This window comes from Anoplolepis gracilipes, chromosome 1, assembly GCF_047496725.1.
Source record: "Anoplolepis gracilipes chromosome 1, ASM4749672v1, whole genome shotgun sequence".
NCBI classification, from domain to species: domain Eukaryota; kingdom Metazoa; phylum Arthropoda; class Insecta; order Hymenoptera; family Formicidae; genus Anoplolepis; species Anoplolepis gracilipes.
Window position 1 is genome coordinate 19248277 of NC_132970.1, and position 244942 is coordinate 19493218.

Genomic DNA, 244942 nt, shown 5'->3' on the forward strand with positions numbered 1-244942 from the left:
GAAAATAGGTTTGGTTGATAATGCATTTAACGATCTATTGAAGTAGAAGTCATAGAATTTACAGATTAAATCATAGTCTTGAAATATATTTCATAATTGTGTCTGTGATCAAATATTTACAGATAAATACATATATACTATTTTATTTATAAATAAAAAATTGTCTGATGTACTTAACAATTATTTTTAATTCGGTATGACAGTTTATATCAATTTATTATAATATTGCAAGAGTGCACTTTATTATGCATGCATGAAACGTAAATTCTCTCGAATGACGATGACATTTCGCGATATGCAGCGGAAAGGATGCATAATAATTTCTCACCATGAAACGAAGCATGGCGTTTTGCATATGTACTAGGTATTTGTATAATGCGTAACAAGTATATGTATCTGCCGAAGATTTACAATCGTGACATTTTGCTTGTTAATATGAAATTAATTTGTCGCTATAAATTATACTTTTTGCGATACTGTTATAATAATAGTCCCTTGAAAGGTCGAGTGAGGATATGCACTCGAGTTAGAAAGTGCTACGAACTTTAATACGCTCCTCTTGACTTCGGATAATTTGTCAGCATGGCGCGTGGAAATTACGAAGAACGACTCATTTTCTCCGAGTGAGAAAACTGTCGAGTCAATTTCGACGATATAATCGCAAATATTCTGCCGCGTGCGCGAGAAACACCGTTTTTAACAAACGCATCAATTTGCTCGTGTCGATATCGCCTTTGCACCAATCGATTGCGACGTAATAATGCCGGAATAGACTTTAATTAAATAAATTACAACCCTGTGTCTGCACTCAACCTGTATTGTAAGCGCGATTATCACGGCAAGATCGAGATAATACTAGATTCTGAAATAATGCAAAAGGTGCGCCGCAAAAAGTCATTTCACCGCGGCTCCAAGATATTATTAAATTAAATATGATATCATATCTATTACTTTGTAAATATAAGCGGAATAATTATAGACTTTCAGTATTCGCGCTATCGACAATTTCAAATAATAAAGTTTATATAATATCTAATTTTTCGAATAATTCTCATTTCGATAAGAAAGTTTTTCTTTATCGACTTATGCGAGGTATTTCTTTGACAAGTTAGATATTTATGTTATATAACTTTTAAGAAAACATCAGTTTTTTTTTTAAATTATTTTAGATACACGTGTTTATATTTAAAGAAAATCACATATACTTTTGATTAAACACGTTTAATCATCGCTTGAAAAAATCGCCCACCGCAAAGACCGCAACGACCAATCGTTCCGACATAAGTCTATAAATTAGCTTTAATCAGCAATCAGAAAATTCGACTTCCGCATGTAAGAGGCAAGAACTATGAGCACAACGTTGTCGTACGCATAGCGGCGTTCTTCAAAGCAATGCGTGTGTACGTCATGTAGTGTATGTGTGTGTGTGTGTGTGTGTGTGTGTGTGTATGTGTGTGCGGAACGATCGCGTAAAGCCGTTCACCGTGAATTCCAAACAAGCTCATCTACAAAGTCTCGTTGATTAAAATGGCATTTCTATACCTTCTATACCTTCTTTAAAGAGTTACGATGGATTCGCAGTATACATGAAAGAAAATACATATAATTGTTTGTGCGTGCTTGTACAAAATATTCCGTCGCAAAATAAATCGGAAATAGTTCAGATTACCGTTCAATAGAAGACATGATGTCACTGACCGATTTCGAGAACCACGCATGATTTTGGCACGTTTCCGCCGTTTACGTAATGCGGTCGTTGCACCGGGCTGTCTAAAATTAACGCCTAGTTGAATTCTACACGCATTATATTGTCGTTCAGGCGCCGATTACTATTATTGCCAGGAATTACACACGAGAATAATATTTCTGCAAATATAAGTATAGAATTCTTTGAGATATTTTAATATTAAATTTATAAGGAAAATTTCGAAGCATTGTGATATAATTTACAATATTCGTTGATGAAGTTAACTGACATTGAGTTCGAAAGGTTCTTTTACGTGGAACATTGTAAATCGTCTTGCACAAAAAACGCACGAAACTTTCTGCATAACAATGCACGCTATAAATTGAATCAGGTACAAATAGCATTTCCTGTAGCGACTCTACAGACAGCGGGTACTTTGCATGCACGAATACAATTTAGTACCACGGCATACATCATTGGATCTGAGACCTCGCGCTGGACTCGCATGGTCGTTAACAAGTGTCAAGCAAAAGGAAAAATATATCAACGTTTAGTAAAGACCATTGTCTTTCGCGACGAGTAAATTGTTACTACTGTTTAGAGAAAAGGAAAGAATTTGTACATGTATCATTGCGCAAAAAGGAATAAAAAAGAAGAAAATAAAATAAAGGCATTGAAGGGTACAAAACTTTTAGATTCTATGACAATAAGCAAATAAATAAAATATGCCAAACATAATGTAATAATTCAAACAATTATTATAAAATTAAAAAGAATGAAATATAAAAGATATATAAAATATAAAAAATAATTAATGAAATAAAAAGAATAAGATAAAGTAAGAGCAGCTATTTTGACAAACAAAAATAATGCAAAATATTTATACCTACGTGACATTTGAATATTATATATCACTAAAAAGTATTTATTTTATAAGTTAAAATATTATACACACACACACACACACACACACACACACACACACACACACACACACACACACACACACACACACACACACACACACACACACACACACACACACACATATATATATATATATATATATATATATTACTATAAAAATTAAACTATATTTTTTTAAATTTATTTTTCCATACATTTTAAATAATGTGTATGCCGCAATAACACACGTGTTTTGCGGTTAAAAGGTTATTATAATAGCTAGAGAAACAAACAACCGCAAACACAAATTAGCATAAAAATATCTTTTCTTTCTAAATTTAATACTATGTATACACTTTATAAAAGCTTTCTGACAATAATTTAAGTTATTTTTAGTAAATTTAAAAAAAAATTTTTAAAAAAACTTAATTTTAATTTACATTTTACATTTGATTATTTATCAATACAGATAAAGTGTGAATATCATTGAACCCCTCTAGTAAAGAAAGAATTAATTACAGTTACTTAAAAAAAAAAGAGTTAAGAATTTGATAATATGCGCTATTTAAAAGAAAAAACAAAAATTATATACTATATATAGCAAATAATCCGAAAAAAGTTTACATTTAATTTATATCTAGATTCTTTTACCCTATTCAAGAATAAAAAAAGAAGATGTAACTTGAAGGTTTGAGTCTAAGTGACAAGACGTACTATGGATGACGTAGTTGTTTACCATTGTTACTCTTCATCGAACGTAACGACGGAAGCACTTAGCGCGATATCCTAAACGTCCGATCAGTGGGAGCGAGGTAAAAGTCATCATGATGTTTTGACACGGTTGAAGGGGAGTCTTTTCGAGAGGCTACATTAATCCCGGTTCTTCCTGTGCGAGCCAACGATTTATTCGATGGGAACGAGTAGAAGAACCGCGTCTTCGATGAAGCCATGTAAACTGGACCACCAAGATTTTGGTCACGTAACTTAAGAACCCCGGAAATAGTAGATAAGTTAGGTTGGTCAGATGAGTCGAGATTAACTGCTTCATCGGATTGAAAGAGAATTGAGAGGCAAACAGGAAGAAAGGTCAGTCCTCAGTCTTTACGACAATCCTTCTTCTTGGGAGGTCAGTTTACAGGCTGACCAAAAATTTCCGGTGTCGCCTAATATTTCTTTGTCTATGTGCACACACAAAGAAGTGTAAATCCGACCGTGCAACTTCCACGCGGTACACTTTGGGTAATCCTAATGCCGGCGGTACTGTCACTTTCAAGCTTTATAACTTAAAAAATACTTAACAAAAAGATACTTAATTATAGTATTTTGCAAAGCTCTTGAAACGAGTTACAAGAATATGCAATAAAAAGTAGGGGGTTCCATTTAAGAAACTGAAGGTGACCTTGACGCAATCTTCCGACTATCCAACATCAAACCAATGACGTCATGTCGTATGTCCCGCTTGAAACCGTATAACTTTTATCAGAAACATTTTTCTCTAAAATGTTTCGTTTCCGAAATATGAGTTTGTAACACTTTAACTGATTCACCCGGTATGTATGTACATATACACATATGTACACGTGTGCGATCGTGGCTCAGTGAGTTGTGTGTCTGCTCTCTGTACCGAAGAACCCGGGTTCAAGTCCGGTAAGAAACATCGAAAATATATATATACTTATTGTTATACATATATATATATTCATTCGAATTTATTCGGTCGCCACCTCTCGGAAGGCAATGACAAACCACCGAGAGTATCTTGTCATGAGACCCCTATAATCTAGGCCGTTCGGAATCGGCGTTAAAAACTGTAGGTCCAATATAGCTGTGAAAAGACGCACACCGCAGATATATGCAATAAAGGGGCCACCACCACTTGGAAGGGAAGGGATAGAAAGTGTTACACGCAGTGTTTATATATATTTTCTTTTTTTTAAATTAAAATAGAAACAGGCTACAATATAATTCAATAAGTTAAGATTTATATAATGACATAATATTTATAATGTTTTAAATAGCGAAACGTTCAAATTTTTACTTCTCCAATCACAGCAGTATAAATTATTGGTTGAAGAAATCATGATCATCATTTTTCTGCCCATTTTTATTCACGATTTTCTAGAAACTCTTCATTTTTTATTACGCTTTTTTTGCGAAAATATTTAATTAACTCTATGCAGAATCGTTAATAAAAGAGATAACCTGCAATTAATTCGTTATGACGAAGTCAGTTATGTAAACAACATTCCATTCCATACATCCGTTCTGTATTCGGTAGAATAAGATCTAAGTGTGTGGCGATTATAAATAAGCTTCTTTGATGATCCGACTAGATCATCAAAGGAGCTGCAATCATGACGCATGCAACGTCTACTTGAAGAAACGCATGAAGGTATGCGTCCGGTTTGTGAAAGAAGCCATCGCGCGCGTTACCCCTCTGTAACTGACCGATTATGTAAAGCGAGTTTCCACGGGTGGCCTCGCAGTCGCGTTGATATATTCTTATGCGAGGCGCACAACCTCGTCTTTCATGAAGCGCAATTGCGCGGGCGTTTCTACGGATCCACCCACAGAGATCTATCGATTTCTGCGGCGCTCTCTCGGAATCGTGACTTCGTCAAGCGACGTTGAATGCGATTAATCCTTCCAACCTTTGTCGGAATGATCGAAGAATTCCTTGGAAACACAGCTCAAAAATGCAATTTCGAGTAAATCACTGTTAATAATTTCGAATTAATAATCTTAAAGGATTTAAAAACAAACATATATTTATTATCAAGTTTAAAATTAGTCAACTATTAATCTTGTCAAACATCTGGTGCAAATAACAATTAATGATATTCTAATGGGAAGCTTTTTAACTTCCTTCTCTGAATAAAAGAAACTCAATCTTCATTCATGCTAACGAGCACATGTCAGGTTTTGCCCAAATTTTTTGACTAATGAACCGACAAACTAATTAGTCTAGAAAATCTAAGAATATAATTGATGAACGGTAGGGATTCGACGATCGTCACAAATGTTTTTTCCCAAAGTGTCGAACAAATTCTCACGTCCTTTCTTGACTGTTTTGTACTAATATATTTATAATCATGAGATGATATATTAAGTGAATGAAAAATTATTAGAGAAATGTTGTCATTTGTTTAGAATTAATTTAATTTATATTTTTATATTTCGATATAATTTAAATTTATATTTTATATTTTATTTTTTTTCAGTGTATAACTGTTTTTTAATCAAATATAATTAAATATAATGAAATTTTCATAATCTAATCACAAATTGCGCTATTTTGGTGTCTGATAACATGGCATTTTCAACATTAAACTACTTTGCGAAAGCAACATATTTATATCCAGGATCCATTACATTTCGCTAGATTTTATATGTTTCTCACAAACAAGCTTTTATGTTATTTTCTACTACAAACAAGTATTGTTCCAAGAATCTATCGTATAGATGCATACGCATCTAACTCAAAGTGGAAAAACTCTTCCGACTAAACGACTAGACCATTGTTCTCAAAAGATGTTCACACGAGTGGAATAACGCACCGGAACGCAAAAACGCGGTATCCTCTTCTAGGGCCCAGCATGGAGCATCACCCAAGACGAATATCGCCGTTGACCACAGGGTCCATCCGGTCGACACGAGCCGTAAAACTACGTTCTTTGTTCGCGTGCGCGTGGCCGGTTGTCGTAGCTGAAAGTTAAATTTCTCAACCGCCGCGATGGTTTCTTGTTCAAGTACCAGTTGCTCGTAAAATCATAAGTTATTTTAAATGTATTTATAGAGAGAGAGAGAGAGAGAGAGAGAGAGAGAGAGAGAGAGAGAGAGAGAGAGAGAGAGAGAGAGAGTCTTCGCGTATTCGTTCGATCCAAAAAAATTAATTATAATTTATTAATTTTGTATTAGATGTAGTATATTTTGTAAGTATGTAATTATTTAATATTTCTTGGAAAAAAAGGAGTATTTATCTTGAAATAAAAATAATACTCTAGAAATATTACATTCTATGTAGAAATATATGGATTTTTTCTAATTGTATCATTTTTACATTTCTCACGCTTTAAATATTATGTAATAAAATATTCCGATAAATACTGAGAAAAATATACGTAAAATTCAAGAATTAAAAGCAAATTCTTTCTCGCAATAAGTAGATCATCTCGAATTGGACAAAGTGAATGCATTGTGAAGCATATCTAAATGCTGCTAATGTGTTACTATATCGCGAGAGCACGTTTGCGGATTAAAGGAGGGATTTTATACTTCTTTGAAGACTAAATTCATGCGTATGTGTTTTCCTTTGTAGCGGACACCCAAAAGGATTTCACGGAATGTAAAGACAGGTTATATTATGCTAATACTATCCTTTCTCACCAGCATTATATAGCGTTGCAGGAAACGAGGATTGGATTAATAAATTTGACTCTCACGTAGTACGTGAGCATCTTTATGGATTTAAACGAAATGTACGTGTGTACTTCTGGAAGGCAAATTTTTAAAATCAAAAAACCAATTTCAATTTAAAAAAAACTACTAGTTCTTTACCTATAAATATATTACTTTAATATATAGTTCATTTCTGTATTTTTACGTTACTGTTATTCATCGAAATCTTGTTTATATGCGTAACTTTGCATTATTCGAGTAACGTGATATAGTCAATAATATTCCAATATACGAAGATCTAAAAAAATATAAAATATTCTTTTAAAATAAAAAATATTCTGAACACATATAATTTAAATATATAATTGACTTGATTCTAATTTCTTTATATTATAATATATGGCGCTAAATATGTTATATATAAATGCGGACCATTATTTAAGAAGAACTAAATTGCAAAAGTCACGCATACGCAAACCGCTTAGCACGCGAGGATGCAGAATAAATCGATATTCCTGTGCAACGGATCGTTCGCTGTTCGCTCAACGGATTTCAAGTCACGATCATGATAAGATGAAGAGCCGTTCCCGAGATTGCCTCCTCCAACATATGTCCCGGCTGACGTGACACGATCTCGCGCAAGTACCATGGCAACGATGTCATACGTAGGAGAAAAATGTATGGGAAATGTCTTTGAGAGGGTGGAAGTATACGAAAGAGAGAGCCTCTGATAAATTTATCTGGAACGCGGTGCAACGCGACGGCGACGGCGACGTGTCGCGCGATGCACGCCGCTGCACGTCAGGGAGTTAGTGTTATTTACGGGCGATAAACGACAACGCGCAGCACGATGTGGACGTATATCCGCGTGCAATTCTGCGAAACATTCGGCTAGAATTGTCTGCGCGAGATGACAGTCCAGGGTTCTAGATGCCCTTTTCTAGAGTAATCGACGAATCTAAATACGCCGTGTTCCATTTTATATGGATTACAGTTATATTATTATACATATATTATACATATGTGTAAAAGATAGAAAAACGAGATAAATAGCTAGCAATTGAAAAGAAATCTTTGACAACTATTACACTCAAAAAAATGATCTTGCAACTTCAACAAAAATTTTCTAGGTGTAAAAAATTAACTGAAATAAATAAATGATTAGCAAATACTGCATATGTTTTGTAGTTAATCAATTTAAATGACAGAGACAGAATATAAAAATATTTATATCTGTATTATTAGTGTAATTTAGACGGAAAATTTTTCTGTGATGTCTATCTTTAATGCCTATTGTTAAGGACAATTTATTTGTGATCACTAATATTTAGTAATGGAATCTAAATTTTCTAGAGGTATTGCTAGAATATTGCTGCTATAAATCCTATGTGTGACAAACAATATTCTAACAGATACAAAAAATATCAATAAATTTTAATTAAGACATCTAGAAATCTATTTACATTAGCGACATAGTTTTTTGAGTGTACATTTAATTGTATCAAATAACAAATATAAAAATTAATTTTATAAAGTTATCATGGAACTTCCATTCATAAAATTATTAATAATATTCTCTTTTTTTTCAAGAGAGAAACACAATTATCGATTGTCTAATATCTGTTTACAATTTTCTGTTTACAAATTTCTGTTGAAAGTTCGATGAAAACGTAGTGCGTAGATTCTAACACAGCCGCGATTAACGCTTCTTTGAACCCTCACAAAACCGGTTCCCTTTTTTCCGTAGGTGTTGTCGCCGCCCAGATGCGCCCTGTGAAGGGCGTCGCGTTCGATTATGTATGCTCCATTGGGGCGTAGCGCTGGTATTCAAGGGCAAGAAAATGCGCTAAAAGAAAGAAGAAAGGGAACAGTTCGAGATCTATAAACGTTCCCGACCTGCTCTAATCTGCCTGGTAGTGAAGAGATCTCGTAAGTTCTTCGTCTTTTTTGTGCCTCTCCTTATCCTCTTTCCTCGCTAACGGACATCAATTTAAATCAATTCAATTTTGTAACACAGCATTTAACTTAAAATACTTAAAGTTTCTACGATCAATTAAAGAGGTGCTTTATATACTATGAATCTAAGAAGAGAGAAAGGTAGATCTAAGGGAAGAATGCAAAACATTTATTTATATTAGATATTTTCTCGTATTAAATATGTTCTTTATATGGTTTGTTAATTAGATTTTATGATATAGATTTTAGGATATAGATTTTATGATTAAATTTTATGATATAGACAATTCTTGTTATCATAAATAATTAAATTATTACGTAACTATCTCTAAAATTGGCTATAAAATTATTGAATTTGTTTTTGAGAGTCAATTTGATTATATTTCTAAATTCGCTCAGGATTTAACATCGGCAATCATTCGCTAATGCAATTTTATTTAAGATGTGATATTCTATTAAAAAAATATAATACATTAATGATTGAAATACATATTATTCACTTTAGAAAGTGGCTATAATTAAATATTGCAATTAATTTTGTGTAAACTTATTTACATTTTTCGAATAATATAGGAAAATTCTGATTTTCTCTAAGGGCTTGCCAAACCTCCAAACGTTTGTTCGAAACAAAGTATTCAATCAGAAGAATGCGAAATCGGAATTACGTGTCGTATACTGATCGTAGAAGCAACAACACGGATAATGATGATCGATTTTTTCGCGCAGCGTCGAGGAACGTATGGACGTTTTCCTCCAAGAAAATCACGTACGATAGTTCAGTTAACTGGATTTAAGTAGAGATGAAATTCGCTACGGCTTGCTTCTCGGTCTCTCTGTAGAAATCGAGATCCACGATCGATGCGACGGACCCGGAAAAACGGTCTAGGATAGCCGGAGATAATGACCATAATGGCGTAATCCTCCGATTTGTAGAAAATATAATTTCAACGGATTACGCGGGATATCGCTAGATGGTACGTGTCACGATTATTACGGGAACATTGATATTGATAGTTGCTGTAAAAGTGACAGACTTTTGCGAAGCGTTACATCTGCGATCACTGGCGATGTTAACGATGTCCTATTAATATCTGTAATCTCGGATCACTAATCTTGTCGATCCGAATGAATTCTTTCTACCGTGGAAAATTTAATTGCCCGTTATAATGTAGAATCTAGTTTTTCACATCGCAAACGAGTATTTTACTACGTTGTTTAAGTTTCAATAGAGCGATTTGCCTTATAACTTTGTATTATATAAAGGAATAATTATAATCCGGAGTATATATATATGAGTTTTATAATTTCTGTTATATAATACACTGTTATATAAGAGTATATTAATTTTATATTTTTTGTATATAATTATTGTATTTTGTAGATTTGAGAATTAAAAAAAAATTTCGCCTTTCATAAAAATATAATATAAATTACAATTACACTTTTCGTAAAAAAAAAAAGTAATAATAATAAGAAGAATAAGAAGAATGATTAAAAAAATGGAATGTCCTCTTCAAATGAATGAATTTCTAGTCATTGAAGTTTCCGGAAATTCCATCCCGTGAATTAATTCCAGTCATAAATTTTGATCTTTGTTCTTGAATGGTAAAAGGGATCGCGCGCGCTCTAATCGTGATTTTCGTGGGAATCCAAGCAGTCGCCTTCACCGTATAAGTCAGCACGCGACCATTACGTACACTTTGATTCTTCGACTCGATTGCGCGTCCCTTGTCGAGGATAATGGTCCAAACAGGAAGCGCGAGCATGCTTACACATTTATCCAAACGATCGAAATTCCGTTCTCCTTTATGCGCGCGTTCTGCACTTTCACGATGCGTTTAACGTGCGGTGGAGAAGATATTTTTCCGAGCTATAAAGCTCTCCACAATAAAATAAATACGATAATTTATGTATTTCCATTATATTGTATAAAACTATTTTGTTACGAACATATTTTGCGTATATAAAATTCGAAATAATATGCAATAAACAGATTTTACCATTGATTAATATTTAATTCATAAGCAATTAATTCAAAAAATAATTAACACAAGTTTTTATCGAAGGATGTAATAATAATTGACCCTACAATAATTTTTCAATCGAACAAAGAACGGACGCGATTATTCTTCATGGTCGAAAAAAACCTCACTTTCACAAAGACACGGAATAATTCGATCGAAGGGATCTTCTAGCGATTTACAGCGACTCTAAATTGCGCGTATCTTGATATCGGTGCACTTTGGTTCGTTCGGATAGTGGTCCACCGTTTAGTGGCCCATTATTCTTGAGCCCACGCGGTCCACGTTCTTGATATCGTTGATGAAGTGAAACGCCCAGTCGGCATCGTAACCGAACGATAAATCGTGCGACTAAGAGCTTCTCCGTAATTCTGGAAATGATTATGCGATCCATACTTTTGGTGTTGACGGGTTTATCTGTCTTTTTAGAGGATTGATTGTTCATCGTTGAGTGCTGAGCTAATTAGTGACGCTGCGTCTCAAAAGTGTTAATTCCTCTGCAGGAGCACTTTATACACGGGAAAGTATGAGATTTCTTAAATTGAAAAGAAATAGCTCTCTCTTTCGAAAGTATATATTTAAAAAGATTTTAAGAAAAAAGAAATTGCGTCAGTATACATATATGTATCTGTAAATAAGAGATATATTATTTAAAAAATTCTGTTGCTTGAATGCGCGATACGTAACTCACGAATAATGAGACTGCGGACCGGAAAGAAAAACGGAAAGTTCACAGTATATATTTTACATGTAGTAGACTGTTTTCGCTTTGTTTGGTGCTTTGTTGCAGGAACTCTTTTCTATGAAATATATGATGGCAATAAGAGAGAAGAAAAACGTCGTCCCTTTGCGTGAAAACAAAACCAAAGATTAAAGATTTCCTGATTTTTGTTTACAATAATCGTAATTTACTTTGAATAATAAAAGTAAGTGAAAAATACAAAAAAAAATACAAAAAAAAGTACTTCGAATAATAAAGAATCAAAAATATTATTACATTTCTTGATTTTTGTTTACAATAATCGTAATTTACTTTGAATAATAAAAGAAAATGGAAAATAAAAAAATAGATAAAAAATAAAATACTTGGAATAATAAAAATAATAATACTTCGAATAATAAAGAATTAAAAGTATTATTACATTTCTTGGATCTGATTAAACTCATTCGGATATATTGATCTCTATTAGAATGTAATGAAAACGCTTAATCCTCTCCATTCAAAACTCATTCCTTTCATTCAGTATCATCAAAATCAAACGCACTGGTCGGTCTTTCGAAATCACTCGCGTCGAATTGCGACACTTGTCTCTTCTTGACGTACGCGTAGGCGTTCGAGAGAAAGGACTACCGGGATTTGTTCACGGATGCGGAGGCCCTTAGCCTCTCATTCTCTGTCGCATTCTCCGGCTCGGATGTGCCGTTAATTTTACGCCAAGGACGGCACAAACGTCCATTCATTACTTTAGTTATTTTATCCGGCAGTCGCGATCGCGCGGCTCTATGTAGAACGAATTCCAACGAAACCCTTTTCCAGTTCGTTCTCATTATTACCGCCGTCCTTTTCAGAAATCATCTGGCGAGCTGATTACTGGGGATCTCGAGGAACGAGGAACCCGACGACTCGAATACGGAAACGGAGTGCGCTCAGAAAATACTTCGCTCTACGACCTGGTTGTAGAAAATATAATTGCGGATCTCGCGAAGCCCTCGAGCCCCGAGGTCGCCCCGAGATCCAGTCGCTTCACTGCGATTTCGTTATTTGTGTTATCTGTTTACGCGATACACGACGCAATCGTGTGTTTTTCGAAGCTACACCGACATGAATAAATGTGATTACACGGGATCTGGCGAGATTGCGCCGTTGTTTACACTTCGGATAAGTATACGGGTGTGTACGATTTTATTTTTATCCACACCGTTCGCGTATATCTAATAAGCAATCTTGTGCAAGGAAAGAAAATAATTGCATTTCTTGTTTTCTTGTTCTTATTCCATATAATACAGTTAAATCTTGAAAGATTTAATTGTAACAATATATTATAATTCAAGATGCAAAGATAGATTTTAGAATTCCGTTTCAGATTGATAAAAATCTTTATGCGTTTGATGAGATTCTTACGCATCTTCGACTTTTTACTATTTTATTATATATTTATGAGATCGTTCTATCATATCGCGCGCGTAGTTAAATAGGAATATCTATCACATAAAGTACCGTAAACATAATCTCTTCATTTGAACAAAATTGAGTAGTGCAGTTTTCGCGATAAACTTATCCTTATAAAAAGTTGTCTAGCAACTGCGCTCCAAGTTCCGAGAGCTCCAAAAAAGCTCGTTTAATATTCATAAAGCAGCTTTTACGATCTCGACTAGCCAAGTTCTCGGCAATGTCAGGGCATTGTTATTTGTCGTGCAATCAAAATTAACGATCGAAGAACGTCTCTAATTACATTCTACCATTCGTCGCACATAATCCCGCGATGATTACATGCCATCCCGTGGACCACTCACTAACTTGGAATGATACGGACACAGTATAAATATATAACTGCATGGGCATTAAAATATTTCAGTTGGCCGGAAAGTTTCGCGGATAAGACGAGAGCCAACGACATACAGTCGTAAACTATTTTTGTCAGATACACAGGTAACCGATCATAAACTCGGAACGCGTCGTCGTTGCCGCCGAGAGATTTTTCCCACATCGGGCTAAGCCGATCGTAAACGCTTTGCATTCGCGAAGAGTCGCACGACAAAATGTCGCGTTTTATCACTCTGACATTTCCCAGTATTGTCTGGTGGATTATCATATTACACGTAAGCACGGCGGCAGACATTCTCAGATTGTCTTTTTACTGATACGAGATATTCACTTGATGAACTATCGTGCATTCACCTAAGAAGAGGCGTTTGCCGCCGCTACTTCGCGATCGCAAACTGCATGGTTCGTTTGTGCAAAAATTATACATTTATTGAAATAATTAAGCAAAATACAATATAGATGGTTATATAGATCATTTTTTTTCAATGATTATTAATTAATAACGATATATAATAATAATATATAATTTAGTAAGAATATAATTAAATCCAAACAAAAAATCATAAAAATTTATTATATTTTTTATTATAAAATAATGATCAAATTCAAAAAGATTTTTTTTTTTGGCATATCATTGCAATTTGACATATCGAGGGTTATATAACAGAGGAGTATATTCCCAATTTAAAAAATGAGATATTAAGATATATGAAAGCTTCGTATGCTTCCAAGAAAACCAAAAGCAATATTACTGACTATAAAAAAAACTTCAAGTTTTGTCTGACATTTGATTAAATGCATATCATTCGCCACACACAGAGCTTTTGATACTCTTGAAGCCAATGATGGTTCGCTTATGGTAGTTACATCAATTATTTAAAACAATGAACCAACGATTGAATGTTACAAGCATGGACATCTTACTTTTCAATCATGACTTCCTTATTGCCATTGCTCAATGTCTAGTTTTAAAGATGTATATACCAGACCGATATCTCTCTTTCACAAGATACGAGGTTCAGTTGGAGAAATCGCGACGAGATCGATGAGAAATGACGGCGGCGTCATTGGAATTTGTTATTCCGTTAGAAGCATGTAATTAATATGGCAGAATTATTTTGCACGTCTAAAGTTAATGATACTGTATTATAGGGAATAATTATAGGTTGTCTGAAGAAAATGTCTACCTCCATATAAGATTCTATATAAATGAGCATGTTAATAAAAGGTTTTCAGCTCGTAGTGTACATAAAAATGATAAAAATTTATTTATTGCGATTGGCATGATATGAATGTTAGTACATTGCATAGCTATTTGTCACATAAAATATTATATAGGTCTGATATTACATTTATACGACAAAAAATTTGTACGTATCGATATATGGCTATCAGATAAAAAATTCTTGATAAAAGCATTCCAGAAATTTTTTACACGATAATAAATTTATGCAATAAAATCGCATGAAAAATTTAATATTCCTACGATTACAATTAAATCACATAATAAAATCCATGTTTTATTCTTGCTTGTTTTATATCGCACATTATTATAATGCTTGATATAAGTATGGATCACTTCCTGGCCACAAACATCAATTAATCTCGAGAACAATGCGACATACAACTTTGTTGTCGTTATGAAACAATAATAAATAAGAATATAAAGTATCGCCAAATTTTATTAACTGATTGTCAATGACTGATGACAATGGTCAATCGGAATATATCAAATAATAACAATAATATAAAAAAATTTGCAAAATATTAATTAGGAAAGCATATTTAATATTAAAAACGTTCGCTATACGTAATTAAAATTACATTCTTCGCACAAGCATGAGCGCGGGAATAAAACATTTAAAACTCCTGCGATATATATTTTCCCAACAAGAACGCTTGCGAAAGAATGTCATTAGCCATTGTGTCTATGATTAATGGTGAAAATTAATTCAAAAAAGGATTAAAAAGACGCGAGACTTTCTCTCGATGCAATCTTGGGGAGTTCTTGCGCAAAACAACCTAATATCATAATGAGAAAGTTGATCTTTCGCAGATAATAGTACACGAGAATACGTCACATGTTTTAATTGTGGACTTTTAATTGCACACCGTTGTACAACTGCAATTAAGGAATCTCGAGAGGTCGGCCATCGTCATCTTAAGATCGTGATATCGCGCGATTTAATCTCCTCTTTTCTTCGTTCGTTTCTTTTTTCTTCTTATGCAGTCTCCGAGACTTAATGCTTGTTAAGAGTCTCTTTAACATATTCGCACTCTTTCTTTCCGGATATCACTCGAATTTAATCCGCGACATAGAAAGACGGCTTTACGAGCGGCGATATGAATAGTTGAGTGCCATTTGTGAAGAATCAGACGAGTCATACATTGCAAAAGTGAGATAATTTAATACATACATGTTACGTCAGCATCGTCTTTTAATGAGACAAATAGAAGTACAACATAATGGTTATAAATACATTATTTGTTAAAGCTTAGGAGATGTATTTATTATATGAATAATGTTATCAATTTTATTAGTGATAAAGAATAGTTTAAATAAATGCAAACAATGTAATTTGTAATTGTAATATAATAATTTAATATTATTTAATAATTTAATAATATAATAATTTATAATTATTATATAATGTATAATAGTTATTTTAAACCGTTTTAGTATACATATTAAATATATTTTTATCTCGATTTTTTGACAAGATCAATATACATTCGAATTTGAGAGCTTAAAAATGACGTGAATATTTCGGGTTATATATTTAAGTTATCATTGTAGAAAAATTATCTTTGGATTTGATTATACAAATAAATTACAATTTGATGTCAAAGTAAAAGGCACATGTTTTTGATTGTCAGATATTCAAAGAAACAACGGACAAGAAATTGATTAATGCAATTAGAGTGAAAGCTTCAGTTGAAAGCTTCAAACTTACAATTAAATTGAATCGTAAACTGAGGGCGAGAGAATCAGCTGTGATTGTTTGTAATAGAATTTTAATTTCAAAATCGCAAAAACATCGATGTAGTCGTCGTTTAATAAAGTCAATATTATATTTTATTTTATGTACACATATACAGACACACATGCATGCATGTATTAGTAATATCAATATTATTAAATATGGATACACTTTTTTATTTATTTAATAATTAAATACTATTTCTTAGTCTTCCAATCTGAAAAATATGATAAAATTAAGTAGTTTTTTTAACATTATAATCTAAAAAACATTTCAACATGATATGTTTGAATTATATTATATTACAAAATTCTCATTATTTTTTTAAATAAATAAACGTAGATAAAATATTATTATGTTATTTTCAATATTTAATATTGTAAATTTTATTGAAGAAGGTACTTTGTACAATATCATTATATGCCTTTGAGTCATCCACATGCTTTGCAATTTTGAACGATATAAAAATATGCGCGACAAGACTGGCGGATAGTTCTACAGACATGACGCGTCGCGATGAAGACAGACACGAGAACAAAAACCATCGTTGTTATTTTTAACATTATTATATTCGGAAACGAGGGAGTCCTTGTCTTTGCTCTGCGATCTAAAATCGCAGTAGACATCCCTGGTGCTAAAAATAGGACAAGGGTAAAACCGCTGCGTAATTGACTGACTCGTTCTAATCTCGTTAGGACGATTCACCCTGGATTTGATTAGCATCCTCAAAAGAAAAAAGATTCGAAGTTACACTTTAAACTTCAGCGTATAGCATCTTCTGAAACACAAGGCATCGTAACTTTTAATCGTAATTTTCGAGAAAATTGATGTTTTCATATACGCTGAGGATCAGCGAACCGTAACAGAAATGTAAATCTTCAAAAATTAGCATAATTTCCGCGATCTGAACTATACATTATGCGTAACTGATCGAAATCGCAAATTCGTACCAAGATTGGCAAATGGACACGCATTTCCTGCGTTTGATTTCTATATTCTGCGGAATATTGGATATATTGAGATCTCATAACCGCACATTATATCTGATCTGAGTTCCTGAAAACTTCAGTAGACACGATAATCTTCGTCGAAAGGTTGTTGTTGCGAGCAGACACGCTCACGGTTTTACCGGAGGCCTTACAATTCTCGTCGAGAATTAGGAAATTCACGTAATCATCGTGGTCGCTGAAACATCGAGCTGGTGAATGCGCGAAACTAACAATTACGCATACGTAATACACCTGCTATGGATTTTTACATAAAATAATTCACTTTAAGATTTAGTTTCTACATATTCATATATATCAGTGATAAGAGAGAACCGTTCTTCTTACTATTGCCACATTTGCTATTTTGGGTATCGAGATAGGTATGGAAAAGCTATGTAAGGTAATATTATGACAGCGTCCACGAGGTGTAAGAAAAATATGTGTGCGAAGAGCAAACAACGTAAGGTATTGAGCAAAGCCTGGAGTAAACGTACCGCAAAGCAGAGTGTGTTCATGCGCGTAGGTAGAATCGACAACGTGCGAAGAGATCTAACCTTTGAAAAGATATTGCATTGCTTGTTAAAGTTGAAAAACTTGGAGAGTGTTACAAAACTAACGTGTAATAGAAAATATTGCTTAAAAGAATCCAATTTATCTCATTTATACAAGTCTCTTGTGACATAATCTATTAGTAGTTTAGGAATCTCGTCAAGATCCCATCGAAAAATGTGGTATTTTTCTACATTAATAGTAATATTTTAATTATTATTAATCAGATATTTTCAGAGTTGCATACATAATGAAATTAAGGAAAGTATTTGCTTGCTTTTTTATCTAAACCACATTCGTTATATATGAATGATATATATTTTTATTATATTCCTGTTATTTGCATTTAATTAATAATGATAATTTCTATCTTTTTGTACTGTTTCTAAATTAAAAATTATATATAATAGTCGTTGATGCATCCGTAATACCATTGTAATTCAAATTTAATCTCTTCATTTGGTACACAGGAATATTTTAATTTATTGAAATTCCAAGACACAAATATATCTTCCTGTATGCGGAAAAGATCAATTGTCCATGTGGGAACGAATCGCCGCGTAGGCAGCGGAAAAATCGACCGTGCCCGAAGGGTCCGCTAATTTAATTGCCGATCCTTACATCGCGAAGGAGCGCATGACGATGATAGTGGGCGTTATTTCGTACGCGCTTGCATATACGCATGCAGGTGTACCCGCCGTGCGTCGGTACCGATAATAGTACGGTTATAATAACAGAGAGCGCGGTTTTCTCCTTCTCTTGTATATGAACGTTCAGAAACGCCAACTTGAAGCCGCTGGAAAGCCACGGTGGTCGGACCGGATTTGAAGCACCGACAGATACAATGCGTGGGGAAAAACATTTTCTCGTCATATCTCTTATACAATCTTTAATGAGATTGGTTCAATATAAATTGCGAAATCTTACATTTTTTTTTTTTTTTTTTTTTTTTTTTATAAAGTGTGTCTTTATATCGACTAAAAATTTTAGCTCTACATAAAACTTCATATAGATAGAATTTTATTAAAATTTTATATATTTTACATACTTTATATATTTTATAATTATTTTTGTTACAAGTTTTGATATTCAGCTAGAAAAAATATATTATCTATATAGCAACAAAAGAATTTTAAATTTTATATGTACAAAAATATTTATATTAACAATTAAAAAAGTATTTCTACAAATATAAAATTTTGCATTGCTGTCACATTCATCATATATGTATATGCATGTTACCAAATCACATAATTTACATTCACGTTTACGTCATTTTATGTAGATAGAAATAATATTCTGGTTGTAATCATTTCGTAGAATACCGTATTGCGTTTAAAGTGCCGTTTTAATATAATAGCGTGCCGCTGTGGGTGACTTTATATTATGTAATTGCCTCTTAATGCTTGTCATTTTTTTGTCAGTCTTATCTGTGGTGTATTTTCTACTTGTGACTAAAATTATTTTAATATCACAAAGAATTAAAATTCTTTAAAAATGCGTGTTGTAAACATATGTATATAAATATGTCTTTCTCAAACAGAATAAGTTATTTTAAAAAATTCTAATGTTAATGAATAAAATCTTTTAAAAAATACAAGAATATTATATTATATTAGAATATTATATTCAATATTATAAAGAACTGTTTGGGAATAAATAGAACTCTTCAAACTCGACTAGCATCTTATATCGATACGTGACTTTGATATGACCTTTTCAAATAAAATTGAATCAAGATGTCGAATTGAATAAAAAATATTATGCTTACACATTTGTTGAAATTAAATTTTATTTTTTTTATTAATTTTATAGCCACAAATTTTTATACCTAAATCGCTAACATCGAAGGGCAGCGTATAAATATAAGTTGGATTAATATATATATTAATATATTGTGAATTTACATTAGGTAAAATATATAAATTGAATTAATATATATACTGTATGTCATATTTCAATATGCTGGCGGTTATTAAACATAAGCTGTTTTTATAGACAAGTATTGATTGAAAGTTATGGACAAATATTGATATTTTGAATTAATATTCTGTCCATTAATGCAGTAATTATATTTTGCCCAATTGTAAATGATTGCCCTGGCTTCACCTTTAACAAGATGGCTATTAACGGTCTAATAAAATGTAAATCTAGTATAATGTAGAAATCTAACAAATGTATAATTGATGGAAAACGAACTATTGATCTTCCAGCATTATGCTGTTCCGCGATGAGCGACCCTGATGCTCGATTACCGGTACGTTTATTTTTGCCGCTTATGTATATGCGCATTTCATTGTAACAAACGCTGCTACGCGAATGATATGCAAATACAAAAGCGTGTAATGTAAATTATTTACGTAATGAATCGCGCGGGAATTAATTCATTTTCTGCTAATAAAATACACACTCGCGTATTTTATATAATTCATCCACGAAAAAATCAATCCGACTTGATTGAATTGTATAATTAGCAAAATCGTCAAGTATTACATTTTTTCAACGCGATTGTGATGACGATGTATTTTGATATCTACGTGTGCACGTCTGCTGGGACAGCTTGTCCGATACATATGGTATGCGGAGACCAGAAAGCTGAAATACGAGCTCTTTGCACGAATGCTGTCTCGTGCCACCGAGATAGCACTTTTTGCTTCCTGAATTGTAATTTTATCTCATTATTCGCAAAAATGTTGTCTCGGTATTTTATGAAATAATACTACAATGCTGTAATAAGATAGATATACATGCAAAATTTCTTATTATTGCAGAATTTTTAAGATTAAACTTCTTTAAATAAGTAATTAATTATTATGGTTTATTTTTTATTATAATTATAATATTTTTTTATTATTATTGAAAATTGGGTTTTCTCTGTTGTTAAATTTTAAAACAAGCTTTACACTATAAATGTATTTTATAAAAAGATATTAATTTATATAAAATATTTAAATTTTTGTAATTAAATCCGAATAATATTTATGTTTTGCATACAAATCACATTTTTAATTGTTGCGCTTATTTAAAATTCTCAAAATTTACACGTATTACACGTTTTTATTATGTATCCGGAAATGTTACGCATTCTTGTAAACCAATTGTGAAGCAATATAACAATGACATCGTACAAAGGTTGTATCAGCAAGTTGTTCATGCAACGAGTATCACGACTCGGGGCTTGTTGTAATTTTAACAAGTGGCTAACATCGCGTCTGTTATTACTGGCTTAATTGCTGGGTCGTGCCCAAGATATCGTCGAATCGATCGCGGTACCCGCGGGGCGTCCGTCGAAAGGGGCCCGGAACCGAGGAAAAAGGCCGTCGTGAAGAATTAATAAATCAGCTAACCGACGGGGAGGAGAAATGTTGACCACCTCGGCGTTCCTCCGTCATCTGAAGATTTTGTATCTCCCGATCTTACAGCATTTCAAGACGAAAGAAACTGCCTAATAACCATCGCCTTAAGCGGAAAGCTTCCTACATTCTCTCACATTATATAGAAGACTGCGCTTCTTTCTTCTTTTTCACTCTATCTTAATACTTATTAGTAGCAAATTATGATCCATAAATATTTTTGTTTTATTTTCTTTTTTTATTGTTTTTATTAAACCTGATATTCATGGGAAAAGCGGTCGGCGATAATGAAAAAGAAAACTAACTGAGTAGTGAAACGATGATTAGCAGCAAAAAGAAATAAATGTTGGGATTTATCTCGAGACTATCAGATCTCGAGGATTGAATAGCTTGACTTTAGACTTACTGCTTCTTAAAAAGGTAATGATGTATAATACCAAAGGGGCGTCCGCCCCTTTACTAATTAAAAGAAATTAAAATATTAAATAAAAATTGACTTCCAAATTGTATTGCATTCTATTTAAAAAATTCTAATTAATAATCACGCATTTATTTATACCCACAATTGAATTTAAAACTAACAGCAAATTTATACTTGCAACAGTCATAAATTTATTATGTTATTACTTGATTTAATCGAACAGAATAATTATACTCGAATGATAAGCTTGATTTTATAAGCAAATTGAAAGCGAACTAAATTTTTACATGAAAGGAATAGTCTACGTTCCGTCTGTATATCATAATTACAACACATAGAGGACTATGGGAATTAGAATACTTTCTCGTTTCTTCAAGATGCTTGTTAAAAAAATTGATAGCCACGAGACGGCAAGAGAGACCACAATATTAGGTAATTTAAATAGAATAGTGTTACAATTTTTGCTTCTGTTATGAATTCAGTTATAAATGACTTCCTCGAGCATGTATTTTTAAACAATACATGCGAGAATCTAGATCAATATAATATAAAAATTTGCAATATATGTAATACATGTCTCTCTTTTATTAAACTCTATATCAATGTGATTAATTCTTATTCTAATTTTTCATTGATTTTTAATTTCTATAAGATTCTATAAAATTGGATGTATAACAATTTACTTTCTTTCTTTTATAATTAATTATGTTTAAAAAAAGTTAACAGCATACAATCAAAAATTTACGTTTATATCTTTAAAAATCTGTGCTTTTCTATTTTATGGATTTTATGGATTTATATATTTTTTATTCTGCTCTGTTTCTTTTTGAAATTTGAAAAAAGAACTCTACAAAAGAAGACAGCATAAAAAATGGGGGTTCAAAAAAATTCTCTTCTGAAAGAAACGAATATATCGAATTTTTGCTCGGTTCGTCCCAAGATTTGCCGCGAGAAAATCGTGCGGAAAACTTTTCGAGAGAAATCCTACCTTGACGAGCAGGTGGATCGGTTGACTGACGCTGAGTGGCTTGCCCCTCCTGGCCTTTCCGCCTCCACCACCCAAACACTTTATCCACGGCATTCCTGAAACGTTTCCTCGTCTCTACTTGTTATTTGCAATTCTCGCCTCACTTCCTCCTTCGCTTTCGTGATTCTTCTTCGTGTTCCGTCTTTTTCGTTGCTGCCTAAGATTCCCAGAACTTCTCACTCGTTTTTTCGAAACTCTTGCGTGTCCGGTGCATCGCGCAGTGTGTATGTACGATGGGGTTTTCTTTACCTCGAAAAGTTTACTATTGCGGATTTTTGCAGGAATAAATCTATCAGATGTTTCTTGTAAAGTGAAAAGTCGGGAAATCGAAAATTACGTCTTCAGAGAATTAAAGATTTCGCGATAACTTAATGCGTGCTTTAAGATGCTTTTGATGCTCTTGAATGTTCGATTCAAATAATTTTTTGACAGTGATATTTGTGGAGATTCTGGAGAGATAATTCTTGCGCAGTTTATAAAAATTTTTCTCCTGAACGAATCCAAAAGAGAATATTTTCAGTGATGCGATTATTATTTCCTCGAAGGAAAATAATTTTTTTATTTCATGTACAAGAAATATCGTACTTTTTTCAAGTTGTTCGCAAGATTTCCGTGTGATTCTGATTTTCACGTTTTCAAGGGAGTTGCCGCGAGAGGCGAAACTTTTGATAGAATAAAAGTGCGAGATATTACGAAGATCCTTCCGGGAACTCTTGAAGAATTGGTTTCGTCTCAGGTGTAATGGAAGTTTTATCTGTGCGGTAACTCTAAGCGCTCAATCTCTTCAGAGATTTCATAATAGTCGTATTCACACCTTCGCGGAAGTACTTTTAGGGTCTGTCAGCGTAAACCTTTTGAGAATATCCGCGAAAAATCCTATGCGAGATACCGGAAGCCTCAGTGAGGATATCTCAAATAACCTTCCGTCCTTTGGAAAATCCTTTTTCCTTTCCTTTCTTTCTTTCTTTCAGAGTTTTACTTTAAACTCTGTTTGAGAACGTTCAATTTTGTAGAACAGTCATAACTCTCGATATAATGTGGTCCCAATTAAATTTAATAAATGCAATTAGCAATGCAATAAATACGGTTACCACACGTTCAATTAAAACATGTAATTTTGGTATTGCTTTGATTTGTATTGTTATTTAATGAAAGGATTTACTTGACACACTTAGATATTACAGTTCTGTAAATGTATTTAATTATTTCTGTATTCCTGCGAGAATTTTTTATATTAAGAGTTCCTTATTATTCTTCTATCTTTTATAGAAAAAAATTGATTTTTGTTTTTTTCTTAGTTATGTAATGTTATTTATCGACAAAGTGGCAAATAGAATCACATTCGTTGACAGTTTCGATTTATTATAGTTTCAGTTTTTTCGTTTAATATTTTTCAATTTTTTTTTTTTTCGTTTTGTCTTGCGTCGAAGATCCGTAAGTAAATCAGAACAGATTGATTTCCCTTATTGACAGAATCAAATCCAATGAATTATTAGACAATGTCCCATGTACTTGGACCTCGTTTGTTTAATTCCGTCACACTTCCGGCGCAATCCACATCATTCCTGTCGCTCGACGTGATAACGTAAGTCCATAGCGGGAGGGAAGAAACGGGAAGAAAATTTTACATACTTCGGAGCTGCGCGCGAACAAGTTTTCCTCCTGGCTTTTCCCTCACGTGGCACCGCATCGACGTAAAACGAGCGACGTCCGCTCTCGCGCGCGGCTCTCGCAAGACTGGCGGCTGTCCAGTCCGCTATCGTCGATTTTATACGCGCCTTGTCAGTACGTCTGGACTGGGTCACGGCTCGCGTTATCGTGGAAGATGCTGAAGACGAGCACACCCGCGTTCGATCGATATTCAATCTTGCGATGCAATATACATTATATATCGAAAAATGCTCACACACAGACGATAAAAAAAAATACAAAACTGATATTCTTATATACGTTTAATCACACCGTGAAGTTGAAAAAAATTAATCGATCGTTCTTTATTATAAATAATTTTATTTATTATATATAAAATTGTCATTTAATTATCAAAATTAATAGGATTATTAAAATTATCGAGTCTCGTTGAATAACAGTTTCTGACATTGAATAATAAAAATGTTTTTTGCTCCAAAACACGAATTGTGCTCCAATTTTCGTTAATTTGTTATAAAATATTCATAGATTCAATCGTTATTGTCTATCATCGATTATTATGGATATATCAGAAGCCTTATTACATTATCGTATTGCGTTACACCCCGCGAGTACACAATGTCATTTCTCATCTCGTAACGGCAACACGTCAAAGTTTAATCGATGCGTCCTGAGAAATTCAGATCATAATCATCCACTCTCATCGATCATAGTAGGTTATAAGACAGTGTCTAGTTTTCTTGCCGTTGTAATCTTGCGCCAGGAGATCGATTCAATTTTTCATCGTGACACAAAAATTTACGGTTACATATCTATTGTTAAAAATTATTTCATTGTCATCACCGATAACGTTCGCAGATCCAGTCTTCTCGACTTGATAACCACTGCACTAAAACTACATCAGCATCTTCGAACCCGTAATTAATACGTAACCGCGCTTGAATAATATACGCTATCCACTATAGGATTATGAAGATAAAGATAAGTCATGTTTTGAGGAAGAAGCACAGTCAACAAATCGTGTTACCAAAGGATAAAACTGAATTAAAAAATATCGGAACCTCACTCTTTATCCCTTCCTCTTTTCGTTCACGTCTTTTCATTCACGTACGGCGAGATTAATGCGCTTTGCTACGTCGCGATCGTAACGCTATGCTAAAGTCGTATATCGTATCGCGTGCCGGTCACCATTATTTACGGCTCGAGACCGTGTGTTACGATACACAGAGGCCTCACGACCTCCCGTCGAGGCCCACCCCAGGTCAGCGGGCACCCTCCCGTCGCGGAATGCGACTCGACAGATTGCGGATCTACTTGTTTATGCCGATAAACTCATTACCGATTTTCATCATCCATTAGAAATTCTTTCTCCTTCTCTCTCCTTTTTTTCTATATTTTGTCTGCCTGAATTAATGGATCTTCACGACCTGTAGAATGGAAAGTCGGCTCGCGGATGACGCGATCTTTACTACCGGAAGATAGAGCGCTTAATTTTTACGCGCGGGCGGTCCCAATCGACCGGTTAGCTCCGCAGTCCACCGACGACTGACAGAAAACGCCAGCCGGCAACACGAAGAGAGCGGCCCTACCGACAAGCGGCCCGAAGGGACTGACAATCCATGTCGAATAGCAGCCACGGCTCGGCCTGGCTTGGCTCAGCTCTTGGCTAGTATCTGCGATCGAGCTTTTGGAGTCCCCGGGATGTCTGCGGAAAGCATGCCGCGGTTTCGAGGTCGCCGAGCATCGATTCAGTTCCGGTCGTACCGCGCGTTTACGGCGCAACTTCCGTACAGATTAGAAAGTTAGCCCTTTGTATTCCGACCATGGCATACACAGCGCACAGGTGCATCTATGCACCTCCGGTTTGGCGATTTAAGCGCGGCGAGTAGAGGTTTGTCAGATAGTTGAGGTATGCGAGATTAAGAGCACGTATACGGAGCTATTGTATTATTATCGGAGTTATTGTATTATTTCTAACGATCGCTTTATACTTAATCTCAAGTCAATATCTTCTCTTTCGAAAAATATTATTCTCAATATAAAGAATCTCGAGACTTGTTAGAAGCATTACGCTTTTATGACGTGTATATATACTTTGTACAACAGTGACAATCTATATTCTTGTTCATATCACAAAAATGTTAGGAGATAACATGTGTTGCATTTCATGCATATTTTCTTATTCCCAATGATAAAAATATGTATGAATCAATAATCAATAAAATTGGATGTCTCACCAAGACGCGGTATTTCGTGTAATATGAATGTGTTACAAAAGCATATATCAACGAGAAACACGTTTACATCTCGTTCTGGATCAACGACGAGCCGTGTACTTTACGATAGGCGGTTGTAAAGTCAATGCTGTACTAACTTTTATCTTTAAATTTTTGTCCTATCGTGTGAAGATAAAATAGCGAGGAATATTTAAGTAATGAAATGAAATAATTTGAAAAAAAGCAACTAAAAAAATTTTTTAAAAGTAAATTTGTTTGAAGCCAAAGTAAAATGAACGGTAATTTTAGTATATATAAAAAATATCTTTTAAAAAAAGTAGATTTGTGTGAATCTTTATAATATTTTTATTTTTTCAAAAATAAAAGATAAAAATGTTTGTGAATATATTTAAATATTTAAAACAAAATTAATAACCTATCAAGAAATTATTTATTTAATTTAAAGAGAAACTGTATTAACATATTATGTTATTAATTTATATTATATTATAAATTTATTAACTTATATTAACTATTAACAATTCATATAATTTTATATTTTATGATAGAAAAAAGTATATTTGAATATAAAAATAAATATATAAAATGAAATAATTTAAATAATTTGTGTTAAAGTTGATTTGAAAGTTTCAACAGAATAGCTATTATCTAAAACTTTCTATTATATTAGTCTGGCTAAGTGGTACTGAAATTAATTGGCTCTAAGGGCGCTTTTTCGATTCCAACTATAAACGAATCGGTCGCGGAAATTTAGTTAATCCATTATATCATAGGAATTTTCGAGAACCAATGACAAAGTGTCATTTGAACTAGATGCATTAACGGCATCGAAATGCAATCCAATTTCGCAATCTTGGTTGTAATTGTCGTAGGAACATTCGTGGCATTAAAGGATCGCTAAACTTTCATCTATAAGACCGCATGATTTAATGACTACCATCTCGCCAAAAAGGAAAACGAGCATCCAACTTTCCGGACGAGGATCCTTTACGCGTACGCCGTCGAGTTTTCTCATCTTTCTTTGCGACGACCGTCGCCGACGGAGTCCCTAATTAAGTTTGCACAGCACTGCCGTCTCGTAAGGCAGAAAAGTATGTAACTTTCTGAGTTCAGAGGGAGGTAATGCGAGTGGAATACTTAATATTGAGCGCGTAAGCCACTTATATAAGTATGTACGCGCGCGATATACAGGATGATTCATTTAATATCATTGCCTTTAATGCCTTTTCATATATTCTTATAATTCGAAGATTAACTCTTTCGGTAAGAATGTAAACAAGTGCGAACTACTCTATAGCCTGCATGTTGACTATAATCGATATCTAAATTCAAATAAAATGAGAGTCATTTCTCGACAAAAAATAATTTAATATAGCTAACACAGTTTATTTGACTCTATTATACAATAAACAATAAAATTATTATTTAGAAGATGTATCGTACCTTACAAGAATGACAAAAAAACGAAATTTTTGTCAAAAGTATTGATTTATAGTTCCATGTTATTTATTATTAAATTCTTTTTAAATTTGTATTTATTTAAATTAATAAATTACATTATATTATTTATATTACAAAAATTAGCTTAATATCTTTTTTCTTTTTGCTAATAAATAAGACTTTTAAACATATTAATAATAATTATATAATATTTTCATAATTATTAATAAGATTTTCACGCAGTACTCTCGCTGTTTGAAAACTCCTTACAGCTCGAAATCTCGGCTACTGGGACGCGCTTCATAGCTAACGTCCATTGTCCAACGAAAGGTTAAAAGTTTTTCATTTATCGTTTTTAAGATTCAAATACACGAGGCTATGAATCATGAATAATGTACAAGATCTTTTCATAGTCTCGTGTCTTTTCCGGTTACGCAAAGATTGGCATTGTAATAGCGCGTCGTACAGCTATCTCTGTAATGATTAATATACCACGAATTACATCAAATTCCATGTTATACATGAAACTGCAATATCGTGTAAATCGATGCGTAACAATGCATTGACCGGAAGTTGCATGTTCGGCTCATCTTTCTCGCTTAATTCGCTATCCAACACTAAGACGCATTTTGCTATTAATGTGAGACACAACACAGCTTGACGCAATGTGAGCGCACACCCTCTCCCTGAGCAAAATGCAATATCGAAGTGCTCTGGAGTGCGCCTACATATATGTCGATGATGCCAGTGGCGTATGCAAAGAGAGAAGTTACAACTCAATCCGATGCTGTGGAATGAAAGTAAGGTCGATCAATTTCGCGAGCGTTTTTTTTATGCTTTTTTATTAACCGGCGCGACGGTTACTTCAGGGGGCTCATAACTTATATACAAAATTTTTTTATAAAACTTATGCGACAAAAACAAACATTTCATGTGTATTGTGCCAAAATATCAATTTTCAGTTCAAAAATATTTTTCTCTTTTAATGCACACAATACATATTGTATAATATTTTTTATCAAAAAATTTTTTAAATTATTGTATATATTCATATGTATATATGAACTATCCTGTATATATACATATACAATATACATACACGATAGTTCATTTTAAATAACAAATTAATATTTTTCGAAAACAAAGATTTTCATCGAAAAACGTTTTCTATAAAAATTTTGTGACTTCAGGGGAAATATAAGATAGTGCTATTGAATTGATCATGAGTGTACGTGCCAAGATCATATGGAGGTCAACCTTGTTTCTTTAAATAGAATTTTAATTTTGTATATAAATTGATTCTTCGCAATATTCTGTGTAAATATTGTAGTTATAAAGGATGTGAGGACCAAAAATTCAATAGTTTACGAGCTTTTTATACTTCAGTTTGATATAATTTTGCATAAACTATGGAATATCTCTCAAAAAATTCATTTTTTAACTATCTTACCTCAATACTTTTATGCACAGAATAATGAAAGGAATCAATTGGTGTAAAAAAAGAAAAAATATGTGATTGCTCGTTGCAAATTTATATTTTTTTGTCCTCTTTTGAACCAAACAACTTCTGTCTTAAACATTTTTTTCTACAATTAAAAATAAAAAAGTTTATGGGGGGAGAGTAAATTAAAATGAAACATATACTATATATAAATTAAAGAGTTAAGAGATAGAGTAAAAAAATGACAAAGAAAAATATGTAACAATGGGATATAAAAGTTGATGCTGAACAAAATCTCTCTAAGAAATGATAATTATATCTTTGACTATTAAACTATTACATCGATCAAATCTTTTCTATGTGAAAAAGGACGTTCAGTATTTGAGAAAAGAATTCCATACAAGACCTGTTTTAGCAAATTAGCAAGCTAAAAAACGTCAGTTCCATGAATAGCTCCATTAATCTCCTGATATTATTAGCCCTGAGAGAGATCCTCGTCTGATTCACATGCCACTCCTTCAACGTTCTTCACAAGCGGCCCCAGAAGCGATCATTACGCCACTGATCGACGCACAAGCGTGTACGCGTGTATAGTGCTTGAGAATGGTTGAGCGTGATGTTAAAGTGTATCGCTCTTGGAACACATCGAGCCTGCGGAGGCCACACACTAGGATCAAGCGTGATAATACAGCGTTTGTAATACAGTACGTGATACTGTATTACATATACTACAATACCACGTGAATGTTGTTCGATCCGCAGTGAAAACGATGCAAAAAATTTTATTTTGCGTCACTCTACAACTCGTTCAATTAAATTTTCTATAACTTCCATTAAAACCTTAACATATTGAAACTTTTTATAAAAAAAGAATACTAAATAAAAAATTATATATGTATATATTATATATGTTAATATTATTTTTAGTGTCCAACTTCGTGCGCGTAACCGAATATTCTTATTATTGATAATTTTATAATAACAATTTTTCTGATACATTTCGCAAATACGAGAAAACAAATATGTGAAAAATGTTTTGGAACGGGAGACAAATGTAAAAATCAATAGAACTGAAAAATTTTGACTGACGGCAACTCATCAACGAAGATAAATGAGTTATCATATATGGTAAACGAGTGAGAAATAATACGTGCTTGTATATATTGTGCGTTGAATTTATTCAAAAATGTATATATTTAATTTTTCGTATTTTTTTAATTACCAAAAATATTCAATTTTATTTTTTTCGGCTACACTCCGAATATAATCCATGTTTTGTGCAACGCAAGACATATACTAGTGAATTATTATCCGGAAACGGCCGAATGAGATACGCAATTTTCTAGAAAAAGCATAACTTTTGTGCCTTTTTTATCGTATCTCATTGCCTGCTGCAATAGTGACCGTATCGTGATAGCGACAAAGATGGATGGGATACAAGGACTCAATAAAATTTGTCACACAGCGTAGGTCGCTGACAAGCTATTTTTAAAATTTTTATTCTGTATCTCTTTTGTATTGCTTACTATTTAATGTAATATTGTCAAATTGAAAAATGTATACTACTCTAACAATTATATAGATAGTTTTCTAATTTTTATAACTTTCTTAAAATTATTAATTCTGTATATGCATCAATATTTCAGGAACATTACGTTGTGCACATATTCTTCACTTATTAAAAAATTAAATCAACTTAAAAATTTTTAAAAGTTGCATAAAAAGTGCAAATTTAAAAGGGAATTAAGAATAAAATAATTTTCATCTTATTTTTCTTTGTTAAATATGTATATAAAATCACAATATTTTTTAACTTTTACTGTATTCTCATTTTTCATCCACCCATCAGTTCCGCATATAATTCCAATTCAATTTAAAATACAAAACGCGGTCACAGTTTATCTCCTTTCTTTATTAATTTTCCCTACTTACAAACTTAAATAAATAATAAGTCAACAAAAACTTGGGATTACTCGAGGTTTGAGGATGTCCTAATCGCGATTTAACGAACGTAACGGTAGCGTTTTTCTGCTTGCGTTTATTTCACATTATCTGTTCATTTATGTTGATTAAATTTCTAAGTTACACTTAAAAATTGCACATAAAAATTTAATAAAATATTGTAGTATATTCTTTATCATTATATATTATATTTTCCTTACATCTGTTAATTAATATTGATCACTTATCTAACTCAAATGATTCATTTTTTGGATGAATATGAAACTTATCTTTCCTGACCGTATTCAGTCTGACCACTTTTTACAGAGATGTAACTTCGACTTGTTATATTGTCATTTTAATATAATAACTTTACTTTAACGATATATTATATAATATCAAAAATCAACGATATATTATATAATCAAATCATCAAAATTAATTAATTAAAATTTTGATAATAACACTTATATAATATTATTTATAATAAAAAAATGAAATTTATAATTTAAAAATAAAATTAATAAATATTTATATTAATATATTATATAAATCAATTAATTAATAACTTTACATAAGTTGAAGCAAAATTTTCTGTTGGTGCGATTATGTGCGTATTGCCATGATTTTTTTGTACGTTCGATGAGATTTGTGCATGAAACTGATTCTCTTCTAAAGCATTAATGTATGTACTTTAATTATATAAAAGCGTTTATAATTTTATATAGCCATTATAAAAATTAATGAATTAATTAATAAAATTAAAAAAAAATCGCGTTTAGTCGGTAAATAAATGACGTAAGAATCTGAGCCTGAATTTTGATATCAAAACAATGTGCTGTTTCATGCGAAGATCTCACTTTAAGTCCACAAGATAATTTCGAGCAAGGATTAAGCCCGAAGCGGAGAAAGATGGAATCGATGAATAGGATTGACGCTCCGACTCTTGTCTAGAATATATTCAGAGAGTGATTCAAAGTTTGAATATGATTCGTTGTGATATCATAGACACGACAGGAGAGAGAGATATACATTTTCGATCATCTGCATAATCGATAAGCAAATAGAAGTTAATTTCTCGTCGCATGCGATCGTGCTAAATCATCCTAGCCAATTTGTCAAGACAAAATATATATTGTATACCTATGTCTTCAAAGTGTAAGGAAAGAAAGGTTGTAATGTTTGGATATATATGAAAACATGTATGATGACACTGGTGTATGATATATGTGACAGCAGACGCGAGACGACGATCTCACCTGCGTTTTCAAACAGTTAACCGAACTGTTTGTTGAAGCTTTCATTGAGTATTATTTAGCAATATTCAGTGAGATTTCTAATTCGAACGTTGGAAAGTATCGGATTTAATTTTTGGTATAATAATTATAATTTCGAATTATCGCCCAATAACGAGCAAATCGTAGCATACTGAAAACTGACAATGCAGTGTGTGTTTCGGGTTCTTAGCTTTCCTCTTTAGCATAAACCTTCTAGGCATTGAGTTCTTTCACTAACATCAAGATGTATCCGTTGAGTTTATCAGAGACAAGCTGATGATGCAATATAAGTATGTCAAAAACAAACATATTTTATATTGTATCTCTTTTTATTAATCAATTTGCTTTATTATGAAAAGTATATTTTTTTATTTATAATACAAGTTATGCGATAAATATATATTAAATTGTAAAATTATATAATATAAATGTCAAATGCATGTGTATTGCTTAATGCATCACAAATTATTATTAATATCGATATATACATGTAATGGCTCTTCATTATTTAGATCACATAATTGATTCTCAACCGCAATAATAATTCTATAGTAATCGAGACATATTTAAAGACAAGAAATATACATATATATCTCTATATATATATTTAAAAAATCATATATATCTCTATACATATATTTAAAAAATAATTAACAAATGCGAATACTAGGTAATAGCAATTATTATCTTTCAACTAACAATGAGATATTATTCAGAAAAATCGCCTGATTATTCTATTCTTTGTTTCCAAATTATTTAATCGAATGTATATTTTTGAAGAAAAATGTATCATATTCATAATAAATATTAAAATATTTATATATAATACAATAATATATTATTAATATTAATAAAATTTAATGTGTAAATCGATTTTACGTGTGTTATTAATTTGATTAAAAAATAAAATAGTACATTATTAATTGCAATTGCCATTAAGAAATAAAACTTTACAGTGTCAGACAAGGATTTTTTTCAGAGATTATGGCATATATTTTTTAATAAATTGAGTGTGTTAATTATATCATAACTATTTTGTCTTTAAGAAATAGATGCACACACACACACACAATGTTTTTCCTCGACTTGGAAAGCAAAATTGTTCACTGCGTCGACAAAAAAAGACATAAAAAAAATTTTTTTTATACATATAAAATTGCATATAACATTATTATAAATAATAAGCATTTGTTGAGCAAAGTTAAAAAGAAACCAATTACTATAATAATTTTAAAATATTTATTCATTAACATAGTTACTTATAATATATTACTTTTTTCTTTTCTCTTTCTTTTAATTTATTTTGTTTTCTAATACATCTTGCAACAGAGCTGTAAGAGATCCTGTGAGAGTGGCTGTAACAGACATAGAACCATTCGCTCTCTCTAGAGTCGTATTGCTTTATAACTTTATAATTGTGTCTAAATAAAAAAAGAAAAAATATAAGTTGTCTTTCGAAAGCAAAATAGTCGATTGCATTGACAAAAAAAAGACTTAAAGAAAATTACTTATATATATATATATATACACTACCGTCAAAAAGTTTATAAGACCAAACAAATTTAATTTATAATTTCTTCCTAAAAAGTAATGCAAACTAATTTTACTTTTGCTGTATTATAACACAATCCTATAACTATTAATCAAAAAAGAAACAATTAGCAGAATGTCATGCTTCAGCGTATAAAAACAAATTATTTTCTCGAGGAGCCTAAAAATTCGTCGTTATCAGTTAAATAAATTGAAAAATCTTTATGGATGATACTAAAGAGGAAATGGAACGCTGTAGACAATAAATGAGACGATAAAAAAACTAATCCATAATATGCCTAGACTTTGTTTGAAAGTTATAGAGAAAAAGAGTGGATTCTTTTATGAAAAGTATTCAGTGATTTTTCATAAATTAAAAACTTTTATTATTTGTTTTTATTACTATGTATTTCTTTTAAAAATAAAGTTTAATTTGTTTATAATTTGAAGCATTCTTTTGTATTTTTTCTGAGATGTTTATTTATTATTTTGATCTCAAACTTTCTGACGATAGTGTATATATATATATATATATATATATATATATATATATATATATATGTGTGTGTGTGTGTGTGTGTGTGTGTGTGTGTGTGTGTAATTGTATGTTAAATATTAAATAATAAATATTTGAGCAAAGTTAAAAAATCATTAATTATCACTGTGTATATATTTATTATATATTAAACACAAAATAATTATTGTTAGTTGGTTTACATGTAGGCTTTGATAATTATAATTTAATATAACGAAAGTAGTATTTTTGATCAATTTAACGCCATTTTTTTAAAATACAGTTTTTTCAGGAATTCTGCATATTATCTTTGTAAAGTGGAATGTTTAAGCTTTAATTTGAATAAATCTGTTTATCGCAGGTTGTCTAGATTTAGGTTACTCAAAGATTACGAAAGTAATAATGACTTTTTATGTCTTAATTTTTTCCAAATCTTGAGCTAAGGTATTTTTAAATTCAGTACAAATTTACTAAAAAAAATATATGTCATAATTCATAAAAAAGAGAAATGTTTTTGGTTGTTAGCGTTATTAGCTTTCCCCAATTTTTCTATTATACATAAATAAATATGCATATGTTATTAAATTAATAAAATAATAGCGCATAACTATATCTTCTTCATATTTTATAACATTGCCTTTAATGATGGCGTTTCGAGAATGTAACGGTACCACTTTTTGTATTCGACGTCTGCCTTTGAATAAATAAATACTGTTCGAAAACTTACTTTCTATTACGCATCTCTTCTTTGTCGCTGCAATCGTTCAACATTGTATTTCTATCTTGGCTCGTAACGAGATCACCCATTCACGGTTTTTCAATTCATTCGAGAATGTTAAGGCCACCTTTTAATCTATTTTCGACGTGTGCCCAGCCACACCTGGCTATTCTGCTTCCGACATCTGCACTCTCGCTATTTCGCGAACCCTCTTTTCGGTCTATTTTTCAGGTCGTAACCATCCGATATCTTCACCATTTGTTCTGTATCGTATATTTGTTTTATTTTCTACAAAAACACTTAAATAACTTTTTATAAAACTTTGAATAATTTTTGGCGAGCAAGTAATTTAATTTTTTAATGTACAAATTATTTTATTTATTTGCTTATGTTAATATAAATAAAAATAAGCAATTTTTTTTGTTTTTTATTTTAAGTATTTTGTGAAATATAGGTACAGCACAAATGTTCGAAATGTTTCATTGTTAAACACAAAACAAGAATGGGAGAAAACGAAAGGCCCAATCTTGTCTGCCTATAAAACACACGAGTATTTTTTGTTGGTATGTATGTTACACTATTGTACGAATGTGTAATAGAACGACAGAACGTGCGTTCTCTGAGTAAAATTCCAACGAACATATTTCACTCAGATATATGCATTTGATCATCCTACACTTTCGTGTTGTATATAGTGATGTACCTGAACGACAAATATTCGAGAGTTTCGTAGAGAAGAGGCTTTCGTTTCTCTTTTCTAGCTTTAGGTGCAACAATACTGTACTTATATAGAAATGTTTTATTTATCTTTATAACTCTAAATTCTATTTAAATTATAATAATAAATAAATATTTTATAAAAATCTTAAAAATGTATTATCAATATTTTTAGTAAAATTAGATTTTACACAATTTTTTATGCAATCAAATAATATTTATTTGTAAAATAATGTGAGCAATATATCATATTTTCAGAAAAAATTGAAATTTTAAATTCCAGTGCAATCAACTAGACTAATCTTGAAGATTATAACGAGTTATAGATAAGAAAGTATTATCATCAAAATAGTTTCTTTGAAAAATGGTTGTCAGAAATCACTTTTTATTACACGACAATGGGAGCGATTTTTTTAAATAAATAATTTAAATTTAACCGTTCACGATTCTATTTATATTTAATGTTCTCTATACATGTACATGAAACATTATAACTACTATAAACTAAGTAAATTCGTAATAGGTTTAAATCACCTTCGGTGATATCAGAGCGAAGCCTCAATGTCCAATTCTCGATGTTCAAAATTATAATCGCAAATTGCACGTTCACATTCTGAATATCATTTATTTTAAAACACGTGTACATTCAGCATGACTCACGTACTATTAACACATGTATATGTAAATATTATACGAATTAATGTGTTTTGGAAATGCGAATAAACAATTATTCTTGCAGCAACATTTCATGTCTCTTAATACAATTTTCAACAGACATTTGCAAATGATATTTAAAGATGATAAATAGTTGATTTGATTTTGAAGCAACAGTTCCTTACTTGTTTAGATTTAGAAATTTTGCAAACAAAATCTGTTTTCTCTCTATCAACTTCCCAACGCAGAAATCCTGCTTATGTATAAGTCATGGGATAGGAATGAATTCTTTGAAGTTTCTTGTGGGTCACACTCTGACACTGCCGTTCGTCGATCGAAATAGAGATGACTGCGTAGCGATGTCTCACCATGTGCGTTCAGCTAGTCTGTCTCACGCATAAATAAAATTGTCTATGCTAAATACGCGCTTCGCGTTGGCGAATGTGCTCATGTGCGTGTCTAGAAAACATAGTCGGATTTATAATACGCAACATGAACACGTCGTAAAATTTTATTATGATACTTTACATAACATTATTTAATTATTAATTTTTATTAAGATAAACAACATGCACAGATCTTGAAAACTTAGTGTTCTTGTCTGTTGTAACAAAAAATTTATATTCAATTTTCTATGCAATATTATATTTTAAATGTTCTTTTATCATTAATAATATATAAAATTTCAAAATCTCAAAGTTTGATTGGTTATTAAATGTTTGCATCTGAAAATGCTATAGGACCTTAAACCAAGTTAATCAAATACAAAAAAATGAACTATTAGATGAATAACAGTACATTTGAACTAGATTGCTATATGAGCTGATAAAAACAGGTTAAGAGAACTTTTATGGACGAAACAATCCGCTTTTGTTTACGTATGCCAATCGAGACACACGCTATTTGCATTTGTGTCCAATATGGTAAAGCTAGAAAAGAAACAGTTACTTATAATACAATATATTAGCATACTAGACACGTGCAGCTATATGCAAATCCAAATTTGATATTGTCTTTTACATTGTTTCATAAAGCAAAAATTTTTTTATTAATACCCACAATATTCTGCAACATTAAAATTAATTAATTAATATTTTTCACACGCGATGTAAAAATATCTTTAAAAAATTATTAATTATTATATATTATATATTAAAATAGTGAAAATTTTTTAAGGATACTATTTTAACTCCTAAAATAAAGTAATTATTCTTAAAAGCTTCAAAATGATCGTACACCTATATTTTTTTTCCCCCCTAAGTCATTTATTTCTTCCAAGTAGCTCAAGTCACGAACCGTTGGTGAAGCAATCACAAGAATTGGCACCGGTGTGACTCACCATTTTTTCACGTGTCATCGGGGATCTATTTCCACCACCCGGTATATTAATCCAGACACACAGAATGGCGGGTGCCCCGTTGCGCACGCCGCGCACAAACAATAACGATAATGACTTAACAGGCCCATCTGCTGTTCAGGTAGGAACAGACCGAGGGAAGAAGTGGGCCTGATGGAAGTCACTGTCAACGGCTTTAAATGATGATAATGGAAATCAATCTATCTCCCAGGACGTGCGTGCGTGTATCACGCGTTTACGCATGAACGATTCCTATCGTGTGCGTGTTAGATTTAGTAGCTGACGCTTTTAATTACATGTGGTAATTTTCCTACGATCCATGACACAATGTAAAAGTTAATTGAACAGGAATAGACTAAGAGTATTAAAGAGACTAATTAAATACTGATATTGTTACAATTGACGCCTGTTATAAGTAACAGCTTCTTTATATTAAAGCTAATACAATTATTTCTATTCTTTTCTATTAATGCAAAAACTCTAATAAAATAAGTTATTAAATTTATTAAAGTTATTAAAATAAGTTATTAATATTTAAATATTATCTCTACAAATTATATAATATATGATGTTTAAATATAATTCATACAAATATATTTAAATGACTTTTTAAAATTTGCAAAATATTTTCAAAATTTCTTTGAATTAGAAAAGCTGAAATTTTTAGAAAATTTTTTAATATAATTTTCTAATGTTTCCACTAATAAGTACACAGAAAAAAGTAAATGTCAAATCAAAACATATATACTCATATGAACGCGTTCATTGTTTCATGTATACGTAACATTTTATAATCTTCTTAAAAGAATTTAAAAATCTGAAATTTTAACAATATTAATCTTATTCCAAAATTATACACAATTGTCATTTCAAGAATAAAATAATTATTTTAACTCTAAAAAAATTAAAAACCTTCGATTTGAACATGTGTTATTTTCTATCCAACATTTTTTCCTCTCCATTCAAGAAAATTATTCTTAAATAGCAAGAATATATTTTTTTCTTGAACTATATAAAATGTCTTGATCCAAGCAAATTTTCTTTATTTAACGCAATGTAATTTCATTTCAAGATTTACATTTTGAAACTAAAGATATTGTCAAAGTAAGAATATTCTTTTTTCTGTGTAATTTTCGTTTCAATTGTAATGTCGATCTTGCAAAATACGTAGACATACCTCGCGATTGTCGATTGCATTTATTCGCGTTCGATCGATTTCTCCTATTCGCTTTCCTATTTCGTTTTTACCGCACAGCATGCTATGCATCATCAATGTGCGTAGCATCGAAGCACGCCCGACGCGTCGGGCTATGACACGCACGACCTGCGCCTTTCAGAGAGAGAGCGGCTTTTTTCCGGCGCTCTCACGCCGCCAACGTGATCACCGGTGGACAAAGACGACGACCGGAAGTTTCGCGCGGAACGGGATGCGGACGTTTTTACAGAAAGCTCGCGGAAAAATTGGCATGTACGCAATAATGCACACACGCGTGCGGTGCCCAGGCCGGCACAATACGCCGGTAATTGGTCGTGAAGGGGTTGGCTGATGGATCTTCCAGGAACGGATTTGTGTCGGCGAAATACCGCCACTTTTATCCCGTCTAATGAACAATCGAAGTCACTTTCAGCGCGCATACGTATACGATTTACGATTCCATGAAAGTTCGACGCGTGGGACGAGAAGTGAGTGCTGCATGTCTCGCTATTATCGTCGCTTCCTGTTGAGATCTAGTATCAATCGAAAAAAAAAAAAAAAAAAAACAAAAAGCTGAAGGAGAGATATATCACATTATACCGTAAAAGTTAAGTTATTCCTACCGATAAATTATAATTTTTTTATTGTATCACGTATTAAAATGAAACGAAGATAAATGTTCGTACGTCATGTAGATCAAAATAAAATGTAAGGTAAATTTATATCGCAAATATTTAAATTCCAAATTACATAATTTGTTATATAAATATATTTAAAATCATATCATTTAAATTTGTATATATATTACAATTACTTGCTCAGAAAGCATATTATTAAGATAAACAACATGGAGGAAAAGAAATGGAAAGATGTATACTGTTCATTTTTCATTACTATGAGTCACTGCAGGTGAAGTGCGATCCTCGCTCTAATACAAGAAAGGGCGACGACCCCTATCTAATTTCGTAAACTTCCGATTTCAATTTATTATAATTGCTCACTTCCGTAATGCGTTTTACGAGAAAACGCCACGTTTCAGAAAGATACTCTCGCGGTGAGTACATTGGGATGCTTTGTTCAACGCGGAAACGTGTCGTCATCGGTAATTACGTAGATGCCGGTCAACCATAAAAGTTGACCTATTTTTTTCTTTTTTTAACTTGTTCTGCGATCGCGAGGAAGAAATTCCGCATACGAGCGTGTTCATCGAAAATAAATGTTCTGTCAGTCAGAAAGATCTCGGAATTAGCATTTAATATGATGTATATAGGCTCACAGATACATAACGTAAGTTTGATATATGATATATGATATTTGCTTCATATATGAAATTTAGACTTGGATAAAAGAATATATACAGATTTGAAGACATTTTTTGTTTGAAAACTCATGATTGTTGCTTTTAATTTTTTTAATGTATTTTAGAACTTTAATTGCAGTATTATATATTTTTTTCAATCAATCACGTTTGATTCGAGACGGTGTCTACGGATTTTGCGAGGGGTCTCACGGTAATAAATATATCGGTCTTTCAAAATCTCCCCATGTATTATCCAGTTAATAGACACTTTTCGCACAATACAAGCAGTTCGTAAAAAACGCATCGACGAACATCGGCCAAGTAAATACAGTGCACGTGTGTACACATGTTCGTTAATGGCAGTATTGACGACACGCCGCCAGTTTAAAGTAAACCTGATGGATACGAATAATGAGCTATTGTATCGATCTGAAAATGCATTCTCCTTTTTTTAGCTTCTTCTCTTCCCTTGACAGTCAATACAATGTATAATGCCATTATTTATATTTTAGTATAATGACGTTAATTGTACCGATTCGAGTGATTTACACATATACCTTCTTACAATCTCAGAAAGTTGCATCGAATACTCAATTATAACATTCATTTGTTAGGATTAATTTTATACGTGTAATTCAGATACTAAAATCAAAATTTGTACTATTTTTATTCATATCATTCACATTCTTTTTTTATTTATGTTTCACTCATTAATTTTATGCAACATAAAAAAAATATATTTTATTGGATTCAATTCTTTACGCGATAACCATGTTTTCTCCAAATCTTTATTATTAGTTAACGCATCAAAGTAAGAACTCAAAACATGCTATGGTACTGCTTACACATTTAACAAGCACCCTAAAGTGGAAACCTGTGTTTTCTGCGCTTTCTTTGAATATTATCGCTAAAGAGTACCATGCATTTTGCTTTGTGCACACATCACAGAAGAGACATCATTGTGCCTAGTACAAATAAGCAATTTCGTAACAGCTGTTCATTATTCGCGATTGACGACGAAGTCGTGCGTGAAAATCATCACAAATCGGCCAAGTGGAAAATCGAAAATACCAAGTGGTGGTACGCTTGCACCTTTTACTAGAATAAATCTGAGATACCGATTTATTCCTTTGCGATAAAAATTATTGCAATAAATTAATAGCGACGCAAACGTCATGACACTAATAATAAGATTCAAAATGTAGTTGTTGAGATTAATGTAAGGCTCTTTTAATGTTTACAAACAATTACTTTGAAAGGAGAGCGATTAAGAGCCAAACGCGGATGATTGTGTGTTAGTTTCGCAGAAATTAAATTTTTTGCGAAACCGATTGGTGCATCGGGTACAAATTTTTACCAAGGTGTATTTACCAAGACTAATGTTTTAATTCTCATATTTGAGAATTTTAATAACCTCCTTTACCTCCTTTGCACAAGTTGTTTAACATAATAAACGAATAAAAATCTGTAATATTATTTTATAATAAATTATGTTTGTCATAAAGTAGAATTCGTGATTCACATGTAAATATGTTTTTTTGTGTTCTGTCGTAAATATCTTATATATGTATATGAATGTACATATATGAAGAGGAGGAGAGGACAAAAAGTGATAATAAAGTTAAATATTAAAAACAAAAAAGTATACATACAATAATAAAAAATATTTTAAAAATTATAAAAATAAATATATGATAAATACGCAATATAAACAATAAACTTTCTTTTCTTTCTCTCTTTCTCTCTCTCTCTTTCCCTCTCTTTAATGAATTGATTAAGATTGATTTACAATCATTGTAGAGAAATTTTATTGTACATTATTGTAAATCTTTCTAACATAGTTATTTACGTAGAACAAATGTAACTCAATCTTAATTAATCAAAGGGTTAAATGGATTAAAATTCGCACATACAATTCTTAAAGAAAGGCGCGTTTTATGAGTGATTCTATGAGCAGTACGTTGAAGGTTGCAAAATGCATAAATTTTATAGGTGGTTTTTCATATTTCCCGATAATTTTTATCATGTATGAGTCTTGTCATTTGATGTATTATACTATCTTTATTTTTTCTTTTCTTATCTTTTACGACTATTTTTAGTACATAGTAATAAAATAAAAGTAATAATTTTAGTAATATAAAAATTTATAAAATAATAAAATAGTGTCTGGGGTTTAGTGTAATTATTGACAGAAATAAAATTACGCTAAACTATTCCCCTTCTTTAGTTTATTATTTTTAAATTATTTTATTTGAAAAATATATCTGAAAATTATTTCAAATTAAAAATTGTAAAATTATAAGAATATTAATTATAATAATATATCAATAGAGAAGTATATTACTTCTTTCTTTTGTTGTATCAACAGTTAGTAAGTTATCTTATATAAGTTATACAGAAACACATCAACAAGTGGTGTAGAAGTGGTGAAGAAATCATTAAAATATGGCTATTAAATATTTGATGAAATCTTCTACAACAAAAACAATTATTTTATTGTATATTCTATGTAACTAACTTTATATAGTACAGATTATTTCAAGAGAACAAAATAATGTTGGATCAGCATCAAGAAATCTATTTCGTTTTCAGTTGCTATCTTATCGATATATCACCTCTACCGGTAATAAATTACCGAAACATACTAACAATAAAAGAAAATATAAAAATTAATTAATATTTTAAGAAACTATATATACTATATATATATATATACAATATATATATATATATATATATATATATATATATATATATATACATATATTACATTTTTATAAATAAACTAATAAATTAAACTAAATATATACCCAGTAAACGCTAGATATTCCTGAAATATTTTTATAAAATGTTCCTAAAATCCAAAATTAACATCTCAAGAATATTCCAAAACATTCCGGAATATTTAAAGAATGTACAGAGAATATTCAAATAAGTAAAATATTCCCATTTTGTATACTGTTTTATTCTATTTTTTATGTTCCATACATATATATCAAAATTTACACTGAATATTTTTGATTACACATACAATTGTATTATTATTATTACTTAAGTAATGTTCATAGAATATTTCACAATTATTTGAACGTTCTATGAACATTTCTTTACTATTCCAGAATATACAGAACTTTTGAAATACGAATGGAATATTTCAAGAATATCTAGCGTTTACTGGTTATGTTTAGTATATAATCATCCGTTTTATATGTGTACACATATATGTCATTTAACTTGCCGATAATGATGAGACCGCGTGTAAATGGTTGCAGAATGTCAACCGCTAGATTGACATGTTTGCCGGAAACGCCGGAAACGTGATTTATCCCTCGAATCGCGTTTGCCATCACCAGAACGAAGTTCTGTCGATATCGACCACAGTTTTCAATTACCACAGCGCTGAAGTTGAAGAAGTTGAGCAGTAGAGTGCCAAAAGATTCAATCAAAAGAAGAAGACCGGCTTTCTTATCGATTAAGATACTTAAATAGAAAGAAAACGAAAAGTAAAGGGAAATAAATAAATAAAAAAAAATAGAAAGATAGAGAGATAGAAAAAGAATAAAAAAATATATTACACACATACACATATAAAATATATATAAAATTGTTTATCTCAAAATCAAAGATTTTAAAACAAATTCGGAGCAATAAAGAAAATAATAAATATTTCAGCCGTAAAAAAATCGATACACACGTATACAGATCTCTTGTATTAGGTTGGAAGGAAAGTAATGTCGTATTTTCTCAATAGTTTTTATAATAAAGAAATTTCAACCTGGATGACATTGGTAAATGACGTTTCTAACAATAAATATCATATAACGTATGCAAAACATATGTAGAATAGGCTTCACATTCATTTGAGATTGAGAGAAAAATGGAACAAAACAAGCTCTATTTTCGTTGTTTGATGCTTTTTTATTTCCGAAAAGGAAAAACCGCGAACAAAAGAAAAAATATGTGCCGTGTATGGAGAAGATGCTGTAACCAAACGCATGTGCCAGAGATGGTTTGCAAATTTTCGTGCTGGTGACATTCGAAGATGAAGAGCACTCTGGACGACCGGCTGTCGCTAATGACGACGAAATCAAGAAGTTAATCGCAAATAATCAACGATACACGACGCGAAAGATTGCGGATATACTCCATTTATCACATACAACCGTTATCGAGCATTTACATAAGCTGGGATAACGTGTGAATCGTCTTGATGTCTGGGTACCGCATAATTTATCCGAAAAAAATTTAATCGATCGCATTACTACCTGCCATTTATTACTTAAACGCAATGAAACTGACCCATTTTTTAAATTAATTATAATAGGTGATGAAAAATGGATTATTTATAATAACGGTCTGCGCAAACCATCCAGAAGAAAGCAATCAGAAAAGTCGTTGACCACTCCAAAGCCTGGGCATCATCCAGAGAAGATAATGCTGTGTATTTGATGGGAGTCGAAGGGTGTCATATATTATGAGCTTCTTCTAAAAAATGTACGGCTTAATTTGAATAAATACTGTGCCCAATTGGACAAACTGAAAAAAGCCATTGCAGAAAAAAGCTTAAAACTGATTAATAGAAAAGATGTTTTATTCCATCAAGATAATGCCAGGCCTGATGTTTCTTTGACTAAGAAAAAATATTGCAATTGGATTGGGAAGTTCTACCACATCTGCCATATTCACCAGACACAGCTCGTTCCGGTTCTTGCAGAACTTCCTTAATAATAAGACATTCACTTCTTTGGAGCACTGCAAAAATCATCTTCAACAGTTTTTCGATGAGAAATCGCACCAGTTTTACGTGCAAGGAATTATGCAGCTGCCTGAAAGATGGCAAAAGGTTATAGAAAACAATGGCCATTACATTATAGATGAAAGTTATTGTTTTCAAATATAAACAAATTTGTTCCAATTTTGATCCAAAAATATAATATTAGATATTACTTTCCTTCCAATCCAATATTTTTATGTATTCTATATTTTTCTTGCATTTTTATATATTGTACGATAGTAATTTTACTATAATTATATATATTTTATATATTTTACTATAAAAAATAATTTTTATTAAGATATATACTGCTATTTGTAGACTTTTATAAGATATATTTTTTTAATAAAATAGATGTTTGATTTATGATTTTCTTTACTTCTTTAATATTTATTAAATAAACAGCATTTTCTGTACAGGAAGTGTTTTTTTCATACATATTCGTATAAAATTTGATAGATTTTTTCCATCTTATGTAATGCTTGCGTAGTGATATTTAATAGTCAATTTATGACTAGCGGATCTAGATCAAGAACACATGTTTTACAAGCACTGCAAAAGCTCGACAGGCTGTATTATATATGCAAATGGTCACATCCTTCGTCTTGTGATTGTTTCAAAGAGATACTTATTTAATCGCTCTAAAGCTCATCTTGATCGTCACTTACGCATTCTAAGATCAGTTTTCCTTCTGCAATTAAAAAAATAGAAATATTTTATTGTTCAATGAAATATTTTTTTCTTTGTAAACATTTCATTCAGCAGCAAATCGTCATCGAAAACAACTGCGACGCATTTTCTTTAATATTATATAAAATAAAATCACAAATGTATTATCTTAATCATATTTTAATTAAAATCTCACAAACGTATCTTAATTACATTTTAATTAAATTTATTCTAAAAAAAACAATATTTTATATAAATAATTTTAACATTGTATATATAATTTTCACATAGTTTTTCTTATTTGTTTTCGCGTTTTTTCTTTTCTTTATACATATTTCTTTAACTAATAAAAAAACTGCATCAGAAACCATGATTATTTTCCAAAAATTATCATCTGGTAAGCGAATTGCATAATAGTTATCAATATTAAAATCAGAAGACGAAATGATTGGATTCTACAAATTATGTCATAGCCTAAGATTGTTCCTCCCTCGCATTCATATAGTTTTATGTGTATTTCTCGCTTATGCAACCGATTTGTTAAATTCCACCATTACGAAATCACATATAGATATTAATGTCCTGCATTTTTAATATTTTATTTCAATTTAATACACTTTTTATTAAGATTTTAATTTACAAATATTGCATATTTTGTGTTAGTTTAAAATAAATTTATTCTGGTAATTAACATGTTCTTGTTAAATAGGAAGTAAAACAATTCTTTGATACATAGAAATAGATTCACAATCTTTACAATTATAGTAATATTTTTAACAAATGCTTGAAGAGCTGTATCCCTATAAGCGCATAATATTATATTTAATATTTAAGATATATTCAAGGTATATTTTTAGAAGATATAATATTATAAAAATACACTTTAAATATTATATAATATTATGCGCTTATAAGGATAAAATATAAACGTATAATAAAAAAAATACGAGATCTCGTTTATCCTTCTCAATAAATGTAAATCACTGGCACGATTCTTATCCTCATTAAAATAAAGTTTAACAATGAATTATTAAAAAAACAATTTGTAAGAATAAATAGTTCTCTTTTTATAGAAATCTATTACCAATATGTGTCAGAAGCAAGATGTTTCACGAAACTAACTCTGCTCTGTTAAATTCGTCAGCATTTAAAAATAGTAATTATTATAAAACAAATCTAATTACAATACCATATGTTTTGATTTATTCTCTTTAGGATTATCTGCAGTAGTACCCAAATAATTAAAACGTTACTAACAATGTCAATATCATGTCGGAAGTTAAAATAAATATAGATCAAAAGTAATAAAATTAAAGATATAAATAAATAATAACGGCAAAACGGATATTTTAAAATTACACAAAAAGAATAGACGCATTTAGACAAAGAACAACACATTAAAAAATAAATTAATCGTCAAGCTAAAAATATTGATAAAATACTTAAGCATAGCTGTAAACGCATTCTCGCAGTAAAGAAGACAATTACAATGATGTAGAAACCATTCTCTACAGCAAAATCATCGCGATAAAAGAATTGGCATCACTCTTCAATCATGACAAATAGGCAACGTATGAAACGTGTTCAAAGGTACATTTCGAGTAGTAACAATAATTTAACGTTTAAGAGTGTCACTATACATTGTAAACAAAAGTCAAAGAGAAGAAGGCGTGCGAAAGAGACTTTCTAATTTTGAATTTGCTCGCCCTTATACTTGCTGTGTGGCACTGATTTTTAACCTTTGATCATATAAATTTAAATTGATTTAATATCATTAGAGCCAATGCGAATATATAATTTAGATTACATACATGTATATATATTTCACCATTACTATAAAATATCACCTAGAGACATGCTCTATCGTCGTAGATTATAACAATACAGTATTATAACAATTACGTCATAAATATCGAGTAATACTAAACTAATTATGAAAAATTCAACAATCTCTTGTATTTTTCAAATCTCATTCGTTTCTTTTTCCAATTCTACTCTCTACACACTTTTTCCAAATCTATAATTCAAGCTTTCCACATTATTTTCATCACTATATGATCGTTTCATTTTAAATGAAAGCTGAAGAAAAAACGGACTTTCACTACTGATCAACGTGTAACTATGTAATTTCTATCACTTCGAAAATTCATCTCTAGCTAAGATAAAGGTCGCTAATGCGCTTGTAGAAAAGCAGATATAGACAAACGAACAGCGTCTGTGTTAGGGACACGCTTTTAACCAGATGTCGGTCGTATGCAGCCATTGATCTATTTTATTTCCACGTCTAAAACAAAGAGACAATAAATAATTTCAAATTTTTTAATTATAATAAAGTCAATATAAAATATCTCTTATTTCATTTATTATATACGTTCAACTGAAACATAAACTGAGACTTTTATGGAAACAATGATTTTATAGTTCACGTTTCAGTTATACGTACCTAATAGATTATAAAATTCATGCTGAACGTTTCTTTTTCATCTTTTTGTCTCTGTGTAAGATTCTAATATCAAAAGTTTGAAGAACGTAATTTGATTGTCTCTTTTAATTAGTACGCTCAAGAAGCTCCATGTAGTCTTAGGATGTGCAAGCAAGTACTTGGGCAACTTTCAGAGAATGAAATGCTTGACGGTGGCACAGCGCAACGAGGATCCATGGTATTGCACATTGTGTACCATTTCACTATCCACAAAACGTAACAGTAGCTACTCCAGAGTATAATGATGCAGCATGAACGAGATCAACGATGGTAATGGTAACAAGGTCTCGAGTTTATAGCAACGTACTGAAGACTAGAAAAAAATAAGATTGTATTAAAATCTTATACATTGATAAATGTTTGATTTAATTAAAATTTGAAGGAAGAATTGTGTGCACAAAATAAAAGAAATTTGAAGAAAATTATTTTCAAGAGAAATTACAGAAAATTATGAGAAAAATTGGTTATCTTTCACTTTTGTATTGTAATACCTTGCAGAAACAGCCGCTGCTAAACTTGACTGATAATCTGGTTTGAGAACAGATATGTCTCTAGACCAAGACTGATGAAATGTTGACAAAAAGCATAGCACATGGAGATTTTGACTCTTATAATTGCTCTTGCTTTGCACACTTCATGATAACAATTCCAAGAATATGGTAAGAATTGTGATATAGATATGATCGAGGTCATCGTTTGATTGTTGCAGTTCTTGTCAGAGCACTTTTAACATACTTTCAGTATTTCTCATATATTATTTTAATGATCAAGATCTTGTACTCTTGAAGAAATAAATAGATTGTATAGCAAAGAATAATATATTGGCAAAATTTTTGTTCTTCTGCTGCTGTCTTTAAAGCCAGATTAAATGTAAAGCAAACAGCCAGGGTTTATAAGAGAGAATTCAGGAAACATGTTCCAAATTGTTGATCCTTGGCCTAGAAAAAAGACAAATAAGATTATAAGCATCACAGAATATTCCTATTAAATATAAAAAAATTTTATAATTAAATAAAATTAATTGTAAAGTGTTTAAAAAAGGAAGAAATATATAAAATTAAAAACTACAATAATTAAATATAAATGAAGGAAAAACAATTAGTTTCTTGATTAGTATCTTGCTTAACAGATAGAATTGGGGTTAAAAATCCTGACATTACCTTTTTTTTTTTTTTTTTTTTTTTTTGCGTTTGGATGACAGACCCCACAGGACAAACATGTGATTCTTCCTACATATTATACATCGCTTTCCATTTTTCAGACGGAACAGTGTTCTAACCTATTCCGGTGCGCGTAATTCCCATTTTCGTTAATTGTTTGAGCATGCCATGCTTTCGAAGCCATAAACACTGTCCAAAATAGTGATGACAAAAACTCACGTTAGAAAGAAACTTAAACGCGACCATGTCATTTTTCGTGAGACATATCGTACAGCTGAACAATACCATTACAGATTACATACATGAAGTGGTCGATAGTTCTTTTTTCTAATAATCGATTAATCTCGATATTTTCCTGACTCGATACATCGATGTTTAATTATTTATGTTGGACAATGTTCCTTTTCTTTTTTTCATTATTTTCTATCTAATAAAAAGATTTTTTGTACTTGAAGAATTTATTTATACATTGCAATGCTTTCCATGTCTCGGCTTGAATTAATTTTACTAATACATATATCTCGCGCTTCAACTCTTTAACAGATATATATCCTGTATACTTTATACATTTCTTTGTCGCATCTTAAATTATACATAAATTTTAATACATAAGTAGCACGCAATAAAATCTGAATAATGATGAAAACCTCTCAAACTTTATCATAAACTCGTATCTTTAATTTAACATGACTAACATTTTTTTACGCTCTTCAAGTAGATCATTAATCGCACTTTTAGCACTATTTTATTGGTGGAAAAATTATCTTCCGTCTTTAATCAACTTGAACCTCCTACAAATTTAAATTTTTTAATAATTCCGGCGTTAATCCTCTAAATATTAAGTCGGCAGGATCATCTTTAGATTATTTCAGGTGCCGCAAAGCAACGAGCTACTTTGTATTTCACTTACTCTATTAATTATAAAGGTATGCCATCTTTTGGCTGAGGATACTATCTATGCTATATACATACAATATAATTTGCAAATCAATCCAATAATATCTATTATATACTTTCACATTTTATTAGTCACCACTTTGTTCATTAATTTGATCAATAATAATGCGCCACATAATTCCAATCATGACAAATTTTTAAAGGTGCTATACAGAAAAAAATAAGTGTCAAATCAAAATTTACCCTATCAGCACACATGTTCAAAAGATGTTTATAGGAGATCCATAGAATGTTAAAACATATTTTAATATCCTGTGAATTTCTTGTGGATATGAACGCGTTCATTGTTTCATATATACGCAACAATTTATAATCTTCTTAGAAGAATTTAAAAATCTTAAATTTCAACAATATTATAATCCTACTTCAATATTACGATTGTCATTTCAAAAATAAAATAATTATTTTAACTCTAAGAAAATTATAATCTTCGATTTGAACATGTGTTATTTTCTATCCAACATTTTTTCCTCTCCATTCAAGAAAATTATTCTTAAACAACAAGAATATATTTTTCTTGCTTGAACTATATAAAATGTCTTCATCCGAGCAAATTTTCTTTGTTTAACGCAATATAATCTCATTTCAAGGTTTACATTTTGAAACTAAAGATATTGATCAAAATCTATCAAAATAAGAATATTCTTTTTTTCTGTATATTTTAGACTTAGATTGTAAGACTGCACTGTTTTTCTTATTTGAATATTTGCAAACTATATAAATACAACTATGTAAATAAAAACTCTATACGCCTGTTTACTAGTGTCACTAAAATAGTGTAAATAAATTTTATTCGTATCGCTAAATTTTTAATCATTAATCTGAATATGTTTATTTTGATTCTAATATAGATAACTGAAATCGGAAACGCAATCACGAATTTAGCAGGAACAGAATTATCCCAACTTATTCTACAAGTATCTATAAATTTTACATCAAACTCTTCGCAAATGTTATTACTAGACCAAACCTAATGAATCAAATCTCGAAATGTTAAATCTCAGATAACACGCTTGGTCACGTGTCCGCTTTTATTACTAATATATTGGCGTCATAAAATGGAAAAAAAATAAATTTTCATTCGCATTCCACTTAACAGCAATTTTGATTCTTGTTCCTTTTCTAATTTCACGCAATCTACAGGGTTTTGTTCGTTATTTTTAGCTCTTACAATGTTGCTGTTCCATTTATGTAATTCGAAACTCTCTCTTTTTAATAGATCACATTCATATAAAAATCTTTTCTCGCTACTCTGCTGTTAACAGAAACTCTCTACCGCAAACTGATGCAAATATCTTACGTTGTGAACGAAGCTAGTCTGGTTCCATAGATCAACGTGACTAATTCGTACAATTTTATAGGTTCATGAGAATTTTCTCTCCATAGAATCGTCTGTAAAGGAGTATGACTTTCATGTATCAATATCTGTACGTATATCTAGCTATGCAGCACTCAAAACGTATTTGAAACAACGAAATCTTAATATTATCGCAAATAGATCAAACTGTATAATGGGACCTTTCTGTAAAGCATCATTTAATGCAATTCCTTTAGCATCTTTATTGTTACGTGTGTCAAAAACTACTCAAGCCTTTGTAGATGTACCAGTATTCCTTTATAACTGCATGATATAGTAGAGAAATTCTCAATCCCGTACCTTGTGATGTATATTATTAACGACCTAATTTGCGTATTCTCTCATGAATTTAATATATTCAGATTTTAAGTCTGGCTTCTTTTCCAATTTTCTTTCTAAAACTAAAAATTTTTTCATCGCTATATCTTTCGAATTTCCGATATTATTTATCACATTCTTCTTTATCTTAAACAACTTAATAACAAATTTACTGTTTGAATCCCTGCTATAAGTATTCTTAAAACTGCTCCTCGCAACAGGTATTTTCGGCTGATACCTTTTGTTCATGTAACAATAAGGCATTTTTATTTTGTCAAAATTTTTTCAACGTTGCGTCTAACTTTTGTATGCGGCTTAAATTACAAGAAGTGTATAATATACTACTCTTAGAATAATCAAGTCTACCAGCTATAATTCAGCCGAGTAGTGTTTTTTTTGCAATGTAGGCTTACCTTTATCTAGTTTAAATTATTGTTACGTCCAGACTCGGGAAAAGAATGAGATAGTGGAAGGGCGGAACTTACCCTTGCCGAAACGCGTTAAAATCTTGAACGCTTTCGACTCAAACGAACTTATACAAGGCCTCACCCAGTCAAAGATCTCGAGGGTCTCTTTTACTGGGTCAGTAAACTGTTCGTTCGGTGGTCCCTTTTCGGTAAGGGAATTTAATCCCTATTACACGGGACGGGACTTTGTGCGATCTGGGAGTCAGGGAAATATACTAGAAAGAGTTAATAAATTTAGATAATAAATTAAAATTTAATTTTATATTGTATGTACATTTATTGAAGAAAAATGAATATATGAAGATTTTAAAAATTTAACATTATAATTAGATGGTTAATATAATCTACGCATGGACTTGATAGTGTGTGTGTGTTGCGTGTGTAGGAATTCGCGGGTGTTACATAAGTTCGGAAGGTCGTCAGTCAGATAATCTAGAGGTGGGCTAAGAGGAACTTATTATCTGACTGGTATTTATACAGTAATAATCCTAAAAATTTTTAAGGGAAGGGCAGGGAGGAAATTACAATTCTTGGAAGCTAGTTGTGGAGGGGGGAAATTTCCTCCAGAGGGCCTCTATTGGGACGGCGAGAGGATATCTGTAGCCAGGAAGGAATCACGGAATAATGGTTCCGGAAGGGCTGAATACAAGGACGGAGCGAAGTACTTCTAAATCAGCGGGCCTAGGCCCGATTGTATATATATTGTCTGGAAGGCGATCTCAGATCGGAGGGAATTGATTAAGTAGGTATTGCAGGAAATTTATAGGAGGGGGACAATGAGGCTCTCGACGCTCGGAGTTGTCGCGTTGTTCTCTTTCGGTGGAACTTGCGATTTCCTCCTCAAGGTCGATGACGACCTCGGCGAACTCGCGAAGGATCTTCCAAATTTTATCTGACTCTCCTTGAGAATCAGGTAAATTATGAGGGGAAGATAGGGTTGAATCGCCCAAGGTAATGGTGGAGGCTGAGGAGGGTGGACGTGGAGGGGTTTCCCTGGAAGGGCCCGGTAAATCGAGAGAAGAAGAGGGAAGATATAAGTATTCGGAGGGTGATACCGCGAAGTGTAAAGGGGGAGGGAGATCGCTGGAGGCGAGAGAAGAAGGGTCAGGTAAGCGGGGTGGTTCCGGCTCTCTTGAAGGAGGAGGAGGAGTGTTTACTGAAGTAGAAGGTGAAGTGTCAGTGTTAGGTTTTGTGGATTTGATTGCCCAGTTGCTAGTAACTTAAATAAATCTACATTAATTTTAGAAATGTCTACGACAAAGTTTTTGTCCGCTGCTGCCCGAGCTGCAACTCTGACGGTGCGATGATTACGGCGCCGTTTATTTACCCTAGCCCGACTTGATACATTTGAGGCGGACAGGATCCATACTTTTGGAGTGCGCTGGTGTTTTTTCCGCGAGGAACTTCGGCAGCGGATCCTGTGGCGTTGGTGGGTGGATTTAGCAGCAATCTTGATGTCCGGATTAAATGGCACATACACTTTATAAGTGTTCTCAGTTCGACACTTATATTGAAGATAAAGAGTACAAAATACCATAAAACATTTTTTCATATATCTTATACTTTCAAAGATATTTGCTAAAAACGAAAAATTCGTTGTTCTTTGAAGGGTTGTTTCAACCCCTAAACGTTAAGATACGCCGCTAAAAAAAATATGGGTCTAATATTTTTTTATGCTCTACATAATATCCAAAGTTCATTAAAATTGATGAGGGACACTTCCGACCTTTCCCTTGTTAGTACCTCCTCTCCATTGGACAATTGGACGGAACATTATCTTACGCAAATCAACTCCCAAAATTTTTCCGCGTTTATTAATAAGTCTCCTTCCGAAGGAATATAAAACTATGGATCCACTAATCTAATATTGTTAGGTATATTTAATCCATGTTTATCCAATTTTATGTTAGGACCTCTTTGTGTGATAGCAGGTAAAACTACATTGCAAATTTGTAGCAAAGAATCTAAAACGAGAATTTTTAATATTTATTATATTTGATACTCTAGATACTTGCTGATTAATGTCTTTTATCTCCACGGATGAGCTATTAAGATTAAGCTATATATACTATAATCGCCAAATTTCTATGCTTAAAGTTTTAAAGACTCTTTGCTCCACATCGTCTATATGAAAATATTTCATCTTTCATTTCTTGATTTAGCAGTATCAATTGTTGTTCGGTGAAATTCTTTTCATAAACTTCTTTCTTAATATTCAACTGTTCTTCTTGCATTTTTTTGTGTTCGAACCAATTTAAATATCTTATTTAACCCTTGACTTATTTCACTACAATAAATAATAAAGACAAATCAATTTATGTTTTTAGTGAGTTTATGAGTAAATAATAAGAAAAAATTATAAAAAAATGATATAAAATAATATTTTCTTATGTCGCGATATGTTTATCACGTTAAGAGTGTTGATTAAATTTTTGGTCTTTACTGCAGAAATTTTGAAATACATTATTCAAATTTTCTTTTAAAATCTCGAACTGTCTATTTTAAAAACTTTTTGTCAATGTACTATTTATAAGTTAATATTCGAATTAAAAAATGATTTATAAACGTAAAAAAATATAGATAACACGCAATACATTATTATTTTTATGAGTAGGATGATGTTCTTGTGTACAGGCTTGAAGAATTCTTTCAGAGAAATAAAATAATCATTCCTAAATATCCATTGGGCTGTAAATTTTTAATTTAATTCTCCTAATAAAAAGTCAATAGCTTATTCTTGATATTGTGCCTTCTTACTTATTCATAAAAAATACATATATAAATATAAATAGACTTTTCAAAAATAAATCTAATATAAATCATTATGTCATACATAATTCAAATGTAACGATAAGCATATTGATAAAACTATATAGTTTTTGGTGCGTAGCATTTATACTTAATGCAATAAATATCACAATTATTATTAAAATTCAATATATCTACATTGAATATAGTCAGCATGTATTATTATATATTATTATATATATTATTATATAGTTCTGCTATTTTTTCTTTTTATAATATAAGTTAATATATATAAATAATAAAGCTTCTAGAATTATATATAATAAAGTTTCCATAAACAAGAGATAAAATAAAGATAAAATAAAGATTAGTATATATATGTGAGAAAATTTTTGAGAATATTTTAGTATACATAATGTCCTTTATTTTTAGCATATTTCTCGACTATAAATTCTTTGAGCTATTTAGAGTCAATATTTCTGCAATTGAATATCTTCATTCATCATAGTTTTTTATTTTTAGCATTTTAGATTTTTATATTTAAGTCTTTTACGTATAATTTTATTAAAAGTCATTTAAAATTAACCGAAGAATAAAACTGAAGAATTAACCGAAGAACTCTTATTTCATTTTATTTCAATCCATAAAGTTTAATTCGTGATAATTTTCTTTTTCAATTATTCTATTTCAATTATATATTTATTATAGTTCAGTAATTCTCGAAAATGTTGACGCCTTGACATTTTTGCTGAAAAAAAAATCAATTTGAATTTAGTTTTATTAAAGAATATATCGTAAAAAATAATGCGATAAGTGAGATATTCCCTAAAAATATAGTATACAATAAGCATTATTTTCAGATAAGCAACAATTCCTATGAATAAATTTACTTTCTTTTGTTTTTTGATTAGCTAAAGAATAAAAAAATTGTTATTCAAATACTAAAATATATCAGAATACTCAGATAACACAGCGATGTAACATATACATTTCAGATTCATAACATCAAATAATATGAAGTAATTAGTTACATAATAAGTAACATACATATATGTTACATGTACTGTTGAATGTCAACAACAAAAGTATTTTTTTGATATATCAAAGATAAATATCCCTATATTATAAATGTTACATTTATGATACATAATCGTATTATTATATAACATACATTTTAGATATGTAACATTAGATAACATATATATTTCAAATATATAATATATATATATATATATATATATATATATATATATATATATTACAAACAATATGAATTTATTTAATTACATAAATTAATTTTTAGTCTGATACTTATTAGCATTGATTCAGCAATGTCAAATTATACAATACAATAAAATATATGTAGAATAATCGTACACGCAGATATAAATTTATACTCGCACAATGTGTTACTCGGTTCGCTCTCGATCGCCGAATGCTTCTGTAACGTACTTGCGACGAGAGAGTATCTACGCCCAGAGAGAAACCAATAATTGCTTCAGGAGAACTAGATGTAAGGTGTAACAGAGATCGGAGGTCGTGCACGACATATGTATATGCGTATACATCCATAGAAATGCATATATACACACGCGCATACACACATGTATGCGGACACGAAAAGACGAAGCCTAAACAAAATAGGCAGCACGAAACAAAGCGATCCACGGCAACCACCTCGAATCTCTCGGTCTCCGAATTCATGTTTATAAACGTCACGCGTATAATCTAAGGCCCACCAATAAACGCGAGCACGGGGACGAAAAGATGAGACTGTGGCCGCTGCGGATCGACAATCGAGACATTATCGTCTGTGTTTTAGCCCAAGTAACTATAATATTAGAGAGAACTTTTGTAAAGAGTATTGAAAGCATAAAGATGTTACCTATATTTAATAAACTATTTTATACGAAACCACGGTGTGTTTGAATACCAATAACACCAGTCTACACAACATAAGGACTGTACATATATAAGGTTTAATCTACAGAGTCAGGATCTTATAAATGTCGTCAGGAATCGGACCTCGGATCGAAGGGAATTCACTAAGGAAATGGAGAGAATCTTCTGGTAGAGAGAGAGAGTGATGTTCTCGCGGTTCTGTGTTGCGGTTCTTCCCTGACAGCAGAATCAACGAATTCCTGCTGGAGGTCAGTTACCGCTTTGACAAACTCGCGAAGCTTCTCCCAAATTTCGTCTGATTCCCTTCGAGAGTTAGACGGACTTTGAGGAGAGACAGAGGTGAATCTCCTAGGATGAACGTTGAAGCTGAGGAAAGTGGTCGTGATGCGGGATGCAAGTTAGAGAAGGATTCTCTACACAGAAAAAAGTAAGTGTCAAATCAAAACTTATATACTCATATAAACATGTTCATTGTTTCATATATACGCAACAATTTATAATCCTCTTTAAAAGAATTTAAAAATCTTAAATTTCAGCAATATTATAATCTTATTTCAGTAATATAATTGTCATTTCAAGAATAATAAAAGAATATAATTATTTTGACTCTAAGAAAATTATAATCTTTGATTTGAACATGTATTATTTTCTTTCCAACATTTTTTTCCTTTCCATTAAAAAAAATTATTCTTAAATAACAAGAATATATTTTTCTTGGTTGAACTATATAAAATGTCTTCATCCAAGCAAATTTTCTTTGTTTAACGCAATATAATCTCATTTCAAGATTTACATTTTGAAATTAAAGATATTATCAAAATAAGAATATTCTTTTTTTCTGTGTAGAAGAGTAAAAAAGGACTTTAGAGGTTCTGAGGGGAAATAGAAGGGAAAGTAGATTCAGGGGATAAAATAGCAGAATAGAAAGGTGGATGAAGGTCGGAAGACGTGGAAGGATTGAAATTTGCATTAGTTGTGTGAGTGTATTGAGGAGATATAAATTTGCTAAATCTATGTTTAAATTTTTAATATCTATTTTAAACGTAGAGTCCACTGCCATTCGAGCCAAAACTAGTTCTAAACAACTATCTCAATTTAAGGTGACTCTGTTTTATTTAAAAATTCTTGAGTAAGTTAGAGAGCCGTTTGAGTGTTTATGCACGACTCGATTTCTAGAATTTCTTTCATTATTTTATTTAAAGTTAGTCTCGCCTGTCAGATGTTTGTTAAAAATTTATTATCTGCGAAACGTAAGATTCGTGGAGTTTAACTAAAGAAACAACTCTCACGGTTTGATATTTTACCGTTTGGATATCGCCAGAATATCTATATCTAAATTTATAAATGCCTTTCGAAAAGAAAGTCCACGTAATACTATTTTTAGTTGGAATAAAGTAACAGCAGGATTGGCGAAAGATATAATAATAATAATAATTACGAATTGAACTTACTACTTATAGTGTGCGATGAGATATAAAAAAAAAATTCCCAGAGTGTGGCTCTCGATGGCTCCAGGTGGTCCTCCACAAAGACCTGACGACGGCACCGGAAGTAAGGTAGAATCAACTGAACGCAATGGTTGTTGAGTGCAGGTGATGATGTGAGATAAGGTGGAGTTCCGAGAATAAGAAACTATATTTCCAAGTAGATGATCTCACTAATAACGTCTTCACTTGTACTTATTTTTCGCACGGTAAGTAACTGATAAGCACGGAATACGAAATATTGAGTGATACAGAAATATAAAGTGCTTAACACAAAGTGATTAATACTGAAATGATCGACGCAAATGATTCAAAGTATTAATACGAAATGCAGACCGTGACAGAATGATTCGAAATACGGAATAGAATGATTGTGGTTGTGCGTTTTTCCTCGCTTAAATTAGAGAGCACCTCCTCTCCATTGGGCAATTAGACGAATCAGAATTTTAATTAACACTTCCATGAACTTGGAGGGATTTTCTTTCCGACTTCGAGCCTCACGGGCTCTCGTCTATTGGTTACAAATTTTGTTAGAAGATTTTTCGTCTTGACCAATGAAGAATTTAATGCAGTCGGAGGGAGTTATCGCTTGTTACCGTATTCTATAAAATTTATTGTAAACAGCTGTCACCTAAGGATGGTCCGTCAGGCGAGCAATCGTATCATGTGTTCTCGCTTTTTCGTTACCCTCTCCAATTTATGACTCTAGTTTGAAACGACAGTCTCAGTTTATAACTCTGTATTGTTTAAAAATTCTTAGGTATGTTAAAAAATTCTTTGAGAGTTTATGAAGGGCTCAATTTCTAGCATATGTTATCTCGTAGTTAAAATTCTCGTCTGTCAGACATTTATTAAAAGTTAGTATTTATGAAACCTAAGTTTCTTTATAATCTTAACAGAGTTCTCAGGATACGGTTCAATATCTCGCGGCTCTGTCATCGTATCGTTTGAATAGCTAAATGTTTATAAATGCTTTTCGAAAAGAAATCGTGAAATTCACTGAACGTAACGTAAAATATATGGGCTTGCTTAGCCTTTTTCTTGTTTCCACATGGCTATATATATTGTCGAAAGAAATGCAATGTTCACGTAACCACAGTTGACGTACATTGAATTCAATCTTTTACCTTTTTAGTTTCATAGTAGTCTTTGCCACATTCAACACTCATATTCTTTGTTTATTTCAAAATAAATAATGCTTAATTACTATGTGAACTTATGTAAGTAATGTAAATACATTACTTTGTAATGTAATGTAAAGCATTATTTATTTTGAAATAAGCAATAAATATGAGTGTTGAATGTCTTGTGAAAGGAAATCTCATATTCTGCATTTTTATTATATGGCATGCAAGTGATTTTTCGTTTTCTTTACAAATGTGCATTCGGGAAAAAAACTTTTCTAAACTTTCTTTGATAACTTTATTTTGTTTAAAGCGGCTGTGTACTCTTTCTTTTGGCATATATACGAGAGTAGCACGATAAATAGACATTTTTATATTTGTTTTTAAAGCAATTACCAACTGCTCTTGTGTTCAGTTTTCACGTTTTTATACAGCTATGTGAACGCATTTAGGCACCTAAAAACAAAAATAAACTTCAAATCATAAAAATTAAACACAAAAAATCTTTAAATAAGTTATGGTCATACAATCCTAAAAAGAATTGGCTATTACACAATTTTATGAATAAGATGACTACTCGAATAAAAACATTAATAATAGATGTAATATACAACATAATTTTGAAGTTAGAATATTGGTTAATTATACATTATTTTATCAAATAATTATAATAAAACACCCGTAAACAACAAAACTAAAACAACTTTATAAAGTAACTGAACTGTATTAAAAAAATAGAATTATTTGAAACTTTTAATTGCGAAAAGACTTTTTAATTTTTTATCGCATAATAAATACTTCCATTCTCTTCGAAGAGTCAATCGGGACTATGTACATACATAAGGCGTTATTTAGTAGAGGATCATTGAAATATTTCAATTGGCTATCTTAGATGGGCTATATTTCCATGAATTGCCCTAGTAATTTTTAAGAAAAAAAATATATAAATTTGTAAGCAGCTACATATTTTTTCTTAAAAACAATTATGTATGTTTTTTTTATACTGATTGACTTCTTTTATTATTCTCTGCAAAAAAGTATTGAGATAAAATAATTGACAAATGAATATTTCACTAAATATTTTATAGTCTAAAATTGTGTCAAATTAAAGTGTAAAATATGTCGTAAACTATTCAATTTTTGATCATTCTATCCTTATAATTTTATATACCGAATATTGCGAGGAATAGATTTATATAAACAAATTAAGATAGTTCATTAAAAAAAATAAAGATAACCTTCAAATCTCTGAAGCACCTTCACTTACAACTAGCATATTATGGTTTTCTTGATACTGTATAATTTTTGCAATTAGAATGTTTTATATTACTAAAAATTGTAGAGATTCGAAGGTGGGCAAGGTTATTATGCTCTATTTATTATTATTATGTATATGTATAAATATACGTATATTATATTTTTCAATAAACTAATAAATTAAATTAAATAATAACTACGTGTGTGTGTATGTGTATGTATGTATGTGTGTGTTCAGTTATAAACAATATAAATATCTACAAAAGGTGATTAATTATTTCATTACGCTTATTAATTTACAAGTATTAAAATTACATTATATACAGTTGTATTGTAATAGGACAATAACAATCTGCAGTTGCATTCTATAATTTTTATTAATTATCATGTTCTCTCTTTTCTACAATATAATCCGTATATATACAAAGGTCTTTAAAACACTACACTACCAGTACAATGTACTTTACCAAAATAACAACAGCAACAAAGAATAAAATTTAGCTCCATAAAAAGTAGTTATGCGTTGAAATAAAAACATAAAAGATAAATTTTAGAAAGCATATGTGTCCAATAAAAGGACAGGTTTTATTTTTATCAAGAATTTAAAAATTATTTCATTCGTACGCATAATTCTTTGTTATTAGAAATGAATATTCTCACACTACTTAGTTATTTATCTACGTCATACACATGTATATATGTATATATATGTGTATATAGTTTAACATAACGTATACTATCTCCGTTTACAATGTGATATAGTAATCTAAATTTATTGTATACTCATCGGCGCTTAACATCTAAATATAGTTATACATCTTTCTTTATTTATTAATTTCTGTATATATATATATATATATATATATATATATATATATATATATATATATATATATATATATATATATACGTAGTGCCCTTTATTAATGTATGCAAGGGGGCAAAATAGGAACTGTGATCGCCTGATGTACCTTGTTCGTCCATTTTTTTGAACACCCAATTTATGCCCCGTAACTGTTATTTTTACCCTTTTACTGTGAATTCTCATAATTATAATTTTAAAAATATCAAATCTTTTAAATTTATTTCTATTATTGAGATATATAAACATTTAAAAGAATTTAAATCACACAGCATTTTGTTATAAGCTATATTTTTTCTACATCTTTGTAGAAAATTGTAAAATCTTGAAAATATTATAGTAAAAAAATGCTACAAAGTAATCACATTAATTATGAACTGTAAATGGTAGAAAAGTTAATGTAATTGTCACTTAATACCGGTGACATAAGAAATCTTATTATTATGTTAATACTTTTTGGTTGATATTATAAATACTCAAATACATATATTTAAAAGACATGATCGAAAAAACGGATGAAGATGTTATTTAATAGGCAGTCAATGTTTTCAATAAACACAAAAAGATTACCTTTTCAATATTTAATATAAAAATTAGATATAGAATTTTTAATGTCTAATCTGTCGCGTAAACGGAGCTTTCATCGGCGAGTAAAAACACTTGGACGAATATGTGGTGCAATTTGCGTACAAACAGGCCGCAAGAAGGCACCGAGCAACGCAACACACGAGCTCCCGAAATCTTGGACAACGATTGTGAGACTGACGACGTGCAAAAGGAAGACACGCTTACAGCATTTTATCGATTGCGATGGTATTTATTTTTTGGAGAAAGAGGAACTAATTAACTCTCTCTCCGAAATAAAAAAAGTACGAAGACTTTTGTCTCAATAGAAAAAATTACTATCATTTGTACGAGCCTTTATCCGTCGACGCTGTGGCAATTTAGGATGATTCGTTACCACCAAGGAAATGCTTGCCCGCGCTGTAAAATGCGCGACGTCGAATCGATGGAAACGTCGCGCGCATCCGTATTAAAGCTGAGCTTTTCTCTCGCAGCGTCGGATGCTGGAATCTCCGAAATGTCATTTTTGCCACGACAATAAATTCATATTGATAAGTGACGTTACAGTCACTTATCAATTATTTCTACGGAATTTTCATCAATTGAATAATCAGAAAAAAATACAGAAAAGAAAAGTATAAAATCATTATATTATTGGAATAATATAGAACTATTACATTCCCAAAAATTTCTGTGTGAATGTTATATAATATGTATATAATCATTTATTAAGCAAATTCAAAGTATACTTATCTCTTGAATTTTGATAAATATTTTAATAATATTTAGTATTATCAATTTATTAATTTACACATTTTTGTAAATATATTGTTATGAATTAATTGTCTGACAAAAATGGCTTTCTCTTACGTTTATCTTAATTTTGCACGCGCCAATCTTATCTTCCATTTATGTTAGTTAATCCGCGACTAACTCAACATATGTTGGACGTAATTAACAATAATGTGTTACATAAGATATCTACTTATAATTCTATAAGATATATGGTCTATATATCTATATACCTTATATATCTTTTTTCCTTTAAATGTGAAATATTTAATGGTATACATATCAGTTTGACGCTATGCGTGGAGGGAAAGTGCCGAGTAATTCGTTCTTGAATCGTGTTTTCCCTCGTGACGCCGTGGCGTCGATAAATTTCTAATGGTGACGAAAACATGTGGCGTTTTTCGTTCACATGACGACTACTTTCGAAAGCGCTTAAATTTAATCGTATCTCTGAAAATTAGCAGCCTTAACATATCGGAGATCTATTTTCATCGCTGATAAAGTCCGATGCAATTTTTTCCATCTTTTCATTCTTATTTTTACTACTTTTTCATCCTTATTATTAGATATTAAATTTCGAACTGCACGCATGCACGCATTCGTGGGAATTTTGTGAATAAAACATTTTTCGAGCACAGTAGGTGCTACATTTTTCTGTTGTTATGTATATATAATAATTCTATGTTATTTTTGTACTTTAATCAAGACTTCCGTATAAGATTTCGATGAATCCCTGATTGTAGTAAATACGGAGAGTTACAAATCTCAACGTACAAACAGCGCAGATTAGAATAAAAATTATTATAAACAAAAATTATTTATATAAACATATATATTTTATAAATATAATATAATGTACAATTAATCTTTATAAAAAAAAATAGGAAAAAATAATAAACTAATTTTTACCGCTTATTAATTTGACAGCCTCTCTCTCTTTCTCTCTCTTCCCCCTTCCCCTCTCTTTTTCTCTCTGTAAATAAACTTTAAATAAATTAACTTTTAATAAAATCATATATGTGTACATGCATATAAGTATATACATATTGAAAAATTTTTTTAGAAAAAATTTAAATAAAATTTTTGCATATCGTATACCGTATACCTTTGTAAAATAAATTTCTGTGAAGAAAAAAAAATTTATTTTATAAGATTTTTTTGTGAATCTCTGAAAAACAAAAACGCCCGCATACTAATGTATATAGGACGCAAACAGAAAAGGAAATAAAATAAAGATAGAGAACATAATGAAGACATTGCTTTCTTCCTTTTTTCGGTTCTTATTCTTTCCTAACATTTATTTAAAATTGTAACATGAAGTGGCAAGTTAACTCAACATAATGCCTTACATACTAATCATACAAGTTTTGATCGAGCTGCGCAGAACTTAACTTAATAACATAATATAAAAAAAATACAATGGCAAAAAGATGAGACATTTATCAAAGGAAACAAGTACAGTTTCTCTAGAGAAACATTTGACTTAAATAGAATATATAATATTTACACATAAAAAACACCGACAGGATAAGAATGGAATAAAATTCCGGAGGAAATGAGGATTATGAGATTAAGTGGCACGTTTGAGTATAATAGACCTAACGATTACGTCTGTCTCTGTGAGCAAAAGCATCGTAGAAAATCGATATTAGACATGACAGAAGAAAATTAAAAAATTCGATTTTCTGAACAAATAATAACATTTTCGACATTTCCCTCAGCGAGACAGACGCATTTTCTTACATGCTCTATCAAAATTGCTAAAAATTTTAAAAATAAAAAAACGCAAATTTGACAATAATAATTATGAGAATAATAGAGATGATGATTACGAGATTAATCTTAAAAATATGTAATAAAAAGAAAACGTAAACGTAACAAATAAACTAAGATAAAGTAAACTAATACAATTCTTACTAACTAATTAAAAGCCTTAATGTATGCCAATATAATACGCCGATAGTAACTTACATAATAAAAAAAGATGTTGGAATCCTTTACAACATGAACAAGCACTCCGAAAAAATTGTAATCAAAATTACTTTTTGCATAATTAGTAATTTAATTATAATTAGTGTTTTCTCTTTAATCTCCTTCCTTTCTCCATTTTCTTTTAATATTTATTTTATTTATTCTATAATATCATAATATGTTTCTCTTTTGCATCTTTTTTTATACCTTCTTTCTCTCTTTCTTTCTTTTATCTCTCTTCTCCCTTTCCTATTTCTTTATGCTGTTTTGTATATAATCAACATGCAAATTATATCGAAAACAATAGCAAGTTATATGGATTACTGATAATGCGATTACTAATGTAGCAAATTCGGTCTCCGCACAACTAGTGTATATTAAAAGTTACTATTAAGAATTATTATAATATTTAATTGCAATCACATAATATATAAACACTTTGATGATAAAATAATCGTATATTCTGTTAAATAATGTAACAGTATTATTATTGGATTTTAATTGTTTGAAATAATTATATTATTATTTTATATTTAGATATATGTTTATGTATAACAGACTTTAATATGTACTAGTACGGGTCACCGAATTTGCTAAGAGTAAGCAAATCGATAATATTCCACGTAATGAATTCGAATCATAGTAAGATTTATAATTGTAGTAAATAATAACAAGCAATAGAAATATAATCATGCATAAGATTTTACTACAAAATAAAATTTACGTTGTTTCAACCTAATTCCTTAAATTTCGGTAACTAAGCGAAGCCAACACAGAACCCCTCTAAATAATATATAAAAATATAAGTCATATTAAATATAACTTATATTTTTAAAATATAAAATATATGAAATGTAAGTTAAATTATATGTATATATATATATAATACTTTATATAAAGTAGTATAATTTTGACAATATAGATTTTCATGCGACAAAAAGCGCTGGAGGTCTTTGTTGGAGGTCTAAAGTTGTAATCAAGGATCTGAAGGTATAGGAGATCTCGATGATCTTGAAGGTCTGAAAGATCTCGAGGATCTCGAAAATCTTTAAGGTTTAGGAGATCTCGATAATCTTGAAAATCTGGAAGATCTTGAGGATCTGAAAGGTCTAGGAGATCTCGATGATCTTGAAGGTCTGGAGGATCTCGAGGATCTTGAAGATTTGCGGGATCAGAGCATTAAATGCTCTGGAGGATCGGGATGTTCTCGAAAGTCTCGAAGATCTATTTCTTCTTTTTGACCTTCAAAAATATACGAAAGTTAGAAATTAAATTTTAATCTTTTTCTCTTTGATTTTTTCTTGGTCTTTTCATATACACTTCTTGATCATTTTCCTCTTAAATTGTTTCAATCAATACGCCTTCTATGTTAGCGTAATTAATCCGAACTGTAATTAGCAACGATCAACTTTAGCAACGCTTCATCTGGCGGTCATGGTTACCCGCTTGACATGTCTGTTTGGTGGTGTTGATGCCACAATATCTTTCTCCTTTTTTTCTTCTTTTTTTCACATATAATTTTTTGTGAAGTTTCAAACATAGTTTTATCAATAAGCTATGTTTAAAACACAATATTAATAAAATTTAGTACATATTTTGCATATAAAAACTCTTTTATTGAAAAAATATTATTTTTGCTAGATAAATTGAGAGAGTCAGTATTGACTCATTGGACATAGTATAGTTGAAAGATTCTGTGAGATTAATAAAGTTTCGTCTGCAGCATGAGGAAGACGAACAGTGAATGTAAATATTAGCATCAATGGCCTCAGTGCTCTTAATATCGTGTCAAATTACATTATCGTATAATAAAAATAAGACAATATTTCATTTTATTTTGAGGTTCTGTTTTGTTATGACTTCGCCTAATTAAATAATATTTGTGATTTAAATCACGATATTTGTCTGTTTGCAAAGAGAGTGTCGAATTTAATAAATAAAATATTAAACTGGAACTTTTTAATAGCTCGCAATTCGGAACTATAAACGTAAAAATAAAAGTCCCTCCTTTATTTCCCTCCTAAATAGTGAAATTCGAAGTGGTATCGCCTACACACTATTTTTCAGTAACCAAAAAACAAATACGTGTTGTTTGGCCATTATACCACTATTTCCATTTTATTCACGTCTAGCATATATGTTGAGGATTTTGTGAGCTATTTCGAAGTTCGCTATAATGAGATTCCAGGGTATGATTTTAAGTAGATAAAGTATTATAGCAAGTAGATAAAAAAATTGCCCAAAATTACTAAACACAATTATAATACATCTTTGCTTCGTCTTCGCAAAGTTCTAACGACGCCGACTGTACGTCGAGATTGCATACTCATTAAGTTCCTCGATATACATGTAAGATTGATTTTTATATCCACGATTCAATTTACAAGATAAGTTAGTTATTTTGAAATTCTCATGTATTCTATCTCTTAAATAAATGTAAGCCTATATGAGGACCTTATTATTACATACGTACTGTATCTCTGCGTATGCAGTTAAGTCAACCGCAAAATCTCGCTTATAAATATATATATTTATATTTGTTACTTTTTAATATATAATCTAATAAGCTATGTATGCGTTATCTATATTTGAAATCCAACTCGATGTAATCCATGTACAATCTTCGAGTTGGATTGCCATTCAAGCGTATAATGTATTTACATATACGCCAATTTCATACGATTTATTCTAATCAACTTTATCCATACATTTGCATTTTCTCGTTTTCGCTTTCTTTTTCTCTCTCTCTCTCTCTCTCTCTCTCTCTCTCTCTTTTTCTCTATCGTATTTCATCTGCACATTCACGCGATCTCTTTGTTCTACATGAATTCAGCAGTAACATCACTAACCGATGTCACGATCTGTGAAAAACTACTGTAAGTACAATGTATTGCATTGCGATTTTGGAATTCAGCACTGTCAATCACAGAACAGTCGAGCGTTTGGCAGTGTATTATCAATTATCATGCATCTTGGAGTAAGAGTATACATGAATTTATGTAAAGACACAGCTAAACAAAGTGGTAAGCCATTGTGAAAATATCTCAGATAAATGTCTGGTATCATGTATATATCAAACAGCATTGTATAGTAACTACAAATTTATTCTTAAAGAAATGAGACTTATTAATTCTGCGAAAATTGTATATATAGGTCTTATTTTTTTTCCTTTTTTTCACTTGGTACAATAAGAGGAAATCTGACAAATTGCGCGCGCATAAGCATTACTTCTGGAAAATATATATAAGTCTATAATTGTGGAAATATCTATAGCAATAAATTAAAATTTTGAATAATCAATGTTGAGTAATTGCTTATTTAATTAATGTTATCATTATTTTATATTAACTAATGTAAGAATAATAAATTGGACAATATGTAGTAAATAATTTCTATTTTATTCATTAAAAATATAAAAAAATAAGTACCTCACGCAGCTAAAGGATTAATAATGTATTTAAAAAAACTTATATATACCAGCAACGATATAAATTTCATTCTTCGAAACAATCGTGGACTTATGTATGTCGAAAATAATTGTTTCGAAAAATGAGAAATCTTCAAGCAAAGATGTTTCTGAAGATTTGATAATTTACTACATCTTGTCCAACATTTAATATTCGCATAATAAATTATCATGGATTTGAGGTAGTCTGTTTCCATTTCTTCTTTGAAATAATTGAAGCGTATTTCAAATGAAAAATTTCTTATATTCAGAAAAATTTCTAATAATTCTGTTTTTTGTTAATTATTCTTTTTCTAGATATCTGATAGTGTCTGAAACGATCAGAAAGTTTATCAAATTTCAATAACAAGCGGAAACTTGATTCCAATAAAAAATGAGGCTATATTTATGAGGCTATCAATGAAAAAGATTGTTCGTTGCATATATCAAGCAAGTCTGATATTAAAATTATAAAATTGAAAATCACGTTTCTGATTGGAATTATTGACAATTATTACACAATAAATAATCGCATTTCAAAGCAATTGTTTCAAGAATGCGTATAGTACTTCGATCATTTGCGCGTGTTGCTTACAATATTGAAAATAAAATATGCTACACAAAATACAAATAAGAAATGTTAACTAAAGAAGTTGAGCTTGTATTAATTTCAGTTAACAAATCTTTGTTGTTTATATTTTCTATAAGAAACTCTAGTAATGTCGTAGACAGAGACAATCCAGCTAATCATTCATGCTGATGTATGCAACATTTAAAGATCAAAGAAAATGCTCGTTTAATTCTAGGAAGCTATCATGAAGTATAATTGCCAATTAATAAAAATGTAACAAAGCACAAATAGCAAATAACAAATGCATAAATGGCTAAGTAACTATACATAAAAAGAGAAGTTATGATAAAATTATATTATATCAGGTACGTATAATAAGATGCAATTTCATTTAAAAAAATGATATTCTTTTATATCTACCGGATTATCACACAATTTTTCAATAAAAACCCGTTTAAATTGATCGCAGAAACTTATAAATCACTAATTTATTTCTTTGTTATTTATGCTCGCTCGACTGTTCCGTGCAAGGAGGCAATCCCTTAATTTATTTATCCATGAAAGCTATATTATTATATTTTTCGCACATGACTATGTATTATAAAATAGAGCGTATATATAATATGTATATATCTTGTACATATTACACACACTGAAAAGATGACTCGCGGTTGATACGAATTTTCATAATATATGTATATCGTATATGTATGAGCATGAATATATTGTAGTATGTGAAAAGACTGATATTTAATAATATATGGAGGTAGCTGTGGTGATTTCACAATTATTTCTTTCCTGCAGTAAATGCGCACGCGAAAATTCGTTTCAAATTTTTGCCACACTGTAAAATAATTTAATTATTGTAGAAGTATGTAAATTGCTAAAGGCCGTTACTGTTCCGTATGTATAAAGTTCTTTAATAGTTCAAATGCCATCAGGCATTATTTTATTAATATACTCTTTCCTTATGTTCGTATATAAATTAAATCTTTTTTTTTACAAAATTAAATAAAAAAAATAAATATCTTTTTTAATTAATTTTTAATTATTTTTTAAATTTATTTTTTATGACTGTTATGGATACTCGCCATGTAGCGTTATCCGATTGCCGAGAGCATACTTGTTTTAAATTAAAATTGTCATTTATATAAATTGTCGATTATACAAGTTAACGTATGAATGGTTATCGATTTTAGTTGACATCGTACAACAGCATAGCAAAAAAAAGAAAAAAATACATCATCCAGGAAGAAAGCTGTCGCAAATTAAGAGTTGATCTAATAATTTTTGAAAATATAAAGATCAAAAATTAATTATTTTAAATTGTATAAGAAAATATTGGAGGTGTTCGAAATAATATATAAATATTATAGATTTGTTTAGAATAATATGTAATAATTATAAAAAAATTATAAAAAAGATATTTAAAAAAAATAGAAGAGAAATTCAATAATAAATTAGTTCGCTTTATAGATTTGCATATAGGATAGAATCATATCTCAAATTTTAGAGGATTGTTGAAAGATTAAAAATTGTATAGACTCTCTGGCCATAAAATGCCGTGAATTTAAGAACCTTACAATATATTGGTTTGGAGGCTGTACTGATTTTGCTATCTATCATTCATAAACAACTTTATTTTAGAATTAGATGTTTATTTGATATTTAGACTATATCAAATATCTAATATATAAAGTATATAGAAGTTTGTGATTCTGACAAAGAATCGCAAAATCAGTAAGGATACTTCCAAAACAATTTCATCATTATTTCTTTCATTATTCTCTAAAAATTGATATATGAATGACTTAAAAATTAAGTATTTTCGACAGATTTATAAAATACGAAATATTGTAGATAATAATAATAATATGTATCCCCCTATATATCATACTTTACTTCCTTTATTGAAGAATTCCAATATAATCTTTTTCCGTTAAAATATAATGTTGAAAACGGATTTACACGCGCGCCGAAACATACGGTAATATATGTGTGTCTCGTCACTTGCTAGTGTAAATTCTTGTAATAAACAAGAAACGCATAAAAACAAACGAAACAAAACAGTAGGCTGTAAGCCGCCTAGATCGAATTATAATTATAAAAATCACACCCAATATAATAATAATAAATTGTATGTAATAATAATTGCAATATAATAAATCGTATTGTAGAATAGTAGTAGTAGTAGTATGTAGTACAGTATCTATAAGTATAATATCACGGCCTGGCTGCTTCAGATTTCCTGAGTTTGTTATTACATTTATATGCATTATTACACATCGTGTTGGTTATTAAGTACCTGAGACATTCTCGCTCCCGGCCATGCGCATGTATAAATACATTCGCGTGCACTATTTTGCCTGTCCTGTCGCTGCCTGCAACATGGCATATCCATCAACGCATATGACGACACATTTAGAGACTTGTAACAAGATTAGGCCTCCGTTTATCATTGCCCTTAACTTGTTGGTTTATTAAAATCTTTTAATTGTTGGAAAGCCTTCTTGAAGACAGTACAAGATAGCGTTGTGTCTCAACTGTATGCGTGTACAAAGACTAATTATGCATGAATCATCTACTCTTCGATTGATGATACTCTTTATTTAAGGAGAGAAAACGTCGAAATAAGTGCAATAGAAACGAAAGATACGAAATGATTGCTCATCCTGCTTCGCAAGAATAATTCCGGTATCACTGTAATCACTGTACGATCATTTTTGCAATTGCCCAAAAATGTGCTTCTAATTCATTCATCTGTAAACTGTCGTCTAAATTTTCAAGTTAAAAAAATTACTGTCCAGTTTGGTCTAAAACTTGAACATAAAAACACACGACAATGAACTCATGAGTACATACATCTTAGAATGATTTGTTGATGAATTGCTGTTAAAATGCCAAGGAATTTAATAACAATGCTTATAAAAAAAATTTAAGTAAGCGCTAAAAAGAGCTTAATATTTTTTGCAAGCCTGCGACTTAAATTATTGCATTTTTTTTCTAAAAGATTTAGAGTTTTTATAACATCTGCAAGAAGATTTAATTAGCTTAGATCTATGCCACAGCTTTTTCGTAAGAGCAAGTTAATTCGATTTGAGGTGTTCTGAAAATTTACGAAGGACTTTAGCTATGGCTCTTGTACAAATATTGGTGCACAGAAATTGGCGCTCAGAAATTCCAAATGTCGCGGCAAAAACGCTTCAGCTTCGCATTTGCATTTTACTCTTGTCCGAGCCAGAATGAACGGCGACGGCTAGACAGTTCATAAAAGGCTCAACGCGTTTATGGCGTCGTTAAATCCGCCTTTACAATCGCGAGTCAAGCCACCCAAGAATATTCGGCCGATTCGAGGGCTTTTACGGGCTTTCAATTCGCGCACATTATTATCGCGTGAGACCGTGGTCGTTATTGATATCATCGTTCTGCCATGCGTTAACTACGCATTCGTGCTTTAATTTCACTTTACTTACACGAAAATCCTGTGTCCAACCTATTCCTTGGAAAAAGTCAGAACAAGATTAGTGACGAGGCCGCTACGTTTTTACGCGACATCACTTTAGGAATAATCGAGCCTTGAAAGCTACAGTGTGTAAGAATCAGTTATTTGTATACCTACTGAATATTATATGTCATTGTTTAGCAAAATTGAAATACTATGAGAAGCTGGAATTAAAAATTTATTCTGTGAAAATATGCATGTATTATAAAATATATATATTATAATATACATTATTTAACTACACGCAATAATTTCAATCATCTTTGCACTAAAATATATTGAATTTTGAATATTATAAAAGATACGCAACGCGATATACATATATATATATATATAATATAATGTTCAAAATTCAATATATTTTAGTGCAAAGATGATTAAAATTATTGCATATAGTTAAATAATTTGCATTGTGAATTAATTAATGCAATTGTTGTAATAGTTTTATCCCTTTTTTTTGGACCTCACAAATTAAATATTTTCCCACAGATTCTTTAATAAATATTCAACTATTTGTAAGTCCTAATACGTAATAACATTGATTTTTCATGAGAAATATAGAGGCTTATTCATAATAGGTTTAATATTATTCATAAAAAATTTACACATTTTTATAATATAGTTAAGAAAGGCTCTATAAAAAAAGATAAACATAAAATGAAGAGTAAATAAAGCTCAAGTGCAGGAAATCGTGACGCAAATAAATTAATTCAAATTTTTCAAAAGTAAGAAAAAAACCTTGCTGAAAATAATTCAAAGACGGATCGAAACGTTTGAAAATTAAATAATTCTTTTTTTACTTTTGAAAAATTTAAATTAATTTATTTGTGTCACAATCTTCTGTGTTTAGTTCTTATTTGCTCTCTATTTTATGTTCATATATTTTTAATTACCGTGCTTTCAAGGATCGATTTTATATATTTCTCTTGCGGGAATTATAAATTCTCTTTACACGAGAAAAGCCATATAGCCATATATCCTTCAATATTTCCATATTCACATTTCATTCGCAGTATTTATATTAATGAAAAATTAGTGAGTTCTCTTGCGTAACAATTGATAATTTTGCCGAGGTATCAACAAATAAAGCGCCGGCCGGGCGCGTTATAATTTATGCATACGATTGTCTCTAAAAGCTATTGCAATACTGTAATTGGTGGTATTATTCAAAATGACTATTGCGGACTATATGTTCCATGGACTATGACAATATGAGGACTGACTTGGCAAAAGGATTAAGAGAAGTTGACGAGATCAAGCTGGGAATCTCTGTCTAAAAATATATATATATATATATATATATATATATATGTACATGTATATATACATATAACCTCTTTTATAGATAACTATATAAATACTGTTGTAAAAAACTATAATCGGAGGGGGAGGGAATAAAAGCGAGCTTGCATCTTTTCATGTATAAATGAGGCCGACCTCGCTAACTTCTCATCGCTATAGATAAGTATATAGAATTTATGTACATGCACAAGATGTTAAAGAAACATTTTAAGACTTAGAGAGCAGATAGTACTCATGAAACTAAATAAAAAATGCTTAATCAATAAGTAGATCGAAAAATTAACTTTTTCAGAGGTAGAAAGTATTTTTGGTATTAGAAGCGACTTGTATGCATTTTTATATGAAACATTTGTATGTTTTCGTTTTCGCATAAAACGATTTCTTTTGTCATTCTACGTATAAAAATAATAAAGTAAGATAATTAAAAAATAAACACTGCGAAATAATTCATATTTTATATTGTCAAAATATATAAGAAAAAAATATTTTACTCTCATTTTATAAATTATTTCATAAAATATTTATTTTTTTGTAACAATTTTACCTTAATTATTTTTATATTCTCAAAATGACTAAAAAGATATATTTATGTGAAAATATGTAATTATACATATAAATTTATAGTTAATTTTTGATCTATATTGATTAAGTTTTTTTTATTACCTTTTGTCCAGCATTTATAAACGATAATCTGTCATGTGTTTATATTTAAGTCTATATTTTACAAGTTTCGCGCGCGTAAATTGTCGCTTTATTATCAAGATTATAAGGAAATGAGCGAAAATTATCGACGAGATCACTATTACCAACTAGTTACCAACGATAACATACTATGTGACAATCTGTCGCGGCTATCGTCGTTTTAACCCGTTTTTCCGGCGCGCTTTTTTACTTCAGCATCAGTATATATCAAAATCAAAACCTTTCTTTTTGTAATCATTCTACAACGTGTAACTAAACAAGAATGAACATTAAAAATTGATTTTAACTCAAATCATCGACACTTTTGTGGATTTGTGACACAAATGATAGATTGCGTTCTTTCGCGATTTCTGCCTTTCTAGTTTTCTTGTTTTTTCTTTTTTTATCTTTTTCTTCATCCGCATTATCACCTTTAGAATCAATATTTTTATCTTTATACATCTCTAAAATGGCCATAGATTCCGTAACAGTGCATGTCTTTCGCTAATTTCTTGTTGATTTAATTATTAAGAAAAAAAAACCATAACTATTATTTGATGTAAAGACAATTAAACTTTGCTACAAGAGGATTTATCCGATAATCACAAATTTGATTTATGATGATAAAAAAAGGTTGAGTCCTGGTCTATTTCTTTGCCATTGATCCAATACGCATACAAGCAAGAAAGAATCAAGGTATGTTATTGAGCATTCCTCTCCTAAAAAATGTTGCACATTACTTTTTGTAAAATTTCACTAAACAATTAAAAGTTTATTTTAAAAAATTCCGAAAATGTGTCATTAGACTAACATTTTGTCATACATAAAAGGCTCTTTACGTCGTTAGCATATATAATCCAAATGAATTTATCATGTGGTACTCGGAATTTACCGAAAGGATTGCTAAGTTCTAAATATAATTTATTCACATTCTATGAAAAAAAACGTAATGTGAAAGCAATTATTTGTGCAATGAAAATCATACGTATGATAAATAAGTCATATGTATGATAAATTCAATTTATTTCGAGTATCTTAAATATTATCAAGAGAATTTCATTCTCTGCAAAATTGTAACATAAAATCTTGTGTAAAAAGTTTTTATCAGTTATGTTTTACCTCTATTATTTCTTCCTATATATAATATCATATATAAGCTTATTTTTTTCTCCTTGAAGAAATAAATATCCTGAACAATATTAAAAATACTCGAAATAAACTTATACGTAAAAAACAGTTACAAACTTTGATGTTCACAAGTCAATTGTTGCTAATGAGACTGTTACTTGTATTTTTTGTTCAATTATTTAATATTAGCAAAACCTGTTTAGTTTGAAAACTTTACCAAATAAATTTATTTAATGAATTTGTTACTCAATCCGCCCTTTGGCTCAATTGCAAGAATTGAAATATTTATTTTCTATCTCATTTATCTATCCACAGCACAGTGTTGAAACGAAATAACTTATCTTCAGAAAATATACTTTCTGTTGCAGCAAAACAAATAGTTATTATAATAAAATAATTTTTTTCGCAGATTTAACAAAATTATCCGGCAAAAAAAAAAATAGAATCTTTTAACAAGTTCTTTTACTGTCCATAACTATATAACGATATTTGCTACATCAGCAGAATCTTTTCTTATCTTCTTTTCTCTTTTTTATATGCTTTCAGAGTTAAAGTTTTTCTTATAAATCATTAGAATTTTTGCGTATATTTGCATCAGCCGTATAGCGTTGAAAAAATGTCAAAATAATAATCGTAATTTAAAATGATTTTAATAAGTAGCAATTTTTATGCCAAAAATATTCAAAACATAAGTCTATTTGCAAGAATTTCACTGAATTGTATAGATAGCTGACAATAATCTAAATATATATTATAATTAAATTGATATCTATATTTAAATATAGATGTGATATATTATGTGTATAGTCATTCTTTCTTCAACTTCATGTTGCGCTAACTCATGATATTTTAACTTTTTATCTGTAGTTTTTTATTTTCTAATTACTAAATGTTTTCTTGTATATAATAATATTTTTTTATACTATAAATAAACTCAGAGTTTTCTAAAATAATTTTCTGATTTTCCAGGCAGTTTCTTTTTAAAAATAAAATGGTAAATTCAATTTGCCATAAATTAAATTTGGAGTTGTTTCAATTTTAATTTATAGCTAACATATATTGTATTCTTTACCGAAACTAATTTAATAACGTAAGAGAACATTATAAAAATTTTAAAAAAAGATAGACGCCGGAGCGCATTTACTCGAAAAGTAATAATTTAATTATTTAGAGATGCGTTTTTAAATTTCGGACATTACGATTCTATCAATATGTCAATACGGAAGATGCAAATATCTGCGTTTCTTTCTTCCTCTGACTTACTTTTTAATTTTATGATGCTCTTAAAAGTTTCAATTCCGTGGATAAATTTGTACTTTGCACACGATGACCTGTTTTCTTTTATAATAGAGAGCTTCAAGGCAAGAAGTGGTATCTTTGTACCAATTAAACCTGGATTAATTATACTGCTTAGGTCTCTTAATTGTAACCATTTTCATGTTCCATTCTTTCTTTTTTTCTCATGTCTGGAGACCATCTGCATATCTTTGACGACTTTACTCTGATTTCACGTGAAGGAATTATCTCTCTCTATGGGCACAATTATTCGTGTATACAAAATAAAAACATGAAATATTTTATATCTAGAATTATTATTACCGCGTGTTTCAATATTTTTCCCTGTTCGCAGCTCGATAAATAGCGGATTGTGGACGCGTTTGTCTAAGTAAGCTATAAAAAAACATAATGCCTGATAACAATGCCCGTAGTCAAATATCAAATATCGGACACGATTTATAGAATAGCATGACGCGGGCAATAAATACGCATGATTTTATCACGTACTCTATTGCCTTTTTCTTTTAAAGTTCTTATGCGTGTGCATCGTATACAAGTGTCACGATCGTATACAGTTGCATTCGTATACATATACAATGTTAAATTTAAACATTTTGAAATTTAATATATCAAACACGCGATCAATATACGACATTCATTTGCTTATTTTTATTGATATAAGTGTTTAGCAACGCAACAATCTTTAAGTTACTGAAAATAAAGTTATTAAGTTTAAAAAGTTATGTTACACATATCAAGTTATTTAAAAATTATTTTTTTCTATTTTATAAAGATATCGATTAGATAAGATTTAATTTCATACGTTTTTATTAGCGACTTTTACGTAGTTAACGTTACCGTGATTTGCTGAATTTCCTTTGCGTGATTTCTTATAAATTTGATGTTAATTGTGGTTGCTCAAAAGCAACTCATTTTTTTTTCGCGCTTTTCCACGATTCTCTCTATTATCGCTTACTCTAATCACGTTTAATTCCACTAGACGAGAGTCAACCATCTTGCCACAATAAAAGCACCAATTCTCATTAAAAGATTCCTAGTATCGTTCGAGCCATTGTTTGCTATCATTGTTTTCTTCAAAATTCGCAAACAGTCATGTTTGGCGTTCTACAATCAACTACGACAACTCTAACTTAAATGTCTAATTGTTCCGACTTGCTAAATCTACTTTAAAAATTAATTCGAAGTATTTACTTCGAATATTACATATCTAATCTACAAGACTTGTATATTCTAACGTTTATATACTATTATCTAACTTCAAGACCTAATTATATATATATATAATATCTAATTCTACTTAATAATATTTACTACAACTTCTACTTAATAATATCTAATTCTAATAAAAAAGATAACATCAGACTATGCGCGTATTTGCCATTTTCTAATTCAGATTTGTAATTCGTGTAATTAATTTTTAATTCAAAAGTAAGAAACTCGTAGTTTGTCAAATATGGGTCCTTTACACTATTCGTAACTCGTGATCCATTATTCGCGATTTATTGTGACTTTTTGTCGCGTTTATTAATAAATATACACAATACCCATTTTATGTGTGATTTATTGGAATAAACTATTATGTAGTTTGATAAGTAGAACTCAAAAACGATAATAAAGATTTTTATTTGTCGTTATAAAAAGTGTTACGAGATGGAAAAAGTAACGTTTTATGTACTAAAGGCCTCTTTAGACAATCTATAATTCGTGATAAAACTCAAGATAGAATTTTATTTATAATTTTATCACGTTTTAATGTATGAGTATATATATCTCTTGATATATATTTTGATTTGTGTGTATATTACGTGTTCAAATGTTTTCTGTATTATACGATACATATTTATAAATAGAATTTTGTCCTAAATTTTGTCAGAAATTATAGATCGTCTCAAGAGGTCTTTATGAAATCTGTCATTAAAGAAATATAATGATATAAACATGTAATTATATCATATTATAAAAACGGATAACGGATAAAATATACATGTCATATGCTAGAGGGAACGGAAAGGGTTTTTGGAAGGAGGTGTAGAGAAGGATAAAAGGGGGTTGGTGGACCTGAAAAAGCACCCCGACAATCCCGAGGGAAGCCCGGTACAAGTCCGTTTATCCGTTATCATATTATCATTGCATATATTCATAATACGCGACATAATGCATTATTTGCCATTCGTATATAGTGAATTTGTAAGTAACGTAGAAAAAAAATTTCGTTAAATTCGCATTCTCGACGTAATCCATCATTCGCGCTGATTCGCCGGCAAAGCGATTTTTCAACGAAATTAAAGGGTACAATTGTACTGACAACAATTAAGTAAACTGATATACATCAGTACATATTATCATTATCAGAGTCATATCAATGTAGCATGTTTTCTATGATAATGGCAATTTTCTTCAAATATTATATAGTACAGTAGAGGGAAGAAGACATCTACGCTCCTCCTTTGCTTATAAGAAAAAATCGAAACAACTGAATTCTCTAATTGATATTTCCTCCAATCTTTTAAATAATTTTCCTTCAAAATTATTCGTGCTATTAACTTTTCCCTTAATTCAATCTTATTGCAATAATTACACCCTCTCTCAGCACAAGTTCATCTCGATAATCCGTCGGCATTCTGATGAAGCATCTTTTTCGATGAATCACTTCAAACTCATACTACTGAAGCCTCTCTATCCAATGGACCAACTGTCCTCTTAGATCTTTAAATGTCGTCACGTAGAGTAGATTTTTCTATTAATTTTTTAGTCGGTGCAATAAATAAATAGTTCTGTGAGAAATATCTTTCTTTATCGGACATCTTTTCTTTAACACACACGTAGAGTAGATCTTTCTTCATTTTTTTCAGTTGATAACGAATGTGCACAGTTCTGTGCAAAATCTTTCTTTATCGCGCGAACAATCTTTGTTTGTTTTAACATTATTTAACATTATTCGCTCATACGATTAAATTAAACTGTGGAAAAAAGTTCTCTTAATGACTCTCTCTCTCTCTCTCTCTCTCTCTCTCTCTCTCTCTCTCTCTCTCTCTCTCTCTCTCTCTTTCTCTCTCTCTCTCTCTCTCTCTCTCTCTGTCCCGTCGTAAATGCCCGGTTTTAATTTGTAACCCAAATTTCCTTTAATATTATTCATCAATGTTTTTGATAGCACGCGTCGATCGTATTGACGATTATCTGCCTCAATGGCAGCCATTACTTTTATCTCAGTGTCCCCCTCATACATGCGCGACAGAGCATCTGCTACGTGATATAATTCGCCTTTACAATGTACGATCTCGTAATCGTACTCCAGGAGTTCTAGTATTCATCTCTCGAGTCAACCTATCGGGTTTTCAAGATTTGTGTGTTATTGTGTAGCCAACGCAACTACTATGATCCGTAATGACAGTAAATCGATATCCCTCCAAATGCGAAATTTCTTAATTGCTCAAACAACGGATAGACACTCCTGTTCCGTAACCGAATACTTCTTTTCCGGACAAAGCTCGATTCGCGAAAGTTATATTCTCATTTCCGTCAACAGTTTGAGTTAGTACGACACCTATTCCTACAGAACTCGCGCTGGTCTGTAGAGTAAACGGAATTCGGAAATCAGGACACGATAATGTCGGTACGACAACTAAATGCGAGCGTACCTGCTCCAAAGCGCGATTTTGTTCTTTATTTTCTGATTCTCTAAATGCTCTTTCGTTCGGGTCAGACGCGATATTATTAAAACGACTTAGCTCGTTTTGAAAATGTATCCCTCTCCTGGAATCTATCTGTATCCTCTCTTGTTCCTCTCGTCTTTCCTGTTTCATTTGCTTCAACTCTTGAAGGAGAGCCCGATACGTTTCTAGTTCCGCCATGGATGCTGGGGTTTGTGAACGGATCCTTTTTGGAGATTGACATCGGTACCATCGTTCGTTCTTCTATTCACTCTTCATTAACTCGTTTTGCAATGGAACATCCCGTTATACAGTTCACTGTGTATCGTATACAAAAATTCACACTTTTATGAATTTTTGTTCAACTTGAATACGATGAATTATTGCATGTGAGATCAAAAGATTATTAGACAGGTTCGGTTACGGTATAATCGTCTATCAATTTTTTCCGCGCATCAGTCATTCTCGTATCTTAAGAATTTCATCTACATATGTCGCTATTAAATTTATCATTAGCAATGATGCAACTGGTTAGACAAATAACCAAGAACGTTTTTCAATATCGAAGCTGTCCAATGTCTCTTATCAATATAGTCTTAACCATTTTAGTGTAACATGTTATTATAGGAATACGCTCGAAAAAATGTTAAGCAGTCACTCTAATGCTGTTTCATGAAAAATGCTAAGCAGCACATTGTTTCCTTATGCTTATGATAAATACTCACAATTTTTTTGTGTTTCTAATATTTAATATTCTAAATCAATCAATTTGTGAAAATTAATTGAGCCTACTAAGGTGATCAAATGACTTTTCGACATGGACTGACAATGAAAACAACGCAACCACATTGCATGGTACTCAATAATTAATGTAGTCTCTGAATTATGGTCTCGTAAATTTACTGCTATTATCGATATTTGATAGAATTTAATATATCAATGGTATGTTGATTAAATCAATAGATGATTATACACGTGTCACATTTGCTTCACAAAATTAACGATAGAAGAGTCATAGAAGAACATATACATTCTTTAACTTAATTTATCTACTGATATTGATCCAAATAAGAGATCGAAAATTATTTTTTGAATAATTAATAAATCACATGAAAGAAAAAAAATTAACTTGTTTTAATTAATGCATTTAGCATCACGTTCAGAATAGCGACATAAAATATTAATTTTTAATATATAATTACATGCCTTAAACATGTATAGAATTATGTACTAAAAATTAAGATTATATGTCACTATTTGTTAGAAATTTAAATAATTCAGTAAAGGAAGATGATGATGACACACTATATTTCCAGATTTATTTGAAAAATAAATATAAATTTATTTTTTAAATAAATCTGGAAATATATATATATATATATATATATATATATATATATATGTGTGTGTGTGTGTGTGTGTGTGTGTGTTGTATGTGTGCTTAATCGTCATTATCATTTTCTTTTACTTCTTTATAGAGCATAGAGCTCCATAAAGCAACGTCATCAGACTCTCTTTCTGATCAATGCCTTGATCTCGCTCCACGTTTTGACCTCTGCTCTAGCCTTCTCCTCTATCGTTCTTCTCCAACTAATTCTAGATCTTCCTCTTCTTCGACTGCTTTACGGGTTCAAGAGCCTACCGTTCTGGTGCTGACTGTTCTTTCTTGGAATGTCCTATCCAAGTCTATCTTCTACATTTAATTTTAAACTTTAATGGTTCCTCTTTGGACTTGTGCCAGCGTTCATCATTTGATATTCTCTTAAGTCAGTATATTTTAAAAATCCTGCGCAGATATCTGTTTATAAAGACCAGTAGCATCTTGGTAATGTTTGTTGTGTACTTCCATGTTTCACACCCATATAATAATACAACTTTAATATTAATTCTAAAAATCTTTAATTTTGTATTTACCGCATTGGACTTCTATACTTTATGAAGCTGAGTAATAAATAGTGTGTGCTTATTATAACGTTTTTAATCTCGATAAGAAATAGTTGCCAAAACATCTTTCTTCAACAGAGATATATCTGTAATAATATTTTAAATCTATATAAATAATTAAGATCAAGATCTCAATTCACGCGATTTTGTAAAATCCAATTCTTCTATGCACGTAGAACCTTTATTCGTCTTTATAAAACCTTCCATTAAAGTTCATTAATCCGGCTTAATACTTCTTCTTCTTCTTTTTCTTATATTAGGTTATTGCTTGTTTTCAATCCTTTCAATTCGTGTAAATATTTAAAATTCATGTCATTTCTTAGGCGATTTCTCCTGAAGACAGTGCAGTCGAGAATCAAAACGTGAATCATTTTTTAGATACACAATATGTGTACTTTTGTTACGACTGTTTTTCTTAATTTTTATCTTTACTATTTTCTCACCATATATCTAGGCATACTTTATTCCACTCCCATTATTCATCTCATACATCTTTCTTATAACCTTTCTTATCTCTCGGTCTTTTTACACAGAAATCTCAACCTCATATTCCATTACCAAAGCATCAAAGAGCCACAATATTTTCCGGCAGTCTTCTCTAAACCTAATACTTTTCTCTATCCTGTACTAATCGCATTAATGCCACTTTCTACTTTCCTATCTTTTAAATGTATCTCTTGCCTCCTACTTTTCTGCGTCATTCCAAATAAATAAACTGCTTCACTTCTACTTTGTTTCAGCCGCAATCGAAATATATAGAAATATTTTAGAAGAAAATTCTCGGAGATTTCTCAGCCTTTAGAAGTTACAACACTATTCCAAATTCCACGAATTTGACGACTATTAATCGACCGATAATCGTACGAATATTTTTCTCTTATTTTTGCTTTTCGCACGGTTTTAAAGCGAACTGATCACTATTTGATCGGGTATTTGCGAAAGAAATAACAAATAGTTCGCTTTAGACCCGTGTCCGAAACATATCGTTTCTCTCAATAGAATTTTCAGAGTATTATTTCCATCGTGCATTTTTTACTGTTATTAAAATTGTCTATCGTCAATCGAATGAATTTAATCTTTTCTTCCTTTCTCTTAAGTGTGATATAAACGCGGATTTCGAGCGAAGAGATCGCACTAGTTATATTGGTTGCCGATTAAAGACGATAACATACCACTTTCTCCTTCCTTTATCATGAAATCACGAACATAATTTTACATGCATCAGTGTACAGAAGACGCACACCGCATATAGAAAGGTCATATATTATTCCATTTTCAGTATCAACTTTGCTTCAATACTTGAAAGCAGACACAGAACTCACCACGATCGCCACATTTCCAGTTCATTTTTTCCTCTTTTCCTTCGATCCAAAACCTCATTATCTTCGATTTCCCTATGTTCAGTTCTAACCCTTTCTTATCTAAATACCCTCTGATTATTACCTCCTTTTTTATTTTATATTATATTATTATAAGAGTTTTTTAGCATTAGCCTGCAATCTATTCGGCAGGTTTCTTGCTGTCGGTCTGATTGACTGTTGGGGATAGCCGAGAAGAATGAAACTTCTTGATAAAGTGATAGTTTTATTGTGCTTCGTTAACCTTCTTATATTGCAGCGTGCGTCAGTCGGGTCAAGGGGGCGGCAACGAGAAATTTTCGAAAATCCGAATATCAAGATATCATGCTTAAGAATTGTCGAACTTGTTTCACCAAAACGGGCCAGTTATTGACGACGCTGATCTTTTCTGGATTAGTTGGGATTCCTTCCCAGTCGATTATGTGTCTGAAGTATTTTAACCGATCGACATAAAATTTGCACTTATCTGCGTTTGGTCATAATCGCGCGTTTCAAAGGCAGCGGAAAGTCCGACTGATGACGATGATGTCATCTAGATACACAAAAACGTGTGGTTCGAGTTCTGATCCTAGCACGGCGTCGAGAAGGCGCTGAAAGGTGGCGTGCGCGGAGTGCTGGTCAAAACAACGCAATTTGAATTTATAGAAGCCATTCAAAGACTATCAGCACATATCGTAAACCAGTTGTGATATCTCATCATCAGCATACATCTGTCGAAAACAAGTTTGCAATTCGTCAATCTCACTTTATCTTATCCTTTTCCACCTTTTTGTTATTAATACATCAAATCATCTGCATGTGCCAAACTACATATTCTATCTGCCCCAATTTAACTTTTTCCCATTCCTCTCTCCTAGTTGTCATTTTTTCAAATCCACTATCAAGAGCTGAACCAAATGCTTAATGTTCAACTATCTCTATTATCTTTCTAATTTTTCTGTTGTATTTAATTTTAATATCTATATTTAAAATGTTTACTTTACGTACATATTTTTTGCTTTAGAAAATTTAACACAATATTGAATTTATAATACATATTACACAAGTTCGATTTACGAGTTTTAAATAGAGCTCTAGCATATTTCGTGTTAATTAGAACAAAACAGACTTTATTATTATTTATTAATATATTATGTAAAACTAATAATTGATTGTTTTCTTTATTAACTATCGCTTAAATTAATAAAAACTACATATAAAAAATTTACCAACCATTATGTAAGAAAATGAAAAATGCATTTTTTTCTCTTAAAGTTATATATCCCTCTGACAATGTTTAATAATATGAGATAGCATTAGGCTCAAAGAGTATCCCTGTCTTAAGTCCTATCTTGAAACTCTCCTGCATCATCATCGCCAAATTCTTGTCAGGAACATAGGTGTGTTCAACAAAAGATTTCCAACCATCCCTATTCCTAGCCAAATGTCTTAACTCGTTAATAAATTTGCCAGTTTTCACGCGTGACTGTCTTTCTCCAAGTTGTTCTGGAGTGTCCTCTTCTTTATTTTTCAACAAGTTGCCACTGCAAGATAGCGTGCAGTACTTTATCGTATTTTTTTCTCAATATGTGGCCAATCTAGTTGTACTTGCACCTCGTGATTTCTACGGAGATGTCTGGTTGTCTGACTCAATCTTTCATTTGCAATTGTTCTGGGTCACTAGATTCTGAGAATCTTTCGCAGGCGTTTGTTAACGAAAGCTTTTTTTTAACCAGTTCCAAGCAGCGTGTAGACGTAAAAGAGCATGAGCGAATAAAATATTTTTATTTCCTTACTCCTATTCCAACTCTTACTCTTATTTCTTATTGTAGACCAGGCCTTAATGTTTCGCGAATTCACAAATGTTAATAAGCTGCAATTTGCTCTTTTTTACGTTTTATAATTTCATATATATATATATATATTTATAATTGTATATATATACAATTATAATTTTATTTTGAACGGTAGATCAAGCAGCTAATTGTCATTTTCTTTATTTTCGCATTAATTGATTTTGAATTAAGATTCAAGATTTGATATTAATATCTGTTTCTATGTCATCATTTCATCTCTTGACTTGGTTCATTGTTTTGTTAATTGTAAATTCTGTACGTAATTCAATTTATATAGAATGCTATTACAAATTATGCAATTTAGTGTTTAGTAATGTTTTTTGAATGCAACATATTGTCTTAATCAATTATCTTGTAGTCTTTTTCTTCTATGTTTCTTTCTAGATGTTGTGTCTTCCTTACATATGTTTCACAATTTATCGCTCTAATGATGAAACTTTTTGTAACTTTTACTACAAAAGTTGCATTGTGCTATCGGTATCGTTTCTTACTATGCAATGTTTTATCCATCAGGTTTTTCATTTCAAATTTTCTTGCTCTGATTCATCTTCTTTATTTTCTTCTCTTATATTTTTTGAATTAAGTAATTAATAAAATTTAATATAGGAGTATCTATATCTATTTCCATATCATCATTAATCCCTTGATTTGGTTCATCATCTTATTTCGTTTTACTTGTAACTTCATGTTTTTCATCTACATGATTTTTAAAATCACAATTTAATTAAACATAAAGAATGTCAATATGTGAACTGCAGAACATGTGAACATATATAATAGTTTTTTTTTTCTTTCTTTCATCTATAAGTGAACATTCCAGTATAGTATCGAGTCATTTAACATTTAGTTCTTTCCACAAAATCTTTATAGAAATTTACTATGGCTTATGGCAAATAACGCGAAGAAAACAATTACAAGTATAACACTGTAAACATAAAGTGTTTGTATTCTCAGTGAAATCTCATCGAATAGAATCTGTTAGCAGCTGTGATAATAGCTAATTTTTCAGTGAAACTCTTACAGAAATCAATCGTACTGTTTGTGTCAGAAAATTAATTCTTTCAAAAGAATCAATATATTATCACTGATAAACAGCGGTTTCAGTTATAAATATAGCAAACAGTAAAATTTTTCTGAAAAAAATCAGTTAATGACTGATTTTTCAATAAAATTTACTGTCGTAATCAATGAAGCATAACAGCGAGAAGTAAAGAGTTTTCTCTAAAAATCAATGAAATATTCAAATGAAAACAATAAGATTATTAATATCTTATATTATTATCATCATTTGCATTGAATAACGATAATAATAAGTCGCAATATTAATTATCTTACTATTATAATTGTTTATATTATTGTAAATTTATATGCAACAACTGTAATGATAATAATGCACCAGTGTGAGGAATAAAATCGAAATATTCGACTCACAATCGGTCAAATAATTAGCCACGAAGATGATAAAAAATCCAGACATAGTATCATCTAGAAAGATAATGGAAGGCGCCTATTTTTCAACAACCATTTCCCGGTCGTATTTAATTCGCGTTACATGTATTCCTATATTGCTAAGTTTCGCTTCTTCTCCCTTATAATATAATATACCTGCTATTACTATTATATATGTAACTTATAATTTATGTTATCAATCAGAGCTTATTATGTATATTAGTAGGAACAATTTCACGAACAACCGCGTTGTGTAGGCAAGTTTTCCGATCGTTAACTTTTTCCTACGTCTCGAGAAAATCAAAATTTTTGCTGCACTAATAGTAAGATAACATTGTATGTATACGTCCACAAACAATGGCAAATCGAATACACTCTTTTGCAGAAAGCATCTAACACGTTAAAAATTTAAGACGTTTAAGTATGGTGTCTTCTCTTCGCGAGACTGCGGAATAAGTTTAATCGCTTCTCATCACATAGTTTGTCACTGATATAAGCCTTTATCTTTCAATTGTAGTCAATTCATCGTACAATTGTAGTTTTAAAGATCGCGCAAAGGCTACGTTATTTTTATTATTGACGTATGTTAACCATTGTAATTTTTCCAAGGCTAACAGGAGTCAATATTCTGAACTTAAGTACTATAATGTCATGGTAAGTCCTAAAATATCTTTCCCAAACGGCTATCTATTGGATACAGTAGATGATAGAGCGAAAAAGGGACATCCCATAGGAAAATGAAAATGGAAATTAATCCTTACTTAAATGATAAATTTAAAAGAAAAAATTTGCTTAAATACTTTATCCTACGATTATTCTTTTTCGAGGAATTGATATTGTTCTTATAGTAGATATTGCACAGACAAAAATATCCCGAAATGACGAATCAGTACGGAGTATAAGGGTTAATTAAATACAGATTAAGTCAGCATTTTCCTAATTTTTCTTTTTTTATATAGATAATTAATTCATATGTATCATCAACGCGCATCTGGTCTCATTTTTATTATTATTGTTATTGTTATTATTTATTGTAATTTTTGTTATTATTTTATTATTATTATTATTATAAACATTAATATAATTATTAATAATTTTTCACTAAAATGATAATGATGACAATAATAATATTTATTATTATTACTGTGTTTTCATTTCTTTCCTTTTTTCAAATTGTAAAAAAACGGAAAACAAGTAATAAATTGCCAATCGCAATTAACTAAATTCAACGACGCGTTATCTTAAGCAATTTGATTTGCATGTTATATGATCAGCGATAAAGTTATAATGCGCTTTTTCTTCAATAATTCTCTGCTTGCAGTTATTTGATTTTCTAAAGAGAAAAAAGAATAAATTTTTATATTAAATATTGGATACGTTCAGAGAATATATACGTACGCGTACAAACGAGTATGTTAATGTTGTTTAATGCGTCTGCATTTATAAGGATATTTCATATGCCACACAATTTGCTTTTTCCTATTTTTTCGAGCATGAGACATTAAACCATACAATTAATTCTATATTCTTTAAATAGATAAGAGTAAGAGAAGATGAATAGATATCCTTCTTGAAATTAAAAAAAAAGGATTCGTAAATTTGTTTCGTTAAATGTAAGCGCATGAGAAATCAGTAATATATTTGATATTATACATTTAATGTAAGAACTGTCATTGAAAAAGCTCAAACTATTGTTTTCTCATCCATTAGGCATACAACAACGTTCCATCTAACAAAATCGCTCTGAGTTAAGGGAAACATAAGGGAAAAAAAAGTTTATAAGTATCTGCGCATTCACAGGAAATTGCGCAGTTTTTGCAATTGGCCGTTTATATATGTTCCATATTGTATCACCCAATTGTATATACTTTTGTGCGTACACTTAATATCTTTCACTATTATTTTTTCGATATTTCTTTTTTGAATAATAACGCGACGACATAAGAAGCAATTCGTGCCGCTGCCTGAGAGTTTCGCTTCGCCGTGCGAATCACAAGGCGCCACGCGAATGACAACAGGACAACTGCGTATAAACAATAACAGGCTATATACCGCAAAAACAAATCCCAAATATCATACAAGAATTAATTTGTACCATACAATAAAATTCAACAATAGTTAACCCTAGCTCGCCACACTCCGGTGCAATATTACGTATAATGAAATATGTAAGACATTTTATAATAAAAGAGAACATTTTTTAATGTTTAATAAGATAAATTAAGCAGTAAAATTGTGCTAATATTGCGCGTAATTTTTGTTAATCTTTTTTTTATTAAATGTTGTTATACGTTATAGTAAAATAAAAAAATTGATATTTTTTTCTAATTAAACATTTTTTTATTACTTTATACTATTATCGTATTTAGATCTGTTATTTATAAAAATTGCTAAAATTAAAATGACTAAATTAATATACTTTTTCCTGACATTTCTTTTTTCTCCATTTTTTGCAATTCTCTTGTAATAACAAGTTTAGTTTAAACCAAAATCTTTTTTCTTTTTTACCTCTGATATTACTATAAATATCTTATTTAGACTTTATCATTTCCAATTCCTATATTAAAAGCTTAAAAATATTAATTTGAATAAAATGTGACGAACTAAAGTTAATTTAAACCATATAAATCATTACGAAATAATTACCTAATTGTTAACCGTATAATGGTTAATTGAATATTACGTCTCTTTTCTTTATTTTAATCGCTCATTCTTGCAATTTTTTATTATATATTAATGTGCAATCTCAAACTGAAAATGAGAAATACATAAATTTATTAAAATTAATAAAAACATCAAAGAAAGTACGATATTAAATGCCTTGATTATATATATTTTAAGAAATTATTATTGCCCATAAAGATTGCATTAAAATTATAAGTTTTTCTTTTAATATGTACGATAAGACAATATTACGCGTACCATATCAAACATTATAAAAAAATTGTCACAAATGTTAGCTGGATACTCACTCAATCTGTTCATAGGTTTAAGCAGTATATGTGTTCAATATTTGTATATGTAATAAGATAGATATTACATGTGTGACACATCAATTACTTACAGATGTTTGAAATTATTTGAACAGAAAAATTTTACTATCAAAATATTAAGATTATGATAGTTTATAAATGAAAAATATTTAAAATAAAAAAAAAAAAGACTAATCAGATTGTTTTCTACATGTGCAAAAATATTATATGTAATCTTTTTCTTTTATTTTAAATATATCATATATTATTTATTTTTATTATTAAGTAACAATTTAATAAAAATAATATTATTATTTAATTATTATTGTATGCACTTATTGTAATAAAAAGTCATATTTTTTTCTTATTTATTATAATTAAAGTCATACTTTTATCATTTGTAAGATATATTATTATATTTCTGATATACTTCAGAGAAAAAATTTGAATAGCTTGATGCAAAATGCGTTCTGACATTTGATAAATCGTACATTAAAATTCCTCAAAAGTACACTTCTAAAGAGCATATTGCATCCTGCACTTGTAAGTCTGGATAAGATAAATAGGGATAACGACTCATTGTCAGCCATACTCAGAGTTGCGAGCGCAATACTCGGCAGCGTAGAAAGGACATATAGACACACGGTTTGCTTCGCTGTTACACATGACTTATTGCTCCACGTGACTTGGGGTAAGACACTACCGTGTCTATTATGTTCACGCAAGTCTCGTGAGTAACCGTCGTGTGAAGCGATAACTTCCACAGTCCTGAACTTAAAGGAGTGAGAATATACCAGAGTCTCGTATGCGATTTATTCTTGAGAGATTCAAGTGTACAAGATTTTTATGCTGCTATTGTTACATTAAAAATTTAGCCAGATAATTATTTTCAAATAATTAAGAATAAATAATATGAAATTAAAAAGCAATTTTTTTAATAACAAAGTATGCAAGTCATTTATTAGGCTAAGCTTATATTAGTTATTATGATAATAAAAAGATTCGGATCTGTGGTCTTATCAAGGTTTTCCAGAAATAATGCTCATGCGGTGCCTGGTACTCTTTTCCCATTTAATGGCCAAAAAAGGAAATAAGTTTTATCTAGTTAGATTTAAATCAGGCGTATAAGTTTTATATCAGATCAAATTTTATATCAGGATTCAAAACAGGTTTAAAGTTTCTTTATCGGATCAAAATTAGGTCGAATGTATTTAAGTTATAAAATACGAACATTTGGATCTGGCATATTTAAGTGAAACAAGTTGAATAAATTATATCTGATAATAAGCCAAACCGGAACAGGTATTTATATATATATCAAATATTTATTTGTAGGATTCTGAATATAACAAACAATTAATTAATAGAAGAATTATAAATTAATGATCAAAAATAAAAGAAAAGGTTTCAGAAAACATTTTTATTATTATACAATGTACCATATTAATTGCAAGAATTTGAAACAATCTGATTAATATTTTGAACTTTTCTATTTAAATTATTATAGTTTGACATATTTTGATGTTTAGATTTCTGTTGTTAAATAAATTCAAAAATCTGCCACCAATTGGTGTCACAGGAAATTTGAAGCATCATATGTAATAATAATATTATATGTCATATTATTTTTAATAAATTACAAAATAAAAATTCTTTAGAATGTGATCACAAAAAAATTAAATTAAAAAAAAAAAATGAATAAGAGTCAGCATGGTAGATAGAATGTATATTTTAGGCATTGATCTAGGTAACCAATCATGGTTTAAATTAAAGCTTATAAATTTTTAATTAATTCTGCACAAAAAAGATTTGGGATTTGTCGTTTATTATTATTTTTTAAAAACAAAAAATAAAAAATGTGATCCTACAGTAGTTGGAAATCCAACTTAAAATGTAACCCGAATATTTTAATAATCAGTAACTAGTCCTAAATGTTGTGTAACAGAAACAACTTGTAAGTAATAAACTTTATTTGATGTATCATTTAATACTCAAATTATTGTTCGAAAAAAGTGGGCTAAAGTGCTGGAGACTATTTGAGCTGACGATAGTCCAAAAAATGATCCAAAACGTTTTTATTTTTTGTGATTAATTGAAATTTAGTTAAATGAAACATGCTCTTTACCTACTGCACTGGTTCTTATTTACCCTCTTTCTAATTTAATTTTTTTGTGATAATGTTTCATTTTATCCAGCATCGTGTTTGTCGTAAATTTAGATAGATTTTTTCAATTTGCAAAATTACTTCTTCTAATTATTATAATTTCTTATCTATTCTAAATCTGATAAATTCCAAGTTGATTCATCTACGTATATTAAAACTGTTTATAATCTGATTTTTAAACTGCGCTTTCTTTTATTGCGTTTTTTAAGATAAATTGAAATTCACAATCTACATATTAATATTAATAATTCCTTAATACTAATACATTAATATATTAATATATTAATATATTTGAATATATTAATATATTAATATATTATAATATTAAATATTAATATATTAATAGTAATATGAATATTAATATGAATAATTAATAATTCCTTTCCATTCGTAATAATTTTTTAAAAATAATATTAATATATATTAATAATATTAATACATTGTATGTGTGTGTGCGGACCATACGAGCTGAATTTTGTAAAAGACCAGTTTTTTTAGCTTTTCTCAAAATATCAAATTATGCATACATTAATTAAAACAAATGCAAGTTTGTCTGACAAAAATGCCGCATGAGAATAAAGATGTCAATCGACGTCTTCGATCCTTAACAATTCAAAACCAAAAATTAGATAAATGTTCTGGAAGCATAATTTGGTATTAATAATAAATCAGTTGCTAGGTCGTCAATTTCGATACTTAATTTTACAATCACGGCATCAAAGCTTGCTTCTAATTGTCGTTTAATGCGGATCCTACTTCATATCCTCTCTTTCTAATGAGATTCATCTTTGCCTGCTCTATCATCTATCGTTCTATCATATGCGTTGAGGTAGATGGTTGGAATATTTGTGGGATATACGTGTGTGTGTGTGTGTGTTCGTGTGCGTGTGCGTGTGCGTGTGCGTGCGTGCGTACGTGCGTGTGTGTGTGTGTGTGTGTGTGTGTGTGTGTGTGTGTGTGTGTGTGTGTGTGTGTGTGTGTGTGTGTGTGTGTTTGTGTGTATGCGTTGCACATACATGTGCATATGCATCAGTATGCATATGCATACGTGTGCTTGCTTTTGTGATCGGATACAATTAGCAAGCTCGTTCATACGTCGTCTATAAAATCGACGTCAAAATGATCGAGATGCTTTCTTTTTCATTCTGCAGACGCATCCGATATAAGCATAACACTTTTACGATTCTCTTTGCTCAATAATAACAAACAGAAAGAAAACATCGATCGAATTCGATGAATGATCTTTCATTGCGCTTTTCTACTTTCCTTCGCTTCTGCAACGAGATCACGCTGAAGATCAGCCAGTTCACGCTACCGCGGCTGAACAATCATCTCGAACGACTTCTGATATCCCCGATATTGCCCTGAGTTATACCATAATTGTAACGAATAAGGAGAAACTATTCAGGTTTGAGTGCTACCGGTTCCTCGTTTTCGCTATAGTCCTCTTCCTCCTCCTCATCCTCACCCCCCGACATCACTCCTTCATCCGCGAGCCCAGCATGTCTATCATGCATTGTCTCATCTCTATCTTCGTGAATAATTCCAGATCGTTCCTCATCTTTACCTATCATAGGATAGGGATCTTCCATGCTGCGGCCGCTGTAAGATTCTATGACACTCATTTGCCCTTTAGCGGAACTAAGCTCTTTTGCTATTCGAGACATACGGATCGCGTGCTCTGCAGAACTTATTCCCATTGGCGATAGATCCGAGTTTTCCGCAATAAGTTGTAGATAAGTATTAAGAAGCGCCGAGCCAGTAATCGCGCTGGTATTATGACCCGAATGATGACCGGACGAATGCAATGGCGCCATATTGGGCTCGCGACTGTCGTGCATCGAATCGAGAGATTTGGCGGCGATCGCCGCCGTCGTTGATATATTCTTGCCATTGCTGCTACCATTACTGCTGCCGCTTACCCTGGTGATTACGCTGGCGATAGAATTGGGTTTTATCGGACTGTTGAGTTTGAAGGCGAGAGGTAGAGTGAGATCTTCGGGATCATCGCCACCACAGATGCTGCTGCCAGCCTCAGATGGAGCTCCTCCGCGAGGTAGTTCCAGTCTTATGTCACTTCTTCGCGGCGCTGTCGGACTAGCCCGAGCACGAAGTTCAGCCGGACTCACCTTAACTCCAGCCTTCGCTAACAATCGGGACGCCAACTCGGGATCGAATTGACTAGGCATCTGCAAGACTGGAAGATCCTTCGTGCTGATGCCACGATGTTGTCTCGACATGTGTGAGTGCAGAGAATTCCGAGATTTCGCTACTGTACCGCATAGGACGCACCGATAACCCGGACACACTGTGTGTTTATCTTCCAAATGAGTGCGCAACGTATGTGCTGAGCGATACATCTTTCCACATTTTGGACAAGGTCTAGGATCCGTGGCACGTACTCGCATTAGATCCACGCCTCGTCGACTGACTGAAAATAAATAAATATGTGAAATATGTATAATTTTAAAAAGTGTAACGTAACATTAAATAAAAATTAATGAATGATGTACACAGTGTAATTTACAACATTTTAATATTTAAACGTTGAAGTAAAAAGTAAATTTGCAAATAGGTTCTTTTTCTATTTTTCACATTTTAAACATTTGAAAGTAATTATATTGTAGGCGTCAGAAGTATAACATATAAGCGAACAGGCGAAAATACGGTGGTATGAGGCGATAATTATCTTTGCTAATACCTCATATATTAATAAAATAAATATATACGTTTCGGCACATAGCCTATCTTACTTTGATGCTACAATCCAGTTACAATTAAATCGCAAATAATTTACATTATAAACTTTAAAGATTCTAAACAATATAGTTGTAAATGCAAACAATAAAATAAACTTTGGTGTCATGTATTAAAAGATGTTGCCATTATAATCATGTAATCTATAACTTTATTTTGCTTTGGCGTCGTGATGTTACTGCTTTGTTTGATAACTACATATTATATGTAAGGTTTGTACCGTTTGGAACTTTAAGTTTATAATAATAACCATTTGCGTGTGATTTAATTGTAACACTAACGCTGACCAAAACCAATATACCAAAACATACGTACTTATTTTATTTATATTAATATACGAAGTATTGGCACGCAGATCCGGCGTATGACTCTTTAGTCTATTTTACTTAATTTACTATTTTGACAAATAAAAAAGCCTAATTGCAAATTTTATTTTTTAGTGTAATCTTTAAATATTAAAATATACTGAATTACACTATGACCACGGTTTATTTTTACTAAGATACTTACATAAAATGGATTATACTTGTCCTATTAACCTTATCAACTTTATTAAACTTATTAGCTATATTAGCGATATTCAACGGTATCATAGTCTGATTAACGTTAGTCAGATTAATGTTAGTGGGGTAACGTTAGTGCGTAGATTGTATAAAAGTGATTTTAGGATACAATAGAATACTCTAGATTTTTCTGTGAATATTTTTTATTATACAAAGCATTACTTAAATAATATATAGACTTTATTTCATATGTCTTATATGTATATATATGTATAAGCTAATACCTACTAAAATAGTGCATATAATACTCTATACATTATTCACCATACGAGCTGTCAGTCATGATAATAACAATTTATAATAAATAATTCGTAACAAAAAAAAATCGCGATACAAATCTGCTTTACAGTCACCGACTGTTCTGTATATATCGGTATAACGCATTTTTATGTGTTTCTACGTTGTTTTGAAAATTAGCATAATAATTATATGAGTACACACACTCTAGTATTCCTCGTATTCAATGACATTTCCTTTCGAGATCACAACTAACAACTCGTACATATATTCACATATATATATATATATATACTTCTTTGTGTTCTAGAATACGTCGCAAATAATTCGCGGCACATTTTAGTATACATGCCCGAGAAAAAATAGATTTATGTAATTATATATGATCATATATAATTAAATCCAAAATTTAGCGCGGTCTGGTCATATACAGGGTGTCCGGTAATTGGTGAAAAACCTGTTAATAACAGATTCTTGAGATCATTTGGAGACGATTTTTCTTCAGCTAAAATATCGAGGCATCAATAATTTTGGAGTTATAAGCGATTGAAAAAAAGGCACTTTTCGCAAACTAAACTTTTTGAAGTTGAAAAATTACCAAAACTACATTCTTCAGTTAATTTTAGATAGAGTTTACTGTAATAGAATTTTAATTTAAAGCTTAATTACAAAGATATATAATAATACAAATTGGAAATTTATAAAAAATGATGACGGCTTTCGATATTTTCGCTGAGGAAAAATCGACTCCAAATGATCTCTAGAATCTGCTATTAACAGGTTTTTTAGCAGTTTTTTACCGGACACTCTGTATAATATGATGTCTGTATAATTAAATCTGAAATTTAACGCAATATGATCTGATATATAATAATATTCGAAATTTGGCGTGATATAATCTTATCTTTATACATATAATCATATTCGTTAGATCTGTTTTCATTTATAATCAGATTTAGTCGAATATGATTATATAAGATCATATTGCGCTAAATTTTGGATATTGATATATATATGTATAATCATATAAAATTACATATGTTATCAGATCTTTTCATATCTAATTATGTAATATTTATATTTACATCTGAGCATATTATATCTACTTTTTCTCGGGTGATCTCGAACGTAATGTCTCCTCGGGAACTTTTTACTTAGGGAATACTGATAAAACGTAAGACTGTAGAAAAATAAGGCGTGTTGTCGAGCGACCTTACTTCTAATCGACGTGTTCATTCGCGGTTCACCCGTTCATATTAATCTGTGTACGCGATTTTGTGATCTAATACAACGCGCCAACATATACATCTCTCTCCTCTCACATCAAACTTTTGTTCACGTTAATCTTTCGTCGGTGGAGCAAATGAATCTTTAGAGCCAATCGATCTCGCTCGATTTCGGCGCGATTGTCGCTGCCGTTCTTCGGCATGCGTCCTCTCTCGTTTCTACATTCTTAATACTACGTTATTTAACATAAGGCTGGCTTACTCAGCTTAGAGGAACATTGTTTTCTCTTTTAGATACGTAATATCTAATCATTATATCTCAATGTCGGCGTCTGCGTACACTCGACACCGAACGTCGCTGTGTGTTTATGTGTATCGCTTGAACCTACGGTCTGATCTACGCTTCGGATTCTAGAGGAAATACTGTTCTTCATATATTTTATACAAAATCAATTCTATATACTCTATATGTATATCTCTCTCTTGTGTATCTGTCATGTGTACATATATATACTCTATATATATATAATAGCTCTTTATATATTTATAGATTTTCTCCTTTGTCGATATAATCTCTCGCATATGTATGTACAGTGTGCGCTTTTCGTCAGGGATAGACTTTACGGTGGGTGCGTATGTGACAGTTTTGAGATAAAGCACTGAAGATAGTTCAGATAATTTTCACTTTTTTGTGCATCTCCCATCACGCGAAAAGACTATACTATATTTACTTTTAGCTAATTCGCAATTCCGCATATTCTTATCAACGCTCATATCACTTCTCATTTCGCTCATCTCTCGATACTCTCTGCACATAGTATTATAAAGTATCCAATCTATCTACATATCGACCAGACTCTCTTCCAACTTTCATGATTCAAAATAGTTTTTGCGCGGCAATAATACGCACTATTTTAGTTGTTAATTTCAATTACGTTTTTATTGAAAGTAAAAGTAAACGAGCACAAGTGTGAATATTCTTGTTTACAAAAAATGATTATCAATTGATATTTATTAAATGTATGTGTTCATTTAAATATATTTCTCACACGTAATTATTGATTTAATTCTCTATTCGTATAAGTAATAATTTTTGCAATACTAGATATCAAGGACAATATTTTTAAAGCAATATTTTTAATTAAATTTAAATATTTTAATTTTAATTTAATTTATTTTTACAAATAATTCCAATAAGATATACACGTAATAATTCCAACAATTTTCTGAACTGTAAAGTCCGATTTTAATCTATTTGATAATTATTGCCGCGCAGTTGCTTGCTACATTAAAAAACGAAAAGCAAAAATTCTTTGGCAAAAACCTCCAAAAAAAAAATTAAAATTACGACATACAATTATACTTATAGCAGCCTTCGCCTGTTAATCAGACATAAGTCCACCTCAAAGTCTTAATCTGATCCCACTGCACAGGATGCTTCAGTCGCATATGATTTCTAACACTGTTAGGATGGGAGAAGGTTTTGGCACAGGAGGTAACGGGACAGGTAGGCGAATCTCTAGGATAATGATGATCCAGATGCGCCCTCATCGCGCTGATGTCTTGGAACGTTCTGCAGCAAAGGGGACATCTGTAACCATGTTGTCGATGATGCTCCCGTAGTAATCTCTGTTGCCTGAAGTCCGGTTGGCCGCGCTGATATTTGCTGGTAGTCGTGATCGTCGTGGTCGCCGTGGTGGAAGATTGATTAATTGATGTGTCGTCTTCCAGTGGCGCCTGATGACGGTGGTGAGGAGAAGGGACGGATAGTGGATGATGATGGCGATGCCGATGATGTTGCTGGTGATGGCTGTGGTGGTGGTGGTAAGCCGCACCCTCTGCCTCATCAAGCCCGTGATCTGCAACCACCACCACACCAACATTACCACCAGCCACCACCACCGTAATCCCACCCCGAGCTATACACGATAATGCTACGCGCCCAACCTCGACCCAACAATGTTCAACATCTAGGAATATTTCCCGCAGCGAAATTATACCGCGCTCTTACTTTGATATTAATCGATCGCTAATTGTTATTGGCGCGGGTGAAGACTATCTGTGCAATTAGCTTAAAACACATGTTCTTTGAACGTAACTAATTACTCTATTATTTTGTTTTCAGAAAAATTAACATAAATTCTGTGTGATCAATATTAAAATAATTTTTTTCTCAATTAATCGTATTATTTTTATTTAATATTTAAAATTTATATGTGTTTTTTAATTACTTGTTATTATATGTATTTAAAATAATCTCACATGAAATAGTCTTCAATAATTCAACATAAAAGTTGCATTAAAATATACATATTATATCTTTCATACTTTCATTATAATAATAAACATTTATATTAATAAATAGATATATATCACATAATTGAAAACATGGCAGATGTTGACACAAAGCTAGGATAATCAGATTATAATGATCTTGATATAAATAAAATTCTACCAAAATAAAAAAAACAATATATCGCGCGCACGTCAAGATATCTTATAGGATATATATAGTTGTTTTTTTAAATATGATTGGAAGGAGTCTGTGTCGTGCAAGAAAATATGAACAATTAACATTGTCATTTAATCATGTTCTTTAAATGGGAAAATCAGGATACTTTTCTGATTGAATATCTTTTACACTAACAATAAGAGTATCTGGATTTTCAGCGAAAGGTAGCGGAGGTGTTCGATATATCAACAAGGCTTGTCGATAAATTCGCAAGAAATTGAGTAATGCCAGATTTTTTAATTTTCTATCACGTGATTAGTTTCAATTATGCGTTCATGTAATTATTTTGTAATTATTTAAAATTATGCATTTGATCAACTTTCGTATACTCATTTGGTCTCGTATACATTTCATTACACTAACGCATGGTTTTGAGCGCATTCTCACGATATCAAAATCTATTATTTTTCCTCGTGTCATAAAATCAGTATTCGTGTAGTATTATTTTTGCGTTTGGACATGCGTTTTGTTTGTCGCTCATAAGATTCATGCAAAACACGCAGCACGACGATTACGTTAATTCATTAGTCGCGGTGGGAAATAATTTTATGCAGAAGAGTTTAAATGCTTTGCATTAATTTTATTTTCTTTTGTCACGCACTTTCTATTAAAGTCCAATTTTCCAGTAAATTTTAAAGATACAGTCACGATTGCAATGTTATCAACATCGAATCACGTCTCAAAGTCATATCACAGAGATAAATCATATCTACCCACATGACGTTAATGAATAATATATCATACTATATTTATAATGTTATATTGAATAAATCGTAAATTTTCATTCGAATTATATAAGAGAAATAAAAATAAAAATTTCTATTACTTTCAACAAAACATAATTTAACTTGTCAATCATATATAAATGAAATTGTAGAATAAATAATTTTTGTCAAAAGCTACCACCGCATAATTGCTTCTCATGTTAAAAGCTACAGTGTGTCTCTGAAAGAGATATATCAATTTTCATTAATACACAAACGACTGCGTATTGGAAATGTATTCAAATATTTCTCGCTGCTCTCTATCGACCACTATTACCTAGAAAACTTTATGTTTCATCACGAGCGAAGCCTCAAACGGATTAAATAAATTTTGGACAAGCAACCGACGCAACGGCGGCAGCCGCGGTGGCAACGGGAATCCCCGTCATGACTTTCAACAGTCATATCGAGCGAGTAGCAATCTCCGCGTTTCCGACCGCGTCGACTAAAGTCTCTCAGCAAGCGGCGAAAATTCGATCGAATTTCGACGCGTTTCTAGACGACCGGCGGACATCGAACGTACTCATGGCAATGAGGAGGAGGACGGCGATTGATGCTGTTGCTGCTGCTGCTGCTGCTGTTGGACGCCGGGATTGTTCATGCTAGGTCTCTGATGAATGCCATGTGCCTGCAGCTGGTGATTGATCAGGTAATGTTTGGTCTTGCACCGCTTGCCGCATACGTTGCATTGCGGCCACATTGTGTCCGGCGGCCAGTTCGAGTGGACGTTTTTCATGTGCTGCCGTAGGTTGCTCGGCGACGAGTAGCTACGACCGCAGTGACTGCATATAGGTCTAGCATCGTCGTGGCGCAGTGCCGTGTAGAGCCTCGCGAAATTCTCCACCGCCTGTGTGGTATCGTTGGCGGCGGCGGCCGTCATCGCGGCTTCTTCCCTCTTCGGCATCGCCGATCCTACAACCAGGACGTGCCCATCAGTTGATACTATTTCCTTCCTCGCTTTTTCTTTCGCACCGACTCTCCCATCCCTTCCACATCTTCTTTCTCTCTCGCTAGCGCTCTCTCTTTCTCTCTCTCTCTTTTGCTCTCTTTCTCTAACATGCTCTATTGCACAAACATTTGCACTCTCTCTTTCACTCTTTGTCTCTCTTTCTCTCTCTCTCTCTCTCTCTTTCTCTCTCTCTCTTCTTTCCGTACCACAATCATATTTTCTTTCTCCATCATACACGCAAAGTCACGTATGTAGTATACATTTGCACAAGTGTGCAGAGGCACACACGTTAAACCTTTCATTCTTTCTTTCTATCGCTCTCGCTCCTTTCGATTCACTTCGTATCTGAGCACATGTGGCCAGTCACACGTGACTCCTTTTTCTCTGTCTCTCTCAACTCTGTCTTTTTTACTCTCCCTCTTTCTCATTCGTTCCGCACCCTCGAGCGCACTTTCGCGCTCAATTCGTCTGTCTCTCTTTACACATACACATACACATACACACACACATACACGTATTTGTTTTCTCTTTTTCTATCTCTCTCTCTCTCTCTCTCTCTCTCTCTCTCTTTCTTTCATTCACTCACTTATTCCTTACTTTAGGCATATATTCGCACGCGTACTACTCTCGTACTCTCAGGGCATGCCCGGTTGTAGGATTTTTAGTGTGTTGTTGATGTTGTTGTAGTTGTTGATGTTGTTTCTTATCCAAAATGTAATTTGACAGCCTAGACTAAATAAGTCACATACGCAAGACGTTTCCGTATTTTTGTCGTTCGTTTATCACTCTTAATTTCAGCATTATGCTCACGTAACAGGCGACTTCCGGTACGTCATAATTGAACGTATATTTGGCGCCATGACGCAGTTTCGCAACATGCAATATTATTTTCGCATTTCGGAATAGCTGCCGCCGCCGCGACGCGCTTTTTCACGTCTCGCAAATTGGGTGGGAAATTTGGGAAGTAATCGGAAGATCACCGTACTCAATCTATCGACAAGCATCGTCATCCGCCTTCGTCTTTGTGCACATCAAGTTCTCAAAGAGAGAGACTGAGAAAAAAGAGAGATAGAGAAAGATAGAAAAAGATAAAAAAAGAAAGAGAGAAAAAAGTGGAGGAGAGAAAGACAGGCAAGAAGGCAAAGAAGGAGTTAGACAGAAAGTCGAGAGGATGAAGCGCCAAGAGAAGGAAGAAGAAAGAGATAAGGAAGAGAAGAAAAGTTAAGTGTGAAGGAGAGAGACAGAGCAAGAGTAAGCGAACTACGTAAGAACCCTCGTATTGATCCACTCTCTACGCCTCGTTACGACTATCTTTCCTACGAATCTCTAAGCATAAGGCCTCTCCCACTTTCGTGTACGTCTCATTACATAAAAGGGAAGGATATGTAGATTCATTTCGCCTGTAGAAAACATTAGTTTTACGTAAAAACTTCTCCTTTTGTGATTACCGTATACGTCGCAAATATTTCATTTTTTTTTTTAAATTCTAATGTTTTAAATATTATGACAAAAATTATTTCTTTTATTTGTTAAAGTAAAATCTGTTTTATATTTCTAATAATAGCGCAAAACAATCGATATATTTTATAAATACATACTTTATATATATATATATATATATATATATTTTTTTTTTTAATTTATTACCGAAATTTTTAACGACCAAAAAAAACAACAAATGTCACAGCGTATACTTTTCTCTTTTTCAACTAATGGAAGAAAAAGAGAAATAAAATATTATTTTTATATTAAAAACATTCGTTTTTCGATATAAAAGAACAATATTTTTTATACGCTAGCAAGAAATAACTTTGAACCAAAATTCGATCAACGATATTTGTATGACTGTAACATTCTATTCTCGAAATTGAATTTTGTCGGTCTATCATGAACAACATGCAAAAAAAGAAAAACGCAGTATGTAGACTGCTTTCTGATTTATAGTGGATGACAAACTAATTTATTAGAATTACAGAGAACCACATATATATAACGCGAAACGTGGGAAACCGTATTCTGTGATGATTTATGTATCAATTGGGCTACAACAGAATTCGGATGGAATTAAGGTCATATCGCTTCTAGAGCATTAAGGTCACACCGTGTTCTTTTCTCTTCTCATTTTCATCTTTTATCATCCAATTTTTAAACTCAGTGTACTCGTGAAAACATCTAAATGAAAATATATTTAAAAAATCTCTTGCAATCCTACTATTTTTTGTTTAATTCTTCAGTCAAAAATGCCTAGAATTTAATTAAACATTAAATGTTGCCTAGTTTAATTTATTTAATTATTAGCCTATAATAAGCTTCCATAATATTTTATAAGTTGAAACTGATAAAAGTCAATACTTTCTTTTACTTGAGCAAATGTTATCAATAATCAACTTGATTGTTTGCTAAGTTTTCAATTATTAAATTTATCTATATATATATATATATATATATATATATATATATATATATATATATATATATATATATATAAATTTTCCTATTAGATTCGAAATTATTATATTATACATAAAACGATAATTATTATTAAAACATATATTGCTTATTGCATTATTAAGTTTTTTAGGTGTGAAATACATTTAGATAAAACAGTGATTAATCGAAAAATCTTGAAAATTTAGATTCGATCGATTGGGGTGAGAGGTGCATGTATTCGTCTGATTACAGCTAACCTCTAAACCGATCAAATAAAAGAGAACGATAGATAGATAGGTGTGGAATGCGAAAAAGAGTGATGAGCGGAAAGACAAAATAAGGAATAAGCGAAGGAAACAGAAGAGAAAAGTGGAAAAGAACAGAAAAAGAATAGTCGGCATGATAAAGGATCTGGAAATAGGGAAGATGCTAAGAGATTTAGAGAAGATAAACGAAGGGACGTGATTTCTTTTATAAGAAATTCTTCCTCTAAAATGAAATTACCTCTCGAGAAAATGTAAAAAGTTCTGCGAGACAGCTAAAAAAATAAAAATTTACTTCCTCTCTGCTTAACTTGATCTCAAAGCAAGTAAAATGGAAGATAATATTTTAATTTTATTAAAAGAAAAGATATATCGATGTATGTCTTTAAATTGGAAGAATTTAACAATATAAAGTAAAGTAATAAAATTAAGACTCAATATATTTTCGTTATGCTGAAATGTAAGAAAAAAGTAGTTCTTAAAGAATTCAACATCAATTTGTTACAAGTACCCTCAAGATTTCTCAGCTCCCGTCATTACAAAATCTGTTTGTATTATTCAATGCAAATTGTAATTTTATCAAAATTATTCTGACATAAATCCTGAAAATTATAAATTCTACTAGAATTAAAATTATAATAATATCTCCTAAAATATCTCATATGATATATTAAACAATTTAAGGTCTGCAGCTTATATAAAAGTTTTAACAATAATAAATTCTGTTACTTGTCTAATTATTCTAATAATTATCTGCAAAATTCGTTATTTGAAACTAACTAGAATTTCCACTGTTTTAAAACACAAGCGCACATAGGAAAATGAACTAAAGATAGTCCATTAAGAAAATTCGCGAGGCAGACAGGGAGAGAATAAAATATTAGAAGATAATACAGTGAAAACTTTAGGTGAACGTCACGAGATTTTTACGAAGAATTTTAAGTAAAAGGAAAAGATGTGGGGTGGACACACCAATGTTGTCGATAGGAAGGGAGATTCGGTAGCAAGCCAGGATGATTGCGCGAGTCCATTAGCGGCGTCGCTCCGACGAATTGCGCTGCATTAACGAGGATCTGCTTCTCGAGAAGCAGTCAGCACGCTGATTGGCCGAAGGGAGCCCGAAGATCGATGTCTTCGGGTTTCCGGGAAAGTCCTTCCGCGTCTGCCTCGTGTTACCGCAGGGGCGAGCAACCCGAAAACGTCGATCCCGTTGAGGGAGGAGAAAGAAAGAGAGAGAGAGAGAGAGAGAGAGAGAGAGAGAGAGAGAGAGAAAGAGAGAAATATAGGCGGGGATCGATATATATATGGCGGTGCAATTTCTATTCCTGGAAGTATTACCGAAATGAGAAACGAGCCTTGATATGCTACAACAAAATCCGATTCAATGTTGTGGCGGCGAAGTGCGAAACAATCATCAGCCAAGTTTTCCACATCCCGCGGGAATTAATCGAAAATGGAGTTTAAATCTTGATACTTCGTACATTGAATTTTCCAGAGTTTTAAATTTTAATTAAACTTTTTTTTTCTTTTTTTAAACTATAAATACATTTTTGTAAATTATCTCGAAAATAAGACGTATCTTTATTGTTTATCGTATTTTTATTTTTATTATCTTGATAAATATTGTCACTTTTTCAAAATTGATAATATTCATCAAAATTCCTTCATAATGTTCTTATGATATGCCTGTCGATAAAATGTTTATTATTCCATTATCTCTCTCCCTCTATAGAATTGTGGTCACACCTGGCTTCCAATACCAGTTTTGTTACCGATCCAGTTACATCAACGTTCGGCACGATTCAAGCTTTAGATTTATGACAGGCGGTTTGATATATTGCAATCGTCGAGTGGGAAGAAGGAAGTCCGAAGGGGTAGAAAAGTTTAATTTAGATAGCTGACGTGGTTACAGACTCGTGCTCTTTCCCTCATCGCGAGCCAAGTTTTTTTTCTTCAGGATTAAAAAAAAAATACACACACACCGCATTACGATGAGACTACTTTTATTTAACTTTCGTTCATTCGCTCGCGTGCAGAGTGGGGTGTAAATGGGGCGTAACGTTTTCGCATTGCACGAACTGCATCGCTTTTGTAAATAATTGATCGAGGCATTTAAATCTCTGACCTTGACATCCCTATACGATCTCTTGGCATTCAAGTTTAATTAGCATTCAGCCTTTCAGAATACATACATATTTTTAAAGATAAAGTAAGACAAATTTAAATTTTCTCATATTTTAATTAAATTTGCTAATTTCGTGAGTACTAGTAACGATTTTTCGATTTATCATTTCTTTTAGATTAATCTACATTTAGTTATGTATTATAGATTAAAAGTTATTGTTTGATTTAATTTAATTTTATATATTAATTTCCGCAGCTTATTTATATATGTATAAAATATGCATAATTAATATAAAATATTAAACATGGGAAATAAAAAATTATTAAAATCAATCCTTTTTCTCGAAAAGTATTCCATAACACTACAGTGTTTAACTGACAAACTTCTAGAATGTGTTCGAAACATTATTCTAAACAAAAAAGTGTACATACACTATAGATAAATTCGGCTAAGTTATCGAGATATAGACAATTTTATTAATAAACAAAAATACCAGACATTTATAATTTTTATATGAATATTATTCTATAAAACTAAATCGAGGCATGTTTTAAAAATAATGTGACTTTACTTGACACTTTGAAACAGTCTATTAAATACATCCAGTTTGTAGAAGTAATAACAATGTATGGCTATGTGTGCAGTACCTTTACCCAAAAATGCCAATGGTTCTATTTTAAACAAATATTCGAGATAACATGCTATCTAATGTGGTACTTTGAGGGAGATAGCCGTTATCACTTTACTGACAAAAATTAAATTCTTCGTATCTCCATAACTGGGATGAATTGATCTATATAGTTCAGATACAAACATTTTTGCTTGATGATGAATCATTTCTACGACACATTCTAGAAGTTTATCGATTAAAATTCGAAACACTCTGTATACAAGATAGATTTTGTTACTTCAAAAAGTTTCCACAATGACACGAAAAAACAATTAGACGATACCTTTTGAGGTTTTTTTCCTAGAAAAGTTCATAAAACGAGACAGAATAGGATGAGTCTTAAAATTGGAAAACCATGTCCTTCGTTCAAAGTTTTTCTCAACCACCGGGATGTGACGCATCACGCATGGTGAGTAACATAAGAAAGTATGTTTAGGTAAGAAGGTAGAAGAGACGTACAGTCGAAACGGCTTTCCTCCTAGTGGGTTAGATTTGCAAATGCGAGGGTTGGAATGAAGCGATGGGATGGTCGGAGCTGCCTGGATGAAACTGAGATTGCTTGGCAATGGCAGTAATAACGAAAAATATAGAACTATGTATATAAACATAAAACGGAAGAAACAGCAGACAAGAAGATTAAGTTAAAATTCTTAAATAAAAACTTGTTTTTTATTTCGTAATAAGAAGAGAAAGAAAATCTGTTTTTTCAAATCAATCAATTTAAGGTTAAATAAAAATTTTATAGTTATATTAAAAAGAAAGAAAGAGAAAGAGATTATATATAAATCCTTAATATTAGCAAAGTTTGCAGGTTTGCTTAAAATAAGTATCGATTTTAAATATTCCAAGATATCAAGGTGTTGAATAATTTTTTAATATTTAATAAAAATATTGATTTAAAGACATAAAAGATAAAATGCACTTAAAATACATAAAAATATGTATATATAAAACAGCTATAAATATTATTATCCAGCAATATATATTTTCAAATATGTGTCAGAAAAAAGATATATAAGATAGTAGAAGATTGGAACGGACACGTGATATGGAATTGTACGGATATAGAAGGTACGGAGAAAGGATAAGAAAAAGTATTGGAAGACATTGAAGGGGATGGATATCGCTGTGCGTGACGCGCGTGTGTTAAAACGTGAGTGCGCGCGTTCCAGGCACGTTAGAAGAAAATAAAGGGTGGATTTACGTATTCGGAGTGAATTTCGCCTGAGGAGATTGCTAGAATCACGTGGGACAACAGAATCTTATAAAAGGTTCGAAGGAAAACGGATCGTATCGAAAAACGCATAAAACAAAAACTCTCTCTCTCTCTCTCTTTTTCTTTCAACAAGCTTATAAGAAATTTGGAACGTGCAAAAAAAATAAATACAATTATTTTTAAAATGCAAGATTCAAGAGACTCGGTCATTAGCTTAAGCAAAAAGATATCTATAAGAGAATGTTATTTAATGTGCGCATTAATCATTTCGGAAACTGTGTACGTTCACAAATACGATTGCTTGGATTATGGTCGAACTCATAAAAAGAAACTTGAACGATATCGGCGACTGCCAAAGAAAATGGTATCTGTGGCGCGCGTGACATGCGTGCGTTAAGCCGCGGATGCGTGAGACAAGGACACGTTAAGAAAAAAAAGTAGAAGGTGAATTGACGTAGTTGGAATGACTTTGGTCCGCGAAGGGAGCAGCGAAGGGTGGAGACGAGAGTTAGGGGTAGGCGTTTGGGCGATCGGAGGTATCAGCGAAGAAGCTTAGGGTGGTTGGCGGTGACGGTAGTAGTGGTGATGGTGGTGGTGGTGATGGTGATGGCGGCGGCGGCGGCGGCGGTGGCGGCGGCGGCGACGGCGGAAATGGTAGTGGTAGTGGTGGTTGAGTGGCGGCAAGGAGTGGGTACCGGGGGCAAGTGAGGGCAGATCAATGCGAACATGTGCGGGAAATTGCACAGGGATCGATCCCAGGACCCTCGGGGAAAGCGCGGCCTCTATGTTTTTCTCTGTCACTTCCTCTCTCGCACCCCGCTATGTACCCTCTCTGTCTTCGTCTACTCTATCTCTCATTTCGCTTCTCTCTGCATCTTTGTCCTTTTCCTTCTCTCTTTCTTTTTTTTTTCCTCACTCTTTCGCGCGAATTTTGTCTCGCTTTTTTGTGAAATGCTTTCGTCTTTCAATTTATGAGTGTCATTTATTAATATTATTGATAATCTCTTTCTCTCTCTTTCTCTAAATTAATTTATGTAAGAACTTTTAAAAACTATACTCTGTATATTCATATATTTTCATATTCTCTACGTATTATATACATAAATGTATATTCATATTTCTAAGAGTACAAAAAAAAAATACAAACTTTAAAAATAAAAGAACTATGTCACATGGATTTTAAATGAGCAATAAAATACAAAAAAGTTTTTTGGTCAAAAGTTTCAAAAGAGTAAAGTCTTAACAGCGTGTTCTTAAGAAGATGAATTTATTGAATAATCCTCTTTAAATTCTTTAGAAATAATGACGTCTCAACGTTCGGCCAAAAACGTAGCAGAAGAGAAAAAAAATTTTTTTTGCAAGAGATCTTACGTAACAGGATTCAATACGATCCATTCTATGACAACAAGTTTTACGACAAAATCGTAAAATTTTATACAGGACAGTAATACCGAGAAAAAAAATTCAAAAGATTTGTTACTATTTGTCACTGTACGGACATGTACATGTACAAAAGGTACAAAATAATTTATGGTCCCTCAAGGTTTTGCAGAAAAGAAAAAGTTTACCTCGCAAGGATTTAACCAGAATTTGTCTCCAAACATATTGAAAAATGACTATTGTTAAAGCACATATTTCCGAGTCTTCTTTACAAAATTACAGCTTTAATTGCATCGCAATTGATCTTGATCGAAATAGTGTTGCGCATTTCTCACGGATGCAGCATCCATGCGGCGTAACACGGCTGTGAAGATTGATTACGCCCGCCGCAGCCACACCATCGCCCACGCGAGTTATATTAAAGACGTGACCCGACATAAAGGTTCCTTGTCTTCGGTTCCTATCTATCTCTTTCTCCCACCCGTCTTTCCTCTATGATCACATTGATTTTCTACAGTACTCCACCCTTAGTCCGCGTCACTCTGTCCCTCCCTCTGTCCGCTAATTTACTCTCCGCAAACTCTCTTCCGTAAGAGAGTATTACCCCACAAGCGGGCTACAAACAAGTACGCATCGAACAAGTATTCGCGACTTCTCCCTCGGCGTCTTCTTATCGACGTCCAAGCGTCGCGTCGCGCTGAAAGCTGTGCAGCCGCTGTTTACTCGCGAGTAATCCGGGAACGAGTGCTCGAAAGCTTTGCAAGTTTGATTGAATTCCGGCAACCCTGCCGACATCAGAAAATGGACAAGTTACTAGCGAACAAAGTTCATCCTTCACGAATCCCATTTTTTGTCCTTTTTTTTTCATGAAAGTTAGCAAATAACGCCAACAGAGTAGTTTCAATTGACACAGTCGGGCATAAATTATATATGTTAAAGTATACTCTTAGATTATGAGAAATCGAAAAATTTAGTTACACAATTTTGTGATAATTATATATTTGCCGAATTAAAATCTATATAGTAATAACGATGTGTAAGAGAGAGAGAGAGAGAGAGAGAGAGAGAGAGAGAGAGAGAGAGAGAGAGAGAGAGAGAGAGAGAGAGAGAGAGAGAGAGAGAGAGAGAGAACTAATATACTTCGCACTATTTAATATTTTATCAATCGTATTAACCATTTCATTTTTCCTACCATTTAAATTTTTGATTGTATAAAAAAATTGGGGAGGTACATTCACACACACACACACACACGCACACACACACACATACATACACCCACCCACCCACATACAACATAAAATGATTGTAACGCGATTTGTTCCTCTTAATTATCGCGCGCACACATTGCAGTCGTTATTTTTCGACGCACAAATATCCATTTATCATTGTCAATTTGTTTAAGAGCTCGTGCTTTTTTCAAAAAAACCATATTTCAATTTTTTATTGTTTATGAGATTTCACCTTTGATGTCCGTCGTTTTTATTACGTTAAGTAGATTTTGTAGGTAATTTTTTTTCACCGACTCACGTTTACCGTGCTGTTGCAGTGTGAAATGCCATTTTCGTTGCTCTCTTATAAAGAACCAATAGAAATGGTCAAAACCCAATATCCGAGTAACAATTTCACGATAGAAAACTATTGTAAATGCACGTCATTTTCTCTATTGTCATTTTTTTCTATTCGATATATCAGAGAATTGTGTCTAGCAAGCAAGACGGACGACACATTGCATTATTCTATCTCTTATTGTTTATTGGAGTTGAAAAAAGACAGAATGATGCACTGTGTCGCTTGTTCTTACAAGTTGAAAAACTTACAAATGACGCAATGTAACTATTTATCTCAAACTAAAGAAAACAAAAAATTAAATGCCAATGCTATTTCCCAATAGTAGTACTATAGGAAGAAAAACAAGCGGTCCTGCGGACAACTCTCGCTAGGACAACTCCCAACGTCATTTAGATTGAAAATGTTTTTTTTTTTTTTTTTTGTGATTTCCTGCTGCTTGCTTGAAAGTAGAAAGTTAATTTAGTTTGTGATGTTTAACAATAAGATATAGACTATTTACGCTCATAGTTCTCAGATCACTGGGCTTAGGCAAGATCAAACCCATCTTATTGATAAATTAATAAATTAATAAAATCAAGTTTTATAAAATAAAATAAATTATCGCAATGTTTAAATATATTTTATATCACTGTGCGATTAGTGGGTAATATTTCTTTAGCTATATTACTCGAACATTTTGAAATCATAATAAAATTATACTTTTAGATCAATTCTGCATAATCGGCCATTGAAACAATAACACGATAGGCTCCGAGACAGAATTGCAATTGTTATTGTCTAAAGAACGCAATAATCCATGGATGAAGGATAATTTATACTCTTCGAGCTATCCAAGTAAGCCTCGTGGCAGCATGTGGATCTCACCAAAGGGAGAAAAGGGAGACATTAGGGAGGCAAGAAAGGAAATGGGCGGCAGAATAAGGTCAGATGAAGGAAGGATATCGAAGAATAGACAGATAGAAAGAATGATAGTATGATGGCGGAAAGAAGGGAGGTACAAAAACAGTTCGACGTAATACCGTGCATTTGACTCGTTACTCTGCTTATCGCACGAGAACCTTATTCTTACCCTCCCGGCAATATTCTCCGCCTTCGTTTAGACCTCGTCTAGACCACCTACGTTCTGTATCCGCCTTGAACCCCAAGAATATATCTAATGGCATCGCCACTTCCAAAGTAGACTATTGTGTAACTAATCCTGCATCTATTTTGTAGATCCTTTCTTTCGCCCAGTGATCTTTGTTTTTCAAATGCAATTTTCCTTTCAAACAATTAAATTAACAATAAAATCGATCAACGATCTCTTCTCAATCTTTATAGCACACTCTTTTAATTGAGAAAATAATTGACACAGTTAATTAAAAGAAAATAAAATAAATAGAAAAAAATAATGCAACATGTATACTAATAAATATCTTTGTATATGTTTCGATATTACGTAACATATCCGAACTTATTACTTTGAAAACAAACAAAATGTTTTTCGATAAAATATTTTCTCTATTTTTACTTTGGCAAAATTTGAGATATAATCGAATATCCTTTTTCTCTCTTTTTTTTATATATGGCCGAATATTCTGAAAAAGTAAAAAACGGACATATGAGCGGTCAGCAAAGATTAAGAAAGAAGATTTCCTCTCTACATCTCTCCATCCACATCACATGCTACACGAATGTTCCGCACGTGCGCGCCCACACATGTACAGTACTGTCAAGATTTCCGGGCGTGAGCCATCCTATATGCGTGATCTTTATGTGCCTCTGCCACACTGACATCCATCTCAGAATCCTTCTCTTTTTCACGTCATACATCGAAAAAATATCGCGCATAATATGGAGCAACGGTGGAAAAATGCTGGCAAAACTACTAGGGGTTTTTGAAAGCAGGAAGGGACAGCAGGGAGAGAAGATCGCCGGTACATTGATAAGAATCTGACCAGGCACAGTCGAAACGAAGTTATCCGAATCGGATCCGGGTGATAGATGACTCTAATCTGCCGAGAGTACGCGATCGAGAATCGATCTTGCAGTGAAGAACACGAAGTAGTAGGCTGCTGGAATCTAACTCGAGAGATCGAGATAAAGACCGGCGCAAAAAGAACATAAGTCACACTGACACGTAATTTCGGTGGCCAGAATAATACGCGTAATTGTCTCAGATGTCACTGCTAAGCTAAAAACATATGTTTGTAAGACTTTCAGAGATTATCAAAATAAATTCTCTCAAATTTTTTACTCAATTTACTTATTTAGGAATATCATTATGTCCTAGATATTTAGTTGTAGTGATTTTTTTTTAATAAGTGCATTAAACTCTTATAAATTTCGAATCATTGATAGAATAGTAATCATATATGCAATCATGATATATACTGAAATAGTAATAAATACGAGAAAATATTGAAAAAAAGTAAGGTAAATAAAATTTATTTAAAAAATTTAAATATGTAGAATATACACAAAATTTATAATTTTAATTTTAACACTAAATTTTCAGAAAAAAATAAACTTTCTTCTGTTTTTTATCAATTTTATCACAAAACTAATTTAATGTCCCTGAAATTTTGTGCATTTAAATAAATGATTTCACAATCAACGATTTTCTCACAGGCCATTGGCTCGGAAAGATTGCAATTTGATCGAAACTCACATTGCAATCATAAGTACATCTATATCGTTTCTCTATAGTTTTAGAGTCAATCTTTCAGCAAAAATTTCTCGCGAAGATAGATAAATAAATTTATTTCATCTTAAACTAAATCCTTTAGAGTAAAACGACTCAGAATTAAACAAACAAAAATAAAAGTCAAACAAAAAAATAGAAATTTCTATACAGAAGTTTAGTAGCTTCTGATAAAAATAAAATAAAAAATAAAATAACTAAAAAGAAAACAGTATATAAAAAAGAGACATAAAATATTACAACAAAAAAGTGCTAAAAGATAAAGATGACATGTCTAATAAAATTATAACATGCTGCGTCCAACTATACGAGCAGATTGACGTAAAGAAGGCAACGATAAAAATAAATATATATTATAAATAAGAATTAGAGCATAAATAAAAGTAAATTAAAATAAGAAGTACATGTATATTAAAAAGAAATATTAATGAGATAATAATAAAATAATAATAATGATCATTATATTATATAATAAACAGAGTATTTCTTAAAGGTTGGCCTGCCTACATGTAATCATGCTTTTCTCAAGACAAACAAATAAGTTTCTATAAAACATTTTTCTAAAACGCTTCGTTAAAAAGTTAAAATTAAAAGAATAAATTTTAATGTTAACGTAATACATGTATTTAAAAATAATTAAAGTATTTCAACGTAATACATATTTATTTAATAATTTTTAAAAAATCAAGTGAATTTACGTAATAATCTAACATAATAGGCGTTGCTTTGATTGTAATTTAGGGCCCTGGCACGGAAAATACTCCAGGAGTACTTTTTAATGAAGCATTTTAGCAACATGTTATATAAGAACTTTTTTATTCGTCTTGATGAAAAGAACATAATTACATATAGCTAGTCCGATCTTTAGAAAATTCCTTGTATATTAAAAAGATATTAGATGATAATATATATATTTTAGTGAGATATATATATATATATATATATATATATATATATATATATATACATATATATGTGTATATATACTGAAATAATAATAAATACGAGAAAAAAAAATACAAAGTAAATAACATGCGCCTATAGTTGTTTTTATTTCTATTATTCCTGCTTTATTTACATACAATGGACATCATATTCGTTTGCTAAGTTTTTATTCCTCTGAATGCGTATATTTTAGAGAGAAAAATCTGTCTAATGGTATTCAGATTCAGTATGTTTTGTAATAATACTAAATATATAACAGCTCTCTCATAATAAAGATACATGCGTTAATTATATGTGGATCTGTACAGGTAATTTCAAAAGTACAGACATGTATTGTTACATGGGAAAGAGAACTAATAGCAAGCGATGTTGTCTTCCTTTTTCAAATTTGAAAGATATGCCGTTCGCCCATCTTTGAATTTGTTGCACTTCAAGTACACTTCTTTTCGACTTAAAATATGAATTTTATTCCAATTCATGTTTTCTGCTTGCAAAAATTTGATAACTGCGCGTACCTCGAAGTTGAAATAATTTTCAATCACACCGGTCACTTTATTCGCTTGCCAAACTTCGATCAATGGATAAAAGATAATAACTTGCACTATTAGTCTCTCATATGACAATATATGCCAGTATCTTCGAGGTTGCGCGTACAGGTCATGTATAATCAACGCTTGTACTTATATTATCAGAGCTGTGTATATTTTTGAAAAAAATTGTATATATTATTAATTAGGTTTTGAAATTACTGTGCTTTGCAATTGATATAGAGATAAATTGTACAATTTAGAAAAATATTTCTTTTTCTTTAGAAAAATTTAAATGAGAAAATCACAAGCAGTAGAAATCATTAGAAAAAGATGTTCTTGCTATACAGTACTTATAGTACATCTTTTTAGTAATATTCAATTATTCTTTATTTGCAAAATTATTTTCAATTTTTACTCAAATCTTCTTCAGCTCTAAAGATTAATTATCTGAAAATCTAGATCCTTTTGCACAGAATTCATTAAATCTATATCCATCTCTCTTTTTCACTATTGTCATTTCACTATTACTGCAACGTAATCTCGTTGTTATTTTTGATTTTTAACATGCACGTAATTCATCACTTAGCAGAAAATGGATGAAAAGTTAAAAATGAAAACTCTTACTAAAGCACTATCATTCAAACACGAAATCTTTTTATAAAGTCTCAAAGATCTAGCAATTACCACTACTATCAATGTATCTAAAAGTATACGTAAATAGTAATTATAAATTATCAAATCGTTTCATATTGACGGCTTAATCAATATCATCTTTGTATTGCATTTATATGAAAGCTTTTCATATATATGTCTCATATATATATATCATAGTCAATTAAGGGTTCATCGTTTTTTCCCTCATTAAGTCTCATGTCTGGATTACTGCATATTCAGGAACGAAAGTTAATCGATCGCATTTACGCCAAATGAAGTGTCGAGTGAGTGCTTTGAGAGCCGTACATATAAGCAATGAAACTTTACGCCGACAGTGCGAAATAAGGAAAACGCGACAACACGTGGCAGAGAAAAAGAGAGAGTAAGAGTAAGAAAAACGCGCGTGGATAAGGATAAGGAGACGTGAAGGACGAGGTGATTCGAGGGTTGCCGGGAACAAATGCGAAGTTCTTCCTCCATTTACAGGGGTTGCGTTGTGTCAGGGGTTAGCACGAGGCACGAGATGGAAGAAATTCGTGGAAATATCGCGGATAAGCAGACAGGGTTTGTTTTGTCAGGGGTTCGCAACGAGGGTAAACGCAACTATGGCATCGCGTGGTCGATGGTCATAGACCCGACCATCGCGTGTCTTGGCAAACTTCCTCTTGCTTGCTCGCAAGCTCGCTCGTTCGTTCAGTCGTCCGTCTGCGCGGAAATCGGCAATCTGCTAGTCTGAGACCGGCACTCGCGTTGTTAACAAGCGCTGCTGGATCGATGGCTGGGTTGAAATGGCTTTCCTAGTTAAATTAATATTCCCTTCGAAATCCCTTACTTTTCACGAATGACTAAATTACACTCCGCGTGAATTTCCACCGCTAGCGTCTTCTAGAAACCGTTTAACGACTGCGTGAATTGATTTAGAAATGCTGTTAATAAAGTTAACTATAATACAATTTTGTATTAATTTTACGGAGAGTTTAGAAGTTAATACAGTATCTCTCTGATGAAAAGTCCAAAATTCTTTTTTAACATGCATAAAAATAATCACTATTGAAAGTTTAATGCATAAAACAAAATGGATATTATACACAAGATGTAAAAAAAAATTTTCAGCATTTATATGATAGATAGTACACAATACTGAGTGCGAGTAAAAAAATCTTATATTAGTAAACATAGGTCGAAAATTCAATTGTTTCAGAAATATAAACAGTCTTTTACATTATTATCATGCCTGACTTATTATTATTATTAGCTTCTACGTTTTTCGATGTTTACAAATCTTGTTTGAAATGTCTTCATTCCGTACTTATTATAGAAAGATCTCGGTTATTCTTCAGTTGTCGTTATACAATCAACGATTATAATTACATTATTCAAACATTATACATACAACTGAACGATTACCAGTGGTATCTTTCTAAAATATGGAATTTGAATGAGGACGTTTAAAACGCGGTTTGTAAACACTGAGAACACGGTTTGTAAACATCAAAACACAGAGAAACCAATAAGTTAGTCATATATGATAGTAAAATACAAAAACAAATTGTTTATATCTCTGAAACGAATGAGTTTTCGACTTATGTTTATTAAAATTTTTTCACTCGATATTATGTGTACTGTATATAAATGCTGAATAGGTTTTTTTAACGCATTGTATTATTATATGTGTATTATTTTGATCTATATTAAGTATGTAAAAATTTAACACATCTTATTTTTTTCTTATCAAAAAAATAAATTGATATTTTATTATTTCTCTTAATAGCAAAATCTAGAAAGTTTGTAAAATGCTATTAGTATCATCACATAATCGTCACTATATACTTTTGTATTTTTTTTTCTAGTAGGTACTACGCGTGGCTCATAATATCCAAAATGGTAATAAAATAAAGTATATATCGTAGTCACAATTTATTTTCCTAGATATCGTTCTGCGATACGATTTGTCGACCTCATTTTCTGTTGTAGCAAAAGTACGAAAAGAGACGAATCTTTACGTGAAGTGTCGTCAAAACGAGACCAACGGCAATCGAAAGCCCGACAATGAAATTGCGATTATCGTCCGAGCAGGGTTGCTTGCCCTCATCAAACCCCTATATACGCGAGGGTGAATCGAATGGTATGGAATACGATGAGAGACAGAGAGAGAGAGGTATCAACGAAGGAAAGAGAAAACGGAAGGGTGAGGAACGGGTCTGGCACTGGGTGGAGAAGCAAGATAGAGTTAGAGAGGAACGAGCGGGAGGTACTAGGTGCTGTTTGTTGAATCCTCGAGATCAATACGACGTACCCTATCTCTTTGTCCCTCGTAATATTACGATAGCATGCGTGACACATGTTGATGTTCCTAATATTACATCATGAAAGACGAGAGGTGAGATGTTGCGTCGATTGATTCCGGATTTTTTTTACGAAACTCTTTGTCGACCTTTTTGTTTTCTAAGAAAATTAAGATTTGCTATATTATCTATTTGTGTTTCTCTTTGTAAGACAAATTGGCAACATCAGTAGAATAAATTTTAAAAAAAAGTCTAAAAATTAATCATGTATGTGTTTGTGTGTAGATTGTTATCAAGGGAATTGTACTATTTTGTATGCTTATTGAAAATGGGAGTTTAGCAAAGTTTTATTTTCATAAATAAAAATCTCATAATTTTAAAAAAATTTGATTAACTTTAAAATAATACTATCTATATATTATTTAGTACGTATTTTTATGTGATCAATCTTTTTATAAAAATATTTGAATTTTCGTCAAGCCTTATTAATACATGCTTTATATATAAAAGTTTAAAAGAATTTTTTAGAGATTTTTTCCGAAAGATTTTCTTCAGGAAAGTAGCGATACACGAGCAAGACAAAATTAATCACAATCTTTGATGTGGGAGTTCGTATCTCAAGCCTTCCCATCCATTTTTACATAATCCTTCATTCTATCTCCTTTCATCTCTTTCATAAAACCCATTCTACCAAAGCTGAATATACTGCAAAAAGATGACTTGTCGACACAAATCTATCTTTCAAGAAACTAGACCAGCCATACTCTTTACTTAATTTATACTAGTACCACAAAGAATTTCACGAGGAATCTTTCGCAAAGCTCTTTCTAGCTCTACCCTCTCATGTTTATCCTCGTTCTTCCTCTCCCGATCAATCGAGAAGACTTGCTTATCGTCATCGCGAAGGGTGAACTGCGCACTGCGGTATGAGACGAAAATAGGTCGACCAATTCTCGTGTACCAAAACCTTCTTTCGCCAACACCTCCCTATCGACACCTCCGCACCCTTAATTCTAAAAAAAAAAAACGGATAAATATCCGTTTGCGAACTTCGATCGTTTAGGCTCGGTTTTTGCGACGTGCATTCAATGTCAAGCTTAAACATCGCCGATGCGCTAAGAGGGAGGTGGAATATATAATAAAGTTGTCCAAAGTATTACATTAATAATTAATACCTCAGAATAACAGATGCGAAAATTGTAATGCATATAAATTTGCAATTTTCGCAATTAAATGTTTTTAATTATAAAATGTAACTTTGAAGATTACTTATGTTCCAAAGATATTACAACATATGAAAAAAAAATAAAAAATGGTCAACGTATTTGTAATAAATCAAATTTATTTGTGATCGCAAATAATAAAACTCAAAAATTTTCATTCTTTTTATAAAAATATCAAGTTTCACTTTATTCAATTTTTTCGGTATAATTAAACTTACAAGAAAAAAAACTTTTAACTTTTAACTTTCTTATATCTTGTATTAAATCTCTATTATTTCTTTAGAACTATATATACATATAAGAAAATATAATAAAAAAATTTAAATAACGTAAAGATCGGAGCAAAAACTCCTCGTCATAATTCGACTTTATTAGTTGAAATAAACTAATTATGAGATCGTCTCAAATTAAATAAAAATATTGTTTTATATAGTTATTAAACTCTATGATTGCGTGTACTTTTAACTTCGATGCTCCATTATCAAAATAATATTATAGTCTATGTTGACTTTACACACCTTCCTCTAGCGCATCGCATAGAGAGAAAACCTATATATATATATATATATATATATATATATATATATATATATATATATATATATATATATATATATGTGTATATTATGTAAACACATTAACACAACTGCCATTATATATCATCAACTCACTGCTACTAAAAGATAGCACACATTTCGTAATCTCTGTGACTTGCAGAGATACACATAGGATCTTTTGCACATTCAAGTCTTTTATAGTATGATAATAATGAGTACATCACTATGAAATTGTCAGTCTCACAAGAAGCACCTAATAGCCTTGTCTTTATCAATGTCTGTATTTATCACAAATTATCCGAATAGTTTTAACGAACGATTTTTCTACGCGTTAAACAGTCTCTTTAGGATTTTTTGCGTACTTGTATAAATTATAATCGATGTCTTTACTCTGGACTATTTCTAAATCACTGTTTTTCTTCGGACCATCTTTCTGACGCGGAAAACTGTTGTTGTTGACCCGCGGACACTTGCGAAGAAGATTGCAAAGCAGGTTGCTGTTGAGATTGCATATGTGTCTGCATCTGATACAGGGGATAACTCTTTCGCTTTCTGATACCGTGCATGGAAAGTAGATGAATCTGTAGATATTGCTTGGTCTTGAATAGCTTGTTGCACACATGGCACGAGATGTATTCGGTCTGCACGGTGTGAACGTTGACAATGTGTTGCTTCAAATTGGAATTGTTCGAATATATCTTGCCGCATTCGGGACACTTGGGTTTACCATTGTGATTGGTGTTATCCATCTGCTGCTGATGATACCGCCTCTGAGATTGCTGATGCAGCATCGCAATACTCTCAATCTTGTCCTTCGCGCAAGACTGCAGCATCAAATTCAATTGCTCACCCTTGGCAGGAGTGTTCTGCTGAAGACTTTGAAGATTATTCTGCAGTTTTTGATGCATCATCGTAAGTTGCTCAGTGTTCAGGCTGTTGAGGGAGTTGAGGGCATTAAGGGTGTGTTGCTGCGATGACTGTTGGCTGGTGGCATGGTGATGATGATGCTGATGATGATGCTGAAGAACGGCCGAGAAATTCTGCCCTTTCGAGTTGTGACCCCCGCCACTCTGGTAGGTTCCAGACCCGGCATGCTCGTTTCTCGTGGTGGACGTACTCGGCAGCCAACCGGAACTCGAGCTTGAGCCATCTCCTCCAGAGGGCTGCCACCGCCCTGGAACCACCAGCCAATGTCAGTCCTCAGCCAACCTCGTACGATCCCTTAAACACTATTTAATCGCTCTTTTTTTGCCTTTCGTAGCCCTTCTTATTCATTTTTTTGACTTTTTCTTTTCTGTAAATACATTTTCAGGTCTTAAACATAACTTGCCCTCAATAACATTTGCTCTGTCCCTCCCCCAAGCCTTTTCCTAAATCTAGGATCAATTCTTCGTACGAATTAATATGATAATCGTTTCTGGCGCTCTTCTGCGGCCTACTGTTTGCTTCTTCTTTGTCATCGCCTTCCAATATCACAATTTTTGTTTCTAATTTTTATTCCAATTTCTTTAAACAAGTGAGCTCACTCAATAATTAAATTACCACAATTTTAATTTTTTTAAATTTGATTTATATAAAAATAATCTTGACAAGTTTTTTTGTTAATTTAATAAATAGAAAATTATTTTTACAAAATTTTTTGTAATAACAGTCATACGAAAATGCTTTACATCGCAGACGTGAACGTCATGAAAACAAAAAAAAAGATACAATGTGAAACTCGTTTTCGCATCTAAAAAATAATTATGTGACTAGAAAAAGAGTTCACATAGTTTCTAGCTGCTAAAGTAAGATATGCTGCACTTACAATTAAAGTAAGATGCTGCAGTAACGAAAACCGTCGAAGAGCCATCGAAATGCGACTCCGTAATACGCTCCTGCTTACCGTGTGATAAGAGGGGTGGCTGGCAGGGGATGCAAGGTTGTGAGAGGTACGAGAGTTTTCATGCATTCAACGCAACAACGAGAAACCAGAATCTTAGGAAACGACGGAAGGATACTAGTCTGGGCTTCGAGAACGTTTAAAAGGGTGAGATCGAATCGTTGATTTATTACACTTACCATAATTAGGATCCTGATTCGCCACCTGGTGCATACCTGATGGTCCTGGTAAGCCCATTCCTGCAATTTGTGAATCGAGTAATTCACAAAAGTTTTTTTGCATTTAATGAAAGATAACTTTTTTTTTTAAAAAAAAGCAAGTTAGAATTTTTAATTTTAAAAAAGAATTTTTTTTTTACATCATAATACACATATAAAATTAAATTAAAAAATTAATTATGAAATAAAAACAAAAAATTAATGTTGCATTAATGTTTAACAATTGTTTGTATTGTAATTCGTCATCTCGTACATGCTTCTTTTTAAACGCATATTCAGACAGCTCATTGTCAGTATGAATCTTGTAATGTGGATTTATTGTGTCAATCACTCTACTAGTAACATTAAAAAAAAAAGTAATTAATTTTTTAGTACCAAAACACTAATTATGTGTTGTAATATTAAACTTTATTAAAATTTAAAAATTTACAAAAAGTGAATTGATTAGTGGATGTTGAGAGGTTTATTTATATGTTATGCGTCAATACGTCATACGTCAATACGTTATATGTCAACGACTTCAAATACTTCGTTTTTTTTCAAAAAAATATATATCTTTCTTGAAATGAAGCACAAAATTTATGTCGCTCAATTAACTACAACATAAAATAAATAAAATTAAATTATGTTAATAATGTTTGTTGCATTTAATAATAGATGCAATACCAATACATTTTCGAAAGTCAAGAAACACAATAAAATTATATACACAAATAAAAATAATTATAATTATACAATAATTAATTTTAATTGAAGTCGTAATTAGTAATTAAGTCGTACTAATTGCTAATTACAAAAGTAATTAGTAACTGGACGAGAAATTAATTATTAATTACAAATGTAATTAGTAATTAAATGTGCCATTAATTAAAAAACTAATTTGCATTCTCTCAACAAAATTAGGATTTCTTTAATTCATCGTAAATTTGATGCTGTCTTATAAATAACGAATCGATTGTTGTTGGTACAAACAAATGCCAAAAAATTAAAATAAGTAATTTTTCTTTTAACAAATCAATATTTTTCTTTTTTTCTAAAAGCATGCAATGTTATTAATTTAACCATAACTTTATCATTAACAAAATAAAAGATTTACGCACCAAATACGTTATAAAATGAATGAAAAGTAAAAATTTAATAATAACCTTGAAGACCCAGCAAGGCTGCAGGAAAACTGTTGCGATGATGTTCTATAGAGTCGTTTAGAATATCACTCGGTTCAGTCTTCACTGTGTTCAGAATGCTGCCATTATTCGATATATCCTCCTCATTTTCCGACATAGAATTCGAGTCTTCCCCGGTTGACTAAAAATAAATTTAAAAAATCCCCATTTTTTTAATAAAATGTACAGTCATACATAATTATATTCTTTGTAATAATATTAAACAATTTCACGAAATTTTTGTACAATTTATTATAAAAACTTCAAAGTTTTACAATTTTTAATTTATAATTTTTTCAGTAATAAATTTTGCAAAATGGACTTTATTCTATATTTATAAATCATTTTTAGTTAAATATCACAAAATAGTTTTTTTCTCACCTGTACATTATTTGTGGGTATTGTATGTATCGTGGGTCCACCTTCCAGAGCCTGACCCAACAAGGATTCTTGCAGATCCGATTTCTGTTCGACATGGTTACCTAATGGCGGGCTGCAACTTCTTGGTCGCTTTTCTGGAGGGCTCATATCACTTTCATTAAGATCTCCTCTGCCATTGTCCTGCCAAGGATTCCGTGGCGTTGCCTGACGACAGATAATCATTCTTCGTATAACATATATAATGAGAATATTGTATATTTAATATTCAATATGTTGACATAATATATTCTATATTCTACTATACAGAATATTTCAGAATTAAATGTTCTAAAGTATAAAGGGACCCACAAAACAAGAAAAAGTTTTCTTCTAGAGATATGTCCGTAAATGCTTTATTTAAAAGACATTGACATCTAAAATTACGGATAAGAATGATAAAAATTATTATATTGTTAACACGAACTTCTTTTCGTAACTGTACATGCCAATAAATTATTAATGTATTATAAAAATAATAAACATAAATATCATCGACATATTACTGAACAACTTTCTCAGTAACATTTCATATAATTCAGTGACTTTGTCAGTTTGTTCGACGCTTTAGCGAACTAATAAGGAAAGTCTTTTAGGTATTTCTCTCCGATTTTAATGAAACTTGGTAGGTTTGCAGAGGGGAGGTAATATCAAATTATTCGATATGTATTTTTTTATTAGCGACCAAACATATTAAGAAATGTTAAAATTAAAAAAATTAAGTGTAATCATGCAAATATAAAGCGCCACTTTCGATTTCAATAATTTTCACATGTTTTAACAAAGTCATCACTCTGAATAATATTGTAAAGGTTTTAATCGCTGCTCATTGTTTCTTAAAAAGTTATACAAAAGTTTGAAAAATGAGACGTAATTAATCCTCTTTGGGAAAAGTCAAATAACATTTCGTAGTGTATAATAATCCCATAAGAAATGCGCAAACAGGAGAAGGCCCTGTCCTTCCTCCTATACCTCCACTTCGAAAAAATTTTAACCTAACTTAAATTCAATAATTTTAATTTAAAATCAGAAATATTTGTATCAGTGAATAACTGTTGAAATTCTGTACATTTTGTACATTTACAACATTACGCTATCATGTTTCGTCTAAAAGTCAGTCAAAAAAACGAAAATTTGTTCGATTTTTGAAAGCTAATTTCATCTCTTAAACATGTTTGGTCGCCAATAAAAAAAAATATGTACAAATATTTTGATCCTCTCGACGAACCTACCAAGTTTAAAATTAGAGCGACATCTTGGAATTCTATTCTTGTAAGCGCATCATTATGCTTCACATTTATTTTAATAATAAATATGCCGATATGATATTTGTGTTTTTATAATTGACATGTATGGAAACAAATTCGTATTAACAGTTGTATAATAACTTTTTATCATTTTTACCTATAACTTTAGATGTCAATGTCTCTAAAACAAAGCAATGACGGACATACCACCAAAGAAAAACTTTTTCTTGTTTTAAAATCCTAAATTCATATTTTAAGTTTATGTTTAAACATTTAATTCTGAAATACCTTGTACATATATGTTCTATTGTAAGTATTTTATTATATAGGTCCCGAGGTTTAATAAGTTCTAAAATGTGTTTTAGAAATCATTCTAAACAAAAAAGTTTATATATACTATTGATCAATTCAATTCAGTTATCTAGATATAAACAATTTTTTAAATACAGTAATAAATAAAAAATACCAGATATTTTTAATTAATATTATTCTCTAATATACTTGACACTTTGAAACAATCTACTAAACGTATCTGGAAATTTATAGTAGTAATTACAATGTATGGCTATGTGTGATAGCCTTAGCACAAACGCCAATCTTTTAAAGTCAAATAAATATTTGACATACTGTGTATTTAATGGAAACTGGTATTTTGAGCGAAACAAACCGAAGGCCATCAGAACTTTGTGTTTCTAAAAATTAAATTCTTCAGATCTAGATAACTGAGCCGAATTGATCTATAGTGTATATTAATATGTATAATAACTATTTTTGCTCTAGAACACATTCTAGAAGTCTATCGGTTAAGCTCTTTAAGACCTTGTGTAATGGAATCTCTCTGATGATGACAGTATGAGATGATAATAAAAAGACATCGAATGACTCTTAACGTCCCACGATACCTCAAGATCACACTTGGATACTGACATAGATTTGCTTGCGCAAAATTTATATTTTCTTAAATCGATTGCTGGATGCTCTTAGCAGAATATTTTAGATCATCTAATTTTAAATAAATCTTATAATTCTTAATAATAATGTAGTTCATCCTTTCTCTCTAGTCAAATATATTTTAAAATATATATATATAAAAGAATAAAATGTAATGTGTATATACACACACGTAAGTATACACGTGTATGCATGTATGTATGTATGTATATACACATAATCACAGCAATACTTCGAATATTCATCCATTATTAAAGTCTTCCCGTAATATTTGTCTAACGTCTATTATAATATAAATCGCGAAATTAACAATTAAAGGACGAAGCGAGAAATCCTAGTCGAGATTTTGCCTGTCACGGTAACAACGATGGCGTAGTGTTAAAAGCACATTAATTAAAATTCGTTTTAATTAAGGCTAAATTAATTAAAAGTTTGAAACCAGCCGTATAATTCCTATAATTAATTTTCCAACTTCCATATTAAACTGCCGTGGGGACAACTTACAGGCGCGCTACCGTTGTTGCCGGCCGACGACGATGACGGTGGAATTTTCGCATTGGAAGCGCTGCTGTTAACGTCCGCCAATCCCCGTACCTGAAGCATCTGCGCTGTCTTCAAGAAGGCAGGCAGCTGCTCCTGACCCACGTGCACTTCTCCGTTATACATAAAGCGCAGCAAGGACTCCATGTCCGTCGATGCTACGTCCCTCAAGATTACAATTGGATGCTGACATGGATTCGCCTGCGAAAAAAATTGTACTTCCTTAAACCGATTGAATCTTAGTCCATTAGAAAAATATTTTAGATAAACTAATTTTAAACAATCAATATATATATATATATATATATAATTTTTATAGCTATAGTCTCTCTCTCTCTCTCTTTTTTTCTTAAATATTCCTGCATCTTTGAATTTCATCCCTAAATCAAAGCTCTTCCACTAATATGTCCATTGTTTGCAAACTCCTTGACACTTGCGAGTAATCTCTTGTTACGTTCTATTTTATCTATAGACATGTGATTTTATCTGTCTCTAATGGACCGTTTGTTTCTTGCTACGTAATATTGTGAAAGTTAATTTCAGCTTTGGTGCAGAAAATAGTTGAGATATTTTACTTAAGAATTTATAATAAGTTTATACACACTATTACAGCTGCATACCTAGGCATCAATTACTCGCAAAATAAACGACTAGTTATAATTATCACTTGCACTGCTCACATTCAAAGATATATATATCGAGGATTTCACATAGAGGCGTAATTAACAAAAAAATTAGATATTAAAGCATATGAAAGCTCTATACGCCTTACATTTTATAACAGAGTTGCGTACTAATTGGCTTAATAATTGTGGAAACAAATACATAAATATTTAAGTATTTTTATGTATAAAATGCGAATTTTAAACCGTTGTTTTTCTCATTTCTATAAAATTTGGGATTTCGAACTTACGTCCTTATGTTATGAATTGATATTATGACTTAATATTATATGATACTCCCTAATATATATATTATTTATTTTATATATATATTGTATATATATATTACTATGATTATTTATTTATCTATATATAGACTATTATATTGTACTTTCTCTCTCTCTTTCTCTCTCTCCACATTACATTTATCTTGTTATTAATATAAATTGCGTAATATCGCATAATATTGAGTTGCATTATATTATATTTAAATTTATAACGTCTATTATTTATAGCGTATATTTCTTGAATTATTTACTGAGAAATTATATAAAAATGACATAATTGTGTACTTCTCTGATACTGTGCATAATTTTATATTATTCAAAATATTTATATAAATTTTATATAACACAAAATGATAACTTTGTTATTTGGTGAAACAAAAGGTTCATCGTATTTAATATCATTTTTAATTAAATAAAATTATTTTAAGTAACGCTATTATGTGTAAATATGATAACGTTGATAATTGAATATTGTAAATGGTATTATCGTCTACGTATCATCGCGTAATCATAGATAACTTTACTTTAACAAAATATCAAAGTTTCTGACATAGAATTAGGCTATATTATATATTTAGGTGTATTATACTGTAGTTAAAAGATAAGTGTCTTTTAATCTTATGTCAACGGCGTCGTGTAAATCCTCTATAAAATCAAACTCTCTTAATCTCACCTCACAGAAACGATAAAAATAAAGAGAATTGATAAAGAACGCAAAGCTCGACATTTAAAAAAGAAAAAAAGAAAATAGTAATAGTATCTTTTTCTAATATAATGAAATGCGCAAACTCAGAACTGTTAAGCATTCAATAAATGATAGCAAAAAAATCATTAATTATTATTATTTTCATTATTTATGATGAAATCCAATGTATTAATGGCTAAATTTTCTATTAGTAAATAATCATCACACATAATATTGTTATTGATAATTCAATGATAATTTTATTTTTTGTGATTATATTTAAAAAATTGCACATTATGTTTTTATACAAACTTGCGAAATAATATGAAATTACAATATATCGTTCGTATATATGTTATAAAACAGATAGTTTATATAACATGTTCAAGTTCACTCTATTTTGATTTAAATTTAATATAATACCGCTTAATATAATATTATTTATTATAAAAACATAAAAAATATATATATACATATATATAATATATAGAAATAAAATTAAAGTTTCAATAAACAACATAATTCTGACAAAAAAAGACAAGTTAATAAGAGCCTAGCGTAACACAGCAAAAAAATTCAGAATTTTTATTAAAAATCCTTGAATAAATTAGATTTTTTAGTTTCTTTCAAGTCATCTTTAATAACTGTTAACAGCAAAGTATTACAAGACTAATATAATAATAATAATAATAAGTGATACATAGATATAAACATGATGATACAGATTTTTATTCTTCTATCTATAGTGTGGCAATTATAAAAAGCATGTATGTACTTTAACTTACGTTTGATCGATCAAAGTAATCCATAAAAAACATAATGTATAATATTTCTAATCGAAAATTTATGTGAACGGAGATCAAAAATCAAGAGAAATATATCGATCATATGTATCAGTGCGAGAAGTCAAGAGGTTTGATGATCGAATCTTCTTCTTCTTCTTCTTCTTCTTCTTCTTCTTCTTCTTCTTCTTCTTCTTCTTCTCTTCTTCTTCTTCTTCTTCTTCTTCTCCTTCCCTTTATCTATCGAACAAAATAGTTTTTATATATATTAAAATAAATCATGCACCCTTCGATATCAATCTCGCACAAAAAGAAAACTTATTCTTCTCAGAGTAAATGATTTAGCATCGGTTAAAGGTTAAAAGGTGTACGAGGATTCTGATCGATAACCAGCGAATCGATTCTTCTTCCGAAGTGCTTAATCCCATCTACCGACGGATTCGCGCAGGGGAGTTTGACGGCCGATTAATTTGTAACAATTTACTACCGAAATGCATATAATCAGCATCACTTAATCCATGTTGAATCTACCTCGTTTATTTTGTTGCACTGCTGCATCGATTCACACACTTAAAAGGACATAACATATAATCATTACGTAAGTTTTCTGTTTTTTCTTTTTTTCTATTTTCTCCTTTTTTATTCTTTTTCTGGTATTGATGCTGCATCCTTAATTCTTTTTTTCAATATAATCTGCAAAATAACATACTAACACATCAAAATAATATATAATAATTTTTTTTAATAAATAAATAAAATCTTTGATTTTTATACTTACTTTAATACATGGCGATGATAGCTCAAAAAATGTAAAATAATAAGATAAAATTCGCTAAAGACTGTTTTCGTGGTAGCATACTAATCTGGTTGTGCGACAGAATTCAAATGGTGCGTATCCGGAATATGTTATCAGATGAGTTTCACGCATCACTTTGTACTCTTCACGTTTTGTATATTTCATTAGTGCGTCCTCCATTTGACGTGCAAGCGTTGTATAGTCTCCCTGTCACCTTAAATATATTAATTTGATAGAGAACGTACAACACAAGTTTCTTAGATTCGTATTATATAGAATCGTTCATCGGTAGAGTTGACCATGATTGTTCTCACGTGATATCTTAATCTGTTCTCTTTGGAAGAGCTTCAATATTAATGACAATTCATTAATGGTAATTTCATTAATCGTAATATTAATTGCTCTTATTTGATATCTCTTTTTAATTTTAATGTAAACTTCAAGCCATTATAGGTTTTTCTTCTTTCTTAATTATCAGAGATTCATATGAAATAAATTCATATTGTATGGAATTAGATTTTACAAATCTAATTTATCTCATATTATTTCGAAAATTTGCTATTTAGCGTGTCATTTGCTTAATTAAGTCTTGCGACTTATTCTCGTCCACATTGCTACTTTTAGACGGATCGTCAGATTTGTAAATTTTATTCTAATTTGCATATTTAATTTAATTTAATTTAATTTTCATAGGTCTTCTTATATATCTTGCAAAATATAAATAAATAAATACAAATAAACTTAAATTAATTGTAAAGAAAAAAATTTTAAATATGATAGTTAAATTATTAAATTTTAAATATGACTAGTTAAATTATCCACGCAGTGTCAAGAAGCTCTAGATATATTTTATCAGTAAGTTGTCATTTTTTTATCGGTGGCTCAAGTCGCTTTCCGCTGATCTTTAATTGCGAATAGTCACGCTCGTCGACCAATTGATTCGTAACGACGATTAATAACCACGTCGCACATAATGATCGATACTCGATCTACGTCGGGATGTTCCCGTCTCCCTTAGGTATTAATTCTTGCACCTGTCAAACTAAAGAATTAATTCTTAATATTGAACGATTCTTGAAATTATTAGACGGTAATAATTCTTAGCAAACTTGCTCTTTGGTACAATGTATAATTAACTTACGGGTTTTAATTATATATTTAAATAAAAATTTGTACTTGCCTTATTATTATATCATATAGCACTGTTTATATCTGAAAGAATGTATAATTCAATAATTATATTTACAAAAGAAAATTATAATCGCACATAAATATCCGTTAATTCTCATTATTAATTAGTTAATTATTCAAATGGTATTATATATATATATATATATATATATATATATATTATTTATTATATTATATTATTATTGTTATTATTTGTATAATTATTATTATTGTATATCAGTCAAATAAATCAACAGTTTTCACGTAAAATATATATACTGTCTAATGTAGATGAAAAAAAGAATGTGTTCTTGTCTAACAAGAGAAACTGAAAATTCTGATATTGATGAAACTTTACATTCATGTACAGGTGGGGGGGAAGTAAATTTAGAAATTTTTATTTACGGCTGAAAAACGATTCTAAGGGAACCCTCACATATAAAATAGGTTTTTTGCTTTTCTAAAAAATTATTCGAAATATCAAAAAGTTTTATAGAAAAATTTCATGATAAAAATAGCTCTGTTTAACCATTTATTTAATAAAATTTTGAAAAAATAACTTTTTAATTAAAAATTTGTTTTAATTATTTTTTTTATTTTATTAATATAATTACAATATTTTTTTATATCTCAAATAATTTTCATGTGAGAGGTGTAATTATCCCATAAAATCGTTTTTTTAACCAAGTACCTGAAAAATTCTAAGTTCATCTATTTACCTCTCCTACATGATTTGTAAAATTTTATCCAAATCAGAATTTTCGAGTTTGTGAGGTTCTTTTATATATACCTACATATAAGTAGAGAAGTGTATCGATGTTCCAGTATCAATCACGCGCGCTCTCGCAAAAAGACCGCGAGAGCAAACAGCCTTCCTCATGCATAAAGCGGAGGCGTTTCAGGACGATATATGTATGCCGTGGCAACACTACACGAAATGCCGGTGCCATTATCGACAGCGATATTAATTATAATTAATGAGCCTCACGGGGTGGCGCGGCTTTCCGTGCGTCTGCCTGCATAGTTATATCGAGACGACGTGATACTGCATACATACATATATATACATATATACAACATGTGTATATGTATATATATATATATATATATATATATATATATATATATATATGCTACTCTGCTTAGACATATTACAATGCCACGATCTCGGCGGAAAGCCGTTTCGACTTCGATTATCCATGTTCTAAATTTAATGTCGGTACGTGAAAACCGCGAAGACCTGGACGTTGCTATGTACAGAGACATTTATTATTGGCCAGTATCGACTTAATGCGGTGCAACGAGGTGCGGCGTCTCAATTTATTGAACTGCAACAGAGGTAAATCGTGATCATGGAAAGTGCTTCTTGAGATAGAACCAAGTCGCACATAAATCGCAAAAGATAGGTAATGTAGCAAAAATAAATTAACGTGAAATTTAGTTGGAAGTTGTAGAACAATTACATACTTAAAAAAAAATATATATATGCGTAACTAAAAAAATAAATAAATAAATATATATATATATATATATATATATATATATATATATATATTAATAATATATATAAGTTTATATAATATGTATATATAATATATATAAGTTTATATAATATGTATAAATAATTTTGAACTGTTTTTTAAACTTAAAGAAATATAAGCATGTTTTTTATTATATACAACGTTATTTTTAAAAAAATCTATGCTTACAAAAAAGAAGTTGTTTTAGAAGATAATTCATTAAATGTAATAACATAAAAAAATGTAATAAAATTGCATTTGATAACGACTTTTTTCCACAGAGTCTGCAATGAATCAGTCGTTGCATGATGCAGTTTCGTAATTGGAGAAGTACATTTTATTAAATGCCGATGGTCGCTTTGCAATAAAAGAAAAATTCTGCGCTGGTCGAGCTTTTTATCTCGGTAAAAGTATGACTTAATCAATCGAACGCATTGAGATTCACCTCTCGACGAAGGTAATTTCTGCAACGTGTAGAAGAGAAATATTATTACCAATAATCCTCCGCAGTTGCAAAAGCACAACTTTTTAATAATAATTATACAATTGAATAAGCGATTTTTATTATAACGATAAAAAATATAGGGAAATCCGATGTGAACGATAAAGTAAGTTTCATTGTAGCATTTTATCACTGTATAACATTTGTTATTAAAGATGAACGGAAAAGAAACGTTATCAATAAAAAGAATTATTAGTAGGCTATTGTTATAATAAAAGATACGAGTAAATTTTTCTTTCAATTTGTTACAGTTTTTAAAGAAAAAATTGTTTTATTTTAAAACATTTATTTTAAAAATATCAACAAACGCTTTATGAAGATCTACAAATATTATGCACATACATACACAAAACACACATACATATACGATTCTTTGATACTAACTCTATTGGGTGCTAGAAAGCTCGTTGATGGGAATAACTCAAATAATTGGAGTAGTGGAAATAATCACTGCTTGAAGGTATCTGCACACCTTTAAAACTCAGCAGTAAAAAGAGGCAAAACGAAATAGAGAAGTAGAAGGGAGATAATGGATGGTGCAAGAGAAGAAGAGAAAGAGAATCAAACTATGAACTCCTTTATCGCATTAACCAACTCAATTAACAACTTTGAGACGAGACACCATCCTCTCTAATTAGATCTAACGGGATTAAAATAGGTCAATAATAAATTATATGATCGCGTGTACGTCAGAGCAGAGTAGACGAATAATCAAAAAGATAGTATTAGTTTCCCTCGATTAATTTGCGAGATACACTTTATGTATCGATCTGCTTATCACGATTCCCTAGCGAATGATACTTGCTCGATTGCGACTACATAGGCAAATACATATTCACAATATACATAACATAGGTTGATATACTTCATAATTACATACCTTTATAGAATGTAACTCACCGAAGAATTATATTTCATTCCGTTATAATTACGCATAGAATTGTACAGAGAGCGCATTAATGTAATCTATCACGAAAGATTATATTGTAGTATCGTATCGTTGTGCTTGTTATCAAATGAAATCTAATTGATAAATTGCTCGTATACTTCATCCAACGAACAATTTATCTCAATCATCAAAATGGCCGCCAGATAATACAATATTTAGCGATATATGTTACCTATTCATCCGTTTCTTAGAATTCAATCGTCACAAATGTAAAATCGATAAATATATTTTTGCGTATCAATCCTATATTCGCGACAAAGCCGCTATGCATTCATATATCTATCTCGAAGTGAGCGAATGTAAATAAGATAACCATCTATTCATTATTCTTGTCTATTCCCATCTGTCTAATGGTTAGGCGATTAACTTCCGTCACAATTTTTCGTGCATCGAGGAAACGGCTCGAAACGTGGGAAACTTTACGCCAGACTTATTAACGACTTCTCGCAAGTCGACGTGAACACGCGTGCATACACGATTTTTCCTCTCTATTGCTCGACCATAATTATCCAACCACCTGTGAGCGATATCCAGCCGCAGAATCCAGAGCGTCCGCTTTCTAAAATCCGTAAAGCAACGGCGCGGCGCGGTGAAGATCGTGACATGCGATTAAGAATCGGCTGCGTGATCGAACGGCATCGATAATTGATTAGTGGAAATAAAGAGGGGGGGGGGAGCACATGGGTGAGACACAATGAAGGGGGCGGTGGAGATTAACGATACGCCATAGAAAACGAGCAGACTTGTACCCGAGTATGTCGCAAGACACACTACGGTGCTTGCGGTCCTTAACTCCTTCGAGCCTGGGCGCCTTCATTATAACGGGTCATATATCATTTTTATTTGTAATACGCGAAAGCATCTATTTTCAAAGACACGTGGTATTGTTGTTTCAGTTTATGAACATGCCGTGAATTATTATTTTATATTATTTAACACAGCCTGCTTGAAGCGGAATAATGAACAGGCGAAAGGTAAGCAATATCTTAAATTAGAAGAATTACTAATCGTAGTCAGAAAGTGATTTACTTACAGACGAAAATAATTATGCAAAAGAATGATAAAATTATATATATATATATTTTTTTTATAAAATAATTAAAATTAAATATTTTACATATATATATAAAAGCATAAAAACAATTTCAATTATTTTATCCTCATATGAGATTTTCAAAATCTATTAAAAAATTCGTGAAATTATTTTCGTTATTTTCAATTTTATGAAAATAATTCGTAAAAAAAAATTCCAGTTTTTTTTTTTTTTAATAATAATATGCAAATAGATTTTTTTTTTTAGAAAAATCGCCAAGATTGCTCATTACATGCTGAAACAATTAACTAGAAGCGGAGAAGAACTGTATTGTTTCCGACGAAACTTTTAAATTGCTTCGCGCGAGAGAAGATGATTTTAAATGCACGCGAAAGAAAACTAAAGATATTGTTATATACCATTTATAACATGCGTATTATATACACAAAGAACGTTGAGTGTGTATGTGTGTGTGTGGGTGTGTGTGTGTGTGTGTGTATGTGTGTGTGGGTGTGTGTCATACGACACGCCGAGTACGTAATCGCGTATAGCAGGCTATATATCGCAATATCGCATGTGCACGAAGCACCTTTACTAACCCGTAAGTAGAAAAGTAGATACGATTGCATGGTTTCTGATCCGGTTATGCGGTGTGCACGCTAGCAGTCATGGCTTCGCAAAACAAATCGCCGGCATCACGTACGTACATACGCATAAGTAGCGATGGGTTCGACGCTTCGTATGCCAAAGATCGATACGAGCGAAACGAGCGCGCATAATCAATCATTGAGAATAGCACCGCACGAAATAGCGTGAATTTGACTCTGTGCGCGGCAGAATTTCAACGTGTTGGAAATTCCGCTTTTACTGAATGTAGAATTATAACGTTACCACGTGCGTGCTTCATTCGAACGGAAAATTGCTTAAATTATTTGAGCACATAGTAATCGAATTATTCGCATGCAATATTTGATTGTGAAGATGATTAAGACATTTAAACCTATCGGTATTATACTTAGATATTAAAATATTACATTTAGTTTCTCTCACAGCTTATATTAATTCCTTAACGAATATATTTTTTTCGATAATTATTCTTACGAGCGCACAGATACTTAACATTTTAATATTATTTTCATTCATTATAAGTAATGTACAAACATTTCTTATAATTACTTAGCATTATAAATGCGCAAAAAATTCTCATTATTCATGAATATTCATTTGCATTAATTATATTACGCATTAAAATATTTAAATGTTTTAAATTTAAATTTAAATAATCTTGCAAATATAGATATTTATAAATAATTGTTTTTTTATATCACGAAGTACTCGATTCGAAGCTATTACTTCATAAGAATTCACATGTAGATGAGCGTGCACATACATACATACATACACACACGTCATTACGCATGTGTGCTTCTGTTATCTGCTTATCTCGATGTCTGATGTTTCACTGACGCACGTATTAAACTTTCCTCGCATTATCCGACCAATTTGCGAGGTAATGGCGGTGTGGGTATCGATCAAACTTCACATATAGTTATCGACTTCCTGTTTTTTTTTTTCTTAGCTACGTTGTCGATTCAATGACGGCAATAAATTAGATTCCCAAGATACAATGACAGATAACGGGATTAGTCGTCGAATCTTTAACTTTATCGAGATTGATCTGAAATTTTAATCTATCGAAATTTTGTTGACTTAAAATTAGATGGATTTTGTTATCTTTCATTCGTGTCAATATAAATATATTTGTGAAAATAGTTCATCAATCAAATTTTCTATTTTCAACTTTTATTTTTTTATAGATTTTACTTAACAAGAATTGCATTGTATTAAACTCCTACTTTGTGTCTTAAATAAACAGTAAACGAACAGTTTTCCACTTACAAGGTTTAAACGAGAACTTTTCGACAAAACTATAAATTAAATAGTTTCAAAATGGGATGATTTTGCTCCCTAACAAAGTAGATGTTAGACTGAATTGTAGTAAAAAAAAAAAAAAAAAAAAAATAAAAGAAAAATTTCGTTTCAAAATAGTATAGATTTATATAGTGCAAATCTACAAATTACATCTTGAAATTATTTGATAAATATTTATCTGCTTATTAACATTACTAGAATCGAAAATAACGAGGACGGCAAAAAATAATACAATCTCATATAATTTATTTTTCTTTTTTTTAACACAAAAGAAAAATTTCACAATTATTACCTAATTAATTTTTCGCTTATGAAAACGCATAAGCGACTTTTTGACGTTTCTAGTTTCCTCTGAATCATAGACACGGCAGCATTAATGGCATTGTACAATTACGCCAATTAAGCATTAATGAACCGTTGGGTCTATGCGCTACCGATCGATGCATCGCTCGCACAAACATAACTATTGCGAGATATTTCATTCGCGAGATAACGATGTAACCGTCACCATCGCGACGCTATCGATTTCCTCGTTATTGATTCACCGTAGATTCTGGATCGGCGACACGACGCCGATGTCGCCGGCAGAGAGGATAATAAATGTGCATCGCGCGCGCTTCTCCAGCATCGCCTTTTCCAGGCAGCCGCGGCCAGGAATGCGCGCACGTACAACGACGCACTTCCGTTGATAAAAATACATGCGGTATAATGCGTCTCGGTACGCGCGTCGACATTTTGCTTCGTTATACGAGCACAGAAAGAGAACAGGACACCGGGAAAGGCGAGGCGCGTCCGTCTTTGTTGCGCGTAAAAAAAAAAAGAAAAAAAAATTGCTGCGCACAGCGATGTTCTGCGTAAGTATGTAAAATCCCACATAAATATGCGCGTACACGAAAGATAATACGTCGTAAAAAGAGGAAATTAAAATTGAGCAAGAGTGTATATACTCTTAAGAAAATCCGAAATTTTAAACCCGGATATCTTCGATCGCAAGAGAGAAGTCAATTTACATGTAACAATAAAAAGAAGAGATGAACTGTATAAAAATATATTAACCATAAACTTATATATTTCTGTTTTGTTACTTTTGTAATTGAAATTTATATTTCTAATCCCCTGGGTGTTATTTTTTTTCCATCTATTGAATGTAAAACATGTCGTTCGAACATTTCACATAATGCAAGAAATATTTGTTCATGATTCTATTAACAGAACGTAACGGACTGTGCGTTGCGCGGCAATATAAATGAAGTATAATTTCACAGATACCGCGACGGCATGCTGTGTAACGCTTCTCTGTACGACGTTGATTTCGCTGCGTCGCTCTTTAGATAGAAAAGACGAAGTGCATACGCGCACACACAGCACAATTATATGCCGGCGATAATTTGCTGCATATGTACGCCGCTTAGACGCGTGACATTAAGCGTAATGCGAGTACATTCGCGAGCACTAACGAAAAATGAGAATCCCGAGTTAGCGAGCGCGACGCGAATTAATGAATAATATTCTTCCCACGAATAAACATATTGCATTCGTAAAATCAAATGCATGTAAATATCTTCTGTGACGAGATCGGAAGAGGAAATAATAATTATTAGTATTTTAAATTGAAATATAAAAGTTAAATTTGATCGCGAAACTTATGATCTGAGTTCTATAATCAATATACGTTTAAATAATAAGTTCACTTTATCTACCACATCTACAGCAAAGGAAAGACGTTATTATTATTACATCATAACGGGTTTTGAAGAAGACAAAGTGCTGCTGAATTAAATATAAAAATTTAACACGTGTCCTGAAGTGATGGTTATTTAAAGAGTTTTATATTCGCACCATGCATTTAACGCCTGTAAGTGTGATTCTTTAATCACATTAAGCTTTGAATCAAATGACAAGTCAAACTCGGAACCAGTCAAGCATTGCAAAGATTTAAAAGGTTTGATATCAAAGATTTAAAGTCCTATGATAAATCGAGTATCGAGCATGAGGAATGGAAAAAAAACTACGCTTTTAACGGGACATACATACATTTGGTAGCTCTTTTATTGACCTTGCCGCGGTTCGTACTGCTATTTAGAATTGATACAGTACGAGTCACATGATATATTTAGATATGCCGCATTCGAAGCAGGCGGGATATTTTAAAAGGCGAAGAGAGGACGATCGAGAGCGGGATGCAAAATGCAAATACAATAGTCCTGTGAGAAGAGCAAATTTTATCATTAGTCTTTTTATTTAGGACACATCGTTCGCGCATGGATATTTAATATACACACACACATACACATATATATTAAATTCGAGATATTCATTTAATAATTAATAATACATATCTGTTATTTGTTATCTACGTCCGGCATCGTGTGCGTTTCTCTTAATTTTTTTTAATCGCGCCGGAACAAGTGCCCTGGGTGCTTTGAACACTTTTACGTGTTGCTGGATTTATTAATGACGTTAAAAAATGCTATTCGACTTTTACATAACGTCGTCCATGCTATTTAAACATGCTTCCGCGTACATGCAACAATAAATAATCACGATCTCTGTCCACCCACGTTATTAGCCAATCTCATTAATCTCCGCCGCGCGTTGTAGCGTGCCAAATCTTTAATGCATCGGAGACATTAACGCGAGACATCACGGTTCGAGACCAGATACGCTCAGGGAGACAGAGAACCAGCGCCCAGTACCTTCCCAAAGTATTCCCCCCTCCCCCCTTCCCCTTCCCCCTCCCCCACCCCCTCCCGCCTCTGCACGAGGTTGAGATAATTGATAGTTAGCTCATCGCGTACTGTTATGTTATATTATCAGGTCCAGCTGATCTTTGGCCATTTTAAATTCACGACGGTGGCGCGGGGCGATATCCATTTCGGCAACGATGCCTTCGATCTGACGACGGATAAATCACCGTAATAGCCGTTGGTAGTGCCTCGCGGGCAGCGGAATCCGCGTGCGTGTATCTATATAGACCCGCATATACGCGCGTTTCCATCTCACGCCGGTTGGAAATTACCGATCCGATATGCAAATAGCCGCTGTGACCACTAATGCGCGGTTAACGGTAACGTTATTAACGGATCGTTACACGACGTTCGGAGAATGTGCGTACGCGAATGTATGCGTGCGTGCACGCTCATTCGTAGGGAGAATAAGATACGCGTGTATGTATATACACACGGCACGATTAATGTTCTCGAAAAAAAAAAAAAAAAAAAAATCACGAAAGACCCGTGGGAATTTATCGGTAGAATTACGATACGTAAGGAGAGAAATGTGCATACAATTAAAAGTTCGATATCGGCAAAATAACGGTAGCAAGGGGTAATTAATAAATTGATGATAATGAGCAATTAAACGATGCCATGGAGCGATTTATTATTCGCATACGACGCAACGAACTGAATAATGCTGGAATATACGTGGTCACTGCAAATGCCAACGTGCCAATGCGATTGGCGAAACACGAGTAAAATGACGGAATGTATTTACGGAAACAGATGATTCGAACAGGAAACGTTTATCGAGAAGTTGAGATAAGAGAACTCGTGGATGTGAATGTGAATTTAGGAGTGTTGCGAAAATACTGCTGATGCAAATGGTGATATTGGATGCCATGAAAGGCCATGTGACACTAATCTCGTCTCGGCAATGTCTGTTTTAGCATTGGAAATAAGAAGTATTTTTTCTCAAACGGACGTATTTACTTCAACTTTGAACTCGAATCATAGCAACTATCAGAGCGACATGAAAATAAAAAGATTAATAATTTTATCTTATTAATAATTTTATTTTTAACTTGATCTTATGCAAGTGATTTAAATCGAGTAAAAATGCACAAGCTCATTACGTCGATAACTAGGAAATAGGAAAGTTTGTGTTTGAGTTCAAGGATTTTTTTATATCACTAAAGGAAACCTATTAATTTAAATATCGATAATACAAATTGCATATTTTGCTGCAAAAATTATGCGAACTTCTACGCTGTACATGATTCAGCACGCATGATTATGATTCAAGAAGCTAGTTAATTAACAAGTAACGCAACTTAGCCGCCGCGATCAACAAGAGTTTCCAAGAAGGATCGCATTTGAGAAGATTGACGAAAGTCGCGAGTAGGTCGCTGCCGCGTATGATTCAGATGAAATCCCTGAAATTAAATGCGTCTCGCAAGACTCACGCAAAAAAGAGAAAATAAACGCACATTCTTGCACAATGACACTACAAATGTCTTCGGGAAAAATTGCGGACAGACAAATCGAAGGAGTAACAATACACTGGGTTCGTTAGCTCGGTATGATTCAGGTAACGTTCCGAAAATTCAGAATGCTTTTAGACCATCGGACATCAAACGAGCGCGAAAGGAAGAAACGCGCGTCTAAAACGAATTTTAGCGAATCCGTGAATCAGCTGAAATGGAACGTCCTTGCGAAAACAAAGCTTGCCATTGTACTATTCGGTAGAATAGTGTCCGCGTTTCAGAAATTAAAGATAATGAGGAATTAAACGTGTGGAATAATTGCAACACAATTACATAAACAAATGTGTATATAAAAAAAAAAAAAAATAAAAAATTTTACTTATAATTATAAATCTTAATTTTCATTCAAGTAACATTATTTAAACAAATATCACAACTGAGAAAAAAAATTCTCCGTCAAATTGGAGACTTTTTAAATCTTCCACGCTGCTCCGACGCTTTTAAACTCGATCGTAGCCAACTCGCGCCTTTAATTCCGCTCGAGTGTCATCGCGGACGCGAGCGGTCAAATTCTTGAATTACATCGTAACATATATAGCAACGCGCGATGGCGCGTGTATAGAGGGAGGACGGGGGAGGAGGGGTCGGCTCCGTCGTTCCCCGTTCTTTGGATCCCAGCGACTCACGCTTTGTACATTTTTTTTTTTTTTTTTCCTCTCTTCCGTCACCTCTCGCCCCGCTCTCGCTCCCGGTGGCACTTGACGAAGGAGCGAAGAGCACGGATGCGCGCGATGAGAGCGGGAGGAGAGACACGCGGAGAAATTTATTACGGCGCGAGGCGCGCGGTAGCCGGATCTTATTTTAAGATCCGCCGCGCGCACGTCCCGTCCATGGTGTGCTTGCTCGTGTACGCGCTCAGAGTACTTATGGCGACGGACGGCGTTATGGTCGACAGATGTACTACGTCCGCCTAAATTCGATGCGGGGCCGCCCTCGATCGGCAGTCCGAAACGAGACCGAAATCCGCCGCCGTCTGCGAAATAATTGGCGGCGTGGCCGCGCGAATAAGAAACGAGCACTCGCTCATACACGAGAGCGAGGACAACGATGTTAATATATTATAAAAGCAAAAACTTCGCGGGGCTCTTAAGAGCCGATAATATTTATTATACTTACGTGAAAATGTATCATGTAAGAAAAATATTAAGAACGAAAATATGTTGCATAAAAGTATTTCTTTTTTTTTTTTTTTTATATCTAATTTTTTATTATATAAATGTGTGAAATATGCAAGTTTCTTTTACCCTCTTTGCGTTCTTCGATACACTTATATGTGTAATATATGCCGAAAAAGTGAGTAAATATTATAGCGCATGAAAACGTCTGTAGTGTTTCAGCAGCGACTTAATTGTGTTTATTTTTACTCGGAAAAAATATAATTAATTTTTATGGTAACAGTATAGTAGCGCTACGTGATATTTTCACGGTATTTGGTATTCAAGGCGATTCGGAAATTGGCACGAAATAAAACCTGCACGGTAAATTATGTATAATTTACGACGAACACGATTAGTAAGCCATCATAAAGCTATTCTCATTATCATTTCATACTGCGTACGATAATTTGATAGAATATAACAATCATTATTATTGTATATCGTGTAAACGCTATCGTCTCATTCGTCTGCTAATAATAAGTGAGTACCCCTTTTGTGATTAGGTACATCCTGGATTTTTACTAATTAATCATATATGTGCGCTTAATTAACTTACAATAAATTAACTTTGAAATAAATAGAGATATTTGATGACTTTGGATTATTATCGGAAACAAAATCGTAGTATAAATGTGGCGATGCTGAATAAACGCGCGTATATCTATTCTATTTACAGTTCAACAAATAACGAAGATTGAACGTTTATTAAGTGTCGAGAAAGTAAATTAAAAATTAATTATTGAATAAACGACATTTCCACAGAGCGGAAGCGAGAAATCAGCGCAAATAGAGGAAGAATAATTTAAGCTATATTTGCAAGCAGCACACATTTATCATCAAAATATCATTCTCAACCTTCTTGTATACATTTTACAGCCGCTGCTTCTTCTCTCGATAATTTATTGATTCGTAAAAACGTGTGGTTACGAATCATTGAATTCTGTATAAAAGAGATACACATACATATATCCATCACCCCGAGGCATCGTCACAGAAAATCTGACACGGGGAGAGCTGTTGCCGTAACCGTTATTGCCCGGTCAAATATAGCTCCAGCGCGCCGATACCTACGCCCAATAACGAGTCTTGAAACATTTATCCAGTGCGTTCGAAATAGTCTCGTTCGTCGCGTATTATTCTTGGAATCAAGTCGTGCTGGACGATCGCGCTAACGTTGAGTGCTACCCAATCAAAGCTCCATTCTTCCGCCTCCCGGCACGTCATGCCGCTGTTTACGATTATGTGCGTCATACTCAGTACGCCCACGTACTTACCCGATCAGCAACGATCGCGCAACTAGACACAATTCGCAATCGCACGACATGTTATTGCGCATGATGCAGATATGCCATGTTGCGAAACCGGATTCGAGGGAGTAGAGTTCGCTTGCACTCTACTCGAGATTGGAGGGAGAGAGATTGTATTGGAGAACATTTTTACGGAGATTAATCGCGAAATATATCAGAGAAGTTCTCGCGTTGGCTTAGACAATTATTTCAACGAATTATTGCCATCTGTCATAATGAAAAAAAAAAAAGAAAAAAAAAAAGGTTTATTCCTTATTACGATTAATTTTCGAACACTCGCCGGTATTACTATCGCGACGGGTTTTCTCCTTCATTAGACGATGAATTACAGTGTTCGTAAGCGCCATACTTAACAGCGAAACGCGATATGAGAGAAAAAGCGAGAGAATAATATACGGAAGACAAAATAAGAAAAGAGAGACAAAAGGAACTTTCTTCGATGAGTAATGTACAGGATGACGCAGTCGTTTAAGTCTGCATTAACCGCCCTCGCACGCACGTGTAAATGGCGACTACGCTTTCGGTCGAAAGCGTGTGCGCGCGCGAGATTGTCAGATGGAAAGAGATGGCAATACGTTGGAGCGGATAATTAAAGCGAGATACAGACTAAAAACGTTATCTACGAGGAAGTACGAGTCTAGAAGAGACAAACGAAACGAGACTTTCATTGCCTTTTATGCCGCAGTTGTTCTCTCGCCTTTCCTCTCCCTTTACGTAGAGTTTAATCGTCAGCCATATATTTTGCAATTAAATTTATAGTTGAAGTCTTTCACTTGAAAACAAATATATATATATATTGTGGCTGAAAACTGTAATGTATTTGCTCGTAAGTTCCTTTCAAGTACTAGTTATTGATACAAATATCATTTCAATTATTTCAATCTTTAAAATTTTGTTTAAATAAATCCTTATAAAAAAGTTAATAAAAAATCGAGGATGATATGTATCTAATTATAGTTGGAATTATCAAAACATTAAATTTTTTACCCAATTTTGTATAATTAATTATCCCGCTCACTGAGAAAAATTTGTGGACGGAAATGCCATTTAACTTTTGTAAATTGATGTTATGTATCTCTCTGAAACGATCGAACATTTCGGTGATATTAATGTTGATCCAGCGAGCAAAGCTTTTCGAGTAGAAATAGATGCTACACGCCAGGCGTTAAGATTCTTGCTATACAGTCGCGCTCTCGCATCACGCACAGCCGGAAACAAACGGGTTCGCGTACGTCTCATATATTTCCAGCTGTACACGCACGCGCGCACGCACGCACGCACGCACGCACATACACGCGCGTGCGAACTCATAAGAACGCCCGGAGCGGCGCACATCGATGGTAAATTTAAATGCGACCGGTCACGAGGGAGAGAAGAAGAGAGACGGCACAGTGAGAGGAGAAGCGGATACGTACTCACGCACGCACACGCGTGTGATATCTCAGTTGCCCTACGGACGTCTTTAAATATAGAATATGGAGCACCTTGCCCCGAGACGATGGGATTGTGCAAGCGCGTGATTTTCTCTGCCCTGCACTCGACACGCGTTGTTTCTAGTATTTCTCGCGGCGTACGCACTTCTCTCTTTGTATATCCTCCGCCTCGCTCTTCTATTCCGCTTTTATCCCCCCTTCATTTATATTTCTTACGATTTATTTCTAGATACACTTACATCCCCTCTCGCATTGTCATTTACCGACATAAGCTCTCTTCCGAGCTAATGCCCTGTCAAGAAAGTAACTGACGTGCTAAATTATAGATGACTGAATATATGTATACGTATAACAATTTTTAATCACAAATAAAATTATTTTATTATCAAACAATTTTTAATTCTTTATAATGTTCACCAGTCGCACATTGTACGAAAAATTAAAGAATCAACAAAAATCTCATGCAAGCATAGATATGGTTTTTGTCGTCCCTTTTCGCCCGCGTCTGTCACCTCTCTTTTTTCTAACCGCTGCATAACTTTAACGCTTGTACTTTCGTTAATTACGACTGAAAAAAACCGTCGGGCCGAGATAACGGACTTTTGTTGTCCGCGTCTTTATCTACGCGTCTCCGGCGCACTCTTATTATTTTCACGCGCGCGCGCGCACTTGCGTCGCGTGGGACGTCGTCGGCGATGCACGCGAGCAAGCGCCGCAATTAATATAGCTGTGCTCGTGGACACGCGTGGGTCCATCCAAGTAAGATAAGTGTGATAATGACCTGTGCATTTTTTGCTACCTTGCTACCATAGAAAGATTAAAAATAATCAAATTGTATTTAAATAAAATGAATGAACCATGTAACTTTGCGCTTACTATAGAACCGAAAGTCGCGAAAAGAGAAAAGAGAAGAAGTCACTTGCGCGAGGCTTTCTTTCCGGTATCAATGAACACGTAATACATTGGAGAAATCATTAACTGTTACATTCTATTGTAAAGTGTCACAATGTTACTTTAGAATAATTTTTTATAAATTTGAAGACACCTTGTACTGCGTAAAATTTACATACATATTAATAAATAAATTATCAATATTATATATTAATAATTTATATATTATTATTATAGATAAAAACAAATTTTTACTTTTCGATATGTTTATAATTTTCGGTAACTAAAAATTACTTGTAATTTTAAAAACATTATTAATATTCCAATATCTTTTTTTTTAATAAAATTGATTTCAAGTTAATTGAAAAATATATAAATAAAGGGTCTCTCTCTCTCTCTCTCTCTCTCTCTCTCTCTCTCTCTCTCTTTCTCTCTCTCCTAAGTGTATTTGAAAACATTTTATTTATAGTCAAAGTTAAGAATCTCTCTCTCAATAGGATATACTTGGCCATTTATTAAAAGATACTCTGACTTATACGCTCTGAAGAAGGTGCGAAAACTCGTTAAGCCTGTTTTCAGAACACTTCGATATTAATTCGCCGATCAACGTTTAACAAAGCGGAGCACGCTTTTCAGAGGCCGTCACTTGCTAGATAACTCCGTTCCACATTAATATCCACAGGCGGCGATGACCGTTTGAAGGAAATGAAATACTTTGTGTTGGTGCGCAGAAATTAATATGACTCGCTCGCATTCCCCCGACTTTGCAGCACCGTAAATGTCAGTTGATCTAGTCCGCGTTTTAATCATCTGATTTGCTCTCCGTTACTTTTTGCTTTAATCCCTCAGTCCGCTCGAGCTCCAACGTAATTTCGATTTAATTAACAGATTAGAGTACGTGTAATTAGTGTCACTTGCGTTCTTCGTTGTAAGTCAAACTTTCTCAATGTATTACATACACTTCTTTTTTTAATGCAAAACAATTTTTTATAAAAGATAATAAAAATACAATGTATACAAAAATTGTAAAATATATTACGTCAAATTTACATTTCGTGATATTCTTCGCGGTTATTTATCTTTACCAATGAATTTATTTCACGAAGATAAATCGGCAGCTAACGTATATAGTATACATATATATCCTATCGAACACGATCGATTCTGTTATTGCGATTTACAGGACGTCGCGTACGACGTATAACGAGGAGCATTTGTTATCGTCAGGACTCGCGTATACAATCGTTATTCGTACTTTGGCAAATATCATTGTGGATTCGGTTCGATAACTGGACGATTCGTCATCGACTTCTAGCCGATAGTCAAATGAACGAGTTCGTCGTAAATCGACGCACTGATGCATCGACGCGTAAATCATCTGTCGTAGAGATGCACCTTTATCAGAATATTTGGACGGTTCCGTTATCGTTGCATATCGCGCCAAATCAAATTGGAAAATATTTCCGGAAGGATATAGTCGCGAACGAATGAGAGAACGTGGACGCTTATCGAGCCGTGTTATTTACCGAGCAAACAGCATACCGATTAATGCTACACGATAATTAATATGAAAAATAAAATGAAAATGATATACAATAAAGCGTCCAGTGTAGCGGTAAATATCCCTGGAAAAATAGCCCTGGGATAATGCTTATCCGTCTCGTTTTTACGATGTAGTAGTTTGTTATTGCAATTTCCATTGAGGAGATTCAGTTTTATGCCGCGGAGAGAAACATTCCTCCTTATTTTTATTCTTACTATTAGTCACAATATTGCCAAATTTCTCACAAACACGTCAGAATGTCTTGTAGCTGTTAGAGCGGTGATTACACCTATAATCGAGGTCACATTGGCCGTAAGCATTATACGCGCGGCGCTGTTTATACGCTAACAATAAGTAGGCGATCGTCGAAACCAATATGGAATCCTACGTCATCGCGCAAGTGAGCAAACAAAAAGCGGGTAATACAGTGGAGCGTCTGCTATTAATGCCTAAGCATAATGGTAACTCTTGTTGCCGCCTCGATGTAAGAAGGTTGTTAATACAGACTGGTTCTCTCTCTCTCTCTCTCTCTCTCTCTCTCTCTCTCTCTCTCTCTCTCTCTCTCTCTCTTTTTCTCTCTCTCTCTCTCTCTCTGTCTCCCCCACCCATCATCATTACAACGTGGACGGTTGGCCTTAATGTAATTGTGTTCGGAGGTTCAAGCGATACAGCATAAAATCCTGCGCCATCGTCGTATGTCCACGTAGCCGACGTGTGACGTAAGCATGGCTCGGCCAGCATGTAAGCTTTATTAACTCGCCTCGAGTACTATGCCCGACACTTAAAATCAATTAGTGGTACGCGTCAATTAGAAAGTCGGTCGTTTCATCCGAGTCCGAGTCGTTCTTCGGGCGACGACCAATCGTTCCGACGCAAAATAATCGTCGAGGACGACGAGATCCAGCATGCTAAATGTCGTGATTTTAGAAGAGGCGCTCTATCATTCATGTTTCATTTTTGTATGACAAAACTACATGATTTTTTTTTATATAGCGAAATTAGCGATAGCAAAATAAGATTTTATCGAGTTTCCTTTCGTCTCAGGAAAGAAAGTTCTATTCGTCAAATGTTGCGTCAAAAAAAAATTCGATGCGACTCGATCAGGAGGGAGGAAACAGGTTCTCGAAAAGATAGTACGAACTCGGAGTGTTGCCGACATCACGACGACATGTCAGTGATCGATGATGTCTCGCGTAGAAGTAAAGGGTGGATCTCTGTTAGTTACTCGAATACTATATTATTCTGTATATAAAACCGGAAGCTCTCTATAGACTTTACTACACAAAAATACTGTGAGATTGCTTTTTTATTGATAATTCTGTTAAGTGGATTATCTTAATGAGATCTTAAATTAATGAATAGAGTGCATTATGATAGATTTTTAACAAAATGTCTGAGAAAGAAAAATATCAAAAAATTTAAATATTATTACCGTATTTATGATGTTAAATCCTTTGATATAGAAATATGACTTTATGAAAAAATATATAACGTGAATTTTTTATCACAATAATTATATTTAATTGTTATATGTAATTGTTATTACTGTGATGTTATTTTTATTTTTACGCTTTTGATGTTACGATTTATTAAGGAAAATCTAATAAACAGCATTGCATAAAAAAGTTAATTATTGCTTCTTTCAAAATCAATATCACGCGTGCTTTATATACCGGGTGTTCCATTTTAAATGACGTATTAATATTTCTCGAAAACCAAGATTTCTATAGAAAAATGTTTTGTACAAATTTTTGTGACTTCAAAGGGGACATAGAGTGGTATCATTGATTTGACTTTTTTGTACATGCCAAAATCATATTGAAGGTCAACCTTGTTTATTTCAATATAACTATCCTAATTTTTTTTTTACATAAATTGATTCCTTGTAATATTCTGTGTAAAAAAAGAAAATATGTAACTACTCATTGTAAATTCATATTCTTTCTTTAAAACAATTATATATTCATTAATACAACTCTTTATACCAATTAATTCTTCTCATTATTCTGTATTAAGGCAAGATAATTGAAAAATGAATATTTTGCGAGATATTTTATAGTTTATACAAAATTATGTCAAATTAAAGAATAAAATATCTTGTAAACTATTCAATTTTTAAGCTAAACTGAATAAATTAGAGGCTCAAATATTACTGAATAATACAAAAACAAAACAATATTAAGCAATAAAGAGCCAACGCGAATGTAGGGCGAAATAATTTCAGCAATTCTTCAAACCATATTCAATTTTTGACCATCATAACTATTCACGCAGAATATTACGAAGAATCAAATTGACCTCTATATGACCTTGGCACGTACTCTCAAGGTCAAATCAATAGTATGCCACCACGAATCCAATGGTTTCTCACTAAGTTACATTTATACGAAACATTTTTTTGATAGGAGATCGGTAGAAAGTTGAGTAAGATGTGATGGGATGTTTCATTTCGCGCTTCAACTTTCAAGATAATATAAATATGTTTTTATAATATATTTTATATGTATTTAGGTTTTTTTTAGTTTAAGACACACCATTTTTCAAATTTTACTTCAAATAAAACAAAATTTTTTTTCCCTTGTGAACAATAAAATCTTTTAAAACGCCAATTATTACATGCGTAATTTTTCAAATGGTAATTAAACTTTTTGTGTTAACCTTATAATTAACATATAATTAGTATTAACATATAATTAGCGGACGAGAGATATTTATATGTCTATCGAATATCGCTAAAATCACATTTGTCAGACATTGTATTTTTCACGGATCAAAGATGTCAATCACACATGTTTCATGCATATATCAATATAATTTTAAATAATAAGTAATTTTGAGTTTCTAATAATTTTATATTTTCTTTTGATTTTTCAAGAGAAATTAGTTTGAGACAGTTCTAATTAGACTTACATAAATAGTCCATAAGTGGATGGAGAGGTAACGCAAGAGTCTTTATTTCGTGCATTACTGCAATCGCTAATTATAATAACTCTAGTAGTATAATTGCATATTCTAATTGATTCAAACAAACTTAGAAACCAGACCGGTTCTTACTCCATAAATCTCGAATGTTATACGATGTATATAAATCAACGACAGACTATCCTCATTAACAATCTACAATTAGCGGCAAATCTGAAAGGATAGAAATTATTATTGAAGCAGCTAAAATTAATAATATGCGATTCTATAAATTTTGTGACACAATTTATTGTTTAAGCTAATAAATACTGTATATTTAAACTTGATATCTGCGTTTTCTGACATCTGCGACATTATTGAGAGAAATTATAGGAAAGTACAATTCCAAAAAATTTTATAGGTTAAAAAAGTAATAAAATTAAATATTTTTTTATACGTATATTGCCTAATGTGTGATGGAGCAACACGTTCGTTTGTTAAAATAGATTTTTAATTTAAGTAGTGTCAAATAAATCATAGATAATTTTGAATTGGAGAAGGAAGATATCAGTTTCCGTAAGTAAAAAGTTTAAGTAGTGCGATTCGCAATTATCAGCTATGATTTCGTTACGTTACCACATGTTAGAATTCCTACACATATTGTGTCATATGCGACCCTGACTCGACTTTCCTATTTTACGATCGAGTTACATCGCTCGCAGTGACCGCTAAATTACATTCCTCAGCTCTGTGATTTAATAATGCATCGTTGCAAAATTTTTAACAAGTATTGCAAATTTGTTAAAATTAGCAATTAGAATATCAAGTTTTTAATTTTAAAAAATTTACATTTTTAAAAAATTATATTTCCAATTTTCAAATATTTTGTAATTTAGTTATATGTCAATTGTGTAATAATATTAACGAAAAGACACAGATCCCGAATTAGTTTTTTGTTGTACACAATAAGATACATATACATATATATCTTAATGTATCAAGAGAGAGAGAGAGAGAGAGAGAGAGAGAGAGAGAGAGAGAGAGAGAGAGAGAGAGAGTACAATTTATAAGAAATGGCATATCGAACTTTTTATAAGACAAGCACGTTTAATTTTTTAATTTCTTAAAAATAAAATATTAATTAAAATAAAATATTAAAATTGATCATATAAATATATATTTTTTCAAATAAGATATTAAATAAGATATTAGTATTCTTCTAGGGGTTTAGTACTCTTCTAGTGATCCTAATAGTTCCTAATGGTCTAAAAAGTTTTTTTTATCTAAACATATAAAAAATTGTATTCCTATGAATAAAATTTTGAAACATTTTTTTCTTTTTCCTATAAAATAACAATTTCGATAGGGCTTATGTGATGAAACCCACCGATGTGTTTTCATAATAAGTATGAGTAATATTTTTAATATTACTCATACTTATTATTACATACACATTACAGAATATTATTCTTTTGTGTGTATGCCAAAACAATGAGTAAGTTGGTGATGATAAATCAAATTTGCCTACATAAAATTGATCAGAGAACTTTAAATAATTTAACAGTTCCCTTTTTACGATCATATGTAGTTCAGTGTTTGAAAAAAATTTTAAAATATAAAAAGAGCACTAACCTTGAGCAAATCGCGGAAGTATGGACTGCAAGCCGAAAGAACGACTTTGTGTGCGGTGAAGGAGCAGCTGTCGCAGGCAAGAGTGACATCAACAAAGTCTTCGTGGTCTTTGAGACTCCGGAATGAGTTGAGAATGCTCAAGTGGAAGTCATTCCACCTAAGCGAGTACTGCTGCTCGCCGCCGCTCGACGAGGACGAAGAGGCCGCCATGGCGTCCGTCCCCTTAGGACTCACGACCCGCGGTGCTATCGTGTTCACTCCTTGGCACGCCACCGAAACACCCTCGTCTGTCTTTCAATTCACTTGTTTCCGTTAAAGTACTAAATACGCTTTGACCGTACTGTAGTCTACGAGTTCTAGTCTAGCGCGTTATACCGAATGACCAGAAATCTTATTAGCTCGACGAATGATCCTCAAAGCGTCGTGTTTTATGCAATGATAACTTGCTAGAAGCCAATTTCCCAAATAAAAGCAGATACAAGGGAAATTTCGAGTGTTCTACGTTGACTGGTTTCATAATATTTGCGGCATGATAAAGGTACACTTAAAAAAGTGTACAGGAAAACTTGAGATTATCAGTTGATCCGATATATAAAAGAATTATAGATATATTATGTATATGTAGATATATATTTATAGCTATGTAGGTATATTAGTCTCGTTGTGAAGCACTTTTATGCACCGCGATTGGTCAGGCCTGAAGGAAGTGACGATCATCCGTTACTGTTTTCTGTAAGTAACAACAAAACAATAAGAGGAATAAGTAACAACACAGAGCAATAAGAGCAATAAATAAATAATCTAATTATATGTATGTACAGTATGTAAAGTAAATAAGTAGGACATCTTTCATCAAAGATCATTCTAATAGTAATGTGTCGGAATATAATAATGATTAAATCAGTAATACCTGTATCAAATCATATATATATACCGATGAAATTTTCACAGCGAGTGATATTAGTGAAAAACTAAGATTATATTGCGAAAAGTATTATCTTATTGTTAGTTAAAAGTCAAATCTAGATTTTTATTAGACGAGTATCGTTTTTTTACTATTAGATATCAACGCTCTTGTTTCGAGTCACAATTTGTCTTATGACAAAAAAATGTCCTTGTTTATTTTCTCTATCCTCTTCTTTTTTAAATCTTTTATATATATTTATAACCTTCCTTTAATATCTACAATTTATATTTAATTAATTATCAAGTTTAGTATGTTTGATTATAACATTTGCGAGTTTTCATAATTGTTTCTCAAAAATGTGTAAGCTTTAATATAAAAAAGTACATTCAAAATAATGCTAAATATACTAGTGTATTATAATTTATATATATATATATATATATATATATATATATATATATACATATATGTATGATATTATTGATAACTCATGCATAAGTTGATAAAACTTTTATGCGATACTCGGGAATCGAAGATTACATTTTTAATGGCCACTGACTGACCAATCGCTCATGAAAATTTAAATATGTAATTCGTAACGGACACATTATGCATTACATTTTTAATGCCGGATTCATCGGAGACGATTAAAATTTAAATTTTAATGCGCCGTGTTCGTAATGAACAAATTAAGTATTGCCAATGTAAAACTCGTTGCTAATGGAATTGTGCAATCGACCTTAACATGCACAATCATCCGGCATATAAAATATTTTTATGTTTATTTCGTTAACCTTTCGTTAACACCATCTAAAGTTGTTTTTACCAAAATCATAAAAGCCACGAAAATAAAAATAATAACTCATTTGATATTGTTATGCTCATCGCAGCGTAAATTTTACGGCTAATGTAGTTTAAAAAACTACATTAATTTAATATATTGAAAGACCTTTTCATGATTTATTGCAAAAAAAAAACATGCAAATAAATTTAGAAGAGTCAGCTTTCATTTATTATATTTTACTGTAAAAAATTCACTAAAAAATGTTTAATAATTCACAATGATATTTATATATCAATGCATCTACAAACTTGCAACAGTTTCAATGAGAAAATTAATACACACTTTTGTGAAAAAAATACAATATTATTTACTACAAAAGTGCAGAAACAAAATAATAAAGTTATAAGAATAAAAGATTAATCAAGATAACAAAAAAATTAGTTATTAAATATAAAAGATTAGTACAATCCGATATGTTTATTTTTTTAGTAATAAAACAAGTCTATTAATAATTACTGGTAATAATAAAAATAAAACAATAATGATACGAAAAAATTTGGATCGATGAATCAGATTTTTCTGTATTATTCAGTTAATTTTTATAAAGATTAAAGGATTTAATACAATTTTTCTCATGCATAGCTCACATGCGTTTTAATCAATTTGTATTTTAAATAATTTTTAAGTAATATATCATTTTAAATTTAGAATTTCTTTACAAAAAGATATTTTAGATAAACTATATAAGATGTAATAAAAAGTTACGGCCAAACTTTGAGGAAACATTCCTCAGATATAGAAGATAAAAACCTTGTATATAAAAATAAATAAAAAAATTTTTAATCTATCACAGAATATTGAATTATTGAAAAAGAGGTATATCTTTATATTTTGTGATCATGGATAAATTCGTAAATAATTAAATAATTAACATATAATTATATAATAAATAATTTCCATAAAATTCAGAATTTTAAATTTCAGAACTGAAAATAAATCTCTTGATTACGTATTCGAATGCTACGTATTCGAAAGATTCTTACCTTTTCAATACATATATATTACTAATTGCAAAATTATTTCTTGGTTTTAACATAATAAAAATTTTAATATTTTTAGATTTTTAAATTATTATTTATTTGTTACAATTATTATAATTAGATATATTTATAATTGATATTATTTAATTCTTAATAATTATTATTACTTATTGATGAAAATAAATAATAAATAATAAATATATCTCACATATTTTCAGCATAATATTGTTAAACATCTGGATTTCTTTTCTGTTTTAACACTGGCTAATCTAATATTTCTCGTAGATCTATATTAATATGTGTTTATATTATATTTATTTTTATTATGTAAGTTTTTTAATTAGTGCTTCAATCCGGGTATAATTAATATTTCAATCTCGATATTTTCGAGATTAAGAATAACAAACCGAACATCTCAGGATCAGGATTAATTCAGAATCGGGATTCTCTAGAAAGATAAAGTAATTTTATAAAGAAAATGCCCATAATATTTGTTAAAAATGTCTATTAATATTTATTAAATTGAACTAAAAAAAAGTCACACTAACATAACATAAACGTACAAAGTACAGTCAAACAAAATTATATTAACATCACAACTTACCAATCCCGAGTCTGATGTAAATCTCGGGATTACAGGAATGTATCCCGAGGCACGCTTAAAATCAGTCAAAATCCCGAGATTTCAGTAGGGATCAGTAGGGATCCCGAAATATCGGGAAGCCCTATCTTTAATTTATAAATTGTTGATAACAGGAAGTAGCAAAATTAAGTATGTATTAGTTATAAATTTGCATGCTTGTTAAATTGCTCTTTTTGCAATGTTGATGCATTAAATTCAAGAATACTTTCTCTTCTTTTTAACAACAATTTTTAAATATTTGTTGGACTAAAAAATATGCAAATACTCTATACAGATATGTCAGCATCAGTATCTCTGCAACAGTTAATTACTACAATTATGTTTGATGTATTTCACCCTCCCCCTTCCCCTCCCTTCCCCGCCCTCTGTTTATTATTTGAGTCTTGATTTATTCTATGCATGCGATAATCTTCGACGCGCGCGCGAGATTTAATAGAATTATTATAATATTATTGCGATTACTACGAGATATTATTATTATGTTATATATAACATTATATTATATTATTATATTATTATAATATTTTTATTATTATTAAATTATTATTATTATTATTATTATTAATAAAAACGTTTACATTTTTTTATATATAAGTTTTTATTTTACTTCTTATATATACTACCATTTATATACGGATAACTGTATTTTTTAATGCAACTTTGTATATACTATTCAATTCTTAAAGAGCTTACCCCAAAAAATATTTCCTCGTTCTTCTTTTTCCTTGTTCTTTCTTTTTTTGTTTTCTTTTGCTATTTAATCCTTGCTCGAAGATGTTGAGATGTAGCCTTTCTTCATGCATACCGAAATACTTGCACATATTACGTTGTAATGCACCAGATCTTGTACTGCGTCGCCGTGGATGTGTTATTTTGACATCCAGTGTTTAACCATAAAATATTTCTTCGCCTTTTTGTGATACTAACAATAGAAGCACTTTCTATTCTTCGTCCGTTTTTTTATTATCTTTCTTTGCTTTTTTGTTCTTCTTTTTCAAGTTTTCACATTTCTCCTGCTGTATACTCTTCTTTTTCCTATAATAATCAACAATCAATCAAATATAAATTAAATGATTCGTATTTGATGCTAAGGAATAAGATAGGAATACATAATATCTCGAATAATTAAATTTCGAGTTTGTAGATTTGTATTATATGAATATTAATTTTAACACAACAAAGAGAATAAATTGATTAAATTGTTGGACAGACTGATTGAGAATCACTGAACTTTATCATTAATTATTGGTAACAAAACGAGTGAAGAGTTCGATACTAGTTAAATTGGACATTCTTTCTTGGTTTATTTATTATTGCATACAAATGAGAAAAAGAAGGAATAAAGAGGTAATATTTCTTTATATCAGCGATTCTCTGGATTCTTTTCTTGCTTGGATTATTAATAATAGTTTTACTCAAAAATAAAGTCAAGTAATGGCAATCGAAGGAAAAGTTCATGCATTTATAAATATTTAAGACATTTGATTGTTCAAAATTATGTTCTTACTCGTCATTTTTCTAACTTAATTTTATATCTTTTAAAGAGCTTATATATTATATTTAATTCAAAATTATTTATTACTCGTAATACATTATTAATTTATAATCAAATATTTAAAATTAAATTGTTCACCAACAAATATATGTATATGTCAGTTTCGAATTATGATGAGTTTGTAATGTCGCAGAAAATTAGAAAAGATTAGTCGATGAGATGCGCGTTCGATGCCCGTTTCTTGTACGATCATATCAACTATATTTATACAACTATACTTATCGATATCAACCTGTTTGCTCGTAAAAAATATTGCCTTGCAAGCTCGGAATCTCCCGAATGTTATCCGGTTTTACGATCGTTTTATCCGCATGCTGCACCTTAGCATGTCCGAAATGTTCCGACGGACTCCCAATTTTGCAACACTTTTACTGGCGTCGTGACACTTAATGCGCGGCTGGATGCACACTCGTTATGCGTTCTCTCAATGATATACAGCCGGTAATGGGTCGAGTGAGAAACGTAGGAAACTCGTAATCGATTAAATAAACGATTCGAAAAGATTGTTCCGTCGAAATAGTTTTGCAGGAATCATTTAATGTTGAATGCTGATCGACCAGTATATTCGTTGCATTTATGCCGAATATATTATAAGTGTCGGATTATAGAAGAAATTATTACACTCGCTTTTATTTTTTCTTATATGATTTGATGTTTACAAAATAAAAATAACTTCGGTAAACACGCATATATATTTATAGTACAAAACATCTCGTAAACTTTTATGAATCGTGGCTGTTCTATCGCAATTTTTATATATTTTATTAATTAAATTTTTTAATTTCATATATCATAGAATTTTAAACGATATTCTGATCAAAAATTATTATATTAATTAAAAAAAAATACTTAAGGAAAAAATAGAGTTATTTCTAGCAAAATGCTAACTGTTCAAAGTATACATGCATTATCATCACAATTCTCAGATGCAACGAATGCGACGAAATGCAATGCATCATTATATATAGAAAGATCACTAATGTTTTTTCGTTTATAAACAACTTCAATCATAAATCATTTCACTTTACGATCAGTAGTAAACGTTTCTTTCTACTGTATGTACATCGATTACATGGTATAAACACGCTGTCCGTCGCATCGCTCTCTCGATTCTCTTCACGTTCCTTCGCACACTTGATTATCGCGCATCATCAATCGAAGACATGGATTTACATCCGACTTCCGCTCCTTACGACGCTTCTAACGTTTACATGCGTGCGTTTTATGTTCAATTTGATTTTTTATTTCCTTGTGAATAATTTATCAAGCGAATAAAATTTTCCTTATAAGCGTACAACAAAAGATGTACAATAGTAGCAATAAAAATTTCAGAATCTGAACAGATAATAAATATATAATAATAAATATATAATAAGAGAGAGAGAGAGAGAGAGAGAAAGCACATAATAAGCATGTAAAATAGTCAAACACAGACTACCCAAGCAAGTAAAATGTAAAAAATTGTATTACTAGATATTGCATACACAATTCTCTTTTTCACAAAGAGAGAGAGTATTCAGATAAATAACTATGAGTTTTAATTGAAATCTGGATTATTTAATACAATCACAGTGTGCGAGCGTCGAAATAACAAATTTAATAACGAGAAAAAAAATTGATTTTAAAAAATAATAATATCAACAACAATGCTACATTTTACTACTGTCACTAAACTTTAAGTAATAATGTATTTTTAAGTGGGTATTTATTTACAAGAGAGAGATAAATGCAGAATTTATATACCATATGCGATGAGATATACAATGACTTCTCAACTCTCTCTTTCTCTTTCTCTCTTTCTCTCTCTCTCTTGTTTTATGTTCACCATTTAGTTTCCATTAGCGAACTTCTCATGACATGGTGCAATTCTCAAGGACCGGTTATCAGAAAAATAAAACTCGACCATATACTGCATGATCGCTTTCGCGGCTTTAATTATGAAAATAGCTCTATGTCGCTGATAGTAACCGCGTTGTTTCACGTTTCGGCGTATTTGGTAACGCTTTGTAAACAAATGATCCAAGATATTTTGGAGCAACGTACGAGTAACGCATACTTGATCCGCAAAAAATAACGCGGCCATGTAGATAATGGCTATTACAATGTATTTGTCCGACATCAAAAGCGCGCAGTAATTATGCTGCAATAATTATTACGAAACTACCATAATAATTTCGCTTTGGAAAGTGCTTATTAGCTGCCGATTGGAAATTTATCCGAGAAAAATTTGATAACAGTATATGTGTTACGTCAATTGGTGCTGCAAAAAAAATGACATTCTAACATCAATCACGAGTTCTACCGAAGATATTTTTTAGAACGTAATCAATAAATTATGTCCTTGAATAAGTATGAGTATACATATTCAAATTAATATGGTTTATAATTTACTGATTTACATAACATGTGTGTGTGTGTGTGTGTGTGTGTGTGTGTATGTGTGTGTTAATAATCAATTGTAAAAAAACTGCATTATTTTTTGCAAAAACAAACATAATATTAATGTTTAATGTTGAAAGTCTAAAGTAAATTGAAAAGAGAGAAAAAAGCATTGAATACATGTATAAATGTCTTGCGATCGTTTAAATCATTAAAAGTTAAAAGAATGACTGCATTTGCGGCAAGATGCAACACTGTTTTGGTATTATACCTCACGGCTGAAGCAAGGACAACAAATATATTCACTCGATAAAGCATCATAAGTACGTTCGCGAGTAATAACATATTATAAAACTGACATAATGATCACGGTTTTGCAAGCGTCTAGGTACTTAGAAAGCGTTACAGTCTACGAAATGCGGCTTTTATCTATGTTTCCTTTTACAACAAAACTCAAACTGAACATTTCACTCGGCTGGTTTGCATCTTTCCATGGTAAACCGAACTGACAGGTGCGCTACATAATCACGAAAGCAACTGCTGATATTACTGTACGCAAACATTTATATTCGCATCATCGATCATGTGTTCAATTCGAAGCAGCCATGTGTGAGAATCGGGAAAAAAACAATTAAGAGGAACTCGATTTCTCGAAATTAAGAGGCAGCCTCAAATACATAGATTGTTCTAATAGAAAATAAATAGAGAAATAACAATAAGTTAAAGATTAAGACTATATCTAACAAAAACAAAAGTAAATAGCTTAGCGCGATACACAAAGCGCACATAAATATAAAAAATTAATTTTTTTTAAATTCCATTTAACTGTTGAATATTTCGTAAACATTCTTAACGTTGTGTATTTTCGTGTCCATCGGCATACAAAAAAAAAACTTAAGCAGTAAGACTTAAGACGTAAAGAAAGCGACCAATCATAGCCGACATAAGCAGCTCTGAAAGTTCCGATTAAATTCTTACGTCTTAAAGTCTTATCTACTTTCGACCTATGTCGTTTTATTTTTATTGGTCTCGATTTTTCTTTCATTTTTCACACGATTGTTCTTTTCACGAACTTAATTCTTCTCCAGTTATGCACGAGAATGTTTTTCAAATATCGCTTGGTTGCACTGAGGTTGATTCTTACTGATTGGAAACGTTAAAAAAATTTACCGAATTCATTACCGTGAATAATATATTGGTTTTCGTTGTTCTCTTAATTAATTGATTTAATTCATATTCTGTTCGTTGTTTAAACTTGATTAGAAATCAAATTTGATTTTTTTTAAATTATGTATAAATTAAACATGTGGAATATATATTTTAACTCGAATTGCTCGTGTAATTACACAAAATCATCATTATTTGGAAAAAGCGCAATTTTTTTGTCGCAAAAATCATATGTTTATCTGATTCGAGTGATGAAGTAAAACACGTGCTCTCGCTATCTCGTCTACCTTTCGGTCAGGTGTTTATCAAGTTTGTGAATGTGTGTAAAATCGCGGGGACGTAAAACAGAGCGTGTCACGCGCGACAGCATGTGTGCGCGTGCTACCAGCATTCCATTGTATCGTATGAATAAACCATGCCATCCGGAAATATATTTCGACTGATCGATAGCGCCCAAACTGTTCTCAGCACGTCATCGACGCACTTTCAGTGTTTGCCAGTTAATGGAAAATGCGAATTACGTGCCCCAAATCGCGCTAGTCGCTTTATATTGCTAGTCCAATTGATGATTGATCCATATTGGAAAGCGAATCGCTTATATATATGTAGCTCTAACATTTCAGCTTCTCTAATTCTTCGGAACATCAATCCGCTTAAAAAGAGAACGATATATGTGTGCGCATTAACTTATTTAATTATATCCACGGTGCATTGCGTAAATCAGCGAGGTGTTAAAGAAAAGATATCATGTTACTGATTTTTCGATGCAATCGATTTTTCTTGCGTGAAACTGTATAAAATATAAAAAAATAAGTTTTATTTTTTTATATTTTTTAATTAATAATTTTTATTTTTAAGTGCCAATTTTCTGTGCATATTTAAAATGAAAAAAAAATTAATGCACTAGATAACGGCAATGACTATGCTATTTGAGTGTTGCGTAAGAGATTAATTTAAAAATATGTTTATACCAAGCTATATATACTAGGTAACGCGCAACAACACATTGAACGCTTGATTAATAACGTTGCTTAGAATCAATTACTATAAATTTATGACTTTTAACCGGAAAGTCGGGAGACCTCGAGTACTCATCCACTTTTTCTACCCAACCAGCGGTGCTTTGCATATCGTTATGTACGACGTGCGTATACAAAGAAATATCTCGCGCTCGCAAAAAGCACGCAATCTGCATATGTCGTTAGGAATGATCGATGAACCCATCGGTAAAGCCTGGGTAACCGTCATTAACGCAGCCGCTTTTTGCTCGCAGTTGCGGGCAAGTACGCTCGCAACGATTCTCCTTGCCAAATTTTTGTGCGATTTAACGGCTGCTCAACGAAAATCGGGTGATTCGCAGCGTAAGAAATAACAAAATATATGAATAAGCGTCGTGCGAGTCATTTGCAATTTAATTCTTCATACATTATTTATCATTCTTAATGATCATCGCCGTTTCTCTTGAGCTTTTGAAAGATAATCTATTTTCACGATTCGACACATACTGCAAGTTTGAAAATAAATAAATAAAATGAATTAATTTATTTTCAAATTTCTATTCTTGTTGGGAAATTAAAGAAATATATTCACCTTATTATATAAAACTTTATTATAACTTTTTAAATAAATTCCCACTCATTATTAATTTTTATAATAATAATAATATTATTATTATTATTACGGTAAATATGTATAATATATCACATCTCACCGATATTTTTGTCACAATTTTATGATTTTTCGCTTGCAAATTTAAAAAAATGAATTATTTAATAGAAAAAAACTTTGAGAGGCTAACTTTACATTTTAATAAGCTCAATCCATGATTTTTAATTAACCTAATCCCTAAATTTTCGTTTGCACATTTGTAGAAAGACTTACTTAAAAAAAAAACTTTAGAACGCTGACTTTACATTCAAATGAGTTTACATTTTATCGTAATAAGCTAATCTATATATTTTCATTTGCATATATTTTCATTTATATAGTTTGAGTTTTCGTATATATATTTTTTTGTTAAACTTTTTATATTTGCTTTTTCTATGCAATCGTTTTCATTTTTCGATTAATATACTTCATATTTGTAAGAGTTACACAAGATTAATGGTCATTACATAAAATTAGCAAAGAAATATAAATTGTGATTCCCATGTCTCTGCAAGTTTCGTTTTATAAATCGTTTGCGAAAAGATTTCTGACAAAATTTGACCTCGATTAAATATGAAGTTAGTTTAAAATTTTTTCTAAATAACTTGTTTTTCTACAAATATGCAAACAAAAATTCTAACTGTATGCAAATGTGTAAACAAAACTCTGTTGATTAAGTTGATTAAAAATTGCTTTTATTAAAATTGGGAGGTTATCATGAAGTTGGCCTTCCCAAAAGTTTTTTTTGAATAACTTTTTTATTAATAAAATGTATGTACAAACGAAAAAAGTGTATTTATGTGCAATCAAATCTTCAGTTTTTTTTCTAATATTGGGAGGTTAATTTCACGTGCCTACTATATTAGACTGTTTTCATGTAATTGTGATAGAGGCGTGGCGAAACGCTTTTGTACAGCATAGTATCCAGCTGATACTATGCTGTACAAGCAATTAAGCAAGGTACCTGTATAAAAAGAACCACGTAGGTTTTAAACTAGATGAATACAATAGAATAAGCTCCGCCTCTACCACTAGCAACCTAACTACCTGGTGTACTTAACGGTCAAAAATCACCTTATTCGTCAGAAATTACGAGTTAGATTAGATTAAGTTAAAGTTTTTTTAACTCGAGGTGCAGTAGGAGGGATGTAAATCTTTCCCCCGCCCACGCATTCAATAATAATATTAATATTAATAATTTGTAATGCTAATATTAAAATAAACGTACTTTAGAAATATTTATTTTTTCCTCTAAAAATATTTTTTCAGCGGAATGAAAAGAAATAAAAAAATAATAAGCTATGTACATGTATGAACATATTTTGTTTATCGCATATTTAAAGTTATCAAAAAAATAACGAGAGATAATACGAGAAATAAGTGAAACTAATTATTAACAAAATATCCAAAACTGTATAGTATTAATCCTAAACCAATCCCTTGATTTTTGCAGGAAATTACTTAATACAACTTTTCCTAGAACATATATAAGCTGAAAAAAAATCATTAAGGTGTAATCTATTATGTATATTTATGTATATTTTATTATATTATAACAGTGTTATCCTAAATATTATTAAATTTATCTTTTAAAAGAGATGTCATTATGTATTCATAATTCTTATTACACTCATTCTAGGCATGTATTAAAGAAAAATATTAAAAATGTCTTGGCAATATTGATCCTTATAGAAAATACATGGTCTGTCCTAAAAGTTTCCTTTCATTAAAATTTACATTCTAATTTAATAATAATTCTAATTTAATAATTTCTTTTTTATTTACTTCTTTTTCTTACTCTTCTTATCGAAAGCCTAAAGGCTTGTTTCACCTATTTTTTTATTTATAATATAATTAGAAATACATCTCTTCTGATGCAATATATTCTTTTCAACGGTCATATAATTTTTTGAAAATCTGATACTCTTCTTTTGAAATGCTCACAATAACTTCGGTTGAAATTCCGACTCACAGGAGTATTCTCGTGCGAAAGTTTCTCTTCAAAATCAAGTCCATGTCCTTGATAAACTTGCATATTCATCAGAGTTGGCATCGTGTGACTATTTTCTGTTTCTTAAACTTGTAAATGAAAATGAAGCTGAAAGGAAAGCGATTTAATAATTTCAGACATTCAGACTTTAATAAAAGTTTGAAAACTTTTGGGACGGACCGCGTATTCACGTGCAACGATTGACAAAAAAATCAATAATTATTTTGCACTAGGGATCGCTAAAAATTCACAATTGATAATTAACCGAAACTTGTCAGTGATACTTTTCAGTGATTGGCATTGCGAGAGTAAACGAAACCCGTGATTTTCATGTCTCTGCAACTCTCGTTTTATAAATCGTTCGTGCGTGCAAACAATTTGCATACGTTAAATTTCATGACGCTTTAGCAAATCGTTTTATTTATGTATTCAACATGACTACGTTGGTGAGACGCACCATCGAGAATTATAGTTGAATGACGATCGCCCAGTACAATAATAAGTTAACCAATATCATCACTTCCAACAACAGCATTACTATCATTACGATACCTACCTAATGAATGAGCTAAGATGACTTTCACCTTCCAAAGCATGCATCGTCGCATCGGTATTTGATATATATATATATATATATATGTATGAAGATCGGAGCACGTAAGCGTTTGAGAGCAATTTTGAGAGATAATAGCATCCAGTTAATTGGAACCTTGCGTGCTGATTGAATATATCGATGAAGAGATCGTGATTATCCTAAGAAATTTGTTGCGCGAAATTGGCTACAGACATACGTCAGAATATCAAGAAAATTGAAAATTCTTTGTAAAAGATGTCATAAAAAAAAAATTCATTATTTTCTTAAACATTAAAAAATGCAAAAAGAATTAAATTAGATCGGTATCTCACAAACCCGAATATACACAAGAAAAATAAAAAAAGAAACAAGCATTGTTCACAAAATATTGAATGAGTATTATATTAATAATACTCATTATTAATAATACTCCTTAGTATATAAATATATTATTTTTTACTAATAATATAATAAAAATACATTGAAATAATAATATAATAACTTTTCGTTCCAAAGATTTTTATCGTAACGCACGACAGCATCATAATTTTCATTTGGAAAAAGAGTTTAAGTTCACGCACTGTACGATAAGCCGGATCGTTAAATATCGCCTGTATGTGTAAGGGCACATATAGGCGCAGTATTAATTTATTTTATGCGCGCTCGCGCGCGCCTGCACCGGCTCACGCACACGCGACCGCGCACGTTTCCTGATCATACAGTATAAATGCCAGGTTGACGACCCTTTAATAACTCCGTGCGTTCTCGCTTCGCGATCGGATATGGATCTCGTATAGGCCAATTAGGAGACGTTTAGTAATGAGGATGTTGATGAGATTCCGATGGATCAGCCGACGATGGATCGACTGATATTCGACGAAGATAAGTCATATAGCCGGAAATAGCATTGTAAAGGAATTCGCATTGCGCGCGGCATTGCTTCCGGAAGAGAAATGCGATGCATAATTGGTTATTAACAGATTATCGATGAAAGATCTAAAGCTTACGGTGCAGAAATAAAAATAAAAAAGATTATACTTCTCCGTTTTGATCGCTTAGATATGTTGTAGAAAAAATTATTTAACGTAATTCCTCGCAAAAATCAAATGGAAGACGGTATTAGAAGACACAACAATTTAAATTTGACAATTTTAAGGCTTTTCCTTAAATATTATAAACTAATATTAGTAAAAATAATGCTTGTATACGCTGTAGTAATCTGTTTGTCATCTTTTAACTAGGAAAAGTTTCTGTTTACATTATTTAAAGGATATGGCAATGCTATATTAATCATAGATGTTTTAATAATGGAAATTTTCAATAATCGGTTTCACCTATTTCTCGCAGTTCGTAAACAGTTTTCAACGACGACAAACAAAATTTGTTTATACGTGTAGTTTATTATTTTCCCTCATTTCTTCTCATTTCGGTGAATAAACATTTTTCTATATGTAAAAAATATTTTTATTACAATTTATTAATAAATATTATTATATATTTATTAATATTGTATTATATTTATTATTATTACATTTGTTAGTATTATTTACATTTATCGAATTTGAGAGAACAGACTATATTCTTATTCGTATTTTCACTCTAAAAAAAGTTTTAACCCAACCCAACTTATATTTCTAACATCATTTAAGAACGCGTAATGTAACCCCAGGGTTAGAGTTACAGTATTTTTAGGATGTAGGAGGAAAGACAAAGCTGCTTTCCTGCCTACACGTAAAAACCATACAGACTTTTAAGATAAAAAATAACAAATTATGGTGTACACAAATTTTACTATGAAACTTAACTTACTATTTATTTTTATATAAATATCTTATATTCATTATATAATTTAACCAATGTTAATTTCCACTTGATTTTTGCAGGAAATTACTCAGAACAACCTTCCCGGCATATTAAGTGGCGATAAAATTAAAATATAATTTTTTATGCATATTTAGCAAAAATTTATCAAGTAATACTTGCGTCCAATCAGCGTTTATTATGTGTAAAAGGGTTAAACAATTTTTTTATATAAATATAACGCTTATTATTTTTGTTAATAAAATGTTACTCTGACTTTAATCGCTAAATACATAGTATGCAACGTAACGACGCATAAACTGCATTTCAAGCGTAAGCAAAGTAAACGCATGGACATCTTAAATATTCCACGTAAACGACGGACCTTGACGTGACGTACATTATCAAATACGGCATCACACTTGAAATGTTAACTTTAGCAGCTACTCGACACGCTTGCTTATAATTTCAGTCTAAAGGAATAGTTAATAACCAATATCACGTTCTACAGATTTATTTTGCTTCTTGCGTATTAAACTTTTATCAAGAATGCATATACAACGCAAGAGAGCACAAAAAGATGAACAAGAAGAAATAACCGTGTATAAAAGACGTACAAAAATAGGTAAACTTAAAACGAAACTGATGGAGGAAAAAAGCGAAATTAATCGCTACAAAAGGTACATATTTATTCACAGACAATGTCACTTATATGAAATTATTGTTGCGGCATTTAATTCTGTTTTCATTTCGAATCTTGATATTCCGTCTAGATAATAAACGTCGACGTGATGAAATAGAGGAACATACATGACGTAGCATATTGGCTCGCACACGAGCGTAAATAACGCGAGACCACTCTTATCTCGCCGGCTCGTTCTGTACAATGTGGAACACGTTATCAGCCAGTCCGCTGCAGAATGTTGCACTTTTATCGCAAAACGGGGAGATTTGCGAAAAAGCGAGACTGATGGGAATGGGAGGGGGGGAGAGAGAGAGAGAGAGAGAGAGAGAGAGAGAGAGAGAGAGAGAGAGAAAAGAAGAATGTGGAAGTATGACAGATCCGAATTAAGATCGATTACCGCGCGACGCACGTTACCGCGAGCGCGTCGGCACGAGTAATTTATCAACGGATGCGTGTTTACGCGCGGTCGTCGCGACGCGTACATTTCGCATTTACTATGTGTCATCGTATTTACCGCGTATTTACTACATTGTAAGCCGACGGTAACTGTATACTTCCGCCCCGCATCGCCGCCAGTAATCCGCGTTCGACATTCGTTATTCGTGGCGTGTGAGTTTTATTCACGAGAATCGGCGCGCATTTAACGAGAGAAATTCTCGTGCACCTATGATCGACACGACTTACGATGCGAACAATCGATTATATAAGTTATTTTTTGCAAAAATAATTCATCTACTTTTTCATGTTAATTTGTCAACGTTTATGGATGAAATATACAAATCACTTTGTTTCATAAAATTGTTAATATGTATAAATTTGTAAAAGATATTTGTAAAAGAAACACACATTTAAATTAACTTTTTAACTAATAATTTTTAAATAATAATTTTAAGTAAAATAAATATTTGTATAAGAAATTTATATTGTAATTAAATATATATATATATATATATATATATATATATATATATATATATGTGTGTGTTTGTGTGTGTGTGTGTGTGTGTGTGTGTGTGCGTGTGTGTGTGTGTATGTGTGTTGTAACTGTCTTCATAATTTGTACAGATCTCTCGAGTTGAGATCGATGATCGCAAAAATCGCAGGTGTGTTTAATGTTAAAGTATTTTTTGTTTATTCAGTGAATAAATTCATCACGGTTGCGATATTCTCAAGGTAAAATAATTTTAGCGATAAGTAATATAAATGATAAACAACTTTAATACACGTATCTTTTTGTTGTTTTTAAATTTTGATTTTATTTATATTAATATTCATTAATTGCTTCTTCTTAAGCCCTGTTATATTTTATTGAACTTTATCATAAATATAAAAAAATACATTAAACATATTACTATATATCATATTTAATACATTAATTATAATTGATACGTTAATATAAAAGAAATTCATTGATATACAGTATATTTATATAACTATCAGTTTCTATTATTAAATATCTATAAAAATCTATTATCTTTATTTGTATATAATCAATATTTAAAAAAAAATTATAAACTGTATTGAAAGCATCATCTTTGATTTGCAAAAATAAATTCAGCAACTACAGTGTTTTTGAATAAATAATCATGCGAAATATTAGAAATATGTTTCTTGTTTTGGAAAATTTCAAATCTCTTTGCAAGTTTAGAGCGTATTCTTTTCGCGAAAATTGATTGCGGCAACGGTGAAATCACAAGAAAATCGCGTTCGATCCCTGGAATTTCAATCGAACGTCCACTTATGCACACATATGCGCAATTATCTGCGTACATAAGCGGCCTGCAGATATATCCAGAATAGATCAAGACGAGAGTTGAGATTAGGTACGTATCACAGTAGGTATGCCGCGAATTCGAGGTGTGGCACTAGTCGCTTCTATTCCCTCGCCTCTCCCGAGGGAAACCTACTCCTCCTCATGGGTCCTCATTGACTGCCCACTCGAGGAGAGTAGTATTGTGAGGCAATTAGAGTCGCGTACATAGATTCATCGACGTCGCACACGCTACTGTCTCCATTCCTGACATTCTCGGCGCTCTTTCTTCAACTAACGCGACCAAGCGACTGGTCACAAAATCTCAACAATAAGTGAAAAAGTAAACCCTTACATTTGTAATATATAAGATAATTTTAATTCAATTTTATTACAAATTTAATTAATCTAATTAATGCGGTAATATTATCAATGTAAAAGTTATATTTTGTTGAACTTTATCACAAATAAAAAAAACATTGCTTGATAAAAAAAATACATTAAATATATTTGATGAGTGATTGAATTATATACAATATTATCTAATTCTGAAGTACATTATTTAAAAAAAAAAGTAAGCATGACAAGATATCTTTTCTATGAGGAAACGAACGGAAGCTAATGCGAAGTAATAATTGCATAATAAAGGAAATCGAAATTACCTGATTCCGAGGACGGCGCGTGTATCACGATATGCACATTGTCATTTGCATTCATTTAAGCGTCAATGCTTTTTGCAAGTGGCCTTTGCGCGCACTACCGGCAAAGAGAGTACAAAGTCGCTTATTATACACGAAGTAGTACCAGATATTAATTTATTAATTGGCATAACTCTACGTGTTGACAATTTTTCCTCCGCAAAATATATTTTCACGTTACATCAATTGCGTTGTTATATCGCTTATACAACTCACGACGATGCAAATGAGGAATAAAGAAATTGCGGCGCAATGGTCGAAAAAATATAGGGCCAACAAAAAGGAAAGTTACACAAAGAAATACGGAGGGACATCTTCAGAAAACATGTTCTCACGGCCATGCACAGCAAATGTACATTTCGACTAATGTAGTGGCAATGAATCATCATTTATGAAATATCGTTCGATACAATATATTCTTTGTTATATTTTATAACAAACAATACAGTAATATATAATAAAATTAACATCTTTAAACAAATTTTAGAGAAGATTTTTGATAACATTGTTACAAGGAGTTGTCAAAATAATAAAGTTGTATGGAAAGAACTTAATAAAAAGAGAATATATATTTTGACAAAGGTATTGTTAGGCGAAAACTATTCACAATAAAAATTTAAAGAAAAATATATTATAAAGATAATTATAAAAGAATTTTTTCCTTATTTAAGTTTAATTTGATTTATTACGATAAAACCCCCTTTTGCAAATTATATAGTCAATTTGCAATAAAATATGCGATGCGACGTCTTGAAAATCGCGTATACGATTTTCATCCGAATGTGGAAAAATAGAATATATGTATATGCACGTCAATAACGTGAAATTCATCGGTAAAAGTTTTCGTGGTATATTGAAAGTGAAAACGCATTTTCATATACGCAATGAGTGCACTTTATAAAACGCACATGTCCGCGTCCGGGAAATCCTATAACGAGGCTCGTATTACGAGCGCCCTTTCATGTTGTATCCGTCAATAGATGTGAGTGTGCGTATGTGTGTACACATCTCTGATGGTAGTGTACGAAAGATGCAAACGAAAAATGTGAAATGTCGAGAGAGGAAAAGCAGGACGTACTCATATTACAAGGGAGAGCTACAGAGCGCTTCAGAAGCAATTGGCAACGTCGTATAATAACGAAAACATTTCTTATTAAGAAAAAAATACCGTTCCTTTTACCAGTTAACGAGACTATTCTCTGAAATAAAGAATGTAAAAAAAGATTAATTAATTAATTTGATAATATAAAAATTAAAAAATTTTTCTCACAATTTTTAGAAATTATTATTAATTGGAAATGTTTTTGTATGTTTAATATATATGTATATATTTTACATTTACATGTTTAAATATTTTTATGATTATTTTTATAATTATATAAAATATTAAAAAATATTTGACTTTATACAGTATATGATTACAGTATTACAGTATATTGACTATATACAGTATTAAAATATTTGTGACTTTAATTTTTAAAAATATCTTATTATACGTAGAAGTCTGATACTAAAGGTACAAGCGTTGTTGTATGATCTGTATATCTTCGGGCAACCTCGAAGTCACGGACAAGTATTGTTACATGGAAGAGAGAGTAGCCGTGCAGGCATTATTGTCTTCCATTCACAGTCGGAGCTTGGTAAAAATGTCAATGAAATGGCCGGTATAACTTTGAATTTGAAAGATATGCCGTATTCGGCCATCTTTGACTTTGTTGTATTATATTTACACGTACACTTTCTTTTTGGCTTAAACATTTTAGTCATAAATATACACTGATCTAACGATGAATTTTATACTACGATTCACGCCTTTTGTTTGCAAAAATTTATACGCACCTCAAAATTGGAATAATTTTCAAACATACCGGCCATTTTATTCGTTTGCCAAACTCCGGCCAGTAAACCTTCAAAGTTGTTCGCATAAATCTCACGTGTAATCAATGCCTACATCTTTATTATCGGACCGCCTTCGTACATGTAAATAATATATAAATTGTCATTGTTAATTTTTTTCATATTATAATCTTTTTTAAAAATATTATGTTGATAATTTTCATCTGCCTCTTATTAGTCCTAAAACATTTAAATCATATTTTTTACATGAAAACTATATCAATCTCTTTATTTAGCCAAAATATTTATTTAAGTCAAGAAATATTTAAACTTAACTTTTACCAAATTATTTGAATTCATTAGCTGACAATTTTTTAAAAATAAAATAATATGTAATTAACGATTGAGAACAATTTAATAATGACTGCGACTTATGTTCATTTTACACGCGCATCATTTATTTCCTTACGTCATAAACTATTATATTTAATAAATCCTAAAATTAATAAAAAGAGTTGTCTACCAATGTACAAAATATAACTATATATAAATGAATATAACATATCATTTAAAAAGAAAATATACATCATTTTTCACATATTATTTTAAGAATAATACACAAAAGCAATTCAAAATAAGCCTATTTATATTTCAAAACCAATTAAGTAACAATATAAAATATTAAAAATTTATATCTAATAAATAAATAAATTATATTTCGCATTTTTGCATAAATAGAAAAATTATGCTTATTAATGTTTATTTAAATTAATTATGTTTATTTAAATTGGTTTCAATGGATAAATCATGCTTGATAAACATGACTTATCTAAAAATTTATTTGTGTACATATGTAACAGGCGCATCATAATTTCCTGTTTACAGAAAAAAAACAAAAATTGTTTAATTATCAAAAATCAAGTTTTTTTATTAAAATAGATTTACTATTCAACAAAATTAAACTTTTTTTGACACCTGAGAATATATGAAACCTATCACTTCTTATAGATTTTTTATGCTGAAAAAAATTCATCCGCAAAAATCCGAAAAATGCAAAGAATGATTGGTTTTATGCTATGTCAAAAATCTTGTCAGTTATTTTGAAAAGTATTATAACTATTCTTAAAGCGCAGTTAGACATATACCATGTAAAAGGAATTTCACTGGCACAAAGAAAACATTCTGTTATTATATTTTCTTTTTCTCAATGAGTTAACAATTTCTTTGTCAATCTTTGGATATTCTTGTTTTGTCGAAAAATAAATTTGTTAAAAAAATTGTTTTCAACTTATATATTTTAAAAAATAATACAAATATTATGTATAAAATACATTTAACAAGTAAAAATTCCAGTTTAACTGACACATCGAAATAGAAACTAAATAACGTTCTCACGAGAAATCATAATCGCATGAAACTTTATATTTAATGCAAAAACAATTAATCCAAACGAAAATCAAAATCTGTGAGAAAGTAATGTTGCGTTATGTAAATCTTAAATTAAATGTAAAAAAGGTCCAGCATTCATTGCACCAGGATCATGATAGAAGTAAGTGCTAAGTCGCATCCGGTACTGAAAATAGCGGCATTGTATTTTTCGTAGACCGGCTTGAAAAGCATATAAAAGTATGTTCCCTAAATTCTGTATACGTGTACCTGAGTCCCTAAAGTTGGGTCCATTGGTAAAACCGGCGCAATTATAGCCAGCTGTAACGTTTCCTGGGGTTCTTTCCTTTCAACCGAATCAGGTAGCAAGACAGAACGTACGAGTATACTCTATGTACATACATGTATCATACGGACGTTGGTTGCGCGTCTAGAATTCAACACGATCTGGAAGATATATCTTCCTATCTCATTACGATTGCCTGCCCTAATGTTCCGCAGGAACCATACTGGTTATAAAAACGAGAGAAAAACTACTCACGCACATCTTGAAATTCTCAAATAAAAATCTACCATAAGTATCTCTAGATTTTACACTGAATATATACATACATTTGTGGTGAGAATATTTGACGTCTATTATGACGGTTTTTTGGTGTTATTAAAAAATATTCATAAAGTAGTTTAAAAATATTTATTAATATTTTGACTTATAAATTCTTAGAAGTTGTTCTAATTCAAACAATTAGTAAAATACATTTATACTTCAAAATAGAAAAACAGGTTAACTATAACAGTAGTTAAGATCCAAGAAAATACAAGAAAAAAAATTATAATCAGTAGAAAATAAGAGAATAGCCAATACAGATACCTAACCATATACTAAACATGTTAAAAAATAATATAAGAAATGAAGTATGAAATATTTTACTTTTTAATAAAAATCGATAGAATGTTCAACAACCCTAACAATTTCATGTTTTATATATAAATGACAAATAGATAAATTGTTTTTGAAAATATTAAGAAAAGACCAATTTTTCCAAGGGAAAAATGCAAGTAAACGAAAATTAAAAAGTAACGCTGTCCCACATTTTTCCTATATTTCAAGCCATTAATTAAACAAAAAAACTTTGTTACAAAACTGACAATGAGAATAAAAATAGTAACAGAAAAATGAGATAATACATGGCGAATAAAAAAAAATTTGAAAAGGTTTTCGACCGGCTCATCAAGTTTTGATAATATTAATGAACACTAGAGAAATGATCTACGCATTCACAAAATTATCAAAGCGTAGAGTTTTAAGCTTTTTATCTCTCTCATGTCAATACTCTTCAATGAATATTATACAAAAAGTATAATATAACCGATGAAATTCTAATTTCAGCGTTAGTTTGCGTGCTGCAATTCCAATATGGGTCTATCGATTTATCTCACGATTATAAACAATATTGGCATTTGCTAATTCAATGGTTGCAATTAAATCACTCAAATAATGCCTGCCGCTGCAAATCACGCAACGCTATCACATCCCTTCCACCACTTACGCCAGATTATAGTTCGATATCCGGCAGTCCCTCAACAACGGCTTGGCATATATCACCGGCAAAATTTGCCCACCGACAATTGCCCTCCCCTTTCTCCTACTCCCCCTCCCCTCCCCCTCCGGCCCTCCTCCTCATCATCGTTCCCACCATCGGACCGTGACGAATGTATGTACATCATCTCGCGGCCGCAATCTCGTACCCGTCGATTCATTAATTAATCGCTGGACACACATACAAAGACCGCGTGTTCGCGCACGGTGGCAATTACCGGCGCATTGTCGCGCATAAATCATTAGCAAACGCGTCGCTTCCATAATTCGGTTAATTTGCAGTGTTTTTGCCGACGTTGGGCGTCATGTAACGCGCCGCGATGTCCTCCACCACGCGCTTTCTCTTATCTTAATTATCTTGTTTAGGCCAGCCGTAATTTGCATTACAATGATACGATTGATGGACGTCACGCAAAATTTCAACGAGATGGTTTGGTGTATTAATAATATCAACTGGAAGAGTTAATTTGGATATTTAAATAATTTATGTATGCAAATGTAATGTAGTAAACGATTATGTTAGAGACAAGTTAAACTAATAAATTACTTTGATTTTGTCAAAACTTCTTTAGTTATAATAACGTTTCGTGATTTTGAATAATAAATTTACTATTATAGCAATTTATTTATGACATCTTTCCTTTATATATTTCAACGGAAATAATTCATATCTTTTTATCCTACTCTCTTCTTTCGCATGTAAAATAATAATAATTAAAATTAATAATTAACCAACTAATAATCAATGCAAAATTATTTATGTTAATTTGATGTTCAATGCGTAAATTTTTTAAAACTGATTTCAACTTTTATATATGTGTATAATGCCACTAATTAATAAATACATTTAATAAATATTATAATTATTTTTATTGTTATTAAATACATTCCAAACAAGGAAGTTGCTGAATTACATTTGCCGCGTAATTAAATCGTGCAAATGATAAAATCGATATCTTATCAGAAACGATATATAAGCTCCTACAGTTTAGAGTAACTAAATTCGTTGCTTTCGTTATTTGATATTCAACAGAACTACATTTGAACAAATACGTTTATTGTTAATAATTAATTAATATATTATCTATTCAATGGATATTTTTAAAAAACTGTTATTAACGTCGTCAAGTAGATATCATTTTAACGAAAAATTAAATTCTGAAAAATTAGTTTGAGTCATATGATAAATGAAAAAATGCAAAAATGCAACAAACATTGGAAACGTGTGTTCAATTGTTATAATAAATCAAAGAAATTTCGAGAAAATGCAGTCTTTCATGTCAATCTTTCAGAGAAATGATTTCGTATTTATAGATTCGTTTTTTATTTTCTGACCGTACACTTTTGATAACACCTGGATTAAATTTTGTACGTATGTTTATCGATAATCTAAAGATAAAACTACACGATGGTAATGAATACAGGCGCTTCAAGTCATCAATCTTTCATTTTTATTAATATAAACCATTCGGCAAATATAGTTAATATACTATAAATTGTCTGACTTAACTGTCAAGATAAGTTTTTTTAAGACTCATTTTCAAATTTACATGCAAATTTAAATACCATGAGATGACTGGATAATAATTATACTATCATCCAGTCGTATAAATACTAATAATAAAATTGATGTATAATAAAAACTACGCTCTTTATCATGTAACTACGTAAAAGAAAAAAATTTGTTACAAAATATGCGAAAAACAAACCAACGTGTAGCATTATTTATACCGATGAAAACATCGAATAATAACAAATACATATATTGAGAAACAAAAATCTACGAGAAATTAAATCTATCAGATCTACTGGAAACAAATATTGCGAAGATCTTGTACAATTACAACTACATTTTTCAATTATAATATGTATATTTGACTAAAGATTGCTGTAAAAAATTCTGAAAATTACACACACTCTCTCTCTCTCTCTTTCTCTTTCTATTTTTTAACAGATTAATGTTATTACAACCCCAATTACAATAATACAATTATAAACTATGTAAATTTTTTTGACTTGTACGATAAACATACTTTTCATTTTACTTTTCATAAATAAGTTACTAAACAAACAAGATTTTCTTATTTTTCAAGAATAAATATTGTGCACATATAGTTTCTAAATTACTTCTAAGTTTTTCTAGTATTTTCGTTACATTCCATACACGCGCTCGTGCGAGAGAACGTAATCTCGAAGAATGATTACTCCCACTCCTACACATAACGAATATTCGGTCATGACTATCAGCTTATCGCGAGGCGTGTGAGTCAGTCATTAATAAAGGGTAACCATGCACACCGTGAAAAGTGTAGATTCGAGGGTTCGTATCGATCAAATAATAACCATCGGTCGCCACGTATGAAGATGTAAAACGAGAAATTTCAATTGTTAACTATCGTGATGGTAATTTTCATTAAATTTTAAATAACTTATAAAATAACTTTATACAAATAAAATAGTAAAGCACTACTTTTTTTAATTGCATAAAAATTGTATAGAAAAATTGTATAAACTCTATAATATATTATATTTTTGAAAAATTACGCAAGGAATTGTATGTCGGTTTATAATTGTCCAGCGATATACGCTATTAAACAATATTAAAACTGATAGCGTCAACAATGTAGATTGAAATTAAAGCGATAAAACGAATTTCGTTTGTTCGAAACCTGAAATTTACGACAAAATTCCGTATCCTTTGAAATACGTGTCTATCTCTGTAACGTTGTAACTCTCGCTGTATAGGATATCCTCTTTAACGTAAATGTAAACGTACCTGGTGATCAACAAACTCGCGTCGCGTTCAAAAAACAACTGAGATATTAGAAAGCAAGACTATAGAATAAATAAATTGCAATGTATGTGATAATAGATACGATGCTGATCAAGTCCGGAAAAATGACTATTTTTAACGAGCGAGGTTGAGCATAAATGCGAGGCAACATTGCTATAAAACTCAGGTCGATCCGTTTGACCCCCCGATATGCGCGCATGCATTACCGGATAATGCACGTGCGTACATTAATTACGCGTCGGACAGGCCGTGGGTTCTCTCTCTCTCTCTCTCTCTCTCTCTCTCTCTCTCTCTCTCTCTCTCTCTCTCTCTCTCTCTCTCTCTCTCTCTCTCTCTCTCTCTCTCTCTCTCGCTCTCTTTTTCTCTCTCTCATTATTTCTTTCTCTCTTTCTCTTTAGTGCTCAGGAAGCTTCGTATCAAATTTATCAAAAACACGACGGGAAGCCCGTGGGATGATAGAGACGAAGAGAAAGTGAACACGGGGCCAACGCGATGGAACTCTCATGTGTCTATGATGCGGAATGATGCTGCGTTTCTCATTATTACGTTTAGAAATCCTGCTTACTCCCACGAATTTCATTCCGGATAGATTAATCGGCGGCAAGCGTTGTAACAGAGAATGGAAGAGAGAGAGAGAGAGAGAGAGAGAGAGAGAGAGAGAGAGAATCGCTCACTCACTTGTCCAAAGTATCGTATATACATATAACTCGACATAATTCTCATGCAACTGCACATGCTTTGCGTATTATTGGAGCGCTATTTTTCGCATTGTAAATCAGCAGTTCGTTCACGAATACATAAGTAATAAAAGTATGACTATAAGCATTAATATCGGTAAGTTAGAAGAATGTAAGGCTTTAACCCTCGCAATTGACCTAACCGCACGTGTAAAGGATGGCGTAACTGATACGCAAATAGATTATATATCATTACAATTCGCAGCGAATTGTAAGGATTGAATAATGTATGTGTATGTCAGATTTAAAATTATTAAACTTTCTAGCTAAAATTCTTTCGACAATAATTGAAATATATCGTCATATTTATCTCTTGTTTTTTGTAGGGACTGTAAACAAATTCATCTCTACCTCTCGAAGAATTTCTCTTAAAAAAAAAAATAAACACGTAAAATGCAAAAAAAAAACAATTGAAATAAAAAAAAAAAAAAAATGAGTATATCTGAGCTAAGTATTTGTTAAATCAAAAAGAAAAAAATGAGTTATTCGTAGATAGTAGTAATTAAACAAAGTAATACTTTTTTATAGTAATGATAAGAAGATTACTATATTTTATGCATTTGATATTGATTGATGATTTGAGATTGATTGATGAAAAAATGACGCAATATAATGTAAAAAACAATTTTAATATATAATGAGTATACAATAATGTAAGTATAATAGAAGAATTATAAAAGAACAACCTAGTTCTAGAAAACCTTGCTTGTTTGCGCACGCAATTTGCGTATGGAGCGAGTATAACCTACTATTATTATCATGAGTAATAATAGTAATACAGCTGCAGCTGTTCTCTCGTCGATGTACGAAAACACGTTTGAAATGAGAATGTGCCGCAATGAAGTTCTCGTAAATTGTACGTAGAAATAATTTATTCATCGACTATTCTATAAAAAATTACTAACATATTAATTAAAATGCCACGTGTATGTAAAGATTATACGCAAAATAGTAATCTATAAATTCTTGAAATTTTTGAATCATATCGATCATCCATGATTTCTCTTAAACGCGTGATTGATAACAACTGTCATTTTGATGCGAAATTTTAGTATATTTTGACTGACGTGTCGACACAGAAAGGCAAGTAATTAATTACATAGAATGACAGCAAGTAAATGAGATTATGGAGGTTGAATCAGATTTTAAATAAAACTCACTCACTAATACATCCCTTATTATTTCTTGGATTATCTAAAAAAAACATGCTAGTATATAAAACTATTCTATTTTTTTCTTGAGATACAAATTAGCTTTAGTTGCTTCGTCTGCTTCAATTTAACAAATAATATCAATTATTATAATTACTTTCCTGCTAAATGAAAATTGAACTAAATATCCAGATAATTAACACATTAACTTTAATATATAAATATGTATATAATATTAATTTTTAATAACAATTTTCTGCTGCTGACAATTATTGAATAGTGTCTTAAAAAGTATTTAGAAACATTGAATACATACACACACACATCTTTTTGTAATATAAAAATCAAGATGTTAAAAGCATGTGATATAATGTACCATGAAACAGTGCGTCTCTGCGAAGATAGACTAGGGATTTCTACGTGAGTGTGTGAGTGCCTATACGTATACTCACATGTTCACGTATATTCATATATGACTATCATTGTGTTGGAGCTGCACAGACCGATTTATTGATCACACGCGTCGCACGCAATACGACGAATGCGTGCCTGTTATGTCGCAACCATGACGCTAAAAATTCTGTTCTACGAGTTTGTACACTATAGTGTTATCTCAGCTACCGTCAAAACCAAAAGAAAAAAAATGCATTAATAAAAAACAATCAATATTATTACAAAACAATAAAACAATTGATAAACGCAAAAATTAATTGTACAAAGACGCTTTAATCACAAATAAAAATCGCTTTAATCATCTATATCTATATCATCACATGGCTTATGGGAATACTGCAATTATACAAATAATTATTGAAGCATCTCAAAACTCAAAGGCACGTATTGTTTCGCACGAAACATACATATATTTTCTTTCTCTTGCTAACTACTAAATTATTAGAAATTTTAGTCCACTAGCAAAAAATAACAAATTGCACGCACAATATTTCATACTTGATTCTTTCGAAACTTTGTGTATTTAATCTTTTGTTTGTTTCTTTTTCGACAACTTAATTAAGGTTACAAAAGATTTAAGTACTTTGTTAGTGTGTAATTAAATCTTATTGTTAGTGTCCGAAAGCAAATTTCTAGGGGATTTCTTTGTTTCGTTAGTCTTTCTTATTTTCATTGAAACTTAAAACAAGTAATATTAGTAAGCGTTGCAAACGAGTCACTCAGTACTTGTACAATAACCATCGACATAATTTATTTTAATTCTATATATGTGTGACAGAACGATCCACATAAGATCCGAGAATATATTTAATTTAATAGATTTAATAAATATTGTGCAATATGGCATTGATATTTAATATATATATATATATATATATATATATATATATATATATATACATATATATATATATAAATGTTATATATATGTATATATATATATATATATATATATATATATTTAATATATTTTTAATAATTATTTTTTAAATAAAATAACCATATAAAAGATTTTTAAAATTACTTTTATTATTTCTATAAACGAAAAAAAATTAATTTTGATAGCAGTAAAATCACTCTTATAGTAATCGTTGAAAGATAATGAAATGATTAATTATCAGTGCGGAGAGACCGTCACTTTGAACATTAAAGACAATCATAAGTAAAGTTGTGAAATAAAAAAAATGATTGCAGGAAATTGCAACATTACAATATTAACAGATTGATTAGATGTATACAAATCGATTGATCATAAAGGCGGTAACATAAATTTACGATGACAAAATAAGAAAAAGATACAGCATTTGTAGTTATATTATCGTGTAATCATACAATATGATTTATCATCGTCGATTACCAGTACACAAATAAACATTATCAAAGTCGTAATAACGTCCTGTTTGTTTCTACAAAAATTCGGAATTAATGCGAATTAACGTAAAATAATTTTCATTATATTTCGATCAATTATTCACAAATATTTCTTCAAGATCTCTTCTGGGAAATAATATACAAAAACTTAAATTATTTAATATATATTATTTTATTAATGTATAAAACGATATATATTAAATCTTAATAAATGTTCTCTTTTGTCAATTATTGAACTAATATAAACGTGTATAAATAAACGGACATGAAATAATGTAAATGCACACACACATACATGAATGAAAACACCTTATGAAATTGGAGAATCCGCATTGCGTTTCTTTGCAAAAGACATTTCGTAGAAGAAGCGCGACTTTTACTTAAACAATCAGTTATTTGGAATATTAAAAAATAAAAAAATATATGTTTTATAATCTTCGCATCGCCCAACTACTACGAAACGCTCATAAACACATGTCTCATAAAAAAGAAAAAAAATGTACACAAAATACATTCCTTTAACGAGACTTTGTGTCAAATCAAGAAAAACTTGTATGTGTGTACTGTCGAGTTTTAATAACGTTAGCAACTTTGATCAATTTCAATATTGCGGAAGAGTATTTATATATTTTATGAAAAGCGTAACACATAATAAATTTGCTCGTCAGCAGATATTGAACATAATCAAAAGAAGCAAAATATTATGTTGCATACTTCAGCCGAAATATCAAAGGAAACAGATATCCAGAAAATCTTGATCGCACATCAACAAATTGCCAAAGATTATTTAAACAACGTATATAAATCGAAGCCGTGAATTTCAATAAAAATTTTCACTCAATGCGATCTTTTTCGCTCATTCAATATTCACAAATTTCACTAAACAAACGAAACTTTTAAACGTAGGACTTTTGTGAGAAATCATGTAGTTTTGTACGTAGGTACATCAGTCACGATCGTCAAACACGTAAGCTCTATAAAAAAGTGCACATCATGCAATGACCAGGACGGCACAATTAATAGTGTGGGCTGTGGTCGATCGCACAATTAACTTTAACGAACGAGCGGCCTTGTGATTAAACTTAATTAGTATCGCAGTAATAATTCGTTAATAATTAGAACTGTGTATAAGAGCGTAACTTTTGAACGTTCATCATTTTCTCCAAATAATCTTTTATAAACACGTGTGTGCACGTGTGTGTGTTTGTGTGCGTGTGTGTGCGTGTGTGTGCGTGTGTGTGTGTGTGTGTGTGTGTGTGTGTGTGTGTGTGTGTGTGTGTGTGTGTGTGTGTGTGTGTGTGTGTGTGTATGTGTGTGTGTTGTATATACGTGTTTATAAATTTGTATGAGATAATAGACTTTATTTACATTACACGATGAAGAAAAAGAGCATGACGATGTTATATGATTTAAATGTCAATTAATGGAACTAGATTTTCACATCGAATCAAGAAGCGCCGATCAATGAACAGCACATTCAATACTAATAATAATAAAAGAAACAATGAAGAATAAATAAAACAAAAAAGATAATGTATGTTTACTCGCGCATTTTCCTTCGATTTGCCATAAAATTAATATAATAATATTTACCTTGACTGTTTGTGCCTTCCTTCCTTTGTAATTCCACTAGGAAATGAAAGTAAAAAAGAGATTCCCCTCAGTTTAGAGTTCGAATAATGCGTATAAACTGACTGGTTGCCGCAAATCGTGTGTAATTGTAAACTGACACCAACTGAAAGTGAGTGATTGACTGAATGGCAAAGCGACGCGACGCTACTGATTCCAAGCCTTATTCAACAAAAATTTCATTCTCTCCCTTATTCAACATTCGAAAATGATTTGTGATTAGTCAGACGAGAACTTTTTCGAGGAATCATATATCAGCGAAACGCGTTCGCTCGGCACTACAAAGTTCCCCTGTCTCTCTTTCTCTCGCGCGCGCGACGACATACGACGTCGCGTGTCGCCTGAGAGGCGCGACGTACGAATCGCGAAACCACGCGCGACGCGCTTCGTATAAAGATCAATGAATTCTTTCAAAACGCGCGCATCACCCCGCTCTCTCTCTCTCTCTCTCTCTCTCTTTCTTTCTTTCTTTCTCTCTCTCTCTCTCTCTCTCTCTCTCTCTCACGTCAAGTCACGTATAACGAAAGTTTACGGAATAACCAACCGGAGGCGAGTACATAAATAAAAACGCGCACACACTATTGTCTCTCTCTCCTCCGGCTGATGTCGAACACCGCGAACTAGGAACGAAACTGATTCCAGGGGCGTCTGGCGAATTATGGATACGCTTTTGGCTTTCTGCTCTCCCCTCTCTCGTTTATAGTTACGCCTGTACCAGCCTTAGAAGCGCTCTCTCTAGTTTATTGTGGACTATACCCCACTTCGTATGATTCACTATACCTATTCACCAACCGCGTACACACACCACTCTACCATCAGTTCGTGCCAGTACAGATCTCTTATACTTCTCCTACCAGCTATGTACATCCCCTCCAGATGCTTCGAACGATGTGCGCGTGGTATTACTGTGCTGAATCTGGAGAAAGAGGGAGAGGGTATAAAGAGGGAGAGGGAATAAAGAGGGAGAGGAAGAAGAAAAGAGAGAGGGAGGAAGAAAGGGAGAAAAAGAAAGAGAGAGAATGTCAATAAAGACGAAAAGGAGAAAGAGAGAGAGAGATGTAATATTGCCACCTTACATAGCCGCGAGAATAATGACAGACACGACATACTGAAACGATGCACAAGAGCATATTTTAAATACATCTTCCGGTATGAGATTTTCGCGCGAGAATGATTTTCGAAGCAAACGTTTTATGCGCCGCGAAATTCGGCAATGTTGACAATCCGCGTCCTGAGGCACAACGTTTTTACATACTTGTCTGATATTGATATTTTGAATATTCTCTTTCCGTATGTTTTTAATGCCAATATTATTTTCGAAATAAAATATTACAGTTGCAACTCAATAAGTGAGAAAATATTATATTTTTAGAAACATATAAATAATATATTGATGTAATTATATAATTACATAATTTCTATTAATTATATAATTATATAATTTTTATTATAGGAATCAATAAAGAAACGAATAAAAATAAGAATGTAATCGTACAGATATATTATCTAATTAAGATATAGAAATAAGTTTTTATATTTAGTTCACAAAGAACATAAATATACAACAAAATTTTAAAATAATTTACTCTAATAAAATATAAAAACTGCTTCTATATAATTAATTATAAATTGATTTTTTAGTTACTAGATTTAATATTATCTCTGTAAATTTTTAACAACAAACCTTTCTGTCTTTATTTTTGGCGACTAAAATCTTCATCGGGAAGATCTTAGATATTATAATACATTATCTTTGAGATGGTGAAAATACATACTTCTAAAAATGGCATTAGTGTCACAGTTTCGGAATAGAAAGTAATCGATAGCAATAAAACGAGAATATTTTCACACAATTAGCAATCGCGTTCTTAAGATTTTAATACTGCAGCCGTAAATGTATTACTCGTCATAATTTTATTTTTTGATAAATCTGCTTTCTACCGCGGTCAATAAAAAAATCTAACAATGTTTCAAAAATAAAGAAATTAAGAAATAACATTAGTAAATATTTAAAAGACGTATTGCGTAGATAATTTTACTTCGTGCACTCTAGCATTCAGTATTGAATTGAGTGCCGTTTAATTATTCTCGAATGCTTTTTTAATATATATTGAATATAAGCTAAAAGAGTTCTAGGAACAAATTAGTTATTAGTCATATACATATATATAATTTATAAGTAAATATTAAATTAAATATTATTTTCTTTGTTTTTCTGGCACATTCTGGAAAAATCTATTTTATATATTACTACACAGAGAGAACGATTTGTTTGAATAATTTGTTTGGATTTATTTATTTCATTCAAACAACATTATATCATATGAAACATTATTTTTATTGATTGAAAAAAATATTATTTCGTTGAATTAAACAATATTATATGATACATGTTATTTTAAAAATCCAATAATCTTATTAGTTTCTTGAAATAAATAGCTTTTTTCGACTATTCCAAACATAAATTTTATTAAATCTAAAGAAATTTTTCTCTTTGTGTACAATTTCTCTTGTATTCAACAATTTTTGAATGATTTTTTCTTGATTCTTAAGATAAAAAATAAAATATACAAAAAGAAAAGAAAAGAATTTAATATCGTCAAAATACAAACAGAACATAGATATACACATTAAAAAAAAGTTTAAAAATTGCTTTTAAATGAAAATAGCCTGTGGAAAAGGCATTTCATTTAACATCAAATTACCAAACAAAATTTATTTGAAGAATATTATAATAAGCAAATATATAAATTTAATTTAAATATGTATTTTAATATGATTTTCGAAACTTTTTAGCATTATTATACATATAGGTCATCTGAATATGATGAAGAACAAATAATTTTGTTTAGAGTAAAAAAAAGATTTTTTAGATATCTCAAAAAAATTAATAAAATATAAAGATATAATTATATTTAAAATTTATAAAATTATTACATATTAGAAAAAATATAGATATTAAAAAAAGTGACTTTTTTTAAGCATGATTTTAAATTTTATTTTACCGTAGTTTTATTTTTGTAACAAAAGTAGACGGATCTTTTCACTGATCACCAGAAAGTTAGCCAATGTATAAGATTTACTTTTATGTTGTATGTGCACGTCCAAGTACGGTTTACCTTAATACACATATCTTAAGTACACAAAAAAATTAATCAACAAAAATTCACTTTTTCCGTTTGATGTCAAACTGTTAAGTCTACTAACCACATTTTCTACTTGTATCTTGTGTGTGCAGGTAAATGGTTTTACCTTATAGTTAACCGCTTTTAACCATATAAAGATTTTTAAGTCAAGATTAAATAATAAAATAACATAAATATTCTTTTTTCGGGAAAAATTTTCTTCTGAAATATTTTGCGCAAAATACATTCTAAATGTAGCCGCCAGCATGCAGCACCACGCAACGCGGTAAGTTGCAATTCTCATTGCTACCCTTACGGTGTCATGCGATCGATAATCCACGCCGAAGACACACCCGGACGAAATCTGCGACAACATGCTTACCAGAAGGTGGTGAACCGTAGTCGTATTCTCAGATATCAGCGTTATTGCTGAAGGTCGGTAAGATTGCAATAGAAAAAGCCGTACGGCGGAGGTGGTGCGTTTACGCGGAAAAGTACCGTACTTACATTTCATTTTCGCCAAATACTTCTTTCATTTCACTTGCTTTTCCCTCCGATAGATGTCAGTGTTTGCAACATTGCACAATAGGGTTGCAAAATTGAAGCTGTATCAGTGGGCTGATTCTTTCGCAAGTAAAACCTTCTACCTTCTCCTTGATCTGTGCATACAGTATATAAAACTAATTATCTTGATAATTACTAAACTGCTTATATAAATGTATTTAGTATTATATTTATTCTTTATTTTTGCATTTATTTCTTATCTCTTCTTATTTAAATCACATGTTTGTAATTTATATAGCATTTATTTACATAGTTTTGCATAATGCGCTGCATGAAGAGAGATATAGCTGTAACAATTCTTCTAAAAGCTTAAAGTGCTTTAAAATTATTATATTATAAGGACGATCTTATATAAATTATATATAACGTTTTAATAAAGTAAAATAAATAGCGCATAACAATTATTAATAATGCATTAATAATTAATTTTAAATTAACAAGATTTCGTCAGATATTTACTTGGAATTTTGCTTGTTACATTCTTTTACAAATTCGTGATGAAAATACTTGTCAAATTCAAATAAAAAATTATATTTGTAATGCCTATTTTTTTGGTAAATAGCATAATTAATGTAATTGCGTTGATAGAATTCCAAAGATACCAATAAATGTTTTAATATATATTCAGTTGATAAATAAAAATGATTTACATTCAAAACAGTTTAATTAAACAAATTATATTTTATTGTTTCAAGGAAAACACATGACTATACTTAAAATCTAATAACTATGAAATAACTGAAAATAAAAATATCGTATTGATTATATTACTTTAATGTAAACTTTGAAATTATAAATTATAAATTTATTTATTTTAACACTTACTTTAACATCATTTTTTTTAAATATAGTTTTGTAAATATAATAAAAATATTAAATTTATATTAAATGATATATATATCTATTATTTTCATTTTAAAATACAATCAGTATGCCATACAATTTATAAAGCCGTGAAAGAGATGATAATACCGTGTGAGCTTTAGAATAAAAGGATCAAAGAAATCTTGAATTGACAAGTAACGCGATAATTTCAAACTAGCATTTTCAATACTCTCTTTCTAAACAGAACTATTCAAACAATAATAATATCACCGTCTAATTAAAAATTGATTTATTTCTTTTATAATTTTACTTTTAATAATTACTATGGTTATTTATAAGAAGTCATTACTATTTATAAAAAGTCACTTAATGTCAGCGCTATCGCTCAATAAAGTTTATTGTTTAATTTTGATATTTTGATTTCTTTCTCTCAAATACAATTAAAGTAAAGAATTAACGGATTAATAAAAAATCACCCTGTCATCATAATAGCATTAGTTGACACTACGATAAATCGAATTTCATATTTGAATAATCAAGTATTGAAATATCGACAGGTATACATGACAATACGTAGATATTTTAAGAATGAAAAGCTTTAACTGTCTATACCGCGCCAATCATATAATGAATAGTAGCATTATTATTCCAGATCTCTTTATATATAAATTATGAAGAAATTCTAATATTTTTTTATCGATAAATATATTTTTGAAAGACGAGTGCGTTATGCCACTTCAGGAAAGCACCGGCAAATAAAATTTCATGCAATGTCGTAATTAAATGACTCATCATCATACGATAGAGAGAAGATTTAATATACATATATGTATGTACATATGAATCGTTAAATACTTTTTTGTAACTTAAACATATTTCATATATCCATAAAAATCTATCAAGCAAGAAGATTCAAGAGCGCAATTATTGCACAATTATCGCGAACCCGACAATTTACAACCGAAAATCACCCGTGTGCGAGCTCTAAGTCCCGAAACTGTCATCTCTCGAAATTTCAGCCACGTGTCCCGCGTCTACCTCCGATTATCCAGAGTCGCGGCGCGAAGCCTCGGCTGCGCCAGCGCAAGCGATCGATATCCGAACGGGGTTTTCATCTGTCCGCGTGACGTCATGTTGCGCGAACCGAGCCAAGACGACAGGGGCCGTAATCTGCCGAGGGTGACCGAGACGGTGTGAGTCGGGTGGTGTGAGCAAGCGAGCCGTCGACCGTCGACGCGAGAACGGCTCGAGTATTACCGTCGATTTAACGTAGTGTGTCCATTACGTCGTCGCCGAACGCGAAAATTTTCTCGCGTCGCTCGCTAATCGCGCTCGTGTATCTTCCGATTCCTCGCGAGTTTCGTTTAAGTTCCAATCGTGTCGATACAACATCCGCGCGCGAAAGTGACAGGTCCGAGTGGTGTGCTTCAGTCCCTGGAGAACACGTCGGGGGACACGACGCTCGGAAAAGAATTTCGTAAGTTTCGCGGGGAAATGGAAAATGGAAAAATTATCGAGACGATTCGTTTGAAAAAAAAGATAATTTTTTTTTTTAACCGAAATGAGAACAGCCAAGGCTCGCAAGGTCGCGACGACCCGAGCAATTATTTCACAGAATCGGTCCAGATTTCGCATAAGAGCGCAAACACCACCGGCTGAGATACGTCCATTTGTCATGCCGCCGATACACGACAGCGCGCTCGTTCGCCTGGTTTTTTGCCGCTCGCTGTCCACTAACGCGCGTACAGTTTTCGCCGGTGCACGCAGTGAACAGCAGACGAAGGAGAGCGCACCGGCGCTCTCTCGTCTGATCAGGCGAGCTGCAACCCCTTCGGGTCGGCGGCGCAGCTGAGCTCGACCGGGCGCGACCCACAGCCCTACATTCGCGGTCTGCGGCGTGACCTAACTTCAACTCACCCCACCTTAGACGCGAGCTTCGTCGCTACCCTCTCTCTGTTCCGAGAACTGTCACAGAATCTTACGCATCGGATTCGTCTCTCGACCTAACCACGCACTTTTAAATAAATTAATCGATAGCACATTATATGATTTATTTTTTATCTTTTTCCTGTTATTTTTATCCTTCGAGAGTATTTTTATTATCGAGAAGAAACTTTTGTTTTCGGATATGCAACTTCCAAGATTTTTTATTAAGAGCTTGTACGTGATATGATAATTTAATGTTCTTAAATTTAAATTAAATAATTTCACTTTTTTATCTTATTCCTGTTAATTTTAGCTTTCGAGAGTATTTTTGTTATCAAGAAGAAACCTTTTTCTCGGATATACAACTTCCAAGATCTTTTATTAACAGCTTGCATGTTTGATAATTTAATGTTCTTAAATTTTAATTTTCTAAATAATTTCACTGAAATTATTTAATTTAAATAGAAAGACAATATCCGTATTTACATATAGATACGTGTTTGTATTTTTTTTTCTCAGTTTTTAACATACTTGCAAATAAGAAATTTGTTAGATTAGACTGTTTACGATAAGTTTAATTAATTATATAGCTGACCTTGGCGAAAAATCAATCATTCGTATAACAACAATCTAGACAACGCCTTCTGATGATAGTGCCATTAATTAACGAACAAACGATTTGACGGCCGCAAGTTGACCTCGTTATCATTGTAACGATCGTTACGATGATAATACTGCACCGTTGAATACGAGAACTTTATGAGAACGTCTACTTTAATATTCACTCGAGACACTGTGGCTACTCTAAAAGATGCACTTTCGTGCGACAGATAGAGAGAGAGAGAGAGAGAGAGAGAGCAAGAGCGAGAATGAGAGAGATGCATTTTCGTATTAACAGCTCACCAAAGTGCCGTTTTCTCGATCGGTAGCTGTAATTTTTCTCGACTTTTAGAGATTCTCGTAAAATACCTACCATACTATGTTATGTTGTTCGAATATGACAGTATTAAGATATAATACATTGAAATTTAATACCATAAAATATACGACTTTATATAAAAAGACATGTTAAATTTTGCTTAATTTTCTAATTAAATTATTATAAACGCGACAACGTGCATTTATTGCAAACACAAATTCCACTCGAATAAACTCAAAACATTACAAGTAATATTTTCGTTTTTGAGATTCTCTTACAATATCACGAGGGTCGATTCGCACAGTAAATAGAGTTTCACGAGTAAACAAATCCAACAAAGGAAAGACAATTCTAAAAAGAAAACTTGAAAGAATATCAGGTAAATAGTATGATACGACGAAAAAAGCATATAACACATTAAATTCTTCGATTTGACAAAATTGAGTTATCTTTCATGTAAACAACAAAATTGAGTTTACGATAAGCGAACAGGATGAAACTGTCGTAGCATCGCGCAGCTTTTTTAGTGCATGTAAACAACATCGGATATCGACAGATCATTGCGGTATGTTGGATTTAGCACACGTTACTGATTGAGAGCGGCAATAAATTCGACACACGTGCCACTAATCGCGTACAATTGAGGAAACGCTCTATCATGTCTGTTGAAATATTATGTAGATAGTAGTCTTATTTAAATAATTGATTAACTTGTGTAGGTAAATTAATGGAATAACGTCAATTTTCTGCTTGTTTAAACACAACAATGACGAAATAAAACTAAATAATTTCTATTATTAATTAAAGTTACGAGTAATGAATAATTTCTATTAGCAAAATTATATAATTAGAAGTAGATTATTATTCAAATATGTAGAAATGCGACAAATATAAAATGTGAAATAAAATTGTATATTTTATGCAAGCGAAAGAGAAAAGTAAAAGATTGACTATATTTAATATTATCGCCAATGACTTGTGACACTATTGTATAGAGACTATTAGAATAAACTTTACTTAAAATCTGAATTTAATTAACGTATTTATTTTATTCTATAATGTTTTTTAAATAAGTGATAAGTAATTTTTGTGATTTTTTTAGTTAAAATGCATTAAAAAATTAAACCTTAATTTTAATTAAAATTAAATGGCCGAATTTTTCTATATAATTTTATGCTAAAAAATTCGATTAGTTAGACATTTATATTTTAAACATAATATTAAGCATATTTTATCTTATCAAGTTATACAACTTTATAAATAATTATCAATTGATACGTGTAGCTGAAGGAAGTCGTGGTCAATAACGTCAATATATATTTTGCGCTGTTATCAGCTATATATAAAAAAATGCAAAAATTTACTATCATGAAAAAAACATTAGAAAATAATGAAAATATAAATATAATTGCACATATCTTTATGTTTGAAATTTGCAAAGCATCGCTTTCTAAATAATTCAAAACTGTTAAAATTATCTGAACACTAACAAAAATATTAATACCGTAAATCTAGTACAAAAAAAAGATTTCTATAGTTTCTATCCGAGAGCGTGTTTTACAATTAAATGCAAAATTTAGTTATCTTGTACTCACTATGCATTACAAATAGAAAGAAAGTATATATTCAAAGAAGTGTCATATTCTATTTAATCGAATTTCTGTTTACTTTGTCAGTTTGCAGATAGTCGTGTCAACTCCACCGCACGTCTCACTTCCTCAAAGTTAGCGCACCATCCTTGCCATTAACAATACGTAAAGTCAACGGCATTCCTCGTTGTACCTGCAACAGTGAAGACACGCGGATCTCCCAAAACGAGACTCGCAAGTGGTTCGAAGAGGAGCTCCAAGTCAGCAACGAACGGTGGACGCGGAAGAGTCGGGTCGTGAGAGTTCCGGGCGGGATAGCCTTTGATTGTGATGTGGTGGAGCCCCCCGGGGGGCCACGGGGGCAGGAGGTCAGAGGAAGATCGGTCGTGAGGGCAACAAGCACGGCTCGGCTGCCCCGAGGCGAGATTGCCGGTAGGGCGGAGGAGGAGGTAGGATGGTGTGACCTCCGGCGTCATCCCGCCCAACGCGGAGGTGGTGCTGGAGGTGGCGGAGGTAGCGGTGGAGTCGAGCAGCTGCTGCTCGACTCGGAGGAAGAGGAGTCGACGGCGATGTCGAGGCAGCTTCGAGGTGAACGGGACCACGTGAGCCGCGACTACCAAGAGGGCTACCTCAGTGACTTTCGGGACTTGCACGACCTCAGGGATTTCAGGGACTTTCATCGAGATCCCCTTGGAGACATCAGGGACGATCGGGATAGAGAAGGACCCGTTTCCGCCAGGTCTTATCGGGACGACTATCCGGAAGAATACGATCATCGTCCTACCGTTGCATCTACCTCGGCGAATCTCGCTAATAACCCGGTAAGTTGTAGCTTTCTTTTTAATTAAATATCTTATGTCTAAGATTATTTTTTCTAATGTCCAATATTAAACACAAAAACTTTGATGCTTCGATTTTGTTGGCAAACAAAATATAATATAATATTATATTATAATATTTTACAAAATTATATAAACGGCACACTTTGTTATGTGATATTTGACAAGAATTTTCAATCGCTATTTAGAGTGTTTTAAGACTATTATTTGTATCAACCGTCAGAGAACAATCAGTCTTAATCAATAACGATGGGAACATTTTCGTCAAATATACTTCCAACTGTATCGTTTATATAATTTATTTAATTAACAACATTATTATAATTTGACACTAGAATTTTTTGACTAGAGTCGAAATATTAATATTCTTAAGTTTGATATTACGCTTAAATTAAACATTAAAGAGAATAATCTCTATACAATAATGTGCAAAATATACCTATACGATACATAATAAGTTCAGGGTAATTATAATTTTAAAATACATTTGATTTGTTTTACTGGTTAAATAGAACAGTGTGATAACGTCCGTCTCTCGAAGGCTCTTTCTGGACGGCATTGTTATTTGCAACTGCACCGTTCTACAAGGAAAACGCGGTCGTTTCTATTAAAAACTTGCTCCCATGAGCCCACTTAAAACTTGAACAGTTATTTGTATAGCGTTAGCCTCCCCTTTGCTATGAGAACATAGTTGCAAACTTGAACTATCAGCAAGAGTTTCAAATCCCATCGAAATTTATATCGTAGACAGTTTCCGCCTTGCATATTGGGTCTTTTCTACGCAATAATATACTGGTACATACATTCTTTATTTTTCATCTAACGCGCAAATCACATTATTAATATATATAAGATTTTTTACATTTTATTTAAAGCATTATAATTATTTATTATCACGCATATTTTTTATCGCAATATGTTATACAAGAAAGTGTGCTATATTTTCATTCGATGCGCCAACTCGAGTCTCTCGCAAGACTGATTTTATGACGTGGCAGCTTCATTGATTGAAAAAAAAAAAAAAATCTCGTTCAAACGACATGTGTGCAAAACATAAAATCTCTGTGTCTGCGAATACACACGGCTAGAATGCAATTTCTCGGTATTCCCATTGATAGACGGATCGCTGCGTAGTCATTTTATAATATTGCGTGCACATCGTATTGCACAATATTGCGCTTCGTCGGAATAGATCATAAGTATTTATACTAGAACTCTATATCTTGTTATATAGGAGATTTCACTTCAGCCGTATATCCTTCGTGTTTTCTTATCGAACAATAAATTCGAATTAACTTAACCGTTGATTAATATCATCATTACGATCTACAATAACTATTTACTGCGGCTAGGTGATACTGCTACCACGTGCGTGTACATATTAATTCTGGAATTTCATATAATCATTCTATGATTCGCTTCATCGCAGAAAAACACATGTTCATTGATATTACTGTCGTGAGCTTTTATGCCCGCGACTCAATCGTTCAATTTACGCACAGATAACAATCAAAACGGAATCAGGTACCGTAAGCTAATTTTGTTTCTTCAATAAATTTCTGTTTATATTTAATAAATAGAATACACACACTGTGCTATATTTTTTTCTATAATATTCAATTTTTTGTAGCGTAGTGTATAATGAGATACGCATAAAAAATATATTTTTTTATTACAAATTATATCAATATATTATATATAATATGTATATTATTATATATAATATAATATAATATAATATAATATTATATATATATATATATATATATATATATATATATATATATAATATTATTTTAACCAAAGAAATATAAATTGTCAACGAATAAGAAATGCTATATGATTACATTAATAAATAAGCTTGCTTATTTATTTCTAACGTAAGATGTAATTCGTATTATGTAAAAAAAACTACTATCAAAATACACAGGTACTAACAATATATAAAGAACTAACAGTTAGAAATAGCATAAAATATATTATAAGCAAGTATATATGAGTTCAGCAAATCGAGTCTAACTAATTGCAAAATTCTTGGCTAGATTTAACATAGGATACTTAGAAACTGCTTCTTTAGAACTGCTATTTATTCATTCGGTTCTTTGATTGGCCTTATTAGTCGTAAACAATTTTATTTGCGCCGAGCTCGTTCATGTACGAGGTTTTCCTTAAGCTCGAAAGGAGGTCAAATTACAGGACGAAACGGTATAGCAAGACACGAGGTTGCCTTTGAGAAGGAAGGATCGACCTGTTTGATCATAGTGCTCGCTTTATACTCTCTGTGTCATCCGCAGTAATCGGTATCGCGCTCTTCATTTAGCGTTATATCTTTCAGGGTGAATGGGATGTGTTCCCCCTACTGAGTTTGCCGTGTCTTCTCATTTGTAGCTATATTCACCGTCGTTCGCTTCTCGAGAGTCAGACTCTTTAATGAGAGGAACGAGAACCCGGAGGGCGAGATGACGGAGATGACAAGGTGGAAAATGGAATCTGCCCTTTCGAACGTCGCTTTTTTAACGAGCAAATATGACTCACGACATGTAAAACTGGGTCGATTCTTTACGTGATAACGCGACTCCAATATTTCAGTTTGTTTCGATTATAATGGAAAAAAATTAATTGTCATTTGTTTACTAGTTTTTACCAAAATACAAATACGATATATATAATTTGTATAATTTTATTTTTTTATATTGTAAAAAAATTATAAATGTCTTACAACACATATAATTACATAACTTGTATATTTTGCAATTAAGAAATGCTCCCATATTCATCACGAGCCCGCAAATACACATATCAACACTGTTTTTGCTTAAGCAACGGTATCTCGTGGCGAGATTAACTGATTTCTTTGTAGCTCGCGAGATAAGTCATCATGTTGAATCTGGTATTTGTAATTATACTGATATATATCTTCGCATAATCGCACTGTTGCACAGTCTTTCGACTATAACGAACAATCATTTCGCTGTCATTTGATTTGTCCTAGTCTAGTCAAGAATGTAGAACGATTTGATTTCTCTCAGCCTCTTTAATATTCATAAATTTTTGTTCGTAGATTTTTAAATCTATGCGTTACCTTTAAGAATTAAAATAAATTCCGCATTAAAGATTCTCCAGATTTAATTACTTTTAATATTTAAATTGTATTGACAAATCATCCTCTTTTATTTCTTCTTTATCGTCGAATCTTTTGCATTTAATGAATTGTAAAGCACGACTTTTAACATTTAAGATATTCCGCGGATAATACTGTGTGAAAATACGTACATAATCACATCCATATTGCTTACATGTATTCATTAATAATATATCTCGTTTAGAAAATTCTATTGATGCCAAGATGATGGCAGAGTCCACTCACTTCGATCATCTTATTAAGACGTTACGCTGCATCGACTTGTCGAATTGCAGTAACGCCTTCCGCTCGCCTTCCATTCGCAAGAGTCGCGCGTCTCTTTTAATCGATATCGTTAGGTAACTGCACGGGCGTGTTCGCATCCATCACTGCGCGCATTTATCATTAAATCCTTCACTTACATTGATTCAAGAATACCGCATGCCTCGTAATCTTATGTCTGTAATTATGCAAATACCGGCCGCGTACGTATTACAGTCGCAACATGTAACCGCTGTACGTACACGTGATATTCGTGCCTTTACTTAAACGGGATTGCGGGTCCACAACGAACGATCGATCGTCATCGCTTACCAGCTAGATCAGCTGTCTTTTGAAATTACCGTGACCAGCGATTAATGCGCGAGGTTAGGTTCAATAAACACGCCGTTTGAAAGTGAAAATTATACGGTCAGGAAAGAGAGGGAGAGCGGTGTGTAACATCGCCAGAAAATTATATCGCCGAATATGTAATTATGTCTGCGCGCGCGCGCTCAATTGTTCATATATTGTCAAAGTTCCCGATGTATTACGCGCGCGCATACCGGTGTACATACATATGTGTGCGTGACAATGTGTGTTTATGCGTCACATATATATATACTGCACTGCAGCGAGCGGAAATCGAATATATGACCCTTTTACCGATGATACTGTCGTGCTTTAGAAACTTGACGAAGTTGGATATTTCATCATGTTAGATATTTCTAACTTTATTGTGCACAGATAACAACCAGATATGTTTTTAAATATCAAACTTATACGTATGGAGAGAAGAAAGTTTATTAAGATATATTTTATATGTTTACATATTGTAAGATATTCCACTGTGAAAAATAATTAATTAATTTTATTTATTATTATATTATACAAAAATTAAAAAAACATAGCATTAAAAAAGCAATTTCAAAAATAATATAACTATAAAGTTTATTGTTGCCTGTCAAAATTAATTAATTATATACGGCATATCTGTTACAATGTTGTTCGAGGGATATTTTCGAATATGCAAATTTAACTACAATTTGTTGCAACGATTATAATTAAATAGCTATTTATTTGCATAAATTGGAGATATCGCATTTTTAAACGAATTATGTAATTTAACTATGAGATATAATTCCAAGTATAAACTTGGAATGAAATATGATGAGGAAGTCCGCAGTGAAAAATTTCGATTGACGTAGGGTTGCGTTAACATTAACATCTAATTGCCGCAATGCGCGCACGTATAACTCGAAAGTAGAGCGTTGTTACTGCTACCGCACGCAATTAATATCTTTCGATCTGCATGCGAAAAAACGAGCTATTACTCCCATAATAGTTTCACTGCCCCAAAACATGTACGAGCAGCGTGCCGCAGATTTTGAAATATCGGGCCACCCACACTCGTTTCTCCGATGAGAACAATCCAGTGGATTGTTTACACATCTCTAAATTTTGCATCTGTATTTAATATAATAATGCCGTGATATTACAATGTCCATTCTTTATGCTTAATGTGACAGAAAAAGTAAGAGAAAAATAGCATGATTCTTGAGCACAAATATTGGATAGCGCATTCCTCAGCTTTATGTCAAACGAAAAATGCAAAGAAAAAAATGTAAGTCCATAAAATAAGTTATTTGTCTAGAAGATGATTATACGATCCATTATCATTGGTAATTTTTTGACCGCTTATTTGCACATGTTAAATATGGATAGAATAACTCAAAACTAAAAATGTGTATTTATATGTGTAAAAAAATAAAAAAATATTTTTATAAGAAAACTACTACATCGAAAGACTCTATAGCAATGAATATATTAAAAATCGTGATAAGCGTACGCGTGAAAAACATAATCGACCACCGAGATGAGCGGAAATCGATAAAAAGGCGGATAAAGAGCAGTAGGTAGAGAGGGTCTCTCGTCGTCTCCAGCGAAGAGTTCTTCAGGGTAGTGGGTCTCTGTGGCTATGGCAGGTCCCCGGACCCGGTTCTAGCGAATATAGGTCAGTGTACAAGTGGGCAGGAGCAAAACGGCTGGATTTTTGCCCGCGAGCATGTCTCGATCCTTCTGGACCAAGTCTGGTTTAGTGCCGGAGACTGCTAACGGCCAAACGGGTTTGCACGAGCATTCCCTTCCTTCTTTCCGGCTCTCCACTCCCCTCGTTTTATTCTACCAAGAAAAGATTCCGAGAGAACATGTCTCTCGAGACCGACGAGGATCACCATCAAAATTATTGTTAATAGGCTGTTGTGAATGTATCGCAGGTATATCAACGTGATAGCCTCTGGCTATCCGTGAGCCTCGAAGAATCCGCGTCTAATGTGTTGTATCTTAATGCCTTTAGTAATTAAATACTTATTGCTCTAAATTGTGCTTGTGTCGTGTCTTGTTTCAAATGGTAGGAATGGCTGGCGGACAAAGATTAGATTGCAACGACTAATAATGAGAATCAGACGAATCCAGAAGATTGACTGCAAATTTAGCACTACAAATTTTATCGTGCTGTCCTTGTCATTCTTTTCATGTGTTTTTTTACATATGTTTGTTATTCATTTTTTTAAATATCTGCACTATTAATTTTAACTACAATGATATCTATATATTAGAGAGAGAGAGAGAGAGAGAGAGAGAGAGAGAGAGAGAGAGAGAGAGAGAGAGAGACAGAACATTAATTTCAAGTTTCTGAATACGGATGGAATTAATAACTTATGATGCTAACTAAAGATTGAAAATAAGTTTTTTATCATAATTTAATTTTAACATGATAGTTACATAAATATGTATAGATTCTATACTATTACAACGTAGCAGCTTAAGTTGAGTACTCGTTGGCGCATAGCCAATAAGGATCAAGTCAGGACGATATATCGATCTTCGATTGTGTCATGCTCATCTCTCTCTCTCTCTTTTGTGACCATGAATTCTGATTTGGAATTCGCAGTTGCATTTTGATCCTTCATTCTGATACTTCGAATGCGTGATGCATCTGCTAAAGCGATACGTCTTCCGTTAATAAAGGGCGTACAATGAGAAAGCAACAATTCGTAATCGCATAATTATGATGAGAAATATTATGATTATATTTATTATTTATCGTCATTTATTCATATATATTTTCAACACTTGTTAAAATATTTTACATAGATCCGGTCTTTCTTGAAATAGTTAAATAAAAATGTTTAATTAAAATCATCAGCCTTAGGAAAGCGCTGATTATATGTATATAGAAATTTTATGACTATTATATATATATATATATTAGGTGACTAATTAAAGTTAGATCTCTGAGAATTTTTAATTTCAGATCTCGTAAATTCTTTCTAGAATAGTCCATCTTTTTATATGTCCTATCCACTTTTATGGATGATTTAATTCATGGCTTATTTGCGCGTATAAATTCCGAGATTGCCAGTGTGTAAATGATGAGAAAGTGCGTATCACTTCACACGTCAACCAGTATAAATTCCACTGAAAGGTATTACTGATTTAACGCTTCGCATTTCCTACTTTCGATTCGGAGCAGGGCGCTTTAGCCGATAACATGTTTTCAATAAATAGAATCACGTCGACGGTAGGCGCAACGCGGAACCGAAGTGATTAGCAACATATTTATAGAACTCACTACTTTCAAATTAGCAATCCCGCTCGGATAGTTCATAATGGCAACATTTCTCATTATCCAATCATCATCGGTCCGCTTAATATTTTCAGCTGACTTTCAACTGCCTAATCAATTAAATGAATTTTTTTATTGAATATCGCACACACAAAATATATAATGTAAATTAAGATATAATGTAGATAAATAAAATTTACTTATTAAACATATATATATATATATATATATATATAGTTCAAATATAAAGAATTAAAAATATCACGAAATAAAATGGGACAATAGATTGTACGTTGATTACACTGGCAAGAAAAAAAGCAAAAAAGAAGGAAATAAATTTGAAAGGATAAAAAAAAGCAGCAGGCGTGATCGCGAGGCAACACTCGGGGCCTTTGTTATCCTAGTCTGGCTATACATATACGGCCCACATTTAGATTGTGTTTTGTTATACACATACACATACACATAAAAATACACACACATACACAATAGTTACACTCTTTCTTTCCTTCCTTCGACTTGCAGTTCTTAAAACACGTTTTAAGCCACATATCCTTTCGCTCCGCGCCACCCCAGACTCACACATACAGTCTTCTGTATGCCTATGCACGCATTATGCGCTGCGTTGTACAGTCAGTGATGGGATTAAGGAAAGATGAAAAGATACAGAAATTTTTTAAAGTTTATTTAACATATCATAATTTATATCATTATCGATTTATTATTATTATTAAATAGATAACTCATTTAATAAGAATATTCAAGGAATTCTAAAAGGAATTAGCAATTATTATTTTATAGATTTTATTATCCATTATTTATTTATTATTTAAATTTTGATATAATGCAGTTTTTCTATTGTAGCGCAAAATATCTTTCCAAAATGCCCTATTGGTCAACGTTGCATTATTCGAGTCACTCTAATATCGTGTCGCGGTTTAAAGCCAACTCTACTTTCAACAAGAAATCGACGAGAGGCTGTTTTAAGCATCGCGCAAAACGTCGTCGCTGTGCTCTCGACGATGACTATACCGACGACGACGACGGCGGCGGCTGATGTGCCGTTTCTGTCCGATACACCTGCGGAATTAGCCGCGAAAAAAAGGCCTCGGTGGGCCGCGTGCCTCCGAAATTGCGGAATTATTATTCTTCTCGGAATGCCCTGACATGAGTGTCGCCGGGTTGCATTAAAGAGGACGCGCAAGGTGAACGACGAGAGGGAAAGGGAGAAAACACGTTGGGCGAGACAAATCGAAGATGGGGGGAGAGAAGAGAATTGAAGCGGACTGAACCCCGAAAGCACAAGGGCCTTAGGACTTCTTTTTTCACGCGATGGCGTTATGCCTCTTGGCCAAGTGGACGGGCACGAGGCGAACAATCGAACGTGCACCCTCTTATGCACCTGATCGGGCTTCTGCCGCTTAATTGGAAAGATCCACGAGGAGGATCGGCCGTTGTACGTTCGCGGACAAGAGTCGCGTGAAACACGCAAGGAAGTAGCACGATCGCGGCTTTAAGCTTGATAGAAGCGCTACGCTCGACAGCGAGATGAGGGGTTTTCGGGGCGCGATAAGCGGACGGGGGCGCAAGGTGCATCGGGTCGTTAGCTCGGTCGTTAACTGCTGGAGTTGTCTCGTTCATGGGTAAAGCGTGTTATGTAATGAGTTAATACCATGGAAGAGATCGTAACATTCTTTTTTTCCACTTCCGCGACCAATCAGACGCTCTTTGCATCATCTTTACCCGCCCCCTAAGAAGATTAAACGCGCCTTGTGCACGCCGGCTGTTTTTGTTGCTTCCGAGAAGCACGTGGCGTTACGATTAACTGTTCTTGATAACGCCGAGTCGTATAATATTTATGATTATGACGTTACTTCGAAAAATTATGCGCAAAAGATATTAAAATTCCAAGATTTCTATATGTAATGATATGTAAAATGTAATATAATATGTAACGTGTAAACTTATCGATTGCTAAATCAGGTTTTCTAAACTTTTTTTTTCTTTAACATTTTAATAAAAATCCTTTTTAACTAAATAAGCTGAAATTTATTATTCAATTTATCATTATTCCTTGCTATCAATCAAATAGTAATTAATAATATTAAAATTTTAAAATCTATAACGGCTTTACTGACAGCACTAAACAGTGAAATATATTGAATCAACGTTTAAATATATTGAATTAATTTCAAACTAAAGATATATTTTTTATATATTGGTTGTATCGATTTTTTTGTACATAGTATTGATTAGTCGTAAATACCGAACGCATAATGACTGACAATGAGAAAGAATGACCGTTTCAGCTCGATTTTAATTTTAACGCAGTTACATTTTAATGGATTTTATTTTAATCTTTTTTTCCAAACTCGATGTATCATATAAGATTTAAAAAGTAAATATACACCTATATCAAATATTAAAAAAAAATATTTATGAAACATTATTAACAAATTAGTCTTTTTTCAAAGTATTGAAAGTCACTTCCACAAGCATTAAAACAAGTTTAAAGTTAAGCCTTAACTCGTCTAACTTTATCATTAAAAACTTTTTATTATCAAAAATCTTCTTTAACTCCTCTGGTGATATGCATCTCTTATTAATTAAATATAAAGAGAGAAAAAAAAAGAGTTAGTAATACAGAAGTACAGTCACTTTCTAAACACTTTATATAAATACATTTATATATACATCCGCATAAATGTATTTTCTCATTAAGCTTGTAATTGCGTAGTATAAAACGTTTATCTAGACTTTAGAATAGCAACTTCGTTATTCATTACATATTTAAAATATTTGGATTGCTTATAATTTAAAACCTAGTTTTTATCTTTTGTCTTTTCATAAATATTCTCCTCTGAGCTTGTTTCATTTACTAAATTTCTCTCACGAAGTGTACTATCTGGCACGATATCTAAAATTTTATTATTTTAGCAAAGACGCCAATTACAATCAATATTAAATATTACTTGGTTTGAATTTTTTCTTGCGTCTGATGTTATTAAAATTTTTTCATTTCTTGCAAGTTCTATAATATAGAATTGTTTACCATTGTTAACATGCTATTTTTTTAATGTTTTATATATATATATATATATATATACACACACACACACACACACACTGGTAAATCCTGGGGGGTTGGGGTTAAAACCCGCTCCTCGAAATGGAAAAAATCCATTTTGATAAGAAATGATCAAACTGTGAAAATAAAGTATATTGATATTAAATCAAATAATTTTGTCAAACCCCCTTCCTCTCTTTTATTGACGTTAGGATCCGCTATTATATATATAAATATATATACACATATATATATATATATATACATATATACAATCTGCCTTTAATAAAACCTAGTTCTCTGCAATGTCTTTAAATACTTGCAACGTTCTTCACACTCCTTTACTTTTTTTTTTTTTTAAGACTTTAATTTATCTTTACTTGTTTTCTTTCTCTTTTTTATACAATCTAAAATTTAATAGTTAATAAATATATCATAAATATAAAATTAAAAGAATATATGTGTATTATAAATACAATATTATATAATGATAAAGACAATGCATTTCTTAGAAATCTTGCTAAAATAAACATTATATATTTCACATATTTTTAGCTATTTCAATTTCTTTTGTAAATCTACGACTTTATATTATACGTAACTGCAATTATGGATAAAAATATAAGCAATGATTTTAGAGTTATAATTTGGATACCATGCTTTGCAATTCAATGAACATACATGCACATATTACGAGCCGGTTTTATATATATATATATATATATGTGCATACTAATTTTAACGAAGAAACTTTTTACTGCATCTTTATGTTCTTTAAGTGATTATAATTTCCTGTCTAAATGCGTGCTCCGTACATAGTTGCAAATAAGACGCGCTATAAATAAGGTCACGTTTCATTGGATTCTATTTAATCGTTATCCTATTATAAATCATTAACCACAAGTTTGCCACAGGTTTTAGTTGTCCATTAAGAATAATTTAGTTGTCTATTAAGAATAAGAAAATTTCTAAAAAATTAGAGAAAAGAATTCTAAAAACTTAAAAGAAAAAGCTGGAAGATTTTACAAGTTAAAATTTTTTTATAAGCACTTAACGTGCTTCATTTATTTACTAAAGAGCAGAAGTTTCAAAAAAAAATTCTACGAACCTAGCGAAACGACATAGCCGTTCTTGTAGCCGGTGGGTGCGGTGGTCGTAACGAGAGACCGCAAGATTCGGTCCAGGGATCCTTACGTAAAATATCGCGTGGTATCCGGCGAGACGGTCGAATATTATTTTGCCTCGTAAAGATTCTGATGAGAGCACGGGACTGGGATTATTTAATGACGTGTGTGTATCTCTGGTGCAGGGCAGGTATAAAAGTAAGTAGGGTGGCGTGGAAGATCAAGGCGGGACGAGAGGAAAGAAACGAAAGCAGGTATGCGAGTGCTTTATGGACAACACACTATTAAAAAAATATAGCTGTATGAGTAGATTAGGTAGACCGTATGTCTGTGTACTTGAAAATGTTCGTTTCAAAACTTCGAACAAATGACAAGGGATCGAAACGGGCTGACCTCTCTCATCCAAACATTTTCCTTCTACTATGTTATATTTCTATACAGGGTGTTCATTTGAAAATTTTCCCTTCGTTTATTTTGTGTTGTGTTGTTTCTGCAAAATGTTTTATATAAAAGTTTTATGATTTCAAAGGGGAGATAAGACGGTGCCTTGGATGTCAAGGTCATGTAAAGGTCAACCTACTTTTTTTTTAATGGAACCACCATAATTTTTTATATCAATCGATTCTTCAATATTCTGTGTAAAAGGAGCCAAATTGAATAATTTACAAAATATTTAATACTTTAATTTGACAAAATTTTACATAAACTATGAAATATCTCGTAAAATATTTATTTTTCGATTATCTTGTCTTATTACTTTTATACATAGAATAATGAAAAGAACCAATTCTAAAGAAACTAGTTGTCCTGAAAAAAAAAAATGTAACTGCATTGCGAATTCAGTTTTTCTTTTCTTTATAATTTTCAAAATATGTAATATATAAAATTATATCAAATTAAAGTATGTAATACATGTCTCGTAAACATTATTTTATTTTTAGCCATCATAGCCTTATAACTTTTTTACGTAGAATATTGCAACAAATCGATTTATATAAAAACTTAGGATAGTTCTATTTAAAAAAAAAAACTTATCCTTTATATAACCTTAACATCTATACATCCAAAATTAAAGCAATGACCTCGTCTCCTTTGAAGTCACAAAAGTTTTGTACAAAACAATTTGCAAAAAATTAATCGGTTACAAAATAAATGAAGTAGAAAGTTTTCAAATGGACACCCTGTATATATGCCTTCTCTCTCAGTACAGCCGCACAGGTAAGACATTTCAACCACACGGGTAAAGCAAACCATCAACATTTTAAGTAATGTTGAAAGGATAGGAAATGATGAAATAGAAAAATATCAAGATGGATTAGAAGGAATTTTTCGATCCTGCAAGTCGATTTTTTAGAAATTGCTTACGATTCTTGAAAACGGATATTCTACCTGTGCTAAATACATACATACATATATATGGAATGATCGTACATTTTATTAAGAATTCTGATGAAATCCTAAAACTCGCATTTTATCAAGGATTTTCTTGAAATCAATAAATAAATTTACTCGACAAATAATTTTTATTATATTCTACTATCTTTTTCTAACGTACTGGCAGCATACGGATGCCATAAATCATATGCGTGATTTTTCGTCAAAAAATTTCAAAATGTGATTTTTTAAGAATTACTTCGTTGCGATCCCACCAAACAGATAATATCACCTTCTGAAGATGTAAACCATTGTTTTAAATTTCTTATGGATGACGTGTGATCTTGATAAACTTCTTTAATGATTTTTATAGCGATCCCAACTATTACTCTTTTTCTAAACTCATAAAGCATATGTCCAAAACTGTTTCGTTATTCATTTTTAATAATTCTTTTTACATTTAAAATCAACAAAAATAAATCAATTTTGTGTTCAAATGAGAGGTGAAAATATCACCTTACAAATGGTACATAATATGTAGACATTATAAACAGTGTGGCCAGTGCTATAAATAATGTCAATTAAAATGGAGCACAAACTTCTACGCATCCAATACATAATTTGATAATATGAGAAGATATCAGGATTTTACTGATAAATAAAAAGAAACAACCAAACAAAAATTGTATTGGAGCAATGTATATAAGATAAAAGTGGCGCCCATTTCCGCAGAAAAATAGATTGGTGTTTGACATGCAACACTTGGCGTTTATGATTCGTTAAGCAGACCAATTGTATCGTTGACAAGTTCATTGCAATCTTTCCGACGAGTAATTCATGGCGCAATAGAAAACGTTATAGATGTGTCGGCAGTGATTATGTGACGGTTGTAAGTGTTTTCTCGTTTATTTATGGACATTTATGGAATGTTAAGTGACAATGACATTTGTATTTGACCATGAATTTTTGCAGTCTCGAAATTTATTATTCGAAATTTCGATGATTCATTGTTCAGAAATTGTAGAATTCATTATCGTAAGACAAATTTCCTATTATCTTCGAGATTATAGAGATCACAATACATCTGACTCTCTGATTTATTGAAAAACTAAAAAAGATCATCTATCTGTCAGGAAAAATCTTTAAAATTATTTAAAATTAATGATGCTGCAACTGAGCCAAACAGTAGCTATATTTTGGACAATGCTTCGAATAATTATTTCGCTTACTTTGTGTGAACAAACAAGATTTGAAAAGAGTTCACTCTCGCAAAAATTTGTGTAACTAATAGGATGTGATCTAGCTAAAGAATTTGCTATTTTTGAGATTTTTCTCTTTTTTGTTAAAGATACGGATTTTTTCATTCATAGAGTACGTTTTACACACAAATATTTTTTCTATCTTTTATATTTATTTCAATTATATTCTTTTCTCTCAAAAGCTTATATTTTTAGTAATTTATTTAAATATTTGAAAAACAAGATAATCGTGATATTTCAAAATCTTGTGAAATTATTATGTACCTAAATAGCTGAAGTTTAGTCAGAATTCTCTGGTTTTTGAGTAATCGAGGTCGTTCCTACACTCCTGGCGCACTAATGATGCGTCTAAGACGCTCAAGGCGAACAAAATGAATTTTGAAGGGCGGTGCGGAATCAGTAGAGATGCGCTAAGCGCTGGTTCCGAAAGGCAAAGGAAGAGAACGAAAGTCTCGAGGTCGACTTACGACCGCTTCTTGCTAGAAACGCATGAATAATGCAACAATTGGTCGGAGAGACGACGAGCCTTTGTTTTCGCAGGCCCTTCGTTACCGGCCGCCAAATTGCTCGCGAGCTATCCACATCATCGGCTAGTCACCGACCAATTTTGGACACAGACAGCATCTATCTTTCTTGTGCTATCGAGATCTTGCCTTCCTCGTGCATATAGACCCAAGGAATAATTAACAATTATGGGTGGATACTAGTCTATGTTGCAGCTGCACTTTGCACGCAGAAGGCTGTCAAGGAGATAGATATCCTTTTCCAGGAAACGCCTGAAAGACGCACCAGTAAATTAGAGCATGAAGGCTCTGCGATTAATTGTTGATGACGTTCTATTTTCATTTCTTTTTTACGAACTTCCATGACTGTCCTTTTTAGAAAGATTTTTCTATAGTCTTTTCGTAAATAATTTTACAATACATTCGGATCTTAATCTTAACTGTTCCTTCTATAAAGATTATATTCTCTTACATAATGGTTAAAATAAAATCAATTTATAATTTTTTAAATTGTATATTATACACTAATTTTATATATATATATACACAAAATTTACGTATATGTTATTAGACACAATATAATAAGTAATCTTATTTTAATCACCATATGATAAGTAAAAATGCGTCCTTTCTACTACTAGAGTATGTATATCTATTATATCTATTTGATTTGTATATCTATTGCATATTTATCTGTAATATATAACTTAGCCCCATCATATCAAATTTTCTTCGATATTTTCAATCAGCAATCATTATCAAGATAACAAGGAACATCCGTTACGTACATTTCGCTGCAGGATACCACTCGATGTCAGATTGAAAATCACTAGCGATCTCAATCTTGAGCAGAATTGAGATCTGAATATAACTATCTGACTTTAGAAAAATTTTCCTACAAAAAAATACTTGTGAAATTTGTACTTAAACGTATAAATAAATAAATAAATAAATAAATAAATATATATATATATATATATATATATATGTATATGTATATGAGGTATGCGACGTGAAGATAAGTGTCTGAGCAAAATTCATTAAGTTGAAACAAAACATTCGAGAGTTTAAAATTTCCGTTTTTATGTGTAGTTTAAAAAAAACTTTTTTTATTCAAAATGCTGCTCCAATATGAATTGGAGTAGATGAAAAACTGATTGAAAACATTTCATTGATTTGGTATTCCAAAATCCGATTTCCATTAAAATCGGTATTTAGGAATTTTTGGAGTTGCTGATGAAGAATTCGTAGTCAGATTTTCAAAATTCGAAATAATAGAGCTAATATGACAATTGTATTGAATGAAGGACTATCCATCTAAAAGTCATTCAGTCCTATAAAAATCAATATTTGGGTTTTTATGAAGTGGTATTCTAGGTCGCTTATGGAGAATCCGTAGACAGAATTTGAAAATTCAAAATGACAGATTTAATGTGGCCCTAAATTTAAATAACTCTTTGATTTCTATGAAAATCTATAAAATTATCTAAACGAAAATTTAGTCTTAAATATTTTATTCAAATTATTCGATTTTTGAAGTGATAATTTGTACTGTTTCGACTATACTTTTAGCTGACATATTGGATCCGGCATTTTGAATTTTGAAAATACGACTGAGGATTATTCATCAAGGAAACTCCACGAATTAAGAGACAATATAAATTACTTTAAAAACCGGATAATTTGAATAAAATATTTGAAATGAGAATAAAATCTTTTTTTAAATAATTAATTATCTAAACAAAGATTTTATTGACCATTTTGAATTTCGGAAATCTGATTGAAGATCATTCATCAGCGACCTAGAAAACCCCCAGTATACCGATTTTCATAAAAATTAAAGAATTATTCAAACTTAAGACTACCATATTGGATCCATCATTTTGAATTTTCAGATTCTGACTACGGATTCTTCTTAAGCGGCTTGAAAAACTTTTAGATATAAATTTTCAAAAATTGAATGAATTTTGGACCACTCAATCAATCAATTAAATGTTTTCAATACTTTTCACCTACTTCAGCCACCATATTGGAGCGTTCATTTTAAATTTTTCAAAAGACCACGTTTTTTCTAAAACTACATAAAAACGAAAATTTTAAGCCCTTGAACATATTATTTCAACTTGATGAATTTTGCTCAAACATTTGTCCCATTTGACGTGAAACGTTTCATATATATATATATATATATTTTATAATATAATAGAAAAAATACATTTCTGTCGCATAGTAGTTAAAAGAAAAATATATGCGCCAAGTAGGGAGTGTACGATGATATAAAACCCGATAACTTCCTTCCGTCTATTGATTGAGTATCGTATATATATCCATGCAGAACAGCAACATTGCTTCTTATCGAGATATTGGCGTAGGTCGGGCTAAGAACGGGCGGATTCGCCCCTTCGGGCCGTTCAGATGCCAGATTGCACTCGCAAGCTCCGTCCCGACCCATATAGAGCCTGCTCTGAAAACCGGTAACCAAGTTCTCTTCGGAACTAATGGAATTCGGCCAAATGCCGAAGATCCAAATTTGGTTCTCCCCGCCTTGATTATCGTCCAGTTTGCTTCCAGCGCAGTTGCTTTTCTGAACGTTAGCTTAACACGCAAATCACCTCATTGTTCCTTCCTGCCCATTTATCTTACAAACAGCATTATATTTGCATCTAGTCGGAGATCTGAATTCATTTGATTTTTTTAAACTTATCTAAATCTACTTCGCGATTTTGTATTAATTCGGAATTACTTAAATTTGCGATATAAATAAAATGTACTCTGAATTTTTCATAAATGATGAAATTCGACATCAAAAATTGTACGCTATATCAATTGATCTATTTGATACAAGAAATTTGCAAACAAATAACAATTATGCAATGTTGTTTTAACATCCAAATTTTAATATCCAATTTAAAAAAGTGATTAATTAAATAGAAATAGAAGAATCAATTTTCTCTCAGATGAAAATAACTCGTCCACGCCTCGAAATTGAAAACAAGATAAACTTCTACGGTACTTCGCAAAATCCTCTGTATAAATCTCAAGCTTTCTCGGAGATATCGTATCTATTTGTCGCGGAGAGTAGCATCGAGGACTCGCAAGGCAGGAAACGAAGGAAATAACAAGGAGGTGACAGCGATAAAGAAGGAGAACCTTAGTGCTCCCGGCTAATAGAGAATTTATAGTCCTTGTTACCAGTATGGTTTTCTCCGAATTAACGTTAATTATCAGCGTGGTCGAGCACCGTGTGGTAAAAACCTAGAAAACGAGATAGCCTGATATGCGCAGAAACCGATTAAAGGAATTCATGAATAACTTAACAACGTTTCACGCACCTGCCCCCTCCCTCTTCTCTTTTTAATCTCCTTACTCACAACTACGTGACAGTTTTGGGGTCGCTCGTACCGGTCTCGTAATGTACTCATTTGAACCGACAACGTTGATGTCGAAAATCCGAAGTTTGATGGAAGTGCGTGATGAGGGTGTTTTTTTTTAAATACTACACCTTATAAAAAAAATTTGCGCTACGTAAAATAATATCTGGAGGGACAACAAGAAAAATGTCTAAATCTTCATTTCAAAATATAAATTGACTGTCATTTTTTAATTTAGAAAATAAAAGTTGAGAAATTATAAGAATTACAGATAGAATTAATATAAAACAAATTTAATAATATTAATCTTTTTTCAATACATTTTTATTACATGGACATTTAAGATTCAATATTGTTATATAAATATTTTTTACTTTTAAAATTATTTATTTATATAATGATCTTTGTAATTGGGTAAATCTCAAACGTGTGTGTATATGTGTTATCTAAATCGTTATCATATATTGCATGTTTCTTTCGTTTTATTTATATTATATTTTACATATCTTTTTATTTGACACAGAGTTGTCTACTTTTAGTCGACCGTAAAATTCTCTTACTTTTAGCTTTGTAATAAAATTTATAAGATGTGTTAGGTGCAAAACTTAATTGAATTCCAAAATTTCGAAAAATCTCCCGCTTTAAATCCCCTTCGGCGACAGCAACGACGTCGTATTGGATCCTTTTAATTTGCTTGTAAAACGCGCGTGCAGAAATTAAACGAAAGTCGTAAAACCAGGCAACCACGCCTTAGTACAGCCGCCAGAATCATCTCACGAGTTCCGTCATTCATTTAGACACTCATATTCTATGTGACGCATAGAAGAGAGATTTAACATTTTATGGACGTTTCAGAAGATGATTTATGCGATATCGAGAGAGATTGGTCCGCGAGGATAGGACATGATGCGTTTATACGATAAGAGACGTTACACCTGACCTTTCTAGTTTTCGTGTAATTATAGACAGTGTTTTAGCGTTGGCGTAATGTCAACTGTACCTGTTTGTATTTGAAATTATTCTTGTCGCAAGCTGTAATGCTAAAAATAGAAATTGAGGAATTTGAAAAATTTTACTTGATAATAATATCAGTTAAATATATCCGAGGTCATATTGCAAAAGTAATAAAACTAATTTGTCGAAACTGATTTTATATTAAGGCATCAGACGCAAAAACAACTGATCAGTGAGTTGAATCTTGATATTTGACCTGAAAAGTCTATTAAAAAAATCTTATTATTACCATTATTATTATTATATTTCTATTTATATATCATCAGTCTGTACTGAACATATAATTATGAGAGAAATGAAGTGTGTTATTTTATCTTTTAAAGTTAAAAAAAATTAGTACTTAATTCATAAAAAGTCTCCTTATTTTTGTTACAACTTTAATTATTCATTTTAACAATTTATTTTAATAATTCTTCCTACAAAGAAAAAACTTATTATAATTTTTATTCTAATTTGATACATTTTCTAAATTTATTGATCTCAGAAGCGTTGTCTATTTGAATATATCGTTTTCACAATAATTTTGCAAACTCTTTCTTGATTTATATTATAAATATTGCTTATCTAATGACAACTTAAAAATTTTTCTTTTTAATAAATCAGAATAATAGATATCACTAAATTATTACAAGTCAAATAATCTTCAAAATATGCTCTTTTTTATTTGGCTGACGCAATAGATGCCTTTTTTTTGCTACTGGAATTTTTCAAATTCTTTTCTTTTCAATGCTACCTGTAATTTTACGTAAATGTAGGTCAGTTTTCTCTTTGTAACGCGGGTTCTTAGAAATCATAAAGAAGTCCTACTGTTGCGGCGTTTTTTAATGCGAATTATTTCTAAAGCATTTCATACAAAATTGTAAAGTGCACCGCGTGACATAAATCACGCAAGATGATCGAAAATTGGATTTCTCTCAAGCGATCGTAAAATATTTCAAACGCAACCACTTCCCTTTTTTTCCTTTCATTTATGTTCACTCCAATGGCATTAACCAGGATTTGAAATGGAGCGGTCACGGAGAAACGAAAGGGGGATAACTGGTTCTCTTCATTTAGCGCCCACGTGTGTTTATAGTTCGAAGGGAAATTAATCGCGAAATATACGAAATATTCAACGCTGAAATACGTGGAATGTAGCGCCTCGTGCTTACACTTTTTTTATGTGTCGACAAACGTTGTTACAGTGAACGCAGCCGAGTACGACGGACAATAAAAGAATCGAGACAGCTGGGACTCCGACGTAATCGTAACCTTTTCTCGAAGATAGAAATCCAACATGTGATACCGCGTTTCGCGTTCGCATTTTTCAAGGTCGAATGGACGGACATACATATATACTCGTTACATAGAACGCGCTTGATGATGCGGGATCGATCTCCGAGACACCCGGTACACATAGATGGGCGAGAGTAACGCGTGAATCGTAGCGATTCATGGGACTGGATTTGCCGGGCGAGCCGTTAATGAAGATAAAAATCTAATTAGCCAGCCATAAACGAACACTGGGAATTTTTAAGACCATCGCGCCGACATGTAGCCAGGCGCAAATTCATGAGCTTCCTCTACGCGCGGTAAAAAGACTTTTCGATGCTGACGTCACGCGGATGAGAATGCGGTCAGTCCAGATGGGACACGATAGTTTAGAAGTATCGGCTCGAGAGACGATACGATTAAAATATTCGCCGTAAACGACGAACCGTTCTATCAGATTGTACTTCTTGTTCGTTGCTCATGGATTATAGAAATTTAATATAATAAATGAATTCTGAGAAGGAAAAACAATTTTATTAGATAAATGAATATTTAAAAATATTATTTATAAAAATGTTTAATAAATTAGAGAGAAAGTATATTTAGCTTTAATTAATTATTATTTAATTTAATTAAATAAAGATAAATCAGTAAAATTTTATTTCAACGCGTTTACTAAAAGCAATGCATAATTATTTTAATTGATAAAAACACTCATTTTACAGAAATTTTGCATTGAGTTCTAGTTTGTAAAGAAATTTTTTTAAAAATTCAAATAAACAAAATATTTCAATGAACAAAGAATAATTATAAAAAAAGAAAATCATTTCTATCGCCTGGTTTTTTTAAATGTTGCGCAAAATGGATTGAGTCGTAATTTGAAAATTTTTATAATTTTGATATTCTTAATTTACCTAAATGTTGAATTTGCATTGAAGTGCAGGGAGATTATGTAAAAAATTCAGTTTTTATAATTTACTTTTAAAAATTAACTCTTAATTTTAAAAATGTAGTTTAAATTTGAATTATCGTTGTGTAGTTAAACATTTATGCATATTTATTTTTGGTGCATTCATCCATTTGATGTTTCCACTTGAACTTCCTAGAGAGAACGAAGACATTCGATGTGGAACAAATACTTTCCCTTTCTCTCCGGTATGTCAAGCATCTTAATCCATAAAAAGGAATATTCAGTTATAGGGGCTTGTTGAGCCCTATTATAAGTATTTAGAGGGCATAAGGGCTCTGCGTATCTCTCTATGGGTGCTTTAACCGATCTGCTCGAATTATCTCGCTTCGTGTCTCTTCTGCAATGAAGAAAGATGTCGAGTACTCGCGAAAGAAAATCACTACAGAAAAATTGTTAAACAGAAAATATGGAGATCAAAACTTAGGATATTTCATTCTAATTAAAACAAAAATCATGGAAAGAAAAATATAAATTTTTACTAGGAATTGTACAAAAAAATATGCTACATCTTAAAATAAAGATGTCAACCCAAAAAGAACAAAATTTTGTTTTTTACCTAATTATTGAATTAACATCTGATCCAGTTTTGTGACAGTTGTTCTCTTTTATTTTCTTTTACTCATTCATTATTAGTATCTCACTCTGGCCTTCGACAAGCCACTCCAAGTAAATTTTTGGAAAAAGTTTGAGAAGATAAACAAATCTGCATCATTGATAATAACCCAATACGGAATATATATTATGACACACTCGAAGAAGTATTGTATTCTTACATTAATGAAAAAGTGTCATATTACTTATAAGCATGACTAGACAATATATCATTGCCATAGATACTGGGAGTTAATTGCAATTGTAATCAAAAAGAAAAACAATTAGATCTTAATTCAAGATAATTTTCTGAAGAATTAAATCCATAATGTTTGAAAGACGATATAGATATACAAGGTGATTCAAATCACCCATCCCATTTTTTTAAAAAATTATGGATTAAATTCTTCATTATGGATTTAATTTTTCAGAAAATTATCTTGAATTAAGATCTAATCGTTTTCCTTTTTAATTACAATTATAATTAACTCTCAGTATCTATGGCAATGATATATTGTCTAGTCAAGCTTATGAGTAATATGACACTTTTTCATTAATGTAAAAATACAATACTTCTTTGAGTGTTTTATAATATATATTATAAAACATCAATGAAAAGTTGACCCAGGTACATCTACTTCCGGTTTGTCCTGAAAAATGAAATTATCATTAATGAATATTTTGAATGCCCTTTAGTAATGAAAATTTTTTCTGTAACTTCTTGTGACGTTCTATTTATAAGAAAAAAACGAGTCTGAATTATCCTGTACATAAATAAAGTTGTTAATGCGATTAAAAGGATTGTGTTAGTAAAACAAGCAAAAAAAGGATAATCAAGATGTATCAAATGTAGGATAATAATGAGATATACATTACTGCCTTGGAAAAGCTTCGTGATATTATTCAGATTCGCAGCATGGAATTTGACCCTTGAAAATATTCTTTTAAGATTGTACTTTGAATTGCAGCTTACAATGAAGGGATGCTGTGTTCCTTCAAGTAGGGACTTGAAAATATGTCTTTTTTGTACATATACATGTTCATTATTTCTCAGGTAAAAATCTTAATGCATCGTAAAGCAAGAAAAATACTGCAGCTGTATTGTGTTAAAACATGTTGGACATGTAATGCATTTTATTTCATTTTAGTTTAAAATTATCTATAATTATGATATTTAAAACAAAATATATAATATCAATCAAATCAAAGCTAATTATTATTATTATTATTATTATTATTATTATTATTATTATTATTATTATTATTATTATTATTATTATTATTATTATTATCAGTATTATTGTACTATCAATAATTATTGAGATCGATATTATATTTTAAAATAAATATAAGCATACAATAAAATTTTAATATTTGTTATTAATTGATGGGCATTGTGTTATAAACATGTTACATTATACAAAATAAAATTATTTGGAGCACAATTATTCAATATCGTTTGTCATTTTGTACACAATATTCTCAATATCAATTAATAAATTTTTAAATATAATTAAAACACAGTAATTAATATTGCAAAAATTTAGTATTTCTTATATAATAACTGTAATTGTGTATGAATAGTTTTTTAGAGCTGGTATAAATATAATGGTTATTGTAACTTTATTTTACAACAATTTACTGTCAATTTCTTGCATTTTCTAACATTTGCGACATGTTGCTGACTTAAACTATTGAATACTAATTAATTATAAAATTTCTACAAAATATTAGAAACAAACCGAGAAAAATTGGTCAAAAAATATAGACAAACATGAAAACTTCAGTAAGCATCAAGCGATAACAGTTAGCCAAAAAAAAATCAGTTATATGTATAATTTTACTTTCAGAGACGAAAAGTTTTTCCAAAAAATATCCAGGTAACTTTTTTTGCCTTAATTGACACCGTGTATTACAGTAACATTTTTTGTTTGCTTTAAAGAACCAAAATTTTTAAAGAAACAAAAATACATAAATACATTTCCAAGAATTATGATTTCTTCAGTTAAACTGAATTTTATTATCTTAAAATTTTATGAAAAAAATTTGTGTATATTATATTTTTATCCCCGATACTTTAAGTATATTTATCATATTTCTTGATAGTACTAATGTATATTTGATAAATGAAGAGGCAGAAGAAATTGATTAAACTTTGCTTTATCTACATAGAACAGTTATCTTAATTTTATCGCTTTCGACAGTCTATGAAATGCAATTCATAAATTTATGCAACAAATAAAATCTATATCTTAAATTTCATTATTATAGAGAATCATTATTGATAAATTGCATCGAGTTGATATAAATAATTAAAATAACATATAAAACACACTTAATAAATAGCTAATGCATAACGTTATTGTCACAACACATATTCTTATATGGGTTCTAAATATCACCGATAGTTTTATTTCTGAAACCAATGTGTATTGCTCCACTTAATTTATGTAAAGATATTTGATGTTACACAATGCTATCATTAAAAGATAAAGTTTCATTCCAAAGTTAAAGAATAATCTCTATTGAATAACATTTGTATACAAATACATATAATAAAACCGAGAAAACTGTACTTTCTACTGTACCAATTATTTTAAATTAGTAGATTACTTACAAGGGAACGGTCGGAAGCATCCCTCACCGATTTTAATGAGCTTTGGATAGAGCGTTGTAGAACATAAAAAAATATTAGACCCATAATTTTTTTAGCTGCGTATCTCAACGTTTAGGGGTTGAAACAACCCCTCGAAGAATAACGAATTTTTCGTTTTTAGCGAATATCTTTGAAAATATAGGACATATGAAAAAATATTTTATACAAAAGTTTTATGGTATTTTGTACTCTTTACAATAGTATAATTTTATTTTTCAAAAATGTCAAATTTTTTAATTTACCCCACCTCTACCTCTTATTTTGCAAAATTAAAAAAATTTGACATTTTTAAAAAATAAAATTATACTATTGTAAAGAGTATAAAATATCATAAAACTTTTGTATAAAATATTTTTTCATATGTCCTATATTTTCAAAGATATTCGCTAAAAACGAAAAATTCGTTATTCTTCGAGGGGTTGTTTCAACCCCTAAACGTTGAGATACGCAGTTAAAAAAATATGGGTCTAATATTTTTTTTTATATTCTACAACATATCCAAAACTCATTAAAATCGGTGAGGGACACTTCTGACTGTTCCCTTGTTAGACGTATGAATATCTGCGACCTTAAAACTCGAATCGTTGACGGAAGGTCAAGCAGGACGCCGTATCAATGCCAACATCGGCACGCCAAGAAGGAAGGAAGTCTGCCGGTAGCTAAAACAAAAGGACCATCGAAAAGCAACAGACGAAACATCTGCGAAGAAAACGTTCGCGAACTTGTACCGGTAGAAATAGCTATCCACCCAGTGTACACACATAAGAACGTCAGTGTACACACATAAGAACATAAGAGCTAGACTAAAGCGTGATCCTATTTCGAACAATAACGCAGCTAGAGACGAATAGAGAAAAGGGCAGATATTAGTAACCCCTAATTTGTTCATCCACCAGATGACGTCTCGTGACCAATGAACATTATGGCAAAAGTTGGTTCAAAATTCAAATTCAAATGCACGGCCATGTACACTGGTAAGATGAGGTATAGCTCGCGGCTGCCTTTCTACTAAACCATTTTGATTATACTCATTACCCGGACCCTACCCAAACTCGTTCTCTCTCTCTTCCTCGCTCTCTCACCCTTTTTCTTTCTTTCCTTCTCTCGCTCTAGTTTGAGCTCCTCTTCCTATAAACCTCGTTTTAAAATGGTCGAGACAAGCAGACCTTCGTCTTCTGTTATTCCCGGAAATCGTGGATCGTTTTTGATAGGCCATACGTGTGCGTGTGTAGCTCTTTAGGATTTATGATACTCATCAGAAGGTGTTCAGTCATAAAAATTTCATTATGCGTAGTTATATTTATTTGAAATAACTCTACAAATCGAATAATAAAAATTTATTCAAAATTACATTGCGTTTAAAAGATAATAGAAGTTATTTTCGAAATGTTAATGTAGTCTGTTTTCCTTTGTCATTGATAATTAACAACAATACAGAAAAATAAATTATGTATAAGTTAATAAAATGTGCGTGATGTGAGCAGTATGTATGTTTTGTATGATAAATATCATCCTGAAAGTTTGCAAAATTTATGCAAATAATACAATGTAAAATAATTTTTACTAAATAACGGTCTTTTTTAATATTTATATAATATTATTAATTAAATTAATTAAATTTAATTTAATTATTTAATTTCATTCATTTAATTTATATTTATTAATTTAATACTTCGAATATAAGACTCTTAATATTTACAAACAAGCAACTATAAACTTGGCGAATAAGAGCCAGATGGATGTTAATCCGTCGATTTCACAGAGAATAATTTTTCTGCGAAATTGATAAGGGCACATATTTTTCTTGGTGTATTTTAGTCTCATTTTTGAGAATTTTATAAACCCCTCCTTACCTTCCTAAAGAGACGTAGGCGAGAAAAATATTTTCTGCGAAATCGACGCATTAACATCCACGTCTGGCTCTTATTCGCCAAGTTTATAGTTGTTTGTTTGTAAATATTAAGAGCCTTATATTCGAAGTATTAAATTCAGATGGGCTGAAAATCGCGTTTTTTGTTATCTATAGATTTATAAACAAATAGACGAGAGAGATATTTGGTGTGGGACTGAATAGCTCATATAGTGGTAAGAGCAGTCGCCCGACAAGCGAAAGACTCGGATTCGATTCCCGATTCAGCGACTTTATCTCGATATTTTTCTCGCCTACGTCTCTTTAAGGAAGTGAGGAGGGGTTTATAAAATTCTCAAAAATGAGAATAAAAATCTTGGTTAAATACACCAAGAAAAATATGTGCCCTGCGCACTTATAAATTTCGCAGAAAAATTATTTTCTGTGAAATCGATGCATTAACATCTGCGCCAAGTTTATAGTTGTTTGTTTATTAATTTAATTAATTAAATCACTTCTTTGTCTTTCTTCGTAAGTATTTAAATTGCGCATACATTTGCGTTAAACTATACTTTTTACTTTACTTTTAATCTTTTTTTTCTACAAATTTCAAAAGGTCTAGTAAATGAGTTGCAAAGAAGGAAACTTCATTGGCCTCCCCTTGTTAGTGATTAGGTGCCTATTTTTTTGCATTATATCCCTTTTCCATCTTTCTTTTTTCATCAATAATTCTTCCCCTTCTTATTTTCTTCTTTCCCTCTCTCCCTTCTTTATCGCTGAAATACTTATACGATCGGCGACTCTTCACAAACGTCAAACAACTGTTTACCTGTTGTGTATCTCGAGGTTTTTGCGTCGGAACTTTAAGAATATCGACACTTCTCGGTATGCTTTTTACTAATCTTTTTTTTTTAGTTTTAACTATTACGTATTATCAATATTACTGTTTTGAACTGATTACATTACATGTTATTACTTGCTTTTTACTATTTGACTCCGACTTTTTAACTTATTTTTTCTTTATACTGGTTTACGTATATGTTTATTTATTTATTTTATTGATTTTGATTTTATGCTTTTAAATAATACAACTTATTAACATTCTTACGTGATAATTCAACTTACATATATTATTATCGATTTATTTTTGCGGTCTGATTCTCACTTTCATTTTTTGCTTATTTCTTGTGTCATTTTATTTAAAAATTTTTTTCTCTTTACTTTAAACTGGTACGTCTGAAAATTTGGGAAACAAATCCTTATATCCTATATTCTTTATAATAGGTTTTCTTGCTGAGTCTCGCATTTTCCTGACCCATCGGGGGAATCACACGAGCTTTAAACATTACTTTCAATCGTTCTTGATCGATCTTAGTCGATTATAATGTCCAACGTGGAGCGACGACGTGGTGACTCGCTGCGGGAGACCGTGCATCAAGTCGAGTCTGAACAGTTTCTGCAGCAGTGCTTGTGTTGGAGACGATGTGTGAGTGCAATACAAGTCGTGGTGTCGTAATATCATTTTTTTCGTAATTCGGTTATGTTTAATGTCACAAATGTTCGCGGAAGTTGTTTTTGTTGAACGGGTTTTTCATGATTTTTTAACCGTTTCCATATTATTTAACAATGCGTTTTTGCATTTCTTTATTTATTTCTTATTTTTATTTTTTCTTGCAATATGTATGTAGCATTGAACTTGGTTTTTATTTATATTTTTTTGTGATGATTACTTTAGCTTGACTGTCATAATTTATTATGAACTTTAATTTTTATTTCTAACTCAGCATTGAAAAGAAAGAAAGCAAAGATCGAAACTACTAAACTTATTTATATGTATAATTATTGATGTATGTAGATTAATGTTTTCTATCAATATCAGTACAAGCATGCATACTAAAATTCTGTGTTACTTCGTGCTCAGTCTTTCTGTTCCATTTTCAATATACGTTGTTTTGATAAAAATAAATCAATAAACTACACAAACGCGATGAAGTACGAAAAGAAAAATATATTTCGCAGAAACGATTATATCACTCTAACAAATAAAATCTCCGTCAACAACAGTATATATATATATATTTTACAGTAAATATATAGGGTAAATTCGGGTAAGATGGCCATAGTTTTTTAAAATGCAAAAAACATACTTTTATTTTTGTTATTTTTTAATAGTGTTTGGCATATTATCTTCACTGAAGCTTAAATTACGTAATATTATCGAAATTAAAAGGAAAATATTTAATAGAAATTTTATATTATCAAAATAGTACAACTTAAGCATTGGTCATTTTACCCAACTTTTAAGGAAAAGATGACCATAGTGACGGAAAGATGGCCATAATATTTATAAAAAAATAGTGAAAAAAAAAATATAAGTCATATAACAATTTACATATCTTTATAATATGTCTAATGTCGATTATGATAGCTTAACTATAATTTATTCGACGTTATAACAGTTTTTAGTGGACAAATGAAAAACTTTACAAGTAGTCAATTTTTATTTTTGTTTTCACTATTTTTTTATAAATATTATGGTCATCTTTCCGTCACTATGGTTATCTTTTCCTTAAAAGTTGGGTAAAATGCTTATGTTGTACTATTTTGATAATATAAAATTTCTATTAAATATTTTCCTTTTAATTTCGATAATATTACGTAATTTAAGCTTCAGTGAAGATAATATGCCAAACACTATTAAAAAATATCAAAAATAAAAGTATGTTTTTTGCATTTTAAAAAACTATGGCCATCTTATCCGAGTTTATCCTATAAGATTCACAATATCGTTATTTCGAATAACGTATGCACATAAACTACTGTAAATATCGATTATCTTTGATAATGACTAAAAAAACACATTATGTACCGATTATTGAAAAAAAATACAGGCTATGGCCATCATACCCTATATTTAACAGTAAATATATATATTTTGCGAAAGTAGCTCTATCTTGAAGAAAGATATTAACAGAAATATATTGGCAAGTTATTAATCAATTATTTACATACCCCGATTATATAGCAATTAAAACAGCATTACAAGTTATTTAAAATGCTTGATGAGTTGTTTTTCCAACTTATTCTACAATAGATAATTGCAAAACCAATATTTTATTTATATGTTTATTACGTAAAATCGAAGTTTACGCAACTTCTTTCCTTCTCTTTTGAGTTAATATAGAAAGTAATGATAAAATAATGATGATGAACTAATAAAATATGCAATTATAATATAATTTTATTAACAAGCTAATTAAACATGTTTAATTTATAATATATGAAAGAGGTTACATATGAAATTGCTATACTAATTATTTCTCTAATAAAAAATCAGGAAATAATGTAATCAATTTACCTTTTCCTACTCTCTCTTTTTTCTTTGGTGAAGAAATATAGATAAAGATAAAAATGACGGGTATATTTATACACGCAGTGTTTTATTATATAATTTTTTTACACAATTGTCTCTCAAACTAATCGTTGTTCGAAAAAATGTTTCAAATAGAACTTATTCTGTTTCGAGACATTTTATTATCGACACAAATTTTGTCCGAATGGAGGAATCTGAGATTTCAAAGAGACCTTTATTTTTTTAGTAAAACTATATATTTATTGACCTATGATATGTTAATCTTGCAAGATTATATATATATTTATTTACCATTTGTTTAAATTCTCCCTTTGTTGAACAGCTACAAGATTTTTTTCGCTGTAGAAATTTGCACCATCATAAACATGACGCGAATTCACACAAATTATACGACTTATCAGTATTCGTGTTTACAAATATGGAATATTTATTATGAGGACATTTTATCGCTCAATTGCTTTAAAGGAATCAATGTTATTGATTTCCACCAAGGTCCCCAGATTTGATACCCTTAGATTTTTTCTTCTTAGGAACTTTGTAAAAGGATAAGCCAAGAAAATCCATCTCCTCTGATAATATGAATAATATAATATGCTCAGAGATCATGGATACCTACCAATAAATTATTAGAGCTTTCGAGGACGTACAACTGTCATTCAGGAACAAAATAAATCAGTGTGTTGATGCTCAAGGTCATCTTTTTATATAACACAGAAGATAAGAACTTTTTTAAAGAAAGAAACTTTTTAAACATTTAGTGAAGGCAGAATTTAAACAATCGTTAATGATCTTAAGTGACTTTAGAAGACCAACATATCGTAAGACATTGAATCTCAGAGATAAAATCATAAAAATAATTGCGTCTTATGATTGGCCGAGCACAAATCTGTGATACTTGTTCAATTATGGTTAAAATGAGTTTCTTATAAGGACACGTGAAAATGTTACGTGTGAAAAAATATAGTGTGAAAATCAGAGCCATCTCAGGTTTCGATTTATAGACGTTGAATCTCAGAGATAAAATCATAAAAATAATTGCGTCTTATGGTTGGCCGAGCACAAATCTGTGACACTTATTCAATTATGGTTAAAGTGAGTTTCTTATAAGGACACGTGAAAATGTTACGTGTGAAAAAGTATAGTGTGAAAATCAGAGCCATCTCACGTTTCGATTTATAGAAATAATTGTAAGACTCCAGATATTCTAGATTTATTAGTCGAGGGTAAAAATTAAAGAGTGTTGAAGTTTCCGTTACATGTACCATGCCATTAATGAAGCACATATCGAAATTTACTGAATAGGTAATAAAACTGTTTGAGTTGCTAATTATTACTAAAAAAAAATTCATAGTATTTCAGTTTGTGTTATAAACATATGTGGGTGGTTTGAAAAGTTTCCCATCTGTCCAAGAAAAGACGACTTTTCGGGGTAAAATAAAAATTATTTTTCAACGTTAATCTCTCTTTAACTCGATACTCCAACCTCTTACGTTTTTCTAGACCTTTCATATCTTCAATAAGAAAACTTTAGTCCAAACTAAAAAAATAGTCATTCACAGCACTTTACACGTCAGATTTCGATGAAAATTTCTTCTCATCGAGCCATTCTTTTCAAATTCGGGATTAAAAAGTCGCCTGGGGCTAAACCCGAAGAGTACGGTGAATGTGAAATTCATATCTCAATTCATATAATTTTATCATTGTGACTGCAAACGTGTGAAACGGTATGTTATCCTGTAAACGCGGTACATATCTAATAAATTTTCAGAATTTAAATTATCATTACTATTCCTACAATTAACATAATTTCATGATTTAAAACTTTTGGGTTTTTGGTATTTGATGGTGGCGCTAAAAATCAATCAATGTTGAAGGCAAAATCTCTCTCTTGCTCTAATGGAAAAAATGGGAGTGCTAGCAATCCATACTTGTATAGTCAAAGAACAAACTCCACTTTTTCGGTTGCTGTTTTGGGACCGAAGTTCCGGAGCGTTCTTTATCAAAAATGGATACTCGGCCATGTTTGAATTCCACTGGCCAGTTGTAAACGAAGCTAACAACTTTGACAGATTGCCAGAAGAAAACTAAAGACCAGATTGACAAACTTTGACAATAGTTTTTTAACATCATCTATCGAAATGTACAGAAACTATTATACTAACTTTATTCTTTATTAGTCAGAAACATTTCAAACTACCCACGTATAGGTTTTATTAAAACTGTCAAACTTCAATTTGTTATATCACCTAACTAATACCGTCTCTAATTTTATTCTTGCAAGAAATTACTCAGAACACTCTCTCTTATAACTAAAATCAGTGATGTATGATCTTTTTCTCATATTTACCTTATGTTAATTTTAACTTTCCTTTTAATCAGAACTTTTTGTTTAATCAGAACTTTTCTTAACTTTTGTTAACTTTTCAATCCTAAGTATGTTTTGTACGTATAATTGTATCGAAAAGTAATTAAACGATCAAACGAGCCCGCCGAAGGCGTAATGGAACGTCTCGTTCTCGATGATAATAGTTAGTAATGCTTCTCATTGCGTAGGCTTTACAACATTTTGTCTTCTCCATTGCGCTCTCTCTTTTCATATTTTGCTTGTTGTGCAAGGGTTCGCACGCATTTCGAGTAGTACTCTCAAGTTAGTATTATTATTAAAAACAGGGAAGGTCTAGAAGATGCCGCCCGGAAGAAAGAGAAAGCGATCACGTTCTCGATGGAGAGATCATCAAAGATCTAAGGAGAAAAAACGGAGGATATTGTGGAGCCTGCGCAATGACAAGCATTACTACCTATTATCATCGAGAACGAGACGTGTAATATAATTAAAATTGATTTTGGCGAATATATACCTTTTTCATATAGTTTGAGTAATAAAGAGTGTGAAAAACTTATCATTTATTCCGAGTTAGAGTGCAGAAATACTTTTGAATTTCTGTTGTTTTTTTAGTGAATTATTGAATATTTTAAATTATAATGAGAATCTTTTGGCAGTGAAATAAAACAGTACATAATTACAAAATATAGAAAATTTTTAACTATTTTATTAATAAATTTAATAATTTGTTGAATTACATTCAATATCTTTTGAATCATTCAGTATTTCTCAAAAAAAAATTATTTAATCAAATATTCCCTCTATATCTAAACTACATTTTTGCAAATTTTAAATTAAATTATTAAATTTAAAATTTTGTAAAGTTTAAATTCCCATAATTCTTTCTATTCATTTTACCCCCTCGAATCAACGCGGTTATATATTTTCCACAGGTTTGTTACACACTAAAATCCTTATAATCCTTTTGTTTGCTTCAGTGAATTAACTCCGGATTTTTTTTATAAATCTCCGAACATCTATGAGACATGCAATTTCTAAAATTTTTTTATTAAATTCCCAATATTTCAAAAATAGGTACTAACATTTTTTTTTAATTTGACGTTGCAACTTTTTAACGAAGCGGAAAATGTTTTATAGAAACTTTTTTGTTTGTCTTTGAAAGGAACATGATTACATATTACGTATAGTTAGTTTAACCTTTATGAAACACCGTGTATATCCACTTATGCAATAATAATAGAATCATTACAAAAAAAAACATTATGATAAATTAAACGTTAACTATAATTACATTATTGGACTTTATATTATGCTTAAAATTATATTCTATTATTAATCGTTGTCATTTTACATGTAATTTTTCAATGATTGTGCGTTAAAGCAAATATATATTTTAAAAATCTTGCATATAATGTTCTGTAGAGGCTGCAGCATGTGTCATTCTATAGAAATAGATATCTATAGACACTGCAAGTGCAATTGTATGGCGAAGAAAAGCGCTAACAGAAACCCATTACGATGCGATCGATTGAGCGTCGACGTTCTAAAGCACAAAGCATTCGAGATTAATTAGGAATCGTAAGCGACGACGTGAAAATATCGGAAACTTTATCTAGTACGGCCGTATCTAAATATAAATAATAACGATAATAACGACAAGAGTTATAATGGGACGGAAGATTTAGCGGAACGAAATTTGCATCAGGGCAAATATCAAGTACACATTAAGGCATAAATATTCAGACGCGCGCGCGAGAATGTCGAGAGTGAAATCGGTGCGCGAGTGCTGCGCGTGTCTAATTATGGTTTACATAAAATTTACGGCGGCCTAAGAGAAATCTTTACAACATGGTAAATGTCTAAATATAAATGCTAGTTAAGCACGGAAGTCACACGCATTCACACACAGAGCATCCAGCTCAGCGTATCCGCGGAAACGCATTGATCGATGGACAGCGAGAATGCACTTTACGTGTAGCAACTCTAGCTCGCGTAAGTGATAATAAAATGTGATCATAAAAAGTTTACGCTTGTCGATCCTACGTAATTTCTATGTGACGCATTTTGCGACTGTTGAAGATAAAAGTTAACGGTCGATGTATTGAATCAACCTTGGATATTTACACGATATATAGGCCATTAGTATTATTTTTATTTTTTCAATAATACTATAAGAGAGACAAAAAGAGAGGAGGGTACGAGAGAATTATTTTAATAAAGTAGCAATTTTTAATTATCAATATAAAATTATAAAACTGATACAATGTTTCGCATTTGTTCATATAATCCTTCTTTATTATCGTGGCACGTGTTATAAGAAGCTTAGATATAATAATATTCTCAATTCTTTACTTTTCTTTAGAGACTGATTATGTCAGGTAACAATAGTAAATATTTCTTCAATTTTGAGACTCACAACTTTCTGACATTTTCAAATTTGAAATAAGTCCAAATCTGATTGGCTCAAATCTAAACTAATGCAGTGGGTTAGGTACCTGATGAGGCTGATACCGGAAAGCATTATTAATTGTATTTAGCCAACATTTACATAGTATAAAGAATAAGAATATTCTCTTTACAGCATATGATATCGTAATGTTAAACTATATATATATATATATATATATATATATATATATATATATATATATATATATATATATATATATATATATATATATATGTGTATATATATTTCTTAAAATACATACCTATCAAAAATGTCAATAGCTCTTGTTCTATAGATCTATAAAAAACTGTGAGAAAGTATTCTTAACATTATATACCTGTAATATATTATAAAAATATTATCCTCATATTAGTCAATTAAAAAATAATGTCATGCCAGGCGAAAAGGATTAACTTTGTTTATAGTATATGTTTGAAGTAAATATTTAATCATATGTAGTATACAAATAAAGTTTATATATATATGTGTATATATATGTTATGTACATAAAGCTATATACGTATACGTATATGCCCACGTCGCGAATAAAATTTATATATATTAAATTTTCGTACGTAACATTTCTAATACATTTCTAATGTTCAAACATAAGGAAACCGACACGCTAATTAATTATACTGTCGTATACAATTAAATCGTTATCGGTCGAACAAGCAGCCGAAATTTTCATTGGAATGCACTTTCCAACTGCACACACGTAATATTGTTTATGTCGTATTACGATCGTATTACGATCATGTTAAAAAGGTAGTGAGAGGGGACACCAGCTGAACGACACTGTAGAGCGACTTGCGACATACGCGGCAATTATCCGCTCCCCGTCTCATTTGCGATTGTAATTAAGATCAGTGCGAGCGCATTGGACCATTGCGCCGATCACAGCTGATTGTGACGCGGTCTGGCGTGCGCGTTGCGATTTCATTACATTGCTAATGCGACTAAATGTCTCTCTCGCATCGACTCGTCGCACTGCTTATTTAATCATTTCCAATTTTTTCTGTCTTGCGTCACTGTTGTTTGTTGATTTTTTAAAACCATTTACAATGATAAATACGAGCTGCCGTAGTCAAATTGTCGAGGATATATTGGGAAATTACATCAAGCAGTAACATTGTCGCGCATTAATTTATTCCTTTTAAGCTAATGGAATAATCTCTAAGAGATGCAAATTGCTTAATAAATTCAAGAAACTTGAAGAAGTAAATGTATGTTGCAGTTTTTAAAATTCCTTTGATTTAAAATTTTTAATAGTGAAATTAATCCAAAGATTGAAAAACTGAATACATATATAATATCGATTGAAATATACAGTTTAATAAAATTGTAGGAATGTTTGTAAAAACGCCGGAGGCATTCCGGGAAGCGAGTCTTATCGATAGGTGTAATTATGGGTCAATTAAATTAAGTACACATGTATGAACGTGGAGGAACGATTTTCGTCGTTTTGTTACTGATACATCGGCGTCCAACGCGATTTTATGTTATCTGCGGCGATACATTGCCATATTATCATTGATATTTATCAAGTGTGAAACTTGTTTTACTTTTAAGTTGATCATAAAATATTCTCTCTTGTACTTTATAATTAATCCACTCAACGGATTATTAGCGAGTAAAAACATTTCTTACGCAACAACCAAGTTATTTTTGTTTCATTTTATTTAGTACCGCACAATTCAATAAAAGTATATAATTTAATATTTAATTTTCTGATAATACAGTGTAATTACTTAAATTAAAAAATTCAAGACTAATTTTATAAGACATCAAAACTAAAATACGTTTAAAAAAAATTATTCTTTTAAGGAACTAAAGTTGAGTTGCACTGTCTTTTAACTTTCTAAAATTACTCTCTCAGATGATCTTTATAATCTTAAGTATATTTCATATATGCAAACCTAAATTTTATAAATATTTCATGTTTTATACATAGATTAATTGAATAAGCGCATATTTCAAAAACAAAATAAATGTTCTATAAAAAAATATTTTAAAGAAATTCGTAAAAATTTCATACAAATAACGTGTCATTTTATACACTATTTTTTCGTTTCAATACACTAACATTCTTTCATAGTCACGTTTCGCTTTTATTCAGCCGCTGCCATGACCGAAACTTTATTTTGTGGCTTGCATGATCTCGTTTTCGTCGAAAAAAGAAAGCGTGCGATCTGATCATGATAATCTACTGACAGGGGTTGTGCGTCACGTAGATGCATTCATGCTCGTTGCGTGACATTCTCTTCTCTTTCTTTTTCTTTTTACTGATCATCCCTTAGATTCATCGCGCTCACTTGCACGACGTGAAATGCAAAGAAAACGTGCATACGCACGTGCGCATCTGGTGGAGACACGAAAAAAAGTATGAGAGCATACGCACCATACGTCACGCACACATGATACCACGGTGGACTAAGATAAAATCTCAAAAAAAAAAAAAAAAAAAAAAAAAAAAAAAAAAGACAGTTGCATGTGTGTGGCATTGATTAGCATAATATTAACAACTATTTGTTAAAACAATTCTTTTTTTATTCTAACTTTTAAATAAAAAATTATAAACTTGTTTAAATTAAAACTATTTTAATCTTCATAAAATCTTTTTTAAATTACAATTAATATATCGCTTTAATCACATAGTATTTATCTAAGTACCAAGTTTTTTTTTTAAATAACAATTTATCTTTAATTATCTTGAAATCCATTATATTATAGTATTATAGTTATATATATTATTATTATAGTATTACAGTTATATATATTTTAATATATCCTTTTTTTAAATACTAATTTATCTTTAATTATCTTGAAATCCATTATAGTATTACAGTTATATATATTAGTACTAAAATAAGTCAAAAGTCAAAAGAAATACCTTTAGAAAGGGGATATGAAAACTACAAAGGGTGCGCCGGTCAGCGCACATGTTGCAACTTTCCAGAGAGGGAGATTATGGAGAGAAATGGAGGGTGAGAATAAGCCTTATTATTGTTGCGCGACAACTTTGACACGATACCCGCGTGGAACTCCTCTTCTGTGCCCTACTTTTACCGCGCTAGCTCGTACGCCGCGTTTGCTTGTTTCCTTTTCACTGTCTATTACTTTGTATCTCGACGTTGTCGGCCATTACATTTCCCGAATTGAACGCGCAGCACGTACGTGCAATCCATCTTAGCCGGTCAGAAAATTCCGCGACTCAAATTGCAATGGCAATTATTGTAATGAGGCAGAGAAATGCGTCGAATTACTGAAATACAACCGAGTGGCGACAAGTTTCAAGCACAAGTTTCATGAACGCAGTATTGCAGTAGCATATGTAGTTAGCGCGAATTGTTTTGATCCATAGTTGGTGATTTCGATGCTTATAGTAAACTAATTGGCTAATTTTACGAGGGATTAGAACATTCAGTAGTTCCTGCGAGCGCGGATGTAATCGGTGAAACGTGTTTCCATCTCATTTTACTGTAATTTAAAGAGTCTGCGATGGTAAATTCTATATTGCGGATCGTAATTATGGTATATTAACCTTTCATGATTTATATATATATATATTTCATATAGAAAATATATATTTTTAGAAAACAGCGGATCTTAAAACTTCTGAATCTCCCTTTTTTTTTAAGTGGATTCTTTGACATTTGGAGACGATTTTTTTCTCAGCCAAAATGTTAAGGCATCGATAATTTTCATATTATAAGTGATTCAAAGAAAAGGACCTTTTCCAAATTTGTAGAAAGTTAAAAGATAAACACAACTATATTCTTCAATTAATTTCAGATGATGTTTTCTTTAATAAAACTTTGATTTACGGATTACAAAGATATACGAGAGCTATTCAAAATTCAACCTTTAGTAGACTTGTAAAATAAAACAAGAAACACGAAAATTATTTTATTATACACAAAAGTTACTTACATATATACTACTTTGCGACTTAATCGCTATCCGAATTAAGGCACTTGTCATAACGCGGCAGAAGCTTTTGTATACCTTCATCAAAGTACGATGCCGTCAAACTAGAATCTCATAATCAATTAACTTTTAGCACTGTTTACAATTGTTTTTGAATTGTTGCGTTCTTAGTAGTAATGATAAGCGATGTTAATTCAATTTTCAAAAAATTAATCTTTTTCTTCGAAAATCGATTTTTTGTAATCGATATTTTTCTCTTCGATTTTCGTACGAGTTGCTCAATCAGTTGACCAATCATTTCAATGAAGAATTGATTCGTTGATTTATTTATTTTTCATTACCACTTGTTGCCACGTGACAAATTTTATACACATCTTGAGAACTGTCAATAATCTTAAAAAAAGATTTATAATAAATAGAAAAGGAATGTAAAAAATTAGCAGTAAAAGAAAGAAAATTATTTTAATCTATGATTACGAACATTTACAAGTTTCAATATTACATAACTGACAATACGAGTTCTTAGAGAAAAGCTTTGTCCCTTCTACAATACTACAATATTAATATTAATTTGCGTAAATGTTTAGAAGTGTTCCTTCAGCGAAAACTCAACTTTTTTGAATAGTATTCAACAAAACTATTATAAAAATGTATAAATGCTTTTAGGAGAGAACAATTCTTTATTAAAAAGTTATTATTATATATAAGAAAGTATCGAATAAAACGTAATGAGAACGGCAGAATCACATTTTGCTTTTTTCATTTTTGTTTATAAACACAGCATATCAGTTTATAAACACGAATCAGAATATGTACTGAGATGTTTACTTCATATTCAGAACAAAATGAAATCTATTGTTGCACAGTTCCAAATGGGTTTTAACTTTCCACGTGAAGTGAAGTCTACCTCACATCACTTCTGCTTTCAGAACAAAACGAGGTTTATTATTGTACAATTCTACATGGGTTTGTAACTTTCCAGCTTTTGAAACGAGGTCCATCTTACATTACCCCTGCTTTTAGAGCGAAACGAGATCTATCATTGCACGGTTCCACACATTTTCAACTTTTCACGCAAAATGACGTCCACTCCACATCACCTCTGTTTTCAGGGCGAAACGAAATCTATCATTGTACTATTTTTCATAGGTTTTCAACTTTATGTGCGAAGCGAAGTTAAGCTCACATTACCCCTTGCAGATCCTGTAGATCTGAAATTTAGAAGTAACTTTTTGATTTGACCCTAGTAGATAGTTAATCGAACGCAATGGTGGAAGAGGAAGAAAGCCATTAGTTACTATTCTATCGGTATTGCAGCAGTATCTATACCACTGTGAAGATTGAACGCTGAGGACAATTTACAATTTTTTTCATATTCCTGAAAAGCACATTTTTAATAAATATAGCTGATTAGTAATTTAGACAAATATAGTTTTGTTTAACAATATCTTTTGTTAAATCAATTGTTTTCAAATTTTTATGGGCTTATATCAACAAATCAAAATATATAATTTTTGTTTGTTATTGTTAGTTATAATTTTATTATTATAATATTTGCATAGTCTGTAAGAAATACACAAATGTTTACAATGTTTTTAGAATTAAAACGTATATTCTTATTTGGTAAACTTAATTGATTAATCAGATTAATTAAACCTGTTTTGCTATGAACGACAAACGTATTGCACAGTTTGTCTATAATTAGTGCTTCTGCAAGATGCTCTCTTTAAATTTTAAAGCCTCTCATATTTCTTCATTTATGATAAAGTTTTTAATATTTGACATTCTCCAGATGAATCCAATATTTTTGCGTTACAAATGGCATCATGTGCTGAAACATAATTGACTTTGTGATATTTAAATTTTTCAAAGTTTTATGTAGGATTTCACAATCATATGCGGCATATGGTGAGCACCTGTGAGATTTATATTTAGATCTTTCCTTTAATCCTGAATTGAGCATTTTTTTCTCCCTTTCTCTCTCCTAAATATTTAAAATATCAGCAAATCCTTCAGTTATCAGTGAACATTCATCAATAAGCGAATATGTATCAATTGTTTTCAACAGTCTTGATCCATCGAGTTAAAAATTGTGGACATCGATGTACACTTTTCTTATTCTCCAACGATATTCATGTAAACCACTTAATGCAGTTCTTATTGAAACAAATGTTACCAGAAATCTATTATGCAGAAGTTTGTCGTAAGAGTTAGTCAAACCATGAATTGCAGTTGCTGATTAAGAAATTTCCTCTACTGGTTTAACACAACAAATACGTTTTGTGCTCACACTTTGCAGCAATTTGGAATATATCGCATTCTTTTGCAAAACTACTTGTTTCTAAGTCTAAAAAAACAACAGAGTATCAAGGTTTTCTTTTTCAATGTCCAAGTCATCTTCAGTCACTGGGACAGCTAGCTCTGTTAATAATCAGAATAACTGATTTTGTACATAGTATCTTCAGTATTTTCTCTTCTGTGACGAAGTGCAGTGTGTGGTATTTTAACATTATCCGCCTTCTTTTGAAGGCAGATGTTTGCGATATCACTCTTTTTTGATGCAGTCTTTGCATTCGTGATACATGGCGTGAATAATGTTTGCTTAAGAATAGACTCAAATTTTTGGCAACTTTTATGACGTAGTCGTCACCAAGGTTTTTTGAGCAACTATACATGCAACGATAATCAGCAGATGCAGAGAGACTCTGGATCTGGACTTGGATGTTTTCTTGCCATTAAGGCATTCAAACTTTTATTTCGGTTATTGAAGACCCCAGGCAAAAATTTCTCGGCATTATCAGCCAATTTATAGAAAATATCCTGCAATGTTGAATCATGCAAACCTTCTAGAATAATTGTGTGATTGTAATTTTCCTAATCTTGATTAAAACTATGCTCCACACTTTATATGATCATTAAATACATGATGTGGTATCGACCTGATTGCAGCTGCCATTTCTTTACTGTTACCTTTATTCTGCATCAAGGCGTACGTGAAACATCGATGCAGGTATGTTAATGTAGTCTTCGTCAATTTAGCATAATTTTCTTGATGATTATATAGTAATATTCGTCAATTCGGTATGATTTTTTGGTTTATAACTTCTTCACTCCGCTAGCAGTACGGTCTGACTGTTTGATAATATCATGTTTACTAGCTACTTGGCAAGCTGCAATAGAAGAACTGTCATCATCACCAACTAATGCATCTACTTTAATATTTTGATTTTGTAGAATCAAACTCTCCACAATCAATTTCTTGATGACATGTGATTTCATAGCTTTGTCGGAACTGTAAAAATTTTTTTCTGCAACTATGAGCCGGAAGATTATTATTGTTCTCATATTTTTTGCATTCTATTACATGTGACATAATCTAAAACTACATCATTTCTGGCTTCAATAACAGCACCAAATCTATTCAGAATATCAGATGTAATCGATTGCGAAATATTTTTTAATTGTAAAACTTTTAAATTAAGCAAATGTATTATTATGTCTGGTTCGATTTTGATCGGTAAAGTATAGGACAATTCCGGCATCTGTAATGAGATTATATCATTAGTAAAGCGTGATATTTCAATTTTTTAAATTTAATAATGAAAAATAAAAAAACAAATACCATGCCTACAACCTTCGAATTGATATCAAATCGTGTGATATTTTCTTTATCAGGTAGAACGTGTTGTTTTCTCCTGGTGACTTTATTCAGCAATAAACACATGTAGCAGCGGATTATTAGGATTGAATCAAATCCATGTCTGTTCATTTTCAACATAGTCAAGTGAGAATGTTTCCTTGCAGGAAACATCACAATTGAGAGCAAATCGTCAATTTTACTATTTGTCGAGCTTGAAAAACTGTTTACTAACTTTACTCTGTTATTCTATGAATTTTATGTAGCCAAAGTTTTCTATTGCTTAGTCCAAGTCATCGATTTTTAATTCTTTTATTTTTTCATTTTTTCCGATTCAATTTTTCCTTTCCATCTATACTTAAACTTGTTCTAACATCTTGTTAAAGTTTTGATGATTACTATTCCGCACTGACATGACACTTAGCTATCATTGTTGCTACCCATGGAGAAAAATAATTTGCGGTGTTGTCACGTCTATCATGTTAAATAATATAATACTTCTATCGTTAATAATAATAAAATAATTAAATAAATACACATATTGTACGCATATTAACATATATGTTTTTACATAATACTTAAAATAAAAATAAAATTTTTATTTTACAGATTTTTTGTCATGCAGTTTAAACAGTCGTACTCTCAATGCTAAAAATATCGTATCGCCTTAATAAATAATACTAAATTCGGCATTATATGTTATTAAAAAATAAAGTAGATTTTTCTGATGACTTACTAATTATTAATCTTACTATTGATAACAATATTGATAAACATATTTTATATTCTCTGTATATTTGCAAATAAACGATTTACTACATCGTATTAACTTTTTCCTAGAACTGTTTATACAATTCCTCCTTAATATGTCATACACAAACTTCATTGTTTTTCTAATATTAGTTTTTAATAAGAAAGAGCATTAAAATTGTCAAACCTTAATTTTGTTATATATCCTAAATTAATACCGTTTCCTACTTGATTTTAGGAGAATTATTAAATAACCTCCTCTATAACATATCTAAGTGAGGATAAAATTGATGCAACTTTTTAGACATATTTACCGAATAATCTTTTTAATGCAATTTAACATTTTAGTCTATTCTTTTGAACGCAAAATATTGACAATAAAAGTTGACAAAACTTACACAGCTTGAATCTTTTTTTCTCTTGACATACATTGTAGAGAGTACACTGCCTGATAATAATTTGTTTCATCCCCCTAGCGAGTTTATACGAGAGATATTACGTATCTTATATAAACTCGCTAGGGGAATGGAACGAATTATTGTTGGAAGTGTACATTCTTAAGTAATACACGCTTAGAATTTTGCAGCCTCTTTTGATTCCTGAGATATATGTATATGTGACTTTAATATCATAATTTTTGTACTTATTTATGCTATCTTCTTATTCTATCCTACTTGTGTGTATATATTATTTCTATTTATGTATATATCTTTCTTTTATATTTCTTTCGTTTACATTTACTTATTATTGCATCACTGTTAGTATATTTAAAAATTACTGTTTAGATTTTTTTGTTTACATTTACTTTGTGATTGTGTCACTGTCACCCATACGCTTTAGAATTATTGTTTAGTTTTGTTAAAAATTTTAAAGCATAACTTTAGATAACTTTAAATAGACGCTTAGACGGGGGAGAGACGAAGCCATTATTTCATGATAAAAATATTAAAAATATATATCAAGGTTATTAGAACTAAATTTCTTTTTCTAAAAATATTACTTTTACAACGGTTCCAAATTTCATATATCAGGAACTAAAAGAAAGACCGCCGCAAAATTCAAAGCGAATATTTCTTAGGAATATCTATTCTTTCTTAATGTTAGGTAAAAAATTATAACTTTTCTGCAAATCTTTATTCTATATATAATTGTTTACATATAAATAATAAAATCTTATAAAGCATGTTTTTTTCTAAAGATTATATATAAATTCAAAGATATGCATTAGTGCTATATGTTATGAATAAAATCAATATATTATCTTTTATCTTAAGAGCGTTTTTGATAACATAAAAAAAAGAACGAAGAAATAAATTCACATATCAATGTTAAGTTAATTATCTGCTTTATAATAAAAAGTGTTTTTATTTATAATCGGTATTATAATCTACTTATAAAAAAATAACTGCAACTAATAAAAAAATATAGTGTAAGTTGCGGGAATATCTAAATGAAAGACAATACTTTTATAGTTATTAAGAAGAAAAGAAAATAAAACAAATTGAACTATCGTCATTATTTTTATATTTAATTATATCTAATAAAAAAGTCTAATTCTTTTATTATTTTAACAACAAATTCTTACAAAAGCATTTTACCCTTAATTGTTAAATGTCACCGGTGCCACCGCTCTATAATTTTTAAATTTTTTGACAAAGTATACCACTAATTTATTCAACTGACCGCGGTTAGTACAGGTGACGATGATAATGCGCAATCGTTTCTTTTGCTATATTTTTGAATTTAGGTAGATAAAAATATGCTTACGTAATAATCAACGTAGTTATGATCATATCAAATTGTATAACATTAACTTTTTATACTTTTTATAATTAGATTTTACACAAAGTAACTTCACGTCGATATCTTCATGCCAGGATAAAATGTTAGAACTCTTTCCTAATGAAAATGCAGACGAGTTACCTCACATGGTCAAATGTAAAAATTAAAAAATACAAAACACATGCATACACTTGTATAAAAAATAGGTTACACAATTCACTAACAATAAGAATAATAATTCAAATAAATCAATTCGTACATAAGCACATAAATATTAGCAATATTCTTATAATTTAGAATATAAAATGAGATTTAAATTCTATTTTGTTATTTATTTTAATTAATTTAAAAGTATATCATAAAGAAATAACTGTATACTATCGTTTAATTTATATTCGTATCGTTTCGTAACTTGTACTAAATGTGATCAGCTGAATAGATTAGTGGTATTTCTTTATTAAAAAAACTTAAAAATTACGAAGCAGTGACATTTTACCTGACGTGACATATTCTTCGGAATTATTCTATGTAAATTTAAAAAATTAAGTATATATTTTCCTTAAAAGAGAAAAGAAAGTATGTTATTAAGAAACATTTAAAAAGAAACCTGTTCTATTATGTATAGACTGCAGCATAAGAATAAACAATTATTTAAATTGAATATAGATAAAGTAAGGTATTAGTACACAGAAAAAGAAAGCAAAAATCAACAGGAAATGAGATAAAAAGAAAGCAATAGAAAAATATAAGAGAAGTTAGAGATGTACAAGAGAATAGTGGAGTGGTAGTTAAAATACAAAGAAACGAAGATTATATATTATTCGCTTTTAGATATGCAAATACACATACACACGCACACACATACGCACGCACGCACACATCATTCTGTAACTGCATAACTGTGTCATTTATATTCTTTGAATCTTTTCTTAAAGAATAATAATAGATAATTCTTTTTTAAAAACTCATATTTTCTTAGAATTTATTTCAATGATATTTCAATATGAAAGTTTAGAAAAAAATACTATGTTTCAAAAAATAACCCGCAGACTTTTACTATTAAGATATTGTTATTATTTTCTCGTACTGTTTCCGCTTAATTCTTATGGCTAAGGCGCACAATGTTTTACCTCAATGATTAATATTAGTATAATTAAATTAAAAACTTTCTTGTTATTAATGTGCGAAAAAATATTTTGTGTCAAATTGTATTCTATTGCAAAGATGACGCTCACATGTATTTGATATCCAAATATAAAAGTTAATAAAATTATAATTTTGTAGATAATATTATTTTGCATTTTACAAGCAACATTAAAAATGTTTTGGCACATTTGTAATTTCTATTACAAACATATTTTCTTAGACTAAATTTTTTTACATAAATATAATTTTTACAGATGTATGTATATATACATTTGCTGCTTCCTTAATAATTTAAAATTAAAATATCAAACTAACATATTTATGTTTTACTTAATGACAAATTCATAATATTTCATGTTTGTAAAGTTTTTGCACTTGCCAGAAAAAATAGTTACGCAATTATAAAATATAAGGAAAAATGAGAAGAAATCTGACAATGAAACTGATATCGTATAAAACTCTTCCAAATTACTCTTAAGAAAAAAGATGAGCTAGCAACGATCGTAAATAACTAAACGAATGGCAGACACACACACACATGTATATACATTACACTGTAGCTGCTTCAAATAAATAGTGATTAGAATTATGGCGACTATCATTCTTTTATTCATCATGCGTAACATGTAGATGTTAACAGTATTAGATATGCTATATGATTTAAAAATGCTATGAATTTTACTTATTCACTATAGAAAAATCTTGAAATATACATATAGAAAATAATACAATACAATAACGAATAGAAGTTTTTGGTAAAAGTAAGTGTAATAAAAATGTTTTTGTAACTTTTTGAAAGCAACTATTTTTTAAATAAAATTTTAAGGCTGGTTAGTTAAAAGTTACAATACCACAAAATATATGAAATGTATCATTTCTTAAAATATAATTACAAATTAACCATGAATTACATAAATGAATATCTAAAGTATGTGGTCTCTATCATAAGCGCAATTAAATAAGGTTAACGGTTAAATAAACATGAGTCTATTCAGTTTTAAACTTCTGTATCATAATAAATTACTGCTTGGAAAAATCATAAATATTTCATATTAATATCAATAATATTAATAATTAATTTGATATTTGATATTAATTTTTAAAGAATTTATGTCTGCGTGTATGTACAGTTTTCTAATTCATGGATTTTTGAATTATTTCTTACAACACGTAGGTAGTAAAATAGATAATATATACGCTTGGGCGCAAATGTAGGATACTATGTATCTAGGTGGCAGGTCCTGCAGGATTATGTTCTGCAAGTTAGTGTTCCCACAGGACTGGACTGTGCAAGACCAAAATGGGATATGAGACGAGAAATCATACTAGAATCTCTTTATAAATAATAATTAAACTTTTAAACCAATAAAGAAATTGAAATAGTTTGTTAATTCTGAACATGTATTTAAGTCGTATTTAGAATTGTCTCTTGAAAAGTGATAAACATACTCTATCCAAACTATATGAAAATCACTTTGTCATAACAATAAATAAATCATTCAATTCTCCGAAATTGTAAATATCGCATAATTAATTTATTATTTTTAACGGTAACATTTAACAAAATTTATTTTTTTTTTTTTTATACAAATGACAAAATCGAAGCTACTACTGGGAATTAATTACATTTATTGAATTGACCAAAAAGTAATGGATTTTTTTGCAATAGACAAAAATTTGTCTAAAATTGAGTAAATTACAGCAAACAAGTCATATTTACAGAATCTGTCCGTTTCCTATTTATTAAAAACGCACAACGCAAAAAAATAAAAGTGAGCCTGAGTACAAATAGAAATCAACATCTATTCATGAAATAATGGCTGAACTAATGTTGTTAATTGACTCTCTCTTTCTATCCGAGTATATATAAATAACAATTATTACATTATTACGTTACAATATTACTAAATTAATTTTAATATACTTATAAATTATATATGCAATTCATTTCAATAATATAAAAGCAATTATTAATTAGAATTCTCAGTATAATTGACGGTTAGCCGTCAGTTTAACCATTTTCTGTCAAATTAAAAATTTGATGGGCTTTCAGGGAAGATTGAATGGAAGAGTCACGCTGCATGAGGGTCGCAATGATTTGCAATTAGTGAATTTGTGCGTACCTACAAGATCGGCGATTGTTGTAAGTAGTGATCAATTGTGATGCTGCTCGACACAAGCAATTAAAGCTTCAGAATAACAAAAATCCACATATTTATCACGTGCAATTGTACACTATAGATTAATCAATATTTAAATTTATCTTTATGTTGCATTCACTTATTGTAGATTGTACGTAATTAAGAAAACTAAATTACGTAGCACATGTTTTGCAATCATTCTTAACTCTTTTTTTTTCACTCTGCATATATTAATTTTTACATTACAGTAAATAACAAAACACTGTGTTATTTTATATATATAATTAATAATTGACTTGTTTAATCCGCTTTTAGACTTGATGCACTTTTTATTAACAAAATGCATTTTGAAATCGCCGCACGTTAAATAAGAAATATACAAATAATCGATTCACTGCTATGACAGCACTTTTTATTAAAAATAAAAAAATTACTAAATATGACACTGAAGTCTACGAATTCTGTGTCAGATTGTTGTTCACAGTTTGAACGGTCGGTTTAGACTGATAGGCTAATAAAACGAACTGATTGTTCCATCTAAAACAGAAATAAGTCTACTAGCCTGCTCTGTATTGTTTCTATGACTGCAAAAGAGTAGTAAGATAGTCAGGTTTTCTAAGAAACCTTAGGATATAAAAGGTTGTATTTTCCTGCCGTTTGACCTGACAAGGTGTTCTAGGAATATATATATATATTGTATATATATTGTATATATTTAAAAATTAAAAAAAGAAAGAGAAAAAAATATGCAAAAAGTTTACCTGTAAAGAACAAACCTATGTATTTTTCAGTCATGCAATGAATACTGTAACATATTGGCAGGAGATAGCCAATCCAGGGTGTTGTGATAAAGAGTTCTCTCTATCACTCTAACATGTTACAATGTATTAAGTGCATAGTTTTGAGAACATTCAGACAGTACATTGTAACTATAATAAATTGTGTGTTAGAGAGAAAGCGTCACTATATAGTTCAAGAACATTCGGATTATAAATCATTTAATAAGATAAATCGGCTTTCTTTAATTCTTTCTTTAATATATTATAGAGTTCACTACAATATTCAATTTTTTCACATCGAACATTTTTAATCTATAAATCATTTTCCTGTGTTATATAAAGCAATAACAATTTTACATGTCATTTGAAGAGATGTCATTTATCAAAAACAATAATAATTTTTAATAAATTTTCTTTCATCTAAAGAGATGAAATAAAAATTATAAATTAAACTCTGATAAAAAGAAAAATTATTAATAACAAATTTTTAAATAAATTTTACAATTTTATATTAATAACAATTTTTATAAAAAAATTTACAGTATTATAAATGTAATATATTCTATTACAAAATATTATACAAAATAATTTAAATTTCTGTTTAAAGAAATAGTAAATATGTGACTATATTTTTGTAGATTTCGTTTTTTAATAAAATAATTTATTTCAAATACTTAAAAGGAATATAAGTCAGATAGGTTTGAGATTTAAATATACGTTAAAGTTAATTTTTCGATGGTATCTTGAAGTATTTCGAGCTGTATTTGGAGAAGCATTTAGCTATGTGAAGGCCGAGTATCCCCGACAGCTGCAGTTCGCTGTTGTTCGGTGGTGGGACGGCTGCGACTTGCATTAGTGCAATGACGGCCTGCCACGGTATGGCAGAAGGGGAGGTTCCTGAAGTAAGAGAGAAGAATGAGAAAGGGAAAGGATCTCTCTTTGTCCTCATCAAGATCCTTACGGCAAAGTATTTCCCATTGGCGTAGGAGATCGTTGTTTATCTTCTTGGATAATGTCATCGAATTTTTTTGTAATATTATAATTTATATAAAGCCGAAGGTAATATATAGGAAAAAAAAAGTTATATATAAATAACCACGTATTTATAAGTATTTTAAAAATAATAATTAGAGAGTTTGAATCGGATTTATTTATTTGCTGCTGTAAACTTATATTAATCAATAAATTCACAAACAATAATATCTAAAAGAAATGTTATATTGGTAACAACATTACCAATCGAAAGCAGAAAATTTACAAATACAGCTAAATTGATTTTATAATACAAATTGTGTGTGTGTGTGTGTGTGTGTGTGTGTGTGTGTATTTTAATCATGATATAACATTATTTACAACATTAACATACACTAGTAGCATGTAACAAAATATTTATTTTTATTTTAATTTCAAGAATGCACATATTTTTATATGAACTTAATATAAAATTCCTTAAATTTTGAATAAACGACGACGGTTTCACGCCATTGCTCTTTAAAACTGGCAAACTAGCCACTCGCAGCCCTGCTGCCTGGCAGTTAACTTCTGCCAGATTCCGACTTCGTTTCTTGAAGTATTGTTACACCCAATGCATTTTTGACAGGTACCAACGCGCGTCCTTCTACGTAGGAGGGATTAGCGTGTAAAATCAGAACATGTGTGCCGCTTCTTTGCGAGCCCGCAAGTGTGGGTCAGGCAGAGAGGATCTAGAGCAAAGAAGAGGAGAACCTCTTTCACTTCGTTCATTGGTATTTTATTATCGACATCGTAGTCAACCGGGATACTCAGTTCTTCGACCGGACTATTAAGCCCGGGGATGATAAATTTTTATAAAGCTATTCCGCCGTTAATAGTCACTTACTTTCGGTCAGGTTCTTTTGAAACCTGTTTTTTAGAAGGATCGTAGCATATGCGACTGGGTGATGTTTTATGATCGTATCTATACACGCAAAACCTACTTGCTTTCGGATTATCAATCGATGTTTTTTTTTTTTTTTAGACCGTTTTTGGCCGCCAAATTTTTGGCATGTGACAAGCGACACGTGAAATATTGGATTGTATTTGTTGCGCAATTAACAAACAACTGAAATGGATTTTTATTTATTGTTTATCTCATTTCTTGTGCTAGTGACATAAAGAAAGATTTGCGTTTTGATTATGTTTTTACAATTGGTAACATAAAATTATAATTGCTTTAATATTACAGTATTTTTTTTAGATTAATATTGTTTATATTGAATCATATTCTTCTTATAAAAAATGTCCTATAAAACACGTTCCTAAAACGCTTCATTAAAAGTTAATGTCAAGTTAAGATTAAAAAAATAAATTTTCGATATTAAAAAATTAAAAAATTAAAAAGATAAACAAAATTCAAAGAAGAAAATTGTTCAGAATGTTCACCGTGTGAACCAATGCAATTCTTCGCATCATTTTCTGCATTATTAACTTTTTTATATGTAACGAAGCATTTTAGGAACATGTGTTATCGGAACTTTTTTGTTTGCCTTGAGGAAAAGAACATGAGCTAGCCCAGTCATTACGAAACATCTTGTATAACCTTGTATAATAGCTTTTAAAAAAAATTCTTTACTGATTTATAAAAGTTAAAACTAACAAAAATATGTATCCCTGATAGGTAAAGGTTTTCCAAGGTTTCATTCTACAGTTTTTCAAGAGTTTTTTTAAAGACATACAGTTGAAAGGCGTACAATTAAGTTTTAACTCGATTTGGCACTTAATTCTGTAACCTATGCTATGCAAATGATTTTAAACTATTGGTTATATTACGATGTTCTTTTTCTCTTTTCTCCTCTTTTCTTCTTCGTTTGCGCATGACTATTTCCAAAGAAATAATTTGTCTGTCAATATAAATGCATAAATCGATAATTGTAAAAAATTGAGCAATGACTTAGTTAAGTCTCGATAACAAAGGGCTTACTGCATTGTTATAAATCTCAAAATCTTTTAAAATAACACGTCTTACCTGAGAAATGCTTCTTCGCCTCTCGAGCTGATTGTAAGATTTTGCATCTCTGATTCGAGATAAGGATCTCTCACCCGCGTACGTCGAACACAGCGATGTTTGACGAAGGGCGACAGGGCGGCGGCGTGAATGTGCAACGAATCTTTTTCTCGCTGCCTCTTTACACTTATTTGATCTGTGAACGTGCAAGTTTCTCGTGCCTCGTCCCACCCTTGCGTAGAATTAGCGTGAGAAAGTGAGAGGAAATTATTCGGTTAGAAAAATTATCATTTCTTTTCAAATAAAATAATTTTTTTTTTAGAACTTTAAGAAGAATCTAGAATCTAAAATAGATTTTTAAGCAAAGTATATGTGTGTATATGTATGAATAATGTATATATTTGTAAAAAATATAATATGTATTTTTACTTACTTTTCTTATTTAAATACAGCGATTATTTGACATTATCTCTCTTTCGAGTTTTGTTTTCATGCAATTACGTTATTGTACAAACACATTGGGTTTTTGGAATTTTTTTCAAAATAATAAATATATTTCAAATTACATTTAATTATTTTAGATGCGCGAGTAAAAATTTAAGATAAATTTTATCAAACAAATCACGCTTTGCTTTCTAGAAAATATTTATAAATTAAAATAGAAAATATTAAACAAACATACGCACACATACACACACACACACACATATATATATATATATATATATATATATATATATATATAAGATCATATTATTATATATAAGATTGAGATTTACACTCTACCTTATTGCATCTCAAAATCAAAATAGTTTTAAAAATTGTGTAAATAAACTGCCGTTTACACATTTTA

At 31.2% G+C, this 244942-nt stretch overlaps 3 protein-coding genes and 2 long non-coding RNA genes across 19 annotated transcripts in view; 2 read left to right on the top strand and 3 right to left on the bottom strand.

Annotated features, from left to right (window-relative positions):
• The window catches only part of By (focal adhesion protein tensin), a 173276-nt gene extending 148692 nt beyond the window's left edge, over nt 1–24584 (bottom strand). For all 5 annotated transcript variants that reach the window (XM_072889717.1, XM_072889830.1, XM_072889728.1 and 2 more), the window contains exon 1: nt 22795–24584. In XM_072889717.1, the coding sequence (XP_072745818.1) occupies nt 22795–22887 (93 nt within the window). In that variant the 5' untranslated portion in view covers nt 22888–24584. The remainder of the gene's footprint in view (nt 1–22794) is intronic.
• A 21934-nt stretch (nt 24585–46518) lies between these two features.
• On the bottom strand, nt 46519–50262 carry LOC140668061 (uncharacterized). Its single transcript, XR_012047113.1, has 4 exons — nt 49890–50262; nt 49221–49667; nt 48691–49042; nt 46519–48531 (listed from the first exon to the last, which is right to left on the bottom strand). It is a non-coding gene; the product is annotated as an uncharacterized lncRNA (long non-coding RNA).
• Nucleotides 50263–61861: 11599 nt separating this feature from the next.
• Nucleotides 61862–183795, bottom strand: LOC140666086 (protein abrupt). 9 transcript variants are annotated; one of them, XM_072892909.1, is made up of 12 exons: nt 152398–152466; nt 133043–133317; nt 132128–132661; nt 131344–131375; nt 130146–131205; nt 129899–130060; nt 129371–129607; nt 126916–127152; nt 124178–124381; nt 123779–123938; nt 122595–122654; nt 61862–95423 (listed from the first exon to the last, which is right to left on the bottom strand). In XM_072892909.1, the coding sequence occupies exons 7-12, from the start codon at nt 129401–129403 to the stop codon at nt 94393–94395; spliced, it is 1725 nt and encodes a 574-aa protein (XP_072749010.1). In that variant the 5' UTR covers nt 129404–129607; nt 129899–130060; nt 130146–131205; nt 131344–131375; nt 132128–132661; nt 133043–133317; nt 152398–152466; the 3' UTR covers nt 61862–94392. The 9 variants fall into 9 exon arrangements, with proteins under 9 accessions (XP_072749010.1, XP_072748993.1, XP_072748984.1 ...); XM_072892892.1 differs by lacking the exon at nt 133043–133317 and having other exon boundaries at nt 130146–131197; nt 152398–152533; XM_072892883.1 differs by lacking the exon at nt 133043–133317 and having other exon boundaries at nt 152398–152533.
• On the top strand, nt 117820–119081 carry LOC140666117 (uncharacterized). The gene is made up of 3 exons (XR_012046705.1): nt 117820–117948; nt 118322–118352; nt 118443–119081. It is a non-coding gene; the product is annotated as an uncharacterized lncRNA (long non-coding RNA).
• A 4878-nt stretch (nt 183796–188673) lies between the features above and the next one.
• On the top strand, nt 188674–243333 carry LOC140669011 (uncharacterized). 3 transcript variants are annotated; one of them, XM_072898440.1, is made up of 5 exons: nt 188674–188964; nt 192009–192742; nt 220081–220282; nt 242728–242872; nt 243124–243331. In XM_072898440.1, exons 2-3 carry the CDS (start codon nt 192491–192493, stop codon nt 220108–220110), a joined length of 282 nt encoding a protein of 93 aa, XP_072754541.1. In that variant the 5' UTR covers nt 188674–188964; nt 192009–192490; the 3' UTR covers nt 220111–220282; nt 242728–242872; nt 243124–243331. The 3 variants fall into 3 exon arrangements, with proteins under 3 accessions (XP_072754541.1, XP_072754533.1, XP_072754550.1); XM_072898432.1 differs by having other exon boundaries at nt 242728–243333; XM_072898449.1 differs by lacking the exons at nt 242728–242872; nt 243124–243331 and adding an exon at nt 224840–227092.
• The last annotated feature ends 1609 nt before the right edge of the window (nt 243334–244942 follow it).

What these genes read in the sequence shown, in the direction of transcription:
- LOC140666086 (XM_072892873.1), bottom strand. Translation starts at nt 152,607, where the DNA reads ATGGCGGCCTCTTCGTCCTCGTCGAGCGGCGGCGAGCAGCAGTACTCG. An exon ending in TACCCACAAATAATGTACAG is followed by an intron (nt 123,939 to 124,177) that starts GTGAGAAAAAAA and finishes ATTTATTTTTAG; the next exon opens with TCAACCGGGGAAGACTCGAA. An exon ending in AGCCTTGCTGGGTCTTCAAG is followed by an intron (nt 122,655 to 123,778) that starts GTTATTATTAAA and finishes CACAAATTGCAG; the next exon opens with GAATGGGCTTACCAGGACCA.
- LOC140669011 (XM_072898432.1), top strand. Translation starts at nt 192,491, where the DNA reads ATGTCGAGGCAGCTTCGAGGTGAACGGGACCACGTGAGCCGCGACTAC. An exon ending in CGAATCTCGCTAATAACCCG is followed by an intron (nt 192,743 to 220,080) that starts GTAAGTTGTAGC and finishes TCTTTATAATAG; the next exon opens with GTTTTCTTGCTGAGTCTCGC.